General features: G+C 43.8%; 19 protein-coding genes across 45 annotated transcripts; 9 read left to right on the forward strand and 10 right to left on the reverse strand.

Moving 5' to 3' along the window:
* The first annotated feature begins 415 nt into the window (after positions 1-415).
* Positions 416-3132, forward strand: LOC100113863 (protein pelota). 2 transcript variants are annotated; one of them, XM_001602665.5, is made up of 10 exons: positions 416-892; positions 996-1061; positions 1148-1240; positions 1328-1478; positions 1642-1755; positions 1822-1962; positions 2041-2263; positions 2342-2534; positions 2611-2717; positions 2791-3132. In XM_001602665.5, the coding sequence occupies exons 2-10, from the start codon at positions 1021-1023 to the stop codon at positions 2889-2891; spliced, it is 1164 nt and encodes a 387-aa protein (XP_001602715.1). In that variant the 5' UTR covers positions 416-892; positions 996-1020; the 3' UTR covers positions 2892-3132. The 2 variants fall into 2 exon arrangements, with proteins under 2 accessions (XP_001602715.1, XP_016838598.1); XM_016983109.2 differs by having other exon boundaries at positions 628-892; positions 979-1061; positions 2791-3129.
* Positions 3133-9325: 6193 nt separating this feature from the next.
* Positions 9326-13662, forward strand: LOC103316635 (putative ankyrin repeat protein RF_0381). Of its 2 annotated transcripts, XM_031924357.2 has the most exons (4): positions 9326-9815; positions 11622-12070; positions 12140-12586; positions 12857-13662. In XM_031924357.2, the coding sequence occupies exons 2-4, from the start codon at positions 11777-11779 to the stop codon at positions 13601-13603; spliced, it is 1488 nt and encodes a 495-aa protein (XP_031780217.1). In that variant the 5' UTR covers positions 9326-9815; positions 11622-11776; the 3' UTR covers positions 13604-13662. The 2 variants fall into 2 exon arrangements, with proteins under 2 accessions (XP_031780217.1, XP_031780216.1); XM_031924356.2 differs by having other exon boundaries at positions 9327-9815; positions 11622-12586.
* Positions 13663-16533: 2871 nt separating this feature from the next.
* LOC100117279 (solute carrier family 12 member 9) lies at positions 16534-21014 on the forward strand. Its single transcript, XM_016982464.3, has 9 exons — positions 16534-16822; positions 16911-17183; positions 17268-17402; positions 17502-17839; positions 17923-18136; positions 18209-18478; positions 18550-19543; positions 19626-20060; positions 20150-21014. The coding sequence occupies exons 1-9, from the start codon at positions 16786-16788 to the stop codon at positions 20346-20348; spliced, it is 2895 nt and encodes a 964-aa protein (XP_016837953.1). The 5' UTR covers positions 16534-16785; the 3' UTR covers positions 20349-21014.
* Positions 20442-23616, forward strand: LOC100117320 (AH receptor-interacting protein). Of its 3 annotated transcripts, none has more exons than XM_031924632.2 (6): positions 20442-22043; positions 22118-22280; positions 22351-22519; positions 22600-22786; positions 22875-23017; positions 23092-23612. In XM_031924632.2, exons 2-6 carry the CDS (start codon positions 22167-22169, stop codon positions 23295-23297), a joined length of 819 nt encoding a protein of 272 aa, XP_031780492.1. In that variant the 5' UTR covers positions 20442-22043; positions 22118-22166; the 3' UTR covers positions 23298-23612. The 3 variants fall into 3 exon arrangements, with proteins under 3 accessions (XP_031780492.1, XP_001601597.1, XP_031780491.1); XM_001601547.6 differs by having other exon boundaries at positions 21623-22019; positions 22101-22280; positions 23092-23616; XM_031924631.2 differs by having other exon boundaries at positions 21808-22043; positions 22101-22280.
* Positions 21570-25230, reverse strand: LOC100117356 (tektin-1). 2 transcript variants are annotated; one of them, XM_008211167.2, is made up of 7 exons: positions 25142-25230; positions 24947-25059; positions 24588-24878; positions 24239-24511; positions 23945-24167; positions 23666-23884; positions 21989-23480 (listed from the first exon to the last, which is right to left on the reverse strand). In XM_008211167.2, exons 2-7 carry the CDS (start codon positions 25048-25050, stop codon positions 23343-23345), a joined length of 1248 nt encoding a protein of 415 aa, XP_008209389.1. In that variant the 5' UTR covers positions 25051-25059; positions 25142-25230; the 3' UTR covers positions 21989-23342. The 2 variants fall into 2 exon arrangements, with proteins under 2 accessions (XP_001601619.1, XP_008209389.1); XM_001601569.5 differs by having other exon boundaries at positions 21570-23480; positions 24947-25162.
* A 289-nt stretch (positions 25231-25519) lies between these two features.
* Positions 25520-27821, forward strand: LOC100117388 (pachytene checkpoint protein 2 homolog). The gene is made up of 6 exons (XM_001601593.6): positions 25520-25775; positions 26009-26165; positions 26253-26447; positions 26528-26755; positions 26831-27178; positions 27260-27821. Exons 1-6 carry the CDS (start codon positions 25684-25686, stop codon positions 27557-27559), a joined length of 1320 nt encoding a protein of 439 aa, XP_001601643.2. The 5' UTR covers positions 25520-25683; the 3' UTR covers positions 27560-27821.
* A 282-nt stretch (positions 27822-28103) lies between these two features.
* On the forward strand, positions 28104-34576 carry LOC100117420 (E3 ubiquitin-protein ligase Bre1). 6 transcript variants are annotated; one of them, XM_008211125.4, is made up of 15 exons: positions 28104-28419; positions 28533-28715; positions 29097-29283; positions 29375-29560; positions 29640-29998; positions 30073-30198; positions 30290-30463; positions 30848-31105; positions 31189-31320; positions 31421-31680; positions 31766-31919; positions 32002-32115; positions 32424-32826; positions 32914-33008; positions 33089-34576. In XM_008211125.4, exons 2-15 carry the CDS (start codon positions 28563-28565, stop codon positions 33368-33370), a joined length of 2883 nt encoding a protein of 960 aa, XP_008209347.1. In that variant the 5' UTR covers positions 28104-28419; positions 28533-28562; the 3' UTR covers positions 33371-34576. The 6 variants fall into 6 exon arrangements, with proteins under 6 accessions (XP_008209347.1, XP_008209353.1, XP_008209332.1 ...); XM_008211131.4 differs by having other exon boundaries at positions 28104-28282; XM_008211110.4 differs by having other exon boundaries at positions 29375-29563; positions 33089-34555.
* Positions 34250-38181, reverse strand: LOC100117464 (pre-rRNA-processing protein TSR1 homolog). Its single transcript, XM_001601644.5, has 12 exons — positions 37792-38181; positions 37236-37503; positions 36912-37158; positions 36636-36839; positions 36338-36565; positions 36091-36259; positions 35789-36004; positions 35438-35661; positions 35093-35356; positions 34907-35017; positions 34620-34827; positions 34250-34539 (listed from the first exon to the last, which is right to left on the reverse strand). Exons 1-12 carry the CDS (start codon positions 37895-37897, stop codon positions 34382-34384), a joined length of 2403 nt encoding a protein of 800 aa, XP_001601694.3. The 5' UTR covers positions 37898-38181; the 3' UTR covers positions 34250-34381.
* Positions 38182-38523: 342 nt separating this feature from the next.
* Positions 38524-41714, reverse strand: LOC100117507. 2 transcript variants are annotated; one of them, XM_008211203.3, is made up of 3 exons: positions 41593-41714; positions 41274-41528; positions 38524-41171 (listed from the first exon to the last, which is right to left on the reverse strand). In XM_008211203.3, exon 3 carries the CDS (start codon positions 41132-41134, stop codon positions 38600-38602), a length of 2535 nt encoding a protein of 844 aa, XP_008209425.1. In that variant the 5' UTR covers positions 41135-41171; positions 41274-41528; positions 41593-41714; the 3' UTR covers positions 38524-38599. The 2 variants fall into 2 exon arrangements, with proteins under 2 accessions (XP_008209425.1, XP_031780487.1); XM_031924627.2 differs by lacking the exon at positions 41593-41714 and having other exon boundaries at positions 41274-41581.
* Positions 41715-41908: 194 nt separating this feature from the next.
* On the reverse strand, positions 41909-44354 carry LOC100117546 (protein D2). The gene is made up of 5 exons (XM_001601699.6): positions 43916-44354; positions 43663-43772; positions 43451-43571; positions 42317-42527; positions 41909-42180 (listed from the first exon to the last, which is right to left on the reverse strand). Exons 1-5 carry the CDS (start codon positions 43932-43934, stop codon positions 42042-42044), a joined length of 600 nt encoding a protein of 199 aa, XP_001601749.1. The 5' UTR covers positions 43935-44354; the 3' UTR covers positions 41909-42041.
* A 1016-nt stretch (positions 44355-45370) lies between these two features.
* LOC100117585 (protein D2) lies at positions 45371-48611 on the reverse strand. Of its 7 annotated transcripts, XM_016982902.3 has the most exons (7): positions 48289-48536; positions 47653-47904; positions 46441-47400; positions 46252-46361; positions 45959-46094; positions 45475-45850; positions 45371-45444 (listed from the first exon to the last, which is right to left on the reverse strand). In XM_016982902.3, exons 3-6 carry the CDS (start codon positions 46457-46459, stop codon positions 45495-45497), a joined length of 621 nt encoding a protein of 206 aa, XP_016838391.1. In that variant the 5' UTR covers positions 46460-47400; positions 47653-47904; positions 48289-48536; the 3' UTR covers positions 45371-45444; positions 45475-45494. The 7 variants fall into 7 exon arrangements, with proteins under 7 accessions (XP_016838391.1, XP_031780493.1, XP_001603243.1 ...); XM_031924633.2 differs by having other exon boundaries at positions 45371-45850; positions 48449-48525; XM_001603193.5 differs by lacking the exons at positions 45371-45444; positions 45475-45850; positions 45959-46094; positions 46252-46361 and having other exon boundaries at positions 46833-47400; positions 48356-48611.
* A 168-nt stretch (positions 48612-48779) lies between these two features.
* Positions 48780-137227, reverse strand: LOC100117630 (M-phase inducer phosphatase). 5 transcript variants are annotated; one of them, XM_001601760.6, is made up of 7 exons: positions 136817-137227; positions 136178-136287; positions 135674-135837; positions 133454-133909; positions 111002-111050; positions 51644-51857; positions 48780-51322 (listed from the first exon to the last, which is right to left on the reverse strand). In XM_001601760.6, exons 4-7 carry the CDS (start codon positions 133644-133646, stop codon positions 49799-49801), a joined length of 1980 nt encoding a protein of 659 aa, XP_001601810.2. In that variant the 5' UTR covers positions 133647-133909; positions 135674-135837; positions 136178-136287; positions 136817-137227; the 3' UTR covers positions 48780-49798. The 5 variants fall into 5 exon arrangements, with proteins under 5 accessions (XP_001601810.2, XP_016838398.1, XP_031780489.1 ...); XM_016982909.3 differs by having other exon boundaries at positions 135499-135837; XM_031924629.2 differs by having other exon boundaries at positions 135458-135837.
* Positions 137228-138108: 881 nt separating this feature from the next.
* On the reverse strand, positions 138109-155311 carry LOC100117712 (regulator of G-protein signaling loco). Of its 4 annotated transcripts, none has more exons than XM_001601826.6 (18): positions 154230-155311; positions 152082-152507; positions 151313-151661; positions 150638-151213; positions 150408-150508; positions 149498-149939; positions 148863-149075; positions 142527-142634; positions 141948-142172; positions 141614-141837; positions 141346-141541; positions 140527-140739; positions 139732-140005; positions 139512-139657; positions 139358-139441; positions 139140-139281; positions 138973-139064; positions 138109-138888 (listed from the first exon to the last, which is right to left on the reverse strand). In XM_001601826.6, exons 2-18 carry the CDS (start codon positions 152456-152458, stop codon positions 138514-138516), a joined length of 4137 nt encoding a protein of 1378 aa, XP_001601876.1. In that variant the 5' UTR covers positions 152459-152507; positions 154230-155311; the 3' UTR covers positions 138109-138513. The 4 variants fall into 4 exon arrangements, with proteins under 4 accessions (XP_001601876.1, XP_008209535.1, XP_032452507.1 ...); XM_008211313.4 differs by having other exon boundaries at positions 139134-139281; XM_032596616.1 differs by lacking the exon at positions 140527-140739.
* A 96-nt stretch (positions 155312-155407) lies between these two features.
* On the forward strand, positions 155408-159075 carry LOC100117750 (sphingomyelin synthase-related 1). Its single transcript, XM_001601855.6, has 7 exons — positions 155408-155649; positions 156112-156292; positions 156372-156721; positions 156826-157154; positions 157242-157385; positions 157494-157645; positions 157755-159075. Coding segments are annotated over exons 2-7 (1377 nt in total). The 5' UTR covers positions 155408-155649; positions 156112-156291; the 3' UTR covers positions 158156-159075.
* A 477-nt stretch (positions 159076-159552) lies between these two features.
* Positions 159553-162555, forward strand: LOC100117786 (SET domain-containing protein SmydA-8). Its single transcript, XM_001601884.5, has 5 exons — positions 159553-159929; positions 160377-160820; positions 160900-161277; positions 161344-161679; positions 161747-162555. The coding sequence occupies exons 2-5, from the start codon at positions 160399-160401 to the stop codon at positions 162051-162053; spliced, it is 1443 nt and encodes a 480-aa protein (XP_001601934.2). The 5' UTR covers positions 159553-159929; positions 160377-160398; the 3' UTR covers positions 162054-162555.
* On the reverse strand, positions 162553-164794 carry LOC103316850 (cardioacceleratory peptide receptor). The gene is made up of 4 exons (XM_032596617.1): positions 164096-164794; positions 163851-164021; positions 163500-163699; positions 162553-163073 (listed from the first exon to the last, which is right to left on the reverse strand). The coding sequence occupies exons 1-4, from the start codon at positions 164494-164496 to the stop codon at positions 162670-162672; spliced, it is 1176 nt and encodes a 391-aa protein (XP_032452508.1). The 5' UTR covers positions 164497-164794; the 3' UTR covers positions 162553-162669.
* Positions 164795-165116: 322 nt separating this feature from the next.
* On the reverse strand, positions 165117-180059 carry LOC100678273 (protein NDNF-like). Of its 2 annotated transcripts, none has more exons than XM_016983192.3 (7): positions 179617-180059; positions 169237-169358; positions 167829-168171; positions 167435-167717; positions 167122-167355; positions 166898-167053; positions 165117-166813 (listed from the first exon to the last, which is right to left on the reverse strand). In XM_016983192.3, the coding sequence occupies exons 1-7, from the start codon at positions 179838-179840 to the stop codon at positions 166610-166612; spliced, it is 1566 nt and encodes a 521-aa protein (XP_016838681.1). In that variant the 5' UTR covers positions 179841-180059; the 3' UTR covers positions 165117-166609. The 2 variants fall into 2 exon arrangements, with proteins under 2 accessions (XP_016838681.1, XP_016838680.1); XM_016983191.3 differs by having other exon boundaries at positions 167435-167738; positions 179617-180058.
* A 33564-nt stretch (positions 180060-213623) lies between these two features.
* LOC100118014 (protein jim lovell) lies at positions 213624-225597 on the reverse strand. Of its 2 annotated transcripts, none has more exons than XM_031924207.1 (3): positions 224593-225597; positions 219076-219503; positions 213624-218997 (listed from the first exon to the last, which is right to left on the reverse strand). In XM_031924207.1, exons 2-3 carry the CDS (start codon positions 219270-219272, stop codon positions 216927-216929), a joined length of 2268 nt encoding a protein of 755 aa, XP_031780067.1. In that variant the 5' UTR covers positions 219273-219503; positions 224593-225597; the 3' UTR covers positions 213624-216926. The 2 variants fall into 2 exon arrangements, with proteins under 2 accessions (XP_031780067.1, XP_031780066.1); XM_031924206.2 differs by lacking the exon at positions 224593-225597 and adding an exon at positions 221984-222469.
* A 10205-nt stretch (positions 225598-235802) lies between these two features.
* CPR29 (cuticular protein RR-2 family member 29) lies at positions 235803-236607 on the forward strand. Its single transcript, NM_001172789.1, has 2 exons — positions 235803-235837; positions 236015-236607. Exons 1-2 carry the CDS (start codon positions 235826-235828, stop codon positions 236405-236407), a joined length of 405 nt encoding a protein of 134 aa, NP_001166260.1. The 5' UTR covers positions 235803-235825; the 3' UTR covers positions 236408-236607.
* The last annotated feature ends 47561 nt before the right edge of the window (positions 236608-284168 follow it).

Genomic DNA, 284168 nt, shown 5'->3' on the forward strand with positions numbered 1-284168 from the left:
CTTGGGACGTTCAAAAGGAGGGTCTGCTGCAGCGGACGGCTGCTATATAAGTGCAGCAGGAAAGAGGATTTTGAGTTTTGCAAATTGCGTTGCAATTCATTTCTCAGTACTGTTGTTTATTTTAATGCTTAAATATAAACGCAAAGAAACGAAGTATTGTTCCAAATATTGCTTTCATCAGTTGAAAATCTAGCTCACTTGAGTGCAGCTTTTTTCTCTTTATATAGCAGCTCAAAGTGCCCATCAGACTAACAATTTTCCTGCAGTGAATGATAATAGTAATATATGTATAATTTTAGACTATAATGCGGGTATCATATAGGATTCAGGTTATAAATATAAGTAACTGGTACTACACCGGCACGTAATTATAAAAGTTGACCACAGATCATGATCATTTCTCCGTTCAATCGAGATCGACTACTTCCAGTTTTTGTATAATTTGTAAATTGTGTTCTGCTTCTGTTAAAACAGCGCCAATATGCACGTGTAAATTAAATAAAGCGGCGATAATTGGAACTAAGCTAATGGTGAAATCGGTGGGGGGGGGGAGAGGTAGTAGTAGGGTAGATTCCGGTAGATACTATACATCTACCTACAAGTACCTACTATATCCAGAATCTATATGGGTATACATGAAGGTATAATTATATATAGACTCTCTTGCAAAAGTCGAAGCTCTATGGTTTTCCAAAACAAAATGCTTAATAACCTTAAAAAGTTTGATGTCAGGTTGTACCTATGAGTCCGGCAATAATGTACTTTAACACGTAAGAATCACGTCGAATGCATCATCCCATCTTGTTAATAAAAAATGGTTTTTAATGAGTCGAATAACGAAGGAGACTTTTCTGTCTACGACACACGTGTTTTAATTCTATAAACTTCGAGTGTAAGTGGTTTAGTACGCAATGTTTAAATCAGTCAAATTAACTTAGTACTTAGTAATCGTTAAAAAAGTAAATATGGTTTAAAAAGTTCGACTTTGTTTTTAGGTTACTTTATGATAACGACTTTAAGATGAAATTAGTTGCCAAAAATGTTGACAAAGATGGTGAAGGGTGAGTTAACCTAGAAAATATAACCAACAATTTGTCTAATTCTATGGAAATTGTTTTTTTTTAATTATTTTTTTTATCATATTTAGGAGCGTTTCCCTTGTCCCTGAAAATACTGAGGATATGTGGCATGTTTACAATCTGATCAGCGAGGGAGATTGTGTTAGCTGCTCCACAATAAGGTATATTTTATTGAAACAAAATCATTTGTACTTATTTGAAAGGCTAATTGTCATGATATAAAAAAATAATATTGTTACACGTTTTAGAAAAGTACAAACTGAAAGTTCTACTGGTAGTTCAAGCAGCTATAGAGTACGAACAACATTAACAATAAGCGTAGAAAGTATAGACTTTGATACTCAAGCTTGCGTTTTACGGCTTAAAGGCAGAAACATAGAAGAAAATAAATACGTAAAGGTAAATATGCTTGTGTATACATTTTCATTTAATATTTGATAAAGCTTATAAAAGTAAATAGATAAATACTTGATCCTATGAAAACAATTAAAGATCTTTGTACTTTTACCTATACTTTTAAAAATATTTTTTTTAAGTAAATCGATAATCCATATTTTTTCAGACTGGTGCATATCATACATTAGATGTTGAACAAAATCGTAAATTCACTTTAAAAAAACCAATATGGGATTCAATAGCTCTAGAACGTGTTGATATGGCATGTGATCCAACACAAGTAAGATATTCTACTGTAATATTTTTTATTCTAAACTTACATTGTTTTGATAAGTAATATTTTTAGCATGCTGATATCGCTGCAGTTGTAATGCAAGAAGGTATAGCACACATATGTTTGATTACATCAAATATGACAATAGTGCGTGCAAAAATAGATCAAGTTATTCCTCGTAAGAGAAAAGGCAATGTTTCCCAGCATGAAAAGGTATTTATTATATATATATATTTCTAAACTATTATTCATCTTTCTGTAATTAATATTTATATCTTATGATTTATATAGGGACTAAACAAATTTTATGAGAGTATAATGCAAGGAATTATTAGACATGTAAATTTCGATGTTGTGAAATGTGTTATACTTGCAAGCCCAGGATTCGTGAGGGATCAATTCATGAGCTACATGATACAACAAGCAATTAAGTCTGAAAATAAACTGATTCTGGAAAATAAAAGTAAGTTTATGCTTGTCCATGCAAGTTCTGGATTTAAACATTCATTGAGAGGTAAGAATACTTTTTGTCTCCAGTCAAGTTATCACAAATGTTTATTGTATAACAGCATGTTTATAATAATTTTTACAGAAGTCTTAACTGATCCAGCAGTAATTTCGCGAATCTCTGATACAAAAGCTGCTGGTGAAGTAAAAGCGTTAGAAACCTTTTATACAATGCTACAAATAGAACCATCAAAGGCTTTTTATGGTAAAAAACATGTAACAGCAGCATGCGAAGCACAAGCTGTTGAAACTCTGTTGATTTCAGATAAATTATTTAGGTAAGATTATAATCAAGAATAAATTTAAATTAATTTCAACTAAATAGATAACATTATACTCACACTGTTTTTTTAGATGTCAAGATGTTGCATTAAGGAAAGAATATGTGGCTCTTGTTGAAGCAGTTAGAGAGAGTGGTGGTGATGTTAAAATATTTTCAAGCATGCATATATCTGGCGAGCGTACGTATTCATCCATATTGTATTTAAAAATTACTTTTAATTGTTTCTATAATCGAAATATTAATTTTTACAGAACTAGATCAACTCACAGGTATTGCAGCTATATTGCGTTTTCCTATGCCAGAGTTAGAAGATGATGAAAATGACAGTGAAGACTCAGATGAAAATGATTGAAGTCTTTAAATTGTATATTGATTTGTAATTTCAATGTTTGTGCTGTGCGCAATGAAAAGCTACCATTAATCAATACAACAATTGCAGTTCATAAGATTACTTTCCAGGGTTGGAAAATAATACTAATACAAGATTTGCTATTTTATTTTATTGTAAAAAATAAAAATTTGCTATATTTATAAGAGTTTAATACTGACAGTATATGTGATTAGAGAATTTACTTGATAAATCGTTAAAAGAATCACAACTGAATACTACCATGCTAAAACCTGTGATACAAATTTATATTACAAAATGACTTTCATGTAAAAATGCTGCTTATACAGTACATACAGAAACTTTTTTAAATGTTTTAAGTATAGATTTGAAATTTTTTTGCCCGCTGCTCACTTTTTTTGCTGCCGACTTTTTTTGCCCACTGGTTAATAAACTGGTACTTTACGCCCGCTTAATAGGTACGAAAAACGCAAAAATAGTCTACTCGTTACAAAAAAATAATAATAAAGGAAAATGGCAACGGGCAACTTAAATTATCTCTATAAATGAAAATTTACTTAAAAGGCATGAGAATACTTCTATAACCTCAAGAAAATTGAACCCTGGAAGCGCGCGCTGGACTTAAGTAGCTAAGTAGTTTGCTAGTTTTATTAGAAAGGAAAAACGAGTATAGAGTAAATAAAGCGTGAGCGTGAAGAGGAAGAGTAAGTAGTTGTACCATATACAGACTGCATGAAACAATTCGCCTTGTAAATTAAGCGTGACGTCGCAGCTCCCATATAAACTAATGCTTTTGCAATATTTTCTACCAATTTTGCCGTTTTATGAAGTTTCGCGTGTATTTTGTGGCGCTTTTTGTGGTTTATAACAAGATGAATAAGCTTGCTGTGATGAAGAAATGAGGACTCCAGGTGACTTTCAGGACTATAAGGCTCACGAGGAAACATAATTATTCGCAAAAACTGCAGAAGAAATAGATAAGAATCAAAATCCGAGACATTAACGACCTACTCCCCTGATCTTACTCAAAATATCCATAATATAAATCGAGGCAATTAATTTTGAATGTTTATCGAATTAACTCAGTTTCGAAATTCAAATTTTGATGTTCAGACCTACACGCACACGCACACTCTGTAAGGTTAGATCAGGAGCGAAAACGCGCCATTTTATTGGATTTTGATTATTTTCTATTTTCTGTAGTTTTTGTAAATAATTTCATCTTCCTTTAATTATAAATAATCTAATAATTTAATTATAAATAACTATTACAAAATGTATTTTTTCATAATGAATCGACTAAAATATGGTTAGAACAGGGAAGCTTTATCGGGACAAGCGCTATAAAAGATTATTTAAATACTTGCTTATAAGTGAGCTCTGCTGGTTGGCGTAATCGCGAGCTGGATGGATCCCATTGTGCACGTTCCCGGAGATCCACCGGGCCTGGAAAGTTGTATTTTTTAGGAGGATTCGAATGAGAATGGTCAGAGCCTCCATCGGGACGATCACTATAATATGGAGGATTTTCTGTATATCCCGGTTGAAAAAAATCATGTTTTTATCAATATGTTAAAAACATGTACTTTAATCATGTGTTTTTGTGGTTTCAATTTAACATCTGATAAAAACATGTAATATAAAAGCACATACTAATAAATCTTCTGATCGTTAATCAAAAATAAAACTTAAAAGCGACACATTTATTATATTTGGTGACCATAAATGGTAGTACCATGCGCGGATGATAACACCAAAAATAGGTCATATGTCTATGTTATCTGCCACTTAACTTTTAAAAGTTTAAACAAAACAAGTCAAGTTGCATATAACATAGACATATGACCTATTTTTGGTGTTATCATCCGCGCATGGTACTACCATTTATGGTCACCAAATATAATAAATGTGTCGCTTTTAAGTTTTATTTTTGATTAACGATCAGAAGAGTTATTAGTATGTGCTTTTATTACATGTTTTTATCAGATGTTAAATTGAAACCACAAAAACATATGATAAAAGTAGATATTTTTAACATATTGATAAAAACATATGATTCTTTTCAACCGGGATTAAAATTTTGCACGTTTGCTAGCTTTGATGGGGATGAAAGTTATGAAGGATTTTTCAAACGTCTAAATTTCGCCGGTCTGCGTAATCGAGCATTGAGGCCTCTTTATTATACACGGTTTTGCCGGTTCGCGAGATTGGGCTGTATGGACCCATTTGTGGATGTCCCGGGTATCCTGTTAGGCCTAAAAAGTTGTATTTTTTCCATGCGATCAAGTGAGAGTGGTTAGAGAAGGAAGTCCGATTATACGAAGAACATGAACAAAAATGAATCGTACGATTTTGTTGTATATTACGGGTCGCTGCTTTAGATTTTTGTAAGATGCCGTATGTTCACGTACGTTCGCGTACGTTTTGGTTAAGATTCAAACATTTTGTACAGCATTATACAGAAACGTAAGCGAACGTATGCGAACGTAGGTAAACGTATGACAATGAAGTAAACTAAAAAATATATAATGATCGTTGCAGGCTAGCCCCTAGGTGGCATACGGTTTTTACTTCTCGCAAACGCTAAGTTTTTATACTGGTTAGTATGTAAGACCGATGAAGTTACTACTAATTAAGTTAGTTTTTTAGCGTCGAAAAATGAAGGTTAAGTCGTACAGCTGAAAATGTTTGAATCCCAACAAAATCGTATGAATTTTTCTATTCAGGCTGCTGATGAAAATATTCAGAAGAAGGAAGAAAAAGTGCAATATCAATCAGCTTGACAGAAAGTCGCAATTAATTGTGACATCATATTATAGAATCGAAAAATCATCGTAAAAGATTACTGAAAAAGATGATATTGTTAAATTATTAAAAAATCTGATAACTTCAATACATCAATGCCAACATTAATAACAAATAAATAAATTATAATTTATAAGCTCTGCTTGGTTTCTAACAGATTTAATTCAACAAATTATACAGATAAGGAAAACCCAGATCAGAAAAGTCATACTTATAGACTAGAAGATTTTGACAGAATATGTTCTTCCATTTTCTACCACGTGTCTCTTTGAGAATTGATAATCAACCCTGAAATATGAAAGATAGAGGGGTTATTGGCCGCTGCAAGCTTGCCTGTCATTAGGAAAATGGCTTCTCTTTTTGTAAAGAATTTTAGTGGTTTTGTGCGATATTACATTGCCTGTCTTTCCCTGGTAGAAAAAGTCCGATTTAAACTGGGTAAAAACCTAAGAACTAGGTAGTTAAAAGGTATAAAACTGTTCACATTTTACATGGCTGAAAATTGCCGATAACTACCCATTTTTTATGAGATAGAAATATGCTTTATATAGGTATTGATAATTTAACAAATTTGAGTGGGATGCAATAAATAATTGTCAGTATTTAGGCGTTAAGTAAATAATGCTAATAATTTCAGCAAATAACGCAGTCTGTGCACATCGTACAAGAACGTTCGCATGGCTCAAGTGGCTAAGGCGCGTGTCATATGAATTTCGCCTCCTGGAAGTCGTGAGTGCGAGTTTCCGATCAGACTTAATTTTTCGGAAACAATTTTTCGCATAGAAAATCGTTATTCAATACCTTTCTTTAACGGAAATTCCCAATAAGCGTGTTAATACCTAGCTTTTCATATCTGACCTCAAATTGCAATATCTCACGTGTAACTGGATTCCAGTTTTTTCCTAACTATTATGGGAAGTTACTATTAAGCATACTCAATCTAAGAAAAAGCGTTACATTTTGTAACAAAAACTGGCAAGTAAAACTACCAATTTCTTAGATTGAGACCCTGAGAACTTGCTAGTTACTAGGATTCTGTTTCTACCAGGGTTGTAACGTAAGGTATTACAAACAAATTCAAGCTATAATAATTGATGGCATGCAATTCGCAGCAGCCAAATGGAATCAAAGAATTACGTAAAAAATGATAAATAAGTAGGACATTTTCGTGTTTTCAAAATGCATGCCGATATAAAAACATTAAGCTTCAATCACAAAAACACTCAGCGAAAATTGGCGTGCAGCGCCCCTCGTATGACCAAGACTTCAAACTGCATACCATTCGAACGGGACTCAAATTTTATAATTGATTGGCGTTAGGAAATTTGGTTTCACAGCAGGATTTTGCAAAATAGTGGCATGCATGACAAAAATTGCAAGAAATGCATTTAACATTTCCGTAACTTTATTTTGCATGCCGTTTAAAATAGTACATTACACAACTAGGGGTCAAAGTTGGCTTTTTTAATCAAGGATGATGATTGAACCATCATCCGAGTCTAAAAAAGCCAATTCACCCCTTGTTGTGTATCGTGCTTTTTATAATCAGTGCATCGATAATGCTCTTTTTAGCCTGCCTGAAAAAGCAGAATCGTCCAGTATCTCATAGTAGAATTTTGTTGTAAATCTGAATTGTGTTCGATGTCACACGGACCGATGGTATATACATACATATATGAGATGTGTCACACGCATACACGCACGAAAATGCAAATATCTGAAGTGAAAGTGTTTTTTTCCTAGGGGCGAAAGTGAGTACTTTCGACCCTAAGGAAAAAACACTTTCGCCTCGGATATATGTATATATGTATGTGTGGATGTGTTTATACTTATATAAACACACAAAAACACTAAAAAGGCCTTTTACTCAGGCTTGAAAAAATCTACTTTCGCTCCATTTTTTCGTAGGCGAAAAGCGCTTTTTCGATGCACGTCTTATGAAAACATTATTTTAAGTTAATAACAAAAATGGCATGCATATGGCACCAGCCTGTTGCTGTACTATAAATAAATATTTTAAAGGTATATTAGGTATTATTTATTACGTATCAGTCCTGTTAAATGAATTTTGCTAAAAGTGCATAAATTGTGAATTGTGTCTTTTTTCTTTAAGGTCTAGTTTCAGGTACTAGCCTTCTTCTGTTAATGAAAAAAAGGTGAAAACATTAAAAAATTTTAAAAAATAAATAAATAATAGACCCATATCACCAAATCTGTCCAAAGCGCAAGCAACAAATGCCGTGATAAAACATTCAACGCAATCATTTTTACATTACACAAAATCAAAAGCTGCTATTGTTAAAACCGATGGATATAATAAGGTGAAAAGGTTGTGGAGATATGTATAATTTTTTATTTTTCTTCATCATTTAAACTATATTGATTTATCTTTTATTTCTTCGGAGTTTTTTAAAGATTATAAAGATTTAGTTTTCTTAGAAGTTTTTGGCCCCTTTCTAATTCATAAAGCTAATCATCGAACATGCTAGAAAGAAAGGTATGGAAGTAACTTTTGAATCATTAAAGTATATAAAGCAACCTAGCAGCAGCAGAAAAAATGAGTCTTTGGTTTCAGCTGATGTGTAGTAACAGAATCAGTACAGTTGTTTCCCGAGTTTTTGCGTAATTTCGACGTCTTTACCTTATGCGTTTTGAGTTTCGTACGTCGCGTCTAGTGTGAGAGTCGCGAGTTATCCGAGGTTTTGATGGTGGTATCCTATTCGGTATACATGGCACTAAAAATACTGCCTAAATATGTGTTGCAATGTTGAACACACGCACACAAACACACACACACACACATCATGGTGTTTGTGGTTCGCACGAGATTCAAAACATGAAACGTAAAATCATTAAAACCTAAAAACACGAGAAATAAAGAACCGTCAGAATGTAAGATTTCACTTTTTGGCGGAATGCTTGCTCGGAATTAATTTTCCTTTTAGGAGTTGCATATTGAGGACCTAATAACAGGCGGACAACCGCTTTTATGTGATTTTTCGCCAAAAATTAAAATCCATGCTAAATAGAAAACAAAAATTTGGTGAAAGCGCGTAGCGGCAGATGCCATGTTGGTCGGTTAAAGAAGATCAACAATCTTGCACAACCTAGCAATAAAAAAAAAAGGACAATGACGTAGATCTTTGTATCATCCATTCATACATAGCATTGCACTAAAATAATGTTACTTTTCTTTTCATGATTTTTACTTGGCATGATTATGGTAAAAATTGCTTTTATATCATTTAAATGAATACAACAATGTTACAGTAGTAGCGATCACATATGTATATATATATGTGTGTGTGTGTATGTGTGTGTGTGTGCACGATGTCAAGTCGCTTGCCGCGGACAATTGATTTCCTCTTAGAAACTAACATGGTGTTAATAAATAATAAAAGCAGTTGTGCGTCCTTCATTAGATCTTCAATACGCTATTCAGCCAGCCAATTCACCAAAAAGTGAAATCTAAGTTAGTTAGGGAGGATCAGTAAAACAGGAGTGTCATACCCTTAAAAAAAATAAAAATAATCATCTTATATGGAATAAATATACTTGGGAACATCGTATTCGATATTTTCGATACTTAATCGCAATCAGTCGTTTATAGGGGGAATAGCGAGATCATAAAGTAGTAGGTATGTAGATGGTATACCTATAACTTAGAAAACTTCTTTAAGTGATCGCTAGATGTGCCACTTTTGCTCGAATGCGGATAGTTTACGTGCATATACATGGAAAAACTTTTGGCACTCTGGGTAGTCCGAAACTCTTGGAGTCTAAGAGACTCCACTTTTGGAGCTCTGGGGCCCCCATTCTGGCATGCAGGCCGAGACGGGCCAAAATGCAGGCTTCCCCCACCACCGTTTTCTTCGCGTGGTGGGGGAATGGCTTACATTCGGGAATTGGGCGCCCCATGCACTCTGTAGAATCTCGGATGTACAGAGAGCTTCCAAAATAATATAGCGTAGAGTCAAAACCGCGTCGTGAGGACAACACATAAATTATATGTATAATTTTTAGAGCTTCCAGGGTACCAAAAGTTTTTTCGTGTATGAAAGATTAAGAATCATGAGTCAATGCAGTTCCGCCATGTCGAGGCAGCCGAGGTCATAGAATAAAGTAAGTACAATTTTGACAGAAAATAAAAGTGCATTAGGTGGATGGTGGATCTTGGATATTGAGGAAACTTCACACACACACACACACACACACACATACACACACACGTACACGCATACGCGTACGCACACACACCTTGTTTTCTTTTCCCTGATGACTGATGAGAGAGAAAACAATTCGCCATTTTGTAAACACATATACGACTAGGTGTCGAATAGGGAACAGACATGATCTTTAAAACCTTTTATAAAATAAAACAAAGGTTTAGTCTTACACAAAAGTACAAGAATTACGATTTTTACTGCAACATTTGTTAAGTAATATTGTTTTGAAAATTCTGTCTGCTATCCCTGGTAAAAATACCTTATTAAATCCGATTCAAAAGGTAATAGGTTGTAATTGGATTTCTTAATCGTAAATTATTCAATTAAAACCAATTTAATCGATTAAAATCTATGTAATCTGATTATAACTTTTAGTCGGTTTTAATCGGATTCAATCAGTTGTATTTTTCGACAAATATAACATTTTATTTAAAAACACAACTGTTTAAATCCGATTAAGACCGACTAAAACTTATAATCAGATTAAATAGATTTTAATCGATTAAATAGGTTTTAATTGGATAATTTCCGATTAAGAAATCCAATTAAACCCTATTAGCTTTCGAATCGGATTTAATATAAGTTATTTTTACCAGGGATGTTTAAACGATTGAGAGCTCGCCTGATCAATATGGCGGCACAAAGGCTGAAAATATATATTGGTGTATACACGTAAAGCATAACATAACGCTATTGTTTCCTCCAAAATTATTGTAGAGATGTGAGAAAATGAGCTTCAAAATCAAAATAGATTCATCAGAATATTGTGAACATGTACCCAAATGCCCGCACGTTAGATTAGGTCTTTATCATTCGAGCTGCCATATTGGAGAATACATTATAATAAATACGTGTATCTCTATAATGGGAAGTGTCATGGCCGACGGGCGGGATATTTAAAGTTTCATTTAACGGCGGCTGTACATAGTCATAGAATTACATATAATAATATATAGTAAAATATAATTATGTACAAGCGACATTTCAATCTCGAACTTTATCATTTACACTAATTATATATGGTTCTATATAATCCTATATAATTATATATAATCATGTATAATTATACGTGACCATGCATAATTATTTAAAATTATATATGATTCTAGATGAGCATACATGATTATATATAAATCATTTTTATTCGAGAAATCAGTAACAAATGATACATAACATATTCTTATGCTATTTTCTACTGTGTACAAGTGTTTATATGTATATAGCAAAACCATGCCCTTTCCCTATTGAAAGATAGTATAAGAGACTATTGCATTGTGAAAAACTAATACAAATATCGAGTGACTCTATTACGGTATTATTGACTCGTAAAGACTAGTAGAGTCACTCGACATTTATACTAAAAAAATTAAATTTTCGAGATTATTTTTCTTTTTGTGCTGTGTTGGGGTAAATGAGAGTTAATGATAGGAAAAAAAGGGACTCACCTGCGAAAAGTTTGCAAAAAAATTTTGCAGCATAAAATAATCTCAGCATAGAGTTTAAATTCTCTGCAGATTTCTCTACAGAAATCGAACTTTTTTCATAAGGTCATTCATTTTTTACCTTAAAAATTCACTGGATGAACAAGATTCAGGTTGTTTTAATAGTACTTACGAAACTGATATTAATGAAACTCGTCAGTAAGCCATTTATAATGGGTTTAATTTAATTTATTTATTTTTTTTTTTTTCATTTTTCTCAGGACATCAGAAAAAGACCAAGCGACGACGAGACTCTCTTGTTATACAGCTGTATTTCCTCGTATTGCGTTTCCAAACTACGAAGATACTTGAAGTTAAACTAAGAAGCCGTTCTCTATACCAGCAGAACCTACGATGTAGACTGCATCGAGCTGTAATGGCAGATTCGGACGAAAGAACCAAACGCTCGCGCCATTATGGCCGATTGCTGCATCAAACGCTCAGCAAGATCTTCTATAGCGGCTCTCTCATTCGCAGTCAGATCAAGGAACGTATTCGTGCCACCGATCATAATTCCATTACTAAGCTGGTCGTGGAGCTGGAACCTGACCTCAGAACGACTTTGTTGGATAAATTTTTTGAAAATAACACTCTACTGTGGCTCGCGGTTACTCGCCATTACTACGACTCAGCCGAGCTGCTCGTGCGCTTCGGTGCCGACGTCAACGAGGTTTGCATACGTCGTGACTCTGGAATGATCGACCGTGAATACAGGATCCTTCATCTTTTGTTGAGTCAGCATCGCCACTATCCCGAGAACGAGCAACTCATTCGTCTGATAATCGACTATGGCGCCGACTTAAACGTTAAGACCTTTGGAGATGCGAGCGCCCTGCTCGTTGCGGTGGATGAGGGTTGGATCAACTTGGCCGAATTGTTTCTCGAGAAAGGAGCTGATGTGAATATCACTAATGATGAGGGCGTGACGCCACTGCACGCTGCGCTCGTGGTAAAAAATGCTGACAAAATGGTACCGCTGTTGATAAAATACGGAGCCGACATTTTTGCTAAAAATACAGGCGGCGCGAACGTTTTGCACTATCTAACAGAAGCAATTATTGATACGAAACAAATCTGTGACCTGGCCAAAACCTTTATCGAGAAGGGTGTCTCTCTCGACGACATTGAACATAAAGGCCAGCACCAGCCAATACACCAGGCAGCTGCTAGAGGAACATGTGAATTAGTAAGTACTAATAGTAGTACATTTCGATACAAGTGATGCGAATAAGCGTTATTGTAGTACAAGTGTGAGGCACAGGAGTAGCTTAGGTGTATACTTATCGCCTCACTATAAGAGGATATATATATATAAAATACGTAAAATCATCTTTTATATAAGTTACGCTGCACTGACTTGATTTAAAATTCAATTCAAACTCTATTTTTACGAAAAATTCAAATGTGCTATACACACGTTATAATTTCATATTTCGATGTGTTATTTATTTTCCAGGTAAACCTCTATTTGGACTACGGTGCAAACGTGAATGCGCAAGCGATAAATGGCAAATTTCCGTTATTAATTGCATGTAATCGTGAGAATCCGGCAATGCTGGAAACTTTGCTCCAACGCGGCGCTAACGTTAATATGAAAAACGAGGATGGTTACACCGCATTGCACCTCTGCTGCCAGATTTCAAATGAGCAGATGATGAGCATACTTTTGTCAGCCGGCGCAGATGTGCTCCTCGAAGAGAGCAGCGGCAAAACGCCTTTCGCTTCCCTTTATCCTCAAAACATCGAAAATCCAAGTATCAGGCTCATGCTTAAAGCGCTAGCTTTGAAAAAGGCTTGCCTGACACAGTCATCGATCAAATTGAAGGACGAACGTATCATAAAGGAGAATCTAATACTGTGGAATTATTATCAAGACTGCATCGCATATATCTCCAGGATGAAATTGACAAGATTCACACAGTCCTGCTCATTTTTGGAATTCCTTAGAAAAAGTCACTATCAAATTGCCACGCTCATGCGGGACTCTAACTTCGAGGCCAACTTCGGGCTGTACGATCTGAACGGATTTTCCATGTATGCTGAAGACGTACTCCGAGGTTTCAAGCGCGCGCAAAACCTCTATCATAAAATGATAGAACAAGAGGACCTAATCAATGAAGCTTTCGATCATATTTTTCCTCACATGGTTGTGAGACAAATAGCTGCTTACTTATTGAATGACTGTACACACTTAAATGTATAACAAATATATATTTTTAACGTTTAGAAATATTATTAAAAACTACATTTACATATATCTTTTATATACAGTTTTTATTTTACCCTCATGTTTCTATTAGGTACATTGAAAATAATTCGTGCAGGTGCATCTTTGATTCAAATATAGTATGTCTAGTTTCTTTTCAGAAATGAGTAGTAATAACTTAAAAAATCCGTACTTATTTTACAATGTAAATATATCAAATGAAAAATAAATGGGTGGCTTTTTCGAACTCGAAAGTTGGCCTCGCAGCATATCGTGTCTTATTTTGTTATTTATGATTTGATTGATTGAATTTACATAAACATTTAATCTGAAGAGTGCAGTAATCTGCAGGATCACACTGATGTTTTTACAGGAGTAATACTTGGTACATTATGAAACGTGCGACCCAAGAGACACTTTATTACACGACGCGTAGTTGGCACCCGAGCAAAGCAGCAATAAAATACCAGCTTAGAGTACAAGTATCGTACACTATATTTTCCGCGTCGATGATGCATCCTTTTGTAGGGCTGATGAAAAATGGTGATTTACTTTTATATTTTAATCGCGGGATGGTTTTTAGAAAAAATAGTGTTTTCGAAAAATTAATAGTACATAGTTTAACATTCAATTCTTATAATTGTAACTCATTAAGTGCACGTGCAGGGTAGGTGCATGGGTTGAGGCTTTTAAGTTTGGGGTTTATATGAGCATTTTTGTTTTTAGACGTCTCACCCAACCTGCCGTCACCTGTTACTTCAATGAAATAACTCCATACCTAATAGTACATTACGATACGTGTGACTTAAATGGTTCTTTTTTACACGGCGCAGTTAAAAAGCCAACCATTTAAGTCAAGAGTATCGTATAAAATTTTATAGCACGCTAACCTCAAAATGACAACTTTATTGTCGATTTTGAGGTTGTCGTGCTATAAAATATCGTATGAGACTGTTGTGGGAGGTGTTTTTCTACCTTGCTCGATTTTCGAAAAACCTCGAGCAAGGTAGAAAACCATCTCCCACAACAGTGTCATAATATACTATTATAGCACAGACTGCTAAAATCCGCAAGTCTCGCCTATTCGTGACTAAAGTAGTCCTTATTTGCACCGCGAGGTTAGCGCACGAGCGTAGCGAGTTGTTTTGTATGAAGTAATCACCCAAGGAAAAAATTATCTCGCAAGGGCAGTATCTAATCACTCGGGGGAAAATCTACCCGTTAACAGGTGAGATATGAATGTTTCTCAACACTTCAGAAAACGCGCTCAAAATGATCAAGGAGGATGCCCACGAGTATAGACGATTCGTGCCCTCTTCTGGTTATATGAAACCTGTGTGTCATCGTGTAGAGCACAAAAAACATCAATTAAAAAAATAATAATAAACCCACGTACCCCTGATATGGGGAAGCTGAAATCTGAAAAGTAATCAATTTATCATCCCTTTTATCACTTGAAAAATTCAAATTTTACATTAAAACGGATGAAAAGCATGCTTTGCACAATTTTTCTGGACATGTGCATTGAAGGACTCGAATGAAAGGTTATTTCATTAGCATCAATATTACACCCCCTTCAATTTAGGGCCACTCCCCTATTTTAATTTATATTGAATTAATCGATGAAAAATATTTCACCCCCCCCCCCCCACCCCCCCTTACAGTTTTAAATTCCGCAATTAATTGTTTTCGCTCTGTTATAAGGGAAATAAAAATTCTGTTTGGGGTGGCTTTTTTGGAGACCTTTCGATTAGCATAAAACTTAGAATAGAACATAATGGCGCAAAGATTGTCAAATAACCATCAAAAGACTCGGGGCTACTACTCTGATATGAGAGGTGAACCTAATGCCCCATAAGAACCAGTGCAAGCTTAACGGAAGGGTGTGATCCAACCAAGATCTTTACCGGAGAAGTTTTCTTAAGTGTTGATTCTTCAAGGACGGTTTTCGGAGAGCTTTCTTCCCCTTTTTTTCGAAATTCTCTAAGGAAAATGGTTAATTTGATATATCAAGAGAAGTATTTATTTCGAAGAATTTGACATTTATTACAATCTTGGATCTGTACTAACAGTGTTTGTTTCTGCCTGAATATTTCTCAGGGAAACATACGCATTACATATTTACCAAGAGTCTATTCGTGAAATCAGAATTACCTTATTCGACATAGTTATTTTTTGCCCTGTTGAAAATAATAACGTCATTTTATGACGTCGTTAAATGACGTTAAATGACGTCATTATATATATATATATATATATATATATATATATATATATATATATATATATATATATATATATATATATATATATATATAATATAATTATAAGCAGACGTAGCAGCAGTAGTAAAAATAATGACGTCATTATTTTCAACAGGTTGTTCTTCTAAATACTTATACTCTTAAATACTTCAAAATTGATAAAATGGTTGCCTATATAGGTGCTACCATCCGGATGGTAGTACGGAAAATGGGGGCTAATGTCCAAGAAATTAATAATTTTTAATTATTTTATTAAACAAAAAATATTTAAAAAACATTATTTCTTTGGCGTTAACCCCCATTTTCCGTACTACCATCCGGATGGTAGCACCTATATATAGGCAACCATTTTATCAATTTTAAAGTATTTAAGAGTATAAGTATTTAGAAGTACAACCTGTTGAAAATAATGACGTCATAAAAGGTTCCAATTTGTAGCGTCAAATGGCGTCATATAATGACGTTATTATTTTCAACAGGGTGTGATACGATTAATATATTTTTAAATTTGAATCAAGAAATCAAAATTGGAATATTGGTACATGGCACGTGCGGGACCTACTTTACCGTCTTGCAATTGCCATCTCTCCGGCGGAGAAAAAAGAAAGCCGAAGCGGCAGGGCAGGACTGTACACACTATACACAGTACACACTATATACAACATAACCTTATAACAAAACAATCTCGATTCTCTCGACGTAGGGGTTTACCCAATCAGCAGTTTAGCGTTTGACGCAATGAATCACAAATGACATCATTACGAATGAAACAACAATCTTCTTGCTTTTAATCGACGAATAGTATCACACTATGAAATGATTTAGCTAATTATACGTCGTTGTGTGAATATAAATTACGTTAAATAACAAAAATGTTTAAAACTATGTCGTCTAAAAGTTTCTGTTGTGTATTAGATGATGACAGGCTTTGACAGAAGAACAAAGAAGTATTGTGTGTCCATATGATATAAGTTTATCGTTTCACTTTAAATTTTTTGTTACTGCATTAAAAATTATTTACATCTAAATTAAAACAACAGTCTTCAAAATGATCGCATCAGAGATTGGTTCAACGAATAATGCTGAAACTATTCAAATAACTGGAGAAAAAGTGCCTCTTATCAGAAATAGGGGCGTTTTTCATAGACTAGGTAATTTGCTCCGGTTTAGAAAACCATCAAATGAAGATCGAGATGGATACGTTGAATTCAGTACTTTGGCTACTGACAGCAGTCGAACACTTGGAACATTTGCTGGTGTATTTAGTCCTGTAACTCTATCTATGTTTAGTGCCTTAATATTTATACGAATGGGTAAAATTTCTTATGTGTGATGCATTAGTTATAAATTAAATGAACTATCATGTTTATTAATTATTATCGTATATTTGTTTGCAGGATATATTGTTGGAAATGCAGGACTTTTAGTTACTTTAACACAGTTTATAATCGCTTATGGAATTTTAGTCTTTACTGTATCATCTGTCTGTGCTATTTCAACCAATGGAGCAGTTGAAGGAGGTGGTGCTTATTGTATCCTTGAATCAGTTCAAGCTTTCAATTATTCATAACTCTCTCATTACTTGATCCTTGTATTATACAACATTTTTTTCTTTAACTATGTGTAATTAGTTATGATAAGTAGAACATTAGGTCCAGAATTTGGTGGATCTATTGGGACTTTATTTTTTATGGCAAATGTAGTATCAAGTGCTCTTTGCATCTCTGGATGCGCAGAAGGTCTGATTGAAAATTTTGGGCCATCTGGTTATTTAGTGGGAGAACATGCACTGATCCCTGATGGAAGATGGTGGCGATTTTTATATTGTTCTGTTCTCAACACAGCAAACCTTCTTGTTTGTTTAATTGGAGCAGCTATGTTTGCCAAAACTAGTGTTGCTATTTTAGCTATTGTTTGTATTTGTCTTGGAAGTGTTTTCATAAGTTTTTTAGTAAAAGGAGAAATGGAGGTAGAGTATTCTTTTCAATCAATCTATTATTTTATTAATTGCACCAATGGCTTTAAAAATTTAATACAATGTATGAATAATAGGTAGCAATCCCAGATGCAAATTCTATTGTACAAAATTCAACTTACCATGTTAACGGAAGTTATACTGGTCTTTCTACAGCTACTTTGATTAGTAATTTATATTCAAATTATAGTATTGATTATACAAGCCATGGAATTGTTAGTGATTTTGCTAGTGTCTTTGGAGTATTGTTCAGTGGTGTTACCGGTATAATGGCGGGAGCAAATATGAGTGGTAAATTCATAGCAGATATTATTTGCTTCGTTTGAATTTCAATATATTACTAAATACTACTTTCATTTTTAGGAGAATTGAAAAATCCAGGACAAAACATTCCACGAGGAACTCTTTCAGCAGTCTTATTTACATTCATCTGTTATATTTTTCTATCCATTCTCACAGCTGCAACAACAAGTCGATTCCTTCTTCAAAACAATTTTATTTACATGATGCCCATTAATATTTGGCCACCTTTTGTCGCAGTTGGAATTTTAACAGCTACATTTAGTGCTGGTTTGAGTAATTTAATTGGATCTAGTAGAGTATTGGAAGCTCTTGCTAAAGATAATGTGTTTGGTAATTAATTAAGAAAAATATACAATAGCTCTAGAATAGTCACCATCAATTATATTATTTCTTGGTTTCAGGGTCTTTATTAAATTTTATTATAAAAGCTACATGGAGAGGAAATCCAATTGGAGCTGTTTTAACATCTTGGACTTTGGTTCAAATAATTTTACTTATTGGTTCACTGAATACAATTGCTCAAATAAATTCAGTTCTTTTTTTACTTAGTTATCTAGCTACTAATTTAGCATGCCTTGGATTGGAATTAGCTAGTGCGCCAAACTTTAGACCAACATTCAATTACTTCACATGGCACACAGCAACAATAGGTCTTGTTGGAACACTTGTCATGATGTTTGTTATAAACAGCATTTATGCATCAAGCAGTATTATATTATGCCTCATATTAGTGATCGTACTTCATTTATTTTCTCCAAGCAAAAATGCAGCATGGGGAAGTATATCACAGGCTTTGATTTTCCATCAAGTTCGAAAATATTTACTGATGTTAGATTCTCGAAAAGATCACGTTAAATTCTGGCGACCACAAATACTTTTAATGGTTGCCTCGCCAAGGTCAGCTTGTCCATTGATAGATTTTATTAATGATTTGAAGAAAGGAGGTCTATATGTTATTGGTCATGTAAAAGTCGGCGAATTTTCCGGTAAAGTTGATCCAACTATCGAGGAATATCCTCATTGGCTCAGTCTTGTAGATCATATGAAAGTGAAAGCTTTCATTGAACTGACAGTTACTAGAACAGTAAGAGAAGGCCTTCACCATTTGATCAGACTATCTGGAATGGGAGCCATGAAACCTAACACAATTGTTCTTGGTTTTTATGATGATGAAGCACCTAAAGACTTTTTCCAAAACTCTCAGTATGCAACAACAATGTTTGAAAATGTTACAACATATGCAAATGGAAAAGTTTTTCCACTCAGACAATCTAACACTGATAAAACCGTTGATGAACTACAATATGTTGAAATGTGCCAGGACGTTCTGAATATGAAAAAAAATTTATGTCTCTGTCGCAATTTCCATATTTTAGACAAGTCTCAATTGACCAAGTATGTCTCATTACTATTATTTTATAATTATTATTCTGTATCAATTTTATGCTTACTAAATTCAAATATTAATATTTTATAGGAACTCAAATTTCAAATATATTGACGTGTGGCCTGTAAACTTTTTCCAACCTTCAGATCAAGATCCTTTTGATACGACTTCTTTATTTATGTTACAATTAGCATGCATTATCAATATGGTACCCAACTGGAAAAACTTGCATCTTCGCGTTTTTCATTGCGAAGTAACAAAGAGCAGTAGTTCCAGCCTAAATATTTCAGAATCACGCAGTTCAATTAATGAATGTCCAAGAATTACAAATGAGCATAAATTAAGGAATTTATTGAATATGCTACGTATATCCGCATCTATAACGAAAATACCAGATTGGAGCGAACAAATTGGAGAGCTTAATGGTCGATCATTACTGGAGAGTAAAGCTGAAAGTTCATTTGAATCAGGTGTTGATACTGTAGAAAATACATTGAGCAATGTATCAAGAGCTTATATTTTAAAGTAAGAATTTATTAATTATTTCATTTTGTACAAATCAAATAACCAATTGAATTGCATCATGCTACTTATTCTTATTATTATTGTTGCAGCGTTAATAAGTTAATTAGACAGTACTGCACACAAACAGCCGCCGTATTTATATATTTACCAGCGCCACCTTTGTTCAACACATGGGACAAGGATAATTTACGGAGGCAATATCTTCAACTTTTAACCGAACTAACGGCAGACTTGCCCCCAACTTTGTTAGTTCACGGCGTTAGCGCTGTTACGTCAACAACTCTTTAACATTTAAAGAAACAGAAAAATTAATAAAAATTTTTGTTGCTATTAATAGACGGATAATAAGAGTTCATAGAATAATAGAAGATTTTTATTGATATATTTTTTAAAATGCTTATAATTTTCGCTAAAGTTCATAAAAAGAATTATATTTCATTCACTTATTTTTTTTCAAAAGTGATTTTAAATAATTCAATGATTTGATCTAGATTATCGGTGGTATTAAAAAAAAAAAAAAAGAAAAAAACAGAATCAGAGAAACTAAGTATTCTTACTTGCAGTGAAAGAATTTTATTATATGTTCTTCTTAGAAAATCTGTCAAAGACTGCCACATTAGTGAAGAGAATTTGATAAATTTTATATGGTAAAATATTTACAAAAAAGGAAAAACTTGCTGCCCTCTAATTGACTAAAAGAAAACTTTGAGAAATAAAAGTTCATGGTACTTCCGTTAACTGCTCAAAATAAAATGTTTAATGTTCATTATATTCAAGAAATTATACCGTTGTTAAAAAAAGGGCGAGCTGTTTTTTCTCTTTATCATAAGTATTATTTTCTGAGGATATTGTTGATTTTGTGATTATTAAGATGTATAATATTATAACCAGTGATTAAATACTTCTTCAGTTGGTTTAAGTAAATGAATTGGAAAATGGTGCAACTTATTTGAATATGCTTCTTTTCTAGTATACAAAAGAGAATTAAATGTTTAGTAATGTCTATATATCTACTCACTTACAAAAACAATTAAATGGAAAAGCTAAAGTGAATTCAAACAATTTAGGATTTAATAATGTATGCATATACATATACTTATATAAGATAAATTTATCATATATTTATAAAAAATGGACTAGTTTTACATTTATAAATTTGCAATCTTATACAGAATGATCATTGTAACTGTAATTAAAGTAGGTAATAAATCAAATACTAAATTTTGTAAAAAAAAACAATAGATAATTTAAAAAATGTTGTAAAGTTGCCACTACAAATTAGTCCTGTTTTTCATAATTTTTTAAATGTAAAAAGATAACGATTTTTAATAAACTTTTTAATGCAATAACATATTGTATAAATTATTTTCATTTAATATGAAAATATCTAAAAGTTTACGGCCCTTTAGCTTAATTTATTTAATCAGAAAAGAATTCAAAATGTCCGCGTTTCTAAAACTACACACATGCGCACTGCAATATAATATAGGATAGATAATATTCTATAGGTACTTATATTTATTTTATTTTTATGTACTTGTGTATTTAAAATATGTGACATCAAAGGTTCATAACAATAAAATCAAAAACATCAAAGTGGAGAAAGCATACCCGTATATCGGTTGATACTGCATTCGTACATACATACAATATACTGTACTTGTGTAGGTATATTAGTGAGTGGTCAGTGAACAGCCATACCTATATGGAACTTCAAATCAGCTGATCGCTATAAACTTCATAACACGATACATGTATGTATGTATATGTATACATTGCTAAAAGATGGGCTGATGCAGGACAGTGCACAATGACAATGTTTTGAATATTAAAATAAAGTGAAAATATGTTGATACTTTTGCTAGAATAGTTCATGCAATTTTACTCATTATGGAGAAAATTATTAAAAAAGTATTACACACAGGAAATAAAGTTGTTACATATGTACCTGGAACAAAAGTATGTCAACAGTACTATTTATTGGTAAGTAACATGTTTATTCTAGTTTAGTTTTATTAATGTAAACAATTTCGTTTTTAGGTAGTTTTTCATTTTAGAACTACAAAATGTGATTCTTCAAAGACTGTTATTGATGATAGCAGAAGTATGGGTAAACCAATGGAATTGGTTTTGGGGAAACAATTTAAACTTGAGGTTTGGGAAGTTATAGTTCAAAAAATGGCCATAAATGAAGTTGCTGTCTTTACAGTTGACAAAAGCGTAAGAATAATCAATTTTTTGTCAAAATATAATTTGAATTAAACATTGATGCTCAATAATAATGTTTCAGCTTGTCAACCCATATCCATTTGTATCCAAAACCCTGCGTGAAGCTGGTAAACCGTCAGGTGAAAAACGTAACCATCACTGCTGTGGGGTAATATTGCAAAATGAAGGAATTGGATATGATGATTTAAATGATCTCATTAAAAATCCTCAAAACTTAGAATTCACTATTGGTATAGTTTCTATGATCACGTTTTTGTTAGATTGTGCTTGTCGACATCATTAAATTAAAAAAACGTGTTGATGCTTACAGAGTTATTACAGGCTGTGCTTCCACATGAATATGAAAAAGAATCTTGGCAAATGACTGAAGATGAAAAACTTGAAAATATTCCAGTTTTAAGAGAGAAAGGAAACACTCAATTTAGGGAAAAAGATTATGAGGCTGCAGCAAATACTTATGCACAAGCGATTGGAATAGTTGAACAACTCATGCTTGCGTATGTGAAGTTTTTGATAACATTAGAATTAATCTAAATACGTTGTATATTACAAGATGCTAAATAATAATAATATTTTAATTGACAGGGAAAAACCAAATGACTCAGAATGGTTAAATTTGAATTCCATGAAACTTCCTTTGCTTCTGAACTATGCACAATGTAAATTGTTAAACAAAGAATATTATGCTGTTATTGAACATTGTACTACTGTGCTTAAAAGTGATCCTGGTATGAGAATATAATCTTCTCATTTACAATAATAATTTACTATATCTTGGATAATTTAATAATCACTTTTCTAGATAATGTAAAAGCTCTGTATAGAAGAGGAAAAGCACACATTGGTGCATGGAATGAAAATGAGGCAATTGCTGATTTAACTAGAGCAGCTGAGCTAGACAAGTCCCTGCAATCTGCTGTCAACAAAGAATTACAGTCTTTTGATTTAGCTGTCAAAGAGAGAAATAAAGTTCAATCTAAAAAACTTGCAAACATGTTTGCAAATTAAATTTTTACATAAAATTAAAAATTCAATGTTTCTTCTATCATTTTTTTAAAACACATGGTAATCTATACTTTGGCGCATAGTCATGCACTCAACTTCGTCAATTTTTAACGTATTTGTTTTTATATTAATATCTTCTTCAAGTTGAATTTGCATTTTTAGTAAAAAGCGCAATGATGCTTGAGCCTAAAAAACAAAGATATATTCATTGGACTACATGGTATGTGTATATATGTACGTATAAAATGTATCTCTAGAAAGATTTTAAAATATTAATTTTTATGTTGTAATATATTAAATATTAAAAATAATCCAACAGAAAGAATATGTTTATTTTATGCAAAATGCAGAGATAAGTTTTAATAACTTACTTCGAATAATGTTTGTTGCAGCCTAGTTACAACTTCTCGAAGAACAAATATTTCTTTACTAAGACTTTTTTCAACATGATCACAAGTGAGTTCCAAACCTGGTCTTTGACAACGATTACCCAATCTAGTGTGCGCTAATGCTATAAATCCTTCTTTTTCTGCGATTATTTTTTCCAGTCTTGTAATGTTTCTAGTCATTTCATTTGCTTGACGCATAATCTAAAATATTTCTATTATTTATAGATCAGAATATACTACATGTTTGTAAGTAAATTTTACCTCAGAATGCTGAAGCTCCAATTTTTCTTTCGCCTCTTTAGTTTCTTTGATTCGTTGTGTAAAAGCTTCATTGGTTAAATTTTTTTGATTCATTAGATCATTTATAATCTGCTTCAGAACAATATCAGTATGAGAACGTATTTTTTTGGCAGTTTGTATTTCCTTAGTTGATTCATCAATATTTTTTTTAGTTTTCATTTCCCATTCTTCTAAGGTTATACTCCTGAATAAGTATGCATCATAAAACTATTGCTATTATAAAAAAATAAATATAATTTTTTATTAAATACATACGAAGCATCTAAAGTTGACTTTCCATGATGAATACTAAGATTTAAGTTAGTTTCTTTTAAAGTAGAATTATGTCTATCAATACGCAAACTATTTTCCTTATCTTCTAAATCATGATCAATGTGATATAATGTAGATTTCAGACGTCGGATTTGTTCTATTGTTTGTTCTAAAGTTTTTGTCATTAACTGATCAGCGCATTTTATTCCTTTACATTCTTGGCGCAATTGTTTCTCAACATTGTCGTTTACCAAGTCTATTCCTAATCTACGCTCTCTGAAAATGTTTACCATTAAAAGATATAACTATAAACTGCATCAAGTAGTAGATTTAATAACTTGCAATCATATACCTTGCTGACAAACACTTTTCACAAATATCCAAAGCATTTTGTCTCAATGAGGATAAAGAGTCTAACAAACGATTTTTGTAGCTGATAAGTGCATCTATTTCTAAAGGTAGTTCATTTCTATTGCGAATTAATTCTTGTTTGCAAAATTCGATTTCATTAATTCTTTCATTGAGACAATGATTAGTTTGATCTCTGTTAGAAATAACTTTTTCAGTTGTAAACTTACATACTTGATTAGATTTAGCTATTATTTGACGGGCAAGTTCTTGATGTATCTGAGAGCAATGATTTCTGTGAAAAAAATATTATATCTATAATTATTGAATATTAATTTTTTAATTAAAAAGTATAAATATTACCTCAAATGATTGTTATAATACCAATCCTTTATTGTAAATTTTGGATTTTGCCGCGAAGTATTATGTTGTTCAATTGGTTGATTAATTTTTAATGAATTTACCATTTTCGATTACTAAGAAAGTATTAAATAATTAAATAGAATTTAAGTGATATATGAAGAAAGATTTCCACCCTATATAGATAAATATACATACAAACATGCTGCTAATAGATACGCGTTTCTACGGAAACCGTCGTATATAGCTATTATATGCATTAATAAAACAGGCAACTGCTACCATAATAAATACTTATATATGTATGTTCGTTTGAGTCGAAAGGAAAAGGAAATGCATCGCATGTATAAGTATATACTGCATAAAGTTTTCAAGATACAAGAAAATATATGAAAAGAATATATCACAATTTATGACCACTGCTGCTACTTAAATACTTCAAAATTTGACGCTCGTAGATAGTTTTAAATATATGATTTCAATCACGTGGTCGAATAAAACAAATATGGCATCTCCAATGATAACGCGCGAAACTTGAGTCTTCCTGCTTTCCCAGAACTCATATCTATACAGGATTTGACCGGTGCACTGTGCACACACATAGGTCATGGACATGGCACTCGCGCGCATTTACTTATTTTGGTTACAACACTGACATGAGCACCTCAAACATCAGTTAACCGCGGCGGTGTAGGTTTCGTGTTTATCAGTTATACATTTTCTTTTCTTCCCGGCCATTGATGCTTCCATTTTTACGAAAGAAACTACACTCTAAAATCAGCAAAATGAATCAAGAGACATTACATGTGGAAATCTGTCAACAAATAAACAGGTAGGTACAATATTGCATCCTTATTATTACTCATGTATCATTGATGTATTGGTTGTAATATCAGCTACGAAAGTATGTCCTTTGTTCTTAGACTTATAAGATCAAATATCACGTGGTATACACACACATACTAATAGTTTTGCCAATAGTTTACTTTTGTTTCTATAGAGTTACTGTAATTAATTTTTGCATTCTTAATGTTGGTTTGTCAAAAATATTTTTGTTTATTACAGCATTGTATCAAATGATACAATTCAGGAGTTAGCAGTAGCTGAACTAAACATCAGAGATGCAATTGATTTACACAGATCCTTGCTATCAAAACATTTTTATTATCAGAGCTCAAAAGATCACATTCTGTCAATTTTTTGTTCCTTTGGAGATGAAAATGTAACTTATTTATTTTGAGTATTTATTAATTGTTACAGTTGTTTTAGCTTACATATATTCTTACTCATCACTATAATTCCATTATAGAAAACAAAATTAAAAAGAACTCAGCAATTTCAAACTCATTTCTATATTTATCGATTAAACCAAGAAGAAGCAGCAACCGAAACTATGGATAAAGATGGAGAAGAAATTTCCGCTTGTTCACACTGGGTATTACCTTCAATCGAATTCGCTGATCTGTGGGAAAATCTGTTTTACAATCCAAAAGTCAAAGAAAACGTAAATACAATTTTAGTTAAAATTATTTATTTGAATTAACATCTATATTAATTTTATGTTGTATACTTATAATTTTGCAGTTACTTAATTTTGTTGAAACTGCTATGATTTATGCTGAACGAAAAGTCAATCCACATGTGATTAGTTGGAACAAAGTAGTTCTTCTACATGGACCACCTGGAACAGGAAAAACAAGTTTGTGTAAAGCATTGGCACAAAAATTAACAATACGTCTTGGAAATAGATTCACTCGTGGAGAATTTGTTGAAATAAACAGTCACAGTTTGTTTTCAAAATGGTTTTCAGAGGTATGTTCAGTGTTTGGTGGGTTCATTTTTGAAAAAGAATAAAAGTATTTAATTATAATGTTACTTAACTTTCAGAGTGGTAAATTAGTTATGAGTCTCTTCAATTCAATTAAAACTCTTTTAGAAGATCAAAATGCTCTTGTATGTATATTAATTGATGAAATTGAATCATTAGCACATGCTCGCAAGGCTTGCTCAAATGGTACGGAACCAAGTGATTCCATAAGAGTAGTGAACGCACTTTTAACACAACTTGACAGTATTAAACGTTATCCAAACGTTTTAATCCTAACAACTAGTAATTTAACTGAGGCAATTGATTTAGCATTTGTTGATCGTGCTGACATAAAACAGTATATTGGTCCACCTAACGAACAAGCTATCTATAAAATTTATAGCGATTGTATTAAGGAACTAATGAGGGTAGATATGATTATTACTAACTTATGTTGTTTACATTGTTAACTAAGTAAAAGTCACAGATATGTTTCTTTATTATTTTAGACTAAGTTTATTGAGAAAGAGATGATTCCAGATTATCATTATTTAAAAATGCATGGCTTTGAAGAAAATCAACAAACAAAGTACGGTATAAGGGTGCTGCAGCTATGTAAACAAAGCGAAGGAATGAGTGGAAGAACTTTGAGAAAAATACCTTTCTTGGCTCATGCACTTTCTATGTCAATGAATCAAAGCAAACTAAAAAACTTCCTTGCTGCTATGATGCATGCTATTGAAAAGCAAAAAACGGACTGTTTGGAAGTACAGAACAATACAGGAGATAAAGATCTCTCAGAAACTTAATGAACAAATACATATAAAGTTTATGACTTGTTTTATATCTAAGTGTGATATAAATATTTTTTCACTGTAAACATAGAATAACAGTTTTTTTTAAGAATTTCTTGATATTGTATATATGCGTATTGCTTAAACGTGTAGACAATTAGTATTTTATGTTAAAACGCAGATTGTACAATATCGTTGCATCCTAAGAGTACAACTCTAGTTAAAGATTTTATACCTCTGTATGAATATTTTGTATTAAACATAAAAATTTATCCAACAGATTTTATTCCATTCACAAACCTTGAATTTTAGTGTCTCCTAAAATATACGACAGTAGCGCTTTTCGCGGAAAATTTAAAAAAAAATACATCTAATTTCTACTCCCTTTCCCCGTCTAGATGAAGGTATATACTTCATGTATATTGGCAATATGAGTACATATATATATATATATATATATATATATATATATATATATATACGTGAGAGAGAGAGAGAGAGAGAGATAGAGATATAGAGTAGTGCACAAGCGCGCGCACGGCGCAAGCTATAGAGGAGAGGCGACGATGCGCCGCCGCCGCGTACGCAAACTGTCCCCCCACACCACACACTATACTTACTGAAGCAGCTTGTCTGTAGCAGGCCTACAATGGCGTCTTCCGTTCCAGAGAGGGAATTCCACGGCCTCTGCTAGCTTCAAAAATGCGAGGATCACTGTGCTGCTCTGTACTCGACTTGGTAGGTTGATCCACGGACCTGCTCCTCGACTTCATTCGATGCTCTTCTCGCGAACATGATGTAATTTGGCGCAGGCTGCGTCTATGCTAAGCAAGGTCACGGGCGCACTGCGTCAAATACTCCTTTTTTTCGACAAGGTATACTTATAATAGTGGCCCGCTCTCTTTCTCGACTTTTCCTCTCCCGCCCACGATCGATACAAAACGCTGGCCGACGTTTCTCAATACTGGGCTCTCTTTCTCTTTGGCAGGACCTGGATTAGAAAAAAAAAAACCCAAAGATGTCTAAGAGGACGGCTGACAGCGGAGGAGACTCGGCCTCCCAGCCTCCCATCAAAAAGGTTCAGTTCGAGCCAACACTCATTGGACCCATATCCACTCTCGAGGAGATGGATATGAAAGTCTTGCAGTTCCAGAACAAGAAATTGGCTCAGGTATAATAGAACTTTTCTACTTTGATATCTTACATACAAGCATGGGCATTAATCAGAGTTCAGAGTCTTGAGTTGAGAGTTTCATGTGTTGACTTGATTTTTTTCATGAAGCATATCAGAGCCTTTCTACTGCTGATATTTGTTTTTAAAATCCAATACTTAATTGCGATAAAATGTGCTTTCAAATTTTATGTTGCTAATCTTTTTCGTAAAGAAACAGCATCACCACCTGATTATTGGAGCCTTAGCCAGGGGTGAAATTTCAATGATAATTACTTAATATTCTAACATAGCATTAACAACATTGTTAAGGTTATCTTTTTTTTTACAATTACCAAAGCATACAATATTAATGAAATTCTTTATCTTCTTTTATAAAAGAGGCTGGAACAGAGGCACAGAGTAGAAATAGAATTAAGACAAAGAATAGAACAGTTAGAGAAACGACAGACTCAAGATGACGCAGTACTAAACGTGGTTAATCGATATTGGAATCAACTCAATGAAGATATTCGCGTATTACTTCAAAGATTTGATGCAGAAACAGCAGATGAATCAGAAAATAAGAGTATGACTTATTTTCAATCTTTTGGGCAAAAATAATCTGAAAAGTTGAAAATTTTTTCTTTTAATTTAATAAAAAATTATGTCTTCTGCAGATGAAAGTGAAGCAACTACCTCTTTTCTTATGCAATTGTCTTCCTGGGACAAAGAGGAATTGGATGATAAGCTTGCCAACCGTGTTCAAGTATCTAAACGTGCTGTATCAAAGGTTGTACAGGCATTTGATAGGCTTTCTCAAAGAAATGAAAAAATAACACTTGCTCTTAAAGGAGAATTTGATGGTGGTAATAAATTGTCACTTTTCTGTTACTTGCTTGCATACTTAGAAAATTTTCAATTTTTTCTAAATAATATTTACAGAAGAAGCACCAAATATTGATGAAGTTGTGAGGAAAGCTAATTGTGATCTTCAAATGGAAAATAGAAACTTGCAAGCAATAAATATTCAACTACATGAAAAATACCATACGATTTCACTGAAAATGTCGGAGTTGCAAGACACTATCACTGGTAAAGATACTCTTGCGGCTGAACTACGAAATCAAGTAGATGATTTACAGTATGAGCTTAATAAAGTTCGAGCTAGAAATGATAAATTAGAACATCATCTTGGTGAAGCCATTGAAAAACTAAAAGCTTTTCAACAGATTCATGGTACAGATGATAAAGGCTCCAACAAACCAAGTACTTTGGTTGCAACTGGTGTATCACAAACAAAGGTACACATCACTGTCATTAAAATCTAATTATAATATAAAATTCAATAAATACTAATTTGTTTTCTAAAATATAGCTTGAAGATTTACAAAGAGAAATTGAAGAGACTCGTGAACTAGCTAATAACAGATTACAAGAATTGGACAAATTGCATCAACAACATCGTGATGCATTAAAAGAAGTAGAAAAGTTAAAAATGGATGTGAGTAAAGTTTGATTATTTATGTTACTCTATACATTCTTTACATACGTGTACGTATTTCTTTTTCAATTAAATCCATTTATTGTTACAGATTCGTCAATTGCCAGAATCAGTTATTGTGGAAACAACAGAGTATAAATGTTTACAATCTCAATTCTCAGTTTTGTATAACGAATCTATGCAATTAAAAACTCAACTAGACGAAGCTCGGCAACAACTTCAATCTAGTAAAAATGCTCATTTACGTCACATAGAAATGATGGAGGTAAATAGTATATTTCGATACAAGTGCGCAAAAGTTGATTCTAGATGAGTGGGAGGTTGGCTCGGGTGACAATCTCACGAGAGTAGAATCAACTTTACGCACGTGTATCGAACGTCATTTTTTGATACAGGGCCGGAAAATGTGCTTGAACGCAACGCGGAGCGTGCATAAAAGTGCATTTTACGCACACTGTATTGAAAAAGCCTTTTATAGCACAGTGTGGCTAAAATCCGCTGTTAAGTCACGCCTATCTCGCTACGCTCGGGTGCTAACTGCGCCGTGTAAAAAAGAACCATTTAAGTCACACGTATCGTAATGTACTAATTAATGAAATTTGATTATTTCCAATGATTGTTTATTTTAATTTGATTACTTTAAACTCAGAGTGAAGAATTAATGGCTCAGAAGAAATTAAGAGGAGAGTGCATACAACTAGAAGATGTGTTAGCTCAGCTACGAAAAGAATATGAAATGTTACGCATTGAATTTGAACAAAACCTGGCAGCAAATGAACAAACTGGACCTATCAATAGGGAAATGAGACACCTCATAACATCATTACAGAATCACAATCAACAATTAAAAGGCGAGGTTCATCGTTATAAGCGTAAATACAAAGAAGTTTCTGTGGAAGTTCCAAGGGTAAGCTTAATACAAAAAACTGAAAAATAAAAATTTTATTTCTTTCATCCTATATAATTATTATCTTTGTTACTTGTGTATAGTTAAAGAAAGAAGTTGAAGAGTTGACGACAAAACTTGGCCAACAAATAACACAAGAAAATAAAGAAGGTAACAATTCAGATGGCAGTGGCAAAGAAGAAGATGCTTCTAATTCTCTACCGGGATCGGGACAGGTTTGTAAAATAATTTTATCATGAAAATATACTGAAACCTTCTATAGCTTTACATTTCTTTCAACATTTTATTTATTTATATTATTGAAATTGTTATCAGATAAAAGAAGAAGGTGGTATGACAATTAAAAGGGAAGGACTCGATGAAGAGGCAGAAACTGAATTAGGAGAGGGAGACAAAGGAACTCCCGATTCGCATGCTCTGGCATCTCCCACGCTTAAGAAAGAAAAAGATATTAAGAGAGAAAAAGACATAAAAAAAGAAACGGTTAAAACAGAACATCGTGATCAAACGCATCGCGCGAAAGATGCTAAAGTTGCAGAATCGGAATTAGTAAGAGACCTAAAAGCACAACTAAAGTACGTTTCACAAAACAATTCTTTAAATTTTGTTTTATTGTATACAGTTCTTGTTTTACTGATTACTTTTTCTTTACCAAAACAGGAAGGCTGTGAACGAAATGAAAGAAATGAAACTACTTTTGGACATGTACAAAGGACTTGGAAAAGAACAACGTGATAAAGCCCAACTGATGGCTGCCGAACGAAAAACAAGAGCTGAATTGGAAGAACTGCGGCAACAAATTAAAAAAATACAGGTACTTAGTTTTCGAAACAAAATCATGTTTTTATAAGTTTTTAAAATGATTTATCAATGATTCTGTTTTGTATTATTTACAGGAAAGTAAGCGAGAGGAGAGGAAAAAACTAGCAGACGAAGACGCCCAGAACAAAATCAAGAAACTCGAGGAGCAGGCATATTCGCTTCAAAGACAGGTCGCTACCCAAAAACAGGTAGTTTTTGTATTCTATCACTGACCGCCTCGCGCTTTTGGTGCATGCATTGCCTCTAATCTGCAATCTAACAAATTCTTATGAGTTTCAATAGAATAACTTTTGATTAAATAAAAATAAACTTATTAAATGTGTGGATGTAACAACACATTGGTATTGTAAATATTGTTTAAGTATTAATATACTAATGCTCGTCTTAAGAACGTTGATATTTTAAAAATTATGTTTTGATGCAGTAATAGATAATGGGTGTACGCAGTCGATATTTGTTTTTACTCATGCTTGAACGGTAATGTAACGTTAAATAGAACTGTGCATGGTTGCAGGAGGAAGAAGCTCTATTAAACGAGATGGAGGTGACGGGGCAGGCTTTTGAAGATATGCAAGAACAAAATTCTAGGTTGATTCAACAACTTCGCGAGAAGGATGATGCTAATTTTAAATTAATGACTGAAAGAATTAAAAGCAACCAACTGCATAAACTCGCAAGAGAAGAAAAGGATGTTCTTAAGGAACAAGTTTCAACTTTAACAACCCAAGTTGAGGCTGCGAACGTGGTGGTTAGGAAACTAGAAGAAAAAGAACGTTTACTTCAAAATTCGTTGGCTACTGTGGAAAAAGAACTAGCATTACGACAACAAGCAATGGAGATGCATAAGCGAAAAGCTATTGAAAGTGCACAATCTGCTGCAGATCTCAAATTACATCTCGGTAAGTTTTCATTTATAATAATACTGTAACTATGTCTGTTCCATTTGCGATAGTATACAGTATTACAAATTTTATTGTAAATTTTAGAAAAATATCACTCACAAATGAAAGAAGCCCAGCAAGTTGTGGCTGAGAAAACAAGTTCTTTAGAGGCAGAAGCATACAAAACAAAAAGACTTCAAGTTAGTATTTTTCTTTTTCTTTGATTATTTTGATACTGTAAAAATTGATTATAATGAACTAATTTAATATATTTTTTTAGGAGGAAATAGCTCAACTAAGACGCAAGGTGGAGAGAATGAAGAAGATAGAATTGGCTGAGACTGTTGATGAAGTCATGGCTGAAGAGCTCAGAGAATATAAAGAAACGTTAACGTGTCCATCTTGTAAAGTTAAGCGGAAAGATGCTGTGCTTACCAAGTGCTTCCACGTTTTCTGTTGGGACTGTTTGCGTACTCGATATGAAACTCGACAGAGAAAGTGCCCAAAATGCAACTGCGCATTCGGAGCCAACGATTATCATCGGCTTTATTTATCTACCTGAAGGAAGAAGCGTTAATTTATTTGAACCTTTTGCCTGCGAAAGCAGTAGTGTCGCATTTAGCAAAAGATGCTTCAAAACGCATTTCATTTTTATACTTTTGTTACGAAGATGTACACTTTTTTCTTGATGGTGAGTTGTGACGTTGTACATAAGCTATAAGCATTAATGACTTATACGTCAAGAGCGTGCGCCGTGTGTATAAAAACGATGTATGGTAATTTGTATTACAAATTAAAGTTTGTAGTAACGAACTTTGATCAAGACTAAGTATCACAATTAAGTAAATGTCATACATATTATATACACTTTTTGCTAATTTAATAGCTGATTGGAGAAAAGTGAATCGTCAAGCATGCATAAGAATATAATAATTCTTAACTGTATAAAGTGTAGTTAGGTTTTTCAATTTACTTTTTGCTATTTTTTATGAAGTACAAACGCTTGCATATTGTCGCGGAATGGCGTTTATTACTATTTTAACTTGTCTGGTGAAAAAAAAACTTTCTATTGTCGTTAATTTTTAAGTAAATTATTTCTTTTGCTAAAATAAAATATTATTTAAAAACTACAGTAGTAAAAAAGTAATGCCAATTATCATAATTTTTCCAAACCATGTAAATAGGTGTATACCATAAATGAATTCATTAATGGCTTTCAACTTAAACTGTACAACAGTTTTTTAACTACACGAAAAAATGTGTATATCAATTCGAGTCAAAAATAAGGTGTGAAATGATATTGCTGTGATCAAGCATAATATACTTACCTGCAAAAAATTGATAAATTCAACATTTCATCTGAATTTTTCTTTATGCATAGTTGTTTGTAAATTGTTAGTTTTATAATTTTTCAGTGAAAGGTCATAAATGAAAAGTGTCATATCGGCATAGAGATATTTATGAATTAACTCAAATAAAAATCTTAATTTGTTAAGCGATTCATGTACCAGTATATAATACATTTTTCAACATAAAAAATTCATATGTATAATACATACTTTTACAATTAATTTTACTCCATTTTCATATCACTTGATTCTTTCAAAGACATTGTAATTAGCAATGGTTCATATGTCCATTTTGGAAAGACTCTTTTGTATAAGTTCATCAAAATTGTATCTTGAGATTTTAATTGACCGTCAAAGATACACTTCATATGTCCATGCGTTCCTATATATAAAAAAAATATATGTATAAATTAATTAAATATTGGATTCGTTTTCTTCTAATTTGTAGACTAAAATATTTACCCAGTGGCTCTTTAATATGTCCTTTGCGTCCATATTTTGTACGTAGTTTTACAGGTTTGAACCAAAGTATGTCTTCTCGATTAAAGAACATAAATCTTATTACAGCTGATCGCTTGTGTACTTTGAATGGATGACCACTTAAAACAACTCGTTTTATCACAAGTCTATCTGGATTAACTGATAATAAATTACCAGTTGCAACTAATTCCTATAAGGAACAAGAGATAAAAATTATAAAACGTGCGTATCAAATATCTGTATCAGAAAAGGAAATGCAACAAACTTACCAAGCTTCCATCTTTTTTCTCTAAATAACATAAAACTGGACAAGGTGGAAATGTGATTGGTGCAAAAACTGTGCCAACCATTGTAGAATTAGGTTGAAAATACCTTTGATACTGTGAAGATGAAAAATATGATTTTAAATTTTATACATGCATAACTAAATGTAACTGCATGTTTTATTTTCATACCTTATGTTTGTTTCCATTTGTGTGGTCGCTAAATATTGGACTAGCTGTAAACCTTCTAAAACCGCATTGAAAAATTAGACGTTCTTTCGACTTAATTGGCATGTCACTATTTCCTGTACGTTTCAATAAGAAATTCAAAACCGACATTTTATGTTCATTTTCTAAAATCCCAAATACTATTAATGGCTGATTGTGCGAGGTTCGATATGCATCAAACAACTCTTTGCTAACCCCTTTAATATATATAGTAACGTACGATCCGGGCTAAAATAATTTAAAGCTACTATTAATATTCACAAATTATTCAAATAGATTATAATATTTGTAAAATGTTGTACGACATACCTGTACGTCAGTTAAATCTTCTCGCTGTCTAAAGATACGCCTACGTGTACGATCGAAATTTTCGAATTGAAATATTTTACCATAGTCGAATGGTAAATTTTCTTTTTTGTCCCACACTGTAGTTCGGAATGACTCCAAACCTCGATATTTTTGGAACCTATCTCTAGCGTTTATATCTTGTGGTGTATCAACTTCGTCAGGAAATTGTGAGTCCAGTTTAGCCTCTGTAAATTAGACAATTGAAACATTGCAATTATTATAAAAATTTTATAAGTAATAAAATTAATAAGTTCTTAGAATGATGTTTGCAATAATAATTATCGAACACTGCCGTCGATTTTCATAGTTTACCTTTGAACTTTACCATTGCTTGCCTTTCCTCATATAGATCCATTTTTTCGTCATATTTTTGTTCATCAGGAGCTTCTGAAATTGTTATTGTTTCATATTCTTCTTTGTCATCAATACCTAATTCACTTTCTTCATCAGATTTAGCTTCCATTCCATCCATTGCCATGTCTTCATCACCCTCTTCAACATCTTCATCATCTTCCTCGTCAATACCTTCTACATAGAGTACCATTTGTTAATTCTTAATTTAAAATATATTATATAATACAAAACTTATCGTAAATTAAACATTAATGACAAACCTCCATCTTCATCGGGAATCCATGCTGCTTGATACTCTGATGTACCTTTTGGCACACGCTTAATGATCTTCTGTTTTTGCCTCATTTCTGCCGTAGCTATTTCTTCATCAGTTGGCCAAGTTTGTTCTGCATCCATTGGATCTGGGATATTTTCAGATTCCAAAGATTCCTACCAGTGTATTGAAACCATTAAAAATTATGATAGAAATTAAAATTGTTGTTTAAATTAATTTTTAAATTTTTTTACCTGTTCTTCTGGATTTGCAACTGCAAGAACTTTTGTTTCTCCATCCATTTGAACATCTGTGCCAGGAAGTACTTTTTCAGGTCCCAGAGGAAAAGGATCTTTTGTTTCTTCAATGCGAGACATTTGATAATCTCCAAAGCCTGGTATATGTACCAAACCATTTACTGATAAAGGCAAACCTTGCAAATATCCGGAGACTTCTAATGTTCCAAAATTATTCGCCAATGTCTTAAAATAAATGTTTGTTTTTTTGAATGTGAACTGCATGGATAAATAAGAATTGCAAAAAAGTTCTTACGTCATTTTCATCAAGGTTAAACTTAACATTTTCCGCCATTAGATATGATCTTTTATTCCTGTAAATTACATTTCTTTGCTTCTGAGATCCAGCTCTTCGCAGTATATTTAGTCCATCTGCAGGTTTATCAATGGTCATTACCTTTTCTTCTGGGATCCATTTAAATAATTTCTTTTGTACATGTTGTTTATACTCTTGACGTTTCTAGGAATATATATCGCAATTTATATTAATATGTTACATTAAAAATTCAGTAAATGTATGGTAGCATCATACCTTAGGAGGTAAACATTCTACATTTGCAGCAGCAATAATTGGTGTTGCCAAACCTTGAGAAATAACTGATTGAATGATTTCTTCTCCCCATAAATCGAGTACATCATTTCTTTGACTTTTGTCTGATTCATTCACAGCAGACGTCACAAATAAAACTGTGTTGACAACTTTTGTTAAATCTAATGTTCCAAAAATATTACCAGTAGGAGGCACAATAATAGAAAAACGTTGTTTGAACCTTGGTATACTGTTCAATTAAAAACAATCAGATAAGAAAAAATGTATTTTTACGCTATATAGGACTAATGTACTATGATAAATTACCTAATGTGAGTAGCACAAGAGCTGTTGGAAATTATGGCTTCTTCATCAGCACTTGTTAACAAATTTACAATGCTATCTATATTTACATCCTCTTGTAGAGCAATTACAGCAATAGAAATTGGTGGACTTTGTGCACCACCAAGACTCCTTTTCTTCTTCAACACTTCTTCTCGTTTATTCGAACGAATTTGTTGTAGTTGGTGCCGACGTGCTTCTTTGCCAAGTTCTTTCTTTACATGTTTGGAAAGAGCTTTAACTGATATTCGACCTGAATTTATAATGTTTTCTTGATTAAAATATATTGTACCATAATAAACCATATTTATTATAATCAAACTCGAATTATTGTAATCAATCTTCTTATTTAACAAATGTAACCTCTGCAAAAATCTGGTTCAAAATAATAAAGTAATTACTTATCAATTATGAATCACATATTTTGCAGAATAGTTTTAGGGGAATACAGTTTAAGATTATACACATAAATATAAATAGCCTTGAAGATTCTTGATTTAAAAACTAAAAATTAGTACTTATTTTTATAAAAACAGCTCACCTTTAGCATCATTAGAAATGGATCCCTTACTTCGATGTCTACCGGTTTTGTGGACCTTGTTCGGTTTTTTGAAAATACCAGGTCGATGAGCTTCTTGTTTTGTCATCTTTATTTATATTTATTTTCAAGATTTATACTTTTTGACGCAAATTTTATATCACGTTGAAACTCATCGTCAAAACACGTGCGTGTACCCAAAACATGACATAGCCGCCATTTTGAAGCAGAGCCGGATCAACGATATAGCCGATATAGGTATATATACAACGAATATAGACTTATACTTGGTATAGAAGAACGGTCAGGGCAGGGAGACTAGGTAGTCTCCCTGGGTCAGGGGTAAAATTGATGGGACGAAAACTTGGGGGACAGGTATAGTGCGTTATAGGTCTTTCCTATGCAGTCTTGGGGGACACGGACAGCTATAGTGTAGTATATATATAGGCTCTACGTGTATTTCAAAATGGGACCCCGGCGCCAATACTGACCGTCCTTCTATATACCTTTATATATACATTTCATTAGTGGAACGGTAAATTACAGAGTGACCGTCACAAAACTAGCTTTATTTTTGTTTATTTTTCAGTATTTCTTAGAATAAAGTTAGAATAATAGGTTGGCAGGTGTCAAGAACAAGCAAAACGTTAAAGTTTATATTTTTTATTATAAATACATTTACTACCTAATATTTATAATTTATAATTATAATAATTATAATAAAAAATAGTCATCTAAAATTATGAATGATAAGGTGAGTGTTAAAAAAATCTTAATTTTACGAATTGTTATATTATATCATGAAACTATTTTAAAGTTGAACACTACTTTGCTGTACATAAAACGTTTCGCCTGCATCATTTACAATTTGAATATATAATCCTGCATTTTGCTCTTCACCATTTTCTTCACGAATGTCTTCAGAATCTCCAGTGATTTCTTCACTTTCTTCCATGGTTTCTTCTGGATCTTCAACAAGAACTTCCTCAATCTCTTCATTATAAACTTCCATATCTTCCATAATCAAGTCATCATCAATCTTTTCTTGAGTTTCTTCAGGATCTTGGCATTTGTTATTTTTATCATTTCGCTTAGGATCTAACAGTCTAAGATTTTGATTTATGTACATGATTTTTCCAGTAGGATCATCTTTCAAGGAATTCCTTTTAGTAGGTCTATCAGTTGTTGCTAGAGATGTACTAGGTAGATCTAAAATAGCTGCTGCTATTTTTGTTAGAAATGAGTTTTTGAAAAATCCTTTCCACCAGGTCGATGGAGGCATCAACGCCATGGATTTTTTTGCAAAATTCACACTCCATACCCCTTTACAAGAATTATAATTGGCAAAATCAACCAATATATCATCCTCTGGCATTCCAAATTTTGCAGATAATTTGCTGATTATTTCTGTTCCCTGTGCAAATTCACCTGGACTTAGATGTTCACCTTTGAATATTGGATTCAAAATATTGGCTGCAAAGTGAATAGGTTGAAGAACAGCAGAGGCAAGTGTTTTAAATCTTTTTAGAATCTGATTCGATTCTTCCAACGTTATGAGCACAAGTGATGATTCTTGAAATTCTGTGATGAAATGCTGTTCCAGATCTGCAAAGACTTCAGGGACTTCACTGATTTTGGCTTCCTCATCATCTAGATGTGCTATCCATTTTATGATTGGCCTGACAAGTTTAACATAGCTGCTTACTTTAGTCCAAAACTCTTCATCTGCGATTAGCTCTTTTGTTAATTTATTTATGTACTTGTCAGCTTTACTTGAAAAAGCTAGCATCTGTATATTTTCTTTGTTCTCAATTAAACTATCAAAACATACTAAAGAATTCCATCTATTTGTTCCTGGCAATTTAAGAGAAACTATGGACTGATCTTTTTCAGCGTTTGCCTTTTGTGCTTCACTAAACAAAGCAGATAAGATATGAGATTGTTTTATTTCTTTGATGACTGTTGAAGCATTTTTCAATAAGACACTGACAGTAGGTAGATCCGATATATCCTTTAGTAGCCTGTTCAAAGTTTGAGATGAACAATTATAAAATGCAATGTTATGTTCTTCATATTTTTGCTGCAATAATTCCCAAAGATTCTCACAAGTAGATATGCTATCTAAGCAAACACCTAATACCCTATCAGCACCAACTTCATCGATGACCTCACTTATTTTTTCCATGTACAAATTTTCATCCTCTACATTTGTTGACAAAGAAATGGACTTGTAGAGTACGGGATCTGGTGTATTTAACACAAAGTGTATGATACCTTCATTTCGAGCATTTGACCTATAACTGCATTGCAACCCTATTGATATGGCATCCCTGACTTTTTGATCAACGCTCTTTTTGACACTTTCGTACGTCGCTTCAAGTAAAGTAGTTGATAATTGATGCTGAGTTGGCAACTGAAAGGCTGGACTCAAGGTATTAAGCAATGTGCGCCAATGTTCATTATCTACAATACTGACAGGTGCGTTAGAAGCATAAATTGCTTTTGCCAGAAGTTCTTCACAATACTTTTGCCTTTGCTTGGTCATTTTGTCAATATAATTACTTTCAGCAGTAGTCTCATTGTAGAACATGTTGTCTGAAGTCATCTGCATCATCGACGCATTATGGTCGTCATCGCTCACAATATCTTCACTTTCTGAATTTCTCCTTTTCATATTAATTCGCCTGAACTTTGATTTCTCTATTAATGATTCTTTAATAGATCCTGGACAACCTATGCACTTTTGTAAGTGCATACTCATTCTAGTTGAATGCCTGGCATATATCTGTCCACAGTATTTGCATTTGAAAGTTTGGAGCTTTTGATTAGGTTCCTTTGGCTGCAAAATAAAACTGCTTTCCAATAATTTTTTTGGGATTAACTTCCTAGACACTTTGTGTACAATATTTCCTTTGACATTCATTTCAAGCGATTCTTTGACTTCATCTGGACAGTCTTGGCACTTTTGTAAATGGAGACTCATTCTCGATGCGTTGCGAGCATACCTTTGCTCGCAGTGTTTACATTTGAAGATGTCCAGCTTTTGAGTTCCATCTCGAGGCTGCAGAAGAAAGTTTTCTTCTAAAATCTTCTTCAAATTCCTAACTTGTCCTTTTTTGTTGAATCCATGTTTGGATGATTCCAAAATTTTTCCTTTGACTTTTTCTTCTAGCAATTCTCTCACTGCGCCTGGGCAACCGCTGCATTTGAGCAAATGAATGCTCATACGAGTTATGTGGCGTGCATAAGTCTGTCCACAGTATTTACATTTGTAAATCTCAAGTTTTTGATTCGGTTCCTTGGGCTGTAGAGTAAAGCTAGTATCCAATATCTTCTTCAACTTCATTTTTGCAGTTCAGTTAAGTGATCAGTTAACAATCAGTCTAAAATGAAGGGAAAAAATGTTATTGTAGAATCTAACCTAATCATTGTTCCTTCAAGCAAAACAAGTTTAGTTATTCAGTAGACATTGGAAAAATCATTACCTTTTGCAATCGCACGAAGAAGATTTACAAATCAGGCATCTCAGCTTGTCAACATTTGAAACAATTCATAATTTGAGAGCTGCAACAACACGTAAAAGTGACCATAGCTTGGAATGACCGGTGGTTTTACATCAGTTGACGCTTTTTGGTTGACGCCATGCCAAGATGGCGAACGTCACAGCCACAAAGGCTTTTGCTTGTCCCTTGGCTCCTGTGCACTTGCGAGCACGCGACTTCTATTCGTTATTGAAACGCCTGAGGACGAGCATATTCAAAGTTTTAACAAGCTTCGCCTATTAGTGCAATATTTTAAACTTACGAATATTTGAGATTCGATTATGCTGATTGTTCGATTTTTATGTCACCGTCATCAAGGAAATAACGAATATCGCTCATCGTCATGGAAGTCATATAACTGATCACGTGACAGGCGCGCATGTTCTTCCTGCGGATGACGCCTGCGCAGTGTCTTTGTTTTCAATTATTTTCAAAATTTTGCCGCCTTCAACTATATACGGCCTATAAGTAGTATTTTTAAGTTTTTTGCTTGTAGATTGTTCATCTTATGAATGTTCGTTTCTTTTTTCAACTCGGATAAGGTGCGAAGTTATCGAATGAAACTCAAAACGCGTGAATAAGTTTTTTAAAAATATTGTAAATCAACATTAGCGTTCGTCTGTATAAATCGATATCAAAATAATACATGCATAAATTGAGTATAACATGTTATGCTTAAAATTAGTGTGTGAGTCAATAAAAATCCAGCCTTCAAAAAATTCCAAGTTGTTTCATGACTGTAGGAACGTAGTCGTCGTACTTTGCCTTCATGTAGTTGCCGGCAATCGGCCCTTCCAGATTGTATTTCTCGGCGAACTTCTTAGTAGAGAATCGGTTCCTCCTCTTGTCTCTGCGAATTCCAAAGGAGCATGCAGTTATCAGTATTCTTCGCCATTAACAATTAGCACGATCAAGAAGTAATGTATATATATATATATATATATATATATATATATATATATATATATATATATATAAGTATATACCGGTTTCCAATGCGTCTTTCGTCAAAAGTGATAGAGCCCTGGTTCTGCTTGTAGAGGAGGAAGACGAAGCGATGGAGCCCGGTAGTTTTCGAAGGCGCCGGCGCAACGTACTCGGTTAATACTTCTCCCTTGGCCACTTTGTCTTCAGGGATGTTTCCGACCACCCAGTGCTGCCATTCGCGATTGTAACCACGAACCGGGACGTCTGGATCTTTAAAAGAAAGATATATCATGCGATTCGATCGTTTATCGAGTATATACTTTTTGTAAATCATTGGCGCTTGAAAAATTTATATAATTTATTAAAATTCCATGACAATAACAACAAAACTTGGTACGGCGTTCTTCTATCTAATTATATTATGCAGTAGAATGTTAAAATCGATGCTTTCATTGTTAGAACAGAACGATCGTTTGGAGCACAATAGCCATTGCAATGAGATATGTGTGCCGAGTTATTTTACTCTGCAACAATTCTGCTTGTTTAGCATTTAGTGTTTCGAAACGCATAAGTAATAAAGTATCGGAATACAACTGCGCAGGCAGATATACTTAGACTTCGCGCTCGCGGAGGAGGCGCGCAGCACAGCACAAAAGGAGAAACCTGTTCCGCGGTGAAAGTGACTCTCGGGCTTTAAGCGACAATTTAAGGTCGACTATAATGATAAGACCATCGACGGCTTGCGGCTTTAATATTATAACTTCGATGCGCTGTAATTTATTCGTCTTCTTCATTTCGAGCGAATAAACTATGTCGAGTATTTTTCTCTGCAAAAACATGATAACCCGATGCCCAATAATTATTTCGTTTGCATAAATTTCCAGTTTATCACAATGGATGCACTATATTATAGTATGAAGTAGTACACAGCGATTTTTCATAATTCTTTTTCGACTCGACAGAATTTACTTTCTAATGATATCGGCGCGGACGTTTGATTGGTACAGCTACACAGATGAATTTTGTGAACTTTCTATGTATGTTTCACTGTACGCAGCTACTTATACGTTTTACCTGCTGGTATATTGCGCTATCTATCCAATGTATTTGTATACGCTTAAAAACTTTCTCAAAGTGAAAACCAAAATCTCACGTTTCACTTGCTCGGCAAAAATTAGATGTTTAATTATTACCTGTCATAACGAGGGTGTACAGAACTCCGCCTTCATGTTTGTAATGCACCTCGGGTATCTCTTTGGTCTCCGATGGAGTGAACTCGTTTCCCAGCTTCACCTCTTTATCTCCGTACTTGATCTAACGTTAGATTTATAGTTAATTTAATCACTGTCAATTGTTCAATCTAGTTCGCTAAAAAAGCGACTTTTTAAAAAATCGCTTAAATTACCTCGATGGTCTCATTTGGGGCATTGTCGATGAGCTCTGGGTCAATTTTTGCAGCTTTTAACTCCGATGCAACATCGGCTGCTGCGAAACTCCATGCGAAAACAAAGAGCCCTGAAACGATAAAGTTAAGCAATATCTATAATATAGGTATGTTGAAAATAAGCCATTATTTATTAAAGTAGAACAGTCTCTGCATGTGAGAATCCATAACGGTCTATACATGTATAATCGAGAGGCGAAGCAGCAGCTCTTACCTACTGTCAGAAGCTTCATCTTTCTTCGACGTCGCACCGGAGACTGCGTCTGGTTTCTCTCCTCGGCCGAAACTTATACTTACGATAGTTCGTTCGCCTATGACGTCACGCGCCGCCTTTGCATCTCCAAAAAACCCACTGGCGCATCGCAAGGCTGATGAAGTCGGTTTGGCGTGGACAATCGGCGACAAATGTCACTCTCGGAAGACAATGATGATTGTGAATAAAGCAATTGAAAATACACCGTTAAAACCATGACAATGATGGACTATGCAGTGGGAATCGTCCGGTGCTTCGACTCTGCCGACTTATGTAAAGGAGAAATCGACGCGTGACGTACCATCCCCATGTCTCTGTTCCACAAATTCATTACAGTGAATCTGAAATATATTATATATAGTATATAGTGCACACCTACAATATGATATTTTTTACTACTTTGTTATTGATAAAATTGATATGATTATGTGTATTAATGAGGCTATAGTCATACATTTCATATAACAATATAATTATAAATCGTTTTGCTATTTTCAATGGAGAAATATTCAATCAATTTCCTTCTGTTTTATAAAGCAATACTTATGCATTATGTTCTTTCGCGTGGAGCATCAAAGTAGTAAAATTTAAAAAAATGTTTGGAATGCAAATAAAACTATACTGCGTGAAAATTTAAGGCCTCTTTAGATAATCTGTTTTTTTTTATTTTAAATTCCTTATTAAGAATAGTCTGATGAGCACTTAGTCACACTGAAATTCATCGATAACGTTTTAAGGTGGGGTTCTGGTGAATTTTCTAACTTTTTATATCGTAGTCACATTTTTATAAATTTTGTACTCATATTCGGTACAAAAAAGAGGAAGATTTGTAAATTTTGAGCCATATATATATATATATATATATATATATATAGTATATTACTCAAATTATTGCAAATAGATAGTTAAAAATTGGGCTTACTTGCAAACATTGGCCGTAAGAATTTTGGTTTTAGTTAAAAAGGAGTGCGCAAGAGACCTTTGCAAGTAAGCCCAATTTTAAACTATCTATTTGCAATAATTTGAAAAATGTACACCGCAACGGCCGTACAAGATTCGCGTGCTACACCTTTTTCTAAAGGTTTTGAAAGTTGACTCACAAATTACTACAATCTTTTTTTACAGTTTTGTTAATAACGCGACAATAATATTAGTGGTGTATGCATGAATATAATATTATCGCTGCTTTCGTGATGATTACAGGTTTTCATTTTAAAATATCATTGGTTATAACGACTACATTATAAAAATTTCCTTCATTTTATGAATAAAAGTTGAATCGTGAACTTTTTGATACATTTATAGCAATTAATTTTTGTTTAAAAGATTGAAAACATTTTAAAACTTTTAACTCATTTATCAAGAGCAAAAAATACATAAGACACATTTTAAAATAATACGTACAACTACACAACATGAACTTTACAACAGAAACAACTTCTTTATTGTCAAGTACAAAATTTACAATAGCTAAAATTGTACTAAATCTGCTAAAATCTGATCAAACAGCGAGAAACAAGTTCATCAATGTCGAAATTCATTAAGTTTCGCCCAACTGCTTGCGAATGACGTCTGAATATTCGTCGTATTGGGCGCGGTACATATTTCCAGCCAAGGGATCACCCATTTTATACTTGTCAGCAAAATTTTTGATAGAAAAAGCTGGTCTGCCAGTATGCTCGTGATTCGAAATGTGGGCTTCCTCGATGGTCAGTTTCTCGGGTTGCTTATAAGCCAAAAGTACGTAGCGATGGAGATCTGTATCTTTGCCTGGAGCCGAACCCACGTACTCGACGATGACGTCTCCTTTGCTCAGATCACCACCGGGGATGTTACATACCAGCCAGTGAAGCATCTCGCGCAAGTTGGGATCGTCGCGGCTCGGAGCATCCGGATCTTGTTTTCAAGTTTCATCGAGATTATATTTAAATTTAATTATATTTGAATTTCTCGCATCTTATTTTTCTTTCTTCAAAAATTTTTTTATGTTTTATGTATACTTACCAACCATTGCGACAGTATAATAAGCCGAATCCTCAGAAAACCACGACATAGCCGGAGGATCTTTTACTAAAGTTGGGGTCAATTCATCTCCAAATTGCACGTCTTTGTCTTTGTCATTACTATCTTTGAAAGTTACCTAATATTTTATGTATTTAGTAATAATGTATAGCTGTATTCATAACTTTATAATTTCGCGTCAAAGTTTTTCGAAAAGTAGTGTGCACAGTTTGATAGATTTTTAATTTGTACAAAAATATAAAAAATGAGATAATCATATTTCAATAACTATTTACCGTAAGCAACTCATTAGGGGCTTTAGGTAAGACATCCGGGACGATACCAGCGGTAGCAAACTCCGTTGGAATATCTGCCGCGAACGCGTATGCTGTGATAAGAAGCAGACCTATACGAGAGAATAATTTATTTTTTACAAAACTACTATCAACGCTATGCAACAGTAAAAAAATAATGAAAATCCATACTTGCTACTAGGAGTCTCATCTCTCATATGTGGACAGGAGCAGACTATGGCCAGATTCCCACCAATAAAGAAATTTATACTTCGATTGCTACGTTACATCATAACGATTTTCAATGGTCGTATAAAAAATGAAATAGTCAAGGGCAACGCAGTCAATTTTCCCCAACGGAAACACAACTGCCGGTTGTTCAAGTTCTATTAGAATGCAAATTCGTAATAGTACCAATATAGTAATTATTTTAATAACGTCATATACCGAACCACATAACGTTATTACGACTTGCATTTTAGATTTAGATTTTTCTTATTTACTTATTTATTAATTGTTTTTGTGAGGTATTAATATCACTATTAAGAATGCCAGTTTATCGTGGTAAGTAAACGATAGAAATCTTTAAATATTTTCAAAAATTTTATTTGCTTTAAAGATTCAAATATTGAAACTTTCGAGTATTTTTTACAAAAAAAATGGAAAGCTTTGATTGATATAATTCAAATAAAAAAGTTTTTTGTTTACATTTCCAACAGCAACATGATTGAAAATGTAAACAAATAAATAAGACACAGTCTTAATGATCATTTTCGTGTTTTTCTACACTCTGATTGATCTATCCTTCTAGCTGTTTGTACAATTTAGGTACATAATCATCAAAAGCAGCTTGATACATGCTTCCAGCAATTGGATTTCCCAAATTATACTTTTGCGCGAATTTCTTGATGGAGAAATTGTTGCGACCGTCTCCACTGCGATTTGTTAAACGCTTCTCATCAAAAGTTATTTTGCTCGGCTGTTTGTATACCAGGAAGACATACCGGTGAAGACCGGTATCTGGTGGGGGTCCAGATCCAATGTAGTCGGATAAGACATCTCCTTTGGATACATCCTTTCCTGGAATGTTGGTGACAAGCCAGTGGTGCCATTCGCGGAATTTCGGGTCCTTGCGGCTTGGTGCATCAGGATCTGTAAAAGAATTATAAAAGGTACAACTACTTTAAAGCATCATCTTCATTTTGGCTCAACAAACATCATTTTTACAAATTTTTTTTCAGATTTTTTACATAGAAAAATCCTAAATTGTTCACTATTTAAAAATCGTTAATATTTACTATATTTGTTTGCATTAGGAGTTGAAATATCATGATCAATAATAATCATACAACTGATTGTGAATTCAAATTCATTACAACACAAAAAATTAATAATGAAACCAACCAGTCATGCAAAGAGTATAATAGCTTGAGCTATCAGCATCCCACTCAACAGATGGTTGATCTTTGACTTGGGTAGGTGTAAGTTCCTTGCCGATGTCTACGGAAACTCCACTAGGATAGGATACTTTAACGATTGCTGGAGGTACCGTATCAATCACATCCGGTATAACTTCATGAGTCTTTAGAGCATCTGCCATAGTTGCCAAAAAGCGTGCTCCAATATTCAATAATGGTCTTTTTGCAATGAGGGAAGCTGTAATTGTAAATAACGAATTCATGTATTAAATAAATTTTGTTATCAAAAAAAAAAAAAAAAAAATTATTGAATAATGCAAAGGCTATATATGCAGTGCATCATGCATTAAATTATTTCCCTGCACGTAACTGAATGTCTATGGAGCATGCAATTGTAAGAGGTCAATTAAGCTACACGATTTAGCCTATATATTCAACAGAATCGCGAATCGAGTTGTTCATGCAGAAAGTTCTAGAAGCTAACTGGGTATCAACGCATTGCCGGCTTCAGAAGGGAAAAAAAAGAGGTTATCGAGTCTCGAAATCAACAGAAAGTATAAAAGTATATTGAAAATTAGCAAAAAACAACGCAAGAAAGACAAGTTTAATTGTAGAAGGTAACCTCTTTTCCCAAAGCTTTAGAAGCGCTATATGCCGGGTTTAATTTTTCGCAGTCGTTTGTTAATTACTTGCGCCGAGAGAAATCACGAACATGGCCAGAATCGCACTGCACAAATGCCGCTGAAGCGACGGCGATCGTCGTTTGTCCCCGAGATACCTACTTGCTTGTTGAAATTATTTATTTATCACGAGATTGATAGCTTATGATGCACCGAGTGATTGCGCAACTACTGCTCGCGAATAATACACGCACGAATATATCTATATGTTGCCGGTCGGGCCGGTGCAAACACTGAATTATTCAGGACGCCTGATTGGTCCTCGCGATTGTGTACACTTGCCTCGTTGACCAATCAAGGTCTGCTACGTCGTTCCCGCCAAAATTGAACGCGAATCGACCGTTTCTTGCGCCTCTCTTGATGAAAATTGAACGACTCGTTGATGATAAAATACTAGTCGAAGATTGAAATTGAAAAAATGCTGTAAATCGTGTTTTTTTTCTTTTAAGAAGTCAATATTTATTTTATTTAGATTTTTGAAAGTTTTCAAATGATTTGCAAAGCAAAAGTACGACAATTCACATTAAAGTATATGGGTGGTGTAAAGAATAAGAATGTTATATTTTGTATGACAAATTATATTAGTGCTTATAATTTCACATAACGCGCGCTTTGTACAACATATAATAATAATATAATCTACTTTGCACATATCAAGGGAGAGGATAAGTCGGACCTTCTTTTCCCAGGTTTTCGTTTGATCATAATAAATCGATTTTCTTTTAGTTCATAAAATAATAACAATTATTGTATAGATATAGTATTATACAAATGTGTATAGATACACTTCGAAACTCCGTTGAGCGTGTATAAGAAACGAGAAAATCGATGCGACTCTTTAGCTGCACACACACGCACGACAACACACGTAAAATATATTCCATACAGAGTGAAAAAGACCAGTTGATCGGAGGGTATGCAATTTCATTCTCCGGAATTGATGATCAATCGATGATTGTTCGGACACAAAGTACAATTAACATAGAACTCTCTGGCGCGCGTACGACGTACATAATTTGGTATACATAAGCTAATCAGCGAACTGAAAATAATGACTATGTCGCTTTTTGCTCTTAAGTCTCGCCTCGTCCTTTCCACACTTATAATGCGCCTGACACACGCACTCACTCACGCATACGCTATCGATTTTCCTTTCTCTCGCCCTATCTCTCGGAAGTGCGATTTTCTCTTCTTTTTACAATAAAAAAAAAAATAATTAATCATTCCAATCGGGGCTTTGAACCGTAGTACAAAATTCGGGTACTTGAAGCGTTTGAAAAGCCTGCTTCGCGTGCGACTCTCTCTCTCTCTCTCTCTCTGTCTCTCTTTCGAAGTTTCGGTATTTACATTTGCACATGAACCTCGCGATAGCGCGCGAGCACCTCCCCTCGATCTCTCTCTCTCTCTCTCTCTCTCTCTCTAATACAAAGTCTGACGTGTGTACACAGCATCTCAGAAGCCGAGCCGCTTGAGGTTGGCGCGGGCGGTGACGACGTTGGCGCGGTTCGTCTTCTCGCCCTGCCAGCTCTTGCTCTTGCTGCGGAACTGGCGCAGGTCAGCCTCGTGGTCGGGGTGCCGCATGGGCCGGTAGCCCTGGGGCGAGCAAAGCTCGCGTTGGTCCTTGAAGAACTTCTGGTAGCCGCCGTGCAGCAGGTAGATCTCGGGGTAGTGGAGGGCCGGGTAGTGCTCCTCGTTGCGCTGGCGGTCGACGTTGCGCAGGAAGCGCGACAGGTTGGGCCCGCGCTCCCAGGAGAACTCGCAGTGGAAGACGAGGATGCTGCGCTTGCGCTCGGAGTCGGGCTCGATGGCGGGCGTGTGCTTGAGAGGGTCCAGCAGGGCGCTCTCGATCATCTCCTTGGTGTAGAGATTGAGCGCGCCGTCGATGTGGCCGGCCTCGAACTCGTACGGGTAGCGGCAGTCGACGATCTTGAAGTCGCCAACGCTGTCGCTGAAGTCGCCGCGGATGAGTCGAGAGAGGGTCTCGCTGCTGATGGACTTGAGGTCCTCGTGCTGTCCGTCGGCGAGCGGCAGGACGCAGGGCTTGCTGAAGTCGCCGGTGAGGTCGTCCGAGGTCGTGCTGCGGTGGATCGCCGACTTGATGTGCGCGTGGGCCTCGGTCTCGGAGTGGCTGCGCTGCAGCATCTGCGGGGGCGAGGACATGGCCGAGTCCTGCTGCCGCGGGTGCTGCTGCTGCTGCTGCTGCCGCCGCTTGACGAGGCCGCCGGCCACGCTGACGTCCTGGTAGCTGCTGGACTTGCGCGAGCGCTTGACTAGAACGGGCGAGCGCTCGCCCGGCGGCTCGGGCCGCTTGAACTTCCGGCTGACGGCGAAGACGGGGCTGTTCTCCTGGCTGGCGCAGCGTGCCTCCTGGAAGCCGAGCTTGGCCGTGCTGGAGCTGGCGTTGGGCGAGCGGAAGAGGCAGGAGCGCACCTTCGAGGCGGAGGGCGGGCTGCCGCGGAGCTCCTCCTCGTCGTCGAGCCTCTCGGGCTGCATGGAGAGCGAGCGACGCAGCCCGGCGAAGTTGGCCCGGCCGCAGCCGCGGGTCCCGGCCTCGGGCGTCGTCGACTCGAGCTCCATGGGCTTCTCCTCGCTGTCGGTAACGATGTCGCCGCAGATGAGGCTGGACAGGCCGTTGGGCAGCCGGCTGCTCTCGTCCTCGAGGCTCTCCATGTCGATGAGCTCGTTGAAGCCGTCGTCGGTGCTCTCGTAGCCGGAGGATAGGCTGCGGAAGAGCGCGGGCCGGGCGAGCCGCTTGCGCTGGGGCGACGAGCGGATCGGCGACTTCATCGGGCTGCAGCGCGACTCGAGCGAGAGCCGCCGGGGCGCGACGCCGAGGGGCTCGGCGAACTGGAAGCCGGCGCTGGGCTTCTCCTCCGAGTCTCTGCCGCCGCTGCAGCCGCCGTAGCCGCTGTCCTGACTGTTCGGGTCGAACTCCTCCAGCGGGAAGCGGGGCTTCGACGACTTGAAGCCGCTCGACTGTAAGGCAAAGAGACGTTTAGTGACCATGTTTTTTAACTGCTTTCTTATGCTGCTTCGACTGGGAGAGGATCTGAAATTCCCGATCGGTAATCTAATACTCCGGGCTGATTAAAATTCAAAGGTCGAGCGCGCGCGCGCGCGCGCAGATGCTGCTACTTTCATTTCCGGGTTCCGTACAGCGTACAACAACATTTTTCAATCCTCGCGGTCATTATTAAATTTGAAGAGCGAGAGATTCAAATGAATTTCGGAGCAGCCGAAGGCGGAAAAAGTGCGGGAAAGAGGAGAGGCGCCAGTATGTATGTGCGCGAGTCTCACCTTGTGTGGTGTCGAGTTCTGGCCATCTGGGCTGAAGATGGCGCTGCACTCGAGGTTCTGGCTGTTGGCGCTACAAGGCGAGCTGCCGAGTTCTGGACTGGATAGGCGCCCCGACGCCATGCCGATGAGCCTTCTGGAGCGAGCTGATATCAATTTGCTCTTCTTCACCACTGACTCCGGTGTTCCTTTGATTTTGAATGCATTTCTGAACAGTCTGCAAGCACAAGGAGAAAAAAAACACTGGTTAGACACACGTATCAACTCTGCGCGTTTCGTGTATCTTTCTCTCGCATATCGTCGAACGATTATTTCAGGATAAAAAGCATTTCCCACCGAATGTAGCGACAGCAGAGAGCTGCGCGTCGCCAGTCTCGGGGGAAAAAACTGCGCAACAAAGCGGGACACGCTGATGCGCGGGGAGCGCGTGGCGACGCTCCGAAACGCATTTCGGAGCAGCGCGAGAAAGGACACTTGGGAGCGCGAATTTTCGACGGATAAGCGAACCTACCGAAGCTGCGGGCCTGCAACTCGTTGGCGAACACTGTTTAGAGACCAGTTTGTGTCATGAAAACACTGGTCTTTGTCAAAGATCGAGGTGCCGAGGACATGTGCGGAGACTCGCGTATAGAGTGAACCGACACGGCCGACGTGTGCCGCGCGACTGACGGGGGAGAGGGGACGGCGGTGCTCCGAACTACGCACTGCTGGTATAATACGCATCACACATCGACGCGGAGCGAGAGGAAACCGCGAGAGAACGGAAAGAGTCGATTCGTGGCGCCTCGCCTCGACGCCCGGCCAAACTGAACTCGCCCCCCCCCCTTTGGCGCGCGCGAGTTCATTGAGTTTGAATTTCGCTGTCTTGACAACCGACTCCCGTTCGTTATTTTTGAACTGAATTTTTTCCTCTCGAAATCAGGCGACGCTTTTTTGCTTACACTTGTACGAGCGCGGCATGGTACGAGAGGAGTGATTGCGCGAGTGGTTGGATTGTTTGTAACTGAGAACGCTCGTGATAAGGTGAATTTGGAGCTTGAATTTTTTAATCACACGCAAACGCTGCAAGAGGCGGGGGAAGCAAAGAGGCTTTATCTACGAGTGCGTTGGAATTAAACCGTTCGAACTACCATTCAGTCTATGCCTCGATAAAAGAGACAGCGCAAACTCCCGAGGCCCGAACTGCTCTCTCAATACGTCGATTTTGAAACGATCTCACACGGAAGAATTGGGCGACACAAACATCTTGAAATTACCTTGTGCAGTGGCACACGTCGCACGACTCCGGAACTGCTTCCCAAACCATGGTTGCAGGGAATGACGACCTACAGCGAGTGGTCAACACGACGTCAGGTCCATGGACTGGAGAGCGAGGTCGTTGATTATCACGATAGTGCAACACACAAGACTAATCGATCCGAAGCACGTCGTCGTCGTCGTCGTCGTCGTAGGCGAATTTTTCTCACGTGTCACCGGAGAAAAACTCCAACGCGACGCGCGCCCGTGTGTAAATCGGTGAAATTTTGTCAACTGGAAATGCACACTCCAACTCACACACACACACATACACACACGGCCACTGCGTGAAAGAGAGCGAGTCGCGTGCGATGCGCTCAGAGAGACTGCCCGGGATAAGGGGCCGCTCGGGCTTTTATGGGCTGGATCCCCACCAAGGAGAAGCGAGGAGAAGGAGAGCTGTCGAGCCGCCGCCGTGTGACGTTCGGGAGGGGCTCGGCCAATCCTTGGCTGCAACCGGAGCCCGCCGAATCGCGCCCCTCGTGCGCTGCACCTATAGCTATACGTGCCCGGCTGGATAGCTCGTGGGGTGAGGGAGAAATGCGCGCGCGCCAAGTGCTGCCGCAGTTTGGAGGTGGTGCACTCTCTTGCCGAGAAGAGAAGACTCGACTGCTTTGGGTCTCCCGAGTTTCGGACTCCAATTATACTGCTGGGAGCGAGCTTTTTCGTTCGCGAAGAAAGCTCGCTTTGGATGATGCACTTTCAGCTGATTGCGGATAAAGTTACGGCCGAGCGCTTAAAAAGTATTCACACTAACGTACATACTAGACATTAGTTTAAATTCGTTTACTCTAAAGTTCAGTAGCAGATCCTTCCATTCTGCTACCGCCCAACTATTTAGCACGCCTCAAGCCCAAGCGTTCGCAGCGTGCACGACCGTGAAATAGAGCCATTTTCGCACCGACGCAGCCATCAAGAAGACAAAAGTCGCATCAGCAATCAAAAATCTCCCGACCTTCCACTCGAGCCCTTTTTCCCCGTCTCGCCTACGCTCTCATTGTCTCGCGCCACAAGTCATCGGCTGCGATATTTTTCGCGCGTGCGCCCGTGGAAATGAAGACGGCCGAAAGAGAAAAGCCCGCGCTACCCCCTGTGACGCAAGAGAATGACTCTCCTGATGGGTCTCTCAGTGAGTTCTTTTGCTTTTCCTCTAGCTGCGCCGCATTTTTTCACGAGTGCGCCCTTTTTTCACTCCCCGTCTCTCTCTCTCTCTCTCTCTCTTGCCGTCCTCCTCGTTTTTAAGGGCCCGCCAAGAAGCTGGCCGGTTGGCACACAAGAAGAGCGAGAAAGAGAGAGAGAGAGAGAGAGAGAGAGAGCCGCGCAAGACAAGAATGTTTGGGTGCGAGGATTCGCCGTCGTCGGCCGTTAAATCGAAACCAGTTTTTTAAAAGCAATGCGCCGGTATATATTGCAGCGCGCACCGTGTGTGTGCCTGCCCGGTATGGGGCTTTTAATACTTCTTCTTCTTCACGGCGCCGACGGCGGTGGCAGCTTATCTTGTCGCGACGCCGATGTCTTATACATGCACACACGCCGCGAGAGGCTCGCTTAATTCCCCCGGCGTCGGTTTAATTTTGCCAAAGATTGTTGACGGCCCCGACACGCGCCCTGACTGCATTTGTCAGGAGATACGTATCTTTTAATTAGGCCGGCGAAGTCGATCGAATTATCGTGTTTACACGCTGGTACCGTCATTTTTTTGTTTTTTTTTTTAACAGCGTCGATCAGAGACGATTTCGGAGAGTACGGCGGCTTCGTAACGAATGAAAAATACGCGGTTGTACGAAGTAGTCAGCGGAGACGAAAAAGCAGGTACGAGATAAAGAGAAGAGGGGTAGGGTAGCCTCTGAATAATGGCAACCCTTGTCTGAAATTTAAAGGGGTAAAGAGGCGAGGCGACCCCTTTAAACGATCGAAAAGTAATTTTTCATCGCCTTGCTTTCGGAAACGTTGGATTTATAATATAACGCGTGTGGCTGATAAAGAAAGCCTAATGGAAAAATAAATATTGATCCGATTCCCCAGAGCTTAGACGTACGCTGGCGCGTGTTGCTCTTTTCAGAATTTCGTATAGAGTGCATTAAAGAGCCATAAAGAGTTGGAGAGTGCGATGCAGTTACAGAACTTCCGTATAATTACGTTTCTTCTCCTGAAGAATCGCTGCAGCTAGTCCTCATAGCGTTCCCAGCTGCAGAAAAGAAAAGCGGGGCGCAAGGTGCAGTAGGTGCAGTAGGTGCAGTAGGTGCAGTATGCACTGTTCGCGAAAACTCCGAGAATCCAGCTCGACAAGTCTCTCGGACGATCCACACCTCCGCAGCCTTATATACATCATTCCTCTCGAAGAAGGAGAATAACAAGTCAGCTCATCTAGACGCGCGTAAACAAACACGCATACCTGCAGCAGCGGCGGCCGTGTGAGAAAAATCCCGGCCGAGAAATGCGAGGGTGGCCGCGCCGAGAGAAGCTGATCAGGTGCAGCGCGAGCATTGTGTGCGCACCGGTACAGCGTGCATACACTCACGCTCTCGGGGAGAGAAAAAAAGATCGTCGAGAGCTATATACCTGCGGGCCTTCCACGGGGGGCTTTTCGGCGCCCGGTTACATTTTTCTCCTTCTTCGCTCGCGGCCTACACTCTATACGAGAGCCTCGCTCTGTTGCTAAGCAGACTCGCTAAGCGTACACACGAGAGGCGCCGCTCGAACGCGTATATGGGGGTGTGGAGACGCGCAGGAGATTTTGGAATTCCGTTTTGTGCTGTGCGAAAGCGTGTATACAGGCTGTGTGGTGATCGAACGCCGGGATTATGCCGAGATTCATTGTGCGCGAGCGGCTGCTGCGACAACCGATCGATCTGCGCGTGCAGAGCTTTAATTGAGCTGTGCGCGCACACCGCGTATGCACGCGGTCAGCGTGGATTCGGTGTCGCTTTGATGCTTTTCTTCCTTTTTTCTTACACCTGTCATACGTCAGACGCACACAATATACGTAAGGAGCGCTCGCATGTCTGTATATACCTATACATAGATTTCCGAGAATCGACTTTACAATCGCAGAAAGTAATCAAAATCGGTCTGCGTTAGCGACCTAACGGCAAACAGCTCGATATTTGCAGCCGACGCGGGAAACCCAGAGATTATATTATATACCGATTCTATTAATATCATCAGCCGTTTCCACATTCTCCTCCAATAAGCTAAGACCGACGCGCGCTAAAAATCCAATTGATCAGAGCTCGATATCTCGGCTGAAAATCGAACCGCGCAGCGATATTTCCTCCCTCGAGATCGGGTATCTCTTTAATAGCCGGCGGGTCCGAGAAATTGAAAAAGAAAAATTCACGGGGCTTAATTGCCGGGGCGGCGCTGCTGGGAAAGCATCGAGACCTAATCTAGTTTTTGGCGAGAGTTTTTTTCTTTCCCGGGACGACGTTTCGCGCCTCGCGGGGTGTCCGGCACAGGTAGCTTTAGGGCCGTTATTAATGGAGAGCGCGCGGCTGGGCTGAAAGGAATGTTGTCGGACGCCTCGGAGGAGCCAAACTGCGCGCAATTGTCGTGCGGATCATAAGTGCGCGCTACGTCTCTTTCGCGGTTTCTCCGGAGACACAAGTCCGCGGTCGGGGGTGAAAAGGCGCCCGGTGGGCTCTAATGGATCTCTCTCTCTCTCTCTCTCTCACTCTCTCTCTCTCCGGATGCGCGGCTTGTGCGAAAGCTTTGTGGGCTGTGGGATGAGAAAAAAATTTGCCGGCGAGTCGAGATGACAAATGAAGCGACACGCCGGCTTCCGTGAGAATACGAGTATTGCTTTTTAAGGAGGAACTTGTATATTTATAACTTATATACGCTCGAAACTTTCCGCAAGAACCACGTAGACCGTTCTAGGAACTTCTCTCTCCTAGGCACATTTTTAATCGGTATGCGGACTCAGCGGGATTCTACAAGTCCCGAAATTATTGTTCAGCACTGCGCGTTTCAAAAGACGACAGTTTTATTGCTTTCGGCCCCGAGCACGTCCGGCTGCAAATTCACCGCAGCGCTGCAACATGCGAGTTTAATGTTAAATGGAAAAAATCTGTGCAGGTTTCAACTTGTTCGGATTATCGCGGTATGCATAGGTATATAAATTCAGCTCTTACAGCTATATTGCTCTCGACCCCGGGCACGTCTGGCTGCAAAATTATCCCAGCGCTGGAAGGTGCTACTTTCATCTTAAATGGCAAAAATCCGTGCAAGTTTCAACCTGCGCGGATTATCGCTCTAAATATAGGCATACATTTGCATGGGCAAATTGTCGTGCCGCGTAGGAGTTTACAAGCCCGGGAGAATTTATTGCGAGCCTTCTCGTTACGTTTTTCCGGAGCCCTGTCTACCTGATGGTCTACATATTTATACGAGAGCTCGCATATACCTGGCTTATGCGGAAAGGGCCGAAGTGAGTGGCACGGATGACTGCGGGGGTTGTGCGACGGCGCGGCTCCTCCCACCTACGTCGGCCGGCTTCTCCTATACTCTTACACCTATACAGTACATCTGCACTGCAGGAGGCAGATACAAAATCGAAAAAGTGGCTATTGGTAATTATTGTCGTTCGTTATTTAGGCGTGGTCACTGTTATATGCGTTATCAAGCTTATTAGGTGCGCCACGTGCGACGTAAGTGGATTCATTATTTTGCACCGCCTACACGCGTGGCTTAAGCCAATCTTGTTAAAACTTTCTTCGGCGCTTGCTGATTGTCTCGAGAATTTATCGTGCGACTGGTTAATATCAGGCTACGCGTTTTGAAGAATTCAAAAAGAAAAATTAGAGTAAATTCAGCAATGAACGTAATGAACGTTGACATGTGCATGCGCGCATTAGTCGGCGTAACTCAAGTCAATGGCACTTCGAAATAACTCTCTAGCCTCGCTCCTATTGTGCCCAGAATCACAAATTTTCATAAACGGCCTAAAAGCGCCGTACAGCGATTTTTCAAGCTTCGTCAACGCGCAAGATCGCTCACTCCAGTTTGAAAAATCAGATGCGATTCAATCGCGGTCTTTCCCAATAAATCCTCGGCCAACAGTATGACAGAGCCCATACAGCTATATGCTCAGCGCAGCTTTCCGATTCGGTTATGTCTCTCCGCACATATAGCAGTGCCAACGGCTATCGGAAAACCGTCCGAGCTCTCGGGAGGAGACATTATTTTTCCGTGTTCGTACACAGATACACGTGCAGCAGAGGCGCATACGCGGCCTCGGTTCCGGCTTCTCTCTCTCTCTCTCTCTCTCTCTCACTCGCATGCCTAAAGGGGGAAATGACTCCCCAACGCGGAGAGAGAAGGAGATATATAGAAACTTTTCTGAAGTCCTTCCGATCTGCCAAGTTCGCACGGGTCGTGAGAGAGAACAGCAGCCGCGTGAATGCGTATACGTGTGGGACTTGTAGAGATGAGCCCCTTTTCTTTTCGTTCAATGGGCGATTTTTTGTCCCCGCCTGTGTCCTATTTTGGTTATCATTATGATTTCCGTTTGTGGCCCGAGTCCTATGCCTCCCGATTTATATTTTATTATTTTCGCACTTCTTGAAACTATTGAGCAACCTGCAATCGTGTAACGTTGCAGTATAACATTGCCAACGAAATAAAAAGTGTCATTAGCGCTCTCTCGAAAGATTTATCGCCGTGGCTGGTTCATCGGCAGCTCGGAATAATATAAGATGGAAAAAAAAAACCAGCACAGAATACACGTTACAAAAATAAAGGAAAAAAAGCTCGGAAAATGACCGTGTCAAAATAAGGAAAGGTGCAGTCCTCGCTCGTTGCAGCCGATAGACGCAACATCTGACGAGGAAAAAGTTGGCCAGTAAGGAATCGATCGTTCGCTGCCCCCCTCGAAACGCGCGCCCACCTTGACATTCGCCGCTGCAGCAGCGGCTGTATAGCACATAGGCGAAAGAAAAAGCGATAGAGCCTCGGAACTTAACGGAGAGCGATAGAGGAAGGAAGGAAGGAAGGTCGAGGGGATCATGCATTCACCTTTCACACGCGGGCCGCACTGCGTACACACACACACACACACACACACACGCACACACACACACGGAGATGTGCTGTTTTTCCTCTATCTCTGCCGCACTGTATGGGATTTCCCGCGGCGCGCCTCTCGTTTTTCTTTCTGGGGGCGCGTAACCCCCTAAAGAGCGAGTCGAGAGCCCGAGCTCTTTTAGTCTTAAATTTCGAAATTCGTCGCGGCGCATTCGACTGCGGACGAGCAAAGCCTTATTTATCGCTGTGTACCTATGCGACGCCAGGCGATTGACGCGACGCGGACGATTGCATCTCGCGAAGAGGGTTCGTCGGAACAATTTATTATATTTGCGTGCACCTCGGCTGATGCGGCTGTGGATACGTGAGCTAGGGTATAGGGCCCGCTATTTTCGACAAATTTATGTCACAGGTTTCGTTGGTTTAGGGAAAATTGTTTTTTCTTTTCGCTATGGGACTTGTATACGATGGCAGTAATGATCATCGAGTGAAACGCCGTTGGGAAATGGAAAGGTGATTGGCGCTGGAAATTCGCTGCGCTCTTGGCGTTTCAAGAAGCTTGATTTTTCACGGATCGACTATATCGTCGCTCCGTACGAAGACTAGCACGGTTCAAATTTTCAAACGAAAACTAGCAGAAGAGTAGCACAACTCGCCACTTTTATTACTTAAAATGTGAGTATTTCACGTTTTTATTGGATTATTGTCAACAATTTAAAAATGCTCATCAGGGACATTTTCTCAAAAATCGGGAAACGTTTATAGAAAATCGTTGTTGAAAGTTTGAGTTGTGCTAGTCTAGCGTGCGTCAAATTGAGCTGTGCTACTTACGACGGGAAATTTGAACAGTGCTACTCTTCGTAGGGAGAGCTGCTATATCTCGATCGAGGCAAAATAGAAATCAGTTGCGAAACGCGGCTTCTTTCCGAAAAATCGAGAGCAGAGCACACTGTAAATCCCCTACGCACACGCACATCAGAGCCGGGGCAAAAAGCCGCCAACCGAATCCCCTCTAATCCGCGTTAATCGAAGCTACAGGCGGTCGGCAATTTATACGCGAAGACGTGCCCATATCCCAGCAGCGAGAAAAACACTGAAAGAGAAACGGCAGAGGTCGGGGCCCGCGGATGGACGTTCGTAGATTATCGCCTCGTGCGCGCGCTCGGCGCAAAAAAGGACGAAATGAAGAAGGAAGGACATCGCGCGCCTAGGGGCCGCTCATATGCATATTCGCGCGCGTGTGTGCGCGCCTAGAGCAGATTCGCCGGGCAGATTATTAATAGAGAGAGGACAGCGGGATCTTAGGTAGCGGACCGTTATAGCGCCGCGGTGCAGCCTCCGTTTGTATATTATACAGAGGCATCTCCGTACTTAGGTTCGCGCACAGCCCCGTTTATTATTCGCACATTTGCATACAAGGCACACGACCGAACTAGCGTCTTACGAAGCGTGCCGCGCGGTGTCCTCTACTCCTAGAACGCTCGCGCGCATCTTCTTGAGTGAGAGAGAGAGAGAGAGAGAAGACGCGCTCGAAAGGGGTTGCGCGAACGTATATTTCGTCGCTTTGTTCGCGAAATCGGTCGGCGCACGATGTTTTTCGGTTGAGGCTCGCTCGCAACTCCTGTCCGAGCCGGCATTCCCGAAACCGTCGCCTCTAATGATTTAATTGCTCTCCGAAACGCGCACAATGCCCATTGTCGCGCGCGCGCGGAAATCCTAAAGTTTTCGCCCAAAAGTCGCGAGAACAATAGAGCTAGAGCGCGCGAACTATATAGCCGGGCGACAATAGGCAGCTCGCGAGGCAAATAATAGAGCCATTAAAAGTCGCGCGGCACAACGACAGAAGCATATGCATCTCGAGATTGAGAGAGAGAGAAAAAAACCGCGCGAAGAAACGAACCCCTTCGAGTCAAAACGGTCCCAGCACGATGCACCTCTCGCGCTCTACGCTCGCTCGCAGTTTAACGAACTCTCGGCGGCATCTGCGCTATAGCTGTATATACATTAAACACGGAATCGCGCGCCGGCTCTCGAGACACGTTGCCGGGGCATTTAAGGAAAAATGAGTGTCGCCGCCGCAAGGCAGAGGAGTCGAATAATACCGGTGTGTACATCCCCTATAAGACGATCGGTTGGCGCCGGCTGCAGTCGATCCATTAGGTCAATATAACGCGCGAGGAAAATTGCACGACGTCTTCGCTCCCCCTCTACTGCAACGGCAGCGCACGAGTGCAGCTTTCTTCTCGGTTATATTCATAATGCATCGGGGGCCTCCCTCGTATGTACGCGCGCTCGCTGACGAGTCCCCCCTCGCTCTCTTGAAGAAAAAGCTGCGCAGGAGGCCCCAACGTACTTATTGACTTATGTCCTTAAGGCAGTCTTGCACTCGGTCTTGCATCGCCGAGAGGAGGGAGAGACAGAGATCAGCTGTCGCCGGTGACTCTTAATCGCGCAAGGAACCCCTGCGTGCCGCACGATGCTGCTTACGGCGCGCGACACAGTTGAGGGAGGGGGAAGCAGCCACGCGCCAAGGAGTCTGCCATGGGGGCTGATGCTCTTGGAGATGTATGCTTACAATGCCGTGTGTGCGCAGCGCTGCAGCATCTTGCGGGACCTTACGCAGCTTTAAAGGGAGAAGATTGGAGACGCGTGCCGCCGGTCAGAGGGTTTGGTTGTTTGCGATGCCAATGCTTTTAATCATCCGAATCTCGCTGAAAATCTCCTCCACTAAAAGGTCATCCAACCGTCGTACGCAAGACGTCTCCCGCCGATCGCCCAATAACCCATAATTCTTACGCCCCGAGAGAGAGAGAGAGAGAGAGAGAGAGAGAGAGAGAGAGAGAGAAACACACGCTCGTATGTATATGCATAATACCGAAGAGCGAATTTATACGAGGGGCCCGTCTGGAGGGTGTGGGTTGCCGCCGCACACCTACAATGCGCTTGCGGCCAGGCGAACCCCTACAACACGCATACGCGCACGCGAGCGGCTCGAAGAAAGCTGCCGGTATATAAGGACTTCTTCTTCTTCTTCCCCGCGCACGCGTTGCTGTGTAGATACACAATTATACACAATGCAAATTGATAAAAGTCGTTGCGGCGAGTTTCTCTTTTTGTTTTAGAGAAAGAGCCGAGGGTGTAGCGGCCTTTTGTCTCCGCGAGCGAAGGCTAGACGAGTTGAAGCCACGAGTCAGCTTCTTTGTAATGTGCGGTATTATAGCGAAGTTGAAATTGAAGGAGCTGGCGCAAGTGCAAGTGGAAGGAGGCGCGGTTCGCTTTTATTCCTTCGCGAGGGCTTCCATGCCTGCGAGCTTGGCTTCGTACACTTGGTCTCTTTTTTATTAGGCGGTCCGATGAACTTTCATTGTGCGCGAGTCGAGGGTGTGTCTGCGGGCGAGTAGGCCGGTGCGCGGAGCGATTGACTTTTCATGCAGATTTTCTTTCCTTGCGGCTTTATGTACTGTGCGAGTGCATCAGTCAACTGAAATTCTTGGAACAGTTTCGATTTTCCGCGGATTCACCCTGACCTTTACGGTCTACGTTCCCCATGACCCCGACCGACGTTTATCATACATTACGATCGTCCCGTTTAAATACCTTTCTCTATCCTGCTCCCGATGAATCGGGGGAGAAAGTCTCCCCATAAAAGTCCCTGCAATAACTTACAGTTCGATTAACGGAGAATTCGCGCGCGCGCGCGCACGCGCTCCGAAGAAACCAAACCGATCGAAGAGAGCGGGAGAGCGAGAGAGAAGCAAAAAAGGTGCTACGACGACGGCAGCTGCCGTAAGAGAGGTGAACTTGCCTGTGTGTGTACACACACGGGGACGGCGACCCCAAGCGGACCCTCCACCGGCGAAAACGATCGCCGCAAACTGCAGCGGCATAGCTCCTATGTGTATAAGGCATTATGTACATGCGATTCAGAGCGCCAGCTGACGAGTGCGCGTAACGGCGAAGCGGCACCCCTTGCCTTATACTCGGCGATGGAAGAGGAGGAGAGCCCGAGACGACGTCAACCCTTAATTAGCCCGAGTGACCGCAGCCGCCGCCGTCCGTATAAGAGTTCTAGTGAGACGATTTTTGCGGTAGCGCCGTTTTTTACACGGATCTCGACGTGCCTCTTCTCTGTGCGTTAAACAAACAGATACATTTTGAGAAACGCGAAACACGACACGTATACTCAGTGCGATGGCAATGCGAGGATATGTATATGTGTTTCGACAGCGGGTTAAGGCGGCGAGATATATTGGAGTGTCGGGTTCGAGCCGCTCTTCCAACACCTAAGGAGGTCTATCTGCGTCTCCCTCATTTGAATCGAGCAATTTTTAAACGCAAAGCAATATCCTCGAGGTGCAGGCGTTCCTATATCCCCTCGTGATCAATGACGATAGCCCACGAGTTCATTATCGCCGGCGAGCCGCAAGAAAAGCGTCGCCCTGCGATGCACAATGCGCCCGATTTATCGCTGCATTAGCCGAAGAATCAGGCCGAGTCGGAGGGCAAGGAGAGCATGCATCGGCAGCTCCATCATCAAGAGAGAGAGAGAGAGAGAGAGAGAGAGAGCATAGTTCGTTGCGGAAATCTCGGGCGGACCAATCAGTCACGGAAATTCGAGGCCACAATGCGCCGGGGCCCAAGTGACGAATGGGCTAAGAATCGACTTTGATTTCGGCCTGCAGAGGAAAAATCACCACCGGGAGAGAGAAGACACTGCAGTATACCGGCTTGGCCCACATACCCACAAGAACGCATTGCTCGTGTATGCACACATGCACGGGGTGCTATATGCGCGCAGATGGTGCGCCGAACTGCATGCGGCACTTGGTCTCTATATGCACGCGGCGTTTATAGGGGGGAGCTTGGAGAGGGGCCGAGCGCACAATAGCTCAGGAGAGCAGGGCGCGTGCCATCTTTCCATGTATGTGCGCGAGACTTTATAATACATTGCGGGTTGAGCGTTTATGCGTGTGCGCGTGTGTGTGTATCGGCGCGCACGGCGGAAAAGAACCGCGAAGAGGCTTTTGGCCTCGACTTTGCCGGAATGACACGGTTATGCGCGCGGGGTTGATTGATTCAAATTTATTCTAATTGATTCGGCTGTTTTTCATTGCGAGGATTCGGGGGTACACTATACTTGGGCCTTGGCGGGAGATTGTCGCTCTCGGGAGATCAATTTTTTTCTTTTCGATATGTCGCGGTAATCGTTGGGGATGGAAATTCTCGGCGAGTGTATGCATACAGAGGCTGGATGCTTATATTATTAATTTTTGAATCGTAACTCGAGACAGGTCCTAATGTTTTGCAATAATAGCTTTTACAATAAAAGCCGAGAGTGAAGTGTCTATAATCTGTAATGTAATCGCGAGCGAAGCTCTATTATAATCACCCTCGCAACTGATGAATAAGCTCATTGTACGTAACTTTTCAAAATTATTATTATTCTTTCAAGTATAAGTAAATAAAGGCACATTTACAACAACAAGCGCTAAAAGACTCATTACGCCAGTTCATTACTTCCGAGCATGTACGCTTACAATATGATAAAGTATTCGAGAGCGCGCGCGCCGGCTTCATCAGAAGGGACGTGCACAGGTGTGCATGTAACGCCGCGTACCTTATACGCGCACACCTATACACCTATATAGTTTCAACGGTATGCGTGTACTCGTCCGCGTATAGGTATATACGACACATACGCGCTCATTTGCAATTTTATGTATGCTAATTGAGGCATTTATCGGCTCTCTCGATCGGCTCTTTTTAAGGAGGCGTATACACACAGCCAACACGCGCCATACACGAGAGCAGGAGGACAGTTTATCGACATTCGTGCTGTTCGTCTTTTCAACGCTGATCGCGATCGACTGTGCCTACACCGATTAATTTGATCAGTTTACGGCGCGGCGCGTCAATACGAGTAGCGGCTCGTACTTGTAGGGTGGCTTCTATATGCATAAGTCGATGGATTAGAAGATCATATTCTCGGCGTATAACGAATGCGGAGTTGAATTATGTATGCGACGATACTTTCGAAAAACGTTAGAAAAGGCGATGCCCGATCAAGATCGAAGCGTGACCGAAAGTCACTCGATCGCGAAGTAATAACATATACTCGGGGATGTCTCGTAAAGTTCCCAATTCGCTTCAGCCCCTGCGAGCGATCGCGAAATCTCGCTCAAACGACGCGTCGCGAGAGAAGCACCGTCGGCGGCGCCGAGGAGTAGAAAACCGGCGCTTAAAAAAGAAGCCCGCGGCGGCGCATATTAAGAGAACTAGAAACCCGCATAATCCCGTCGCGCGCATATGCCGGAAGGAAAAGCGCGCGCTTCCATCGCTTACACATACGCCCATAGTCTCGGGACGTCGCGAAAAAAAAGAGGCCGCGCGCGCGCGAGAGAGAGAGAGAGAGAGAGACAGTAGGCAACGTAAATAACGAAGCCAGCGCGCGCACCCCTGACGCTGATGATCCCGTATAACCGAAAGCACATATACGGCATTATAGGGTGTACGCAGGAGTCCTCTCGCGTGTTATATAGAATCCGGAGGCTGCTGCATCGCTCGCGCGCCAAAACGGGATCATCATCTGTTCCTTCGGGATTTCACAGTCTCGCTCCCTTTTTTCAAACGTCTCGGGAGCGACGGAGAGAGAGAGAGAGAGAGAGAGAGGCCAAGGTGTGCGCGCGTACACCGGGACACGGGGACGAGTATAGTCGTTCGTATCTCGCCCCGGTGACGACGACTACCCTCTTAACGATACACGGAGAGGGGAATCCTCGCCCCATCGTGTACCGCTGCTCCGGAACGAGATTGCGAGAGTCGTGCCGCCGCGATTTTTCTTATACCTGTGTGCGCGGCCGTCTCTATACTTATATATAGGTGCGTGTACGGCTGCAGTTACGTGTATTAGGTTCGCGTACGCGTGATGCATCGGTCTGCTGACGGGACGGCCGCACGGCTGATAGATGCGACGACGGGGAGGATTATTAATCGCAAGTGTCGGGACTGCGCTTTATTTCGATGCACTCTGATGCTGTGTCAATGGGATCGACTTTTCCGCAATTAAAAAAGCTTCTCAGGCATCTCGAAGCACCGGCCACCCCATGAGTCGATCTGAAAAGAAATTCGTTAAACTTCCTCGAAGTGACTCCTGCATCTCTTAAAAAACCAGCATCGCGACGACGGCGGCGGCGGCGGCGGCGGCCCAGGTAAGCGTTGTATGTTATACGCCGGCTTCCCTGGGATACCGCCGCCTCGTTTGTCTCTCACCCTCTCTCTCTCTCTCTCTCTCTCTCTCTTTTCACGTACACATTTATACACAGAGATCTCCCTCAGTGTCTTTTATTCCTTCCTCACCCTCCGAACTCACCGGCGAAACCAGCATCCGAGGTTGACCCCAAATCTCATACCACCCCATATGCGCGCGCGCGCGCGGATATAAACGGGATCGCGAGCGCCAATTTTTCGGGGGAGACCACGACGACGACGACTAGGAGGACGACTATAACATAAGCGTATTCGAGCGCCGGGACTTTTCAACGATAGAAAAACTAGAACGCGGAAGTAGGAAGAGCGGCAGAACTGGACGCGTCGGGCGCCGAAAACTCGTATGAGTAGTTTTCGCGATCGACGAGACGCCTCGCCGTTACACCGGTCCTTCCTCTTCCTGATCCTTGCTCTGAATACTCGGGCGGTCTGCTTCCGCGTTCTAGTCCTAGACGGGACAGCCGCGTACGTACGTGGGTCTAAAAAGCGAAATTGACGAAGAACCCTCGCGAGATCGAGAAAAAAACGTGTATTCTCGTCTACTGCTCTTCGAGAGTGCATGCGCGCTGCTTTTTTCCGGCGATTTTTCGCGTCCCCCCTCGTACATCGTGATCTTTTTTCCGCTCTTTTTTCGACATCCCACAGCGATCCATCCGTGTCATTACGATTTTTCATTGAAATTCCGTTGCGACACGGGAGAAAGATACGCGCATCTCCTGCGCGATTTCGCTCGTATACGGTCAGCAGCAGCAGCAGCAACAGCAGCAGCAGTTTAGACGTAATCAGTGTCCAGTTTCCGCGTACAGAGGCGCGTCCTTGAATATCGAACGAAAATCGCTCAGCTGTTGTGCAGTGTGTTCTCTAGCTCCCCGTCTCGGATTTTTGGCGGGCTCTCTCTCTCTCTGTCTCGAGGAACACGTGACGGGAGATCCGCAGTTCAGTAAAGTTCCCCTCTTGGCTTTCTCTCCTTCCGAGTCGCATTTTTCTTTGGCCGGCGTCAGAGCGCGTAACCTTGCAGCGATCGCTACTTACATTGTTGCCACTCGGACGAAGGGCGGATGGCTAATCTATTATGCGATCCATGTGTGCCAATGCGTTGCCGCTCGACGCTCTGACTTCTGGGGGTACGTGGTGTGCAGTCTTGCGGGCTACTGTGTCGTGGTATTTAGATCCGAGGGTCGTTCGCGCGATCGTGTGCGAAAATCGCCTCGAGCGAGAAACTCTATTGCGCGAATGGGTAATCCGATATAGCGCGGCAACGAACTCTTGACATACAGTAGTATAACTCCTTTACATTGTGTGAACTGTAAAAAAAATCACCACTTACATCGGTTACGCCTCGTAAAAAGACAATTTTCCAGTCGATGTTCACCTCCACAGGGTGCGGGGATAGCTCGCAAGTGCAAGCCGTAAAAATCTCTGGCGATTTAAAATTCATTGGGCTGTAAAAGGGCATTTTTCATAACTTTTATTGCGAGGCGCGCGGTTTGTTTAAAGGGAAGCACGCGTAAATAGGATCGCGGAAGTTAAAAGTTCCGTATAGTAGAGGGACGCTCGTAAAACTCGCGTGTTAGAATCCCGACTTCGGCGTTGTTACTGCCGTTTAAATCGCCCTTCGGAAGCGCATAGAGCCGCCGGCGTTGCGCAAAGTACATCGCGCTCGCCCTTTTTTTCTAGTCGTAAAAAAAGTATAAAAATTTTAATGCCTCTGTCACTATACGTCTCAATGTCAACAACGTTTTACATTGATTTCCGAGGTAATGCGGAAGAGAGTTTTACGATCAGGCGGGGAAAGCGCTTTTCCCTTCACGCTGTACTTCGATTGAATGGAAATTGAACCATAAAACTAGCCGATATAATGTTTAACCAATTTTTTAAAGCGGAAACTAATAAAACTACGTGCAATTCCTTGAAATGCTTGTTAGATACACCTTACCCGTCGCGAACAATTGTTTACAAGATTAGTGGTGGAGAAAAAAGTTTGGCAAACAGTCGTAAACGGATGGAATGCAAGGTTACTTCCTGTTAACAGGTCTAATTCGGAAGTGCCCTTTATAAACTTTTTCTCACGCCTACTTGTAGCGACGTTCACTTTTTAATTATCCACTATTATTAATTATTAACAAACCCTAAATCAATATTTCGCATAGGTACAAAGACAATTCCAAAAGCATCGCTGCAAAAAAGCAACGAGCTTCGAGTCATCTGTATACGCGTGGGCGTTATATATAGAGCGAGGAAAAACAAGAGGGGTCCCAACGCACACACACATCAGCAGCGGCAGCAGCGGCAGCAGCGAGGAAAGGTATATATCTATTATAGGAAGAGCAATCGCCGGCTGATTCTTTTTATCCATCAGTCTGTCGGGGGCGCCCGAGTTCAGTTCCTCTCTTCCTCGTGTTTTTTATTGGTAATACGTAATTCTCGTGGGTGTCGGGGGCGCGTGCCGCGCGTTAAAACGTCACGTGTGCCACGCGCCCGAAAAGCGCGCAGCTGCCAATGAAAGTCAAACTGTAACGCGTCGAGGATTCACGGGGTCGCCGAGCTATCTATATAGGTATACACCGATGCGCCGCGGAGGCGGTGGCCTCTTCTACGAGCTCCCGGAGAACACGGTTTGTCTCTTAACTTTTGTCGATCGATTATACGGAAAAAGGGAAAAAGCGCCGCGATAGAGAGAGGCTGCAGCGTTTTACTTCTGGAAATTGACAAATGCCTATGTTTTTTCCAATTTCTATTTTTACGCGCTTACAGATCGTGTACATAGAAATACAATTACTCGACTGCAGTGAACGCGATTCTTCCGGCTAAATTAACGCGCACTCGTGGGTGACTATGGGTCCCGTTCTCGTGGCTGGAGTGTAGCAGCGCAAAGGGGCAGAATTAGGCGCGGGTCTAGCCTGCACACGCATAGCGTCCGCGACCGTTATACATTACACATAGACTTTTTTCTCGGCAACGCTATATCGCGCGCGGCTGCTATATATAGAGCTGTCGCCGAGCGACACTACTCGGCCGATGCATAGTATCGCGCAAAGCCTCTTTATCAGGGCAGATTCCGTTCCAGCAGCACAGAGCATCCGTTTGTACAGGCCACGACGCGGAGAGCGAGGCCTCTCAATTCGACCGTTTAAATGCTCGCTCGACAACAGCTGTGCACTTGCGAAACCGCCGCTCTCTGCGCCGCAGTCGGGGACACACCGAGAGCACTTGGCTTTTGACATTGGGACTGCCGAATTAATTTTCATTGCAACGCCGGATGCGTTCGTTTATTTCATCCGTCGCGTAATGCTATTATCGCCTTATCGTAATTTTGCGATCGTTTGAAAACGCCGAAAGGTAGCACAATAAACTTATTCGTCAATCAACCGCTTGTCGTTGTTATTAAGAGCACATTCGAAGCCGCAGTCCATCAGTATACAGGAAGAAAAATTCGTCGCGCTGGTTATCCGGCATACAGAGCCGCTGACCGTTACGGTTTTTCCAAAGAAGAGCGCGTTGGGTGTGCCGAGAGAGAAAGATGACGAGTGTCGTCTTTATGTCGCGCGAGGTACAATTCGATAATTTTCTGAATGAATGGCCGGCGGAGAAAGAGTGGACGCGCGTGAATGGAGCCGAGCCGGTGCACGCGCGCGCTCAGCTTCTCTCTCAGATCTCGGCAAAAGGAAACCGAAAGGAAGCGGCGAGAAAGAGTTGCGAGAAAAGAAGAAGAGAGAGAGCGCGCGAGAGAGAGAGAGAGAGAGAGAGAGAGAGAGAGAAGGTGCTGTCGCAGATGGACGAGCTCCGCGAACAAACAGCCGGTTCTCGAAACTGACCAAAGAATGCGTTCGAAGGATCTGCAGTAGTTTTCCGAAATTTTTGTCGGCGATCGTCAAAATCGCTGATAATTAGACCCACAGCATCGCAGAGTGATTAACGATATCCGAGTTAAAAAGCATTTCAGCGCATCAATCCCTGAGCGAGATTCCGACGTAAACGTAGACGTAAACCGCTTCGGGCAACTCTTTTTTCAGACGCCAAGAGCGAGCGAGCGAGCGATTATCGATTAGTTCATTTATACTTCGGCACCGCCGACAGCTGCCAGCGCGTCGCGTCGTAGCGATGTGTATACGCACACAATCGAAAGCGCGCACATGCCTAAACAATGCTCCGGACTGTACGGGAGAGACTTCGCCCGGAGACGAGGTTCGCGAGGGGCCAAAAACCACCCCGATGCTAATGGCTCGGATGGTGACGATCCTCTACGTGCGCCTGTACGAGAGAGTGTTTTTCTCTCTCTCTCGTTATTTTCGGCCCGGGAAGTCGGAAGGAACGGGGAGACTCGCGGCTTATATATATATAGATAGGCTGCGCGCGTGTCGGGGGCGAGAAATGCCGCGGCGTTGCTCCCCCTCGTTGAAATCTCCCCGTTGTGCGATATAGCGGGTGCTGCAGCGATGCTACTTGTGCGGGGATCCGAAAATAAAGTCTCTTTACTGCGCGTTGCTCGATTACGTTGGAGTGATAATGTTCAGAGATCGGAGAGCTCGAATGTGCGGGTAATGTAGGGTTGATTTGTCGATAAGAATTTTTGACGTTTAAAGTTTCGGTGTATAAGGTGAACGCGAAACGGAAACGTCCTATGCCTATTTGAATGTATAAACGAATATCGGAGATGTATGGCGCTGATGGTTGTGAAATCGATTAGAAATTAACCTATTACGAAGAAGTGATACATCTGTTTGCAAGGCAGGAGGAAGTGTGGCGTAATTTTATGCAGCCTTGTACGCGAACGCGCAGGTTCGTAGCTAGTTTTTCCTCCTGCTAAGTTCGCATTTACTGAACAATATTTAAATGCATACTTGTATTTTTTTGCAAGCATAAAATTGCACAAGTATAATTCAATGTTGCATCTCCTTAGACGTGGCGTACAGATAACATTACTGGGATCAACTTATACAAACAACATCCTTCGTGTATTTTAGCAGTAAGTATTGTAAGGGCTTCCGCTGTATGTTATTCCAGAGTTGCGGTGAAAATAAACACGCCAAGCAAGTCGGCCGTCTCCGGAGGCATAGGTCAACGCATAATACTTCAGACTGAAAACGGCAGAAAAAGGCCAAGTGAAGGGTGCACGGACGAAGGCTGGAAATAAAGAAAAGGAGAGATTTTTCGAGAAGGAGGAAAGCGGAGAGCCGAAAAAGTGCGAGCTCGGAATTAGAGAACACGGGCCTGAGGAAAAGGATAAGGTGGGTCGTTTTCGAGTTTCCGACCGTTGTCGCCCTTCCAATGCCGAGAGTGGGTTAAGAGTGAGGAATTTCGGAAAGGAAAAACCGACCATCCTTCTCGAACTTTATCGCTTGAGGAGCTGCTTTCTATTTTTATAATTTTTTGAATTTCAATCCAACCAATATAGTCACTCTTATTACTTTTAAAATTCCGATATTTATGTTTATTTAAAAAAATGCATCTCGGTCGATTATACCGGCTTGAAAAAAGTTAACAACATTACAAATCACATAAATCACGCGGCAAAGCATCCCCCAGCTGGAGTCCTTCCACTCGGCGCCACGACAATGACTATTCCGCGGCGTCTTACTTTTTCCACTCAAACCCATCGCTGATTGTCTTTGCGTGTCTCTCTCGCCGAAGCCCCGGCGCGAGCGAGAAAGCTCGGAAAAAAAGAAATCTTCGTCGGCCTTTGAAGTCAAGCCCGGGGTGTGTAGTGTAGTTCCCGCGACGAAGTCTTCAGATGCTTATCTCCCGTGGGAGCGTAACTGCGCTGGTCAACCCCGAAGCTGTAGACATGAGTTGGACTTTATAGCCACGGAACATGCATTCATCATCCCCGCATTATGTGCCAGACTCGACGATCTCCCGTGTGCTTCATCGGCGGTTGCGGGAAGTCGAAGTAGGTTTTATCGCGGGCATTAATAACCCATAAGAAAGCGAAGCACACGAGAGAGGAGTGAAGAATTCGTTCTGTAATCATCGTGCCGGTGGATGCCGCCGGGAGTGAGAACGATTTGACTCGTCGAAGCACACAAAGAGCCTGTTATGTGCATCGCCCCGAAGCGAAGAGCGATGAAAAAGGGCCTCAGCATCTAACACGTATGTGCGCGCTGGGCTAAACTGGTTTGCTTCAAAGTACTTCTCTCTCTCTCTCTCTCTCTCTTCGGCTTGACTCTAACCAGATTAGTTTTGATTGCTTTACAACCTTTCTTTGGCTTCCCATGTTTGATCTTCCGAGAAAAAAGCCCAGTGCGGAGGAACGTTACTTCAAGAGGAAAATCGTCGAAGTAAAACATTTTAACTTCGAACAGAGATATTGAGCAATGCATTCTTTTCGCTCAACTCTATAACTAGGCGTATTAATCTCGCCGCACAAAGGAAAAGACGCGAACGGCTCAATCCCGTGAAAATCCGAAAAACACAGCTATTAAGCGGGGCTGCGAGTCGCCGTGCGCGGCATCCAATTAACTCTCCCTCCTTCGGCCAGGATCGTTATGCGCAAAGGCCTCGGTTTCAACCCCTGAGAAAGAGCGACCAATTTGCGTCACAGGAGAAAGCCTCAGCTTCCAGTCATCGGGACGTCGATTCATCATAATTTTTCAGTCACCCCGATGGCTCGCGCAGCCTCTAATTTAATCGCGCCTCGCCGGGAAAATTCTCGAGGAACCTGCGATAGCGCCGGCTTTCGAGGATCTGAGAAAATTACTCCTGGTGTGAGAATATAACGAGCTGTTTCACACTTCCGAGCAGATTTTAGATAAATGTAATTACACTTTATATTTTTTCTCTCCACTTGCATAAGAAACTCGTAAAATCTTGGAGCCTCTCGAAACGTCTGTATCGGCCCGTTTATTACCCATAATAAACCTTTGACACCGCGAAACCTCGCGTTTAAAAGCAGAAATGACCTCACAGCGTGAACCGCCGAGATCGTGACCGGGTAAGCTTTCGCAAGTGTGGTCGCCCTCAGTCTCGCACTGGCGCGGGTAATCTCACGGTTACGTTTGCGAAACATGCGCTCGAGAATGCCATTGGCCGATCACGTACGGGTCACGTTCTGATGCGGTCCAGGCCGACACCCTCACATTATACCTACACCTTCTCAATGTCGAGGATGAATCGGGCCGCTGGTGTGGGTGCTTCGATTTTTAAAAAAGCGCATCCAAAGCCGTTGAATAATGCGCCGACTTACGCGGAAATTCGCCGGTCTTCTTTTTTTACCGCTGCGTATGTGTGTTAGTTTGAAGAGAAAAACGAACTGCCGCGCTGCATAAACGTGTGAAAATTGTCGCAGGAATTCGGAGTCGTCTCCGCTTTGGAGAAATGCGCTGAGCCGGCGCATAGGCGGCTCCCGTTGTTAGGCGCGCGCACCGAAGAATGAAGGCGATAAGAGTGTGCCAAACAAGCTGCAGTTTTATTGTGACAATAATACACCAAATATTTACATCTCGATTGTCTGGATTATTAACAGAGGATTAAATGCCGCTTTACGTACTGCTCTCAACCAAACCCCGAGCAGACGTCCTGAAATCGCTCGAATAGCTACAACGATCAATCCTATAACGATAACAGTATAACGTACAATGGGTCTCTCGAACGTGACCGCGTAACACATTACGCCGGCCGAATGACCAAGACACAGCTGCCGCTCAAAGCCCGAATAAAAACTGCTCGATGTATGATAATTACGTAACGGCATCGTCAGAACTAGAGAAGCTACAGCGCGTATCCTCGGGTTTCACGCTCAAGAGGTCTTTAAACCGCGCATTACGTGGAAGCGTTAAAAATGTGAGCTGCGTTGTCTATATAGCGCGCAAAAACTTGGCAAACGGTCGTCTGGGATCTGGCTACATAATCAGCAGCAGCGGCGGCGGCGGCGGCGGCTCTCGGATACACGCGCAGCAGAAGAGTGTGTGCGAGAGGGAGGCGGCCGTTTCTGCTGATAAATTGAGGCGCGGCAGCGCAAGGAGAAAACGGTAGAGAAAGAGAGAGAAAGAAGAAAGAAAGAGTCGGCGTTCGTTTCCCAGGCCTCTCTCTAACACACATACACACGCGCACGCGGTCGCGGCACCAAGTGGAATTTAAATCTCAACCGTCGTCGGTGGCGTCGGCGGCAGTGGGGGTATACACTCGCGGGGAATGTCGAAGGGGGGGGGGGTAGAATCGCGGTGGGGGAGGACGAGAGAAGAGGAAGAAGATTACATCGTACATCCCGGGGAAGAAGAAGCGCGCGAAGAGCGGCGGCGCGTTTGTTTGTAAACAGAGAGAGAGAGAGAGAGAGGGGGGGGGGAGAGGATGCAGCGCAGTAGTGAGCGCGCGCTGCACTTGCGCGGCCCCCGTGTAATGACTGCAAAAAATGATCGCCGCAATTACGCAGTGATGAGTCTGCGGTGCGATTATGGCTGAGAGAGAGAGAGAGGGAAGTACGTTGGGCTTTTGGAGCTTCGATTTTGCGAGCGGTCTCTCTCGATCATTGATTTAGAAAAAAAGCTCTCTATAGAATCAAATGAACTCATTACGGACCATCCGCAGGCGCAGACTCTTCCGGCGTCGTTCTAATGCGAAATCGCATCGGAGATTCCGCGGCGTGGAGTGTGTGGGCTCCAAAAGGAGGATCGTTAACTTCTGGGAAAAAAAAGCGAGACGGACTCCTCGCTTATCCGGTGCGCGATGCACGGATCATCTCTCACGATCGCGCGCGCGTGTTGAAAAGCTTATTTCGCGATCGCGTGCAGTCGAGTCCGAGGGTCCTCCTTTTTGCTGTTTTACTGCTGCCGGACGATTGCGAGTCCGTTGGGCTCACCTTGAAATACTCTCGCTCTGCGGCTTGCGGAGAGCTGCGACGCCGGAGGGGAGAACACACGCGGAGGGAGTTCGCGGGAGAAGTTGCATCTTAAAAGCTTGAGTGACGTAAGTGCATGCGCACTCTAGTGGAGTTTTCGTTCTACAATTGATGACTTTATCGTCTCCTTCTGCTTTTGCTGGCTGCGTTCCGATGGCTCAATTGCGCGATAAGCTCTGACGCGTTTAATTTCATTCATGAAAGTGCAATCGATGAATGAATTCAGATCAAATAATTTTTAAGTTTTTAATTATCGATGCGTTAAATTAATCGAAGCCTACATAAAAATCAATTTCGCACGCACAGCGCGATATCGAAATCCTCCAATCCCCCAGAGCCACGCTAGACGACACTATTGACCCATATAGTCTAGCCGCGCAGCGATAGAGCAAATAAAGGAGAGAATCGGCTCGTGTCTGGTTTTTGGCGCGCGCGCAAAATATAACCGTTGAGAGTTTAAGAGTCGTGGCAGTAGAGATTCCTGGGTGCGCGCGCGCGCGCGCGGGAGAGAACGAAGGGACGTGATCCGCGCCCCTCCGATATCGCGCGCGCTCTTTCTCCTCATGGCTCTTTCTCCGCAAACGGTCGCGCTCCGTTCAAACATTTTCCTCTCGCGAGCGCGCCTTCGTCGCGTGTTGCTATGCCGAGGAGAGAGACTCCTCTCCTCTTCTCTCCTCTCGGGATGCCTCCTCTCCTCCCTGCGCTCTCCGATGCTTGCACATTATACACCAGCAGCAGCAGCAGCAGCAGCAGCAGCAGCACTGAGGGAGCAGGTAGTGCTCTTGGAGAGGGGCAGAGAGCGCGGGCTTAGGAGGACCGGCGAATTTAGCGCGGGAAGAGACGACGAGGATTCCCCCGCGACGATAATGAGACCGGCCGCCGCGGCGGAACCGACGATGGGATTTTGATTGATTTCGTTGGCGGGGCTCTGATGATGCTGGTTCAGACTTGTTTTTGCCCACTCGGGCAATTGCGCCGAGCCGCGATAATATCTGCCGGGTTGATAATGCGGCTTGAGGGTTAACGAATGTCGAGAAAAATTGTCCAATTTTTGGCAACCGACGCGCGTGCGCGCATCGAGTTCTGCGAACTCTGCATTCTTTTTTTGCGAATGCCTGAATTTTTAATTCGATTTTTAATCTCTCGACTAATAAATTCAACGATCCGAGATCGTCGGGAGTTTAAAAACTTCGAAAACTCTAGAAGCGTGCTGTACACGCAAAGTTACGCGCCCGGCCGATAATCACCGCGCGCACGTCTCCGAGAGAACGTGAAAATTACGCTCACGTGATAAACATTCCAGGCCATAAATCACGCAGCCGGAAAACAAAAAAAGTCTCAGAAATCACCGCGCTCGAAGACAAAATCGAGAGGAGACGCGCGAGGATAGAAAAAAGTCGAAAAAAACCCGAGGAGCGAGGACTCTTTAATATTCAGTAAACGAATCGCGCGCAGAATGAAATTCTCCGAGTCCCACTCCTCGCCGTCTCTCCATTGATTTTTGGAAACACAGAGACACACAGCAACAGCAGCAGCGTGAGAGAGAGAGACGCGTCGACGCGCCGTCAAAAGTTAACGACGGATATGAATGCACTCTTTGTGGCCAACATGTGTCACGAGTGTCTACAAGATGTTGAGCGGAGTTGAGCGTCTAGCGGCGACTCTTGAGATACTTTATCCTGTAGGTACTCGTTTCTCTCTGCCTGAACTCATTGATCGGTGTATTTTCTTTTCTCGGCTTTGGAAATGCTCTGGCGAGCATTAAACTTTTGGCGGGATGCAGACGCGCGCGTTGCCTTGAAACCGGAGCCGTTACGCCTACCACCGACGCTATCGCTTGCGATAGAGCGACTGCGGGAGTGCGTTTTCGCGCGCTTTTGACTCTCGAGAGTCGTTGGTCTCTCTGACGCAACGCTCGGGCGTTGTTTCGGTCAGCGATTTATTATTGGGCTTACTCGTGCGCTTATTGCGGGGTTTCGAATTTTTGCAGACGCGAGCGTTGCTCAATGCTTCGGCGATTGGTACATGTGAATTTGTTGAAAAATTATTGCATTACAATTTTAAGATCCACTGATACTTGAAAATGTACATATTTTATAAATTACTAGCGCTTGAAGGAGGCTCGATTCGGGTACGAAATTCCAAAAATTTATTTTCAACGGTTGCACGTTAAAAAAAAATATCCGTGTGAAGCAAAACGCGTTCAGCAATGGGAGCGCGCTGTATCGAATTGGAACACGCAATAAATTTTCTCGACTCGTCTCTCTCTCTCTTTCTCAGCAGCCCGTAAGTATCCGCAGCTTCCCATTGACGAAGCGAGAGAAAAAAAGAAATAAAACGACACCTTCAAAAAGCCAGCGCGGCGGCAGCAAGTGCGAGTTTTTGACTTTATACTACTTTCGACAGGTCGAAGAACGCTCGGTTTGAAGTCAAACGACAACACGAAGGGGATTATATCAAAGGAAAACTCAAGCGTGAGCGAGCCCCCGGAAAGCCGCTCGCGCTCTTTATCGGCCCGTGGAAAAATAGGAATTTATACAATGTCTGCTTGAAGACTCCTTTTTTACGAGCGAAGCCAAGCGAAGGGCCTTTCCAAGAACACGAAGGCTGAAGTCGAAGTCTCGTACGTGGGACCGGCACCGAAAGAAGCGCACCGCGAGATGCACGCGCACGATACAACGCACGTGCGTGGGTGGGGGGTCTGTTTACATCACACGCGGAGATGCTGCACGTGTGTGGATTGGGGGGGACCAGTGGAGGTCGGGATTTTTCTCTCGGCGCTCTCCTCGGCATTTCTCATCTCATCCCCTTTTCTGCTCCTCCTCCCACTATACACACATAGGTATGTGGATAGAAATCACGGTGACTTCACACGTTTGCTCCAACTTCTCTTCGGTATACCTGCGCGCGAGTGCACAGGTTGAACGTTTGTTTTCTTCTCCAGTTTTCACGTGATCATTGCGTAATGCCTTCTAAAATGTTTGAAGTTCAAATCAGCACTTTTTCTGCTCGCGCATGCACGAAGAGTTTACCTTTTTTCATTGCGCGATGTACTGATTTTTTATTTTGAAATTATGAGTACACCACCTCATAAAATACAAAGTCATCGCGTTTCCCGGTAAAATGAAATTTTTAATTTTCCCTCGACCGCGGCGAACACCTATTAAAACCGCATTTCCCACTGAAAAAAAGTGATAAATTTCTAATTATGACTACCGCAACAAACGCCACGACCCTCAGGAGAAAGCCCATCAGTACTCGCTCACGAACGAAACAAATTCCGTCGAAGTCACGCCTCTTTCTTCAGCAAAACCCCGAGACCTTTCCCTTTAAATTTCCGCTACAGAACCGCTCGACTTCAAAACCGTCCGACTTTCTCCACCACTGCAGACAACAACCACCAGCTCCGACCACATTCGAACAAAAATATTAACACAGTATGCTCGGCAACCCCCACGACGCGAAGCGCATCCTTCCTGGTATTATTTTTCCTCGCCGGCTTCTTGAAGTGCAGCAAGTATATACGCGCTCGCGGTGGAAAGAATGAGAAGACGAAGACGAAGAAGAAAGGCGGAGCCCTTTGTCGGCCGCGGCCACTCCGAAGTTATTATACTCATACATAACCAGTCCGGCGGCGTCGACTGGTCCAGCAGCGTGACCGGAGAGCAACGAAAACGCGCGCGCGCGCCGGTCCCGGGCGTCGTCTTGTTGTTGCTATCCGCGCGCGCGCGCCAACCGAATACTTTAGAGAAGGAGGGAAGGAGAGATGGCAGTGTGCGTTTTGTGCTTTTTACCCTCGCCGCGTATACGATTTATAGGAGATCGCCCGGCCGCAGAGAGAGAGAGAGAGAGAGAGAGTCGTGGTCGTGTAGCCGCGGGACTGCTCTTGATTGATACCGCGCGGCCCACTGCTGTGTTTGGCAACTCTTCCGAGTATTGTTTCAAAATAACAGATTTTTCGAGAATCCCGATGACTTGCGCTCTCCAAATTGAGTTATCTCCTCTTCTTTTCAAAATACGGCTCTCGGAAAATCGTGACTCCGAGCAAGGCATTTTTCCGTTGAAGCTACGCTCGCTCCCAGGCGAGAGCGATTTGAATAAAAAACTACCTGTCAATTCGGCCGCGAAGCTCCAATTAGCCGTTGCACCGCGAGGCCGCGTAAATCACCGAAACGAATGCCTTTCACTGAACGCGCTTCTCGGTACATAAAAAACGTTCTCTTCTTTCAGAATCGTTACACACACGCTGTCATTAAATAGCCTCGGGTCCATAGAGGGAGCGAAGATCTTGACTTCCCCGCATCACGCACACTTCGCTTGCGCGCCGGACTTCAAGATAAATTAATCGCCGCCGCTGCGGGACCGAGTTTTCCCATTGAGTAACGACGATACGCGCTGCCGACCCTTTTTAACTCGAGCGTTAAAGGCGTTTCGGAGGCGACCACCGCGGAGGACCGGCCGCAGCACGAAGATCCATGCGCGAGATACAGATCGTGATGTAGATGCGGGCTTTTCTTTTCTTTTCTTCTCTGGCCGTGTTTTCGTTTATAGTTTTACCGTAGAAGCCTGAGATTTTACTTCAAGCGGAAGTCGAGCGCAGATACCAGCTCCGATATTTACGAAAACGCTGTAGCTACGTCGGTGTTTTCCCTGGTCTTCAAGGGAGAAACGCGTTCGAAATACGTATAAACTACAAACAGAGATAAAAGTGCGGCGGCGCCGGGAGAGAGAGAGAGAGAGAACGTTCCGGTGCATTCCAGACCGAGAGCGTGATAAGGAGCCTCTGATATTGTGTTGCTGGCGCTGCATAATAATGTCCGCCATTAGCTCGTTCGGTTGTCTCTTTTTTCAACGGGTCCAACGTTTTTCTTTTCGATTCAAATTTCTCGTGCACAGACGCCCGTTTTTGAGGAAAAAATAAATCACAAATGGACGCAAACGGAACTAAGCGCACGGCAAACATCGCGCTGTAGACGAGAGGAGAAAAAAATCACGACGAGAGAGGGCTGCAGCGCAAGAAGATCAATATCTCGAAGCGAACGAGTTCGTTATACTCGGGGCGAGTTGCATTCTCTCTCTACCCCAAAAAAGAAAGACGCGAGAGACGCACGGGAGATAAAGAAGCGAGCAGCGTATAGACATACTCGCCGGAGACGCGAGCGGAGCGAAAAAGGGCGCGAGATGAAAAGATGTAGTCGAGTCTGCGCGGCAAAAGGTAAAGTCCGAAGAAGGAAGAGAGGAGAGGAGAGAGAGAGAGAGAGAGAGTCTCTCGGACGGTTAATGTACCGCTACCGCGCCTCGGCAACGCCGAAGCGCATCCTCCGGGGATATAGTCCGGCGCGGGCTATCTTTCTCCCGCTCACGTCTGCTGTAGAGGAGGATGAGGATTGAGGAGCGCCGCCACATTCTAACGTTCTAACGGCCGGAGAAATATTTTGGCGCGCGACGGGGATTGATGATAAAAATAGACGAATCCCGACCGAAGTCGTACACCGACACGCTCTTCTCATCTCCCTCTCTCTGTTTTCCCTGTCTTGTCAATCAGTGGCAACGTACGAAGATGGATTTTTTTACCGATATCGCGTTATACGCACTCGTGCGCATAAATCACTTTTGCATAATACGGAGCGGAAACTCCGAGTCCAAACAAGCGCAGTAAATTAGACCGCATCGCGCGCGTAAATATGCGCGGCTGCGAGTCTCTCTGTTGTGTGTGTCCGCCGCCGCGATCTCGGATCCAAATATTTCAGCGTAGGCCGCATCTCAGATCGGTAAAATCAGCCGGAAAATTAAAGGGATTTTTCACTTAGGAGTGCGATCACGGAAGAGATGAAAAAGCCGAGATACCGGCCGGTCCCTCCAGACCGAGATCCCGCGCATAGAGACGCGTCGCAAAGTTGACGCGCCGGCCCGAAATTCTCACGTGGCTCGCACAAAACCAGTTTTCCTTAATGACCCTAAAGGCCGCGCATATATCGACACTCACTCGCGCGCGCGCGCGCACACGTGTCGAAGCGAGTGTCCGCAATTATGTAATACAGAACCGGCGCGATTTTGCGCGCGAAAATCACGGCTCGATCGAGATAAGCGTAATGTATCTGGGTCGCCGCCGCCGACGAGATTATTCTTCCGAGCTGAGAGAGAGGGAGAGAGAAAGAGAGAGATAGAGAGAGGATTTATTATCGCCGGGAGAGCGTGAAATGAGCAACGGTCGTTTTCGGCCTTGAGCTTGAACGGAAATCGCGAAATTCGCAATGAGCGCCGGCAGCGGAAGTCGGGGAGCACATGTGTGTTTACAAACTCGAGAGCGAAGACTCGCCAGAGTTCGAGTGAGAGAGAGAGAGAGAGACACGAGGTGATAAAGAAATATCTAGCTCTTGCCTATCCCGACGATAAGCCGATCTAGCGCCGACTAACCGACTCTTGAATCGATTGGCTTTTTAAACTCGCTTTTCTGTAATAAGCAAACTGTATTATTACTCAGTTGCACGTATAGATCGGCCTTTCGTCTATCAATTTATCTTGCGGAGAATCGAGGAATGCCGTACGTGGCTTATTATACTTTCAAATGAAAATGGTAATGGCGAAGGAGGATCTCGGGCGAAATAATTGAAACGTCCGCATCTCTAATGTACCGCAATATCTAGCTCGATCTATATTCGTAGCCTATAAGCTGGCATTTAAATTTCACAAATACACAGTCCACGGCTCGTTCAACGACACGGAACTAGCCTCTACAAGCGCGCTTCTCGTTTCACACCGATTGCATTTGCGCACGAGCGTTAAAATCAAAGCACCACTCCCCGCACCGGCACCTATGTGTGCGTGTGTGTGTGTGTGTGTGTGACCGCGGCCAAAAAACGATTTTCCACTCGTTTCCCTCGTTTCCCCACCCTCTCCTTCGCTATGACAATGCTCGCGCCTGACCAGCGAATTCTCGATCGTGTCCATTAAAAAAAAGCAGCAAAGCTAAGTCGACTCTCTCCGAAAGAATACAAGGAGTAACCCTGCGCATACGCACCCCGAGAAGAAAGAGGAAAAAACGCAATCGTCACGTTCGACCTCCTCCTCGACGTTCTTGCGTATATAGCTATATATGCGCGTGTTTCGGCCGATGTACCTGTTTCCAAGCGCTCGCCGAAGAAAGAAAGACGACGAAAAGAAGCCGAAGAAAACGCGCGCGTATAAACGGGGATTATTGCTCCGCGTCGTGAATTCAAGGTCATTAATCCTAGGCTGTCGAGCTTGTGTGTCAGTGATGTAGCCGCCGACGACGACGACGTTGACAGCGACAATGCGGCGAGGCTCCAGAAACGAAAGAACGCGGGTTATTGCTACTATTTCGGGCAGCGCGAAAGGAGACAGATTTATACTCGCAGAAACTGGACTGCACGGCAGCAGCTACAGCGAAAATGCGAGGACCCTCCCACTTTCCCGACAGAGACACTGGGACCCGAGACTACGGGACATTACAATACTCGAGACGGCATTTTCCTATTGTGCTGCTATAATAAACTTTAGGATTCACTAATCCGTGCAAGTTGAAACTTGTTGTACTTTTCGGGTTCATCTATAATTCTATATGTACGGGGCTACGTCGTTATGGCGGCCGTACCGTGTGGGGCTGTATTTACGACACGGCAGTCGGCAGCGCAGTAGCGAAAGCTTAGGAGGAGCAGTCGTCCTTACCTTATTCGGGACAATAATAAGCTATTGCGGGCCAAAGATAATGGGCTCATTGGCGGGGGCTGGGCGTTTTCGGCTCTCCGAAGCAAGATTCCAAGTCTCTTCTTCTCCTCGATAGAGTTTGCTCTTTTTATCTCGATTTTGAAGGAAAATCACGAGCTAGCGGCACGTGCGGCTCCTCATATCCCTCTGTGCATCGTAGCGCCTTGCTGAGCATCAGTTGACGCCGCGGCAGCTCCGTTTTCCGCGCCTAATCCGTCCACGCCTGGCTACTTATCCCCTCACGCTCTCCATATCCCTTCTATAATTGATAAGCCTCGAGGCGTGCGCGCGTCGACGTCTGGCATCACAACATCTCCACAATGTAAAATAGAGTCGCGCGCAGCGTCCAGCATCCCGGAAAATCTCCTCTCTCTATACACACAGAGGCGCCGTCGCTTTAAAGAGCGCAGAGAGCAGTGTCGCGCTCGGGTGAATATAATAAAACTGCGCGAGGAAGCGGCGGAGGAGAAGCAGAAGAAGAAAAAACAAGCTGAAAGAAGAGAAGAGCCCTCGAGAGCTTTTACTTCGTGCGCTTCATTGAGGATCTTGAATGTGTCCGTATGGGGCTGCGCGATACTCGTCTTCTCTCGCACATCCGCCGAGAGAGAGAGAGAGAGAGAGAGAGAGAGAGCGACGATTCACGCCGAGCGGAAGCGGCTCTCGGGTCCATTGTTTTGCGAGTGGGCTAGTATACTACGCGTGTGCCTGCGCTACATTGGAGAACGCACGAGCGAGAGTGGCGCAATTTTCGGAGCCGAGAACATGAGCCTTTTGCGCGGGGATGGACGAGGGTGCGTGTGTGCGCCTCATGGTTATCGCGGGCGGCGAGCGTCAAGTGCCGCTCTTTTCTCTCTCTCTCTCTCTCTCTTGCTGTGTGCGTGTATGCATGTGCGCGCGAGAGAGTCGCAGGCGGGAGTCTTCTCGGAAGCCAGGACCTGCCCTGCGAGGCTGTGTTACAAGCGAGCGAGCGAGAGAGAGAGAGAGAGAGAAGGAAGAATCTCTGTGGTGGTGGCCGCCGCCGTCCTGGTCTTTCTTGCGGCCTCGTCGGGGTGGGAGGAAGATAATGGAAGAAAGGAGGACGCGGGGCAGCGGGAGAGAGGATGTGGAGAAGGTTAAAAAGACCGTTAGTGCAAAATCCGCGGGAGATGCCGAGACTCGATTCTTATCGGGCTCTCAGCTGCGAGGAGATCACGAGATTTCGGCTAATTTTCCTTTATTGCATTAGGCGGGGAATAACGAGTGACGCAGTACTGCCAGCGGAGAGGATAATTGAGCTTTTCTTCCGATGTTAAAACGCGCTAGTTGACAGTCTCGCTGTAGTGTTCAACGTTTTTGAAGTAAAGCAACGTTCGCTTTTTATTAAGGTTAACGATATACTTCAACAAGCGGGCTCCTTATAGTTCTTCCTTATCTCGCTTTTTTCTCGTCGATGTTTGCCCCTATATGCTGTTCTCTCTCAATAAACAGCTGTGCGCACAACAACGAGACTGCGCACTTGAAGCATCCGAATCGCCTAATAAAATTAAAAAAAATCCTCGATCGCTCCTCGATAAATCGAATTACGCGGCCATTCATCATCCGTGAGAGATCGGAAAAAGGAAGTCGACGGAAGCCGCTGGAATAGGCATAGACACAAATACACCTTGCTCGTTGTTCGTCGCGGAAACGTTAATTCTTTGTCGATTTGCATGTGCCATTCATGCCGTCACTCGCGGGCACAATGGACTACAGGGCGCATTTAGTTCTATGGGAAGCGCGCGTCCGGCAGGGCCCTCTCTCTCTCTCTCTCTCTCTCTCTCTCTCGCTATACTCTGTATATGGGACCCGGCGCCTTAGCCGCCGTCGCCGCCGCAGCAGCTCTCAAAGCAGGCCACTTTTGGCGGGACGCGGCCGACGTCGCCATTTTTAAATGCCACGGGGGGAAGCTGTGTAGGAATTTCGGAGGGCCGTGAGACCTTATTCCTGCGTGGCCGTAGGCCCCGATGCTCTGTGTGTGTGTGTATGCTGTACTTCGCTGGAAATCCTCGGTTTCTCAGTGTGAAAGAGAGACTGCGCTGGCAACGACTATATATTGTTCTCTCTCTCTCTCTCTCTCTCTCTCTCTCTCTCTCTCTCTCCGTCTCGTTTGCTCGGGCCGCGAACCGGTCAGCTGATGCGCTCTTTGTTTGCGCGCGCCTGCACTGATATTTGCCCAAGATAATAAACATCGGTATTAGTTCGATACTTTGTTGCGTTAGAATTCAATTTTCAATGAAAATACGAATAACACGGCAGCGAAATAGAGAGGTTCTCGTAAGGAAATTCAAATCAGTTGCGCGCGGTGCAGGTCTCTCACGAAGATTGAGCCGTCCGAGTTCAAAGTGGCGGCGGCTCTCTCATGCATATGCGCCCTCGAGTCACGTTCAGAAATCTTGATAATCCTTTTATTAGTTCTCTCTCCGCTCGCACAATGCGCCAGCCGATCGCCTTTTCATCGCTCACGTCCACTTCCTCTCCGTCGACACCTACTATAAGCCGCACACAATAATTACGCGGCTCTGACCATCGGCTCTCGAAAAAATACACGTCGTTGTACATCCGCGACTTTCTGCTGTTGTTATACACGCAATACAGAGCTCTCGAGTCTCAAAGGGAATTTTCGGGGAATTAACGCAGGAAACACGGAGTCGCGCGAGCAGTGCGATATTGTCCCCGCGACGCTCCCGAGCACACTAGCCCACATACACAAAGAGGAATTTGTCTTCGCTCTTTCTCGTCGGCGCGAGCATCCCCCGAGAGCTGGAGGAGAAAAAAGTATCGAGTTTCCCTTTTTTTCGGAGGAATCGCCTACTGCGCGCCGCGCCAGGGCTGTTCACGCTGTTTTTACGGCCTCCGGAGCCGCCGTCTGGCGACGTTGCAAATTTCGCTTTGTAGTGGTACTTAATTTTTTTTTGTCGGCGGCATTTGAATCCCGTCCAGAGTGTGCGTGCTGTGTGTTGGCGCTTTGAGAACGTGAGAGAGCTGGATTTGACGGGGCTCGAGTGAAAATATTGTTGGGATAATGCCGATCAGGACGAATAATGGATGCTTACGGCGAAATTTCAGGCTGAGGCAGATTCCACGATAAGTTGCGCGCGCAGTGCTTTATATTCAAATTTCGGACTTTTTAAATGCCGCTGAATTCGAGCTCTACCTTTTTACTCTATATAGAGCTGACGTTTCAATTATTGATGACTGAAAATAGAAAAGTATCAAGCACACGAGGAATTCCTCGGCGCACTAGCACCAAGCGACGATCCTGGGAAAGAGGAAGCGGCGGAAACTGCTTGTATCTAATCGAGCGTCGATCGAGAGAAATATTTCTGTCGGGATTAGATAAGCCGCGCGTAACACTCGCGTTTTTTCATTAACGCGCGCGCGCGCGCGAGAGAGAGAGAGCAGCTTCCCGACAATAATAATCGACAGCGCAGCAGTGCTTTCAAAAATCCGAAAACCACACAAAGAAAAGTTAAGAGCGGCTAATGAAGAGTGAAATAAGATGACACGGCGCGGCGGCAGAAAGAAAGGAAAAGCGCCGATCGGCAAGCCCGATTACACCGGTCCTCGGCCTTATCCGCGGTGGCGATCGCGTTCATTCACGGGATACCCCGCGAAGCGACTTCCTCCGCGCTGGTGGAAAGTGAAAAACAAGGCTGAGAGAGCGAGTGGGAGAGCCTTGGAAGAGGCGAGCGACTAACAGGTCCCACAGCTGATTCATGGAAAAGCCGGCTCTCGCTGGCCGTCAGCTCATGAATCAGCTGAGAGAGCGAGAGTGAAAAGCGCCGGCCGAGCCGGCCCCACACAGCCATTTTTAAATCCCTGCTCACGTTGTGTGTGTGTGTGGATAGAACGCAGGCCAAGGCTGCGGCAGATTTAAAAGGACCGACCGAGAGCGCCCCTCTCTCTCTCTCTCTCTCTCTCTCTCTCGCGCCGCGCGTGCATATACCGAGGGCCTTCTCTTCGCTTTATCTGCAGCTCCCCTTCTCGCTCGCATACTCGCGGACTCGCATCGTGTCGCTCTGCGGGTTTCTTTCCCTTCAGGAGCTCTCGGCTTTTCTTCTCGGGTTCCCTCGGCCTATGGGAATGTTTATGGTTAAATCGGTTAATTGATCGTTATTCTTTCCGCTCCGGGCTCTGCTCGCCGACGGCCTTGCTGTCGTTCACGTCTAGCATAACGGGGCTTTGATATTCGAATGCCCTTGTCCATTGAGGGAAGAGTGCGTTTGTTTGCACTACTGCAGGATATCGCGTGAAAACTATCGAATTAATGCCCGAAATTCCTCAAAGTAGTTTTTCACCCTTCCCCGTATATTATCTCTCTCATTTTCCTCGCAGGGGCGCCTTAAAAAACTTGCCTCGTGTCTCTCACTCTCTCGGAGCTCCCACACAGGCCGGACAGCGATAAAGCCCGGCGTGCGATCCTGGGAGCGGAAAGCTCCTCTCTCGGCACAGGTACCTGCACGCATCGCGCAGTCCCACAACCCACAACAAACAAGCGGAACCCTCGCTCTCACTTATACGCTCATTTCGATACACGGCCGCACGATCTATTATTACACGTCCTCCTCGGAATTTCGGGCATTCGACTTTGCGGCCGCGCGCGCAAGACGACATTATCATTATTTCTTCCCTATTCTACCCTAGACTTTTCCTGCCCGCGGGCAAGGGGAGAACTCGACGAGAGAGGCTTTGCCTAGAGGATCTCGGGCGACGCAGCTCCAGATTTATACGGCTCGAATCGAGTGTCGCGCCGGAGTTTGAGAAATGGCTCGGAGGAAAGTCGCCTTTTTTTGCTCTTCTCAGCTCCAGCAGGTTTTTCACGATTCATCACGCCCGTCGAGATTAAAAACACCTGAGCTCTCTGGATCGACATTTGATTGGCCCAGCGGTTATTACCGATCACTCGGCCAAATATTATAAATATAGAAAAAAAGTTTTCACTCTCACACGCCTCCCTCTGACGTGATTCCGAGTACAGCGCGCGAACCAGATGATTAACCGATTTGGCAGAGTAACAAAGCGAGACTTTCACATATCCTCGTCAGCGCGGCCGCCAGCGTCGAATAGGCGTAACCTCGATTAAACATCGCAAATTGGCGCCTCCGCCGGGCAAAGAAGAGAAAGAGGGCTCGAGGTGTGCCAAGGGGGTGGAGAACTCGAGGAACTCCCGGCGACGAGCTTCCTGCGGAGTGCACACTGCAGCAGCAACCACCGCCGCGATTTTTTCCGGACACTCATCGCTCGCTTTGTCTCAGTCGCTCCCTCGTCTTCTCGGACCTTTGTTCGCGCACCACTCCCACTAGCGCGGCAGCCCCCGGGAAAAATACACCGGCAGGCCCTCACGTGTTCCTCAGATGATCTTGCGGACCCCGCGCTAGAGAGAGAGAGAGAGAGAGAGAGAGAGAGAGAGAGAGAGAGAGAGAGAGAGAGAGAGAGAGGGAGATGCCCGCACTCTAGACTCTGTTGCTATGCTGGCGCTTTCCCGCCAATTTCTGGGAAGACCCTTTAAACGACCAGCATCCAAGGTTTCTTCTCGTTCTCTCTCAGCACATACGCGGCTTTTGTTTCGGGAGCTGTGCGACCGGTCGGCAGAATTTCCGCTTTGATCTGTATTATATCAGTGCGTTGTACATTGGCGCTGCGAGAATCGGGAGCAAGTATAATTCGGATGAAAGCCGGAAGTAGCCGCGCGCGTACACTTGCCGCTGCTCCTTTGTCGGTCGGACGTATGAGTTACTTAGGCTTAATGCGCTCTGTCGTAAAGCGAGTGTTTTTTCAGAACACACTCGGGGCTGGTTCGCACAATCGACTAGGAGTCGTAAAAAAATTGACGCAGAAAAGCGCAGAAGTTTGTTTTTTTCTTTGCTATACGCGTCGGAAATGTTTATTTAAGTAATGTGTCCCGCACGTGTAGAAACATCGCCTGTATACTTCGATATTTATTATGAAAAGAACGGGAAGTGCAGTCGTTGCCCTTATTTGCGGCGCCTCTTTCTCGGCGGCTAATCGACGAACGAAATTATGAGAGAAAAAGAAAAGGCCGGGAGAGAGACACGCTGCATACAGCGCCAGAAGGAGATAAGCTTATCGAAGATTCAGATGCGCGCGCCCGCTATATCTGTACATAACCGATGCGGCTCCTCTCAATTTTTCAAGTGTCTATTAAAGCGGGCGCCGAGATCTCCCCTTTCTCTGCTGGCAGATAAGCGCTGCGCGCGAGTGTACAAGTCGGGGAAAGGATGGAAAGAATCTCGCGGCAAACGAGAGCCGGGGCCTCCAGAAAGAAGGAAAATACTCGTTCGGAAGCCGTTTTCCCGCCAAAACCCCCAGCGCACACACGAGCCGCGGAGAACAAACAGACCGGAATTTTCGAGAGTCAGTGGCTGCTGCGGTGGCAGAGACACGTCGGCCTCTTCAAAACTACTTAGGGCTTTTTTCTGTGATTCGACGCAAAATTTAAATGGACTGCTCTGCGCAGCTCTGACTATTATAGGCTTCTGGGACGCTGCACGTGTTCGGAGAAAGTTAAAGGCACTGATCGGTCTGGGCTTTTATGAGCTGGCTGTTGCGGTGGCGGGAATAGTGATGATTTATGAACTTTGCTGATATTTGTTAAAAAAGTAACTTTGTTTTTTAAATGGAACTCGATATTTAAAAATTAATTTTGCAATCAGCTATTATTTAATCGTGCACAAATTAGAATTACTCAAATGTAATAAGCTTTTCTATAGAATATATCAACTGTAGATTATTATGCATAAAATCAACACTGAAATCTATTAAGGAGAATGCTTGCTTTTAAAACAAGCTTCCACTCGCCGAAAGCAAGTGAAAATACTAATGAAGATCCTTGTGTGGAAGCCTTTGCCGCTTTCCCGCCAGCCTACAGAAGGAGGAGAACAAACAGGCCGAAATATTCAAAAGAGGGTTGGGAAGATGCATCTCATGTAAAACTACTTAAGATTTTGTCGGCCTCGCACACATTCATCAATATCTTGCACAGTGATTCTGAAAAATTTATTGCTCTCTAGTAAAATCCCGCGCGCGTTTAGTTAACTTTTGGATTGATTGTTTTTATACTCTTTAACGTACGTAACGTACTTATTCTTAGTTTTTTTCACACTTTTACTTCTAAACTGATTAATCGACGTGCCCATAAGAAAATTGCGCAACAAGCTGATCAGCCGATAAAATTTGCTCCGGATCACTTTCCTTTGTTTGCACTACGAAATCAAGATAAGCTTGATGCAATTTGGAAAAGAATCCAAATCTTTTCACACTATGATTTTCCTTAACTATTAAATCAACCGCGCTAGCTTTACCTTTCTTTATCTCTGACCCGAATCTCGGTATCGATCAGCGTCTAGCCCAGCAACCAGCCCTGATGGTGGTTTCCAATTTTTTCCCCAATATCTCTCCTCGGCCGGCATTCCGAGTGCCTACCGCCCGAATCGTCCCAGGATCCGAGGCGCGCCCCGTTTTTGTCTCATCACTTCTCGAAAATCGGACAGGTCTTTCTCTCCCACTGTTTCTCGATCTCTCTCTCTCTCTCTCTCTCTCTCTCTCTCTCTCTCTCTCTCTCTGTCTCCCTCTTTAACTCAGCGTTGCGCCACCTCTGACAATGCGCGCATTTTCTCCCTCGTTACAACGTCTTACCTCTTGCGGAGAGGGCGGATTGTTAAGCCGCTCTCATGCAGAGACTTAGAGGACTTTGCTTAGAGATTTTTTTTCATTGCGCAATAAAGGATTCCACTGCCCACTTTTTCAGTTTCCTCTTTTTGACAAAACCGCGTCCTGTACTTTCTCCTTTCTGGCGAGGCCTTGTACAAAAGTGACACTCTGAGCAAGGACGTCGAAGGTTTTCTTGTTTATATAAAACTCGAGTGCGCGGATGCGACGATGAATGAACCTCGGAATCTCGGAAAAGCCGCTTGAGAAAATTCCTCCAATGAGATAAATCACAGGTCATTCGAGTCTTTTCAAGAAATTAGACTTCGCCGCGCGTTTCGCAAGCAGTCAATCTCCCGTCCTCGCACAGGTGAAAAGTACAATGGCCATTACGCGTGATTCCCATGTAAGCCACTTCAGCTCTCACGACTGACCAAAAATCAGCCTTAAAAGATCCCCCCGAAATTGGCATGACTACCGAGTGAAGTGGGGCCGAAAGCACGTCCACTCGATTCGTCTTTTCAGAATCCCCGCGATCCTCTCTCACGGCGCATACGTCTTACGGTCTCGTGTATAATACGTGTACACAGGCAGTCGGCCCAATAATTTTTCCCAGTTTGCGCGGACGAAGAAGAAGCCGACGAGGGATAAAAAAGAGTGGCTCGGCTCTCCGAAGTGGAGGAAATCTATCATCGGGTACGAAGCCTTGGACTCCGGTGAGCAGGTCTTATACAAGACACGTCGCGTCCAAGAAGAAGCGGAGAGAGAGAGAGAGAGAGAGAGAGAGAGAGAGAGAGAGAGAGAGAGAGAGAGAGAGAGAGAGCGATACAGAGGAGGATCGAGGGGAGCTGCAGGTTCCTCTCTTTTTCTCGATATATGTTTGCCTCCGGGGGCTCCGGACTGGATGCACAGGTAGACGCGCGGCTAAGCGCTTCCCACACCTCACCCATTCATCCCCCTGGCAACACTTCTTCTTCTTCTGCTGCTGCTGCGCTCCACGTCGTTCCTTACAGTCTCTCCTTTGCCCCACCGAGGCAGGTCTCGCCCCCAAATTGCTATTTCCATTCTCATGCTCTACCTGACTCGGCGACTGTCTGGAGAGCGACGACGGCGTTCGCGAGTCGCGGTTTTTATGGCCGGTTTTATAGCTCTTTTCCTCACAAAAATCTTTCGGCCCGCTTTTCACGCGGAGATATCGCGAGCACTTCTTCTCTATGCTCTTTCCGGTCTATTTCCTTTTTCGTCTTCCTTTTCTTCGCGGCTTTGAAGACCCGAGAGCGCGATGATTGTTAAGCCCGCGAGAACTTCGCATTTTCTCTCTCACTTCGGCTCATTGTTAATACGCGCTGCACCGGTTGAGCCTTGCTACACTTTGCGTCAGTTTAGGCTTTGTAGCTCGTCGAGCTCCAAAGCGACGTTTTACGGTTCTACTTTGGGAAAAAAGATACATTGTACGCAGTTTTATGGGTTTTCGGAAATCCCGGAGGTAGGCCCGCGAGACTCAATGCGGCGAAGGTTAAAGCATACTTCCAGTTTTCAACGTATAGGGTATACACGCCCTGACATTAGCGCTCGGAGTATGGGAAAATTGACACATCTCTAGCTCTCGAAAAAAACGATTTTTCAGACCGTTTTTGCCGATTAAATGAACTGTGTGCATCAGCTGTTGACAAATGCGCGGGATTCCCGAAGGTAGAAGAAAGGTTCCACTTTTGCGAGCGACATCGAGAAAATAAATGCGTTGTTTGACATCGTACTGAACGACACAGCCGTGTTTCTCGAGGTTTGCCGACTGTTCGAGAGATGACATTTCCATAGGACACGGAAAACTCGTCTCCCGTATAATTACCCGAGCTCTACCTACCGCTGGACCAAATATTTCGTCAACCGCGTGTGCTAACTGCGAATCTGGAAGCCTCTTTACGTCTTCCTCTGCAATTACGTAGGGGCAACCCGAAAAGTGAGGGTTTAGTGTGACCAATCAGATTGTCAACCAACGGAAGGCCGGTAATTACGGGCGAACGTTGACGTTGAATGCGGTGAGTTTAGAGCAGCATACTGCAGCGCCTACCGCGTAATTGGGGCTTTCGAATGCTATGGAAGGCGTTTGCAAATTCATGGACTATCGGAGGATTTAATTAATGAGGACGCGCCGGTGTATGCTACCTCTTAATTGTTTTTCCTTGGCTAAGCCCTCTGCCGATATGTCTATTAAGCTATTAGCTAAAGGGTTCATTGCATCGGTAATCGGGAATCGCTTCTGTTTAAATGAAAGCAAAGCTGCTTGAAACAGCGGATAGTGCGGATGCAGTAGGGGCTAATTTGGAATTTAAAAGTCTCAATACGGTAGGCTGACGTTTCTAGTGTATTAAACAGTGGTATTCATTTTCGATTTAACGATTTTCTTTGCGCTTTTGAAATGAAACGACAAAACTCGATGTGGTCACTATTTATTTTTAAAAGAATCGCCTATATAGAAAACAAAAATATTATTGCTACACGTGTTCCAGGTTATAACGGCAGAGAGTGTTTTGCTGTCTTAGTAAAAGATTTTCACAAGATACACACAGTAAATTGTCACAAAGCGCCGTGAATAGACAAGAAATAATGCGCTGTTGAACAAACAAAATAAGCATCAATAAAGTTCTTAAGATTCGCATCTTCGCCGCACGGATTTCTGCACAAAAAATATCTTGAACTCATCTCCGCCCTTGATGTCCTTACAAAGATTAAAGAACAAAGCGGAGAGCTGCTGATAGGAAAAAGGAGTGAGCTCTTCGGACGAACAATAGACGTGCCAATGGAAGCGCGAGAATAGGATAGGAAAGGGCTCTCCGCGGCAAAAGTGCGCCTACAGTCGATCGGCGGGGAAGGGGTTTAAAGGAGAAACTGACGGAGGAGAAGCAGAGAAGGATAGATACAGATTCTTGGCGGGAAAACGCCGACCAATCGCGTCTAAGGCCTTGACTCAGCATCTCTAACGTATGGATTTTAAATGTTTTTTTTTCGGAATTCGACACGCATAATTAGTACTATTGTACCTGGTCAAATAATCGATTCATGAATTTTAACCATTCATGTATCATGCTTAATCAAATTTATGTTATTTCTATATATTGTATATACACCGCCATGATACACATTCGCTAGACTTTCTGATCTCCCAAAAAGCCTTTTTCAAAAGTGAATACCTTGGCAAGAAAAAGACTAATAAACGTAGTGAAATCTCTAAATATTAAAATGTCAAGTAAATGTTTTTTGCTATACGCATTAAGATATCATTTTTTCTGAAAACTAATTTTAACTTTAATTTTATATCTTAATGCGTATAGCAAAAAACATTTACTTGACATTTTAATATTTTGAGATTTCACTACGTTTATTAGTCTTTTGCTTGCCAAGGTTTTCACTTTTGAAAAAGGTTTTTTGGGAGATTCCACATCTTTTACAAAGCATATCCTCATTGCTATTGCACTTCATGAAATCTTGATCTATTCGATAGACAATAAGCTACTAGTGCTTTAGACATTGATCGCATCGCGCATATAATCGTATAGCATTATTATATGCATATAATCGCGTGTGTCGCCGAGTAGCAGACGAATGTCGGTCAAGTAGATGAACCAATTTAACCACTGGTGTATAATACCTAACCTCACCGGAAGTCGCGTGACCAGAGGAGACGAAAAAAATCGGGAGAGGATGGAAACTGAACGAAAAGAAATATACCGAGCAAATTTTGAACTTGCAATATTAAGTTAATAACTTAATATTTTTGGATGAATCTTTTTAATCATGAAAGATTAGGTTAACATGTTCAAGTAGATACCAACATATTGCGCATACGCGCAATAGTAATGATTTAAATGCTCTCGAGATTTTTTAAGGTTAAGAAAATCCAATTTCAAAGTATATCGGGTTGCGCCGTCGACAAATCGTACTTCGTACTTTTTCTTGCCAGCGCGGCGCTGTCGCGCCCCTTGATGAAAGAAATATCTCACGATTCGCTGCAGGAAGTATAAAAACGCGAACATCCTAGAAAATGTTTCTATTGTGGTGAATTTATCTGCTGGTAAATGATTAATAAACTAATATTTCTGCGAATTTTTTCATCTTTCGGATTTCGGCTTTCTATATACATCACATGCGTTAAATCTAAGCTATATAAGAAATTATACGATGGCAATTAATAATTCTAACAGATTAAATTCGGGCTAGCGTTGCGCGGCTACACTGATAAAAATCGTCAAAGTAGAGATTACTATACGCCATAGTAATTTGAAAAATATGGCAGTGATTACAAAATGTATAGTAGATGTAACAATATTTTTGTAATAGTTACTATATTGTTTTAGTAACATTTTTAGCTTTTTTTCGCCAGGTTGATAGTACAATTTTTCTAGTCAGGTTCGCTATAAATTATTTAGTTATATTTTCCGTTTAAGCTTACTGAATTATTAAGTATATTTTAGTATTTCTATATTTCTATAAAACGTTTTACGGAAGCATGGTACAATAAATATAAGTATTTGAATGAAGTAAATGTAACTATTCCGATTAAGTAAAACAATCCTAGACTTCTAAACTATTTTTTTATAAATTTTTACTATGAAATATTGTCGTGTCCCTAAGCTGCTAGGATTTATAGTAAAATTCTAGTAATGGTTACTTCTTTTTCTCGGTATAGACTAAAAAGTTTATAGTCAAAGTTATTCTAGAATTATTTCAAATGAGAAAGATCTAAATTTTTTGTCGTATACATTATGCTTAAAAAGTTTTAAGTACTGGATACTTAAAATGTTTAGTAAGCATTGAAATGTACTATAATATTTTGTACTTGTATACTATAAGTAACTAGAGACTACTAAAAACTTCTTTCGGGGAATGCAAAACTTAAATTCTATCCACAAAAAATAACACGAACATATAAGTTACAGCCATCAATCTAAGGAGCTGGTCAAAAACTGGACACAAGGTGGCTAAACACTATTGATCATCTATACCATAGGGATATGCATTTAAAGAGCCGTGCGGGTTCATCTTCTTAGCAATATAGCTTATTGACTCACAAAGTTTAAAAATTCTCATCAGTCAAAGCACGCAGGGTAACGCTGCAACTATTTGACAACTTTTCGCGAACATAAAAAGTATAACTTTCTCATTCGTGCAGAAAATAACAGTCTCTAAAACAACAATCATCTACTTGTCACTATTTGGCTACATACGCATTCAGGTCATCTCGAGGCAATTAAAGAACCACAGGGGAGGCTGGCCAGGATGAGAAAGAAGAGCCGACCAAAAACATTCCACCCGAGAATAAAGGAAAAACAGCTGAGGCGCGGATCCTACCGCACAGTCCTTTCGCGGAAAGGTCCATCCTCGGGAAGATCTAGGCGGACACATGCACCCACATACACACACAGACCAGAAGCGCCTACTGCTTTCCTTTTAAATCGTTCGTTAAATTTGTTTTTCAAGGGCTCCGTCTCCACAGATCTGCCTTTTCTGTCGGTCGAGAACACATAAAGAAGCCAAAAACCAGGAGAGGATTCGCGCGGAGGCGGTTGGTCAGCGATATTGTACAAACGGTGCCGCGTGCATATATGCGCTCACAGAGAGAAGAACGCCGAGTCAGCAAGGGCTGCACTTGCCCGTGACGGCCTATGATGTCCATTTGTTTCCCTTTAAAGCGTAGGACGAGACAAGGAGCGAGCGAGTTTCGCATTTTCTGCGCGGAGAACAAAGAAAGCTAACGGGGAAATTCGAGATGTATGGCGCACGATGGGTTGGGTCCATGGCATACGTTAATTTGCTAGGGTACGTTACGGGTCCGAGTTGCGTAATTAGGCTCGCAGATTTTTTAATGGGCCTGGCGCTCGACGGGTTCTTTGTGATTCGCCGTCTCCCGTCCCTTCGCGCACCGATCTCCGTGGAGAGTTTCGCTTTCGGAATCAGGCTCGCTTTTGGCCGTTGCCGAAATGTAAATGACGCGCTTGTGGTGCTTCTCTTTTTTCGAGTTTGCTGCTACATATGGCACGCTTTTTGAGTTTAATTTTTTTATTCTTCAGTTCGGAGCTGATGTTTTCGGTTATGATTCTCATTGACAGGTACTCGTAATTTAGAAAATTAGCTGCGCGTAGTTGTATCTTATGTGAGCGAATTTTTATGAAACGACGAAGATAATTTTGTAAAAATGTCAAGTTTAGTTAGAAAACGTAAATCGGTATAGCCACCGAGAAAAATATATAGTAACCATTACCAGAATTTGACTATAAACTCTAGCAGCATAGGTATACGACAATATTTTATAGTAATCATTACTCATGAATTTATAGTAACATTATTGAAAAAATCGGTTTGAAATCGATGATTTTTTACTATATCCGAATAGTCAAATTTACTTTATTCGAATAGTTAGTTTTACTATAACATATTTTTGTAAAACGTTTAACGGACTATAGAAATATCGAGTTCTAAACATCATGAATGAATTTCTACACATTATGAATGTATAAAAATTAATTATACATACACATTAATGGTATTTACAGAATTAATATAAGGATAACTTTAAATACATTGTATGCCCAAAGTATTATGATAAGCTGGCAGTCTGAATATCATATTACATACTTATAAAACAGCTGTTATAAAATTCTTTTCATTGGTGTTACGAGCACAAAATTAATACTTGTGTATTGAAAGCGCATATTTTAGTTGAATTTCTATGATTATTATTTGTATTATGGTATCTTTAGTAAATTCTTGCCTAAACCAAAAAAGTAGAATAGGTATTTGAAGATGGATATTGACTATAAATATTAAGTACCTATTACAATTTTTATAGTAAAAAATACCAAATCATTAATTACGCTGTACTTTGCTCTAATGGAAAATATAACTAGATAATTTATAGTAAACCTGACTATAAAAATTGTAAAATCAATCTGACGAAAAAGGCCAACAATTTTACTAAAAGAATATAGTAACAATTACTAAAATATTGTTACATTTACTATACATTTTGTGATTACTACCATATTTCAAATTACTATGTCGATTTTTCTCAGTCAGCAAGAGCGATCTGTGAACTTTATTTAAACTGTAAGTATTATCAGTCAACGTTTTACTTCGAAATACTACTAATGAAACACGTAACAATGTCAGATCCTACTCTAAAAAATACATGACCATTATTCTATTACTGGACAATAATAACTCTATACACACATTCTGTACACATAAAAATTGTACATTTCTATCTACGAATAGGCATAGATTCGCAGTAGAATACACACCATAAAACTTGGGATTTGGAGCATTCTCTTTCTGTCTCACTATAACCGCAAAAATTAATTATTATAAATCTGATCAGCTGGACCAGCTATATGAATGAACATAGCAGCAGAGAGCTCACCCTGTAGTTAAAGAGCTGCTCCGCGGCTCGCGCAAAAGAGCGTATCCGGCTAATTCCCGGTAATCAAGATCATCTCTCTTTTCCAAATCACACAGCGAAAAAAATCGTCCGAATCCGCAGAAAGCGCGGCTCCTCTGTAAACATTGATTTCCCGGAAAAAGACACAAGGCTCGGGTCGGCAACAGCTGCGCATTCCTCGACGCACTGCGCCTATATAACATACGCCGTGGTGGTACGTACACAACGTTCTCCGCGAGACAAAGCCGAGGAAGCTCTCATCGCGTCTCGAAAACAAGATATAGCGAACAAGAAGAAAACGAAGAAGACGAAGAAGAGGGAAGCCGCTCGCGCTCTCTCTCTCTCTCTCTCTCTCTCTCTCTCTCGGTGGTGGTCGGCCGTGCACTTGATGCGCCTTGGGTGGGGAGGTTTAAATGCCGAGACGCGCGCGTTTAAATGTCCCGCGAGCCGGACCAATGCCGAGCCGACGTTTCTGCCAACGGATAAAAGCTGGCGCGAAAGAAGCGAGAGAGAGAGAAAGGAGTTATTAGCCGGCGAGGGAAGGATCCCGCGCGTCGTGGGGAGAAAGGGTTTTTGCGGGGGAAGGTCCAGCGGCCTCTCCTTCGCGCGCGCAAGAGAGAGACGACGTCGACGCGTAACACACGACGTGCGGTCGCTTTGCTTCATTTTTTAACGGTCGTTTCTCGCCGAGGTGGGGGGCGACAACGCTTTGCCCCCGGCGAGTGGGCGAGTCGCGGCATTTTTTCCCGCCGTTGCTTCTTCGTTTTTTCTCCGCGCGAGCTCTACTCTCTTCGTCCTCGCTGTGGTATACTTTTGCACGGGTTCGCTTTCGTGTTATGCTTAGCTTGCACGCGCTTCGACTTTGTTTCCGATCTTATCGCTTTGGACGAAATTATATTATATTTTTTTTCCGGCGAATGCTGAGAGCTGTATAAAAAGAGGTGTTTTGGAAGTTCGACGAGAGTCGCCTTATAACGTTTTATTTATAGGGCACTCGATATACTCGATGCTGCCTCTGCGTCGGAAGAATTTTAATTGAGGGCGTCATTTCATTGAGAATATTATTTGCGTTTAGAATTAGGGGGGAGCGATAAAATACTTAAGCACTTGGGATTCTTTCTGAATTTCGTCAGCAATAAAGTACCGAATACCTACTTATTTTTTATGCGTAAAGTGATATTGTCTTATCAAACAGGCAAAATGAGATTAGCTGCACGCATAATGAAATGCGAACTGTGCAATCACACATCGTTCGTATTTTGATAATTGCATTATGCTGATGCGGAGGATTTCCTCTCTACAAATATTTGCACAAGATATATAAAAAATTCTCGCGAACGCGAGATTACAGGCCTTCGTTACGTCAGCCTCTCCCTTGTTAAAAGTATCGACTCGCAGGCGCGAAAAATCAAAGCGTACTTTGAATTTTCGAGAAAGTCGGCACTTTGCGCGCTTAGTTAGTTCCACCGTACGTCGTAAATATTTTGACCGCTCGAGACCGCATCACCTGCCGGAAAAATTCATCAAATGCAAATGTAGCAATAATTCAGCGCTCCTCGAGCTTCGAGTGCACACAAAAGCCGCCGACCCGGGCAAACAAAGCGAAAAACTCTCAAAGTCGAGACCGCCTCGCGCAATAAATCGCCGCAGCCTGTATAGCACGTACTCGAGGAAGAAAGCCGCACACGCGCGTAGGAATCGCGCGTGAAAGGTCTCGCTCGCTAATTTTCACACGAGGCGGTGTCACCGGCGCGCCGCTGAAAAGGGCAAAAATTAGTCCGCATTCCCCGGCGCGATAGATATAGCGGCGACAAAGAGAATGAGCCGAGGGGGTGTCGTCTCGTGCGCGCATAATAGCGTGTCGAATGAGAGACAGAGGCCGCCGCGGGCACAACAAGTCGCATTGTCGCATTGTCGGACCAGCAGCGGGGGCGCTTAGGCGGCATCCTCTCTTTTTCTCTCTCCGCAACGACGCGCTCGCGTGCGAAGAAACGAGACTGTGCGTAGGCGGACAGCCGAGCTTTCTCTCATTCATGAAGGGCGCCCTCGAAAGTGAGGAAAGAATGAGAGTGTCAAGAGTGCAGGCTTATAGGAAGATCGAGAGGAGTAGAGAGAGAGAGAGAGAGAGAGAGAGAGAGAGAGAGAGAGAGAGAGAGAGAGCGTGTGTAAAGCTTGCGGAAAAATAGCGACGATGAGGACGGGGAGGAGAAGTGCTCGAGGAGTTGAGGACATGCTCGATTTTACTTTTTTGTTTAGCAGCTTGAAAGAGAGAACCGACGGTTGTTTACGATTCGAGATTCGTTTTTTCAAAATTGAAAAAATACACAATAGAAGTGGATCGGCTCGGTCATTCCCGGCGTTGTTTTGATAAAGGGTTCGAAAAGATCGCAGCCTTCGTTAAGGAATCAAGAGGAGCCGGCCTCCGCGTTTATTTTTCAAGTATTTTTCAAGCCGAGCTGCGTCCACGATGATATTTGCACAATCTCACCCGGAACAAAGCGCCTAAGTAGAAAATAGCCAAAAATCAGGCGGGTGAAAAATGCGCAAATCATCGTGTTTCCCAACACGCCTCATTGTCCCGTGTCCTCTCGAGAGGTTCGCGCAAAAGAGCGGTGAAAAAAGGGAAAAGCTCGTGCATTCATGAATGGAGGAAAAAAGAGAAAGAAGAGCGAGCGGGAATGACGGTTGCGCGAATGCTCGCACTCTCCCTGCGTTATATACACCACGTGCACACACAAGTAGTAGTAGGCGGCGGCGAAGGAAGAAGGGCCCCAACGGCGCTCCCTATATACGTCTATACACACGCGTAACAGGTACACGCCACCTACAGTCCTACCTGCGGAGTATACGGGGCCCGAATCACGGGGCAGAGAATGGGCGCGCGCCCGAACAAAGCCGAGCGGGAAAAAGGAGCGCCGATCAAAGGGAAGAAAGCAAAACACGCGCCCGCGCACTATATAAGAGTGTATAGCTATATATGTGTGGAGCCACTGGAGAAGAACCTCGAGGAGGAAACAACAAACCCTTCCTTCCGCTCTTACTTATTACTATATATAGCTGTGCTCGCGACGTTCATGCACGCGATGCCTATCGCCTGCGCGCTACTGCTCTTGCCCCCGACTTCCTTTTTCGATTCGCCGCGGATTTGTTGGTCTAGCTGACCCTTTTCCTGCGGCCACTGCTCGCGGAATGCGTGTCTTATCTTGATTTGTCTTGCGAGCGCGGGGTTACGAGCTTTGCTGCGCTGATTCGCGGAGGTCGGGGAGCGTACTCGAATGTTTTTTGAGATTTTTCCGTTGGAGGCTCGCGTATATGGATCGTTTAAACAGCTGCGTCTTGAAATCACTCGAAGCAGATAAATCCGCGCTTCGGTAATCCAAGACGTCTTTGTCAACGGCTCGAAGACGAGGAATAAAAAACGAAAAAAACGAAGTGTCCGAACGAGTGGGCGTATCAAACTTCAAGCCTAAAAAGCGGTGCGCTACAAAGCGCGCCAAGGAAAAGCCAACAAAGCGCGAAGAAAACGAAGACAAGGAGAACAGCAAACTCAACGAACTTCCACATAATACTTCAACGATGAAAAGCGAACGTTACGCATCCTCTCCTCTCCACCCGCGCAGCCGAGCAAAGCGCGCGTGCCGCGCATCCGTCGTAAAACGACTCGGCTCTCTCGCGCTGCGCTGCGTGGAATATAATAGGCCGCGTCTCGTGTATACCTTCGGAGAAGAAGAATGGGCATAAAAAAAGGCGAAAAATTCGGCAATCTCTCGATGCAGCGCGCCTAAAGAGCGCCTAGACCGTTAAGAGCCCGAGAAGATCCTTCGAGGCATTATCAACACGCGTGCCCGGGATTCTTTGTGCATTGTACCTTGCACGCGCCGCGTACGTTACGCTACACATCTATCCGCCGGGCCAAGGAGACACAATGAGCTAAAGAGATACGCTTCCGTCGACCTTTTCCCGGAACGCGCCCACGCGCGCGCGCGCGATTCTATAACGGTCTCTCTTATATTCTCGCTGCTATGTACCTATACCCGAGGTACTCCGAGACATCTTTAAATGGCCGCTGATCGCGCGCGACGCGTGGAATGCGATGCGGCACGCGATCCTCCTCAAGGGTCTTATCCTGCGCTACTATAATAGAGCGTATACCCTTGCTGTAACCGAAAGCGCAAACTCTCGGCTTTGAGCGGGCCGCGCGCGCGCACGCGAATTCGGCGAATAAGACGTGCGTATGGGGAAATATAATGCCTCGGGGATGAAAGGTGTGGGAGGACGCGCGGGGCTTAGGCACACTTCGCCGGGAGGTGTGGGAGGATTAAAAAAAATAGCGGAGTGCTCTCGCTCTCGAAGACAGAGAGAGAGAGAGAGAGAGAGAGAGAGAGAGAGAGAGAGAGAGAGAGAGAGAGAGAGAGAGACGGAAAGTTACATTGAGAAAACCGGGTCCGGAGCCTCGAGGAATTTCATGAATGAACGCCGGGACTCGTGAATGAGTGGAGGGAAAACGCTCGCTCTCGGCATAGCAACCGCCTTTCAAGAATATCCTCGTCGTCGTGTGGCGGTGGCGGTGGTGGTGTGTCAGTGTGCCAAAGGGAAAAAGTCTCTCGCGTGTGCGAGTCTCCGTCTCGTCTTCGGCGCTGGTGGGCCCCGGGGGCCGAGTTTTCCCGAGCTGACCGGCACGGTGTGCACTATTTTGAAAGAGAGATTCTGCGAAGGAGAGATCGGGAGAGAAAAAGCAGAAAGGAAGAAAGACCGGTCAGCCTCTGCGCAGAGCGGATGGGAAGATGCTGGATGGAAATTTTTCGTCAAGTGCACCAGATCTTTAACTAATGGTTGGCTTTTCGAAGTACGCAGGACAAGAGTATTTGGCGCTATTTGGCCTATTTAGGATGTATGCATCGTTGGGGCGAGAGTAATAGGAGTGATGGAGGCTATACACTGTGTGCTGTCGCGCTGACTGGGAAGTCTCTCTTTTTTCGCTGCCGGCCGTGCTTTCATTTATATCAATTTGACGTCTTCCTGTGCGCGAAAGTTCCCGATGACCTTTCTTTTTTTGTCGCTGCAGGCCAGAAGTCGGATATTTTGAATACGCGGAGGAACGATTTTTATGGCGTATATAGCCTCGCTCGTCCTTACTGCACTGGTTGGTCTAATTTTATTTGTGCAGGTAAAAGATCGTTCAGTTCATTGGAAGCCATAAATTTGCATCGGTCTAGGCAGTTACAGCATGATAGCGGCCCTGCACAGTGGGCCCTTCAAGGCAGTTATGGGCTTATAGGTGCGGCACATCGCTATACATATACATTCTGCGCACAGATTCTGATGAGGGGAAGCCACCTATCGTCGCTAGCCAGCAGCAGAGTATTCGCTCTGTGCACAATTTACTATCAGCGCCACTTTTGACGGCAAAACTGAGAACTGTTGGTTGGCTACAATATATTGGCTTATATGAAGAGTTATACAAAATAATTTGGTGAGAAATTGGTATTGCTTTAAACCGGCGCAAACTTTTTTGAGAGATAAATATCAGAGCCCTTGATGTATACAAAAATTTATACACATTTTAAACACCTAGGGATTTCATAAGAAATATTTTTTGTCATTTTCCCATACAAGCTACACATTTTTGCAACGGTTTAGTTCCGAGTCGAGTTCAAAACTGTTTTGTTATAATAAAAGTCCTGTATTTTCATCACCACGGGGAAAAAGTGCGCACAACGACGCGAGGGAAATAATCAATTAGATTTTTCCAATTATTGTCAAGTTAGCGGGGTTCCGCAGCGGCGGCATTGATCCCTCGACGAAATAAGGCCCTGTTGTGGGTATACAGTATACACACATCGCATGCATCCGCGCAGAGAGACAGCAGCAAAGTTGTATGGGAAATAGAGAGCCGCTTATAGTCAGTTAGTGGCCGCGCGATGAATTCCGAGCTCTCTCGGGGCGCCTTGTAGTACTTCAGCCAGTCGGAAGAAAGAGCGCGCATATTACACACAGAAGGAAAGAGAAAGAGAGAGAGAGAGAGAGAGAGAGAGAGAGAGAGAGAGAGATGGGAAAGCCCAGTGTGCGGGGGTGAGATTCCCGCCAACTTTTTCCTTCATTTCTCTTACGGCAGCTCTCGGGGGCTTTTTCTTCTTTTTTACCTTTTTATATTATATACGCGCCGGGAGAGAAGTCTTGAGCTGATCGGCGGTCTCGGCAGTTTTCCGGAAAAGACGGTTAAGCCGTCACGTGGGAAACGAGCGCGATCGCGATCCCGCACTCGATGTGTACACACACACACAAGCGGACCTTTTTGTGCATCGATTAGCGGCCGAGTCTTTTTGATGCGCGCATACCGGAATTCAGGAAGTGTCCCCGAGGCGTCTCGACTGTGTTTCCGGAATGTGACAAATGTTTGCTATCCGAGATCTTTCGGATTATTGTATTGTGTGGATCGAGTTTTCAAGAATGCTATATCACGGTCTCATCGGAAGTTTCTGTTGGTCATTGTATATAGATCGCGAGAGTGAGGAAACAAAAAACGCGTTTACGCGTAATAACACATACTTTATATTTATGCAAACAAATTTGTCTGTGCTCAATTACATGTGCAATCTTTGAAAATTTTTAAAGCACTAGAATATTGATAAATATACTTTCCACGTTCTTTCTGTATACCTCTCTGTACCAATCTGTTATCATTTTTCATTCTGTAAAACAAATTGCACAATAATTAAGGTTAACAAAAATAATTGTTTTTAAAACAAATAAGTTACATGAAATTATTACAAACTTGACAATATTCATATTCAATGATTTTTATCGTAAGCGCGTTCTGTATTGAATTTTCAATAAGCTTTCCAAGTACCAACGAAAAAGCATATATTTTTCAAATTTTATTGTCAAGATATGTACAGCGTTATGTACAAATAAGGGATGCGTTAAAAATCCGTTACAGCAAGAAGTCAATTGAATTGAAAGAAGAGAGCAAAAGTCCGTTGAAGAATTCGCACGCTGTATATAGTGTACACGCGCATAAAAGAAAGAAGCGCTCGCGCGGGCGCGCGGGAGCAAAAAGCGCCGAAAAAGGAGATCAACGATCGCATCCCAACGTACACTTAGGAATGTCTGGAGATCTCATTATCCATCGCAACCGCAAAAGGCAGCGGCGTCGGTGTCGCATCCCGAGAAAAGTCCGCGAAGAGTGAGCCGATTAAGTCGATTCTCTGCGTGTGTATGCACAAGGCGGCTTTTCACATACTGCTGCGCGCACGAGCTCGCTCTCTTTTCCTCCTCCCACTATACATACGGGCTAAACGAGAGCCACAATGTCGCGATGCCGCTTTGTGAGCGCGGATACCTCGGCGACGAAAGGACGCGAGGGCACAATGAGGCGGATGTAGGTTTTCCGATCGCGGAGCTCGCGCGCGCGCGCCAACCATCGGAATAGAGATGTGCTCTCTCTCTCTCTCTCTCTCTCTCTCTCTCTCTCTCTCTCTCTGTCAAGGGAAAGGGGTGTGGACTGACTGAGAAAGCGAGTGGGAAGAGAGAGAGAGAGAGAGAGAGCAATCCTTTTCAGCGGGCGCCTTCTGTGTGCCGCTGCTATTATTGCGATCGCACGGCGGCGAAGTGCCTTGTATGTGCGCGCGCGCGAGTAAGTGGTCGGATTGCCTCGGAAGACGCGTTTTTTCCCTGGGATTTCGCTTGTTTTGATTGATTTGCTTTCGTGAATCGTGATGAAGGTTGGTTGAGAACATTTTTTTGAAAGATTGACGTCAGAGAACAATTTTGAAAGCTATAGGCAGGATCTAGTTGTAACAAATAGAAATTCAAAAGCCAAGCACACTTCTAGTCAGCTCGAAGATCCGGTAATCTCAGCAATAACGAACTCTGTGGTTAAGTCCAGATTGACCGTTTTGTATTGCGAATCAATAGTCGATAATCTCCCTTAGAATCACACACACATCCCTCCGCGCACCTTATATGCCCATCAGCGGTTGAAAACACCGGACGTCCATAGTGTCCAGCGCTCGCCGCACAAAGCCAAATCACACTCGGGACAGATGTAAGCTATCCCGAGTCACTCGATTCATCGCCACCTCGTGCACTTCCTCATCACCTCCGACTGAATGCAAAGAAAGAGCCAAGGAGCTGGAAGAACAGTAGCGGCTTTCTTAGCTACACCGCGACGCGTGCGCGATCTTCAAAAGCGCGTGCCGCGCGCGCAGAAAAGAAGGGTTACGGATACGGCTCTAACTCCCCGAGGAAAAGACGTCCGCAGAGGAAGTGGTCAATCGCGCTGAACGAGCATAGGAAGGAAGGAATGTCTGCTGGAAAAGTCGCTCGACCACCTACCGCACGCTCTCTCGTACCTGCGTGCACACAGCCGCCGAGTGCATGCGAACTCGAGTGTGCGACACAATGCGAGGGCCGACCCAGAGCGCATTAGGGAAATTGAGAAAGTTCAAAGACTCGCCTCGCTGGCTCGAAGGCCTGAGTATAATAGCCGGGCTGCGGAGGAATAGGGTTGCGGTCGCTCTCTCAAAGGACCTGCTCATCTCGCTGCTGCTGCGATGATTTTCCGGGGCGCGATGAGGTGAGAAAAGAGTATGCGGAAGCGTGCATAATTAATTCCCGTCAATGCACTGCGGCAAAGGCTTCGCTGCAGCGTGAAACTGCCGGCTATTCTCGAAGGCGCGAGCCCAAACGAGGGACGAGTTACTCCCGGAGGTCTCTTTTTCCATAAATGCGCGCCCGACGACGACGACGTGTGCCCGATTCGTGGAAACTCGTTAGCAGAAGGGGCAATTTGCCGGATACACGCGATCATGATGATGGAGGCCACCGTCGAATCGGAGAAGAAGCGATGCGTGCAGGTGAGAATTAACGTGCGAGACGTTGAGGGAAAAGGGCTTATGGGAAACGCGGAAGAGAGAGAGAGAGAGAGAGAGAGAGAGAGAGAGAAGTTATTGGCCGCGAAATTCCGATCTAGGGTTGCGGGACCGGTAATGGATTGTGGATATAATGCGCGCTCTTTTCTCGCCGTTTTTCTTCTCGGCGTCGCCGCCGCAGCCCTTTTCGACGTCGGCGATATAACGTATTTTTTTTGGAGTAATTTTCTGCTTTAGCTGGAAAATGGGCTTAAAGGTACGAATTAAGAAGGGGGTCGCGAGGGAAGGGCTGCTTTTGAGCTGGCTGTATAAGGAATAGATGAAAGGGATGACTCAATTTTCGAAACTTGGTGATAAAAAACGCCCTGTCGTGAGAAACGAACGGCTTGACTACTTTTTATTTCAGAAGATAAATCCCTACTTTGTTGGTGATAAAATTTCTGGATCAAAGCTCGTTTATATTCATTACGGGACGCGTGATTGCACGCTTCTTCAGAAAAATCCCAACGACAGCGGACCACCCGAGTTATACAGGATAGTTGACCTACATAATTTGTCTCCACTTGTTGCGAGAGACGCCAACAAGTAAATTAACGACTCCAAGTTCAATCAGCCGCGTCAATCGCGCTTCAAATGGCAATCCATCAGTTTACGCAAGCACAAAGCCCTCCGACAAGTAGCACACATCCTCTCACTGATTCAGCCGAAGAATTTCCCCGAATCTTCACTTTCGAAATTGTGCGCAGTGCAGCACACAGCGACAAAAGTCCTCGAGCCGATCTTACAGCGGACCACCGCGCGCTATTTATCACCCGGAGGGAAGAAAGGCGGAGAGTGAAGTGCGAGAGTATGTACCTCTATGCGCTTGCTTTCGAGAGGCCGAAAAAAGGCGAATCCGCAGCTCGTTAGGACGTCCATTGGCCGAGGAAATCGTAACTAACCGGCCTCCTTTTGCGGGCATTTGCGCCGCTCTCTCGCTCTCGCGCGCAATGGGTAGTCTTTCTCTCTCTTGGCCACCGGACACGGCCAGGCAATAAGTGACCGAGACCGATGAGGGCCCAAACGACCTTGCGCATCCCGAGAAAAAAGCAGCCACGGATACCGAGAGAAAGAGAACCTCGGAACGAATCGCGACAAGGATCGCGTAAGGATTCATGGCTGCGGGGAAAAAATTCCTATCTTCTCGAGTGCAGTGTGTAAGAGAAAGGCCGAGAGAAGATGCTACTTTCCCGCCCGTCGGCCCGTGTCCACCCACCCTTGCGGATGGGTCCTGTTTTTTTCTTCTACTTTCTTTCTATTATATTCGCCATTCACCGACACAATGGGCGGCTCTTAAAAGTCGATTTGCACCGAAGCTCGATAACGGTCGCCTATGCACGCGCCGAGTGCGAGGTGGTCCAGCAACGCGCGGCCTGTGTCATTGAAGTTTTGGAATTTTTTTTCGCTCCTCTCTGTCCCTTCACGGAAAGTCTTCAGGTGCAGAGAAAGGAATATTCAGTCTCGCGTTACGTCTATTAACGACATTGCGCGCTCATCATTGCGGCCGACCGAGAGGTGCGCGCACCCATATACCCCACGCGGTTCTTCCGTTTCGGGAATTTTTTTGGGCCGTCGAGAGAGAAACGCGCCACCAGTACTGCGCCTCATTGTCATCGGATGATTTATACAGACGGGGATTTTTTTTCTAGACATGGGCTTGCGCCGTTGTCTCGGACGGGGGTTTAGCGCGAGCTTGGATGAAAAAAAAGTGAGAACTGCGGAACCGAGTTATGGTTGGTCTGCGGTGCCGATCCCGGTACAGGGCTGTAGGTCCTCTCTGTTCGGTTGCTAGGTGTTTCGCCGCCTAATTGGAGAATAAACGCATAAAACCGAGAAGAGGAGCTAAAAACTTAAAGGACTTGTCTCTCCGCATCCTGGAATGATCGTAAAAGTCTTTGAAAAGTTCGTTCCCATTGTGCGTTGCGGAGGAAGTTCCGCTGACAAGTTTAAACTAAAAATTTTGGTTTTGGAGTATACTGGAAATTTCTAAAATTTAAGTTGTTTAAATTTTATGGCTATTATAGGAAATTTCGTAGCTGGAAATTCAGCTAATATTAAAATTTTCTGGCAAAGAAGAAACGTCGAAAGATCATTTACACCTTGACATGTCTGAATAATTCTTTATAGAGTGATGTTCAACGAAAAAATTATTTTCTTAACAAACTTAAACACTCGCTGCAGTCAAAACATCCAAGAAAGCCGGACACCTGTGAATTAATTCCACGAATGCGTTATCTTACACCTCAATTTAGCCTACCTTAAGTAAAACATACATATAAATCACAGTTCATCCTCCCCGAGAGAAAGAAAAGCCATTGCTAAAAAAAGCGAAATCCAAAATACACGACCGAAAAAAATCCCATCGATAAATCTCATTCGGTTGGGCCAAGGGCTTGCCCCCTACAAGTCCGAGGATCTAGAGATGCTGCACCGATCGTCGCACGGCAATCAGCGATATCTCGAGCGCAGAGCTCCCCGCAGTCGACCTAAATGCAGAGACAAAGACGAAGAACAAGGGGACACGCGCGCTCTCCCTTCAGGGGGTGTACTCTCTCGCGTCTCCTCGAACATCTACCTGTTCTCCTCTCTCCGATGGAGGTCCGACAAATCTTCGAGCCTTGCGACACTCACACGTCGCTTTTCTCCAGGAATCTCGGCACTTCCCGATCCGTCCTCTCTCTCTCTCTCTCTCTCTCTCTCTCTCTCTCTCTCTCTCTCTCTCTCTCTCTCTCTCCCTGTCTCGGGGGCTGGATTTGAGATATATTCCGTGAGCCAACGGTCTTTCGCTGATGTGTTTTGTAAACGGCATTGAGACTTATGGGAAAGCACGGAGCTCGGAAGCATTGTCCTTGCGCCTTTCTGTGCGCGAAATAGGCGCTTTGTAGACGAGGATGTGTGGACGAGTCGCCGCCGCCGGCGCCTTTTTTCATCGAGGGTGGAAATTCCGGAGACGACACTTTGCGCGACTCTCTCGGCGGTTGTGCCACCGAATTCCAGCCTTGAGCCGACTTATTATGTGTTTTGCGGCTCGTTCTTCTTTTTTTCCCTGGCAATTCTCTGCGCGACTGTGCGAGACACTTCCGAGAAGGTGGGGTGACAATCGTGACAAGGAATGTAGTAGGCTATTGTTGTGTTGCATGCACGAGGTGATTGTGACGAGTGCCAATCAGAATATGAGTTAAAGAACGATATTGAACGTACACTGGCGAACAGCGATTTTTAAGAATGTGTTAATTTTGTTTTATTATTTCATTCGTCGAATATTGATTAATATAACAAATCATATAAGTCGCTTTCAACTTTAACTTCAAAAGTGATGTGAGAAATGGTACGTTATGTAAAGTTTTTTTTTCCGAAAAAAGTACGAAGATCGTCAATGAGCCGTGTTCACCATAAAGAACCGCATTTCGAACTTCCAATAATTGAGACGTCTCGAACTTTCTTCGGCACCCGCGCGTTCCTACACTTTCATTCATCAAAACGCAATATTTTAGAAGCGACAATAGCGCGCAGGTAGTACACCGAGCAGCGGTCAATGGCAATATTTGGAAGCCGAAGTATTAAATCAATCCGCCGGATTAAATATTACACCATTCTGCCCGGGAAAATTCCTTTTTACCCTCGGAAATCTTTGCACAACAAAGTGCTTCCCTCGCGAGCAGTGCCGAATCTCGCCCCCTCGAGACGAAGCACAGGTCGGCGCTTTCTCCTCGCGCGGAGAGCCCTGTCTGTCGCCGGTCCTTTTTCCTTCCAGCTCATGTGCGTGACGTTTCCGAGAAGCGAACGCCGACGCGAAAGTGAGACGAGGTACGACAAAAAAATCTGTAACAGCGGGAAGTGTACGCGTTGAGACGCGGTTCTTTAATGGCTTTCTTATGTGGCCTGCCTGTACTCTGCACACGCACACACACATACGTGCATAAGCTTGCGTGGGAGGGACGCGATCCTCTTTCCGCGCGTAGCTTTATTTGAAGGGAGCTGAATTTGGGGCTTTGTTAGGGCGCTTTGAAGTATTTCACTTCGATGAAGAGCAACGCAAGGGTCGCTATCGAATTGTGAAGAGCGAGATGAACTCGACGACGTATACGGACGAGAGTGAAATATTTATTTGGGTAAGGCTTTTTCGTATAGTGCTACACGTGGAGAAAGAAACGCAAAGTATGCTATTGAGGTTCACTCACCCACTGAAGCTGTTCTCGTTTTTCCAACGTCGCATGTCTTCGCTCCTCTCTGGAAAATAAAGAAAAGTGACGTGATGAAGACGTGAGGATAAATTTGTTTGAAGTGTGATGTGATACAAACAAAGTTATTGTAGTATCAATATAATATAACATCTTATTATTGAACTGTAACGGTTCTTTTTAGAAACGCATAAAAAAATAATCGATCAATCATCGACATCGGTCATAGCCCAGGAGAATTGGGGGACAATCAGATAATCTCGCAAGAAGGACGCTAAGTGCAATACCGACTGCAAAATGCCATGCGGCGAGTCTATTAAGTAATTAAATCTTGCCTGAACCGCAATCCGAATTCTATTCATCGGCATCTATGAACATATGTGGTTTCAAGTAGCTGCACAACTGTTCGGTTGACGCATATGTTAAAATTGTATGCGCCTGAACGTGTAGTTTATGCGATTTCACTACCAACGTATCTCTGTGATTGCAGCTCGATTTTTAAGATTTTTTATGTATTTTTAATTAAATTTAAAAATGCTTGGCCCGTACATTTTCTAAAACAAAGACGAGCAAAGAAAATAGCACACATGTACAAAATAATGTTCCACGAAGTGAGAGCATCGACCAAATTTTCTACACCAATACTACATCGCGATAGACGCACAATAATCAAGACGCGCGATAAGCGCCGCCCAAAAAGTGCTCGAGCCCAACGTTCAATCATCGGCCCCTCTCAGGCGTTATATCGAAACCCGCAATATAATAAATTCAAGCCATAGCGGACGCAGAGGACACGACGTCGAGGCGACACGCGCTCAATGAGCCGTGCATACTTAATCGCGCGCACAACAAGGCCGACATACCCTCACGCTGCCGCAGAAGAAACGCTCGATTACGGAATTCCATTACAGCCTGCGCACCGATCAGCATCCGCTAATACTCGCATCACGCGCTCGGCCCTCTTCCTCGGCCCCGCTCGCTCGCTCGCGCAGGAATATAATCGCAGACAGCAGCAGGCACGTGCGCGGTCTCGTGCGCGCAAGCCGCACCGCCGTCGCGGAGAAAGAAGAGCCATGAATCACGACGAGTATCGGGCGAGAGCAGCTGTTGTATGTGCGCACTATCTTCGTCTAGCTCTATACGCGCGTTATAACACACATGACGCTGCGCGCATATTATAAGCGCACGGCGGAAAGATCGGGGTGGGCCCAACCCCTGCGAAGAGAGCGCAGGATCCTAGCGTGTAGTCGCTTCTATTCTCTCTCTCTCTCTCTCTCTCTCTCTCTCTCTCTCTCTCTCTCTCTCTCTCTGATATCTCCCGAGGGGTGCGCGCACGTGACGTTACGCCAACTCGTCACTCTCCGCATAGCGGCAGCGGAACCCCTATGCATGCGACGGATTTTCGCCACGGAAATACGTGCGCGTGTGTGCGAGTTATATGCGGGCACGAGCCAGCGATATCGCGCTTCGCTTAGTCTGCAGGACTTTGTGCGGGGGATTTGCGACGCCTGAAGGGGTTCGATCGATCCTGCAGCGGATATTCAACGGATTTCTTATTTTCAGGGAATTTAGATGTTTGGATATAGTTGCTCGATTTTCGCCTTACTTAACGTGGCTCGTGCGAGCGAGCGGCTCTTTTAACATAGGGGCATTGCTGGATTCGGCTCGGGATGGGATTTGGTTCTGGAAAAAATACTTTGTGGGTCGTTGGTATAAGAAATGATTCGTTGGCCATTGTGCAATGCTAAATCTCTGCGATGAAACGATACGGTCTAGTTCATACGTCAATTACGTGGTATTACATAACGTAGAGAAACAACATTCATATTCGTAGTCGAATGAGGTACTTAATTGTTGTTATGACAAGGCACAGACTGTAAGGAGACTGGAACGAAACTGCAGTACGGTCTCGTGCCTTCTTCCTCCACCAAGACATGCAAATGAATTATGTGTTGACAGGCGCGTTATACATCCCGATGATTGATGGTAATGGAAAACCTCACCGGAATGTGAGTGCGCGCAAAACGTTGTCAAACTTGTTACCCAACCGAAGCGCAAGTCATCGAAACAACCATAAACTTTGCAGCGCGTAGTCATTTTTTTCAGTGCAGCTCATTAAAAATCTCACTTCCTATGTACGATGCCGAAAGGAAAAAAAGATTGTGTTTCCCGTGTACGACGCAACTCTATAACGAGCCTCCGCAGCCTCCGAGCAGCGGAAGCCCATGTCGGCGGCGCTTATTTGCCTAATCGAAAGTCAACGCGAGAATTTGCATCGCGTGTTCCAACGGGCATCAGCAGACCCTTCAGAAAATAACAGACGCGTACAGCCCAAGAGTATGGGGCTGTGGCGAAAGAACGCGCAGTTCGAGACGGGAGAGCTTTCGTGCGGTCGCGTTGGTCGTGCACATGCCCCCGACACGTGAGAGAGATGCGACGAGTATAGGCTTGCTCGGGACGTAAATCTCGAGGCTCTCGAGCGAGAGCGAGAAAAAAGGAGAGACGAGCAAGAAGACACTCTTCTCTCTTTCTCTCCTTGTGGGGTGTCTGCTGCTGCTGCTTTGCTGCAGGCCGGGTCAAGCAATCAGCCGTCGCAAGGGCCTCCTAATGATTTGGCGTTCTGCACACGTAGGCACTTGAGGGATCCTTTAGGAACCACTTTACCACGCTTATAATATTGTGTGCTGAATGAGAAATCGAGTTTCGTCGATCGATCGGGCTAATTAGATTCCAACAGGTTCGCCGCTGCGATTTATTGCATAGCTGTGTGTGTGTGTGTGTGTTTAATTTTGTTTGGAAAGGGAAGTTCATTAGACGGAATTGTAGCGCTGATGTATTCAAACGTTGGTCCCATGCTTTGCTATGCAGAAGGATTAGAAGTATCGATGTCTGTGCATAAAGATGCCGCACGGTGAGCGAAACCTGTATTGAATTTGTTCAAGGGCTGACGAACTATACTGATTATGTACCCCCATTAATGTAAATAAACTTTGAGCATTGTTCGAAAATCGATCACACAAATTTATGATAATCGTTTGCTAATTTCACGACCCGCTGTTGCAATTTTTTTTAGCGTTCTCACGGGTATCGATGCAATGTTTAAATCCATGATCGCGCGAATTAGAATCAGCCTACATCGGATCGTTTTTCGAAATGGAATCAAGTGTTTTGCTTTGCGTAGAAAAAAGGCGTGAGAACAGAAGATCCAGAAGACGATCTCCTGCAGATCATGCCGAAAAAAACTGTATGCGGTAAAGCACATTTGAAAATTCATATGAAAAAAAGGGAGAAAACGATCCGAGGGTGCATCGCCCCGAGTTTCTGGCGGCAAAAGGGAGAAGATGTTTACATATTTCCCACAACGAGCTCAGTATACGCACACACACACACATTCCTCCAAACTAGAGAAATTCAGCGTCTCGGAGCGGCACATATGTGATTACTAGCATATGGTGTAAATAAGCAGACTATTTTTGGAGGGTTTGCTTGACAAAACATGTTGTCACTCTGTCGTCGGTTTTTAATTAATAAATGTTGGCATAAACTATTTGAGAACAAAGAATTCTAAAAACAGTTTCGTATAATGCCCGCAGAAGCACTTGCATTAACTTATTCAACGTTCATGCTGATGTCGATTGAAGGTATAAATAATGCGTATAAATAATAAAAACAAAAACTTTTTTTTATCACAAATAAATAGATTCAATCATCAAAGTTTATGAATTGTATATAGATATCTATTACTCTACAAAAGGACTTTGGGCTGCGGCTGTTTTCCGAAGCTCTTTAACAAACGTTTTCCCGCCTTTTGCTCCAGTCGAGCTCGGAGGATCTTTAAGATCGCAGTGATGCTCGACCGGTGAATGGACCGCTGACTGAATGGGTCGAAGAAGAAAAATCTCTTGCGTCGGTTCGTCCAAGATGCCTCTACTCGGGCATCCATCCTCGTTCTTTTCTTATGGTTTACCGACTGAGAAGCTAACGATCCGGATCGGAAAAAAAGAAACAATCGCCGATAAAGTTGTCAACGTCCATTTCCAGCAGGATTTTGCTATTAGTCATCCGTTAAAAAGGTTCTATCGGTAAAATCGAACCGTTAATCAGTTCTATCTGTTAAATATCCGGATTATTTCGCATGACAGAAAGGCAAGTATCAAAGCCATTATATTTTTGTAAACTATTGTTTAACAACTTTTTATTCTAAGTATAGATGCAGCTATTGAAAATAGAATGCGATTAATCTATAACTTGTTTTTACCTTTTATCTGCTTTTAATTTGAAAGGTTGATTCTTTCTTCTTTGTTTAATTTTTAAGCAATTCTTTGAAGTTTCACTCAGTTGTTGGTAAATTAGCGACTATAGATGCGCTTTGCGCGCAGTTATAGTATAAACGGTTAACGCAGCAGGCCAAAACAAGGCAGATATAGTGTTGGTGACACACCGCTATATCTAAACTCGGCGTGCAAATTCATATGAGGGAAATATGAAATTGCGGTAGCGGTCCACATACACATATTTGCGTTACAAAAATTTAATTTAGACTCGCACTGGTGTTTTTAAAATAAAAATATAACGAAATGCACCCCTTGTATTTCATATTTTCTCAATATACACTTTTTTCGAGGTTAGGAATAATAATAATAAAACATTCGCAAACATTGCGCAGTAAGACGAACAGCCAATAAGAGGACGAATAAACCATGCCTTTTAGAGTAGGATGTGCATAATACTTATAAACAATCGACTATAAATTTACAGGTTTTGTGATAAATTCACATTTATATTTTTTTTTTAAATGTTAATTTGTAGTTTATTAAACACCGTACTTTTAAGCTATAAATAGTACCTATATAGGATTCAACATAATTAACTTTCTAGTGATAAATATAAGACATAAAAAAGACAGGAAATAATTTAATGATCTTGCAGGATAGTTTGTCTGAGAAGATTATTTTCACGTAACCGTTGCAAATGCTACAAATTAAAAAGACGTATTATAGGGGCTAATCTAACTATAAAACCTCACACCATACAGATTTAAAAGAAGTTTCCGCTATGATAATCTTCTGCATACAGTGGTAGGCTTTACATTGTGAGGTGGCTAAACCGTTAGGCAGTGACCTGTTATATATTGTAAGGATAGGAAATACTTAGAATATCCTATGCATATACATTGAATAGTGTAGAGTCACGTCAACCAAGCAAATCCGTCAGTCAAGGAAAAATCCGTTAAGACCTTCGTTTAAGGTACCGACTGCATTGCGCCTTATAGCGCGTATTTCAAGTCAGCCTTTGCGGATCGAATGATGTATTTTCCACGGTACGGAGCATATAATATTATTAAAATGCAACGTCCAATGATGTTTTTTGTCCACAACGTTTTGATATAGATGCTCAAAATGCTTCAAGAAAAAGTTTTTGCCAGTGTATGCTATCAGAATTTTAGAAAATTAAAATGTGACATTGTAAATTATAAGCTTTCTTGAAAAGCTCAATTCAATTAATTGTTAACGTTTATGAGTAAACCACCATAGTGAACTTTCTTATATAGAATCTTAGAGTACTTATAGCAGCGTCGAACCCCTGCACAACTGACGTGGGGAAAGGAAAATAATGATATGTGACACGTCCTTATGTATACGCAGGATCTGCCTCTTGACTCGGTCTTAACCCCCGGGTTAGTTTTATAGCTTTTCGTGGATGTCATTGCCCTCGACCTCTTCATCTGGAATTTTTCTGAGAACGATTAGACTCACTGAGATCGTGTGTGTTTGAAAAATCTTCGCAGCTTTAAAATAGTAAAGAGAGAATATGATAACTCATCGGTCAAGCGCAGGCCCGACAAGACGTCGGGATGGTTGGCATACTCCCATAATATGTACATTCTGCGCGCAGATTAAGACGAGGAAAATCGAAAAGTGTCCGTGCGCCATCTATCTTCACTAGCCAGTGTTTAAGGGAGTCCCATAGTCAATTTAAATCTATAGATTTGAATTGTCTTTGGGATCCCCTTAAGTGGCGTGGAAAAGGCTAATCCAAAACTGATTTGTTATACTGCTACTGTTATGACGCTACTATACATACCGTCAGAGTAGTGAGTCTTTTTCCTTCGTGCAAAGAACGTTGTACGTGCTCGTTACGACTCTCGAGTCAAGGCTAATGATTCCAGGAAGTAAAGAGGCGCATAAGCCGAATAAAAAGCAGAGGCAAGGGCAAGGCCATCCAGGAAAGGCTATAAAAGTCAGTTGCAGGGGAGAAGCCAAGCCAGATTCGGCTCGCGCACCAAAACACACACACACACGCGCGCGCGCGCGCGCGCATACCGCCCCCTTATCATCATCGCCTTCGTCCTCGACGACTCGAGCGATGTGCAGCGCTCGCTCTACTTACTCGTTCCTGCGTTAATTTCACGCGCCGCCGGAAGCCGGATACAGTCTAAACTTCCACACACGTATACACAAGCTCGAGGAAAACGGTTGAACTCCAAAAATAGTGAGGGGGAGACACGGCGTAGGTAGACGCAAGGAGCATAGAGAAGAAGCCAATGCCCTCGTGCATCAGCGGCACGCGCCCCGTCGATATTCGTATAAACAGCGGCAGTAGCAGCAGTCAGGGGCTGACGCAGTCTGCTCTGTACGTGCACCTATTAATATCAGCGTGTCTTCACGGGTTAACGAGGCCCCGTATGGCGGAGGAAAATGCGAGCGCGGTATTGCGCTTTCGAGGAAATGAAATTATATTTTACTGCGCTGCGTCTGCTGACGCTATAGAGGACATTGTCCGCGGAGAATTTATGACTTCATACGTACGGCGCCGAAAATTGCCGATGAAATCCGGGCTGGAGAGATGTCTTTGGCCAGCAGAACCGATTTTCTGGATCGCGCTACGCTCATTGTACGCTCGCGCGTATGTGTGGAAAATGCGCGGGGCGTTGTATTTACGAAAACAGCTTTTCAATGTGCTGTATACGTTTGCGGTTAGCGTCTTGAGAGGGGAACTCGTCGTAAATCTCGCCGGAAAAGTCCTTTCGATTATGGAGTAATTTATGTGCTCCTTTCTAGTCACATACGAAATGCACAATAATTTTTTAGCGATGATTCTAAAGTATAACGTTATTATAAGATTCTCTCCAAAAATCAAGCAATTCATAATCCGAAAGGAAGCGTCGCGTTAACCTTTCAGCATCGACGGCAGGACATTAGCAAAGCAACCCCCGCTCTGAAAATACTCCTTAGCGCACACGGGGGAATCACGCGCTATTTGTGGCGCACACTGATGCAGCAAAGATTTTACCCGAAGAAAGAAGACACTGAGATAAATAGGGTGCAAGACCCGGCGAGCGCGCCGTCGAAAAAAAGGGAGAGCTATAAGGATGAGGGCGGCAACGATGAAACGCGAGGATGAGTGAGAGGAGCGCACAAGGCGCGCGCGCACGCGACTTGCCGGGATTCAAAGTGTACAATATGATCCATATATGTATATGTGCGAGCGAGCCCCCCGGAAGCGGCGCATTTGCACGGATAAGGCTTTCTTTCGACTTTTGCGCGTCGTATATTGGGTCGAGAGCTCGTGTCTCGAAGGGTTACGCGCGTGGGGGAGTGGGTTACTGCGTATATTGTATGTGTATACGAGAGAACGTTGGCGAGCTCCCCGAGCGCGCGGCTGAAATTAAAACGTCGCCGGAAAGGAGGCCGACTGCCGCTGTACGTCGGGAGGAAGGGTTATGCGTGTAGCTACTCTATACTTGCTTCTTGCGCGCGATGCTCTTTTTTTCGCTTTCTGTAACGAGATACGCGATGTGGTGTATGTGACTATGGATGTGGATTTTCTCCGATGAATTTTGATTTGCTTCTGTGCGGAGTTGAGAAGTCCGTTATGATGGTGGGCTGTCGAGAATCGTTGCGTTGTATACTTGTTTAAATTTAAAATAACAGTTATACAAATAACAGTGCAGGTTTCGGAAGGTTCATTGCACTCTAGAGAAGCACCATTCAAACGAGTTTGTGTGTACCCAGAGAACTCGTAAAAAATGCAAATCTCCTTAGCACCTCGACGGCCAGTAGTATCGGCGAAAAACCCGCATGTAGCTAATACACAAAAACACACACACACACACATCAAACATGCGCCGAGAGACAATGACCGGCCTCGCGCTAGCTCTCCTTACCGATACCGCGCAGCCGTCTTATAATACAGGCGAGAGCCCGCTTTTTCGTTAACGTTATGCAAGGCTACGCACAGGGGTTGCCCGGTGTCACGGCTCGTGCCTCGACTTCCTCCGGAAGTCTGTCACCGACTCTTATTCTTGGCGCGCTCGCTCGCTCTTTAGCACGCTATCTCTCGCTCCTGCACCTTAATCTATGTATATACTAAAGCCAAGGCCCGACAATTCCCTAGCTACTATTCTTCGTACGTGCATGTAATAAACGCGGAAAAGCAGCTATGAGCAGGGTAGATCATTAGAGGATTAAGCGGAGGAACTTTTCAGACGCGCTAATTCGAGTGTGAGATAGAGGAATGCACGCAGCGGCGGCGCACCGGCTGGTGTAATGAGGTGCATTTTAATTTATTAGTATTATTCATGTCAGAGCGAATGTTCTCTATACGTGCTATATGGGGTGGATATGCGCTATTATAATGTGTTGCGGGCTCGAAGGGAGGGAACGCGGTCTCTTATCGATGTAGGCTCGAGTGTAATTGGGGCTATTATACGCACGGGGATGATGCGAATTAATTCCACGCGGCGATGATAATTTTCCTCAGCTGCGCTGCCAAAGTGTGCGAACTCGGACAGACGGCGTTTATTTTCGCGCTCTTACAACGTTACCCGCGGATACTTTAGCTGCGAGAGATGAATTTTTGATAAAAAAATATACAGGGTAGTCCTGTGTAAATCTTCGTATAACGACGTACACGGATAGGAAAAGGGCCTTCGCGCGCCTAGAGCAAACACGCGAGCAACCCCCTAATTAGCGGACTGAATAATTTGTTCCATCGCACTCGTACAGCTATGTATCTACTATAGCATCGCCATACGGTCATCGACCTCTGTCACCCGAAAAAAAGAAATCGTATACACATAGCCCTGCGCAAACACGCGTAGCGACCGAAAGTAAATTCGAACTCTTTCGATTCGTCTATTGACACGTCCTATCATATCGCGCGGGTATATACGGGACTCGCCGCATATGTCCCTCGCCGCGCGTCGAATCGAGAGCCCGTATAGCTGTGCGCCCGGCGAGCATGGGCTGAATGTGTACACATAGAAACTGTACGCTCGAGCACTTAATGCGTGGGGGTGTCTGCACGCGCCTCCGCGCACGCGATGTATAAGGGAGAGAAAGCGAGAGCGCAGCGTTGTAATGCGTATAACGCGTATACACGCACACATCTGCCGCGCGCGTATCGATTTTAGTGGCCGCCGCCGCTGCTCTCGATTGTAACGACGATCTGCGCTGACTGGCTTAATGACGAATTCGGACGCCGCGGCTGCTCTCTTCCGAGCGTCTACACATAAGGGTAGCGCGGCTTGATTGAAAGGCCCGGGTGTATGCGCGAAATCGCAACGGTTGTTTTCGAGTCTCTCGATTTTGTCTACATCACTGCTCCGAGACAGCCGCGAAAGCGACGATCGATCCGGCCATTGTCGAGTTCGGGCGCACTGTTATGCTAATTCGCGCTTCCTAATTCAAAACACCGATGGTCGGTGCAAAAAATCATCGGGTACCTGCGCGCCCGCGAGCTAGCGGGCATTTAAATTCTTCGCGCGTAACATTGCTCGCACACCAATTACTAACCCTTTCAGGTAGTAGGACTCTCGCGCGAAAGGAAATTTATTCGCGAAAAAAGCTCCATTTTTTCTTCGCTTCTCGGGCATAGGTATAGTATTGTAGTAGCGGCGATTTGTCATTCCGCAACTGCTATTCTCACAGGGAACTCGAATATTTTTTACGCTATTAAAAAGCGCAGGCAAAACGCTTTTTGCACGTGAAGAAAAAGCGCTTAAGAAAAAAACGAAGAAATGTTTAATGCGAGCGGTATATTACTGTTATTGGGTACTTTTATTCGCACGTGCGTTCGCGAACCTTGAACTTTGCCGATAAAAGAACAATGCGACCGGACTCGCGCCCCGAATTATTTTCGCACACCGAAAAAATAACACAGCTATACGCGCTCTCAACTGTTTAATACAAAATCATCCCCAAGTGCGTATAGAACATAATGCACAAAGTATGCGAAAGTAAAGGCTGCTGCCCTTCGAAAGAAATCTCGTCCTACTCCTTATCCTCGTCATCCCTTACACCGGATCTCAAGAAAAAGTCCGGTTGTTGCGCCGCTCCTGCACCCGAGGGATGCGTTCGCCATTATTAGTTTCGGCGCTCGCAAAAAACCGTTTTCGAGAGAGAGAGAGAGAGAGCGCGCGATGCGGAGAAAAGGAGAAACAAGGAAAGCGAAAAAGGGCCTCCGTCTCGCTCTCTCTTGCGAAAAAGGCAGCAGTGTATGTGGCAACCCCCGAGAACCGATCGGCCAACTTCTCGCAACCCCTCGGCCCTTTTTTTCGCGCGTTCGCGCACACAGACGCCCGCCGACCTGCGTGTGTATACCTCTACCCATACGCCGGGTTGCGCGTCTGCGTGTCGGTGTATGGGTATCGCAGGCGCGCGACCACTGAACTCCGAATTTCGTACGACAATGCACCCCGGCACGAGCCAAGTCTGAGGGGTTGGAGCGAGTTGCCTCGACGGGGAGCTCACGCTACGGGTGTCCCGATCGACTTTTCCCGGCGCGGATGCGTTCGCCGATGTTCTTCGCCGATATGGCGGTCGACGAGTATTCGGTCCCGGTGGCATATACCCGGAGATGTCGGTTCGAAATTCGGCGACGAAAGCTCGGGGACCAGTCGGCTTCTAAACGGGCCGCGGAGTAGTATCCTTGATGACCGTTGGCGGCTCGTTTCAGCCAGCAGGTCATCCTCACATGCACTTGGAGCCAAAATCCCGTAGTTCGCAAAATCGCGGCTAACAGCGAGTCCAAGTGGTACCGCTTCTTGTCGGGTCACCCGGTATATGAAGGCGCGCGCTCGCTGTTGGAGCGCGGTACACACGTATATATACAGGGGTGGCGCGTATTGAACTCGAGGCTGCATATTGCCAGGTGGCGGCTGTCGCCCCATGTGTGCTCATATGTCTGCCCCCCTCTCTCTCTCCTGCACTCGCACCGATCTCATACAACATATACATGCACAAGCGCGAGTTCGAGGTGCTTTCTGCGGGCACATACGCTGGCTTTTATGCGCGTGCAGTGTTACAGCGCGCAAATTGCACATTGGCAGACGCGTCATGCTGAGAGTCAAACCGATCCCCGGGAGAAAGAGCTGAGAGTCGCGAATGTGTATAAGTACTCAAGTGGTGCGCCGCGCGGCACACTCGACGAAATCACGACTTCTTGTATTGGCTCGACGACGACTTTTCTGCGCGACTCTCGCGTATTGTTTCGCAAGTTGCTTTTCCTGCGTGTACTCGCTTGCGTGCTCGAGACGAAGGAGCTGTATACTCGTGCACTGCTGAGGAGTAGAGAGGGATGCGAGGACGATCGGCATATGGCGCACTGATTGACCCCCGAATGCGGTTCCGCGCGCTAACTCCTGTGTATTATATTGAGGCCTAATGGAAATATCGTTTCAAAAGAAACAAACGTCGGCCGCGCGCGAGCCTTCGTAGGTTTTTTGCATTTTTTATTTTGGATAATTGAAGGCGCGTGGCGGGCCGTCGAGGCGTTCGCCTTCTGTCGTGCGCCGCCGGCTGATGATTTAAGACGTTTGTCTCGGGGATGAAGGATTGATAAGGACACTTTTTTTTTAATTGTATGGCATTTCGAATGGTCCTTACATATGGTGCGACGCGAAAAAAAGTATATTCAATATGTATTCGGAGTGCGTGTGTTGCTCTTTGCGCTGCGGGTATCCGAGCCATCATCAGAAAAGCCAGAAATTGGTTTTTTAACCGAAAAATGTGTACGTTATAGAAGTAAGTAATTAAAAAAAGCAGCTAGTTTTTGGAAGTAACCGAAACCAGGGCATAAAAGCATAATTGATTAAACAAACCCTCCGAAGAAGCAGAAGAATAAGAACAAGACTGGATTTAAATCCCCCAGCGCAGGTCACAATGCTCGCGCGCGCGGCCGAGTTCACGGTTCGTGCCATTTAAAAGTCGTTGCACAGAAGACACAAGACGCCGTCTCCCTCTCTCTCTCTCTCTCTCTCTCTCTCTCTCCTTTTCTCCGACAAAAGTCCGCGCGGAATCAAAATTTGGCACAATGTTACCCCCGGAGAGAGAGAGAGAGAGAGAGAGAGCCGCTGAAGAAACATGCAAATGTATACACCGTAAGGAGGGAGTCGGCGCGCGCGCGCGAAACATCTCCGATTCCCCCGAGACACGCGGGGTGCAATAAGACGAGCCGGGCGCACAACATAATGCAGGCATTCCCTCCCCGGTTTTCGGGCCGTGTATGGGTACTCTTTGCAGTTTTTACCTACCCCATGTGCCTCGAGTATTCAAGAGGATATTCGTTCCTTGCCCGGTTTTCGCCGCGGAATAAGACAATGATATGGCTTTACATAACTAGAATTAGCATACTATCCACCAAATTCTGCGGAACCGTTGCCTCTGAGGAGTGCGCGCGTTGTGATGGAAAGCAGGCGATCCTATCTGTAAATAGCATCGCTATACTCGACTGTATAATTGAACTATTTTCGGAACGAACGTTCAAAGGGCAAGAAGAAAGCAACGAATTTATCGCTCCGCGAGTGAAAATGAATTTCGATCGAGGATCTCCCTCTCGCTAATTCTCGCTCGCTCAACACATTACACGTATAGGTATTCTCGCCCCGTTATAAGTATAGCTACGCCAGCATACACATATCGCCGGGGCGAGCGCGCCCGAAGAGACCCGAGCCTAACGGGCACGTGCCGCCGTTACAAAATGCACCATATAAGCCCCCCGAGTGTATCGCACTCTCTCTCTCTTGCACCCGCGCACCCTTCGCGCGCATTTGCAGCAGCAGCGCTCGACCCCCCCCCCTCTATAATAGGACCTCGAGTTTTCCCCCTTTTTCATTCGCGCGCCGACGTTCCTTCGGTTGTCCCGCAGTCGGACGAATGCTTATTATGTCCTTATGTACGTGTGCGTTTGGAGACAGCATAGGGCTATGTGTGAAAGCCGACTCACGCGCGCGAGAGTCAATAGACTTAATCGCGGCTCCGGCCTGTTTTCCATACACACGCATTGGTTGCGAATTAGCGAGTGTGCGGTGGAATTAGCAACACGCTCATAAATAATATGGATTATTTTTTATAGAATTTTTATGCCGAGTTGAGCGGACATGAATTTTTACTAATTTATACTAGGACATGGGAACTCTGTAGCGATAAATATTCGTCAAGGGTATACAAATTCCGCGGGAGTATAGTCATCTAGTAAACTCTCTTTGCTCTTATTGATCTTTCCCAATTCAAATCCTCATGCAAACACGAACTGCGCGAATAAAATAAATTTCCTCGCGACATTCGCTTCTATGTAAATCATACACATCGCAGCGCAGGTTAACAAGCGCGTGCACCTGTGACTTGCAAGAAACGCAGCTGACCTACGGCATTTCACGCACGGAATTCCGTTCAGCACTCGACCGTGTAGTAGGCAAAGTGTACACGAGAATTGGAAAAAAGTAACTTCTTGGCGCCCCTTTGCACTGCGCGCTGTGACGGTGCGGTGGAGGTGCAGGATATGGCAAGTTGCGCTTAGGAGTGTCGCGCATGAAAAAATAACGCACAGGTAATGACCGGGAGTGTAACGACCTGCGCTCGATGCATAGTGCAGACGCGTATAGTAGGAAGCACACAGAGAAAAAAGGAAAAAACGCCGGCGCGCGAGAGCCGCACCATGTGTTGTTGCTGTCGCTGCCGCCGACTGGCTGGTTGCGGGTGCAGAGCGTTTTAACAGGTGAAACCTACCCCACCGTGACCCAGTCGAGTTGACCGGCGAGAAATGAATATATGTTTCTTAATTTCCAAGTCACCTTTGTAATTATGGCTAATGGCACACTGCACTCGGCTACTGCGCTCGCCGACCCGACTTCTTTCTTTACTTTTATAAGATGTGTATTCTGAGCAATTGCAAAGAGAATGCTACCTTTTATAATTTTAAAGTAGTGTAATAATATCATAAAGAACGATTTCGCAAATGTGTAAAAAAATAAAATAATTATTTTTCTAGTGGATCTGATTTTTTTAATGAAAATTAAAATACAAATATTATTAAAATCAAAATTATCAAAATATAGATCATGAGATACAGAATGTGTCAAATGTACTAGTTCAAGTATTCTTTTCTGAATGAAAACACCAGTCTTCACAATACAATAAATTTATATTCACCTTTCCTTGAGGGACGAATACACCTTAACTTGTCAAAAAATTAAAAATTCAATTTTTTGTTTATATTTTTCCTAAATTGTTTAAAAATGAATTAAACTATTAAATATATTCAGGTATAATGTAAAAAAGATAAAACAATGTTTATATGTGCCATATTATCAGGTATGACATTTCTTCGAAGGCAAAAATTCAGAATAAGTAAGTCTGCGGTAGCTGAAAAATGGAAATTCTGAATTTTTGCCTCCGAAGAAATGTCATACCTGATAATATGGCGGATATATATATGTGAAGTTCAGGTTGGTACCAGTCCAGAAGATCCGTAAATTTATGTTTGAAATTTTTCCATATATTGGCTCATTTTCACAGCAATCTAAATTTATTTAATATTACGAATACGAAATCAGCAAATTCAATACCACACCTTCCGCATAGCGTATCGCATACGCGTACATTATAAGACTTCGCGATCCTCATTTCTTTGATGCTACACTCTTGTAATTCAATAAGGCCCAAGGAAGACCGATGTGGTGCAAAGTTACACCAGGATTGCCGTTAAAACGTCGTCAGTGTAAAGTACTTATGTAAAGGTCGTTGCACTTTTATTCTTCATCGCAACGCATCTATAATGAAAGTATCACGAAACAAACATATTCTAAATTGCGTTGACCGAAAAAAATTACTTTGCCCACCGGTCGGAAAACGACTACTTTAGTCCCTAATTTTAGGTCAAAAAAACGCGAAAACCGTGCATGTGTTACAAAAAATTGTTTTTCTTCCCAAGGGAGTAGTTTTTTCCCGCTGCTAAGAAAGACTCGATTTTCCATCCATTTTATATGCATGGAAAGTGGCCTTTTTCGGGCAAGTATCATGAAAAATAATTTATAGCCTCGAAGAAAAAACACACATTACAAAATATTTATACGGGCATTGCTCCTTTAGGGCGCGCGCCTCTTCCTACTTTCCCTTCGATTTTCCATTCCGAGATTTATACGCGTCGGCCGCAGAAAGCCCGAAAAAAGAGCCGATCCATCGTGGCCGAAAATCGCTGTCTTATTCATAGCCATATTCGCCTTCGCAAGTAGAAAAAAGCTCCCCGCTCGTGCACCAGGCAGTCGGCGGCCGGTTGTATAGCACCACCCCAATGTGTCGCGGGGCGCGAATAGCCCATAGAGCTAGGAGCAGCCCAGCTATATAATATCCTCTAGAAAGAAATAAAAAACCATTGCGCGCGCCGACCAGCCAAGGGGGGTCGTCTATTTCTCCATGCTCGTCTGGCGCTCTCTCTCTCTCTCTCTCTCTCTCGCCCTCGCGCGCGCGTGGCCCTAAACTACGCGCGCGCGTCGGACCCCTCCAGCATGAGCGCGCGCACCCCTGTGTACGCGACTAGTATATGTACACACACATGCGCGCGATGACGATGCGAGGCGAAAACGGCCGTTGGTCGGACTCTCTTGTTCTATAGATGCTGCACGTGGGAGTCTGCACATGCTCCGCCTGATAGCAGCACGCGACTAACCGACCCCTGTGTATGGAAGGGGAATAGCATCGGAATCGAGAGCGCGCGCGCGCTAATGGAGCTTTTACTTTGCGCCGCGAAAGAGCCGGACAGATGGGACTAATCTTGATGGCTTCAGCTCTCTCTCTCTCTCTCTCTCTCTCTCTCTCTCTCTCTCCGACTATATAATATACACAGTGCAGCGCTGCACTAATAAATATGGTTTGTACGTATGCTCGCACGCAGCGGTAAGCGGGGATGAGTTTGGAAGACAAAGGCGCGCTTCGAGATAAAGAGAAAGAGAGATGCACGGACTTTTTATGGTCACATGTGGGCGATTTACTTGTATGCTCGGTTTAATCTGAATGCGTAATGTAGTGTAACGGAATTCTGGGATAATGATTTCCTAATCGACTCTTCTCCTACGAACTGTGTCACTAACATAAGTCCAGCAGTTCTAACATCGCACACTTACGGCACACTCTGCTCTTGAATAATAAATCTCCGTCGTCTGGGGCACACAGGAGCACCGGTCGCGCCGTCTCTCGCGCAGTCAGTAGATTCCGTCGTGTGCATAGTCGATTAGCAATTCGCCGGGCGCACACGACCGTTATACGTCTGCCAAGGAGAGAAGGTTGGCCAAAGTTCGCGGTGAATGTCGGGCCGCACGCCGAGCGAGAAGGAGAGCTGCCTTACCGGCCCTACAGGATATGCTAATGGCCCAAGACGGCCCGGAGCCGGGAGGCGCGCGATCCCTCCCTGATGCAGACGCGCACGAGAGGAGAGCCCATAAGGAGAGGACGAAGAAGGAGAGCTGCCGCATTATACTGGCCCGTTTCGAAACCCTTTCTTTTCTTGCGACTTTTTCTTTCCCGTTTTTCGATCGTCAGCCGGCGCGCCCGAGTGTCTCTCTGTGCGCCCCCTTTTTTCGCCGGGGTTATACTATATTTGGGTACGTTATGCGCGCTGCAGTCTTGGCCGCCGTCGCTCTTATACCTCGATAAACAGTTGAATTCGCCGAGACTCTGATTTCGAATGGGACCAGCGAAGCACGAATTTCGTTACGCGCGTGGTACGGGCTTATGGGCGACGAGACGACGGCCAGTCCGTGCGAGGGTGATTATACGACCAGGTAGACTCGATTATACTCGAGTAAGTGTTTTAAAGTTTGATTGATTTGTGAATTTGGATTTAGTTTAAGTGCGTTGAAAATATACTTCAGTGCGCTTGTTTATTGATTGATAACAGCAAATAGCCACTGACACCTCCGATCACCCAATTTCCCGGCGATATCTCCCTCACCAACCTACTCCACACACCGTCGTCCGCTGGCAAGAGATTGATCAAACGTGAGATTAATCAGCCCGCGCCCGAATGCAAATACGAGCCTCAAGACACACGCGCAGCGCCTCGGCTAATTCGACATAAATTAAGGAAAAGCGGGCGAGCGCCGCGCAACAGGTGAGTACCACACGCCCCATAAGGGGCAAAGCGGCGGCGCGCGCCTTTCCCTATTTTCAGCTTGCGGCTGCCGTTTTCCGTTAAAAAGCATCGCGCGCGCACACACAGAAGGCGCTCGCGGGCAGGAAATTACGGAGAGGAGAGCTTATGTCCGACCGCGGGAGATAGGAAACTCGCGATTACGGGCACACGACTGCTTTTCACGCTCTCTGCGCACACGCATGTGTGCATGTGTATTACAGTATATAGCTTATACATGGAGTGTATAAGGAGGCGGTGGCGCGTAATCTTATCGGCGGGCCGTTGCTCGTGTTTGACGGCGGGAGTGTATTACTGCACAGAGGCGAGCCTCTTTTTGGCTTTCTGATTTTTCGGGCGCCTGCAAACACGCGGGGCTGTTTGCATTCGCCGGATGCGCGCACGCGCGAGCGGACGATGACACCGCGCTGCATCAGCCCCGTGTGTTTGACTTGTGAGAGTTCTTATCGAGAGTAGACCTTGTTGATCTTGTCTATATGTAATGGGTAATCTAATTTAATTTTGGAGCAACACGATCGGACGGGGAACCGCTGATTTGATTTACGTCATCTAGCGTAAAAAACTAATTGAAAATCGATTCGTTAATAAAGTACGTTATACGTGCTACGCACACTAATGCAGCTTGTCGAGGTCTTTCCTTCCGGACAGATAAAATCTCCCCGTCTTCGCGTTGGTCCGCGCAGGTGCTCTATGCAGCTCTATATCTAGTATGAAATTAGTCAAAATTTAAAGTCCTAGTTCAAGAAGCCGCGCGCGCGCGCGCGCAGTCAACATAGACTCGCCACATGTCGACCTCGTTCTCGTCCGTTGCGCTCAAAGTACGTTGCGCTCTCGAATATAGTACACATTATTATGTGTAGGGCCGCTGGCTGGCACGCCTATATAATGCCTTGGCTCGTGCCACTCGTGAATGCGACATGTGTAAGTGCCGCGTGTGTCCTAATACCTTTAAGGAGGATGATCGACTCTCGATGTGTATCTGTTCATCGTCGCCGCAAGAACAGAACAAGAACAATTTCGAATACGTAATATGCTTACGATACAAAGTATCTTCTGTGCGCAGAACGTTACACAAGTTAAGCTACCGATCCCCAGAGCTCCAAACGGAAATTTTTCAAAACTACAGCAGCCAGCAGCGCGAGAGATAAAGAAAGCCATTCGTCGCGCGAAAGACTGGGCCGAAAAATGTTAAAACCCTCGGTTCAGCGACGACAATGGGCCCGTGACTGAAAGGAATGCAAAAAAAATGGCAACACTCTTTCTGCCGCGTCTTCCATACACCCAGCTGTTTGTGCCTCGAAGAATCGCGATGCGCGGAGAAAGGAGAGCAGAGCGAGAGAGAGAGAGAGAGAGAGAGCACACATAATTCTCATTGAAAATAGAAAGGTGTTTTCAGGCGAGAGAGCGAGAGCGTTGCGCTCATATAAGGAGGCGCGGAGAGGGCGCGGAGCCCGCCAAAAGCGGCCCGCTCGCAGAGCACGTGGTGCGTTCGGCGGGGCCGGTTAACCAGCCGTCGGGTTTTTAAACTTTAAATGCCAAGACGCCGGTCTTTTTAAATTCGACGGGACCGACGACGACGACAATGGGCCGCCCCGCGAGGGATGGAAAAAATGAGGGGAGAATTGCGAAACGCGCGGAGAAGAAGAAGAGCGGAGCGAATGCAAGTAAAGGGATCGCGCGCGACTTCGTGTATACTGTATACCTATATTGGATGCGCGCGAATGAGTGCGCGCGCGTGTGTGTGTGTGTACGGGGGTTCGACGGGGAGAAGAGAGAATCGGAGGAAGAGAGAGAGAGAGAGAGAGGCAGATAAGAGGGTACGTACAAGGGAGAGACTGGTGGTGGGCCCTTCCAAGTCATCGGCTTCTCTCTTTTTTCAGCAAGAACAATTTGTTACTGTTTATGAACTAGTTCGAGAACTGAAGTGACTGCAGCAGATGTAAACATTACAACTGGAAATCTAAGACGATCTTTCATTAGATAAACATACGCGAGATTGTACGAAAACAGAGTAAATAAATTAATCTTAAGTGCGTTGTAATTATAACTCAGTGGTGAACCGTCGTATTGTTTAATTACAATACTTATAGTCTATAGGAAGATATAAATGATACTAAAATCGGTACTATCAATCGCCACAGCGAATCTCAATACCCAGCACTTAACCTCCAGCCGCAATTAGTATTATTTCAAAGTTTATCCGCCGTCCTTACAATACTCCTCATTCAATAACACACGCAGGGGCTGCAGCAGCAGCTTGTCAATCATTCTCTCGAGCGAAATCAATCTCCTCTCGCTCTCTTGCTCCTCCTTGACTAATTGAATTAATCTCTCGCAGAGTGTATACCCCCACAGGCGAGCGCTCGCGACGCACAAAAAAGGGCGTGACTCGTTTTTTTTTGCAAGTGCGAACAGCTGATCCGGCCCATAACGGTCCTCGCGGTCTCGTATGCGCTACACGCGAATAGATGTATAGGTAGACGTCGCAGGGGTAGGTCAGTGCCCCAGGAGGGCCTCTGCTCGGCGGCGCACCCTTTTCTCCGTCCTTCTCGCTCGCGCTCGACTCAGCCGTCTACTCTCCTCGTCGAGCCCCCCAAAGACACTTCGGCCCGGCGTGTATGTATATAGGTATATGCCTGTGTGTGCGTCAGCATTTGGCGAAATAACGGGAGGGGGGAGGGGGGATCGAGAAAAAGCAGGGGCGCCAGGAAGACAGCCAGCCAGCCGCCACCTAACGCGAGGGGGCAGGTGAGCACCTGGTGCAGTGTACTGCCGTCGCGCGCGGTATAGCGGTGTGTATAGCTATATAGATGAACGTATAGGTGCTACTGCTTTATACATACATAGGTATAGATGGTATATACTCGCACCCCGAGAGGTTCTCATTTCGCCTACTGTTGGCTTGTTTTACCTAACGAGTGTGTGTATGTGTGTACCTCAAATGGTGCATAGCGCGACGATCGTATTGTTTTCTGAACAGTAGCTCATCCATATACTGATCGATACATGTGAGGTATGTAATTTTGCAATCCTCGAGCCACATTATTTGTGCTTTGCCATCCGTATACACTCGTTCAACTGGATTATTGAATGCATGCGCAGATGCGAGGAAATGCTCGACTCCGGTACGTGCTATACCGAGCGCGCTAAGGTCACGTTCTCCAGAGCAAGAACCAGAAATACTCTGCGCTCGGAGAGAAACGGAGACAAATTGAACTCTCCCCAGCAACGGAAAATTTCTAATAAATGATGCAGCTTGTAGTTGTGCGTTCTTATTTTCTTATCAATTTGTTACTCAAGCAGGAAATGACATTTGCGTTCTTAATACAAAAATTATAGATCTATTTTTAAATCCGAGTAAAAAGGCGGTTATTTCAAAAATATTAAAAGAAAAATTCGAAATCTCAACTCTCGCAGCAGCAAGTGCGCAAGAGAAATCGCCCGATTACGAGGCGATAATGTGCCGATATAATTAAGCACGCAGGACACCGCGCCGGGTGTCGGGGCGCGTGTCGGCCGTCCGCCGGCGACGACGACTACGACGACGGGAGGAGGAGCGTGCGGGGGCAAAAAACGCGCGCTCAAATTAATGACGCGCACACTCGCAGGAAAAATGAGAGGCACTGCTGGCCCATAGGGGAGGGACACGGAAGGTCGCGCCGGCCGGCCACCAGCTCATATGCATATCGGCGGTGTACCTATATATATATATATATATATATATACCTATATACAAGGGAAAACGAAAAAGGAAGAAGTGGATCGGAAGTTTCGTCAAGGACGGATAGAAATCCCTTCGATAGCGATCTACCCATTTTTCTCTCGCCTTTGCTTATCCAGTGTGTTATTTTTTCCTGCGATCGCAATTGGGGTCTTTTTACACCGCAACAGAGTAAGGCAGTGGCTCACTCGAACATCCGGCCTCGATGCTCTCTTTTGCCGCGCGCGGGCTCTTGATGTGTTTTCTTTTGTCGAGGGCGAAAGGGCTCGGAGGAGATTAGGTGATTTAAAGGACGATTCGGCTCGACGACTGACAATCGCGCGCTATACTCTGGGCTCATTGTGATGATAAGGATGGGTTTTCTTGTATAATCACTTGAATGGGACTCGTGTTTGTGTAGACCTCCTTTGATCGAGTAGGAATGTTATCTTTATAGATTTTATGCTGTCGTCTGTTACTCTTTGAAAAGTTTTATCGATCGTCATTTTTATAGTATTTTTTTGCTCCGAAAAAAATCAATTTGATAATAAACTTTTTTAGTTTCCAGACCAAATTGAACAAACTAATAGTTTTCTCGCTGTAAGGAGGCTCGAATAATTTGTTTGTTTGTTTAGGCGTGCAGAGTCGTTAGCACAAAGCGATCGATAGTAAAACGATGATATCGGCGAAATATTTCGGTTACGCCGATTAATATCGCGCTCGAGTCCCTCTGGAAAAGTGCGCGCGCGGCAGCTTTTTCTATAACGTCATGTTCGCTCGTACGCCGACGTCTAAACTACAGCTACCCTTATGGCCAGTACTAGCTCTCGAGCGCGCGTATGCAGGGGTAGCTAAATGGCTGCACCATCTGCTCGCGCGCGCACTCGCCCGGTGTTTTTACCCGGGAAAAGTAAAAGTCTGCATACGGCGCTGCTGCAATGTGTGGACTGTCCGTCGTTGAGTTTTTTTCCCCGCGCGTTGACGTCTCGTCGGAGTCGCGTTTTCATGAAAAATGAACGCGCGCTGCGGCAACGGCGTTTTTAAATTTCGTTTAGTATGGGTATGGTCGTGTTTGTTGGATCGATTGAGCGAAGTCGAAAAAAAAGAAAGTGTCAGTGGCTCCAGAAGCTCCAGAAGCAACGTATGAACTTTTGTTGTATTGATTTTCGTGATTCGTATGGGGTTTCAAACCGTTACTGCTTCGAGACGTTCATCGTTCATCGATCATCGATCATCGTCAATGCAATGACTTTTAAATAATTCAAAGATGAAAATAGTTCTAGTGCAACAAGAATCCATTAAAAATGTAATGATAAAAGACTCACCGGCTGGGCGAATGGCTCTGACTGGAGTGTCATCGGACGATAAGCTGGAGCGGCCAAGTTCTCGGGCGATGCTGGTGATAGGCGTTAGCGGGCTCGACGGCTCGCTGGAAACGTTCTCGTTATCCATCTCCGGTATCTGGGACAAATTCAGTGGCTGCTGCCCACTGCAGTTCAACTTCATCCGGTGCGACATCGTGCTCAGCGAGTCGCTTTGATCAGGCGCCTTATATTCGGCTTGATTTTTTGCGGTTAAATTGATTCTGCGCGCACTGTTACGTGTCTGTCTATTATTTACACTTTTGATATACTTCAATGTTTGTTTGAAGCCTCACTTGACAGTTCATGCCTTTTTCAACTTAAAGTTACTCTCAACTTAGTTCGTACACTTTTCAACTACGATACGACTGTATACAAATTCTTGCACTTTGTAATCGTCAATTCACTTCCAAATATTATCTGAAATCAGAATAGATACGCACAAGTTATGAGAAATGTCATGGCGTGCTGTTATACGTGAAGTACGCAAGTATAAGATAAAATTCAGCTGATTGACGCTCATTTCAGCGCAATAAAACAGAAGAATTCAACGTTCTTTCCTAATCGAGTATCCTCTTAGCTCCTACTCGAAATAAAGAATTGCCCAATTCTAGGCCCCTAATTTTAGAAAGAAACGCGCTAAACTGTACTAGCAAATACCGTAAAATTTTACAGTCAAATAAAATTCAAATGAGCCTCTCGTGTGCGGCGTAGGTCCTACATTACATACGCGCGGAGGCTGAACGAATGAGCCGAGAGCAATGAAAGCGAGAGCAAATGTCAAACGGTCGGTCTCTCTTTCTCTCTGTCTCTCTGTCTCTCTCGATTCTAGGTGGCGGCGGGTGGGCATTGAGCACGTGTGTGCGAAACCAAGTCGGAGAAGCGATCGCGTTGCCAAGCCAATATTTGAGATAAGCAGCGCCAACCGTTACGCGAGAAACTGGAGAACGAGCGAGAACGGAGCAGCGCCAAAGAGGAAGAGAGAAGAAGGGCGAGCCGTTGAGAGAGCTTACGTGATATCGGTCAAGGATGCGTACAGACTGTTTTGTATTATTTTTGCGTCATGCATTAAACGAATATGCTAATGCTAATTGGGTACCGCTACGAAACTTCAATTTACAATTATAATCGCTCCAATTTATAAAATATTAGTCGCTTTCTTGATGCATTAAATCACGACTAATTTTACATGGTATTTAAACTATCGTTCACGTTAGTCGGTCTGTGAAATACAATTGCTGTTTCAAGCTTCAAGCGCGAATATTTCTTTCGAGCGACAAAAAGAGAGAACACAAAGCAAACGTTAACTGTCGCAGTACATATGAATGAAGCGGGGGTGGGGATAGCGCAACGGATGACAACTCTCTCGCTCTTTCATTTTTCTCACTCCCTCACTCTGCTCCTACCATAAGCGTTCGTTCGTTCGAGAGTCTGACGATTCTGGAACCGCTATCAAAGTCTCACGATGGCACACATGGCATTGAGTTATGTAAGTGTCGTTCACTTACGATCAACGCTCTTATTAAAACGAGTGATTATTCATTTACATTTATCGCTCGAAGAGCTTTTTCCGTCCCGTTAAAGCCAACTTGTTCCGGGGAAAGATAATGACAACTCCGAATAGATTGATAACGCGCCGATACGTGTGTACATAATATTGATACGTATTCACGAAGAAGGGCGGAAATAAACTCTAAACTACATTTAGAAACCCAGTGAGACGCGTGTGTTTACATTTTGTACAAAGGAAATTGTATCAGTAATGAAATTATGCTTAATGTACTAGATCAGAGTGGTAAGTTATCTAATAAACGAACAATTTTAAACACGCAGATAATGGGATTCGAACCCTACGTTGTTTATTTCTCAGAAGTCTCCGATAACCTTTTCTGTTTGAAATCTTTCATTTACTCAGCATAAGTACACATTTCTCCGGTTATTTATTGACACTCTCACGTATGTACATACCTACATAAATTTCAACGTCGTTAAACAAAGTATTTTGCAACCTTGTGTTTACATTACGATGTTCACGCAATATCCGCGAGAAAGAGTACAGCGTTGACGACATCCGGCAAGCGCAGCATATTTGTCTAACGGTCACTTCTTGCTGGATTATATTCGCATAATTAACGAGCGAACGAGCGATCGTATAGTCGTCGAGAAACACTAAACGTTGCCTACCCCCACTTCGATCTATTTGTCTCACTTCTCCGTTGCGATGCAGGTTCGGCAGAAAAAAAGTGCCGAGAAGCCGATGCTGGGTATTGGGTCCTGGGTGGTCCAGAAACTCACGTCTCGCCTTCCATGCGAGCGCGAAGACGAAACAAGAGATTTGTCGATATTTGCTGAAAACGATGTTAAAGTTAATGGACTGTAACGACATTTTGTTCTCTTAAACTGTAGCCTATAATGCGAACTTAAATTTTATTTAACATTAAAATTAATATAGATCAATAAATTAACAATAAAATTCTGTTTAATATTCTTCAACAATGACGCTATATACATTAACTGGAAGTTTTGAGAAATAGATCATTTCACTAACGTATCGAATAGTATGTTTACATAATACTATCCTCAAGAGTATATATATTATATATATATATATATATATATATATATATATATATTTAAATTTATGTTTACAATGCGAATATTATTAATATTTGTAGACTGTAAGATTACCTCTAGAAACTGTGCTACACGTACTGTGTATACTTGTGTAATGTAAGCTGTATGCAACTCCGCCGTCGGGAGTGGTTGAAGAATAGTAGGTATACAGGGGCTGCTTCAGCCTATTAACAAAATTAAACGCCATTTTACCATTGAAAATATCAAAATATTGCCGAAGTTAAAAGCGAACCGAAAGCGACATTGCGAAATTTAAGAAAACTTGTAGTCAATATTTTAAATAATTTATTAACCCTTTAACGACACCCAATGATTAAACACAAAGAATTCATAACCGTCGTGGAGTCATATTTACAAAACACGGAAGGCATCAATGGTCATTTATATCCCTCAACTTCTGATCGCGATCGAAGCCCTTTAAATGCCCTTGTTAACGACGACGTCCAATAATAATTAAAAAAAGGAAGCTGATTAACGTTGGGAAGTCATATTTAAAAAGCACACACATCACTGGTCATTTGAATGCCTCCATACCCGATTGCGATCGAAGCCATCCAGTGCCCTTGGTAACAAGATCTGAGAATTTTTTCGAAATTTTTGAATTTTTTAACAGACACAAACCTTTCGTTCACATCGCTCTTCGAGAACAATCATCAACCTATTGTAATCCACAATAACCTCACCTATACTCACCCGTTTTTCTTAGTAAAAATAGCGGCGATCCGAGAAGAAAATTTTGGCGGGATGTCCTCTTATCTTTCACACTTGCGACTGCGCCGACAATGAAGGTTAGGTCCCGACGTTGATGTTGACCAGGAAATCGCCGATGTCATAAAAATCGCATTATTCCAAAGATTCGCGATCGACAGTCGCGATAAATCGTGTGATACCCGACAAACGCGCGATACCTTTACTTCACATGCGTCCGTCTCGCTCGAAGCCGAACGTCTGAATGTCCAAGTTCCAAGTTCAAGGGATGGTGGGGAGAGATATTTATATACCTCATATACCCGAGTTCATCGAAAAACAATACATGTGTGCAGCGGATTTCGCGCAGACATCAGAGCTGTCTTGAGGCTTCGCTATCAGCTGTATGCTGTACTATCCTCTCCCCACCTCGCCGACTCCCGGCGCCAGAGTGTCCCGCGATGTCCCGCTTCTTTTCGGTCGCCTGCACTCGGGCGCCCGCCTTTTTTTTGGCGCAGCTCTTGCGCGCGAAACCTGACTCAATGCGCGGACTGGCGGACAAAACGCGCTCGCAGATATAATTAATTAATGATCAACGTTTTTTATGATTCTTTTAAAGTAATAATTATGTTTTTTGTGTTAATACATTTTACTATCTAATTGTATGTATTAGGAAAATTGTTGGATTTTCGAAGCGTTCGATGAAAATTCGTTACGTTGGAAGAAAATACCGTAAATATTGAATTTAAACGGTTTTCGATTATTTCATTTTTTATTAATGTTGAATTTATGGCTATTTCGGATTCAAATAAGTCTAGGTATAACTCCAGTATTCACGTTTGATATCTTTTTCTAGAATTTTGTCAATAATGGATTTGATATAGCTCAATAGTCAGTTATTCAAACTCTTGAAGTAGTTTATACTTACCATAGAGTGTTACGATGAGATGGGTTGTCAGTAAGTTTATCTTAAACGTATTTTTATAACGTTAATATTATAAAATCAAGTTTATCAATTAATTACATAGCGTTTTAATTCTTATTCACTCTAAATGAAAGTTGATATTTACAAAATTGTTCGCGACATCAATTTTTAAACATTTCTATAACTAGATACAGGTCAGATAAAGTATTGGTTATAAAAGATATATATATATATAATTTATCAGTTCTAACTCCACCTAGACAGTAGGTTATTATAATTGAATTTAGTTTGCCCTGAATTTTTAGAATAACCGATAAAATAATAAGAACTCTTGAATCATCGCTGTAAAGAGAAAAAGAACAAAAGTCATGAGTGAAACATAGTTTATATAATTTATTTCTCTGTTTATAATATTATAAAAATTAATAATACTCATTTTGTAATCGTGAGTTATCTATTTATTTCCGAGTTTCTTAAATAGAATAAAAAACATAAATACATATAACAATTTCTTTTAGTCTTTTCATGTCATGAAAGTCTCTACAATTCATTTTAGTTTTTTCCTATGTCATAATGTTATAATGAACTACATATTTCAAGGCATTCATATTAGTATAGCTGCGCATTTTCGATTCTGACTGCCTTGCATAATTCACATATAAGCTTTTAATTACATTCTATCATAATACATTCTTGCTATATAATCTCATCATTCGTTGATTTCCGTCCATTAAAGCCATTTATAGTCTTTATAAAACTGTATTTTCCACTAAATTCATCAAATAGTTTTCTTGTCATAATTAGTAACACGTTGAAACGGTCTTGAAGGTAAAACGTTATTTCGCAAAGAATTCGATAAACTCTTTGGTTTTGGTGGAAGAGGTGGTGGTTTAGACAACTTTGTCGGCGAAAGTTGCGATAGATCTTGATTGTTCGCTTTAGTCGACTTTAGTTGCTGATTGCCATTCTCAACAATTGTTTTATCGGCGTCAACTAAAGTTGAATCTAAACTATTTGAACTATCCAAGCACCTTTCGAGATTCGACTTTTCTTCTTCGGCATCATAAAATTTACTAAAATCACTATGTCCAGAGAATATACGTGATTTCCGTCGTTTCTTATCATCGGATGGCTTTTGTCCATTTTCTTTATTCTAAAGATTAAGACATATTTTATATATAACTCTCTATCTTTATGCATTAATTATTATGGTTAATTTAATGTTCTATTGTCTCACTTTTAAGAAATCCGGAAGTTCGAAATTTATTTCTGTACCCCTTTGATCTTCGAGTCTCGATCGCTGAGCGCGTTTAAGCCCTTCGTATAGATCTGTAATAAATATTTATATTAAGTTTCTAGTTTATGCAAATTATTAAAATTCTTAAAAAGAATCAGTACTTTTACCATCTCCATCAAATCTACTAGGTAGCTGAAGTTTTACACCGTTGCGCCATTTAGCTATAAGAGGCGGTTGCGGTCGATTACTTTCGTCATTCCCACAATCAGAATTGCTTTTTTCACTCGTATTGCTGTTCTTAGATTTCGACTGCAAAAGTGTATCAGATTTATAAATTCATTGATTTAGATCTGAAAGTTATGTAACTGTAAAAACATTTACATACCTTTTTCTTAATATGAAGAGTTGAATCTCGCGAGAAGAATTTGCTTGAAAGTATAGAAGAACCTTCAGACTTTTGACCATCAGACTGGAAATGAAAACGGTTTATTATTATTTAAGGTTTTCATGAATTAATCAAATAGTAAACGCGTACATACCTTGCACGAGCCTTCGTCTTCATCGTATTTGCTCTCGCTTTTACCAACCCGAAGTTCTTCAAACACTTTATTAGTTATTTCATCAAGGGTTGGTTGACCTCTTGGTACTTCCGGAGTTTTGAATAATGATGCGTCATCAATGTGTTCTAAAAAGTAACAAATAATTGTAGTATTATTGTAATCTCGTATCTTCAATACAAGGAAATACGATAGAAAATACCTTTGTTATTTGAAGTAAGAGCGAGTCTCGGAGGAGCATTCATAGCAGGAATATCCACTGAGACAGGATGTCCATCAGCCCAAATTGTAACAAGATCAAGCTTAAAGCCGTATTTGTTTAAAAGTGGCTTTAATACTTCTTTCAATGTTCTTCCTTTATGAGCCACAACGCTTATCACACGACGAGATGGTAAATCCACCTTAATAACTTTAGTTGGCAAAACTTCAACTTCTTGGCTGGCTAATACTGAACTTGGATACTTGAGATTAATGATCTGAAATATAATAAAAATTTAATCATCCTATATAAATGTGATTTTTGTAATGAGTAAATAATTGCGACGTGTACACTAAATAATACAGTATAATTTATAGTATTTTAACAAACACCAAAATAATACCAAAACCAAAATTCAAATTTTTCAAAAAAATTAAATTGTTAATGGAAAACCATGCTTCTATGGCTATAAAACCCTACAAATATAATAAGGATACAGTAAATTAAGATTTAAGTATTTAAGTTTTTATGATTTAAATAGCGCTGTTTATTCTTTAAATGAATTATGATAGGTACTTTCGGTCTGATTGTGAATGTTTTGACTTCATGTACAACATGAAGCTATTGTAAATAATAAATTTCGTATAAATTCTACAACTTACAATGACATGCATATCAACAAACGTTTTTTCATTTGATTAAAACGTTACTATTTGATTTCTTAATCGTAAAAAGAAAGTCTATGTAGTGTACCCTTAAGAACTGGACGGTTTTAACTAATTTAAAACAAAAACAAACCTCGTTTGTAGCAAGCATAAGGACGTCGTAGTTTGAGTACCGTAGAGCGCGTTTGTCAAGGAGGCGCGTAACGACATCTCGGACGCTATCCGAATGACTGGTTGGTATGACCGTCGTCGAGCCGTCCGGGAGAATAACTCGACATAGGCCAGCGCATTTAGATACATGAGTCTCTCGCTTCTCGTTCGACTGTCCTTCGCAGGACGAGGCCGACTACAAGTTAAAATTATCGATTTCGAACTACTTCTCCTTTACTCTTATTTTAAGGGTGAAACATGGTAACGTTTAGAAATACAGCGCAGAAAGGAATAAATCGTTTCAACTGAAAAAGAACCATTGCTATCTCAATGATTACCTGTATATTTGCTAGATCATTGACTTATTATTCAATAACTACTTCGATTTCAAGTAAAAAAATTTATTAAAAACGTGAGAAAATGAAGGAATTAAAGCAACTATTAGTATCACTATATAGATTTGAAAGAAGATATAAGATTTTGGTTCACCTAGTTTCACCCTTTAATGCTAAGTGCAGTAATTTGCAGTGATCGGAAATCGCGTGTCGTGTTTGAAGCTCAAAGTCATTAAAAGAATTGATAAGTTTGTTTTTATCTGAAATACTAATTATACGTAAAAAGAACTCACAACTCGCAAGCAAATCAAACAAAAAGAAAAAAAACAAGCCAAATCTAATACAAACATTTTAATTTTACAAAATCTCTATTATTATGTATGCAAAAACTTATCACACAAAAGTATATATTAGTTTGAGCTGCGAAAAGGCTAAAATCTACTCATAACCAGAAGATTATATCTTACGTGTTTAGTGAATGACTGTCGTAATGCAAGATCCCACGACGCAAGAGACGAGCGACTGCTCGAAATGGAAACACTGTCTTCTTCGTTGTTATTCCCTTCATTGTCTCGCTGTATGGTGGAGAAACTCTTGTAAATTTTCTCTCCACGGCTTGGAGTTTTGTTGTACTCCGATTCACCCCGATCTTTTGATTTTGATCTAAAATATTATTGATATGAAATATTCACTCGATCTAGTGATATTATCGATTTTATGAATACTTTTAATTACCTATTTTTTCTGTGCCATGGAAGAATTGATTTTCTGCAGCGATCCTCAGCATCGGAATGACTTTTCTTCAGTTTAACAGGTGAACTCGTTAAAAAAAGATCCCCGTCTTCAGGTGACGTATCGATATCGTCGCACCCATTTTCCAAACATTTTTGATATATGTCTGATCGGAGAAAACGAGGATAGCTATCGAACTTCATCAAATTGAAGACTTGTTTTTGTGCCTGAAATTAACATTCATTGGGTCAAATTTATACACAATGAAAAATAATTAACTATAACGACTAATTTATTTAGCAAGTTTGTACGTAACGCAATCATGATTCTTTAGTACCTGTGCGAAGAGATCGGCGGGAGCGGAATTCAGCAACTCTGGCGTAATTTTACCTGCGGCGTGACTATCGACGTTGACGGGTTCCGGGGCATTATTTGACAAATGCCGTTGATAAATTTGCGCCGCCAGTCGCTTCCGAGCAACTAAGTCTTCCGTGTCGGAATAGCGCTCGCATGCTGCCCAGAAGTAAATGTTCTCGTGACTAATTTCTTTTTTAAGGTATTTCTGTGAAAAATTTGCTATATTAAGAACTTGAAAAACTGGTTTCAGGTGAAAAGAAAAGCAATGTATGCCTTTTTTGGTTGATGATGACAAAAAAAAAAAAGAATTCGAATACGTATTTTTAATTTATTTAGCAGATTTTTAGCGCGAATTAGTTGCACAGCCATTTTATATATGAAAAAATGCGATCGGAATCATGAACAAGCGATTATTAACAGCTGATTCATAAGCCAGTGAGAGCGGTTTGACACTCCATGTGTTTTGATGACGCTTACTCATCCGGTAATTGGCACACATTTTTAATAATAGGTTAAGCGACGTAACAAAAATCCACTCATTGGCTATAAATGTACTCACTGCGAACGTTTGTAGACCCTTCGGATCCTCCAGTAGCTTTTCGAAGCTTATGGCCCAAGTGTGAACTCCGAAGCCTGTGGTTTTATCGCACGACTCTGTGCTCCCATGCTGAAAAAGAATTGTTCCGTCAGTAACTTTGCGCACAATTGAAAAATTTCAAGAGAATACACTAAAAAATTGTTGTGAACTATGATTTTGGAAATTATCATTACTTTAACGAAGTCCGCAAAAAACTTTAAATGACTATAGACGAAGCACATGTTTGTTTAGCGAATGCTAAACGAGGAGTATGCAACAAGTGTGCCTGCGCCGGAGACCGGAGATATTCTAGACGATGACGTTACTCGCAAGATAAGGCAGACTTTCAGCCTGTTGCCCGTCACGAAAAGAAAATACTTTCATTGTTTACTTAAGAAAAAAGACGATAAAGGATGCATTGCTGACGAAGAGTAACCTTTTCGCACATTTCGAAGAAATACCAGATAAATACGTTTTTCGAACAAAGGAAATACAAATTTTTATTACTTGACGCGCCTACACGCAAGTTCAATTATTTATCGAGTAAAAAAAAAACTCGCGCAAGCCACAGAAAGATACAGGCGTATCTGAAACGAGTACCGTATAGACAGAAAAGTAGAGATTGCAGAGCGGACGACAAAGCAGAAAACGCTTTCTAAACACGCGGCGAAGAAGGAAAAAGTCCGAGAAGTATAGTGTATACGGCACTGCCTAACGGGGCACACTCAGCGCGCGCGAAGGATATTCATTCTCATCACGTTCCCAGAACGGTCAGGCATCGGCATAATTAGCGTATCGAAATGTACTTCTTTTCGTGCACGAAAAATGTCTCTTTGTTCGCTTCTCAGAAGCCGTTGTAATAAAATATTATTCGCCATTGTTTTTTTTCAGCCTGAACCCGTTGCGCGATCGAAAAATGCTACAGGATAGTCGATCGTGATTTTAAATTATAACGATTATTAACGAGCGATTTACTGAGGCGTTTTTTTCGCGACAGGCGCGTTCTTATGCAATGCTTCATCCGCGAGAGAAAGTTTCGTTCCGAACGTTTGAGTAGTTGAGATAGGATTTAAAGGAACTTAGTTAGATAAGAGTGGAAGAGCGCCAAGTAAAAATGGAGCAGCCACGAATCACATTAGCGAGGAATGCGTCTACAACTATGCGCTGCACGCGTTCGATGAACCTTTGCGATAGCGTGAGCGATCAACATATATAATTATCAATCAGATAAACGATGCACTTGTGTAGAAGATCAATTCTACTTTCATCGTCGAAGTGAAAAAAAATCAGCGCATCACGCTTTAAAAAAGCATTATTCAAACCATGTGCGTTTGCGATTATAAAGTGTGATAAAACAACGCTATTTGCGCCAACAGCCAAAAAGGAAACCCTAATTTCCGTTCAGGGTCGCTCGTATAAAAAGCCTTACGTAAACGCTCACTAATACTATACTTTCGGTCGAAAATCCTCCGAACCACATGACAGCAGTAAGTAGATACGCGCTTACTCAGTGGCTAATAAACAGTTTCATTGATAACTTAATTACCGGCGACGAGGCGCTGCAGTAGTCCATTGAGAGAGCGAGACGGGCAGTTTTTACACATTAATTGAAAGCCCTCGATAACTCGTCGTCGCGCGAGCACATTCTCGCATAATTAAAGCCCACATATATCATTAGCAATGAATCGCGTCGCGGCGAGTGTGTACGGCATAAACAGGCGCTCGATAAACCGAGAGCTCGGATGCACTGCTCGAACGGACCATTAACCGGATCAATAATGAATAATAAATCACGCATCCTGCCTACATCTATACACGCTCCGTTCTGTATTACGCGCAAACACAGTGGCTTTTTCTCACGGCGTTTCAATAAACACACAAAGCCAGCGCACGCACACGGACGCTCGCGAAGTGTACACGTATGTATAATATAATACAGAGAGAGAGAGAGAGAGAGAGAGAGAGAGAGAGAGAGAGAGAGAGAGAGAGAGAAATATTTTTCAAGGTGCTGCTTCTCTCCACACTCGACTGCACGCGATCTCTCTCTCTCTCTCTCTCTCTCTCTCTCTCTCTCTCTCTCTCTCGCTTACCGTGCAGCGACTCATGCTTCGCCGGCCGCGAGACTCGCGGCTTCTTTCTCCTCTTTCTTCGTTGTACGCCCATTTAATCGTCTTCCTTCCGGGCGAAATTCGAGCTTGATACGGCTCTGGGATTTCGAAAAAGTCGCGCCGTAGAAGCAGACTCGCTCGCTGCTCTCTTTCTCTCTCTACGACTATACGGACTTTTACGACTGGCGATGGCCGGGCTCCGCCCAAACAACACTACTGCACTCGACCTCGATTTCGCTCCTCTTGTTTTCTCGCGCGCGAGTCCCCTCCGCGCTGCAGCCGAGTACCTGGACCGAACACCGTACTTGGTAGCGCATTCGCGCAGCACCCGCGGGAAATTTGAATTTGCCGAAGCGCCGACTCTCTCGTTTCGGAGCAGTGCGATTGCGTGTCAGCTGAGCTATTTGAGAGACTCGCACGCGAGGCGAGGGCGAAGAGAAGCGGGCGACGCGGGCCGTCGTCGCGAGGAGCCGCGCTAATACTGAGAGGCTAACCTCTTTGACGGCTGATCTCTGCCCGATGAAGTCGCCGCTTGTACCCCCACCAGGCCGGCTTTTTCCTCGGTCCCGCTCTCGTTACTTTCCTCCTCCTCGTCGTCCTCCTATACACTCCCCCTCCCGTACGCCGTCTCCTACTGCGCGCGATGTGGACGTTCGCGTGTTGTATGTACGCTTAGCGCTTTGCGCTGCTCTGCGCGCTTGTATTCGTACACGTTATGATGCGTGAGAGGGCGAGGGCTCTATCCGCTTCCGAGGGCACTGCGTCGACCGGGTCCAGTGGGATATATAGTTAGGCTCGCTCATTCATTCGGACGGTCATTCATCGGGCTCCGCAAGCGTTCGTACAATGCTCGCGCAGCTCTTGTTGAAAAGACGCATTGGGTTTTGAAAGCGTAGATGAGTGCGTTCGGTCTTTTTATACTCGCATGTAGGGAGTAGTGCATCATTCACTGGAAAAAAGATTCGTAATAAGATCACTGCATTGCACATAACTGAATTGATTCTGCGAGAACTTTCCGTTCATACCTTGAAAAAGATCTAGAAACGACACCACTGCGCACTCACTTCACGAGTCGAAGCTATGCAACCTCTTGTTGAACTGATTTTAAAACAGAAATATTGGACGCGAATAACGTTCCATGAGGCAACTTTCAGTAGACCAGCGAAAAAACACTGCTCGAAGAAAAAAAACAGCGGTCAAATAAACCGTTAAACTGTTTGTATGCCCTGCGATCAAACGCAGACAGTTTGCTATAAATAGCGAGCGGCAATTGGCCACTGGCAAATCTCGAACAAAATGAAGAAATTAACCATCATCAGAGCAGCAGCAGTAGCAGCAGCGCTGGAAAAGCATTAAGCGCCCATCAGTCTGCAGCGCCGAAAAAAGGATGTTCACTTAAGACGCTCGAATCGAGTAAATCAAGCACAGACGTCGGCGGCGCGGTGAACTCGATACCAAACACGAAATTCGAGCGTCTTATTCAACAGCAGTTGCGAATAATGAGTTGCTCTTGTGTTCTCTCCGCGCGGCTCCTCTCCAGACGAAACCCGATCCGCAAATTTTTCGCGAACAACGACGAATGCGCAGAGCTCGTTCGTTCGCCATCAAGCGCGCACTAATGGATCGGCCGTGGCCGCGCCGGTCTATCCCCCTGTGCGATGCGCAAATCAAATTCTGCGTGTGCACCGCACACACAGGAAGCGATGACGCGACGCCGGTCGAGCAAAAGGAAACAGTACCGTAGCTCACGCGCGGGGCCCTTCGTTATTCGTTCATTCCGATGCGCCGCCGTTGCTGTATAGCTACGTACGTATCTGTATATAGTGTGTGCGGTTAATGCGCGCACGAGAGAGAGAGAGAGAGAGAGAGAGAGAGAGAGAGAGAGAGAGAGACGCGTAAGTGTACATTGTACACGGCTGGCTGAGCGCCCAGAGTTTACAAGAGTTCAACGCCGGCCGATGGATGTAATGACGATTCCGTGCGCTCCGGAACCCCGTGAGCTGTTCACATCGGAGAGGAGATGCGCAGCAGCGGGGAGCGCTCGAGAGAGCAAGATGCATTTCCGAGGAGGGAATTGCGATGTACGAAAGAAGATTATTCGCCTTCGGTTAAAATGTCTGTTTAATTAGGCACAAGGCTGTTTGAATTTATGTCTCACTCGCATGAAAAACGCACGTTCTAGCTGCACATAGACTGTCGATTCAATTTCTTTGCGAAAGAGGCTCGCTGAAAATAAAAGAATTCTTAATCGATTTTGCGCTCGAAACAATGCGGTAAATCGTGGCATAATGCACCGCCTGAGTTTTCAAAGGAAAAATAAATAGAGTCGGTATACCTCGGAGGGCTTCAATTAGCCTATCTAATAGCTGTATAATTTAAGCTTTTAAAGTTGCGTGCACTGGAGGCAATTCACTGCAGCCGGAGACTGTAATGTTACGTTTCCAGCGTAGAGAGTCCGTTTTATGCGCACCGCTTGATTTTTTCATGTGGGTTGACGTTGCGCGCGAGATTTCTCATAATATATCTCGACTTGTTTGCGTTGACGATTTGCTGACTTAAGTGGGTGAACTTTATGGTTACGTACGATCAATTAATTCAGTTCATATTCTTTTTCATCCTTACACAATGAGCAAGCCTATCCGTGCATTATTAATGATTGTATTATGCGGGCGTTATTTATTTACATGGAAATAAATTAGATGAATCAAATTCGTGCTACAGTTTGAATTGAAATCAGCTCCAGCTAATATGAAATGCGTACAATTGAACAACTGTGAGTGTGAGAATATTTGGGAGAGACATGATTACAAAAGTTTAATTTATCTTAATATAAATTGCCTTGTTAGAGTCCCACGGTAAAAAATCACGGCAATACACAGTTCGAGAAGTTCGCATCCAAGTTGCGCAATTGTTGAACATTTGATTCATAACCGTACAAAGGAAACGATAAAAAAATATTTATATTCCTTTCTGTCGACAATTCAAAACCCTGAAGTTATGAAAGAAACTGTAAGTCTGTCGGTGAGAGAATGCATACACTTATGCCTGCGAATTTTCCCGCGAATTTTCTCGGGAGCGGCGCCGCTGGAACAACAGTTATTATAACTCGCGACTCGGCATAAACAATGAAGTTCCGTAATTAACCGAGCCGCAAATCGAGTATCTCTAATTATCGCGCCGTTCCACGGATATCGAGCACTTCGCTGCAGAGCTGCAAGATTCATCGCGCCGTAATGGCAAGGTGCGCGTGGAAACAGTTGAAGAGAAGTGCGAGAAGTACCTTATTCTTCCTTTCCAATCTCGCTATACATCCTGCCAGGCCGCACATCTTCTGTATCGCGCTAATTATAGCTAATAAAACGCGGCATCTGTATCGGATTGGCGGATCTAGGAATTTTATCGCGCGAATGAAAAATGTACACTGTACATACATGTACGAGTGATTTCGAATGCAATTAATGAAGTGACTCTACGAGCTTCATAAACGATGGAGTAGCTTACGGTTTTTGTTATCAGAGTGGACGCGTGTACTTTTTTTCAATCTCGCGCGCGAAATTCAATTTTCACTCGAAAATAAGAGTTTAATCAACTACCTATCGCGTCATAAAATGGATTACTTGATAAAGGTTACTACATTTTAATACAACTCAGAGGATTAAAAACAAAGTATAGGCACACCTGAAAATAATGGTTGCTGTAAAGCGTTATACAGATAAGATTATGAAACAATGGGGATACTAAAACACCTTAAATCTTCGTTTGTTTTAGCGATAAGCTTGTGTAAAAAACATCAAAGACTGTTTTTATGAAAAAAAAAAAAAAGATTTTTAGTATAAATGCTTCAACCTGTGTTGTTGCCGTTTTACGACAATTTAAAAACATCGTGACCTTTCAAAGCAAACCTTATCGTGCCAAAACACTATTGTTCGTGAATTCTTAAGTTTTCAATACTTACGCAAATACATTTAATATCATTAGAAGAATAATCTAGAAAAATACTTTTAACAAAAAATAAGCAACAATAAAAATAAGAACAGCTTAAAAAAATTAAAAATCAATTATCGGTTAAGCATGTGCAACGACAATATTTCTTTACATACTGTCCGCAAAGTACACAAAGAAACCGGAACCGAAGGCTGGCGTGAAGAAAATGTAGAGCCGTATTCAACGTAATAGGAAGAGACAGATGTAGGATGCGTCGTACACTTACCATACAATCGTCGTGCTCACAGCCGGCAACCTTTCGAATCTCCTGTAAGCTTCCCCAAGCCCTCGACACCTTGTCATTGGCCTTGCCCGTATGACTGTGCGGCAAAGACTTGGTCGTGTTGCAATGATCATCTGACGTCTGAGACTTGGAGCCTGGGCTCGTCTTCAGGTTTTCCATGCTGTAGCCTTGTATCTTCATACCGCTTGTGTAGACCTATAAATTGATTTTATTGTTATTATACTATTTGAATTGCATTAAAATGGTATACAAATCGACGCGAGTGGTGTTTATTTTGGAAGTCAAACTTGAGTATTGATATACCTTAGTCAACAAAGCAATAATAAGGTACCGACGAATATTTATGTTACATAAAAACTATTTTTTACAAACCGGTATTGGATTCTTAATTAACTACAATAGAAAAGTAATATTATGAGTTGCAAGATAATGTTCAAATGTCACTGCAAAACGCACGTGCCGGTATACTTATACTTTTTACACACACTCGCGCTAATAGTATACAAAAAGAACCGTTCGAATTCTCCCCACCACGCTCCGTTCTTCCATTCACACTGACGCAAAATATACGTTACTATACCGAAACTTAATAAGATGAAGTATAAATAAATAAATACCTTGGGACTGAGCCTGTCAGGTACCTCCACGTCCATGCGCGCGAAGAAGTTGCCGGTAGACTTGGAAATGTCCCTGGCTGCTCTGGCGGCGGATCTCGCGTGCAGCGTCCCAACGGACAATGTCGAGGTGTAGCGGGGCGAGCGCGCTAAAGCAGCGAGAGCCGCAGGGCTGGCGCGCTGATGGCATTGATGTCGATGGGCGAACCGGCCAGATGGCACGGCGGGACAGCTGACGATGCTCCCCTCTCCGCCGTTGCTGCTGCTGCCACCGGCGCTGCGCCGACTCTCGGCTCGCGAGCGCGATTCCTTTAGCTCCTGGCAATGCGCTAGCAGACGGCCCTCAGGATAGTCTTCCACGCTGCAGTAGTCAGCATCAGTACGCGGCGGGGATGAATCCACCTGCTGCTCCGCATCGCTCGATTTGTCCAGGTAGCCGTATGGCCTGTTGACAAAATTTTTATAGGATTTTTTGAAGTAACTGTTTTACTGCGTGGGGTGGTATTTTCTCTGATATTGCAATATGAATATCGGGTTTACAATAATTGAATGTATAAAATTAAAAAATTTTGGACCCTAGTCGGCGATTCTTCTAGGTAAAGATTTCGGATAAGAATGAGTTATGAATTACAAAAGATCCTACACAGATTCAAAGGAAGTTGTATGCATGACACATTACGTTTTGATGATCAACCGATTGCGACACGCCTAGGATAGAAAACTAGTTTGGTAGCCGTTACGGAGGCCGTCACATCTTAAGTCTTTTATGTCAGGATAAATATATACCTTCTTATGATCTGTATCATGAAAGATGGAGTTATTATTTTGATCGTAAGAAAATTATCCACTTGCACATACAAAAATACGTTTACAGTTCGACATGAATAATAAATCATTACAGAAGTAAACTCACCTTGGAAAATCGCTCCATCTTGGATCGGAGATGGCTCGAACAGTTAATTTTGATCCGGAAGGGTCCTTGACATTTCTTCCCAAGGAAGAAACGACAATACTCTGAAAAATAGATAATAATACTGATTGAAACTGAACAAAACATTTTTGTATTTAAAAAGAAGATGCCCAGTGATTTTAAATATATTTTAACAGCTATTTCGTTATCGCGTGAATAAATTCAAAGCTTACCCTTTCATGCGGATAAGACGGAAATTCGACATTGAGATTCCGATCTGAATGGCACCCACACTCATCCTTGAAGCCAATCCCAGAGTCACTATTGCTTGAATGAGCAGTAGAAGTACTAACGTTACTAGGTTGAGGCGACGACGGAGCTTCTCGATGATTCCTTCTGTTATCGAACAAATTGGCATCGCCCTCTGCCGTATCCGCGATATAAAGCGTCTGTATGGCACCAACCAAGCCATCACAACTTGCAGGAAACTCTTGGCAGGCATTATTGAGTTCGCTTGCCTTAGTGCAGCCAAAACCGAAAGCTGCACAAGTGTTTGCGTGTATTGCGTGATCAGTCAGCTTCGAATAGATTTTAAAGACATGGCAAGAATTGGAAGCGTTATCTTTTTCATGATTATCGTTTACATCTCCTACATTGGCAGTAGCCGATTTGGTGAGGATACCAAAGTGTAACTTATCTTCGTTTGAAAAAGAGTTGCAATAGACGATGCGATATGAGGGATATTCAGCGATCACTCGGCCTTCGGTATTGGCTAGTTTTATGTTTGCTACGTGTATTGTCAGTAAGACCTGTAATTGAAACAGAAAATGTCATGCAATTATTTTGAATAAAATAAAATGTTTTTTTAGCATCCAAGTTACCATTTACAAAAGAATGTTTCTACATACCGTAGTGGGATCGCGTTTTTCAGCCTTAATTCTCTTGATGCATTTTCTAACTAGCGACATCATCGACACACTGTGCAGATGACTGGGAATATCGATGGTTCCCAGATAGCCGAGCACCGCCCTGTGAACGATTTTCTCGGAGTCGCGTTTCCTCGAGGATGGCGGTGGCGGTGGCGGTAGTGGACTTGACATGTTCCATCGGTGAGTATTCGTTGGAACAGATATCCTGGTAGTGCTCGCCTCAAACATGGCACCTGATTGAAGGTCTCTGACGACCTTTGCTACTCTGCACTGTGGATGTACAGTCGCGGACAGTCCCGAACTTCCGGATGCGTTGCTGGATCGAGACCTGAAATGAACGAGATTTGTTTAGAATCATTGAGCCAATAAGTAAAGTTAAGAGAATAATATTATAGCGTATAAAAAGTTTATAATGTCAATGTTACGCATCTGAAGGGACAAGCATTTATAAACGTTACGTCATACTATTTTATTTGCGTATATGTTCGATGTTCGAAAAGAGATAGCATATGATTCGACGGATTCGAAAAATCACGATGAATCATCCTTATCAGGAATTCCCTTCAGTATACTGTGACTAAACGCTGTACTATAAAATGTTTCGAAGATTTTATTGATCATAAAAGGATCTTCTATTCACACAGTCCGTAACGTATGACAGCATAAAAGAAGTCGGTATATTAATCCAAACATACGATAATCAATTCTAAACATTTGATGAAATTCGGACATGGAAAAATATACCAACCTATATCTGGGTCTGGATCGGACCTTCGTAGACGCCTCGTCCTCCTCGCTAGAATCGCTGTAATAGTGCTCGGCTATCTGCAGTCTGAGCAGTCCGTTAGACCGTCCGATCAGCCGGACGACGTCGTCGTGCGGCGCTTTGCCAACCCCGTGTCCGTTGACAGCGACCAGGTAGTCCCCGGAGCGCAGACCCGCGAGTTCCGCCGGACTGCCCGGTACGATGCAGCTCAGGATGCAGGGCTGCTGCCCGGATATCGTGAAACCGAAACCCTTGCCACCTCGGGCTAGCTCGACCGTTCGCGAGCCGTAGTTCACGCGCTTCTTCTTGCGCCGGCTGTGCTGCGGTTGCTGGTGGTGCTTCTGCTGCTGTTGCTGCATCGTGGCAACCTCCCTCTGCGTCCCTCTGCGGTCCCTCTGCGGACACCGGCTGTGGGAATGAAATTTCTTCATTAGTTGGTGGAAATTTATAAGTTTACCTCGATCACAAGAATTTTGATTTTTATTCATCGTGTGTTAACTCTATGCGTATAGTCTGTGGCCGGCAGAAGGCAATAAAGCGATACACGACGCGTCGGTCACCGAGTAAATATGATGACTATACGGAAGTTGATGCGCACTCCTTCCGGCAAAGGGCTAACTCAATAACCTCCCCACTTTATGACGAGGGAAATCGTTTTTAATTAATCTACGGCAATTGTAATAAATTTAGCATATCCTGCACGGGCACCTAGACAAACTAAACTGCTAACTCGAAGAAATTTACATAATCAGTCATTTCAAATAAAATGTGTACAAATTTGATTGCATTTCTGAGTCTGAACGAGCGCTTTTGAGAGATACTAGCATTTAGCAACACAGGATTCTCCGCCGCAGGAGAGACCAAACACAAGTTTCGTTTTTTGGAATTTGAGGAATGACCGGCTAAAAAAGTTTTGCTAACGCTGGCTTTGGATCGCTGTGAATTTCCCCTTATTAACAGGTAGCCTACGGCACTGTCGCGCAATACGATTGGTAAAAAATGTAATTTATAAAAAACATTCTATACTCGCGTGTAATTTCGAATTCCGTGACGTGGTATGAGCGCATAAATTACTTCAATCTATAATTCGAGATCGCATATTTCAAAGATAGCATCTCTAGAACGCACCTTAGAACCATATCCACTAGACTATGCGTGTAATAGAGGAAAAGGAAAAATCGATCGTACACAAGATTAAGAGCACAGGTGTCTCGAAAAAAGATTATTCGGGCGAGCTTCCGGAGAGAGTCTTTTTAGAGCACACGCACGCGCACACGCATAGAGAGAGGCGCTTAATGAGGATGTAACGTCTTAGTGTGTACCTGGCTGTAAGTAGCAGTGCGTGAGCGTGTGTGCGTCGGTGCAGGTGCTTGTACAAACAACTTTCGGGGGCATGCGAACGGAACGGGTCATTACGCATGCCAGTTTTAACTGATACATGCGTCTAATTCACCGAGTTCTTCTCGGATCGCAATTAAGCACGCGCTTCTCCCTTCATTGTGTGTTTTAAAAAACAGGAATTCGAGTTTAAAACGTATCCTCGTTTCCATACACGACGTCGCGTTCGAAAGGATGTATCGGCATCGATGGAAAACCGCAGATATGACATAAGTTTAGCAATGCAAGAATTAAATATCTGTAATTTGACGTATATAAGAGCTAACGGGCTTCGCTAATGTTGCCATGTAATGTAGCTTATATCGAGTGTCGCTCGCGCATCATGGGATTAGCGTCAAACGGCTCGTCACGTGAAATATTTGTGACCGCAGAGCTGCGGCATGTAAAAAGGAGCAACAAATATGTGCCGAGAAAAGAAATCTCTCGGCTATCATACATGTACCTACGAGCTATACTTTCTCCTCTCGGCAATCTCGTTGGAGGTTAGTTTTCAAACGACAGGCAAACATTAAATACTTTCTATTTAAAAAGCGCTAAAAAACGGGCTCGCTCTCCAGCTAATCGACTATGCCCCGTCCGAGCAGCACACCATCCTGTATCATTACACCGTAACCCAGTGCCTATATGCGCGAGAAAAAAAATCGGCACGTAGCACATTTCCCTTTCGAATATCTAAGTCCGCATCACAAAGGACACTGATGCAGGTATACTTGTATAGGTGCAGCGACTTACTCGTCAGTGTGCAGCGTAAAACCTCGTCCCCCTCATTCTTTCTTCGCGACTGGGTCTCGATCCTGACGCCTCTTCACTGCAGCCGGAAACGTCTCCGGGCTCTCCAGGATGCACACGCACGCAGCCCTCGCGCTGCTGCAACACCACCACCCACTCGAGCACTATTACTACGCGCGCGTATGCGTATCGCGGAATCCACGATGGAAGTCTATGAGAACACGGTCTAACGGAGCACCAGCAGCAGAGCAGCAACAGGTTGGTTCGCGTTCACTAAGTATTAGACGGTGGCACGATAGTCAGCAGCAGGAGCCTCGGCGGCGACGATAGGAAAACATTCGGCTGGGTTCGCTGGCCTCGGGAACGCCGCGTCCTGTCGCCCCAGTCTCCTCGATATGGCAGCTCACTGCTGCCGCAGCTCGATTCGCCATCTTCTATAGCCCCGCCGCTCGATTCCGAAAGTCTCGTCTGCGCGTCGTGTGTATAATACCGCCGATCTCGATCCTTTTGACGCTATGGTGTACACACTGTACACAGTACACTCAGCGCGCTGGCGTTTCCATGGCGGCGCACGAGCGCGGATCGACTTTCGAGATCGATGATCCTTGGAGTGGGGGTGGAAAGAGCTGTGTATACGTATTATAGCGCTCGCGACGCGGGAACGACGGTGAAATTTGAAATTTTTCCTTCGGCACGGATTGACATAGGATTAGCATTATATGGGGCCTATATATTTGCATATAAATTTATATTTGTTGATGCAATAATTGTGTTGGAATGTACGCAATCAAATTTTAAAATGTCGAAGCGTTATTTTTATTTGACAGTATATTATGCGAATATTATGCTTCTTTGAATAGATTGAATTGATTTAGAAGATTATTTGGTATGATTTTCTGCGAAGTAAAATCTAATAATTAGAATAACGATGCAATTTAGCTGAGGACCGAGATCCTACTTACAATTTGCTGCGCGAAATATCGAAGTTCTGCGTAGATCACGACTTATTAATAAAAGTCATGTTTTTCTTTCAACTGCCGAACCAACAACATTTCATCTTTATTTATGAAGCATTTTCACTGTAGAGTACCCTTCGAACAATTATTATTCAATGTGTGTTTAAATTTGGCGCCATTTAGACCTAGCGTTTCCCGAGCTGAAAAGGTGAATGGAAAAATGTGGCAACATCGCTTCGGCCGAATTCAGTACAGCGTCAGCTAGTCACAAATATTTTGACGAAGCACTTGTTTATCACGTAGAAAATTTATTCAAACCAAAGAAAAGGCGATAAGTATTGGCGCAAAACAAAGACTCTTCATTTTGTAATGAACAGTAGGACATTGAACGTGATGAAAGCATTGTGTTGTAGAAAGTATTATAAAGGAAATTAACAACGCACGGACAGTGAATGACAAGCTATGAGGTAAACACCAAAAAAAAAATATATATATGTGTGCGTATTTATGTGCATTATCAGTAAGGTTATGAAATCTACAGATAAAAATATGTACTGAGATTATCTCTTTGTTATCATCGATTGAACAATAAGCAATCCTCATTTTTTGTATCATTCAAGAGTAATGAACACGTTTTCATTTTAATCAGACACACATTTTGCTCATCCTTGACTTCCTTGTTTTAATTACTGTAATTAAGAGTATGATAAAAAATATTTTGTTTCTATCGTTAATTAATAGACATATATACTACTTATAAATAAAGAAAATGCCAATGCTTTTGAGTCACTGAAAAGTCTTGAGTATTTATGTACAGTTATGTCCTACTTTTATATTTTATGATAGATAATTTTCAGTTGCTTGCCAGAATGATTAGATTCCAATTAATGCTTTGTTTCTAATATATTTTCTGTTTTCTGACTATATAGACAAGTTCAACAGTGATAGTTCAAGATATAGTTCTTTGTCAAGATGAAAGGAAACAATGGTTGGACACAGTTCAGATAAAGGTGAACTGTTATGAGTCATTGGAGATGAAAAATCCTGTCAGTCTGCTTTCTTTCATCGTTCAAGACAGTTTGTCTCTTGCCTCCTCAAACATTTAAGCAAGTTAGTCTTGAACATTTTAGTAAATATTCTTAAACAATATTAAAATTTAAACTACTCTGATTTATATTGCATTTTTTAGTGATCGATCAACAAATGAGGGAGGAGCAGAAATTAGCGTCAAGAGCAAAAATGAGACCGAAAAATGTTACCGAGTGGAGTGTTAACGATGTAGTCAATTGGTTAAATCAGACTGGCCACGTGAATCCAGACGTTATTAGCAGATTTAAAGATCATGAAATAGATGGAAAAGCATTATTGACTCTGCGAGAAGATGATTTAAAAACAATGTCAGGTTTGAGGATCGGTGTTATAAAAAGATTGATCATTAGTATCAAACAGTTACAAAGAGAAAATGTCCCACTTTTATTAGAACTGGGGCACATAGAATTGTTTCCTTCTCAAAATTTTTTTACTTCAAAAAATACTGATGTGAGTATATTAATTATTACTATATATGTATTACATTTAAAGACATATATAAAATTTAGTTACAGAATTAATAAAATTAAAATTTGGCTAAATTGTATTTTTAGTTTACTCTAAGCCCAGGAACGAATGAGGGTTCTATTGATCAGGAATTTTACTCTGCATCGATATCTGAGGATGGAACTGCCTCCCAATTACCTCCAGAAATTTGGAAGGCGTTTATTAGTTTAGGTTATTTATTTATTGTCACGTGGATAACTGCCTTTGTGATGGTCATAGTTCATGATAGAGTGCCTGACATGAAGAAGTATCCACCATTGCCAGACATATTCTTAGATAATGTACCACACATACCATGGGCATTCGATATGTGCGAGGTAACTGGAACGCTGCTCTTTGCTATATGGCTACTTGTTCTTATATTTCATAAATATAGGTGAATATAATTTATTTATTATGAATACTTTGAAAAATAACTATCTGAAAAGATAATATGATAAATTGTATATATTTTGCCACTTAGGTTTATACTATTAAGAAGATTTTTTGCTTTGTCTGGCACAGTATTTTTATTGAGATGTGTTACAATGCTCATTACTTCTCTGTCAGTACCAGGTGCACATCTGCAATGCCAACCAAGAACTATTCATATCACAGATTCATCCAGGTTAGTTCATTGCTTTGTTTACTTCAAGTTGATTTTTTTTTTTTTGATGAGAGAAAATTCTAAATCAATCACACATTATTATATAATATGTTGTACTTTTTCCAACAGCTTTTACAACGAACTTTACAACAAAATTGAAATGGCATATGTGATATGGAGGGGTGCTGGTATGTCTATTCAAGGTGTTCGTACTTGTGGAGATTATATGTTTAGCGGACATACTGTAGCTCTGACAATGTTAAATTTTTTTATTACTGAGTGTAAGTAAGGTTCTATAAACATTATTAGGGTTATCATTTTTTAAATACGCTTATTAAAATATTACAAGCACTAAAGAACATTTTCATTAATGATTGCTATGCTTTTCAGATACTCCTAGAGGTCTTTATTTTGCCCACACATTTACGTGGATGCTAAATATGTTTGGTATATTCTTTATACTGGCTGCACACGAACATTATTCCATTGATGTTTTCGTTGCGTTCTACATAACGTCTCGACTGTTTTTATATTACCATACATTAGCCAACAATCAAGCACTAATGCAGCGTGATTCAAATAGAACGAGGATTTGGTTCCCATTGTTCAGTTTCTTCGAATCGTCTGTAGATGGAATAGTACCTAATGAGTACGAGACACCGTCGGTAATCGTTTGTAATCTAATTAGCGCTGTTAAGGACGGTGTCAATCATCTTCGATTATCTTTTATCCCTCCAAGATTGGAAGAGAAACAAAACGGCGATGTGAACAGCACAAAGAAAAAATTATAATAAGATTTTTATCGAATTAAACTACGTTAAAAAAAGAGGCTTTCAAGGGAGCGCAGCTTTCTTTAGGAGAATTATAAAAACAGTATGTTTATATTAAACTGATTTAAATTTAGTACTGACTGTAAGATATGCATTGTTATAAATTTTTTACAACTTGTGTTAAATATTTTTGAATAACAATGTTATCTCTTAGTTTAGTGACCAAAAAGTTGTTGGTTTAAAATTGTTTCTTTTTTACTATTTCGAAGATAATTCGAGTCCTGTAATAGTATGATAATATGAATGTGATATGATGAAATGGCTTTGTCATATAAACACAAGAGTCATTGAAATATGATGATATTCTTTAAAATGATGTTTGATAGGCTTTGAAAATTAGTAATGTATTTTTTAATGCCGTCATCTAGTGAACGTGGAGCGGGATTCATTATTATTTATGATGCTGTAAAATAATATCAACAGTTTTTTGTTTCGATATCTATTCTTTAGATGGAAATAAGAAACTTGAAAATATGTATCATTCCAAATGTTTGACACTCAATATATTTTCTAAAAGTTGGTTAAATTTCAAATTGACGTCTAAAATGCATTAATGAAAGTCATGTCAAAGGTGCTGATCAAAGTAGATACGTGTACAGAGAAATATGCAAATATTTCAGAATTTCGTGCTTGTACAATTAGAGTAGGCACAACGTTCCGCATGCTATGTAAATTATCTATGCTAATTTCACTCTTATCACTCACATCATTAAAAGGCGTAAGAACAAACGTGAAAAGTATGTAAAGTCTCTATGAATATGTTCAAAATTGCCTTCCTAAGTGTACAGTACTCGAAAAGAATTATTACTTTTTCACGAATCTATTTGTAAAAATTAACTAAATCATAAATATACCAAGTCGATGATAGGCTTTGTAAGGAATGACTGTAATATATATATATATATATATATATATATATATATATATATATATATATATATTTTTATTTATTACACAATGATACAAGATATCGAGTTTTATACAGTGCCGCACAACGGCTACGTCTTTGCCAAACTGAATAAAATACAATTACTAGCTGTAATATTGAGTTCTGAAACTGATGATGCTCGTTGCACATGTGAACTCAGTTTAAATGTATATATATTTATATTTGATATGCAATTTATTTTCGTTATGTTGAATCGTTATATTGTATTCAAATATTGAGCTGAGCTCAAAGTTTTCCGTTTGATTCATTAGGTATTATCGGTATGAAAAAACTTGTTTTCTTAGTTATACAAAAAATTCTAATAAACAATTAAATTAACAAATTATACTCCAATTTCTTTATTGAAATAACCCACCAACGTTTATTTAATTTTAATGTGTATATTTTTGTTTTGATGTATAAAATATCAAAATAACAAATGTGAATGACTGTCAAGTATCTGATTATTATGAAAAGTTTGATCTGCAGATGCAAGGCAGTTCAACGTTCCTCGATGGGCCCCACATGCTCTTCTAATTCTGGCGCGTTAAAATTAAACACATCCCCACCCGAGTATTCTACAGCTTTTCTTAGAGGCCGTAGAGCAGATACGAACTTCCTTGCACCCGGTACAATTTTTTAGGCAGCAGCAGTTACATTCTATAAATCGTTATTAAAGTTAAAGTTTTTATTTAAATAACAAAGTAGATCTATTTATTTTGTGAATACCACCATGTGTTTTACGTAAAAAGTTGTTAATCTAAATTATTCGAATAACATTTTGTGCAAATAGTATAGTGAATCGAGGTGAGCGAACGTTAATAAACGTATTTAGTATTTATAATTCATAAATGATTGTACTTATGTAAAAGGTTGCGTGTTGTGTAATCTCAATTGTTTTAACAATTCTATAAATGCATTTGGATCTAGCAGAATCAATCTTTTTGTGTAGTACTCAGTTTTTATGTATAAGAAGACACGTATGCTGCCAGCATCTTAACGGAGCGTGTCGACAATACAATCTTGTATCAATAGCGAGTTAGATAAAAATCAATTGCGACTCAGTTGAAAATACAACTTGTCAACTCGCAATTCTTATCGTCAATTATAAAATTGATATTTGCGTTTGAGTTGTAGTTCGCAGCAATTCGAAAGTTTGAAAAAAAAATATTTATGTATTATAAATTTTTATTTGCACGATTACACGAATTCTAAAGCTTTGTAATAAATATGTTTATCTATTAAAATGTACAGCCGACCAACCTCGACCTCAGCGATGAGCGACACCGGCAAGACGGAGGGCAGCTGCGCCGTCTGCAGCAAGGCGGCGACAACGCGCTGCGGGAGCTGCAAGCTCGCCTTCTACTGCGGCAAGGAGCACCAGCGCGAGCACTGGCCGCGCCACAAGACCAGCTGCCGAGCTTACGAGGAGCGCGAGAACCAGGAGCTGGGCCGTCACCTGCTGGCGACGCGCGATCTCAAGCCCGACGACCTCATCATCTCCGAGGCGCCGATCGTCTGGGGCCCCTCGTCTCACGTCGAAGAGCGCGTCTGCGTCGGCTGCGGTGTCAGGGACGCCGTCTGTCGCTGCCCAAACTGCGCCTGGCCTGCCTGCAGACTCGCCTGCGACGGACTCGTCGACGAGAACCGACACGGCTACGAGTGCGGCATCCTCGCCAAGGCCCGACTCATGCCCAGGTAGCCATGTGCTTGTTTTACGGACGGACAAAAATTGGACAAAAATTGGACAAAAATTGAATGCCTCGTTTACCCTCAGGTGCGACTACCTGCTGATACTGCGAGTGCTGATTCTGCGCCGCAAGAACCCGAAGAAGTGGCGCGTCCTGTCGAAGCTCCAGAGTCACGAAGAGAGTCGAGGTCCCGGCACCGAGGCCCACGAGGAGATGGAGGCCGTGAAGCAGTACCTCGGCTCCCTGCTGTCCCTGGACCAGGGATCGGCCGAGGCTCTGCCCAAGGTCTGCGGCCTCATCGACGTGAACGCTCTGGAAACCAACCCGCCCGAAGGCTCGGCAGCCATTTACGAGACCGCCTGCCTCCTCGAGCACCGCTGCGTCGCCAACACGAGGTACAGCTTCGAGCTCGACGAGCAGGGCAGGCCGAGGATCAACGTCTACGCCGTCACGGACATCAAAAAGTACGAGCTCTCGTACAACTTCAAGTATGCAGAGTGGAATTGAAATGAAAAAATCGTTCTCCACAGGGCCGACCACCTGAGCACGACGTACACGCACGTGCTGTGGGCGACGCGGGTCCGGCGGGAGCACTTGCTCGCGACCAAGTACTTCAGCTGCCGGTGCGAGCGCTGCGCCGATCCGACGGAGCTCGGCAGCCACCTCGGCACGCTCAAGTGCCCCTGCGAGAAGGGCTTCGTCACCCCCGACGATCCCCTCAACCCCGAGACCGACTGGTCCTGCAAGGACTGTCCCGGCGTCCTGAGCGCCGGAGAGGTCGCCCAGCTCACCGACAGACTCGGCGAGGAGGTCGACGCAGCCATGAGCGCCGCCGACAAGGACATCATGTCCGACCTGCTGTTCCGGTAAGATTGTTTTACGATGATACGAAATCGTGAAAAATCGAGAAACCGGCTGACGCCTTTGTTCCAGCTTAACCGTACTGCTGCATCCGTGTCATCAGCACTGCCTCACGATCGGCCATTCGCTGATGCAACTGCTGCCCGCCGACGACCCCAAGAAGGCGGAACTCTGCCAGCGAATGATCGACACAATCGCTCTGGTCGATCCTTACGGGGCGCGTCTGTCGCTGTACCGCGCGATCGCGTTGCGCGAGCTGTCGATGTGTCCCGGCCAGGACAGGAACGAGCTTTTGTTCAAGGCGATCCAAGCCCTGCGCTACGAGCCGCCCCACAGCGCGAGCGGCTTGCTGGCTAAAGTCATACTGGCTGAGATCTGAGTCGTTTTTTTTCTCTTGTGGGGTATAGAACGTTATTTGTATTTGCGACCGAGAGAATGCGTTGGTCTGCTTTTTGCTATGATGACTATATAAATGACCGCATTGATATTGATTGCTTTATCTTTTGAATGGCGTACAGGCAGGGGTAAATTATTAGCTGGGTGAATGGCGAAATCGTTGGGAGAGTACAAGGATATCGTAGGCGACACACGCTCGACATTTCTTTGCAATTCCAATGCCAGAGTAGCTTGCTGAACGAGAATGTAAATATTAAATAAATACATTTATGCGGCAGGCTTCTCGCAAAATTAAGTAAATACTTTCAGACGCTGATTAGCTATTATTGGATCGCTATAAAAGACCATCGAGATTATTTGCATCATCTACAGTTAGAGTGTAGATAGCACATTTCGTTATTATTTGGACGAAACAGTAAGCTATATAGTTTATAATTATAAATTTATACATCAAATAATACAATAAATCAAATGATTATTTCTTACGTCAACTTTTATTAATTTTCACATTACTATATACTAATAATGCAAAGTTATTAAATCCTTGTGTAAAAAAATCCAAGTAAACGACGCTATATATATATATATATAGTGGTCTGTCAGAATGAATAAGGTCCTCGAGGAACAATGGCAGGATTTATGTCAACGGCGACTTTCCTCTCGTCATCGTATGGCGTCACGTCGGCTTGTTTCTTGGTAGTGCAAGTTTGCAAAAAGGTAAGCAACGATAGAGCTTCGCACAGAAACGCGTAGAGGAAGGGGTCGAGGGCAGCGTTTACGAATGTCAGAGCGGTGAAGACAACCTGTAGGTGCGGCCACAAGGTCCCGCTCAACTTTGTGTGCAGTTTGTACACGAGAAATATCCACACCGGGAGTCGCCCCACGAGAAAGACAAAGATCAGAACGAGGATGACGTTTACCGTCCTTTTCTTGCGTCTCATGTGGTTGGACGTCATGCATCGTTGCGGGTGAGGCGTTTTCCGTCGCTGAGCGTTGCTCGAAACTGAAATTAAAAATATACCATTATTTCATCATAAAAGTTTCATCATGATGTTGTATGAGTAGTGTGAAGCAAACTCAAAATAAAACATCAGCTGAAGAAAAGGGTCCGTCAAACGTATCGGCCGACACCCTGAGACAAGGACTTTCTGTCTGACAGCGAAACTTGACTGACTCTACTTTCAACTTCCCACGTTGAAATCAGCGTAAACTGACTTCTCTGTGAGGGCATGTATCGACAACAAACCATGCCGAGGAAAAACAAAATCGCGCAAGAGTTTACGACGTCTATTCTCGTCGCAGTGATACCTCGAAAACAGTTAGTTGAAGTTCACAGGGCAGTAAAAGAAATTTTAAACAATCTTCAAGAATAACACGCAGCACAAAAGGGGGACGATAATTTACAGAAACGAATATAGTTCACCCTGACCTGTTGAAAATTCCGTGGATTGCGAATCGTTTCCAGAAGAGAGCTGGGACTTGTTGCTCTGCTCTTGGCGGCGCCAAATGTTTAGCGCCAGAAGCACATGCACTGTTACGAAAATCAGCGCAAGGGGAATGAATATTGTGACGAACAGCGCTGTGTAAACGAGAGCTGCGTGCGCTTGGTTCGTTGAGCATATCCGTCCCCTGAAAAGTACAAAAAGTATAGCTAAACAGGCGCGCTTTGTTTTTAAAGCTGCGCGCTCGCCGCATTTGGCGAGTTTCAATGTTTGTCCAGAATTTCAGCGCTTTATATTGCTCTTTCGGTGTAATAGTTTAAAGCAAGAAGAGTACGTACTCGTAAACCGTCGAGTCCGGTCTAATGACGATAAGCGAGTCGATCTCGTACATTCCCAATATCGGGTACGAGGCTGCCATGGCGATGAGCCAAATGAGCATGTTAAATAATATGGCATACGGCCATTTATGACCGTCGTCCGGAGGATATCTCGGCGTCAGAGCCCTGTATCTATAGAATCAAGATACGTTTATGTCACTAACTGTGTTTGCAGGAAATAAAATGCAAATCGTGATTTACCGTACCGATCTATGGCTATCCCAGCCAGTGTCAACGAGCCGATAAAAATCGCCACGGTTTGAAAAAAGGGTACAGCACTGCACGACCAGTCGGGCAATTTCCACAGCAACGTCGTTCGTTGGCTCACCATCGTCAGTGTGTTGGAGCCCGAAGAAATCAACAGCATCAAATCGGAAATGGCGAACGACAGCAAAGCGCACCGGTAGAATGGCTTCAGCATTGAAAATTTTCCGCTCGGAGCCAAAATTATTCGCACCAGCACCGCGGCGTTGCTGATCAGACCGGTTATTACTATCGGCCAAATCAGAACTTGAAAAATCAGCCTTATGTTTTCCAGAAGAACCTCGAAGTCTTCTTCGAGGACAAACAGTTTGTTAACCGACATGGTATTCCACAAAATAAACATGTTTTTAACGGATTTCACTCTATGCGTTTATTCTATTAGACACTATTGGTAACGTATTCATGATTTATTCGAAAATGTCAATCGTGCAAAATTTGATGACAATCGATAAGTTCTACCGAAAATCGTCGATACCTTGTTCGCGGAAATTCTCACAAGGTGAGACACAAGTGCGACCGACGACTAAACGATAACGAAAACCGACAGCAGCTTTTATGAATTTCTGATCGAGATTTCAGTGCGTCCACTCCAGATATACCCGGTCAGGATAATATGATCGACGTTTATTGTTTAACATCGGCTCAACGGACAGATGGTCGGGAAGCGTGTTTACAATTCGCAAAGTCTGTGAGCTTATTGCAATTTTCCGCGGCGCATATGATGCATACATTACAACTACTTAATTTTTTTGTTCCCTCCACTGAATTAAACTTATTGCAAGCATAAACTAATCATGGATGTTAATTTTTATGAAAATAATAGGTACGCAATTGGGGGATGAGGTTCTTAATAATGAAATGAAAAATAATAATGTTGGAAAGAAATTTGTAGAAAAATTGAAATTTATACAAGAGTATTTTGACATATTACAAATCACCTTAACATTAGCTAATTCAATTGGATAATAATCGGCTGAAAATGCGGATTTATTTATTTCATGAATACAAGTCGAATACATATGAAAGAGGCTGTTTGCGAATGGTACAATTTTTAGTAATTTTCAGCGATTCACATAACAATTCATGCATTGCATAAACACCGACATTTTCCATCGCGAAACGAAACGCGCATTACATGCTTTGTACGTGCTAATAAAAGAAAAACGTATTATTTACGTTGAATTTTCCAGGAATCTCGGTACTCGATCGTACCGCGAATAACATATTAAACGCATTTAATCACGTCACACATACAGTCACACATTTATATTTCACGTGTACATACTTCGTATAGTCGTTGCATCGCATGCTTTATGTACACAATATATCCGGCAAAATATCGAGACTATATTTTTAGCGAAACAAACAATGATATTACGTACGCTTTTTTGAAGCGTCTTTATTCGAGTTAGTCGTATGTTCGATAAATAGTCATAAAATTAACTAAGATTTACGCCCGATACAAAGTAGAAATGTTATAGAAAATTACATCAGTAATTGTGTTTCTACTCGATTATCAAAAGTTAAATAGGGATACTTCCAATTAAATGCATACGGTTAAGTTAAATTAATTAGATTATAAAATACACAAAGACGTATTAATTTTTTTATACAAATAATACTATGAAAAAGGTCGTTGTTACGTTTAGTACAAACGTAAATAGTGACGTATAAAAGTTGCCAATAACTTGAGACTTTCGTATAATTTTTATCAATCTTGCTATACGTGGTAGTTTTATGGATAAAAATAAGGATACCAAGTGTTTGCAGATTCGCTTTTAGAGTGTTTCGTAGAATAAACAAAACTTGCAGGCACAGTCATAAATAGGATATCCACTCGTTACAACTTTTATACTTGTGAGATTACGGTTTGAGTATTTCAGTTAGTAGTGGTAGTAAATGCGATCAAGACGCATTAAACTTTGAACACCGAATATTACTAAGTAGACATAGTCTAGTTTCAAAGCTCGATCGCCGTTCACTACTCCAGGGTTTACACCAGCATTCGCTCGTTCTACATCAGCGCGCTAGGCAACGAATTTTCCTATTCGAGATAAATACAAATATTGTCACCCAAATATTTATTGCTCCTTTCTCTGGCCTCGGCCGTTCCTACACTCGATCATTCATCATTCCGATCGCAAAATTTTCAATATTCATCGCAGTCCATCGGCACAAAACACATTACCCAATCTCCGTCAGCTCGGCTCTCGATCATTCGGCCAACGCGCAAGACTCCACCCCGCGAGCGCGAAGCCAGCATCCATTTCGCAACGCGTTTCCCTTTCGAAGGCATCGACGCGCAAGGCAATTGCTCGCGCGATAAAAGGCAAGTGCCTTGAGGGAGAGAGAGAGAGAGAGAGGGAGAGAGAGAGGGAGATGCCATTTTGAAAGTGTCAATGCAACGGGGCCAGGCGGTGCAGCGGTGCGTACGCGTGCGTGTCCGTGGGCGCAGCTCAGGGAGAGGAAGGGCAGGGCCTCGTGAGCGAGTGGGCCGGGCTTCTCCGGCTCGTGCTCGTGGGCGAACTGCTGCAGGGCCCCGCCGCCCCCGCCGCCCCCGCCGCCGATGTCCTGGAGCTTGCGCACCACGACGACGAGTTCGGCCGGCACTTGCGCCATGTCCGGTACTCCCACGCGTGCTTCCGCGGCGCCGCCGAGTTCTGCAACGTGTTTCGTACCTTTGTTGTGTGCGACTAACTTTTTTTTAAGTAATATCCTCATTGTTTTTCCAGCGGGTTACTTACGTCGCTGAAGCGAACGGCGTCGGCGTCGACCGCGAGGATCTTGATTCTCGACATCTTCACGAGGTCGGCCGGAGACGCGGTTATCTGAATGGTGAACTTCTTGCCCGGTGGTAGTGCTGGCGCGCGAAGCTCGAACTCGCCGTCGATCTGTCGGTCCTGCGCACAGGCATAAACAAAGACAGTAATATGCTTTCGAATCATCATTGAGCGCAAAGTGAACCTACCGTGTAGTACTCCCCGGCGCGGAACTTGGCTCTGGCCGAACAGGCGCCACAGGCCAAAATTTTGAACTGCGTCGTCGCGTTGTCGCGGGGCCGATAGCGGAAAATAGCGATGCCCTCGCGATTCCTGAGGTTGATCGTCGCCGGGTGTCCGGCCTGCAGAGTTATCGGCGGCTTCCTCTGGAACCTGAACGAGTCCATGGCCACCCTGCTCGACACGTTGTTGCGCGTGTTCATCTGCGGACGAGAATCAATCATGTAGAATCTGTAATTGCATAATCAATCAAATGATTCATTGAGAGCTGACTCTACTCACGATGTAGAGCGTGAAGTAGTAGGTGGTGTTGTACTTGACGCCGAAGAGCGTGATCTTGGACCTCCTGACGCAGTGCAGGCCCTCGGGCTCGCTCCTCTGCTGCTGGGCCTGCTGCTGGGCCTGCTGCTGGGCCTGCTGCTGGGCCTGCTGCTGGCTCGTGGTGCCTCGAGTCGGGCAGGGGTGCTTCTTCAGTATGTTCTCGGCGGCGCAGAGGGTCGGCGGGTGCAGGTGCGCTCCCGAAGTCACGGCCAGTAGGTAGCTCGACTGATTGGAGTCAACGCGACTGAAACGTGACGCCAAAGAACTTCCAGCCAAAGAGCGCTGAGTCATCGTCCACTTTGTTTCACTTGATTAATCCGACTCGCCACTCGTTCTCGACGAGAGATTCACCTACCTCTTGTTCCAGGAGACGATAAGTCTGCGGCGGCTCCACTTCTGCTGAAACTCCAGGACCGGCTGGTGTCGCTTGCCCTTGGACGAGGAGGAGGACGGGGCGGCCAGGTTACCGGGCAGCAGGCTCAGGGCGTCGGAGGTGTGGTAGAGCAGGACCGTGTTGGGCGAGCGCGTCCTCAGCTGGTCGAGCATCGGCGAGCTCACCGGCTTCATCTCGACGAGGTAGAGGTCGTCCCGGGCGTCGGCTATGGTGAAGTTTCGCGCCTCCGCGCCCTTGTACTCGAAGAGCCGCGAGCCCGGTACCATCTGCTTCACCTTCCACGAGTGCGTCTGCTGCGTGCCCGCTGGCGAACATCAGAGCGAAGGGGTTGCAAACTATTCGGTGCGATGCGGTTATAAATATACGCGGGCCGTAGAATTATGCAGCGCTTTCATTCAGCTCTCGGCGCACAGAGCCGGGCATTCATTCATTGAAAAATGTCTATTTTAAGGCTGCACGGCTCTGTACGGAGGGACGGGAGGAAACGGTTAAGTTGGAAATCGGTGGAATCTAGTAAAACAAGGATGAAGAGATCGACGACCGCGCTAGCTTCGCGGCAGCGAGTCTCGAAAGAGAGAGGCGAGACAAGGTGGGTGAGAATGTCGAGCCCCTCTCTCTCTCTCTCTCTGCTGGCGATGTCGAATTCTAATTTCGTCACGGGCCTCGGAAACGGAGAGACGCGAAGGGTTGCGCGCGCGCGTCTAGACGTCGCGAAATAGTTTACAGCTGCCGATATACTCGCTACTTTGACGACAAGCTATAAATGAGTCCAAACGCCGCGGAAAGCGGAGAAACGCGCGGGGGACACGCGGAGAAAAAGAGGAGAGAAGAGCAGAAGTGAGAGAGAGAGAGAGAGAGAGAGAGAGAGAGAGAGAGAGAGAGAGAGAGAGATGAGAGGGCCGACAACGCGAGAGAGGACTCTGGCTTATATTCGCTCTCGTGTTTGCGCGCCCGTCGAGCAACTCAACGCCGAGTATAAACAGAAGCAAGAGCCGAGAGAGAAAGAAAGAGTGAGAGAAGTGAGAAGGTATTGAACGATGAGAAATTTCATTTTTTCTTGTACTCCTCTAGTTATCTACGATTGTGTAATTAAAACGATTCTTCAGTCGCATATCATTACACGCACCGATTGTAAAAATAGTCGGACAACACGGCGTCTGGTAATTTGAAGCTCGCCGTTTGAAAAGAAAAGTAAACAACTAGAGTTGAGTAACAATAATAAACTCAGAGCAGTGGACTACGCTCGCTTGTATAGTCGGACGAACGAGGGAAGTAAGAGGGAGAGATGCCGAGGAACGCGCGAGCTTATAGACGCCGACGTCGGCTCTGTTTTGTGTATATTAGATCTCTCTGCATGCACTCGGTATACCTTCCGCGTGCTGATCATTTTGTGGAGGCTCGATGTAGCTGACGCTCCAAGAGATCGGTCCGCTGCATGGGCTGACCAGTAGCGTTGGGGGCGGTCCACTCTTCGGCAGGAGATAATAAAACCTGGAATTAATTCATCTGCATCCAGTATGATATTACTATTCCACCGAGGTCAGGGATGAATAGAATAATAAAGTCCTTCTGTTTCCGTTCTTTTTTTAATAAGAAAATAGGGTGTTTTTCTATATTATAAGTGAATCAGTTACCAAATAAGACAGTTTTTTTTTAAAAGCGACGTCAGGATTGATTAGCATATCGCCAGTGTTAAGATTCAAATGAGATGCTGGGCAATCTCTTGTTAATGAATCAAGAAAAAAATTTAGCAATGTAGAAAAAAAATATTTTCGAATGCGTGTTAATGTTTCCCTGCAGGTAGAAACGACACCCTGGTAACTGGCAATTTTTCAGGTTCTCAATCGTAGTTTTGCTTGCCAGTTTCGTTACAAAATGCAACGCTTTTTTTTAGATTGAATATCCACCCAATTTACACGTGGGGTATTGCATTTAGAGGTCAGAAATTGACACGCGTGAGAGACCTTTGTTAAAGGAACGCATTGAATAACGATTTATATGTTACAAATCTTTTACGAAAAATTGAGCTTGACTGGAAACCAGCACTCACGCCTTTCAGGAGGCGAAATTTGTATGACCACGAGCCTTAGTTATCTGAGCCTCGCGGACGTTTTAATGCATTTGTATTTCATTTGCTGAAATTGATAGCATTATTTGCCTAACGCCTAGTCATAGTCGTAGTCATATTGGGCGGAGGTGAACTGCGGCGGCCCCTGCACGGGGACGTGCCGATCGAGCACTCAGGCGAAGGCCATTGTGCTGTGCCTCCTTTACCATTAGTAGTTACTTTATAAAACTTTGTTTATAGCTTCGGCAACTCGGCAAATTGATGCCAAGCTTTTTAACCTTAGCTCCTCTAACCCCAACATGGGAACCTCCCACACCCTCTGTCTTGTTCCTGCAAAAGCTGGGTATACACACAGCAGGTGGGAGGTGGTCTCCGTTTCATACTCGCACCACCTGCAGTTCCCGGAGTCCCTCAGTCTCAGGTTCCACAGCTGTATCCTACCCTCCAATGGCCCGTCAGCCAGCCAACGGCCAGCCGCAATCTATTCCTGCTTAGGCCCCTAATGGTCCGCAGTCACTCCTCAGGTGGGCTGCTGCCCATCAGAGCCCTAGCCTGCCTTTGCCCATCGGCTGCCTAAATACAGACATTTGTATATTTGTCGTATACCACTAAAGCTTATTGAACTTATAGAATCATCAATACCCATTTATATATAGATAATTAAGGAGCCCAGAATCCGTCAAATTTGTTGTTTGCTGAGCAGAATATATCCTAGATCCTACGCAGAAACTCCCCCCCCCCCCCCACGTGCGACGGCACTCGGTCAGAATCGGGTTGATAATTCTAGCAACGGTAGAGAAAAAGCCAATGCGATCTTAGGGCTAGATTTATCACCGGCTTATAATACAGTTCGATTTAATTAATACTTAATTTATTATATTTGATACAAACCTACTTTATATGATACGGTCATGCTATCTGAATAAACAAATTGATGGATATACTTTATAATAGCATGACAATTATTGTGCAAAAATGATGCCTTGTCGAACAAAACCGTGCACAAAATATACTCATTGAGACATTGATTGTGGCTTGTCAGTGAGATAAAAAGTTTGCCATGCTAATATAAACGATATCCATTAATTTGTTGAATCAGATTATTATTATTATTATTTAGGTATTATTTTTTAATAGTTTATCAGTGTTTATTTTACATTGCATTATCTAAAGCCTTATTTTCTATAATTTGTCGGCATATATTGCTATGTTACTGTTAAGCATTAACGTTGTTAATTTGTCAGTAAAATTTAAGATAGTTCTTAAACTATAGGTTTAGTTTTCGGCGTACGCTTCGGGGAGCTAGAGTTTCGGGTTGTTCGATCGCACGTTTTGAGCCTTTTTTAACAGTACTTGCTTGGCAAAAAAGGTCCAATTCGTCCTGGTCCATATTTTGGTGCTGCTGTTGTTGCTGCTGCTGCTGCTGCTGCTGCTGCGGAGGCGGAGACAGTTTTATCTCGGACATTTGATTGCATATTTGGTGCAGGCGCCTTTTGATTTTGATTTTTCTGCGATTTTTTGTCGGTGACGGTGTTTTGATATTCATATTATTTTGCAAATTTGTTGCCAAACTTGAAACTGGGCTAGTCGAAATCGATGCATCGTTAGTTTTGGAACTCATTTTGGATACGTTTATTATTGATGCTCCAACAAGAACCAAACGTCAACTGATGAAAGCTGCGTCGAACAGCCGTATTTATACCCATCGTAAGATGGGTGTAATTAGGGGTGGTAGGGGAGGGGGTGTCATTTTTGACGGGTGGGGTAAATTTTCACGGGTGGAGTGTCCTTATGGCGGGTGGCAGTATGATGAGCGGGGTGACATTTAGATGGGTGGAGTGCCAATAACAGGGTTCTTTTCTCAAAATGATTAAAATTTTTCAAGGCGCATTAGGTGAAGAACATAATATGTTGTTTATTTTATGCGATTTAACTGCGTGGCCAGAAATTATGGCGTACTTTCTAACACTTATAGTTCTTAGGATTTTTCCTAGTTTTTATAAGTGATTTTCTACCAGGTTTGTTATGAATTTTATTTAATAAAATATATCTTTTTGGTTAAGCAGCTCCTGATAGATTCCACATTTCTACGGGTTAGGTACTGAGTCAGCTTTTATTAATTATGTAGAGCTTACCTTTTGTAATAATACATTTCTATAGACTTTTGACTATAGAGCAGAAAATATCTAAGATTTCTGTTCTTAATTCTAATGTGCAGTTCACGCGTTCAATTTTCTTGAAGTTAGAAGATCAAAATATTAACTATATTTAGACCGGTTTTTGTTTCTCAACCAATCAAATCGCTTTATTGACTTCTTTAAAACATCCAGTCATCACTTTATTAAGTTAAAAAAAATGGCATTCTAAAATTATGTATACTTACGAAATTTTAATTAAAAAATGAACAATTCATGATGTAGATTTTGTAATTTTAGTGCATCAATAAGTGATATGATGTAAAAACATTATCTTGATGTCGTTTCAACTTTACACTATTTTTTGAGCTAAAAAATCTTAAAAAACAATTCTGTTGATATTATAGTTTAAGTATTATCAAATGCACAGGTTTTTTTCCATACTTCAACGTCTTTGTAGAGTTTAATATATTTGCTGAGTAATACTTGATAGATTATACGCAGCTAGAATTCCAAAGACCTAAAACTCGGTTCAAGGACCTCTGGGACTTGATATTCCACCGGTATTCGATAACGTATTCTGCAAAATTTCGGCTGCATATATACATATTGTTTATTCCTTTAGTTGGTGCATGAAACAAGTAGTAAATATTTATGCAAATTTTATGCGCGTAACATGATTTTTTAATAAAAATAAAAACACTCATTTTATGATCCAAATATTTATGCCGGTAAAAAGATTGAAGATTAAATTTACTGCAACATTGTACGACTTGGAGAATCCAGTGGTAACAGCTTTCTTATGGGCATACATTTCGAGATTACTTTTTACTTGGATGTTTGGAATTTCTCAAGTTTGCGGCGGATCCCGCATCGTTTCTCCAGCGTAAAGCAAGAATTAGCTTTTTTGTGCATCTTCGATAGTTTGTATTCAGTATGTGCTTTCTTCGATTGTGGACGGATGTGCTCATTAAGGACATTTTTTATTATGGGATTCTTGCCTTTTTATGACAATGTCAAGAATCCTGATAATGAGCATCTTGTTTAGAGTACATAACGAAATAAATTACCATTCCTTACATGCACGCGCAGCAAAGAAACTTATTTGTAAACAGCATATCTTTGTCAATATATCAAATCAGGGACTTTATAAATCCACGCGCTAAAATCTGCATAATATTAGCTATAGTATGATTAGACTGATATGATAAGTCGATGATTGATAACCGATTTAAATCATAAAGATTTTTGGTCATTCAAATTTTTAATTCCCGCGATATTTTGAAACGCCTTGGCACGGTCGAAAAGCAGAAGAAAATTTAATGAAAAAATATTGGGTCTATACTGGAAGTGAATTTTGATTTAAGCATATATATGTTGAATCTACGTACGTGTAAATGTGCTTAGTCTGCGATACGAAAAAACAGTGTTAGATTAGCCCTTCCCCTACCACTTGAAATGTATAGATGGTGCATCAACACTTTCTTATTTCTCTCATCATAATCCGTGAGCACCAGAATGTATACATAATATAATGGTGTGCCACTTTAACTAAAACTGCCTTTTGTTGGGCCTAGTTGGGCTAGAAAGAGTTATAACGAATCAAGCCCGACAACGTAAAATTTAATTATTTACATAAACGAGTTTGCGATATACTGTATCCATGAAAATTCACGCGAAAGTCTTGGTCACATAATAAAAATACCGCGTGTATAGGAGTATCGCTAATCGTTTTCATATTACATCGAAAGAACGCAACGGTATCAATCAATCGCCGACGATGTAAGCGTTTTCGTATTCAATCAATATTTATTACCGTCTTTTTTCTCTCTATCCCGCGAGCATCGGCTCGGCGCAGCAGGCCTCATAAAAGAATCGCTCAATGCCATACGTCGCTCGGAGCATATTCTATACACAAACATAAAATCAAACTGCGTACCGCGAGCCCGGCTAGCACCGGCGGCTGTAACAAATTTGCACCAGCACTCGTTGCCCAAGCGGATTCCATGATTTACGTGAAATTCATATCGAGCGAAGTGTACATTTAAAATTTTCCCATATAACCGTCGCGACACGACAGCTATAAGAATTGACGAGCTGTGCTCATCCCATCTGGCGATGTTAACGTCGATGTGTACCGGTGAAAGTGCCCCGCGCGAAATAAAGGAGAAACTCTCTTCGCTCGCCGGCCGCCGCCGCCGCTGCCGATTCTTCGCGATTTCTCTCTCCTCTTTCTCTCCGCCGATCTCCCAGGGATGTTGCGCTGCTCCCGCTTCTTCTGTGCCTTTATTCGGATGCCCGCCCATAAATTAAACCCGCTTTGAATTAGCCGGATTCACTGTTACTTTGAATAATTGAAACTTTAACGGATGCCTCTACATGTGTTCCATTGTGTATAATGCGCGCGCTTTAAATCGGCCAACCGATCTCTCTGGAGATCGATTTGTCTCAACAAATTTTTCGATGCTCGTTCGCTTTCCTCGCTATTTCGCCGGCTAAATAAAGGAGCCCGGTTTTTCAAGCAGCGCGCAATACGCATTGTGTGGTGTGCGTAAAAATCGAGGAAAAAGAAACGCGTAAGAAGCCGAACGAAAGTATCAGTTGTGCGCTAATGGGTAGGTTGGGATTCCAGAGTACAAACAACAGGCCGTATAGGTTGCCGCCGCGTTCGCGCGTACGTCCTTCGGTTTTAAGTATGCATGCGATTTTTTCCTTCAAATATATACCGATCGCTTAAAAACAGTTCGTTTCAATAATTTTCTCCAGGCAGGAAAAAAATATCATCATCACGAGAAGCCTTCGCGAATTATTAAAATAATTTTCCGTGCAACGTCAAGAGTGCGTGTTGTTTACGGGAAGGTTATAATAATACCGATGAACTCGATTGAAGTTCGAGGGCGTATTGGCGGATTCTTTGCGGTCAAGCGGAATAATTCGATTTTCCGAGAAGCCTCGAAATACGCGATAATTTGCGTACTACTTGGCTGTGTAACGTAAACAAATCGCACAAACATTGCCTTTGGTGTATGTGCACTGCAGCACACATAACTCTGATTTAGCGTCGTGTGCGCCTTATAAATAAACCGACGTGCACACCTACATGCCGAGACGAGCGAGGCGCGCTACATATAAGCTAGCGTGCGAAAGGTCCGCGAACATCGGCTCTCTTTTCCACGATCCACGTATCTTTTTGCCACTGCAGCGTCGCCGCCGCCGACTTCCCCATAAATGTCACTAAAAGCCGCTACTGCCGTTGGACGCGCGACATTTACTCCACTTATATACCAATACGCCGTGCGTGTCTCTGCCGTGGGTACTTGTGTTCTCGCGAGACGAGGCTATTTTGCTCTCGCCGCCGCGTTGCTTCTTCTTCACCGCATAGAGACAGCTAGTATTTCCATGTGACATTTCGTACGAAGCTTATACTGCGATATTTTTTCTGAGGCTGAACGTCGCGATTTGCGCTTATTTGATGCGGTCGGCATAATCGATACCTGCACGCGGACAATAAGTTTCAGTGCGCGCATAGTATGCGTAAGTATGCGTCTTATGTTATATGGGATCGAGATTATGGTTGTATAGTAGCACTCGACGTGCAGGACAATCGAGAATTGAGAAGTTTTTTGAACAGTGAAAGCTGCTATATAATACGGGATTTCGAAAATGATACTCGTATATGCTTTTTGAAATGGAATAAAAGTAGAGACGCGAGTCGCGTCTAGGACAGGCGATACTGCAAGCTTATTTTTATTAGATTCGGAATTGATTATACCTGTATTGGAAAAAAGTAATCATTTTGAGAGTTGCGGCATTAGAAAGGTGCTATTGTATCGCTGTATAAAATGTAGTATAAAAAGCTCCGAGGACTGGGTTGTATATAATACGTGTAAATTGCCATGCACGTTTATAGAGCACAGGTTATGAGAATATGGCACGATTCAAACATAAAACGTCCCGATTTCGAACACAAAGTACCAACCAACGACCGAGTATAACTCCAAACAAATTTGGAGCTCGATCCCCGAAATCAAAACCCTTCGACACTTGGTACTTATATACAAGTACTTAATAAACTCCAGCCGTACGGAACTGCAGCAATAAAACCCCATATACCACTAGTGCAGTGGCGCGATCTAATAGTCCCGTGCGCGCGTATTATTGAAAAGCTTTTCCAGAAAGCTGCACGCACGTGTGCGCGCTCTTCTCGTGCTAATTTAAAATTTATAGCTCCTTCGACGCGCGGCTGAATTCTTGGCCCGAAGCTGCAGCGGCGGCGTCTTTTGGAGGGGAATGAGAGAGAGAGAGAGAGAGAGAGGCGTTTTCGCGGGAACGAAGATACGAGCATCACGGGGGCGCGCACGTGCTCGCCGCCGGTTTATATGGGGACCATTGTAAAATTAGCGACGGGACACAATGCCGGCGTCGCGGCGTCTGGGGTCGCGGCCCGCGACCCCCGAGCTAAATCCGGCTGCGCGACGAGGCTTGCGAGCGCGACACTATAATACTCTCGCGCAAGCTTCCTCGCTTATATACATATACCTATACACTCTCTGTAGACTAGCGTGCGCCGAATGAATCAGTCGACGAGTGCATTGATGGAAAAGGAGCTCGTGTGCATGCTCTTTTTTTGATTGGGACAACTTACATTGTAGTAAATTTGCAAGTAAATCATAACAATATATAATGCTTGAACTAATGATTTTTATACAGCCAGGATTCAAAGCTTTACTTTTGCAAAAATGAAACAGAATAATTAGTGCACCGCCTTGTTGTTAGAATTTATAATCCGAAAGAAGATAATGATTATTAGAAGATATTATTCTTGTCATTCATTTGTCAAGTTCTCTCCAAGTAATAATCAGTTTGAGGATTCGATATGTACAAATTTTATCGTATACAATAATTGCATTTTAAACAAATTTTTCGAGTAGTAATAAATGCACGGTTTAATACCCAATATACTAATCTCGAACAAAATTTGTTAGTGTGACACTGAGAAAAAACTTAATTTGTATGCGCTTTCCAGCGTTCAACGACTCAATAAAAAACGAAAGCTATAAATCAATTAATAAATCATCCAATAAACTTCCAAAACAAGAAGAATAGCGCAAAGTAAAAATATTTCGTTTTCTCGCTAAAAATACCTAAACATCGCGCGGTGCACTACATTTTCCTCCCGACTTCCCCGAACGAACGAAAGCAGGAAAGTAGGTGCACGAGCGAAATTATTTATGCCAGAAGAGAAAAAAGTCCTCACGAGCCAAGATTTAACGAAGCGCCTCGGCCCTGCGCACAAACCGCAGCCTTAAAAGAGCCGATATCTCGTGTCGGGAATCTAGTGCCTTTAGCAGCGCGCGCGCGCGCATTAACTTGACTTGCTGCACAAGCTCGCTCATACACGTAGGCATATATATATATATATATATATATCTATATACCCGCGCATATAGCCGAAGGGCTGCTCTCGATTGCTCGGCTTTATGGCGCGTAGCGTCGCGACGCAGCGCGTCGTTTGGCGCACGCGAGCCGCGTTAGTCTTGCCTCCTCCACTTATACCCGCTTAACTCGCGGCAGCTATTCCTCCGCGACGGGGGAGTGCAGTGCGGAGCTCGCCGACGAGCAACGACGCCGATGATGGACAGGTGACACATCGTTCCTGTCCTCTGCCCTCCTCTGCCGCGCGAAGCGCGGGGAAAAGTTAATGCGCCGCCGACGAAATATCTGTCGGCTTGTCGCTTCTCCTTTGCCGCGCGCGCACACGCGCCTCGCCGGAAAAATACAACAGCCGAGCTGCGAACTGACGAGGCTTGTTTACTCGGGCGTATAGCTTTCGACGACGATTTTTGAGTCCCGATTTTTCTTTTTTCTGCACACCACTCGCGCGTAAACCTGCGGGAATCAGCAGGACTAATTTGAGAGACTTTCTTTATCAGTGCCATTAGGTCGTAGCAAAAGGTGTGGATTACAAAGCGTCGCGCCGTAGAGAACGGGGCGTGTTGTTGCAAATAACGTTTAGCCTTTTTACGACATGTTGCGCGCGCCGACGACGAGCAATAGCAGGCTGTCAAGTTTGGAATAACTAACGCTTCGTTTGCCCGAGTCTCCGAAGAATTTCATTAAGATTTTCACAACGGGATAAAGCGTAAGCGATGCAACTTTGGCGTTTGCCTACGCATACATAATTTTCCGTTAATGAAACATCGACACTATAACGTTCATTAACGAGACAATCAGCGCGCGCTCGCGGCCCGATTCAATAATCCGCGCCATCGGCGCGTAAAAATAGCCCCCGGCGTTCCAAAATTACGCCCCGCGAACAAACCGAGCAACGCGATGAACAGCCGACGAAGACGACGGGCACACGTGTATCACGGAAGATTAACTCGGCTCGGCTGCAACAAAAGCACTCGGAGGAGGGAAACGTCTGAAAAGTCGCATACTTGCCACGCGCGAGCGAGCTCGTCACAGCGAATCACTATCGGCTCGCACGTACGCGCGACCGTCGCGCGCTCGTCGTTTTCAACAAAGTTTCATTGTGAAAGCGCGAGAGGCGGGCCGAGCCTCGCAATTAGAGACTCGCCGCAGCTGCGCGTTCTTCGCGTACACGCGCTGCAGAGTCGTGTCGCTGCTTCGCGAAGCTTTTGTTTGAAGTCGCACGACTTTTTGGCCGCGCGCACTTCAAAGCTCCGGCAAAGAGGAAAAAGCGCCTCCGCGAGGATTATTTTCGCGCTAATTCCGCCAGGGCGTCGCTCGACGGTTTATTAAACATGCGCACGCTCGGCTTCGGAGTCGTGGCTCCACGTGCATCGCTCTCTCGTCTGTCGTTTAAGGCACGCGAGTCAAGGCACGTGGTGTATTCCGCGCTGGCATGATGCCCGCCGCCGGCTCTGCATACTATTCTTTATATTTCGGTGCGCATCAACGGCCGCGTAGGCTCGCTTTTCTAGCGTAAAAGGAAGAGGACTACAAGAGAGCGAGCGAGCGAGCGAGCGAGAGAGAGAGAGAGAGAGAGAGAGAGAGAGAGAGAGAGAGAGAGAGAGAGAGAGAGAGAGGGAGGGAGACGGAGTCATTGTCAGCGAGACGAACTCTCGTCTCCGTTACGTAAGGCGATAATTCGACGCTTTGCACGTTATACCGTGCTGCTGCGCGCCGGTTTGGTTGGGAACGGTTTCGCGTTTTTCACGCCGACTCTCTGTTTATTCTCGGTCAATTATATACTCGCGGCCTTTGTGCATATAAAATGTGCTATAAAAACGCCGCGTGTGCGCGCAAAAGTCGGACAAAGTCAAAAAAATATTTCCCTACTTAGCGCCCGATGTTGACACAGAAAGAGAGCCTCCCACGGGCTTTAACGTCCATTAACAAAACGGGTACTGTTTACTGTAAAAATATCGAGGCGCTCGGTTACGTGTTTTTGGGTGCGTCGCGGCGTTGATTTTCGCGATAGACGCGACGATTCACTCCTGTTATTTCGAGAGCGCGACTTTTATCGGCGAAAGCGGTATCTCATAGACTTGTACGTATGTATCAAAGAAAAAACGCTCACTGAAACACATTGTTGGGATCGAGGGTGGCCCTGATCTGGTAGTCAGGCTGGAGCACCCTGGTGACGTTGAACAACTCCGCGGGCGAGGGTTTCTCCTCGCCGAAGATCCAGGAGCCGGTGTTGCCGCTGGCCATTCTCCGCTGGAGTGGGCTCTCCTCCGAGCTGGCCCGTCCGCACCTCGTGCCGGCGACGAGCAGCAGCAGGGCGACGAGCACCCCCGACATCGCGTCTTGCGTTTCCTCGCGTCGAGTCACACGTGCGTGCCCGATACTTCCGCGCGATCCTTATGTAAAGCGACGTGCGTGAGAGCGCGAGCGAATAAGAGGGCGAGGGAGAGAGAGAGAGAGAGAGAGAGAGAGAGAGAGAGCGAGAGAGAGAGAGGATTGATTGACGAACGGTCCGTCGCTCGTAGAGGAAGGAGTTCGACTGGGGCCCGGCGCTCTTACAAGTCGCTAAGACCATGCCAACAAACCCCCGGTTTGTTCTCTCCCCTCTCCGAGCTCTGCGCTGCCTTCTGCGCCTCTCTAACTCCTTCGTCGCCGTCGTCGTCTTCTTCTTTTGCTGCTGCTGCTGCTGCTGCTGCTGCTGCCGTCGTTGCTTCTATATACATGACACGAGTGCGGCGCTCCTATATCCAGCCGAGAGAGGGAGGGAGAGTGAGAGAGAGAGAGAGAGAGAGAGAGAGAGAGAGAGAGAGAGAGAGACCGCATACATCAGCTACCCCGTCTATCGGCCGTCCCTTTCTGCATAAGCGCTCTCGCGCCTTTTTCAGCTTATATATTATATAAGTACGTCTGTTGCGTTGCATATACTGTACGAGAACAGCGTCGATATGGCGAAAAATTGTTCGATGACGGGCCGCGATATTGATGGATGGCTATAACGCTCTTTATGTTTTTCGACAAGGGCGAATTATCCTTGTAGTGGGAGATTCGTATCGCGATGGTCTTTCAACGACCGGAGATTGATGCATCGTGCGTGCGCACAGTTTGCTGCTTTCCGGATGCAGAGACGGAAGTGTGATTCTTGCGGATTGAGGGATGCGTTTGTCGGAAAAATTGACAGGTGAGATTGGTTGGCTCTTCGCTGGACAGTTAACAACAATTCAATTTACAACACTGTACATGTAGGGTGAGAGAAGTAAAAAAAGGGGAGCGATTGGGCCGCGTTATATGTGCAAATCCAGAAAAAACCGGACACTTCAGGGGGTCTGAGTGGACAAATTTGAAATTTGGGAGCACACCTACCCGACTACTTTTTTTTCGTTCTTTACGTCATATAGAACCCGAAAAACCTTGGGTTCCCAAGATTAAAAAATACCTATTTTTTGTCGGGCAGTTTAAATTCTTTTATGGGAATTAAACACGAGGAAATTTATCGAAAACAAGTCACGATTCAACTTTACCCACTCAGTGTACGAAGGTGCAATCCAAAAATGTGTATTGCTAGGATCGAAGTATCACAAGAGAGCTTCAATTTAAGCGCTGGTGAGTTAAAAATGGTTGCCTGGGCAAAAAGTTGTCTAGGCTTGAAAATAGTAAATAGTCACGAAGAGTAAGATGTTTTACGATAATCAGCGATCTTTCTCTTATTCTTAAAATTCTTATAACTTTTTATCCGAGCGGACAATTTTAATCATCAAGGGCTCAAATTAAAGCTCTTTTCTTCTATTTTCTTTTTAAAAAATTGGATTAACATTTTAATTTTACGATTAGCTATGTATATGCCTATCAATTATGGCTATTTTTTGGCCGTTTTCATCGTCATATATATAGCTGATCGTAAAATGAAAATGTTCTCTCTAAATCTGAAAGAGTGAAAAATCACTCATTTCGAATCAAAATTGAGTCACTCAATTTTTTACTCTTTCAGATTTAAAGAGTTATTCTAAATTTTCAAACCGAAAACGGAAGACAAGAGCCATAATTTCAGCCCCTGATAGTTGAAATTGACCGCTCGGATCAAAAGTTATAAGGATTATAAAAATAAGAAAAATCGACAATTTTCGTAAAAAATCGAAAAATTGGTGATTTTTTGACATTTTCAAGCCTAGACAACTTTTGACCTAGGCAGCCATTTTTAACCCACCAGCCCTCAAATTAATTCTTTTTTTTTAATACTTTGATTCTATTAAAACACATTTTTGGATTGCGCCTCCAGACAAAAAGTGGCAATTTTCTGATTTTCGGTTATTTTCCCCGTGTTAAATTCCGATAAGAGAATTTAAACTGTCCGGCAAAAAGTAGGTATTTTTTAATTTTGGGAACCCAAGGTTTATCGGGTTCTATATGACCTAAAGATTGAAAAAAAGTGGTCGGGTAGGTGTGATCCCAAATTTTAAATTTGTTCACTCAGAGCCCCTGAAGTGTCCGGTTTTTTCTGGATTTGCACATATAGGCAAAATTCGAACCTTTAATTTTTGCTTCCTCTACTAAAGGAAGCTTTGTAATAGTAGAATTTTAGTTTCGCTAAAACTTTATAGAAACGTATTTGGAAGTGTTTGGAGTTCGGATCATACGTTTTTAGAAAATGTCCGTGCGGATGGATGTGTGTGTGTATGTATGTATACCGTTATGATTCTGGAAGTACGACATGCATTTATGTTTTCTGATAAAAAAAAAAAATGGTTTTCGATGTCGTACGATTACAGGAGTAAATAGTATATTGTGTGCCAAGGGCGTAAAGTGGGCCTTTTTAGGCTGAGTGTGGAGTTTGCAGCACGAGTCAAGGCGAGTTAGCCCGAGCCGAAGGCGAGGGCGTTGACGAGCCGCAGACGAGTTCTGCAACCACACGAGAATTGAGTAGCGGGCGCAAAAGTACTTTTTCTCCATACCTGCACCGAAAGTACCACATTCCCTCCCGAGCGCCTGGAGAGGTATGGGCATTTTCGCTGCTGGTGTAAAAAAAAATAGTATCGCACCACGGGAGAAAAATTGAACTCGCCTTTGGCTCGGGTGAAAATTCACGCGAGATATGGACTGTTCAAGTTTTTTCCTCCCTAGGCACGTAATATACTATTGTAACACAACACGATTTTGCGTTTTTCTGATCTCTTAAGCGGGACTAAAGTAACTTTTTTCAGACCGGCGCCGGCGGTCAAACAAAAATTTTAGCGGGCGTTTTACATGTTTGTTTGCCCTGTAATAAAACTTCCAATGTAAAACGCCCGCTACGATTTTTCAAAGAAAATGGTCAATAGTGTGTGTATGATTATGTACATGTATGTGTGTGTGTGTGTGTGTGTGTGTGTGTGGGTAAACGCGGAAATCAGTACATGCGTGCGTTACAAAAAATATGGTGAGCAACAAGAGCTAAGTGGGCTTTTTGGCCTCGTGTGGATGCAGTACTCGTTTCCGGCTCGTAAATGCCCTTGCCTTTGGCTCGCGCTAACTCGCCTTGACTCATACTGCTAACTCCACACTCGGCCTAAAAAAGCCCACTTTACGCCCTCGGTACGCAATATAGTATTAATTAAGTTGAAATTTTGAGAAAGGATAGATCTTTTGCTTACCTTGGCTAAGCTCTTTTTGCAGCTTATAAAACCGATTAGTTTAAAAGGTATTAAAATTTAAATTGTTTGTCTCTCACCCTGTATATCCTGTATAACTATAAAGTTCAGAATTCTTTGAGAAAATTCACGATTTTATGACGTTATGAGGACTCTATGTTATTAAAAATATTGAGGTTTAAAATTTTTCATGAAAATTATTATTTATAATATTGTGACGGGTGATCACATTTTTGGATTGCGCCTCTAGACAAACAATAGAAATTTTCTGGTTTTCGTTAATTTTCCCCATGTTAAATTTCCGCATAAGAGAATTTTAACAAAAAAGTTTAGCAAGCGTTCCGCGATGCACACAAGCATTTTCTCACTTCAGATGGCCCAAAGAACTAAAAAAAAGTTGGTCGGTACGATTTGCACATATGTGAATATCTATACATAATTTGCACACAAAGGATTATCCATCAAGTATGTAAACGATTTAACGAACCTTTCAACATACACGGATTAGTTTACTCAGGCCACGAGTAACGACAGCCCAATCCACGACATGTCCTACATACAAGATCCTCGCCTCTATAAAGTAATCTCCTTTCCTAAAATAGAAGAAAAAATTATACAGCTTAGTCAATTATTCGCACACAAAGAAAGCCGCACACATAATAGTTTTCGAGCTCTGCACAAAATTACCCTTAAATACACGAGCGCATTTATATCGGAACGTATGTATGGAGAGCCAGGACTCGTGTCAAATTATACGCAAATTTCTCTCGCGGAAGCCCCGGTCCGCCGTCACGCGTTCCACCTAAATTCCGAGCCGTCCGCGCGCGTGCGCTCGGAGATAATCGCGCAGGATCACGCGAAGCGCGCGCGATAAATCCGAGCGCCCTCGTCAACGATGCACTATCCCTATATCTATACACGAGTATACGTGTGTTTCTGGGAATAGTGTGGGCCGCGCAGGAGAGCCAAAACGATGCTAATGGGGATAAGAATAAGAGGCGGCCGGTCCCTTAAGACACATGGGAAATGCGCTGCCATAGCTTCGGCAGCTATGGGAACGGATTAGGATTCTTTATGAATCTGTTTTGCATTTCTCACAGCCTAATACTCTCTTCGAGGGTTTCAAATTCTCGTTTTGCCTACAAGGAAAAAAATGGTCGGTAACACTGACAAGTCGCTTGACAAGATACGCACCAACTGTACTTCTGGTTGATCTAACCAAGTACTTGGTACCTTCTTTGTTGGTAACATTTATCAAGTGCTTAGTTGCTGCGTACTTTGCCAAGCGCTTTGTTACTGTGACAACCCTTTTCTTTCGTGTAAAATCATGATCTTGTGAATAATGAAATCCATCGACAACCGAGTGAGGTGCGTTTCCCATAGCTACTGAAATTCGGCGAGCAAGAAGGATAGTAAGTATACACCGTATCGGTTTTTTTATCCGCCGCCGTCGGAAATTCGGCGGCTTGGCGCACTTATTTCGGAGAACGAATCCTCCGCACAAGCGGCGTATACGCTATATAGAGCCGTGCTATTTCCGTCGGCGCGCGCCTTCTCTCTCTTTCTCTCTCTCTCTCTCTCTCTCTCTCTCTCTCTACTCTCTCTCTCTCTTTCTCTTTCTCTATCTACTCTCTCTCTCTCTCTCTCTCTCGCTCTCTCTCTTTCTCACTCTCGCGTATCGCATCAGTTTCTCTGTCGAACGAACGCGCACCTTGGAGCGTGACTATAATACCTACTGGCGTGACACGTGGACCAGAATGCAACTGCGGCCCAGCGCGTCGTCGTAACACGATTAGTTCGTCCGAGATAATTACACGTGTCCACTGTGCACTAACGTCTTGTACTCGTGTGTTCTATCATGTAAATACGAGGGAAACGACTTCGTTACATGTGTCCGGCTGGCCGGATTTCTCCGTGGTGTGCAACACTTCACTGAGAGAAAGATACCATTGCCGTAAACATGTACACACGTTAGGAGCAATGATTGCTGATATATTCGTGTACATCTTACAAATATTCTATACGAAAACAGAAACAAAAACAGTTTGTATATATACTATAGATTTCTATAGTACACATACAAAATATTGCGGGAAATATCTGTATGTTAATAGTTAACATATGAATTTCATGGCTATCGCGCGTAGTGTTGCGTGCAGATGGCGTTTCTCTTGTACCGCCTAACCTCAAAATCCGTCATCCTCTTTCATACAAAAAATATTCTTGAGGGTTTATTTATCATGAATAATCAACCCTGGTAGAAAATCATGCAAAGTTCCTTTGGAATAATATAATGTCAAAATTTAAAATTTTGTCTTTCATCGGCCTTTTGGGTCTAAATACCAGATCTGACAGTTCTAGAGATAAAATAATGAGTGTGATTCCAACTGATTCAGCAACCTCTGGCATTTCCAAAAAGGTATATATCAACTAGTTTATCACTATCAGTTCAAAAGCTACTGGAAAAATTCAGTAGTGTGTTAAGCATCATATCGTAATCATTATCTCTAGAACTATCAGATCTGGTATTTAGACACAAAAGGCCGATGAAAGACGAAATTTTGAATTTTGACATTATATCACTGTAAAGTTACTCAGCATTGATAAAATTGATACAAGTGTGTTTTCTAATAATTTTTATCCGATTACTTCATAAAGTCTATGAAAAATCGCAAAGGGCAGCCATATGTTAACTATTAACCTACAGCTATTTGACATATAACATAGCTACGTTAACTATTAACATACGTATCAAATCGAACATGCCTATGTTAACAGTTAACATATGTGTTTGCTGCAATGTTTCTTTTCTCTCAGTGTTAGCGTACTTATTGCTGCGGGAAAATTTGTAGCTCGCACCGTGACCGCTCGACAACAAGGCCTTTGGTTAAGTAGTTAGGTTGCGTTGCGGTCAGACACGTACCGCCGACCGCGTCTCTTCCGATTTTTCTCGACGCCGCGTTTTCCGCGTCTCGCCATGCTCGGAGTTTTCTACTCGATCATTTTTCGCGGCTAACTCGCGAGGATTTTATGCTGAGCGTTTAAAATGGATGGAAAAGAAACGACGCAATTGGTTTGGCGATTAAAGTTGTTAATATTGCTTAAGTAGTTTTTCCATTCCTCCCTACTGGTAGAAACTCCAACGATGTTCAGTTGGAAATAAGCTTATTGTTGCACAATTTTTGCATGGAAGCTTACGATTGACATGAAGGCTAATAGCGCCACAGTTTTTAAAGAGGATGTAAGTTGACATTAAACTAATTTTGCAATTAAGTATTTGAGTATTAAATATTGACTAGTTTAACGTTAACTGAATATAATTATGATATTATTTGTATAAAAAATAGTAAAATTAAAATCTAAATCATGAAGGTGTTAATATTGCATTGATTGAGCATTTGTGTAAGTGTAAGCAACATAACCTAACATCCGTGCTTAGAATTGCCACTGAGTATCACTGAATCAAAATCTGTCATTATACTAATGTACTGGTGCTAGATGTCAAATTTGCATATATATTGTAACAGGGTCGATTTCTGGGGAAAACTCGGCACTATTCGACAGATCACAATCCCTCGGTGCGGCGGAGAACCCTCTCAACGTCTGTGATTTACCAGCGTTGCAACGCTGCTCGCTGTGAGAGCTGCTTCGCGAACGTCGTGTTCGCACGTGTGCTATCTCTCCGAACTCTCCTGTGCGTAGCCGGCTTCTCAGATTTGCGTTGTAACCGCTTGTTGCAACGCCCGCGGATGCGGCGGTATTCGCGATGAGAACGTAGGGAACGGGAGAGAACAACTCGGGAAAATAAAGCTAGTCCCGATTGAAATAAAATAATAATAGTACATTACACAACTAGGGACGAAAGTTGGCTTTTTCAAACAAGGATGATGATTGAACACGATTGGGCACTGCAGGCGCCCAAGACGGACACGAGTGCTCAACTATCATCCGAGTCTGAAAAAGTCAATTCACCCCTTGTTGTGAACCGTGCTTTTTATAACCAGTGCATCAATGGCGCTCCTTTTAGCCTGCCTGAAAAAGCAGAGTCGTCCAGTATCTCATATTAGAATTTCGTTGTAAATCTGAATTGTGTTCGATGTCACACGAACCGATGGTATGTACATACATATGTAAGATATGTCACACGCACACACACACACACACACGCAAAATGCAAATATCTGAGGCGAAAGTGTTTTTCCCTAGGAGCGAAAGTGAGTACGTTCAGATATATGTATGTGTGGGTTTGTTTATACATATATGTATACACATAAAAACACTAAAAAGGCCTTTAGCTTCAGGCTTGAAAAACTCTACTTTCGCTCCACTTTTTCGTAGTCGAAAAACGCGTTTTCGATGCACGTGTTATAAAAGCTATTTCAGACTCGGGTGAGGGTAAGGTATCAGCACTCATCTCCGTCGCAGGCGCCTTCGGCGCCCTTGACACCAACTCGTGCTGAATACCTCACCTTCGCTAAAACAGCTTATTTTCTCCGCTTGTTGCACAATGTACTTAACACACATACCACACATAAGCGGACAAGAAGAAAACATTTTCAATCATCGTGTAACACCAAAATGCATTTTTTCAGTATTTGATCGATTTCTCGGCATCAAATCAATATAATAACTTATAATTTGTATAATTCTCTCTCTCTCTCTCTCTCTCTCTCTCTCCCTCCCTCTTTCTTGTTTAATAATCATGGCTTTTTTATAAAAGCTCACGATTTAGTTTTAAAGTTACAACAATTTCATAAAATTGCACTTGATGGTGTATAATAAAAAAACGATGAACGATAATATAAATTCTCCGCGGTGAAAGGATGAATAATTTTATTTTCTTTCAATAACATAACAAGCAATTTACTTCTATTACTTTTTTTTCAATAACTTTAGCAGAAAAAACAACTCTCAAAACTAAAAAAATCGCTATAAAAAACGCGTTAACAAAATGTTAAAACAAACTCTTGTTCCCACTATGTTACAGTAAAAACAAAGAAAATGAGACTTGATGGCTTCAAATCCACTTAGCAGAAGCTGAGATACAGGCGTACACATACTCACACGGAGAAAATAAATTTTGGGGCTACTGAAAACTTCAGTAGAATCCTCTTGACGACTTGGGTAAAGAAAATTCTGCGCAGTAGACGCTTATCGAATGCGCAGACGAGCTCTTTTCGCTCGTAAATTTTGTGCTGTACAAGTCTGTACTAGCATGTTTTTCAAATTCGCAGAAGAGTCCAAATTTATTTTACTCAAGTAGATTCTACTGAAATCGCTTCAGTATGTTATATACTAACCTTTATATACTAACGTATTGGTAATAGCCGAAAACGCTAGGTGGGCCCATAGTGTATGGATGCATCCTCCACATGTATGTAATCAGAGAACAAAATCGTTTCTTTTTCAAGCATGACAAATTCGTAAGAACAATTTTGTCTACAGAGTGTGCGGAGGTCACTAAGTATTTCAAAACGGTTTTGCCTATAACTGAGTGTGATGGATAGCATGATGTTTTGGAATTTTGTAAAGCGTTAAATTGCGTATTATCTTCTGTGAATAGCTCAATAATTCACATTGCTGTGTTAACATTTCGGAGAAATGCAGCTGCAAGAGGCCGAAGCCAGCTACTGGCAATAACGATTTGTGTTCGATTTTCATCGTACAATATTTGTTTTTCGAGAAATTTACGTGGTTCTTGGATAGTCCGTTTCCATTCGAACGGCGATTCTGCGTAGATTTTGAAATTTGAACAATACGTGCAGTGACCTACTTATACACACGACAAAAAATCGCAACGAGGGGAACTGCGTATGTTTTATGCCATTTTGTACGAAACCTTCGCTCAACGGATTTATCTTTCAGTGGAAGTCCTGGCGCGTTTCAGAAAAATATTATTATAATACTTAATAGTTATTGTCGAACTTTTCTCAGCACTTCTATTCGAGCTCCAAGTACGAAACGGCGACGGGATTGTTCTGAATTGCAAAACTTGATAAAATCACACGGCGAAGAGCAAACTGGTATACACTGGCTCGCGCAAACGCACATTTGCGCGACAAAAAAGTCTCTTTCTCCGCCAAACGCCCAATAAGCGCAAGTAGTTCACGAATGTCTTTTTGCTCGCGGTTTCCCGTTCGATCTGCAGCAACTGCCGCTACGCGCACACACACACTTGCGCGCTGAGAACGATCAAGCTCCCCACGACGGTAGGAAAGATCTCCTCTTCTCCATAATATACCTACTCTCCTCTGGAGTTCGCGGGGCGCGATGACAGCGGTGGCTCCAGCACCAGCCTGATAAATCATGGCCTGCGGTGTGGGAACAAGCTACATGTGCTCGGATATTCTTTTTCTCTTCTCTCTCTCTCTCTCTCTCTCTCTCTCTCTCTCTCTCTCTCTCTCTCTCCTGTCCCTCTCTCTCTCTCCTGTCCCTCCCTCTCTCTCTCTCTCTCTCACTCTCTCTTTCTCTCGGCCGCATCGTTTGTGCGTGTGCGTGCTGTATATAGCCCGCACGCGCGGGGAGCAGCTACTGCTCCTTTGCACTCGCTGACCTTGCCCATGAGCGCTCGCGCGTACTTTGACATGCCTTTTTTCCGAGCTCGCGGCTATAATACGGTCCTTCGCTTCGCGCGCAGCTCTCTTTTGAGCCCCCGTCTTTTTTCGGGAACAGGTTCGTTTTCGGCTGGAGGCTGTAAACGCCGCTCGCAACTATCATCATTGGTATGTTGATAATTTATTTTTCATTATACTGTACGCGGCGGCTCGCCCCCCCCCTCTCCACTCCGAGAGTCTTAAATAATAGTTTAACGTTTTTATGGGCCCGCTGCTGACAATCTATTTAATATGTTAATAAATTTCGGAGCCGCTGCGCCTGCTGGCCTCCTTTTTGCTGCACACTATATATTCCTTCTCTACGACGCATATATACGTTAGCAGCGAGTTACGCGAGTCAATATACAAACAGAAGCGGTGCGGTTCTTTCGTCGAAGGAGAATCGACGGTTCATCGCGAGGAGATGCGGATGAGGAATATCGAACGCTTATTATCGATGTAATTGATGGCTAGATGCGATTATCGCCGTCTCTTTAAATAGAGAAACGAACAACAATTATAAGTTCCGAGTAAACTCAGTCATGGCCGCAAGCGACATCATTCATTTTCGCTTACGGATATTTCAGGCTTCTCTCCCCCCTCGCTCTCTCTCTCTCTCTCTCTCTCTCTCTCTCTCTCTCTCTCTCTCTCTCTCTCGGCAACACGTGTTTTTGATAAACGTCACGCAAATTTATTGCTCTTGTACAATTTTCCAAAAGACGATGCAATACGTATGTAGAACACGCGTTCTCTGCCAAATGACAGTGGTGATTTAGATGCATTTTTTTTCTAAATTGCCAGAGATGTAATCTCGAATGCCTACGTTTTTATCGTCTTGGACTAAAATAGATAGACAGATGGATTAGCATTTATTTTGGAGAATTCAAAAATACATGGGTATCACATATCATTATGTTTGTCATTTCACATCAGATTTGCTAGATTTTATTATGCACAGATTATATCTTATTCGCTATTCTACCGCGTAAATGTTCACATTACAGATTACAATCGTTTCATCAATACAATACAAGTTTATATTTGAACGATACAATAGCTTAAGGTGTATCACAGAAGTATTGCAGCCTTAAAGTTACTATGCAACGGACTAACTCTCGATTCGCGCGGGAGAGAATTCCAGAGGCGTGCATGATCCTGAGCCTTGAAAGAAGAGAGGAGCCCAGCACAGGTACGCGACCTAAAAACCACAAAAGTTCCCACGGATCCCTACCCGTGTAGAAATCTCTCCCTACTGGTACCTACAAGGTCCGCGCTTTTATTTTTTTAGGTTATGGAACATAAGATTTACTAATCAGAACTTTGACTAAGTTTATATAAACCTCGAGAAACGCAGGATTTCCCTGTCTGATTCTGATCTGAAATCCTATTTTTCTTCAAAGTCGGTAAACAAAATTTCTACAATCACATACACTGACTTAAAATTTTGTTTTTAAGAGGCTACTTATAAATTGAATCATACCTTGGGGTATCTCTTTAAGAGTTAGATTATAATTTATAAATTGTGAAATATTGAAAGGATTTTTTGTGTATTTGGAGTAACTAATGAGCTTAATATTGCTGAGTGTTGATGATCTACGTTATTGTTATTTGGACGTTGTGGAAATTTTAAAAGAAAAACGTTGGTAAACAATTTTATGAGTTTAATTTTCATACTCACGGCTCGACGACTATAATACATTTCTCATTTTTTTTAAACTGTCTGTTACTGGATTTTAAAGTTTCAAAAATAATACACGACAAGAACTGTAGACTGTAAGGAGTTCAGATTTTTTCACATGTTTGATGTCGGGACAAACTCATTTTTCTATTTTCGGCAAATCTATTTGTTAGTTATAAATATTTGATTTGCTTAACTATTAATAAACGTAATTGTTATTGTAATTAAATATTCTAAAAACACTAAATTGAAGCTTGTAATTTATAAAAAAGATATAATGTAAAGTCTTCTTTTTTGTAAAAGATCGAACACTTCAGATTTTCGTGAGAATTAAACATATTGAAAAGAAACATTTTTTTAAAATCATTCTTGGGCGCATTTTTCGAGACATCGCCCACGCGATTCATAATCAGATGATCGTAATACATAAGCAATCAGTTTTATTGAGTAACTAAATCTTAATCAGCCCCGGAGACTTCTTTGTAGCGCTTAGACTGCGGCACCGTATTATTTTTGTATAACACAAGTTTAAATTTACGGTTATATTAGGCTATTTAATTACAATAAAAATCGTGTTAATCTATTGTTGAACAAGACAAATATCTATAAATAACAATTGTCAATTAATATAAGTATATTCGAATGTAAGATTAATGTCAATTAATGAATCCGCTGTGTAAAACAGGTTCGGGGTCAAATGGTCTAGTGTCATGACTGGTAATAGAAGTTCGATCCCCGCCGCATCCGAAAATTTTTAACAAGTTAATAATATATTTCAATCTCTAAGTGAATTTAATAAACAACTCTAAATCCTCCTCTCTTAAAAATATGATGGCCTTTGTTGTGAAGCATTTAATACGTGATTCTGATTGGTTGCTGGTTGGTCGCCTAGGCAACGAGATCAGAACCGCTTTAAATTCATAACCCTCAAATCAGTCATAACTCATAACCCTGGTAGAAATATTTGAGGTGTTTAAAATGAAATGTGGAAACCTTGATAACAGATAAAATATATGTAATATAACTAGCAAGAAATTTTAGTAAAAATTAATCATTACCAAGAGTGTGTAGTATTACAACATGTGTATTAAAAAGTGGCACCCTAACCCTATTTAAAGTAGTAATAAAGTGTGAGAAAGTGATAAATGTTTTGGTTTTTTTGTCAAGGTATTAATTAGAAGTTTTACTTTTAATAGTTGTGAGAGATTTTGAGACCGATACCTGTTTTTCCATTTTTGCATTTATTCTCATTCAAAAACTAACAGGTCTAAAGAGCTTATATTTTGCATATAGATTTTTTTGTGATTGTGAAAAGATATTTAAAGTTGAATCGACTTTAACTGAAAAACTTCTGATTTTGACTCCAACACTGATGTGAATGCAAACTCATGCTATACGACTAAATAATTATCATGAGTGTTGTAGTTGAACACAAAAGTATTTCAGTTAACGTTGATTCAACTTTAAATATCTTTCCACAATCACAAAAGAAATCTATATGCAAAATATGAGCATTCTAGACCTGTTAGTTTTCGAATGATAAAAAATGCAAAAATGGAAAAACAGGTATCGGTCTCAAAACCTCTCACAACTGTTAAAAGTCAAAATTCTAATTAATGCCTTGACAAAAAAGCTAAAATACTTATCACTTTTTTCATGTAAAAATACACTGGAAACCAGAAATACAATGTGCTAGAGATGGTAGTTTCTGTGTAACTGTCTACAAGCAAAATTTGATACGCTAAATTAAAAAATTCATATCATACATTCATAAACAGTTAAATCATAATCATGTAGTTTGCATGTTTTCAAGGTAGCATAGCAAGTATCTGTGTAAAATTTCAGTTGTATGGCTTTTTTATAATGCAAATAAATGGAATTGTAATGATAGACATACTCACTGACTCTTATACTGAACTTTTCTTCAAATTCACTATTTAAACCAATGACGACGAGATTTAGCATTATTAATATATATTTTTTTAAAATAGTTTTGAGGGATTTAGTATGCTTATAAAATATTAGCAGACGTTAGTGTGCCGCCCAACACTTATGGTGGATTTTCTATCAGTGTTATTAGATAGAGATAGAATTAAAAGCGCGCGAAGCGCGCCTTCATTCCTAGTACTGTAAAAACTCAATGAAATAACGTTAAAGTAACATAGAGAGTTTAAAATCATTTTTTTTTTCAATGCGTTTTGAATGGTCAGAACTGATCAGAATCGGACTTGGAATACTGATCAGAATCCAAAGAAAAAACGGGACATATCTAGTTGGATTCCGATTAGATTCTCTGATCGGATTCCGACCAGACTTAGGGAAAACTGGTAGGATTCCATTTAGAATCCAAGTGATACTTCTACACAGGTAGCTGAGGTCCTAGACTGATTTCTATCAAAGAGGGTAGCAAGGCATAATGTCGGCTGTCCCATGATAACTGCTTTGTAAAGCATCTCGCCGCAAAATACTTCCTTCTTGCCTGCACCGAAATCCAGCCTATCCTCCTCCTGTAGAGGGAGATGCGCACTCGTACCGTAACATAAATTATTTTCTCAGCAGACATCGCGAATAGAGTAGTTGCTACATAAATCGATTGCTCGTAACTTTCTTCTAATTTATTTATAATTCCCTCTATATTTGAAAAAAGCATCTTAATCATTTTATTTTCGATCATCTGTTTGTTTTCACACTCGATCTCTACTATCAACAAGAAGATAGGTGGCGCATAGGCACTTTACTTTTTCCCTCATCTCTATCTGCGAGTCCAGTGCATATATAGCGATTTATCACCTATGTCAAATCTACCTTTTGTTGTACACTTGAGTCACCCATGCTATAACTGTCGAAGTGATGTTTATGGAGAAAATAATTTTTGTTGAATTTAATCACAATTCATCATGAATTGAATCAAAGTGTTGAAACATTATTGCAAAAAATTCCATCAATTTTATCCTGTTTCTGTAAATACAATGTATACTACACCGCTCGAATTAGCCTTCAGTCTTCACAGAGTACAACATCATCGATAATCGGGCAGATCACAGAGAAAAACAAACATCAGCAATCGAAGCCGTCAGTCGTGGCCAGTGCAAATAAATCTAATCGGCCCGCGCTATAATACAAGAGTCAGCGCTCAAAGGCGAGAATCAAATACAGCACACTCGCGCACGCATCCGGCATTATACCCAGAAAAGAGGATCCCCCTGTAATGGGGGCCAGCGTCCGATGCGCTAATTAATTTTATAGCGAACCTCGGAACCAATAATCACTATCTCCTCGGCAAATGACATAATTACAGGCGCTGCAGCTCTTCGCCGGGGAAAATTTAGGGAGAGAATCGGGCGCAAACGGCCGGCGATATTCTCGCGCGCAGTGTGTATCATACGGGCGCGCGATAGCCCTTCTTTTTTTTCCCGCTAACGGTATACAACACACATACCACGAGTCGCTGTTCATACAAATAAACGAGCCGCAGCGCCGCACAGTCGGGCCGTTGTGTTTTGAGGAGAAAAAAGAAATCGCGGCGTATACACGTTGCGCGCGCGCGCGTATACACACAGGGCGACGGATCGTGTTCGCACATTCCTCAACAAAAGCTGCAGCGTACAGCATAGGGTGGAACGGCCGCGATAGGTTAGCGACTTCTTCTCGCCGCTGCTTGGACTCGAGGCCGAGGACCCATATATACGCGCGGGCTAATTCGGGGATCTCGTAAAGGGCTGCCCCGGGGCACGGGGCCTCAGCTCTCTTCTCAATATACATCAGCGCGGCGGCAAGTGCATAAACTTCTATCATCAGAGGGGAGGAGGAGGAGGAGGAGGAGAGGCGTGCGTCGAGAGCGCCGGGCGATTTAGTGCGAAATAATAAAGCGGCCGGATGGATTTCCCATTGAGCAGGGCTGGATAGACCGCTGATGGCATGTAGAATGCGGGGAAGAAGGCCGCCGAGGAATTTCGGCTGCTTTGGCTTGTTATGCTTCTTGGGTCCCGGGAGAGTGAGAGAGAGAGAGAGAGGGGGGGGGGCGCCGGCGAAAAGAAAACGTTTAATTAAGAAAACGTTTAAAAAGAGAGCAGGGCACCCGCTGCTGCTGCCGTGCGGAGCAAAAAGGGCTATACTTTGCCGCGCGGCTCTTTCTCTCGGTTAGCCCGAAATATGTAAATTCGGGCGAGTGGCAATATCTCCGGCCGGCTGTGTATGCGCGCGCTCGCATTATGCGTGTACGCACCTCGTCGCTGCCTTGATTTTAACCCGAAAAATATCACGATGCGAGCCCGCGCTTCTTCTTTTCCAACTTTCGACGAGCCGCAGCGCGCGCGCGGACTATTTGTATTATCGGCTTTTTTTTATTACTGTCTTTAGCGGGACGTTAAACTCGTGTGTGCGCGACTCGGCGCTCGGGGCTGAAACGCTTTTCGAGAGGAGTATGATTCGTGGAATGCGTTTATTGACTCGCTTATTATGAATGGCTCTCAGCGCAGCGCTCGGCGATGAACGAACTGTGTTTAAAGGATCTCGCGCGGAGCGTTTGAAGGCGCGAAACGTTTGAAACGCGGCTTCGGGAAAAAATAATCGTTATTATTACACGAGCTGACTTTTTGCAATGGCTCGGCTCTCGTAGCGCTTATTTAGAAGCACGACACGAACGCGCGCGGGGCTGTATGGGACGAGGGCAATGGATAAACTCGTTTGTTCGGATGCGCGTCCCGCGAGACGACTCTGCGCTGTAAAAAATGCTTTATAAAAATACAACGTGGTAGTAAAATTACAGCCACTTTTTGATCTTGAGTAAGACAATTTCACTACTCTCAACATTGTAAAAATACAAAATCTAGTAAATTAAAATATTTCCCTAGCAATTTTACTACCTGGTAGTAAAATAGCTATCTCCAGCATAGGTCGTATTCGTTTACTAGCATGACGGTAGTAATTTTACAACTGGTCAAAGTTTCGTTGTGAGTGTGGAATTTTGTGAAATTAGATATGATATAGTGAATTTACAACTGGGACGCCATCGTCGCCATTTTGAAAATTTATAACCGTTTTACTTCAACGGGAGAACGGGAGATCGTGCATAACTTATTTGCGTTTGCAGTCGAATAAAAGAGTCATTTCCACGAAAAAGGATTATTGACGCACAGAGTATACCAATTCTTCTACAGTACGGGCATTTCAAGCAATTTGTAGATATGGACGAACTTCAAACAGATAATCAGAAAAACTTAGCTGCAATTTCAGTTATTATTCAGCATTTTAATGAAAAATTTCAGAGCTTATTTTTAACATCACCTGTAAGAAATTTTATTCTTTTAAAGTTAATTTTATTTGATAAATTACAATTTATTAATTAATAATATATATATATATAAATATATTCTATAGGCAAGCACAGATATTGAATCTATAAAACTCAGTGAAGCATATCCTACAATTGTCATGACAGATATCTATATATAATGTATGCATCAATGCATGTGTATGTTAATTATTGGCTTGTATGACTTACAAAATTTATTAAAACATTTTAGAAAAAGCTGGAGAAAATGATAATGATGCAGAGGATAAAGAGAAATATTTTCTTTTCATGGATCATATACGTGTCACTGAAATAGACAGTTTTATAAATGCCGTATTTATACTACTTGCATCGTATTTAGTTTTTAACCGATTATGGCCACCAGCGGTTAGCTGCTTTCTAGAATTCCTTCAAATGCGATACATGAAGGTTATAGACGACAAAACCAGAAGCAAATCTAAAAAAATTACAGAAAAGGTCAATGCGTTTTTTAGAAAATTGGAACATTTTTCATTGGAGCAATGAAGCATCCCTAATTTACAAATGTAGATTTAAAGTTTAAAGTACAAATTATTTAATTAGTGTTTCTAAATTTGTTAAAAAATGATCTCAGTAACTTAATTTGCATGATGCAATTTTGTTGTGCAAAATGTTAATCAGGATATAAAAATTTTTAAAATTTCCTCGTTCAAAAAGTGTTAGGTTAAGTAAAGAGATGTGATCTTAATATTATTAATAACTTATTCACTTTCTTAATGTAATGTTATGTGTTATTACACTTATATATTTAAATATTAATGTAAAGATTATGTTAAGAACAATATTGTTTTTATTACTGCAAGAATAATACAAATAAATGTTCAAATAAATTATCTCTGTATATTATTATTATATTATTCTCCGAATAAATGAATTAGTTACTTGAATTTTTATTTTTATATATAAAAATTTTGAAAATGTGGTAAATTTGCTATTTTAATTGCGATTTCGCCTTTACGATATTAATTTTACTACCGCGCTGGTAACTTCTAAAGAAGAAAATAGAGTCGTCGTAAAATTACTAGACTGTTTGCGATTTTACTACTACAGTTGTAAAATTGTTACTAGTCTAGTGATTTAACTGTGCTGAGCATAGGTCTGATTCATTTACTATGCTCATAATAGTAATTTAACAAAAAATTTTTTTACAGTGTGCTCGACGAGCACATAGGTAGCTTATGGCGATGCTTCGCTTCACGTGAGACATTGCCGATGATGCAGTTTTGTAGGGTGAAATTTATGAATATAGGAAAACTACGCGTTTGTTTTTGCTTCTACCGCGACCATCGGCGATTATGTTGTATTCCACTTTTGGGAAAAGTGCGCAAATAGGGTATGTGGCAATGGTTTATTTCCATTTGAAATTATAATTCAACGTTTTATTTATCTAAATGAATCTCTACTGTAAAACAAAAAAAGTTTCAGTGAAAGCTCGGATAGCGTGATTCCGGCCCGCTGATCTAAGCAAGGCATATATACAGCAGAAGGAATGCTTAGGCACGCAGTCGAAGAGTCAGCTGCGGAACTTCCGTGCACAGCTCTCAGCGCTCGGGCTCCGAATTCTGCAGCACGTCTTCTTTCATCCCGACGCGCTGACGAATCACACCGTTAATCTTAAACAACTCATCTTCTCTAGCGGAAATATCATGTGCAAGTTCACTTTTCCACAGAATGGAACTGCTATGGAACTGCACAATTACGAAAAGCTGAAAAGTCAATCCGACCTGTTCTGATGCACGAGACGAGTATACTTGTAGGACTTGATAGCGAAATATGTGTCGCAGGCGTAGGCGGGATAAAAGACTCGGCCAAGTGCAGGCGAAAGTGCAGAAAAGGGAGAAGAGCGCGGCGCTCGAGTGTCGCCTGCGAAAGCCCCACGAGTCTCTTCGGGCGCGCGGGCATGGAAGACCTATAGCAGCTCGCGGAGTGCATTTTGATATTGACCTCTAACTCTCTCTCTCTCTCTCTCTCTCTCTCTCTCTCTCTCTCTCTCTCTCTCTCTCTCTCTCTCTCTCTCTTTGCCGTTTCTTTCGTCCAGGCGGCGGCCGCGGCCGACACCTTCCAAGTGTTATACTGCACTCGACTCGTATTTGCCGCGCGGCGGCCGTGTATAACACACAGATGCACACAGCCGCGGTCTAAATCTCGCTCGCTCGAACGCACGTCGGATCTTCTTTGGCTACTCGGGTGTCGAACTCTTTCTCTCCTTCTCTTGGCAGCTTCATCTCGGCTTCTTTCTTTTGCTCTCTCGCTCGGCACTCGTTTCTCCCGCTCGAGCAACCCGAGATCTCTCTCTCTCTCTCTCTCTCTCTCTCTCTCTCTCTCTCTCTCTCTCTCAGGCTGCTGCTGATGCCTATGGAACGCACTGCGCTCGCGCTCGCGCGCCTCAAGTGAGCCGTCGGAATCCCATAATTTTCGAACGGGTTATTTTAATATATTTGGAAGGACTGCTACTTGGAGTTCTGCTGCTGCTCTGTAGTTCGCACTTTTGAAATTTAAGGCGAGCTCGACGTGAATTTTGTGCGATGGAATTTCTGAAACTATCCGAGTCTGTGTAGAGTTAAACAAACGTTGCGCGGAAATCTCGAAATGTATACTTCAGTATAGCAGCTCGCTTTCGGTACGATCCGACGCGCACGCCCGGCAATTGACAGCGCGCGAATACCGCTCGCGCTTCTCGGCTTTGTTTTGGGTCTGCGAAAAGGGCTTTTCTTTCAAGACACGCGTCTGTTTCGCGCTCTTCTCCCTTTCTAGCTCTGAACTGCTGCTCTGTGATTAATAGAACGCGCTGAGCGATGATGAAGCGTTGAATTAATCACGCACTCCAGCCTGGCTCTCAGCTCCCTAGGAGCTTTGACCTCTAATCGCGCGATTTATTTGCGCTTGAAATTTCGGCTTCTTTGTTCTGGCTCGGATCGCGCTTCGGCGCAGTATTCTGTAAACCGATGCTCGCGAAAACTCGTCGCGGCGTCCCACTGCGCGATGGCGACAGTTCCAGCGACGATGTCATTATTCCCACGTCGCAACTTATGGCTCGGGACATGAAGAGAGACAGAGAGAGAAAGAAAGAGCACCGGAGCTCCCTCCTCACCCGCGCATATCAGTAGCCTCTTTAAAGACTCGCTCTTCTCTCTCTCTCTCTCTCTCTCTCTCTCTCTCTCTCCACCTCCACTCGTCCTCTCTCTCTCTCTCTCTCTCTCTCTCGATGCAAGCGCCGTCGGTCGTTCTCTCTTTCCCTCTCCTGCTCGTGAGCTCTTTCTTTCGAAGGGACGTTCCTTTCAACCAACGTATTACTTATTTATTAGGTCCTTACGGGTGGTCCCGCGACATGACGGAATCGATTACGCGGATTCGCGGAACTCGAGCGACTCTTCTCTCTGTCTCTCTCTCTTCCTCCCTTTTTCTCCCGTATACGCTGTAGCTGCTGCTTCTTTCTCTATATACACACGCTGACGCGCTCGCGCGCCTCCGCTGCTTTACTCCGTTTCGGGGGCCCCCGCAGAAGCAGCTACACAGCCCGATCCTCGGCTCCTCGCGTTTTTTAAAACTCTTTCGCCTCCTACTGATGCTGGCCCTTTTTCTCCGTCATCTATACTCCCGGCCTATACGCACGAGTAAAATTCATGCGCGTAGAATAAAAGAAGCCGAGAATATTATACGGTGCATACTATACTGCGGGATACTTGGTCGAACATGCTTTTCGAACTCGACGATTCAATCGTCTGAAACCTGAGCTTTTTCCGTAGGACAAAAACTTTCGAAACTAGGCCGGAGCCTCCGATCATCCAAGGTTGTATCATTGACAAACCTTGACCACTCTTTCGTTTCAATTCAAAGTGCTGCAGCTCGCATATCCAGCAGCGTATAAGGTCTAAATTAAGACATGTAGCACGAGAGAAGGATATATTCGACGAAAGCGGGGAATCCTTTTTTTCCTCACATGCGAGAAATGCAAAAAAGCTGAAAAACTTTCAGGTCGTAACTCAGCTCGCTGGCAAAAACGATTTAAATCTCATGCGGGGACGAGCCTTCAAACAATACACAAATACCTCTTGGGTATCCTTAAAAGCGACAAAACTTTTTGTCCCAATGTCAGCGCGATTCTAACTCGAGAGCAAAAAAGGGATAATAAAATCCGAACGTCGACGAAGACGACGACGAGGAGGAGGACGAAAGAATAAATCGAATCAATTCGTTTTCTTGCTCTCACTTTTGTACTAAAAGAGTTAGTACGAAAAGAGGTACTTAAGGAGCCGTGTCTCGATTTCATCACAAATTGCCTTGTAATATAGTAGCAATTTTTATTCGTATTTATTTATAAGTGCATGGATTCTGAATATGAACGTGATGCAACACGCTAATTCATATGGTAAGAATATGCAATAAACTTATCATCGAATGTTGCTATACAGACTGTTTGAAATTAAAACGGTGGGCTTTTAGCTATAAATAATTATGCATATAATGGTAGTGCTGCTCAAGAAGTCAATAAGGCCAAATCCTTCACTTTCATTTAATGTAACATTTAATGTAACGACGTAAAATATTCTCTGGCGTGAATAAGTAAAACAAATAAATAAGACGTTTATAATAAAAATCTCGGTTGAACCGTACAGCTATTGAGGAATCATCCATACAGAGTATATAACCACATAATATATAAACGACGGATGGCCGAGAAGCTCACGCATAATACATCGCGTATATCGAAACTATCCCCCCGTATCCCTAACGCATCCCCCTCGTGATTAAGCAGGCTCATTATATAATCAGAATGGCAATAATTGGTCGGAACGCGACTACACATCAATCTACGAGACAGGAGCCCGCGGCGCTGGACCGACTCCTTGGGATATCCGCTGCTTATATACTTGCCTCTGGGCAGCGCCACTTTTATTCGGGCGCCAAGCGGACGGCGGCGGATTATAGACGAAAATCGGCGTTGCATCTATAAAAGAAGAAGAACGCCGCACTCCATAGGATCGATCGATCGATCGATCGAGCGCAGGTAAGCTGATGCGGCCTCCCTCGGAACCTTATCTCTCGGAATTGCGGTTGATGATTCCCCGCGATGCGCTTGTTATTATACACCTCTCTGTTGGATTTTTCTCTCTTCTCTCATCCCTATTTCCCTAGTATGTAAACGATTGATTAATTTTAATCGGCGAGAGTGATTATTAATAGTCTGAATTAGGTCGGCGCGTGAGAGTATAGCTGTTGAAAACTGCCTTGGCGAGAGAGCCGTTTATTTTGCCGCCATTATTCCGTGGCGCGGAATCGTGAGTAAACTTCAGCTTCGATCCTGCGAGATTCGATGTATGCTAATGCTTTATGTACACACTCGGGAGAGAGAGAGATAGGGGGGGGGGGAGAATGCGGGACTCCTTGCGCCGCGCGAAGACTTTATGATCTTGTTACGGCGGCCCGATTAATTATGAGATGCAAATTGCACGATGCTCGGCATACCAGCTACCAGGTGCTTCTGGATTCCGCGGCACTGTTTCAATCCATTTTTTTCCTTAACGAGCTCTCTCCCCGCGAAAGATTCACCTTATACGCATACTGTACAAAGTGTAAGCCTATAAAATATAATTCGGGAGAGTCGTATGAAAATGCCCCATATTTTAAAAATTATCGAGCGCAGATTCTCGGAAGCTCGAAGTTATTCCTTACTTCGGCATTTCTCGACGGGGCATACTATAATTTTCGTGATAACTGTATTACAGCTCGTTTACTTCGACGCGCCGTGCCTTGCAATTTCACGCGCTATTATGTACGCGCGAGTGTGACTCGAATTAAAGGATTAGCGACGCGTTATTGCGCGCTTCGGAAATTTCGCAGCCACGGGCGCAACAATTGCAGATGAGTCAACGGAAATACCTAGGGAAGTATGCGCGCATAATGCCCTCGCACGTCAATATGACGATAGAAGTTTACAGCTTCGAAAATAAGCAAACAAGTTATCCCGGCCAAACAAATAAAAAGCTGACTTTTGTGCAGCATAGACCTGTGCCAAAGGCTATATAATGTATTATGCGGGAAATCATGTCGAACATTGACATCGAAGATGCTTAATTCTGTAATTTTGATTATTCGCGAAGTGAAAAAATCCAAATAACTAGACAGCATTAACTTCGAATGACATCTTTGAAGATCAGCCCAGTAAAGCTCGTCGATACGTATCACTCGGCATCTTGGCAGACCGCAGCTTCATCGAGATCCGTTCCAATTTGCCGACGAGGGAGAGCATCAGCCGAAGAAAATAACACGTCCTCCCTCATAATACACAGCTTGCAGCGAAGCGCGCCTCGCAATCAAGCGCGAGGGCTCGTAGAGCGGAATGAGCTTCAATAAAATCGAATCGCGTCCATATCGGTATAATTGAATTTCAGCGTTAAATATCCGCAAGAGGAGATGAGGGTAGGGAGCTGAGAGAATAAGAGCTGAGCCAGCCAAGTTCGCGAGGAGGTATTACGGCCTCGCGGCATGCGATCCGGCAGTGAACGATGCGAGCGCGCGCGTGTGGGTATAAGTAAAAACGAGCTTTGTCTCTCTTCGGCTGCTCGGGCGAAGAATAAAATTGACGATTATTACGCGAAACGAGGTGGCCCCGAGTTAAAGTAGCCGAACCCATACACGTCTACACACACACACACACACACACACACACACATATATATATATATATAAAGACAAAGAAATCGACGCGAGGGAAAAAGGAGGACAGCGTGCGAGGAGGAGGATATGGGCTGCGAGTACTCGCGCAAAAGGAGACAGAGGAGGGAGTGAGAAAAAAGAGCGGTGCGGTGCACAGGAGAGGAAGAAAAAAGGGTGGAATGGCTCGCACGCGCGCGAGCTCGTGCTCCGCATCACCATGATTCGCGGATATATCTGCGGTTCCGCGCGTTCCGCTCGCAAGTCATTGGTGTATAGTTTTAAAAGGGGATTTTTATTTTATTGCGCCTGGATGATGATAGGGAAGGAGATATTTATCACGAGGGCCAATCATGCTTTGACTTGCTCGCGTGGATTCGAGCGCTCTGATGTGCAGTCTTTCCCCTCCCCCTGTGTATGCTTGAATCGCGCGCACGTGCGTTATCGCTTTCGATTCTTTTTCGGCGTGTTTTAAAATAAGTTCCACCGAGAGCAGATAATATTTGATTATACAGATTATTTGCTGTCTCCTAGTGATACTTCTCCTTCTCCGCTTTTCTACTGGTGAGAAAACTGCGTCTGCGTGCACGGTGCAGTGCAAAATTTGACTGTGCCTTTCGGCAAAATTTCGTTGTTAACATAAATATACGTTGTTTCTACGCGATTCCTGCGTTTAAAATTCTCACAATAAAGCTTTTTCTGCACGTGTCTTGCCCTACAAAATCATTGTAAGCATTTTTAGCCTGGACTTAAGCCGTTTTGCTGGAACACACACACGAACACAACTTTTCATTTTATGGACTTGTATGATTATGACTTACGCTGGTTCGGACCATAGGAGCATACTCACGGAAATTTTGACATTTCTACGTGAAAAGGGGATATTTAATAAAGGTAAAATCTGATGTAAACGTTATTTTGAAAAAAATGTGACTTAAGTCGTTTTGCCTTGAAGCCACAGCAATAATCGTTTATATAGAATTCTTTAATAGAATCATTCGAATTGAAATGTTAAATGCGAATATCGAAACGTTGCATATATTTATTTAATTATTTATTTATTTTTTTATTTATTTATTGACAAGTCTAGCAGTTATAGTAGAATGGCCATAAGAGGCTTTATATAATAAAAGACAGTTTCGCTATAGGTGATCATCTGCTATACATATATTCGTCATGTTAAGTGAGAGCTGCACAGCTCTAGCGGATTTGTAGGTGAACTCTCCACGACCTCCCTTTTGAGTTTCGGCCGATTGAATAGTAAAAAAGTAGCATTTTATTATTTATACGCTTTTCTGTAACAAAAAATGTGAACAATATGAACAACATAAGTCTCACGCTCCAAATTGCACAAGAAAATAATCGGCTATTGGAGTAGCTCTACATAAAATTCCGAAAAATCCTGATCCTCTCTTAAAAAAGTGATGGGCTTTGTTATGAAGCATTTAATTGATGATTGATCGCCTGGTACAAGAATTAAGGAACGAGAATTTTATTACACTAGTGACATTTTGCGCGCTTCGCGCGAGCAACTGCTTTTATTTTTATACTTTTTGGACATGTCTTAAGTTTTAAGGTTATAATTTCTCAATTCAGAAATATTGTTTTAATTAATATCAAATTAAAATTTATTAATTAATGTATTAATTGTTTTATTATTTATACAATATTTATTTATATCATAAATAACTTTGTAAAAATTAAAAGCAGCCAATCAAATCTCGTTTCAGTTGGCTTATAACCTGAAAACGCTTTAAACTACACGGAGAGAAATGTATAACTAAAAATTACTATATTTTCTCCTAATCGGGAGACAAACTCAAACTATCCCGTCGAAAAGATCAACGTTGAATCAATGCTGATTTCAATATTGATTCCATGCTGAATCCACGATGGATCAACGTAGATTTCGACAACGTTAGCTTTACCCCGTCAAACAATTAACGTTGAAATAATGCTAATTTCATATTGATTTCAGTCTGAAATCAACGCTGAATCCACGTTGCGTTTTCGGACAAATTCAATGTTGATTCAACGTGAATTCAGCATCGAATACGTATTGAATCAACGCTGATTTCATACTGAAATGAATGAAATGAATATTGAAACGAGCATTGATTCAACGTTGATCGTTTCGACGGGGTATGCAGAAAATATAGTATGTTTGCGTGAATATTTACTTTGCACAAAGATGATTGAAAAAATCTCTTCTCAAGAGAAAGAATAATCACTGAAGCACACCAACCAACTCAATCGGTCGTTCGGTCTGTGGGTCTAGCAGCACAGTGTGTGTATTCCGAAACACCGGCGCTCGGGTTTCGGAAACGCTCACTCAAGTTTAGCCCCCTCGTTTGCTGCAAATTTTCAAACATTCGCCACCACGAAAAGGGATATTTTACGAATTAGAATATTTTTAATCTTGATGACAACTTGAAGAATACTTTGGGATTACTCTTGCTTTAGTAATATGCTACTTCTCTATTATTATTTAGAACTTATATTCTTGAAGAATACTTTTTGAACACTTTCATTATATCCGTGCAATTATTTTTATTTGCGAGTCGCGTACTATTACACACACACACACACACACACACACACACACACACAAAAATCTTCATAAAGAATTCTTTGTGAATACTTTTATTTAAACTATAAAATACTTTCATTTACTTTAATATCAATGATTATTTCGTAAATTCGTTCATGAAGAATTCTCTGTAAATACTTTTATCACAACTATCAAATACTTTAGTTTACTTTAATATCGATCATTATTTCGTAAATTTGTTCATAAAGAATTGTTTGTGAATACTTTATGAATTCTATAAATCTTTTTTCTTGCATACATTCAATATGCAATGTATGAATACTTTTTTTCGAAAAGTTATTAGCATACTAATATTATTTCGAAAGTCATAAACCCATCGATTCTCAGCACAACAGTTTTTAATAATATTCTTCAAATAGAATTTCGAAGAGCTTCTTAACTCGGGAAGTGTAACGTACAAAAAGCAAGCGGAAGTCAGATTTCAATCTAAAATCATCAAATGAAAGAGGAGAGTTCTTAGAAAAATTAACGAATACATTTCGAATATGCATCCTGAATTTCTTGTTGACCAATGCTCTGGTGCTAAGTGATAAATTAATTTTTTTTCATTGTTTTCAATTAAAATTGAGTATTCTCCTCTGCTGATTTACAAACTTGAATTTTCACTTTTGGATCTATTCTTGCAAGTGATACGAACAATATTATAGTCGCGGATTCATTCTCGTATTGGGCATAGAAGCTAATTAGAAATGTATATTAAATCGTGTAAATTGTAATTGCCATTGCCTCAATAAAAATTTATCTCTAAAGCAGGTAGGGATAAACGCGAGACCGATATAATATTCAAAATATCGGTTTTATATTCATATAAAAACATACCATTTAACACAGCGATACAGAAATTACTCCTTCGTGCGTTCAGCGCCGAGCGAACAATCAGTTCGCTGATCACCGAAACACGCTCACGCACGTATAGGCAGGCTGCCGTGTGTTATTTACAGCGACAACGGCAGATAATTAGCGATCCCTCTGGGCCCCTCCCTCGAATAAGGATCGGCATCGACGCAAGACGCGCGCGGCGTAGCAGGGCCCCCGCATGATGCACGTGCGCCGCAGCATCGACAAGCATTATTCTTATTTCGAGTGGGCTTTCTTCATCCCGAGGGTTTCTCCGCTTCACCTTCTATCCCCAGCTCGCACGGCCGTCGCTGCTGTTGCTGTGCGTCGTTTCTCTTTATGCACCTTTTGCTTCTTTCTCTCGCGCTCGCTCAGGCGCCTACTCGCATTCGCGAGTTTCCTCTTTTTTTTCTTTTATCAGTCAGTCCCCGTTTGGCAGAAGGGAGGGGGGTTTGCGTATCTTTCTCTCTCGCTCTCCCCCTCGCTCACTTCTCCTGGCTTCGACGTCATACATGACGCACGCGATTTAGTTTTCTCTGTCATGGAGGCTGGCTTTCGTAAAAATAGAACGTCCGCACCCGGGTGCCCGTCGATTAGCTCTTCGAGCTTCGTTTAATATGTAGCTGCATTGATAATACACCTACTGCCCTTCAATTTGATTACACTGAACTGATAGTCACTCATAGGAATCACACTCATAATCGTATCTCTATTAGATCTATAGACTATTAGATCTGGTATTTAGGCCCAAAAGGCCGATGAAAGACAAAATTTTGAATTTTGACATTATGTCACTGTAAAGTTACTCAGCATTAATAAAATTCATACAAGTGTGTTTTCTAATAATTTTCATCTGATTACTTCCTTCATAAAGTTTCTTTTCTCTCAGTGCATGTACACAGGTCTGACCAGATCCGACTCTCTTCTACTTCGAAAAACTTCGACTTCGCGTTCCCAAATCATATTTTAATCGCGGTACGGCATTGCGCAACGCGGAAAATTGTGAAATTTCGCGACAATTACGAGCGAACTACTGCGTATTTTTGAGCCGACTTACAAAAAGAAAAGAAAAAAAAAATTGCATACCCTCATCACCGCGGTGCGTATTATTATTTAACGCATTAATCTCGCCAGAACAAAGGCCGGAGCGAACGCGAGTGCGAGCTGTACAGAGCCGATATGAACCTCTGCATCGGTTACGTATAGTTAAAGTATACACCGCGGATACGTATGGCTATAGAGTGTCTTGGATGTCAGAGCGGAGCTGCGGAGGGATCATCGCAGAAGGCCAAAGATCGGCGGCGCGCGCGAAGACTCACAAGTGCGAATTCGCGCGAGAGACCGCAAGAGCTCTTTTGTCGCGCGTTGACCACCGTCGTGTCGGGCTCGAATTCGTGCGCGCACGAAGTAACACGTGTTTCGACACCTCGGAAAACCGCAATAGTTCACGCGTCGCTTCACGTAATGAGCCAAGCCGCAAAACGAAAAGTTCGAGTCCGTCGTCGGAGCTTCCCTCCCTCACCTTTGATTAGCGTAAAGCGATACAAATTACACCTCCTCTAGGGCTCCTCCTTTTCTTCTTCTTCGCTTACTCGGCTGTAACTCTAGATTCGCGGACGGAGAGCCTCGGCTTTGCATTGTTGCGGAGGAATCGCGAGAAATCGATACTTACCTCTCCCAGCTCTAGCTCTTGTACAGTTTGATGAATATCGTGGGCGTCATTTTCTGCGTGTGTCATATCGAAAGACGACGAGAGGTCAGTAGAGTGGGATGGGAATTGATCGAACAGTGATTGACTAGAGAAATATACAATTGTATGTACAGTTTATTGGGGTTAATATTAGTAATTCTCATTACAAGGGCGGGCGGGTGATTAATCGATTTGGCTGAGTCGATAATTAATGAATACGCGCGCGTGTGTCATATATATCCCTCTGAATTTTTCAGCGCGCGCACACTGAATATGCACAATAATAATTTTTCTTCTCCTCCTTAATACACAATCGAAAGTCAATTTTTTTTTTCACGCATACGTGTCCCCGAAAATTTGCCATTTTATCTCTCCTCGCGCGCTATCGCTTACACATCACGTTTTATACTGAATTAATAATTTTTGACTCGTTCAAACATTCTCTTTCATCTCGCAAGACTCAATTTTCGCATTTTTGTTCGCAACGCTCATTTCTTTTTTCTCGTGACATCTGTGTTTCTCTGTTTGTGTGTATGTAGATTGCGGGGGTGGGGGGATTGTTTCAAGGTAGCTAGCCTCGTCCTAGCCTCGTACGCATAAAACGTCTCGCACACATGCATCCTCTGTGTGCGATTGAACAAATAATCGAACCTATAACAGTATATAGTACCATCATCATCGCATTCACTCGCTCATTTCCATTCTCGTACTCTTTTTCTTTTATAAATGTAAAATTAGCACGCAATTATTTATCATCTGTAATTGTATTATGGTCAATCAATGAATCCATATTTTACCTCTGCAGCTTTATCATATCTGTTAAATGTGAAAAGTCTGTGTGTGCGTGAGTGAACTAGTGGCGCCCGGCGACGCGGCGACGCGCGTTTACTTGCCGGGCTTAGGAAGTCTCTGTAGTAACCAGCAGTAAAACGTATCACATGTATCTATAGCATCCATCGTATTTAATCATCGGCGGCGCGAGCGTTCGCGAGTCGGCTTTCTCGTGTGTAGATGTGCGAGTGTGAACGTGTGTAATGGTATTCCAAAGACGCAAGGTTTTGCTCGAGAACCAAGGGCGAAATTGTTAAATAAAAGCTCGTCAGTCTTCAAAACAAGCGGAAAATCATAAGGAGAATTGAACGGATCCCAGAGATGTGTAATTTCGTGTTTAGAAAAGTAACAGCTATGTATGCGCAGGAGGCGCGAGGTGAGCCGGATCCGCGAACGCTCGCGGTTCAGTTGTAAGACGTTGTAATATATCGTATAGAGTAAGAGCCACGGAGGCAGGCCCGTTGGCTTCTGTGGTAATAATTGTTATTGTATATCAAACATTATATAAACTGTAATACAATGTAAACCTGTAAAAAATATACTGGGTGACGGCGCGGCTCTGTATAATATAAGTAGTATTATCATTCGTTTATGGTACATGTAATCAGTATAAATATATCGTATAATATTATTCTGCAGCAGCAGCAGCGGGCTAGACTGCGCGTCGTATGTGTATCGGCTCGTAATTCTCATTCTCTCGGTCTCTAGCACACGGGCTTAATAATCGACGCTGTCTTTTTACGGATTGAAAATTGCACTTGTATGTCGATGCAATTTACAAACGATAAAAAAACAAGGCGACCAGTGAATAATATTTCGTATCTGTTTATCTCTGCTATTGTATGCGCTTGAGGCGAGGCTAGGGCGACTTAGGAACTACGTGACTGCACAACCGATGCATAAGTAACTATTTCTTCGTCTTTACACGTGAAATTTCGGTGTCTCTCTTTTGTTATCCTCCCATCTCTCGTTTCGCCGTATTTTTTCACATATAAGCCTGGCTGGGCGATTTTCGCGCCACGAAGGTACAAAGCGCTCTACAGAGCTATCGATGATCGACGGCTGGTGCCGCCTCGACGATCGATAATTCGTACGGAGGCTCGTCGGTAAGGAAGATCTCACTGGTCAATTTTACCGACGGCCCAGTTTACCGAAGCCGGTTGCGCCATCTGTGGCGCGGAACGGCAAGCTGTCGACGCGCTTGGCGGGCCTTTCGAAGGATCCGTCCGTGGCGCGAAAATCGCTTGGTTTTTTTAGTTTCTATTACTTGTATTTTCATCTATTATCTCTCGCAGCTCTCCCCACTCGCTCATTCGATTCTTCTCGTAGAGTCAATTACAATTGCGTCTCGCACTCACACACTCTCTCTCTCTCTCTCTCTCTCTCTCTCTCTCTCTCTCTCTCTCTCTCTCGTCTCGATCAAAGGTTGTATCCGAAGAACGTCATACGAAATTCACATGTAGATAAATATATGTGTATATATATCTGTCTATATAATACGCAATAAATAACCGATTGCGCGTCCCGATTCTATTTACAACGTGTGTACGGAAAAATTAAAAACAATACTATCGCGTTACAGGCATCTCTTTCCTCTTCTCCTGTCTTCTCCCTCTCTCTCTCTCTCTCTATCTTTCTCTCTTGTTCTCTCACTCGCTCTCCATCTCGTATATTCAACAATTAAGATAATACTTCGTCGGATAATCATTCTATCTCATCCTCGTGTCGTTAGGAACTTAGGATGGCGGTTCTCCTGCAGCCAGCAAGGAGCCCCGAAAAAGTGCGAATCCGATCACAGCTAGTCGTCTCTTTCTCTATATCTCACTTTACCGAATCCCGACCAACGAAATAACCGGTTGAACTATTTCGAGCTTGTACTTATCGGGTGCGATTCTCGAGGAATCTCGAAACGGCCTGTTTGTACGTAAAAAACATTGTCAGCAGTGTATAAATTTATGTAGTAAAATATTTCGTTGGTCAAAGTTCAGCAAATCTCGTCGACGACACGCTAGCCATGGCTCGGACTTGCATTGCCATATTTCATTATAAACTATTGCAAGTGTTTGTCTGTCAAGACGGTATAACACGCAAACTGTGATATTGTAATCGGTATTAAATCTGTATCGGTAATAAAGATAGAACGTAATGATAATAGTAATATAATAATCTTAGTCGTGATAATAATGACAATAATAATAATAATTCGAGCTATAATATCATAACGCTATGAAAACATAATATCATGCGGAGTAGACAGCGTCAAAGTGTCGTTCAATAGCGTGTGCGCGTGCAATCGTCGTCGCAATAATTTAAATGCTCGAACAATTCGGTCATCGGCGACGTGATATGTCTGTGCGACGATCGCAACCCGCTGACGAGCACTTCCACGCTGTGCACATCGATTGTTCTGTCGTATCTTTGTAAAAAGAGTCGTTCGGCGCTCAGCACTGCGAACGAGGCGAATCGCGCGATTTTGTCCCCCGTTTTGTTAATCTCTAAAAATTTGGTTTTCGGCGACTCGCGCTTTATCGCGAAGTCGTTATTTCTATATAATTGGACGATACAGCGCATCTATTCGCCTCGCGCAGTTTCATGTATGCGCCTATATTTGTACGTAATAATAATATGCATCTGTGTTCATTCGATAAATTCGACAACGAAGACAACGAGCATGACGATAACGACTATCGGTTTTTTTTTGTTCACTTCGTATATCTGTTATTTTGTTAATATCTTTAAGATTTATCGGTGTAAAGGTATCGACTCTACGATTGGACTCTCGAATACAACCTTTTAAAATCTGCCACAAGATTAATTCATGTACATATATTTAATACCCCTTTTGAATTTTCGAATTTATCCCACTTTTCTAATCGGATTTCGAATCTATATAATAATATAATGTTCCTCTCAATAATTCTTTGTAATTCAGCTTGTTCGCGCACTGTTTCTCTCTCAGCTCCGCGCATTTGTGCGATTATCGTTCCTCGTCGGATCCTCTTTTTTAAAAAGTTTCAACAACGAATTACCTTTACTTACTCCATATCATTCTTTTATTTTATTTTATTTATTTCTTTCTCTTTTTCTCACGTTTTATTATTTTACTTGTTTTATTCTTATTTAATTTTTGTTCTGCTCGGCCCTTTTTTCATCGAAATTGAACTAACATTTCTACATATATGTATTTATATATATAATATTTATACTTCATAATAATCATCGTCGTTTAATAATAAAGTAACCAATCGCGCGCGCATGTGTTTTATTTATTTATTTTTTGTTAATTCATATCTTCACCCCCTCGCGAGAGAGAGACGCGTCCGTTTTAAAAATCGCACGCACGCCGACATTGAGACACATTTTATTTTTCGAATTATACTTCGCGCGCATTTATTCCCTCTTTATGTATAATTACCACTCGTGCTACGGTTCACTCGTTTTCTCGTCAAGCACACACACACGCATCAGTGGGACGGCGGCTCGTTGACTTTCTCGAGTTTGTTGCTTTTGAAAATATAATTGACGAATTTCGATAGGTAAGAACAATGCATTTTTCTATTCGAATTCGATTCGACGTGCGACGTCACGTAATATATCATGGTGCAAGAAAGTCGCGGAGCAGACATCCCCTCACTCGCTCTGTTCCTCTTTTTCCCATTCTCCCGTTATAACTGCAAAATAATACTGAAATCCGCACATGGTGCCTTCTATCACATTATGTGTCTATGGTTACCCCCGTATATCGATCACACGAGCGCAGTCGACGCGTATGTATGTGTGTGTGTGTCTGTGTGGTAAAATAATATATATATATATATATATATATATATATATATATATATTATTTTAACACGCAAACGATCGCGAGCACGCATGCATCTCACTCTTTCACTCTGCATTTGGCTCGCACATCACGCTCGCGCACGGTTGAAACGTAATTGTCCCTCAGCTCCGCGCCCCATTCCCTCTAATCTTGTCCGTTATTCTCTTTTTTCTACCTTTCTTTTTTGTTCGACAGAGTGGATTAAAAAACTGTTAAAACCCATTAGAGCAACGGGGGCCGAGAGTCGCACGCCCGCACTATGTGTGACGACGGGAAATCGATCAGCTGATCGCCCGATGCAGTGCAGCGTCACGCGGGTTTTAAACGAAAGATATGGAGGGTTGAATTTGCATGATTTTTTTTTCTCCGATTTTGTGTGATAATTTATGTGGATCAGTAAGAAAGTATGTGTTTGTGTGCATGTATTTATCAAAATAAAAAAAAAATATGTAAAGTTTGTCTGTTTTTATTTTGGTGAAAAATATACAATTCTATTGAGGTGTTCAACACGCCATTTTCGAAATAAACTTTGGAAGAGGTAAAAATGTACATGTATATATTCATCTATGTGTGCGCATATCCTTCAACAACCAACACAAATGATCTGCACTGCATCGAGATCACTTATTCAATAGCCTATACAACAATTATTCTCGCAAAAAAAGTTAAAAATTTCGAAACGAATCGGATATCACCGGCTTTATACGTCACAACGCAGATCATAATATGTACACGGACGCATTAAACACTAAATACTCGTACGACGATTTCGATAAACTCATACATAGCCTTGGGCTCTGTTCAACGAAAGAAAACAAAAGTAAAATTTTCGCTGCGTTAATTCTAATTCGCACGCGCTAACTCTTTTTCTCGGGTTTAATGAAATTCCGAATTGGGCCGAGCGCATTTTTTCGCGCGCTCTATCTCTCTGCCCTCGACGTCCTTGCATATATATATATATATATACACAGACGCGTGTCGAAACACGATCAAAGGCGATACGTTTTAACAGGGGGTCTATAAAGCGGCGGTGTGGGGTGGCCGAAACGTTTAATTAAAAAAGCGAAATCGAAGTGCGGAGGCGTGCGACACGCGCCGTCGTTAGCGTATTTCATAGACTCTTTCGAAACACCCTGTATATAGAATAATATTCATTTATATTTTCATATATATTTATCCGTATTAATAATCAATAATAATCAATAATATGTCAGTTTGTATTGTACAGGCTGCATTTTTCTCTCGAGGGGGCTGAAAAAGCCTGTGTGCGGTCTACTTAATCCCTTATTGTACCGATATCTTTCTTCCTCTCGAATCGCGCTCACGGCTCTCTTTCTTTCTCGAGTGTCAATCGTTCGAAACCCGCGTATATATATATATATATCTTATATATTTGCACAAACGCGCATGCGCCTCCTAATTTGTTTATTTTTTAATATTCCTCCCTCACCATCGCTCCGCGCGAACACTCGTTTTATCCTATAAATATTATCATATACATCGTCGCTTATCAACAGAAGAACACAGATTCGAAAAAAGAAGGGAAAACGAAATTCGTATTACTTCTTACACACACCCGTCTCTCGCGGCACGTATATAACGCGGAAAGATCTACTGCGCTTCCCGCACACCTTGTCGTCTCCCGCACGCTCGTGATTTTCTACTTTTTTGTATTTATTATTATTTTTATTTATATCCAAAAACGTAATTATAATCGTACGCGCTTTATACTTTTCGCATTTCTCTCTCTCTCGCTCTCTCTCTCTCTCTCTCTCTCTCTCTCTCTCTCTCTCTCCCTCTTTCATTTAATGAATTATTATTCTTTACCTTTATCGTTTAATATGTAGCTTTTTCTTTTTTTTTATTTATCGTAGATTTGTCAGTGGCTATCCCTGATGTGTTAGTTACCCTGCGCTTCCGTCTGGTTGTCGAAATATTGTTGTCGAAGATTCTGGTCTATAATGCGATTTACAAGCAGATCTCCCAAGCGGCCTGGGCCTCGTGCCATCGTGCATACACCAGTGCATGCGTGCACACGAAGCGTGCGAGCTTGCGGCCGCGCGGGAGTTTGCGAAAATACCTCGCGACTCTACAGCCCGTGTCCGAACGAGCGAAATCGTCGGCCTGCTCCCCCGGCTATTTTATAATAATTTTCGCTTTTTATTGTTTCTTATTTTCGTCTTTTTTTTAACATTAGAAAATTCATTGTAGCCTCAGTTCTTGGATTAGTCGCCGCGCGCGGATCCGAGCGCGTCGCGCTCGAAATAAGCACGTGTCCCGTGTGATTTGTCGATATGGAGAAGAACGGAAAACAAAAGGATAAATCGCCGTAATATATTTATAATATATCTCGTATTTACACAGCGCGCCCCCCGTCGTCGGTTATTTTCTCATCTCTAGATGCGGCCCCCGTTTATTGCACCAGTCCCTCTCAGTCGAAAACAAAAGAAGAAAAAACGATCGGCAGTTCGGTTGCGTGAATTTTTTGAGCTTTTTATTATTTTCAATTTTTCAAAACTCGATCGACGACGATTTTCATTTGATTTTTTTCCCAAACTCATCGAGTCAGTAACACATATATTACACTTATTGCACGTATTAAATTATAACATCAACGAAGCGTCGTCCGCTAAGATAAAACATAAAAAAATCACTCGAAAACGTGTAGACACGCTAGTCGATTCAGAATAAAAACCTGGCCCGCGACCACGGTCGTATAATTATAACATCTACGTAATATCGCCTGTACAATTTGAACTAATCGCAATTTACAATAATTTCGCACAGACAGAAGTAAAAACAATAATATAAAAAAAAAAGATGAAAAGGAAAAACAATTGGGCTTTGCAAAGAAAAGCTCTCCGCGGAGAAAAACGCCGGCTGAGCAAAAATTTCCGCAACGCTAATGGGCTCGCGAATAAATTAAGACGCGAGTGCAAGACTCGCGCAACGGGTGAAAAAAAGGTCGATCGATCGCGCAACAACGTCGTCGGCCGGTGAAAATTGACTTTCGCGCTCGGGCCATGCAAATAAGAGAACGACATTTTACAATTCATGCTCGGTAGCTGCAAAAACAGAGGAAACTTCGTCGGGACCTTTCGCGAGCTTGCTCGTCACTCGGCCAAGAGTTTGCTCTCGTATTTTTGGTACATCGCATATCCAATCTCGTGTTTCGTACCGCAGGAACTGTCGTCGCGCGTATAGTATAGTGTCGGGGCTCCTCGTCGCGCGACTCCCGTCCTGGCCGCGAAGGTAAAGAGTCTTTAAAAAAATATTACCACGGGAATAAAAGTCGTACGTGTGTATAACAATTGCGTATGCTTATGGGCCAGGGCGGGAGTCGCGCGTCGGCCGCATTTGATAGTATAAAGTGTGTCTTTTGGCCGCTGTACAACAAACAATGGTTTCGGCTACGTCGTGTAGGACAGAACCGGCGCGCTCGCTGCAATATAAAACTATTATAAAATCTAAAGTAAAACAATCGCACGCATAGAGTCGCTCTCTGTACAACGCGCATACGCGAAACGATGATCGGTGTAAAACTAAGGGTTAAGAACTAAGGCTAGGCATAAATAATAGAGGTGTAGAGCGAAGGAATCAGTAAGAGCCGGAGTAGTAGTAGTAGAGCAGGGTCTCAGCTGCGGCGGGCGAAAGAAGAGCGGGAAGGTCGTCGCGCTTGTTACCCTGGCGGTGCGTGATCAGTCTTGTGTGAGGATCGCTGCTGGTCGGCGGCTGCCGGCGCGTCGGCGTGGCTCAGTCGGCTCCGTTCTGCTGGAGCAGCGCCGGGGCCGACTGGGCGGGCGGCGGCATCAGGCCCTCGCCGAGGCTCACCGGCGCCGGCGAGGGGCTCCGACTCCTGAGCTGCTGCTCCTCGGGCCTCTGCTCGCGCTGTCCGTTGCTCGCGCTGTTGTTGCCCGGCTGGGGCTTCGTCGGCGGCTCGAAGGCTTTCTGCTCGCTCGGCGGCAGCAGGTGCACCATGTTCACCGGCACGGGGAAGCTGCCGAAGTCCGGGAAGAAGCCCTGGGCCAGGCCGCCGCTGAGCAGCGGGTGGTGCGCGAAGTTCGCCTCGGCCTCGTGCAGCCCCGGGGGCAGCGGGGGCAGCCGCGGGTGCGAGCCCGGCGGCGGCGGCGGGGGCGGCGGCGGCGGGGGCGCCGCTCCGCCGTCCAGCTGCTTTACCGCGTTGTTGTTCAGCGAGTTCAGCACCTCGCCGGCGGTGCAGTCCCTGCGCAGCTGCTCGAGCTTCAGGCTCTTGCCGTACTTGCCGCGCACGTACATGAGTAAGCTGTTGTAGGGGATGCCGTAGACGCGGCTCGCCTGCGAGGTCGTCATCTTCTTGTTCCAGACCATGGTGAGGGCCTCGGTGAGGTCGGCGTTCGTCCAGGAGCGGGGCGGGCCGCCGCGCGGCGCGCTGTGCTGGCCCTTGGGCCGGCAGACGGGCAGCCCGCGCGAGTGGTCGCTCCAGCGGCGCGGGATGCCGTCCGAGCGGTGCTTCTTCGGCTTCTTGCCCGGGTGGTGCGGGTGGTGGTGGCCCAGGCTCGCGCCGACGAACAGCCCGTGGAAGCTCTCGGGCTTGAAGCTGTCGTGCAGGTCGAGCGGCGGCCCGTGCGGGAACAGCGGCGTCATGCCGTCGAGGCCGGGGAAGGCTCCGCGGGCCGCGAGCGGCGACTCGCCCTGCTGGAAGGGGAAGCCGGGCGGCGGCGGGCCCTGGGCTCCCCCGCTGCCGGGCTTGCCGCCGTGGGGGCTGCCGTCGCGCGGGTGCCTCGGGTGCTGGCCCGGCTGCTGCTGCTGCTGCTGCTGCTGGTGGTGGTGGTTGGGAAGCCACTGGGCCGCGAACTGGCCGAGGCTGGTGAGGTACTCGCTGCCGTGGTGCTGCGGCGGCGTCAGCGAGAGCGCCGACATGGCCGTGAGCCCGGCCGCGGGTAGGTCCGAGAAGGAGGTGTCCGGGTGCAGGCCCGCGCCGCCGCCGGGCGTCGCGGCGAGCGGCGAGCCCCGCGGACTGCTCGCCGCCTCGCTCTCCGACTTTACCGCGTGGCCGTCGGTCGAGGGCGCCGGCGAGAGCGAGCGCTTCAGCTCGCGCTTCATCGACAGGTTCTCCGCCACCTCCTCCTCCTCCTCCTCCTCCTCCTCCTCCTCCGGCATCGTCGGCTCCTGCTCGAGCTCGTGGTTCGAGGGCGAGCGCGGCGGCTGCTCCGACTGGGGCTGCTCGCGCTGCTGGTTGTGGCCGCTGCTGTTGGTGCTGCTGCTGCTGAGGTTGAGGCCTTGGCTGGGCGGACTGAGGCTGGGCGGCGGGTGCGGCCGGCTGAGATCCTGGGGCAGCTCGCCGGAGCGCCTCCTGGGCCGGGCCTGCTTCCGCCTGGGCATGAGCGGCGAGCCGCAGCCGTCGCGGAGCTCGCGCAGGTTGTTGAAGTTCAGGTGGCCCATGTGGGGCAGTCTGCTGTGTTCGCGGTGCTCCCTGTGCAGGAGGTTCGAGTGCGGGTTGCCGCCGGCGCTCGACGAGGGTGTCGCGCACTCGGACATCTCCTCCTCGTCCTCCCGAGGACTGAGCGTCTGTCGGGCGGGCTCGGGCGTCGCGGGCTCCTGCATGAGCACGTCCGTCGTGGGCGTGATCGGCGGGGTGGCCAGCCGCGGCTCCGAGGAGGCCAGGCCCCGGATCTGCAGGCTCTCCGCGGCGTGTATCAGCCCGGGCAGGTCCTCGCGGCCCACGCGCACCTCGCCGCGGTACATGAAGTCGATCAGCGCCATGATCTCCCGGCCCGGGAAGTCCTTCAGCACGATCACGGGGTGCTTGCAGGGGTGCTCGGCGAATATCCGCTCGAAGAAGGGGCTGAAATCGGAGAGTCGGTTGTCGATTAGCACGAGGTAAGATGATCGATCAGACTGCAGAATTACAATGGTTAATTACCTGCAGACGCTGAGCACGACCTTGTGCGCTCGGAGGCTCTGGTCGGCGCAGACGAGTGTCACGTCAACGAGCACCTCGGCGTGGAGCAGCGCCTCGAAGGCCTGCAGTATGTGCGTCTGGTGGTTATTCCATCTGAGCGAGTAGTGTGACTGTACGGCCATCCCGTCGGGGCTCTCCTCCGCGGCGCTGCACGACATCCTTCGGCGCGCGCCTCCGCTGCCCTTACTTTCCCTCGGACTGTCCCTCCGAGTGCTGCTGCTGGCGCTGCGGCTGATGACGCTCGTCGCCTCCGCCTAGACTCCTAGCGATAGCCTGTGACTCCTTCCGCCCTTGCACTTCCATGCAACTGACCGGATCCCAGAGGCCGGCTCGCTTCCCGATTCTTGGCTGCTGCTTCTTGGCTCGTCTCGATGATCAACGCCGACTCTCTGCGATTCGAAAGGTTCCTTTTAGTTTGTGCATTTTATTTCGTTTTTAGTACACGCATTGGAATCGCGCCGCGGCAAGTGTCAATTTTCGCGAGAGCCGTCAGTCGTCCCGAGTGCTGCGAGGTGAAAGCGAGAGCCCGTCCCGCTGACAGGTTGCGGGCCAAAATACATCGCTGCCTCTCTCGTCGCGCGCGCGGAAAACTTGAGCAATCGCTCTCTCTCTCTCTCTCTCTCTCTCTCTCTCTCTCTCTCTCTCTCTCTCACTCACTCTCTCGCGGCTATGAGACTCGACGATTTTCGTCGGCTGCGAAATCGCTCGGATTTTTCACGCGTGTGTTTTCCGGGATCGGATTTATAGCGGCTCTTTTGCTTCGATCCGATGCGCGGTTTATTACGACGCTTGGATAATCGCTCGAGCGTCCGCGTAGACAGAGAAGAGAAGAACAATTTTTTCCGCGGCTGCAGCGACAGGAATTTCGCTCACACGAGCTGCTGCAGACTATGTATATCCAGAGCATGCATACGTATGTCGCAAATGCAATTTAGTCGCCGCGCGGCGCGCAATTTGTGTAAGCGTCCAATTTATTATACAACCCGTTTCCACAACTTAAGCGGCGCGCGGCCGGCGTTCCTCGAAATATGTATCCACGGCATCGGCCGTGCGCCGCTCGAATTTGCATTCGGCGATCGGCGAATTTCGCAAGCACCGCAAATGAGACAATCAGGACTCATTAGACGTTTATACATCCACGCTTTCGCAATACGAGTGTGCATTGCACTGTTTCTAAGATTAAAAACTCGCTCACCGAAGCTATAGCCGTTGCTAATTATGATAATCGAAAAGGGGCGAAAAAAGAGGTAAGCCCTCTGAAAGCGGCTCTTTAACGCTGGAAAAATAGCCCCCGGGCGCAGCGGGAGGGCGTTCAAGGAGCCGACCAAACTCGCCCGGCGCGAACTTTGTTGTCAAACTGACACGTGTGAGGCCTGTACACGTTGCGTTAATGCGCAAGAGAGGACAAACACTCGCACGTTTTTGTTCCGACGCTCACACGAGCTCGAAGTTTCAATTTCCAGCTCTCTTTCGACGATGCATACACACACAGGAGCTGAATTTTCGCCCGAGCCTTTGGAGGGATCAGAGCATTTGCAAATTCGCGCGAGCGAGCGTTCCTTTTCGATGGATTTAATGAAGCCCCGCGCGCCCTCGTTAACGGCTTCGCCCGGATAATAGATAAACATGAACGGGACGAAAGTTTTCCGAGCGCGCGCGCGAAAAAAAAACCGGCTCCCCCCACTTTGTTCGGATTTTTCGATGTGTCGCTCTGGAATAATGTACGCCGCATTGTATAATATAACGTTTTTAATTAATGGCCTTCTTTGAATCGAATAATTGTCGCGCGCCTCGGGTCCTTTGATTAAATTTTTCGCTTTGAAAAAACCTACGCGGAAACTCAATAATATAACGAAGGAAATTTGCCGCGGGAGGAGAGCGCAAAAACAGGCTGCAACATTACTCCGACTTTCTTCTTCGCTTATACGTACATACGCGCGCTGCAGCGAGAGATAAGCCGATAATACGTATGAAACGCGAGTAGTCCTTGCCTCTGCCGCGACACACAACATCTCCGTCATAATAAAAGTCTCCGCGGCAGGCCCTACGGACACAGTATCTACACATCGGCGAAAATCACTCGCGGCAAACGAGAGACAATATGCGCGGGAAATCCGAGTCCGCTTATGTTGGTCTTTTTCCGATTTGTCCTCCGCACACGCGAAACGCGACACCGAAAGCGCGCGGGGGCTGCTTCTCTCGCTCTCTGCGTACACGTGCGGATCGCTGCGCGCCAAAACGAAAAGCGACGATATAGCGACCCCCTCGCTTTCGCTATATATATATATATATATATACGAGACCTGACTTCCCCTCGCGGATGATCAGCTGATCTTTTCGAGAGAGAGCCTCGGGCCTGATTTTCCACTTGGTCATCGTTGCTCCGATTTTTTTTCAATTTAGAGAGAGCGAGAGAGAGAGAGAGAGAGAGAGAGAGAGAGCGCGCGATGACGACACGAGATGCGTTATACCGGGAAGCGGTTGCACTGATTTACTTTACGCGCTTTTCGGAAAACTGAGCCGCGCATCCGAGGTTTCTCGAAACTTTTTAACGCGCGCGACGATGATGTAGAGGACGCGAAACTTTCTAAGGATAATCTCTTCTCGCGAATCGTGCGTGCGACTTTTACGGAGGCTGGAATTACGAGACGTCGCGGTGATTTATCCGCTTCCGGAGACGCGGCAGCGGAGGACGATTTGAAAATCGTACAGTGTTAACGAATTTCCATAGCCGTTCTCGATGTGTACACACTATATACGGATCGTTTCGGGTGAAAACAAAAACAGAGCACGTACGACTCGACGTCAACATGCTACGCGTGTCGTCATAAATTTAAGATTTTGAATATGAATAATCCCAACAACTCACTGTCATCGGCTGCAGCGTCGACTGACACTCGGCGAACGCATCGTCGTCTCTCGCGGCACCTGAGACGAAGCGAACTGCGTGCGAGCGGGTTCGGCGGAGAATGCGATATTTCAACGAAGCACTGATTCCTTCCTCAATAATGAACTCTCCAACTCACAACTGAGAACGACGCGTGCGTTTCATCACTCGCTCACTTCACACGTTACTATACTGCGATCCGCACAACTCCGAAGCACATGTCGCTGTCTGCGCGATCGCGTGGGTGTGTGTGGTGTGAAAAGTAAAAAACTGTCGGCCGAAGACGGAAAACGAAAAAGGTCCGGTTGAATTTTGAGAAAAAAGGGGGAGGCAGCGCGGGTGGCTCGCCGGCTGCGCTGCGCTCCGTGTACCGTGTGTGCTGAGAGACTAACCGTGCGCGCGTGGAGGGTAGCGTGCGTTGCGGCCTTAGTCGGCGACGGCCGGTGAGTGAATGCGCCGGTGACGTTAGGCGCCCCTCCTCGAGCCCCCCTCTCTCTCTCTCTCATCCCTCCCCTGCAGCGCTCCTCTCTCTCTCTCTCTCTCTCTCTCTCTCTCTCTGCCGCGCTCCTTGGGCACTTCCCCTCCCTCTCTCTACCCCCCCCTCCCCGCGGCTCACGGGACGCCGGCGCCGCGACGCCTCTCTCCCCCTTCTTCGCCGCAGCCGCCGACGTCTTTTTCGCCGTACGCCCACTGTACCTCCTTCCGCGGACCGCGAACTACCCTTATGTACGGAGTTGCTGGCCGTGTGCGTGCGTGTGCATGTGATGCAGCGGGGGGTGGTGGGAGGAGAGCCGTCCGAGCGTCAGACTCGCGCGTATACACCTCGCGGTTTTCGCCTCTCCTACATCCGCGCCGTGTATAAGGATATACTTGCTCGCGGGTCGCGTGGCGTTCGCCATGCATGCATGCGCTTGCATGTAAGCAAATTTTACGGGCGCTTCGTCGGCGAAATTTTCCGCGTGATTTATTTTTGCTCCTACTTCTTTTTTCTTCTTATACTTATTTTGAACGCTTTTTTCGCCCAGCTAGTTTCGAGGTGCTTTATGTATAGGGCCTATTGTTTACGAGCTTCGTCGGGGGATGGATTAGCGTTGGGAGCGTGCTTGCGGTCGATGCCGGTTATGCCGTTAGATTTGTTTATCTCTGATGCGTGGTACCACAATTGGACTGAACTTTACGGTTGTATGTTTGGAAGACAAATAACAGGCAGTTCGATCTGTCATGTACTTGATTTATTGTAATGTGAAGCACATTAATAATTGTACAAAACTAAATTGTATCTAAGGATTCAATAGGTTTGTCAAAATCAAAATAAGCCATGCTGCATTTAAAGAATAATATTTCAATAATAGATCCGTGCGAGTGGTATTTGGTACGAAATGAAATGTATTTCAAAGTTTTAATCCCAACATTCTATTTCTGAAAACACTATAACTATCTGCACTTCCTGCCAATTCGAAGTTAAATTCATTCTATTTTCAATGCCAATCAACGAAGCCTATTAATCATGCCCCGAAAACTCGAAAAATCCCAGACACTTCACCGTACAAAGCATAATTACGACCCTTATCGGCAATTCGAGCTCTGGTCGCAGCTACTCCGGCTCTCCCGTAAACGTATGCGAAACAAGAACACACAGAACACACGGTTATGCGCGCGTGTCCTGAGAGAAGTGCGTGCGACGGCTCTCGTCGATCTCGCACACACGTACATACGCGCGTATAGTCATAGGAAAAGGGTTGAGATCGCATGCATCACGAGGCTCTCGCAGGCTTGGGGTGGCCGTCGTCGTCGTCGCCGCCGCCGCCGGTATATGGAGCAGAGTAGTCGAGGGGGACGATGGCTTTTAAATACCCACGCACGAGGCCGCCGTGCGGGCGCGATATTGTGCTCCGCCACGTCTTTGCCGCGAGGGTCCTGCGTGAAATAGCCCCAAGGATCTTCGAGCCGACGAAGGTCTAAGAATATAATCTAAATATATAATCCACGTGAAGCCGCGACGACGCGTGAGTCAGGCGCGCGCGCCGGCGAAAATTGGATTATAGCGTCGTTACATGAGCGCGGAGCAAGCTCTCGTTATTTCTGGACTTTCCGGGTTATATTTGCGGAGGCTGCCGCTGGGAGGAGGCTCGAGTTCATTCACGTTATTTTCATTGATCGCCCGGTGTGGTAAATATACCGCTATTGAGGAACGATTGTCGATATCGCAGGTGCAGCAAAAGTTCAGCGCTTGGGAACGGATGCTGGGCGCGGATAAATGCGGAAAATTCGCGTTACACGCTCGCAATTAGCTTGATTCTGAGAACAATGCGTGATTCATTGTACGTTTACGAATGCTGGCTTTTTACTCTTGGCGTGAATTTTGAAACGTTTGAGGACGTTCGAAATTAAAGATTACTCCTGTTGAGACGTATTTACTGAGCTTATCCTAGTGTATTATTTTATTGCAATTTCTCGAGATATCGGCACTCGCGCGCAGGTACCAGCTGTATTTTCTGGCTGGTCCATTTTCGAAACGAAATAATCGAGTCTTCGAAGTTTACCTTTACGTTCGCAGTCCGGCGAAAAGGTTCATTCCGTCGATATCTTACCTGTTTCAAATGAAAGCGTCGCCTCGAACGACGATCCCTGCTGAGCAGCAGCGCGTTCTCCAAAATCCGTCGATCCTGCGTCGCTCCTCGCAAAAGCCTCGCGCCTATGCGTCGCGCAGCGAGGATCACAAAAATACATAAACGCGCACCTTCACTCGTCTTGCAAAACGTCACTTATGCTCCTCGAAAACGCATCGAAATCCCTGGCGCTCGTCGGCGCCGAACACTCGCGTCTCTGGCTCGTATAAACCCTGCGTGCACGCAGGTCGGATGCGAACGTGCAGTAGTCCTCGGGCTCGCACCTGTTGACGGCACTCGATCACACGACACTGGCGAACCGATTCGCACACCGCTGTAGTCGTAGGATCGGCACCTGCGTCTCGCGCACTCAGCTGTGTCGTTCTCCTAATCTCGGATGAGGAACTTGCCCTACCGCGCTCTCTCACTCTCTCTCTCTCTCTCTCTCCTTTGGCTCCGACCGGCTCTGTCACATGGTGTCGCTCAACTGCGGAAGCCCCTCGTGCGGTCAGTCGCTCTCCACATCACAAGAGACTAGTAGGCTAATGCCACTGCTGCCCCCTCGAGCGAGCGAGAGGGAGATGGTGTTGGTGAAGTTGGCCGGTTAGCGTTACGGTCGAGCCGTGACTGCCTACGCGCACACTTGACAGAGTCGCCGGCCGAGAGCGAGAGCGAGAGAGAGAGAGAGAGAGAGAGAGAGAGAGAGAGAGAGAGAGAGAGAATCGAGCAAAGAGGGCGAGCTCCAGAGTCCCACCTCCTTGGCCACCTCCATAACCTTGGGTACCAGCCCACCGGACCCTCTCTCTTTTCTTCTCCCGATCTTTCCCCCTCCACTTCTCTCAAGCGGTCTCGCGCTCTCTGCTCCGCCGCTTCCTCTGCTCCGGGCGACTCCGCAGCTCCTTTCTCTTGCCTCAAGAAGAATCCTGTACGAGCGAGAAAAAGAGAGAGACGCTCGTCGTCGGCGTCCGGCGCGCGTGCGACGTCTTTACGATTGTCAGCGACCCTGGTCAACAAAACTTTATTGCCCTCTACCCCCCTAGCCCCGGGTCACAGCGCGCACGGACGATTTAACTGCTATAACGCTTTATCGCCTCGGCCGCATCAGGAACTGTGCGGCCCGGAGCCGAGATTATTGCACCTTGTATGGCGCGTGCGTTGTATATTTGGGGAATACTCCGCGAGCCGATTATTTTACGAGAGGTCGATCGTCTGGAGGATTAGGCGTTTACGATCTCGTCTTTTTCGTTTGTTTATTCATCCTCTCGAGAGCTGCGTGCGCATTGCTGCGATGGTGTATTATACGAGGTGGCGCGGGACAATTGATTCGGCCGACGGCTCGCGTGCCGAGCCGAGAGGAGCGCGCGCCACCCGGATAGAGAGATACGCGGATTATTTCGGGCTTGATTTGACGTTTAATTAGCCGTGTATTTAGCGGATTTCACGAGACGAGCTTGTATCGATTATACAGCGGGCTGATGCGTTAAGTGGACTGCTTGATTGAAACGTTCCTTTGCTTCCGTTCTTCTGTTCCTTATTATAATAAAAGCTCGCTGAATTCAGTTAGTTTGAAAACAGCGCGTATTTCCAAACAGTCCACAAAGCGAAGGCACTTGTCGGCCGGCGCTGTTTTCGAGTCCGACAATACGGAAACGTCCAAACACGCAGCGAGCGAGCAAATCTTTTTCGGCCGACGTCGCGTCAAAGGCTATATTAGCTCTCAGGTAGCCGCGGCGATTACGCGCGCACGCTGGATTCAGAGAAAAAGCTTTGTATAATAGCGGATTATCGCGTAGCTCCGGGGGCAGAGCCGATCGCCCGGCCGATGCACTTTTCAATGCATCCACTTGTTTTCTTTGCCGCTTATGCGAAAGGAAAGATGCGCGCTAGCTCGCATGCACTATGCGCACAGATCTGCGCGCGGCTGCTACGACGAAGGTGCATAATCCGAGACGATAAACCGAGCAAGTGTCCCTTAAACCGTGTACTGCACCTCGGACCCCCATCGTATAACCGTAAAAGCTCTGGTTGTAATTAACCGACCGAGAGAGGGGGATATTCCACATAGCCAGCGATGAGCTGCGCCTCGTCGTATAGCAAAAAATCACACGCTTATATATCCTCTTTCGAGAAGCTCCGCGGCACCTGTTCGATCTTCCCGAGCATCGGCGAGAGGAGAGAAAAAAGTTCTCGGCACAGGCAGTGGTATAAAGTAATATTCATCTAGCAGCTCGCGCGCCTCGAAGTTTCGCATTTACGACGTCCCTCTCTCTCTCTCTCTCTCTCTCTCTCTCTCTCTCTCTCTCTCTCTACTCTACGGAACTTTTCAATGGCCAGGCCTCGAAGTTAAACAGTCCGAAGGAGCGCGAGGCACGTATTTCGTCCTCCGCACGCATACGCAGGCACATTGTAATACTCGCGCGCAAGCAAGCCGGAGGGGGAGAGAGAGAGCATCACCTGAAAATTTATGACGGCCCATAATACAATGCTGCTGAGCTGCTGCCGAGAGGACGATCGTCATATACTCGAGAGAGGGAGAGAGACGAGTGTATATGCCGTACGCGAAGTGTCCTAATCCTCGGGGACCGTCGTTGTTATTTGCCCTGGGCCCATTACACGAGCAAATGAGTATAGCGGAAGATGAGCGCGCTCAGTGCGGGCTAGACGGATGAGGCGAACTATGGTCCAAATCCTACCCTTCTCCCTCCCTCTCCCTCTTTCTTTCTCTTTCTCCCTCACTCTTATATGGCAGGGTCCATTTGCGACCTTCGAGGGAGGCCTCATATACACACCTGAACACCTGGCACCTGTGTCGCCGCTCCACCCCCGATTGTAAAACCCGGCGTGGTCCGCACTCGCACACGGCCATACGTCGAATATATGGGAGGTATACACCTATATGGGGAATTCTACGGGAAAAGTGCCATTTTCTGGTTGGAGGAACCGAAATAAACAAATGTTGGGGCACACTCCCGAAACTTTTTTTTTCTTATTGTACATGTTTGGAACCATGCAAAACCACGTTCCAAAATCGAAAAAGTGCCATGTGACACTATTTTCTAGGCCCTTCAAATTCGTCGAAAAATAGCCATTGCTCAAGGACATGCACCTAATGCATTAGGGCACACACAGAAAATGTATTACGGTAGAATAGAAGTTGCAGGGGTGTGGCATTTTCCCCGTAGAATTCCCCATAAACCGATTAGCCGTATATGCGCATAGCCATACCCGCATTATAAGTCTTATACTCGAATACGACGCACTTGTTTTCCAGTGAAACCAGGCCCGCTGATGTTTCGCTAGGCTGTGCGAAACGAGCTGGCTCTGCTTTTATTGCGACGCCGAGCTTGGACAATGGGCGATTCTTACCTGAGCTTTTTCGAGAAAACAATGCATACTTCAGTGCGTGTGTGACACATCGTTGGGGCACGTGTTTACGCGCGCGGGAACCGGAGGAAAATTTTCACGCGACGCGGTGTGCGCTAATGGTGTGTACGCGAGGATTCGTAACGCAGCCGGAAGAGGGTGATTAAGCGACTTCGAGCTCAATTGAGCGCCGATTGTTCGGCTGCGAGTATGGCACACGTGAGAAGCCGACAAACAAGCATATATTAGCCGTGCATACGCAGCGCTCTGTCGACGGTGTCGTCTTTGCTAGGAATGCGAAATTGCCCCTGTCTCTCGGTATGGCAGCTTATCTTGTGGGTGGAATCGTGCGTCATTATCCAACTCGCATGCAAGTAGGCTTATTTTTTGTTTGTGTGCAGATCTTCTACTGAGAATCGACGCAGATTCCCAATGGTTTACCGCTGCAGTATACGCACTTTTAATTTACTGTCGGCTCGCATAAGAAGACGATTTACAGCGTTTTCGGTGATCGCATAACACGTATACTCATACGACCACGTGAGTCACGCGAATCGTCCAAGCTTGTCTTGTGAGAATTGAAAGTATGAAAAGAGAGCTTCCGAGTACGTCGCTCGCAACGTCTTCATTTCGATTCGTGTAACGAACGGAGTTTCTGTCCGGCAAAACAAGAGGTTTATGCAGCCGAAGGAATTAAAACTTCCGACCGAGAGCTGCAGCAGCCTCGGCTGAAATTTTACATCCCTCGCATCAATTATAATTGTATAACGGAATTTATATACATTTCACGACTCGTTCGAGAGCCTCGTCCTCTCGTTTTAATTCAACTTTTCATCTCGACAGGAATATAAATATATGTTGTTATTGAGCTATCGAGTAAAAGCAAACTCATCGAGAATAACAAGATGAACTTTGTTGTATCAATCGTAAATATTTGGAACTTCCCACGCTAATTACGCGATGACACAAGGTTTCGATGTACTCGTGCAACATTTTAAAATAAATTATCGTACATGAAATAGTATATTGTGTACCAAGGGCGTAAAGTGGGCTTTTTTAGACCAAGTGTGGAGTTTGCGAGTCAAGGCGAGTTAGCCCGAGCCGAAGGCGAGGGCGTTTACTAGCCGCAGACGAGTACTGCAACCACACGAGGCCAAAAAGCCCACTTAGCCCTTGGTGAACACCATATTTTTTGTAATGCATGTACTGATTTTCGCGTTTCAAACTGCACTTGTTGAATTTCACACGAGTTTAGAAGACTTGCCAATGAACCGGGCGCCTGGAGAGGAATGTGCATATTTTCGGTGCTGGTGTGAAGAAAAATAGTATACGCACCACGGGAGGAAAATTGAATAGCCCATATCTCGTGTAAATTGTCACCCGAGCCTTCGGCCAACTTTTTTCCTTCCTAGGCACGTAATATACTATTGCGCCCGCTGGTCAGAAAACGACTACTTTAGTCCCTAATTTTAGGTCAAAAAAAACGCAAAAATCGTGCACACTAAGAAAAATTTGATAGTAGAAATTACTATTTGGGATAGTCATTTTTACTGCTTTTCATAATAAATTGGTAACAGACATTTAAGATATTAGATTTTACTATCCAAAGATAGTAATTTTTGATGAAATCGAATTTTTAAAATTTAATTTCAATTTCGCTTAGTTCTATATTTTACACCTCTTGTGTACTTCGCGCTGTTATTACTTTATTTTATTTATTATTTTTATTGATTATTATTGTGATGTTTGGGAGAAAGAAAGAGATTCAATTTTTTTTTTGCGGCGACGGGAATTGAACCTGGAGCTCCGGCATGAGAGTCGAGTGCGCTGACCATTTACCTAAACAGATCAGTTACGTACAAAATTTCAGATCTAGCTGATGTATTAATTGACGATTAATAAATAATAAAGTTAAATCAATAGACACAGAAACTCATTATAATAAAATAAACGTAAAATGTCAACTAAAATACTGATAACCGCAGAAAAAAAATTAAATTCAAACCTTACCGACTGAAAATTTTGTAATTTTTCCCACATTTTATAGTACATTTTACTATCTTAGGTAGTCAAAATTAATATCTCTTATAGTGAATTTTACTATAAAAGATAGTAAAAACTACTAGCTTCCGAGTCTGTTACCAAATTATTATCCGAGATAGTAATTTTTACTGTCAAATTTTTCTCAGTGCATGTGTTACAAAAATATAGTTTTGTTCAACAAAAACTAAAAATACAATATATAAAAAATTTGAAAACTAGCAGTACGAAATCAATTCTGTCGCACGAAAAAAATAACTTAAAATACCTCGAAACAAAAACATCAGATATAGCTAAAAGCATATCATACAATAGTTGTATTGAAGATAGTTGCGACAACTTCTTTCCACTATATATGTATACTTCTATAGTAACTAAAGCTGGTATTTAAAATAATGCAGTTCACATTAAAAAATACGCGAGCACCCGAGCAACAAGCCTCGAGTTTCTCAAAAGTTTCTTCCACCAACAAAGGCGTATAAAACCCTAGAAAATAAAATTTTTCGCAACGCGAACTTGTTAGTCCATCGCGTCAGCGAGAGAGCGAAGGGTTCCGTGATCCCGTAAACCACAACTTCTTGAATTTCAGCGTTAGTGCAGCGCAGCTTTAGCGATTCGCTATCTCCCTCGCGGATTCGAAAAAACCACGAGCGCCCGCAACCCTCGGCCGAACTCGTCGAAAAAAGAAACCCATAACACTGCACCGAGTGAGCGAGAGAGAGAGAGAGAGAGGGACGAAGAAGAGGAAAAAAAGAAAAAGCAGCGGCAGAGGAGGAAACGAAGTTAGCGCGATTCGGGCGATGTTATCGTGCTGGTATCGCGCAAACACCACCAGGTGCAGCTTGGTACCGAGCAACCCCCTGCGGTGGTGACGTGCCCAGTGACTCTCATCCCGACCCAGAGCCAGCGGCGGCGGCGGCAGCGGAGCGCTTCCTTCGCTCCGTCCCTCTCTTTCGCGCGCGCGAATGTATTTTTTAATTATTGATTTTAATGATGAGGCGACTCTGCCGGCAACGCCATCTTGGATGCTGGGCGGAGTGTAAGAAGCGGCCCCCCTATAAGCTTTTCTCTCTCGCGGCGTCTCTGCGCGCGCCTTTTCTCTCTTTTCCTCGCGCGCCGAGCTCTCTCTTTCTCTCTCGCTCCCGGCCCCCACCATCGGCTTCGCCTCCTTCTTCTTCTTCTTTTCGCTCTCCACCTCCAGAGCAGCGTGTCCTGCAGAGTTCTCTCTCTCGTTCTCTCTCGCGACTCCGCGATGCTTTCCCGCGCGCGCATCAGCGATGACCCCCCTCTCCCTCGAGCGCGAGGTCCCTTCTCCTACAGCAGCATCAGCCTCTACCCGCAGCAGCACCGCGAGATAGACAGATGATAATTAAGAAAGCGGCGGGACGCGTGAGACAACGTTGCGACGACGACGAGGACGACGACGCTTGGCGTCGGCCGCTCGATTCTTACTCCGTGACTCGCATATCAGGACTTTGCTCTCTTTCTCCTCGCTCGCTCGCCCCTTTTATTATTACGCCCTCGCGAGAGCTGCTGCCGCTGCTGCTGCTGCCTTCTCCTTTCGACTTTAATTATTGTCGTGCCTTTATGTATTGCCTCGGCGCCGGCAGAGAGAAAGAGAGAGAAAGAGAGAGAAAGAGAGAAAAAGAGAGAGAAAGAGAGAGAGAGAGAGAGAGAGAGAGAGAGAGAGAGAAAGAGGGAGAGAGAGGTCTCTCCTACCCTCGGAGCCGCCGCCCTTCTTTCTCTTGCTCTCCTGCAAGACGCCATGTGAAAAAGCGTCTTTCTGATTAAATGACGAGGGCGCTCGTACGGACCAGTGCACGTACTCGAACTCCTTGTTTTACACCGGGAAATTGCGTTAATTTCGATGCGCCTTTTTACGCGAGCGCGCGCGCAAGAGAGAGAGAGAGAGAGGCTCTGCTTACACGTTTCCTCGTTGTTGCTAGAGAGAGTTCAGCCCTTGCTGCACACTGCTATAATTAGATATCTTTAAACAAACCTGGCCAGCTTTTAATTAAAATTAAGCTCTCTCTCTCTCTCTCTCTCTATCTCCCTCTCTCTTGCTCGCTTTCTGCATTCGGCTTAATTTTAGGGAAGGGCTGTCCTGCTCGCGCGCGTGCGAGCTTTGAGGGCTTTTCAGGCAAATCTCAGTTTTGTCTTCTTTCGCGAGCGATTTCCTCGAGTGTCGAGCAGTTAAGGTGTGTATGCGCGCACACTCGAGAACTCGAGTGGCTCGTATTGTTTATCCGCCGGGGTAATACGGGGAAGATCGACTCACCGAAAATAATTGAGACAGGCGATACCAAATTGAGTTTGCTGCGTATACGTTACTCTAATCACGATCACGTGTAGCCGAAATGCTATACGTATTACAACGACGCATTGTGCGCGTGGATCGAGTCTGGACTACTCGCGCACCGACCATTAAAGTACGAATCAATCAAATGTTAAGAATCACACGTGTAAGTTGAATGCCACGTGATTCAACAATTATCGATGATACACGAGTGAGTCAGCTTTTTTCAAAATATCGATCTCTAGTGCGCGCGCGGAGAACACCCACGGCGTATACCTGCTTAATTAATTCACAATGGGGTTTCGTTTTGTACGGATGCTTCGAGATCTTGACTACTCAATAAATAACGTAACTGCACGGCAGTGTTTATCGATAGGATTCATTCAACTTTCATAACTTCCAAGTTTTGTGCTCGGACTCGGGTTATTCTCGATATTCCACTCTCGGAGAACTGTGGATCTTAAAATAGATCTCTTTTATAATTGCATTGTTTCTACAATATAAAACGATATTTATGATTAAATTTGACGGGTATTGATTATTTTGTTTTAGGTGTATTAATAAGCCACCTGTACAAACAGTATTTTTTTTGTACGGAATTGCGAGCGTTTTAAAGTATCAAAAACTATGATTGTGTTAGGAAATTTTCTTAAAAATTTAATTGGTGCATTGCGCTGGAAGATTAATGAAGCACATAAAAGTTCAATTGGATTTATGAATTATTCTCAAAAAAGCTTTGAATTTTTTGCTCCAAAACTGAAAATGATTCGATGATTCAATATTTTTATTTTAGTATCAAAAGTATCAAAAAATGTATGAAACATATTTGAATTGATAATTTGAAAAATCGTAGATTAATCTATTTTGATAAAGTAAGCAGCGTTTTTATTACAAATAAATATTGATGCGAAACTTTTTGAAAAATTGAAGATTACTATTTCTCTAATTGTGCCTGAAATTGCAGTTCGATATCGATACGTCTCATGGTTAAGTAGCCAGCGTTATAAAAAAACCGCTACCAATTCATTGGCACGCAGCTTCCTCCAACTAAATTTATAGGTCCAATTAATAAAATATTGTTTTAATATACAGTATATCTGCCTGCTAATGTATGAGGCGGTTTTTGATGCATACTTTAATGCATAAGTTTTGGATAAGGCATTGTCCAAAAGTTTGCAGACTCCTCTGTTTTTTTATTATAGAATACGAACACTGCCGCCAATTTTTTTTTTCACAGAAATTCAGGCATGTTTACATGTGTTCCTAATCAACTTAACCATTATAAAACAACAGGCTATTCATTAGATAGGTTGCGCGCGCAATTTTCGAGAAAATTGCGCGAAAACGATTTTTACATTTTAGCTCTTTACTTGAAAACCGCTCGACGAAATCGTTTGAAATTTTAGCAGCAGATAGCTTTTCTATGGTGAATTGACAAATGAAATTTTGAAGCATTTGACCACATTGTTTTAGAGATATAAGGAATTAAAAAATTTTCAAAATTAAAACCTTGATATCTTACGAACCATAGGTGTTTGAAAGCTGTGCAATGAACTTAGCTAAAGCACATAAAATATCTACTTTTTCCGAAAATCTCAAGTGCAATAAGGCCTTTTTACGTCCGTAATCGAGGCACAAAAAAACTGATTTTTTTTAGTTTTCGATTTATTACTAAAAAAATAAGTGGTCAAATCACTTGAAATTTTAATGGGATATAGTTTGACACGTGACCCATCGTTTTCGCGAGGTTATGATGTTTAGTTTCAGAGATATGAATTTAAAAAAAATCACCTTTTTCATTTTATCTGCCGAACAAAGCAGTCGATCCCGAGCACCAAACGAGTAAAAGTAGGTAATTTTATTCTCTTTCAAATGCTTTATAGCTGAATTGTTTGTAACAATGGGATGATTAAAAAAAAAAACGCAAAATAATTTTTTTGAAAAATCAAAAAATGTCCATAAAAAAAATAGTTGAGAAAATAAAAAATAACTGTTTTTCCCGAATTCAGAATCCAAAAATATATATGCATGTCAAATTTTATTGATATTGACGGAGTAGTTCCAGAAATATTACGGTATACACACACACACACACTTCCACACGAAAGGGGATGAATGAGGGGGGCTGAGTGAATTTTTCTTTCTTTAAAATTGCGATAAAAATATTCTCTCTCTCTCTCTTTTTCTCTCTCTCTCTCTTTCTCTCTCTCTCTTTTTCTCTCTCTCTCTCTTTCTCTCTCTCTCTTTTTCTCTCTCTCTCTCTTTCTCTCTCTCTCTGTCTCTCTCTCTTTTTCTTTCTCTCTCTCTTTCTCTCTCTCTCTCTCTCTCTCTCTCTCTCTAATACAAAAAGAACGAATTCCCAAGCAGCTATTTTCTAACTGTACCGAGCAACTATATTTATTTATAACGTTTTTTTACATATCCCACTTTGTTCATCACACTGAGAAAAATAGACATAGTAGAGATTACTATACACCATAGTAATTTGAAATATGGTAGTAATCACAAAATTTATAGTAATTGTAACAATATTTTAGTAATTGTTACTATATTATTTTAGTAAAATTTTTGGCCTTTTTCGTCAGATCGATGGTACAATTTTTATAGTCAGGTTTACTATAAATTGTCTAGTTATATTTTCTATTGGAGCATAGTATAGCGTACTAAATGATTTAGTATTTTTTACTATAAATATTGTAATAGGTACATTAATATACTTAATATGTTATAGTAAAATTAACTATTTGAATAAAATAAATTTGACTATTCGGATATAGTAAAAAAAATCATCGATTTCAAACCGATTTTTTCATAAATGTTTACTATAAATTTATGAGTAGTAATTACTATAAAATATTGTTGTATACCTATGCTGCTAGAGTTTATAGTTAAATTCTGGTCACTATATATTTTTCTCGGTGTATAAAAAGCAACTTAATTTTAATTTTTTGAATTTTTTCGTTTCTTATACGTGTTTTTTTTTAAATTACAACCTGTTACTACGATATTAACTTTGTAAATTAAATTTTAGTAATCATACAATTAGCTGAATAAAAATAATAGATCAAAATTAGCAAATTCCTGTAACAACAATTTGCTGCAATCAAATCAGTCTTTGGCATACATATTGACCATTGAAATCGGTTTACTAAATACTAATATATAACATTTTTATGCGATTCTATATTATATAAAAATTTATTTGCATTTTATAATAATAACGAAAAATAAAAATTGAGTAATACGAATTCCGAGGGATTAAATAACTCTCGTCGAAGGTCGAGTTACGTGTATCGTCACGTTCATTATGTGAACGCAGGCTTCCTTCCTTTTCTTTTTTCCGCTCTCGAGCCGTTTTTCGGCAATACATTCAGCTGCACCTTTCGAGTGCAAGTGGACCCACTTGCGAAATAATTTCGGGCACATGCATTACGAACTCAGGGAACAGCAGTATATAAAGTCCAAAATTTACTCCAAACAGCATCAGTCGCACTCCAGATCGACATACAGGCAGACATGGCTTTCAAGGTAAGTTTCGCATCGAGTTAATCGAGTACCTATCTATCAGTTCTTCGCGACGTTGGGAAAATTGTCAAAAAATTCAGCAGAATTACCAATTTTGATTTTTGAAAGAGTCGCAATTTTAAATAGCTAATGGATTTGATTAGCTATTTGATCGATCATAACCTTATTTTTTCCTCGTAGTTCATCATCCTTTCGGCCCTCATTGCCGCTATGGCCAACGCCGCTAGTCTGCCGGAATCGTACCATGGCCACGGCGTACAGTTGTCTGAGCACCACGTCGAGGAAGATCACTACGACCACCACCCTAAGTACAAGTTCGCCTACGAAGTGCACGACTCGCACACTGGAGACATCAAAAGTCAGCACGAAGAACGCGACGGGGACACCGTTCACGGCAGCTACTCACTCATCGACGCTGACGGACACAAACGCATTGTCCACTACACCGCTGGCAAACACATTGGGTTCCATGCCACTGTCCACAGGGAACCGATCCACCATCACATCCCTGTCAAGACTATCTCGCATCACGAACCTCTGGCTATCAACACGCACTACTCGTACCACCATTAAAATTTAACTTCATCTATACAGTATAATTTGAAGTGGTTTCAATGCCTGCGTGAATGTGTTAGTTATTTTTGTAAATATTGGAGATGTTTGTGTTTAGTTCAAATTTTTAGACATCTAAGTTTTATAAATTGCATTGAGACTTTTGTTGTACAGTCAAACGTTTGTAACGACAGTAATAAATCGATCCATTTATACAATCATTTTCACATTTATTCTAAAGTTTTTTCCCAAACGTATAAAAAGATTTGTATTTTTTCTGATTTTTCACTTTTAAAGGTTAATGGAAAGTTGGATACGCGTGCAAAAATTAATAATTAATTCAAAAGGCTCGGGTGCAGGTTTTCTCTTTTGGCAGGAAAAAAATTATTTTATTTCAATAGTACTTATACTTTTCGAGGTTTAAAATTCATTCATACGCCATCACGCGCGAAAATGAATAATAAAGTTTTTATAGATTAAGGTGAAATGCCCAGAACTTGGACAAAATGAAAATTTTGCCCTATACTTGGACACTCATATATTTGGTATTGTGATAAAATAAAAAACATAACCTCAAAACCTAAAACGGATCAACATTGTCAACACCATTACGAATAACATATTTATGATTTTGATTACTTTTTAACAAAAATAAATTCAAAAGGATGGTTTAAAAGTTTACTCTGGAGTCCCATAAGGGCAAATTTTTTCAGGATTGTCCAATTTTACCAAACACACTATTTCCATAAAGCAGTAGTTGTACACATTTAATTACAATGTCGAACTACTGAGCTAAAATTGCGTCCAAGTACTAGTCCAATCGCGTCAAATGGTGTCCAGCTATGTGGCATTTTGATGCCATACTTGAAAATTTAATTTTATTGTAAAAATTGATTGCTTGAGGTTTGATTTCTTTTTAATTGAAAGATAATTGTGTTAGCTAAATGTTGGTGTTAAAATTGTTTGATACACTGCAATTTGTCCATACAAAATCAATAACTTTCTACTTTTGTCTCAATATTTGTTCAAGTACTAGGCATTTTACCTTACGCCGTACACTGGAGTCGTAAAGGGCTCCAAGCGAGTTAAGAGATTCTAAACATCTGTGTTCTAAAGTGTCTGGCTAGATATATTTGAGAATCATCCTAATAATTTAATTTATTACAACCGTTGTTGGTTTAGTTGTTGTTCTTATTAAATTAAAATATCATTTTGAATTCAAAATCGACCAGTAAATGCACCTCTTTTAACTGACCAATCAGATGACCTATAGAACTCCTTCAAGATGAAGCGATCGAAATATTTAGGTTTAGGAAAAAGTTGATATTTCTGCGACAATATAACGAAATACACCCCTTCTTATCATATTTTCTCAGTTTTCACTTTTTGAAGTTAAGAATACAAATATACGCAAAAGTTACGTGATAAAAAAAGCCAATCAGTTGGACGAATAGAATGGTTGCCGTATTTTCTTTGGAGTATGATAGCATGCTACACTTATTGATGTGTATGATGTATACTTGCAGTTGACCTTGCACCTTCCTTCCTCAATTGAGAAATATACAAACGACTTATCAAAACATGTATTCACAATGATTACCTAATTCATTTGCGTAGGATTCTAAATTGAACAATATAAAAGTCGGTTGAGTGAAAAGTTCCTAAAATCATGCAGAATAATCAGAATTAGGCTGGCAGAGAGGGTATACGCAGACAATGAGCCGGGACTATACTCTCTCGGCGCGGCTAATGTAGCACCAAGGAGACGGCGAGGACTCCCCTTTTTTTAATCTTAAAACAATACCCCTGAAGTTTCGATTTTCGTAATCCACTGACAGCCCTAAGCCTACAAATAACAGAGAGAAACATCCCTCCTCTCTCGGGCTTCTTTTTCTCGCCTGTACTCTCGCGAGCTCCATCCCCTTTCATCCCGGTTCATCCCCTTAATTATAAAGATTGCACCTTACAGATTACGTGCGAGAAAAGACAGCCTCGCGCAATAAAGTCAGAAGCACGCGCTCTGCTCTCGGATCTGTAAAAAACGACGGCTCTGCACACAGACACACTGATGCTCTCACACATCAGCGAAAAAAAGGAAGAAGAAGAAGAAGAAACGGAGAGGAGAAAAGCGCCTCCCGCATGCCTGAGCCTTTTCTCGAGTGTATACATAGATATACATTACGGGGCAAACCTCCCGCGTTAATTAGTACGATTGGCTGGTAATATATATATGTATATACGTGAGCGGAGTGAGGAGGCCGCGTGGAAGGAAGAGATAAAGAAGCAGCGGCAGAATGGGGCTGAAAAAAAGACTAGCGTGCGTAGGACGATCACGTGGCTCTCTGACGCTTTCTCTCTTCCTCTCTCTCTCTCTCTCTCTCTCTCTCTCTCTCTCTCTCTCAGCTCGTGTAGTATTATAACTGGCGCGGCGCGCGACTTGAGCAAGCGTCGAGCTGGTAACAATATCCGAGAAAAACACACCGAGTCCTATCAGATCCACCCCTCGTGTTTGGCCGCTCGGCTCAGCCGCTGTTTATAAGCTAACTTCTGTGTATATGCTCCCCAAGTCTCTTCTTTCTTTTTCCAAGCCTCGTGGAGCTTCGCAAGCTCGACGACTGTATTATCCTACTGCACACTCGTATTGCAATGTGTCACGCATGAGGAAGTTAGATGCCGCCGACGATGCCTGCGTGCGCCCGTCCGCTAAGTTGCTACACAATACGGATTATGTTCGCTGGTTTTTATTTTAAAAATGCCGGCTTGGAGAGGCGCCAGGATAATCAGCCTGGATTCCCAGAATCACATTCGCGAGTCGAGTTGACTGTGGAAGTGCAGTGCTGGCTGCATGGCAGTTTTTTCAACTAGACCGATATTTGGATCCAGCGTTTAATTATGGTTCTCTTAATATGGAGATTTATTCCGATATTTATTGACTTGATACACATATTTATGAATAAAGCATTGGAAAAGAATGAGTTACATCGAAATTAGGAAAAATTGAATTGTTAGCAAAATCATTCAATTTAAAAAATCCGTATACGACAATGCGTTTTTCGCTTTAAACGCAATAAATTAATGTGGATACGAAGTTTCCAATTTTGATTAATTACCGCGATTAGATATATTAAGATTGAGTAGTATGTTAATAGTATATTCATATTTGTATCATGTGAATAGTGTTATTGCGAAAATTTAGCCTTTTATTTTCAATAGAAATGAAAATATATACTATATATATTTCACTGCTCGGCAGGTGTATTATACATCCGATTGACTGGTGGTCATTTTTGAATTAGTATATTTGAATAATTTTTAATTTATATATATGATAATGATATATACTTTTAAATTATATAAGTATACATTCACCTATAGATAATATAGTATCGCACTGACCCTTCTATAATTGCTTAAACTTTCAGGCTCCTTATAGTTTCTAATAGCGAACATAGATGTCGCATAGGTACTTGGCTATTTCCCACATATCTATCTGCGCGAATGCTGCATATATATATCGTTATAGCAGTGTACTATTTATGTCTGAACTATCTTGTTAGCTTTGCTTTGGCTGTTCATGCCATAACTGCCTGATGAAAAAGCATTTAATCTCTTGATCTCTTCTACATCTCATTGAACAGTTTTGGCTGCTATTTCGCTATAGCTACCGGGGCCAGCTGTTCTCTAATTGGGTCAGAATTGTTTTCTCAAATCTTCATGTTATGTATAATACTAAATTATTTTATGTGAATTTTTTGTAATATTGTCAATACATGATCTCTTATAATTTCCAATAAGTGGTCTAGTTATACCCTGAAAACCAGGTCTATATCCTTGTCCAAAAAATTACAGTGAAATTCTTGACTCATTCTATCAGCATCTAACAGATCAATGTTAAAATTACCTATTATTACGTGATTTTTAAGATTTCTATTTTTACTTACATATTTATTTAGATAACAAACGAATTTAGACCTATAGATATAGATATATCATGAGATCTATAGACAGCGGATATTTCCATATTACTATTATTACTCAGCTTGATGAGTATATTCCGTCGCTCCCTATGAAGAGTAGAACTGTTGAAATTTCCCGTCATAATTATAAGTAGCACAACTTATTTGACGCATGCTAGACTAATACGACTCGCGCGTTCCTGCGAAGAGTAGCACAACTCACGATTTGCCGCGGAAACTAGCAGAGCTCAAACTTTGAACAACCAATTTCTATAAAAATTTCCCGATTTTTGTGAAACTGTGCTAATGAACATTTTTAAATATTCACAATTTACAACTTTTTACCGAATTTAAAATTTGTTCCCCAAATACAATAGTTTTTTTACAAACTTTGAGGTCTGTCTGTCTTTGTCTAAGGTTTTCATGAACTTAACCAACGCAATAACCCAATAAAAACGTAAAATAGTGACATTTTAAGTATAATATAAAGTCGCGAGTCGTGCTAGTCTTCGCGGGAAATACGTGATTTATGGTACTCTTGGCGGCATTTCTGAACTGTGCTACTCTTTGCGGCAAATCGTGAGTTGTGCTAGTTTTTGTTGGAAAATTTGAACTGTGCTAGCCTTCGTAGGGAGCGACGATTTATTAGTATGATTCTTCCGTACATGCACTAATGTTACTCTCATGTTCAATATTGCCATCTATAAAAACCACGACACCATTATTCTGATTTATCCTACTTTTGTTATAGTAACTACTATATCCTTCCAATTCATATAAATTATAGTTAACTTGCACAAAAGTCTCAGTGCAAATAACAATTGATGGTTTACTATTCAGACTCTCTATTAAAATTTTTAATTTATCAAAAATAGCAGCAAACATACTTCTTATATATGCAAGAGCTCGATTTTTCGACCGGTGGAAAGTGTACTTTTCGTAGAATGACTCACATACATATTCTATATTCTATATACTTCTTTCAATTTCATAAATATCTCGCTCCTAATCCAACGTGCCATAAAAAAATTCAACTTCGCAGTACCTCAATACCTCGCCTGATCGACCAAAAAAGAAAACAAACAAAAAAAAAGTGAAAAATCCGTTCATAGAATTTCGAGTCACTCGCGCAGGCTATACACCGAGTCCACAGAGCAGACAGTTATCTCTCCATACTGCACATTCACACCTCGGCTCGGGCGATCGACTCGAGAAGTATATACAATATAGAAAGAGCCGATACGCGGGCGACCGAGAAGAGCGTGGACCGCGAGATTCAAGATCTTGCCCGAGAGTAAGCAGAGCGCATCGCGCCCGAGATACGGTTTTCCTTCACTGCACAGACGCTATACACAGCGAGAGCTGCTTGAATACAGCCGCGCGCCTATACATACATACATACATACATATACATACATACGTATGCATGTACGGCCACGTGTGGAGCGAGCGGGTATGCTTTAACTTTCATCTTGAGTACCTTCACTTTACATACAAGCCATTCAAGTGCACTTTTCGCCGAGCGATAGCACCTCAAGATAGCCCGCGCTGGCGCGCGCCGCTTAATTTTTACGCGGCGCGCATATGCTGCATCCGACTCTATACATGTATACAGGCCGCGCAGCACATTGTTCGATATGCGCTCGAGAGCATAATGCATTATACGGAGTGCAAAGGAATCGAGAGGTGAATAGTTTAATTATCATCGTGCGCAGACTTTGAGAGATAAAGGTAAACATTATTTAGCGCGGGATTATTACAGCGAGAGAGTAGGTGCGGAAAAAACGCGCGCGATCATCGTCGCCGTCGTGCGCGCTCTCGGTATACATATTCATATATAACTATACATAAGTTGTGTGTTGCGCAAAGAGTTTTTAGAAAGTGGGAGCGCGCCGAGAATTGCTGCACGCGTTTTTTCTTACGAAAAAAAGGAGCGAGTTTCACGAAAGTTCGACGCGAGTTTTATCATTTGTATGCTAATCTTAATGCCGCTTAATTATTTGCGGCTGAATACAAAAAAGAAATTTGCCAGCCGCTTGCGCAATGCATTATATATAGGTATTCCTCGCGCGAGCGGATAAATTTTTTTATCATTGCACACGGCAAAATTGAATGCTCGCAAGAGGGAAAATCGAGCGTGTAACGGATCAGGTTTCTTGTCCATCTCACGTGCATAAATACAATGATCCATATACGAGTGCGCAAAAACGACAACACAGCTGCACGCTTGGCGCGCGAAGCGAGTGGCTTCTTCGAACGAGGAGAAATTTATATAATATAATGAAATATGCTCGCTCGGCCGTTTCCCCCCCCCCCCCTAAAAATTACACTCAATCAACGCCTAATACTTGCAGAGGAAACCGACACTGACATACAATCTCCGTACAATATCTCAGCCGATAATCTTACACGCTCTCTCGCGGGAAAGGTGATAAAACGCGCAGCGGCGGCGGCGAATTTCGAAGCGCGTGTGCAACCGCGCGCGCAAGAAGCCAATTACGCTTGTTTAGCGCAGTGGATTTTCCGTAAAAACAGCGCGCGCTCACACACACACACACACCTGCATTAGCCCGAGAGGAAATATAACGAGCGAACCGCGAGCAGAGACACGGAGCGAAGTATAGAAAGAAGCGACGCCGGCGGCGCGCAAGAAGCGACCGGTATGTGGCCGAGAGTATAACGGAGAGATCGGTATAGGCGCAGCGAGTCTGTGTGCATGTGTGTGTCTGTGTGTGTAGGGGGGAAGAAATAAAAGAAAATCAGATCAGAGTGCGCGGGACCGTAAGTAAAGACGGCGTGTCCGAGCAATTACCGTTCGCGGAGAAACGGAACATGCATCATCTTCGCACATCTTTATATTCGACTTCGTGCCCGCTCGCGCATGCCTGCACATGCACAATGCGCTAGTGCGCCCAACGCGGAACTCGCCACTTTGTATGTACGTGTACGTATAGTACACACTCCTGTATATATACCTATGCGAAGCTTTGCTCTCTTGTATACGCGGCCAAGAGCGAGCTGTGAGAATTAATTCAGCCGCGCGAGGAAATCGGTCGATGTATCGGTCTCTCTCTCTCTCTCTCTCTCTCTCTCTCTCTCTCTCTCTCTCTTTGTTGGGCCCGATTTTTTTTCCTCGCATGATAAGTTCAGCCGAGTGCGTTTAATAAAACATAAGACCGCAATCAGCGCACTCGAAGAAGCATATAACTACTCGCGGGGAACGTACAATATAAAGAGTCGCGTCGAATGAAACTTTTCTCCCGAAAGTCGGAAACCCAGTATACTCTCTTATATTACGCGGTTTGCCCGAGCAAGACTCTGTCGAAATCCAAATAAAAAACAAAAACGAAAACCGAGGAGAGCAGACATCGCGGGGAGAAATCACAAAAGAAAACGAGTGTCCCGCTGGTTGGTGTATACGCGTTGAATGTTTGAAGACAGTGGTATACGCGGATATAATATAAGGATTGAATATTACGCGAGTCGTCAGTCCCTCTCTCCCTCAGTTTTACAGCCGCGCGCTCGCGTCTCAAAGGTCTTAAATAAATTGTATATGTTTCGCGGGCGCGCTCGACGAGCTCTGGCGCCGGCCATGAATTATTAACAAAGCCATTCGGCCGATTTAAATTGAAATTTTCGCTCAAAGGACCTGCGATGCGCGCGGAGAGAGAGAGAGAGAGAGAGAGAGAGAGAGAGAGAGAGAGAGGCGCTGCAACGATGCACATAGCCGCCGCGGCAGCGGGAGAGACTTGTGAATAAAAAGTTAGCGCGCGCGCGAAACACAGTGCGCGTCGGCGCGAACACAACTTTTGCGCCCGCATATTTATTTTAATTTGCCTAAAGAACGTCCGCTTACTCTCTCTCTCTCTCTCTCTCTCTCTCTCTCTCTCTCTCTCTCTCTCTCTCTCGCTGCTCGTCATATTATACCTCAAAGTTTAAGTAAATAAGAAGTTATTTCAAGGAAGAGGAGAAAGGCGCGCGCACACTTGGAAAAAGAGAGAGAGAGAGAGAGAGAGAGAGCCTCTATACTATTGGCTCTCCGACTCTCGAGTGTTAATTATTTTTTTGTGCATCTCCGTTGGCGTAAATAAAGATTCTTTGCTCTCATCCTTCGTCTTATAACTTGAAATTAGCAATGCACGTCGATGAAAAAATACAATCACAGAAATTACTAATGTCAGTGGCAAAACGTGCAAAATTCAAGCCAAACCAAAGCTCACCTGCGCATCCCATGTAATAAAAGATAGAACAGCGACGTGTATCGTATAACTAACGCGGCATATCCTAACACACGCGAGTCGAAAGTTCAACGTTAATTACGACAGCTCTCTTTTCTCCGACTCGCGCGCGCTAGCTCGCATCACACAACTCCTCGCGCGCTCGTGGAGCGAGGCCATTATCGCGCGGAAAATTTTCTGAATACGTCTCTGCGGCATATTAGCGTGTCTCATCTGCGATCGTATTTAATTTGAATTTTCCCAGCGACAGCTGCCAACTCGTGCTGTTCACAATATAACACACACACATACACACACGAGGTGGTTTTCTGCACTTACGCGCCATAGCGCGAGGGCGAGAGAGAAGAAAGTTGGCAAGAGTTGCGCGCGCGAAATACACGCCGCGTTAGTCTCTAGCGCGATAATTATGGATCCCTCGGATATTCCCTCTGATGTACCGCCGGAACCTTTAACGCGCGCCTGCCACGAGCGCTCGTGTGTCTGTGCTTTAGCCGCACGAAAATAACGGCCGGCCGATGCGTCGCGTATAATTTTTCCTTTTGTTTGCTGTATACTTATACGACGAGTATAGGTGGAAAGTCTCGAGGAGTATGAATACGAACCTGTGCGCGAAAAAGTTGTCAGACGCACGTCGCGCTTTTGTCTTTCCTCGCGGTCGTCGCGGTATTTTATACTTTCAGATCGCGGACTCTGCCATTCATATAAGCAGTTGTGTGTTCGAGGATATTTTCTTACCGCCTCACGATTCCTTTGCTGTACGCGTATCGTTAAAATCTCACGCGGCTCTAGATCCGAAAATATTCTCCGGCGCAGCGCGTTTAATAATCAAACGCTCCCGCGAAGCTTTTCCTAAGACACGCGACGACGAGCCGAGGAACAGCAGCGTGGACGATTAAAAGAAGGAGAAGAAGAAAAAAGGAGGAAGACAGCGGGGCGCAAGATCTTTGTCGAAAGAGGAAGGAATCTCCGAAGGGATTCGCCGCGTTCTCTCCAATCGCGTCTTCGTATATATAGCGGAGCCGTTGATGAGTCGCGAAGGAAAAGTCTCCGCGATCCCTCTACGCTGCGGCTCTCAAAGAAACTCTCTGAAGGGGACGAGAGACTCATCGGAGAGCGAGAGAGAAGGGAAAGATTTCGGCGAGAGAATTAATGCGCACGGAAACTCCATACACACTCCGCGACGTCGTGCAAACCACTTCGTTATGCGCGCGTGTGTGCGTACGGAGCCGCGCACGTATACACGCGAATGGATTAGACTAGAGCGAGAGAGCGAGAGAGCAAGAGAGCACAGAGACTTTTATTGATCGCAGCCGGCAAAAACTCAGGAACCCTCATTTCGTGCCTCCGTACCCCCGACCGCTCTCGCTCCCGTGTATAAGTGTATACGTGCCGACGTCATGTATATAGCTATATGGATAACGCTGTATACAGACTACAGCCGCGGAAAAGTGGGCTGCTATGCTACTCTCCCTCGTCGTCTTCACGTCGATGCTCTCCGCGCGTTTTAGCCATCGCAGTGTAAACCTATGCGCGCGCGCGTTTTCCTTTTCTTAGCTGGCGCGCTTCCCCCGCGCGCGCTCGCTTTGTTCGCCGCCGCCGCGCTGATAATCTTTTACACTTGAGCCCCTCCGCTGTGTAACTCTTTCTTACAGCTCCTTCTTCTTCTTCTTTCGCAGCGAGGGAAGCCTGTTTGGGGATCTCCCCCGCACTTGACTTTGTCATCGTCATTTACCTGATTAGTTCTCTTCGTCATTTCGAACTTCTCTCTCGTGTTTCTTACTTTACCCTCTCGCGCCGCGCTTTGCTTTAACGACGTCGTATAATTGCGCATCATTCGATTATAAAAATACAAGTTTCGGAGAAAAATCGAGAGCAGAGAGAAGAAAAGCCGTCCTTGGCGCTGCCTGAAATATTATATACGCCGTCGTCGCGGCCCCGGTCATGTTCCGCGCATCCATCGTCGTGCACTCCTCAGCACTTTTTTCCTCCGTCTCCTTCAGGACAAGAAAAGGCGAATAACAAGCAGCAGCTATTTCGGAGAGGACCACTCGAAGCGATAGCGTCACTCCTTTTCGCACATTATATACATCTATATATACCACGCGCGCGGCGTCTAATTCTCGCGCGAGCTTTTTTCTCTATGGCTCTCGTCTCGCGATCGACGAGCGACGTGTCAATCGCGCGCTTCTCTCTCCTTTTTTTTTTAATCCACTGCTGCTCCTTTTTTCTCGGGGCTATTATTAGGCTCGGCTGAGTGCTGCTTAAAGGATGCATTGTATCGGTCTCTTGGGAGGAATGAGGGTCGAAGCGACAGCATTTTTAAAAAGTATTATGTTGGTTGATAAAAAGCAAAAGCCTGCGGACGTGGAAAAAAGTCAGTGGGTTATAGTATACGAGGCCGCGGACGACTCTTTTGCGGACTTCCGACCGCCGGCGTGTGGCTCGCGCCAGATTTTTCCCTCCTTTTCGGTTGGTCTGCTACCCGCCGACGACCTCAACGACGTTCTTCCTTCCTTCCCTTTTTTCTCTCTCTCCTCTGTGTGTGTATACCCTCTTTCATTATTAGCCACGACGTGGAGCGCGGTGAGAGTTTAATCGACTTTTATAGCTTCTCGCATCGCACGCGAGCTGTATTGTGTTACTCGCGCGAGGTTTCTTCAGCGCGTGTATTCGTTTGTTGGATGATGTATTGAAATCTTTGTATAATTCATTCAATATATCCCAAGTTTAATTTGCAGAGCTTTACTTTTTCTCTTTTTCTTTTTTTCACGCTTGACGTCTGAGCAGCAGTATATTTTTGCATATTATAATTCTGCCTCGGCTCTTTATAGAAATCTTGATAAATTAGTCATCCGATCTTGGAATCATTGATTTATGCAGCGTGTATCTTTTATCTATCTTCGTGAATGCGTCTTCTAAGAAAAGCTGATTTTTTCCGCCTCTTTTCAAAATACACTCTCCAGAGCTTGACAGCTGTCAAATCTGGAAATAAGTCGATGGAAATACAACGCACAGGTAATAATTGATAAGCGGAGAGAAACTAGTGTCGTATATTTATAGTATCACGCGGTTCCGATAAAAAGCGCACTTTGCACCTAATATGCAGAATCGGAAGGAGCAGATGTCAGCCGGGCTTGTTTATTTAAAAGCGTGGCCCAGAATTTCTTAATTATACGCAGCGTGAGGGCCAGCAGCAGGAGGAAAAAAAGTAATAAGGCGAAAACACGTAATTATTAAAAAAGAGCGAGGGAGCATAGGGTAGGGAGAAAAAGGGGAGGACCAAAGAAGCGAGAAAAGCGCTTACTTCCCTTTAATTATAAAACGTCGCGGAGGTAAAATTTCGCGGAGCCAAGGATCAGATACGAAATGAGGGTGGCTAGAGAGAGAGAGAGAGAGAGAGAGAGAGAGAGAGAGAGAGAGAGAGAGAGAGAGAGAGAGAGAGAGAAAAGTCGGCCGGGTACGAGTGAGCGCGAGTCAGAAAACTCTACGGGCGCTGCGGAGAAATGCGCGCGCGAGTGTGCACAGCGCCGCGGGAAAGAGAGAGAGAGAGAGAGAGAGAGAGAGAGAGAGAGAGAGAGAGAGAGAGAGAGAAAGAGAGAAGGACCGTCGACGAGTGTACGTGTGCAAGAGAAAGAACGAAGATGCGCCAGTGAGTGAGCGAGTAGGAGAGAGAAAGCCTGTATAACAAACAATGGAAAGGTAGTCCTCGCGAACAATGGCTTGTGTGGAACAAACACGTCTTACTCCTTTCCAACCCCTCGCGGCGCTATCTCTCCTTATGTTATATATACATGTATATACCACGCACAGCCACCTACGCTCTCTTTCTATCATTCGCAGAAGCAGCAGCCCTTACGGGGCCTATTCTTACGGCGTCGCGCTGCGAGAGCTGAGGACGTTAAATTCTTCCGCCTGTCGATACTTCGCGCACGCGGAACTGACTCTGTACACAGACACTCGTCGCGAGCAGCGCACGTGAACTTACACGATGACATAACGATTACGTCCTTCTTCGTTCGCGGCTGCCTTTGTGACGCTCACGACGCCTCGTACATATATATATATATATATATATATATATATATATATATATATATATATATATATATATATATATATATATATATATATATATATATATATATATACCGTGTATAATGGGCACACACTTGCGCGAGCTTTGTTCGAGTTTCAATTGTACATATTAAGAAGGGCTGCGTCTATTCTTTCTTTATACGCCGTGTGTGCATTAGATATATCTGTGGGGGACCGACTGTCGGGGGCGAAAGTCGTTAATTGCGAATCGAGTTGGCAGTGTGCGCTTTACTACTTTGCTCTTGCAGCGTTACGATTCTAAATGTTAGTTATTTTCGCCTAATTAACGGCGCATTTCGAGCGGCTCGAAAAACAATCATAGTCTCCCGGCGAACGCGAGCTGAAAACTTTCGTTCCGCGAACTCGCAGCCCTGAACGCCGAACCATGTAAGCGTCGGAGCTGTTTATTGTTTTTTATGCACACGAGCTCTCGTCAAACTGAATATTACCGCAAATTAATTTTCCAATTTGCCCGCGAGTCTCGAGAGCATCGGCTAAACAAAGCTCATTCGCATGATATGCATGAAAAGTCGCGGCTCTTGTTAATGTAGTCGAAAATTATCTAGAAGGCCGAACATACGAGGGGGTGGAAGAAAAATATCGGCCACTCGAATTTTCGCGCTCCGAAGCGCCTGTGCGGAGTTTCTCCTCGAAATAACGTCCATGTACAACACCGGGCACTCGTGGGTTCGACGCGCGCGCGCGACCGAGGGAATTCTCGGAATATCACGCTGAAGTCCTCGTGTTCGCCGGTATTACGTAATTACGCGGTGTAATTACGTGTCGCGTGCGATGTATTTTTGTTTCGCGCCTCCACTTCCAGCGTAGTTGCCGCGTAGGCGTGAAGCTCCGTTTGAAATCCCGCGCGCTTTCGAAAGCTCTCGGCTGTGAGAGGTTCGCTTTTCGATAATCGATTCTATTTCGAGTGCGTGGAGCGATTGGAATTTCCGCGAACATTAGCGTCATCGAATACGAATCTAATAACGAGAGAGAATACAAGCTGCATCGCGTCTGGGCGAGCGTTTAATAGAAGTAAACGAGGATCAGAAAGCAATTTAGGAAATGAAAATTTAACATCTGTCGCGCGGTGTTAAAACACGAAAAAACTGAAAACCGCATTATCTTAATACCAGCCTTGAAAGGCTTTTCCCTTCACAAAGGCGCTCGGCTCGTCCGTCTCCTCAAAGTAAAAATCACAATATAGCGCGCGTAGGCGCCGTGGTGGTCTTTGCTGGTCGCGGTCGTCGCCGAGGAGGAGGAGGAGAAAAAAGCAACAAGGGCCGTAACGATCACACGGGAACGCCGCGCGCATTTATATTATATGCGCGCGCCCAAGCTCTCTCTCTCTCTCTCTCTCTCTCTCTCTCTCTTTTGAGGGAATCTTAGGGAAACTATAAAAATAATTAAAGTCTTGCCTCATATAATCACAGTAATGGTCCAGACGCTCGCTCGGAGGAGAGAAGCTCTTCGCTCAACCGTCACCGTGGAAGCGGCGAGCCTTATGCACAGCCTATACCTATACTCGCGGCGTTTCTCGGCTCGGTGCTGAGGCTCGCTCGAGTGTACCGAAAGGAGCTCGGGAAATATTCTAATAAGCAAAATTTTCGCTTTTGTATTTAAGAAAAGGGAAAGAAGTGGTGCGCAGCCAGCCGAGAGCCGGGCGAAAGGGAGAGAGAGAGAGAGAGAGAGAGAGGGGTATGTATATGAGTTGCTGGCCAGGCACACCGAGTGAAAGAGAGAGACGTTGCCGATGGTAGTAGTAGTGGTGTACGCGCGCGGAGATGCTGGCTGAAAAGGAGTAGGAGCTGCGCCGGAGGTTGGTCGTATTGTCTCAGTGGGGTGGTTGCTGTCGGCTTTCCTTACCTCTTTCTTTCTCCCTCTCGCTCGCCCCCGCGATAGAAAGAAGCCGAAGCTTCAGCGAGACGAGGAGGAAGGAAGGAAGGAAGAGAGAGAGAGAGAGGGGGGGAAAGAAGTGCACGGGGTAAGACGCCGCGCGCCGCTCTGCATGAAGGGTTGGAAATGTAGATAGAATTTCTTCATTTCGCTCGTCGCTCGGCCGGCAGTTTCCCTCATCTGCCCCCACCCTCGCAGTCATCCTTCTTTCTCGCTTGCTCGCTCGCGGCAGCTCCTTCTTCTTCTTCTTCTTCTTCTTCGTTACCTCGAGGCTGCCGCCGCCGCCCAACCCTCCGCATCCTGCGCGAGAGCGAGAGAGAACGAGCCCCTTTAACTCCCGGCGCGCACAGCTCTTATCCAGCGCGCAGCGCGACGTTCTTTCTCGCTCGCTCGTTCCCCACTCATTTCAGCCCCCCGCCCCATTCTTTCTCTTAAGACTCCGCGGCGGAGGAATCGTTAAAATCTGGCCGTCCCGAGAGCTCACCCCCGCTCGCGCGCGTCTTTTCCATACCTCCTTCTTCTTCTTCCCCTTCTTTCGCCGGCGCTGCTGAGGATGTGTGCGAGTACGTGCGATATGCCGCGGCATGTACGCAGCCGAGCTAAGCTTATATGGCTCCGACTATATTTAACCTTCTCTATACTTCTCTCGGCGGAGAGACTGAGGAGCCGCGGGGGGAGGACTCGCGATGTGATTAAGTGTGTGAGCTTTATGGAGCCTGTCGATGCGTCTGCTGAATATTTAAGGATCGATCGCTGCGCCGCCGGCTTCTTATGTTTAGCCGTGAGTGATTTTTTTCTTCGTTCTCCCTCTCGCGAGCCGGCAGCGGTGATTATGTGCCTCGCGCTACTGCGACATAGTTTCCATTAAGAAGTTGCGGAGGAGAGCGGAAATAATGAAGTTCCCCGTCGAATTAGTCCAATTGAATGCTGCAGATATAATGTAACGCCCGCGCGCGAGTCTTATCGGGCTCGGAATTTAAAACGATGATTAATCGTTTCATTAATCTCCGGATTACCCGTCGGCGCGAATCTCGAAACAATTCACGGATGAACAACGGCATCTCTGTCAATGATTCACGGAAGGAGACCTGCATCTCGCCGCGGCTTTTCAAAGCCCGAAATGCCGGCATACGTATGCATGCGCGCGGCCTTTGAAAAAGGCACGAAATTTTTCAGGAGCATAGAGCGCGGCTCGAGAGGTGCCACTCGGTACACACGCGTTGCAATCAAAAGGAAGGCCGCGTGCGTGCGCGCAAGAAGTGCAGTGTCCCGGGCCACTCGAGCCCTACATTTAACCCCTTGGCTCTTCCCTCGTCGCTTCTCTCTTCGAACGGGGGGAGAGTCGCGAAGGTGCCGAGAGGATAAGGAAGAGGGCCCGAGATTAGCTCCAGGAAGCGGGTCAAAATTCGCCAACTCCACGTGGGTGTATCTCACATAGTTTCCGATTAGACTCTAGATTAAACAAAAAAAAAAAAAAACTCATCGTTACTGCCACGCGTGGAACTTGCATGATTTCTAGCTTGAGCACATTAGCCGCATCCGCTCGCGCGCACTAATAACGCAGCGTCACGTCGCGTCGCATGAGCCTCGATCACTCGGCGCGCTCCCCCGGACTCGGCGAAGACAGCCGCTTGTAGAAAAAAAAAGTAAATCAGTACGCGGACGATAAAATACGCGTCACGCTTGAATTTAAATATTCGTCCGCGGCAAATTACTCACGTACGCGCACACTCGCGCGTAGGCTCGTAAAAAAGTTGATTCATCGAATTCGTAATCTCTCCCTCGCGCGCACCCTTTTGGTAAGAGAAAGCGAGAGAGAGAGAGAGAGAGAGAGAGAGAGAGAGAGAGAGAGAGAGAGAGAGGGAGAGAAAAAGAGACGAGAGCTGCGAGCATGTGCCCCATCAGTATGTGCGGAGATCGCAGATAGGGCAGCGCGCGCGCGCAAGAGAGAGAGAGAGAGAGAGAGAGAGAGAGAGAGAGAGAGAGAGAGGAGAAAAGACAAAGCTCAAAGAGCGGGAAGAAAAAAGCTCTGCAGCATCCCTCTCGCTCGGTCTAATTCTCTCCGCCGGTTGATCATGAAAAATGACGGGCTTTAATTAGATTCGTCTCCTTTATTTTCCCAGAGTGTGTATATATATATAGCAGTGCGGAGCTCCGGCCGGGCGCCTACACGCACGCCGAGAGAGAGAGAAGTAAGACGGTTGCGAGCTGCTCGTGGCGAGGGGGGGAGGGGAGCGAAAAAGCGGGTAGCGCGGGAGCAGTTATAGCGCGCGTCACGTGGTACACGGAGCTGCGCGCGGTGGGGATAAGGGTGTAGAGCTCGCCCTCTGGCGCGCTGCGTGAAAAATATGTAAAGTATTGATTGCATTTTATAATTACTTGCCGGAGCCCGGCGTCTTAGCTACCCTCCAATCCCCACGTCCCAGCTCACCCCCTTCCTCCCACGCGCGCGCACACACACACAGAGCGGCTCCCCAGCGCGCGCGCGCGGCGAGGGATGCTCGCGCTCGCGTCTTTTATCTTCCTTCGTCTTGCTCTCATTCCGCGAGCACACAGTCAGCTCCTCTCTTTTTCTCCGAAGCGAGTACTACTACTACTACTACTACTACTACTGCCGCTGCCGCCTCTACTCTTTCCTTTCGGCACGACGAGCGGCAGCTCCCACTCGCGGTCTCTCTTTTCGCCGGCGTCTTCGCGCGCAGCCTCCCCGACACCACCCCACTACCCCTAAATGAAGAAGAAGTATACGCTCTTAGTTTGCGCGCGGGCGCGCGGGCGAACGCTTTGTTTGTGTACGACCGTCTTTCTGCTCTCTCTCTCCCGCTCTCTGTACGTGTGCTCGTATAGGTATATGCACGCGGATGGAAGGGTGCGCGGAGTCTTCTTCTCTCTCGCTCTCGCTCCCGCTCTTTCTCTGTACGGCTCGTGCATGCGGATCGGAAAGTCTCTGTACGCGGCCGCGCGCGCGCGCGTGTGCGAGAGCGCGAGGGGCGAGAGAAGGACGGAGAGACATTAAGACCGAGGGTGACTGTACTTCAAATATGCAGATCGACTGCTCTGGTCCTTTCTGCCGCCGCTTCTCCTCTCTCGCTCGCTCTCTCTCTCTCTCTCTCTCTCTCTCTCTCTCTCTTTCTCCTTTATCTCGCGCCGCTCACACTTTTACATTCTCGCAAATCGTTAAGCAAGGAACAAAAGCAGCCCGACGCTTTTCTAGGCTTCGATCGCACGATTTCAGCATTTTCTTTATATCCATTAGCGCCTTGGATTATTATTTCTTCATTTTCTATCTCGACGAACTCTTCCTTCTTGTATACTACAGCCTCCGTGTACTCTTCGTGATTGTTCGGCGATGCGCGCTTTTTCCGCCGGGCTGAATTTGTTTTCGAGAGCGCGCTCGTAGACGCTCGCAAGCCTTTAATCGATGACTCATTTTTAACCCTTGCACTCTTTTCTTACTGATATACTTTAGAGCGCCGAAGTAATTAATCTCGATCGCTGAGTCGAATTCGCGTAACGTTATGTGGAAATAATGATGCTGCACATTGTATGCTACGTGCGTTCGCGTGCTGCATATCGAGATGATAAGATTTTTTTTTTTAAATTTCGAGCATTCCTTTTCTTAATGGCATGCATGAGTAACTTGGATAATAATGCTATACGTGCGGGCTTTTAATCTTCTTTCGCGTATTCAGACCTGAGCGCGCTGGAACAAGATCTATCAAAATCAATTATGTAGTCCTCGAAATTGCATTCATTTTGCGAAACGCTATAACTGCTCATAACCGGCTTGGAATAGGAACACACGCGGGCGAATCGCGTCGGCGGCTGGCAGCGGAAGTCTTTCGAAAGAAGATTGCATTTTTCTTGCCGGAAAATTCATTTTGCCGCGTTACCGGTGAGGCGCCTGACAAATCAAACATTCTGCCTCTGGATTTACCTTCGTGAGTCGCCTTGTAGCAGTCACCGATCGAGCTAGTGAAAGCTTTTTTTTACGACTTATCCTTTTGCAAGAACTATTAAATCTGTTCGTCGATGCCCTTTAGAATCCCTTATAGGTGATTTCAATGTGGCGAAGTATTGTAACTGATAAGGTTTTCCAAGAGCCGTTTTTTATAGATTGTTTTCTTATATTTTTTAAAGAACCACGTGCGATTAAGACGGTCGCGATTCAACAAACAACGCAAGCAAAATTGTTACTGTACGTCCGATTACACAGTACTATTAAGGTCTTAAATCTTGTGCAGTGTTACAGTAGTCGTAATAAACAAAACATTGTTGGACGACCTACTCCCGTATCGTTTATCTCGGATCCCTAGCTAGCGAAGATAGGTGGCGCAAAGGCACCAAAGTTTACCATTTCCATCATCAGAGTCTTCAGGTCTTGCAGTTTACGGGCGTACGACTTGGATCGCTCACATTGTAACTGCTTACTGCCTAAGTATATATACTAGTTAATTTGTGCGACTATTGGTAGTCCCGAAATACCAAGGACAAAAAAGGAGCTCAAAAATTACTCTTATGAAGCCGAGTCTCATTACTTAGGCGTAGAAACAGCTTCCATAGAAATTTTTGCTGATGAAGTTGCGAAATGGCACTTGAGATTTTTCAAATTTGCTAATGTATAACACATTACGTACCACTGTCTCTGAAACAAATATGGAATTAAAACGTTATACACCATAATTCACGCAAAAAGGCGATCACTCGGACAACATACGTATACAGGGCAGTTTGGGAATGGCCAGGTAGTGTCTGGCTCCGACGCTATTTGGAGATCGCTGATTGAGAGAAAATGATGTATCCTACCTGAAAGTTTCAATCGCTCCATTTTGAAGGAGTTTTATTTTTTGTCTGATCGGTTAGTTAAAAAAGGGCTCGCTTGCGGTTCGATTTTAAATTCAAATTTGTATTTTAAATTTTATAAGAATGATAAGAAAAGCAATAATACTTGTAATAAAATGAGATATTAAAATGTTATCTTATTGTATTCAAACAGTTACTGATATTTAAAATTTCACGACTTTAGGCAATGCATGACATAACCTATAAAACTTGTATATGTATATCTAATCTCAAAGAAAATACTTTCTGAATAAAAAAAAATGTCACTTAAATGCCAAATAGGATAGTCTGCACCCTCACTAATAAATCAGTCGTTCATGTATGCACAAATATCTAAAAACTCTACTTAACCTTAAAAAGTAATAAATTGAAATACGCAGAGCGCATCTGAATTTGCTACTGTTAAATTTATATAAATGTATACGCAAGGGGATGATAAGTATTCTACTCTAAAAAAGACAGTGTAATCTTTCTATTCATGTTCTGATTGGCTGTCCGTTTCACTGTGGAATGTCTGCGTGTGTTTAAATTCCTAATCTCAAAAAGTGAAAATTGAGAAAATGTGATATCAATCGATGTTTTTCCTTATACTGCTGCAGGAATCTCAAATTTTGAAACTTACTTATGTACAAAACAATTTTAATTTATAAGTTAACTTAATTTTCGTGGAAAATAATAATAGATATAGCGGTGTGCCATCCATCCTAAAACTGCCTTGTTTGGCCTGCTCCGCCGGTCGTTCGTGCTATAACTGCGCGAGAAGAGCGTCTAAAGTCGTCATCAGTTTGCAATGTCCAACTTTGCGTGTCCAAATTATATGTCCAACTTATAATTTTTTACGGCCAATGCAAAGATTATTTCCTGAAATTTTAGCCCAACCGCGTCGCAAAGCTGCTCAGGGTCAAATTGCATATAATTTCAACGAGACCCGAATGAGTGCTTCAATTAACTCAATCTCAAAAATAAAAAATTGAGTAAATACGATGACAAATAGGCCTGTATTATAGTAATGAGATTACCTTGTCCTTCCAAAATTTATATTAAAATATATTCATGTGCTTTCAACCGCGAAAATTTGAACTCTCAATGTCTCTGACCAGCGAAGGTAGGTGGCGCGTACTATGCTTTCCTATTTTCCTCATCGATATCTGCGTACCCAGTGCATACATAGTGGTACATCAGAACTATCTTTCTTTCAACCTAATTATGCTGCTCATAATGTCGAACCGTTCTTGCTATAACTGCCCGAGACAAACATATTATATCCAGCCGTCAAAGATACAATTTTCCCTCCAAAAAGAGCCAACCTTAAAATCAAGACATTAGACCCGCATCGGCAGCGCAGCAGCGCGGCATAAGCAAAATTATTACTCGCGAAGAAGCCACCGAGCACTGCACGCGGAGGGATAGTCTTTGCAAGTGCTCATCGTCGCTAATCAACCAGACTGATAAAAATTCGTTCACGAGGACTACTCTGCATCTCTCCCCTGCGCGCGGAGACAAAACGAAGGACGCATACAGGCAGTACACGCGCAGCAGAAAAGAGATAGATTATAGAGGCTGGGGCTAAAAAGAAGAAGCATGTATACGCTGGTACACGCGAGGGGCTGAAGAGGGACTGTATCCGAAGAGCCTCAACCGTCTCTCTCTCTCTTTCTCTGCGGTTCGGCCCGCTGAATATTTACAAGGCGCAGCGGATATATACGAGTGTTCTTCGGCGAGCGCGATCTCTTAAAATTCGCGCAGTTGCGCGCGGGAATCGCGAGCAGAGCGAGAGAGAGAGAGAGAGAGAGAGAGAGAGAGAGAGAGAGAGAGAGAGAGAGAGGGAGCGAAGGATTGCGGTAAGCGAGAAAGAGCGACGAATGAGAGACGCGCTCGACTGCTCGGGATGGAAAAGGGGAGATAAAGGGTAAAGGGGTGGAGAGAGAGAGAGAGAGAGAGAGAGCCCTTCTCTGCGCGCGGAGGGACGGAGATGCCAGTAGATTAGGAGGAAAATTTTAAGAAACAGCGAGGGTCGATCTGTTTTTCATTTTCATCGGTCAGATCTCTCTGCGTATGCGTTAATTAGCAGTAATGCGTGCATCATTTAAGTTCACTTGTGCTTTTGCGTAATATGCAGCTCTCTTACAGAGCGATATTCCCCCGCAAGATTAACGATATCCGCATAATACATATAATATCATACCACGCATAATCGGATACACCTTTCTTCCTACTCGTTTCGATACTATGTAGCGAGAGAGAGAGAGAGAGAGAGAGAGAGAGAGAGAGAGAGAGAGAGAGAGAGAGAGAGAGAGAGAGAGAGAGAGAGAGAGAGAGGAAAGGGACGAACTATATACGTCGTCGCAGATAAGAGCTCTGCGCGTCTCTGCGAGAAAGAGCTCCGCAAGTGCAAAGAGAAGAGGGAAAACGAATCTTAGTCCGCTCGGCGGGCGAGAGACATACGAGGCTGCTGAATATCGAGGCGGGGGTGCAAACGAACGAAGGAACGTGCGGAGGGAGGGGCGCACGGAGCTAAGGAGAGCGCCGCGCACTGTTTTTACCAAGCCGCGCTCATTTATACCGACGCACACATACGCCGTCACGATGTGTGTGTGTGTGTGTGTGTGTGTGTGTGTGTGTGTGTGTATGGGGAAAGAATAGTGTACGCGGAGCTCGTGCATACATATAACGAAGACGCCTGCGCGCGCGAGCTTGCGTCGGTGTTTACCTGTAACGGGAGGCCGTCGCACACACGCGTAGCCAGAAGTGCAGATAGAGCTGCGAGAGAGGGATGGAAAACTCGCACACGCGGGCGCGCGGAGCTTTTCTTCGTTTCTTATGTATACGTATATAGCGTCGCGCGTGCGACAGAGAGGGAGGAGGCTGCGCGCCTGCGGAGTCCTCTCCCCTCTCCTACTCGCGAAGCTTTAAAGCTCGCTCCGTCTCTTTTCCTTACATCGGCGCTTCTCGCTCCTTCACTCATCATCGTCTTCGCCGACTATACACTCCTCCGCTTCTTCCCCGTCGTCGTCGTCGTGGCGCTGCTAGAAGTTGCGCGCCCAGCATTTTAATCGATTTCATTTGCGCGCATGTGGCGGAGAGAGACCGGAGCTTGCAAGCAAGCGCTCTTATATATACGCGCTTTTCTTTGTCTCGCTCCGCTTGCGTCATTAGGAGCTGCAGCGCTGGAAGAGAGAGAGAGAGAGAAAGAGAGAGAGAGAGAGAGAGAGAGAGAAAGAGAGAGAGAGAGAAAGATAGATTGCACGTAGTAGTACACGTTTAGGTCCTGTACACCTACGTAATAAGACAGTCTGTATACGTATACACAGGGAGGCCCGAGGGAGTTTTCTACGTGCGCGCGTGCACGCTTGCAAGTTGCGCAATAAACGTGTGCGCGCTCACGCGACCATTGATAAGCTAATTACTTCAATGAGTTTTGCAGCTGCAGAGCGCTCCGATTCAATGACGGGCTTTTTCGACTCCTCGCTCGCGCGCGCACAGCTCTCGCCGCCACCGCCGCCGACTGAGAATTGAATTTGTTCGCGTTTAGTTTCTGCAGTTTGCTAGACGCGCTAATTAGATCTGCGTTGTTGCCCTTTTCGATGCCAGTCGCTTCGTCTCTCCCTCGATCAATTGCTTCGCGCGTAGCGCAATGTACGCAGCTATGAGCGATCGATCCACACAGCGTTAATTATTCGAAGCAAGAGCAAAAATTCGAGTCAGACAGCCTGAGGTAGATTACCGGGTGTATCTCTGCGGAGCCGCGCACACACACACACACACACAGTTGAGCAGCGGCGTGTGTAGGTAGAATACCGTGGCTCAGTAATTTACCCCGGCAACGGCGGCGCGCAAATCTCTCCGTCGCGCTCGCTCACTCATTTCGTTCCTTTCCGCGGCTCTCTTTCACCCCGCCGCTTAAGAGAGGGCGTGGTTCGCTCCTCTCTTTTCGCGATTTGTATGCAGCCAAAGCGAGCGGCGCATACACACACGCACGCGTATGCGGGGGTAGCGTGGGGGAGGGAAGCATTTGTCGTTAACTTCTCTCTCTCTCTCTCTCTCTCTCTCGAGGTTGTGTGTGACTTGCTTTTCTATAGAGGAGTCTCTCGGCGGCGGAAGAAAGGGGAATCTCGCGGAAAAATTAAGTTCTCAAGCGCGAGCGCGCGCGCGCGTTCAAGAGCTTGCGATGAAGATGGCCGTGTAATGAGAGAAAAGAGCGAAATCCGCGAATAGCTCGAGAGCGCGCAGCGTTTCGCTTTTCTTCCTTTTTGCCTTGGACTTTTTCGCCGCGACGTCTTCTTTTTTTCGGCTTGCCTCTCTCGAGTGTCGCGAATTCGGCTAATATACTTCCGGCCGCGCGAGGGTGAAAGCCCGGCATTGCGCGAGGAGTTTTAAGTCGGCGCATTGTTTTCAGGCCAATTTTCGCGACAGGAAGCGCACAGCGAACTTCAATGCGAACTCGAAGGCTTTTAAGGAGCGAGCTAGAAGCAAAGAATCGACTGCGGATAGTCGACAGCCGTGGATTTTCGAAAAGCACTGAAACGGAAAAGAAGAATCGAAAACGAATGAAAAGCGCGACGGTGCAGATGGCTTTCAACGCAGATACCAACCTGTCGGAAAGAGGCGGCGAGCGAGCGGCGGCGCACGTGTCGTAACCACCACCCCCTCGGCGTAAAAAGCTCCCGCACATGTGTGTCCAGTGTGCTGCAAGCACGTGCTTTCGGTAAGCGCTCGGCCATCCAGAGAGTCGTAGGTGTGTCGGTAGCGCTCGAGGATCTCCGGCGCAGGCCGGCGCAGCAATGGGGGGTTGGTCGTCTGGTCCAGTGCCGCGCGCCGCTGCTGGTCAGTCCGCGTCGGCGCGTTGTCCTCTCTCGGCACAGCACTGCACGGGCCGACTCGATGGAGGGGGATCATCGCTCGCCGCCACGTGAGACTCGAGCCGAGCCGACCACGTGGGTAGATTCTTTCGAGCCCTAAGGCCTGCCGAGGGTGAGAGGAAAAGATGCGGAGAGCGTGTGTGAGCCGCCGCTGCACTTGATGCATATAGCGAGGGATCGCGCGACGAGGGTTGCCGCTGGCGTTTCAAGTGGCGCAGATCAAGGTCAGTGGGGATGACTGAGATGCGCTCGCGGATGACGAGCTCAAAGAGGCTTCTCTTTTTTCATTCTCGGCTCCCTCGTTGCCTGCGCGGTTTCCGCGATTTCGAAGCCTCGCGTAATTGTATAACTCCGAGCGCTGAGCGATCGATTGGTTAATTAAGGAAGTGCTTATAATACGAGACAGTCGACTCTAATCGGATCTGAAAACGTGCTCGTGCGCGCTCATAAGAAGGCGTACACGTGATATATTACGCGTTCGAACGAGGAAGTTTATTATATCGTGGCAGGATTTGCGTATTGCACGGGGACGATGATATCATGCACGCCGAATAATATTGTATAAAAATCGAAATGAAAGTATGAAACAAAATTGACGAGCGCTAATTACAACAAAAACACGCACTCGAGGAACAGTCGACTTTCGCAACAAAAGTACGAAATTAATCAGCGACAACCGTGAAAAAAAGGAGCCGGCAGCCGGCCGTGTCCCCCGAAAGAAATAAACAACAAGGAGCGAGAAAAAGCTCGAGCTTTCGTCGCGTGCAGAGGAAAAAAAAGGAGCGAGCGCGAGAGAAAGAAAGAAAGAAAGAGTGAGCGGCGCATAGAGGAGAGAGAATGCTCGGCTTGAAAACGCAGAATATTACTCAGGAAGATGATTTTCTCCTCATATACGCTCGCGCCGCCACCGCCGCCGTCGTCGTCGTCGCGCAAACGAACGTCGCTCATCCGTCAAAAAAATACGAGCGAGAGGAGAAGACAATAAGAAGCGCAGGAAGGGCTGCGGGGGTGTGCTTGCTTGCGGGTGGGACTACGCCACTGCTGATGCGCCGCTATATGTATACGTATACGTCGCGCAAAGAATATCCCTCGGCGTATACGTGTACACACAACTATAGCGCGTGCGTAGGGCAAAAGAGGCGCACATATTATATACATAGCGCGAGAGCGCCGAAAAAAAGAAGGAACCGCGCGCGGCAGCAGAGAAGCGTACATGTCGTCGTCGTCGTCTCTTTTCTTTTTTTCGAGGCGAGTCCTTGCCCATATACGTATAGCGTATATATACGTTATATACCTGATGTACAGCAGCCCCCCGACGAGTGGGAGGGAGGGAGGGAAAGAGAGAGGAGAGGGTGAGTAAGAGCTGCGCCGCATCCACTGGCACATCGATCCGCCTTAATGAGTGGAAAGAATAAGACAGCCGCCGCTCTCGCGCGCCAGCCCTACCCCCCGCGCACACCCCCACCCACCCGTCGAGCCGAGAGTTTCGTAGCTATGTATATGTGTACGTGTACCTCCCCTACGACGACGACGACGACGACGACGACGACGACGACGCCTTTTCTCTTTCTCTCGCGCGCTCTTTACTGATGCGGAGCTTCTCTCTCTCTCTCTCTCTCTTTCTCTCTCTTCCGCTGCCGTGTCTGATGTCGTCGTCGTTGTCGTCGTGCACGCGCACATGCGAAAAGTCGCGCAGGCAAATTTCGCTTCGCCCTCTCTCATAGACACGTGGCCGACGAGCTGTGTACGCGCGGCGTATAGATCAGCGGGAACTGCTTCCTTCGCGTGTGCAGATTTCGGTTGCGTAATGCGGGGATGGGCGAGGAAACGCGAGACGAGATTAATGCCTTTCCAGCCCCGTTTTTTTTTTGCAGAGAGGGGACCGATTTAAATTAAACTCTTCGTACGTTTCTCGATTCGGAAACATAATCACGTTCGCCCGAATTTTCGGAAACGATCCTAGTCCGCATAACTCGAGAGCAGAGTTCCCCTCATCAATTGGATCGGATAAAAATCTCCGCGAGCTCGTAAAGTACAAGCAGAAATGCAAAACTTCTCCCACGCAACTATTCTCGGCAGCAAGCGCGGCGATGAAAAGGTAGCTCCGCTGGCTGCGCGCGTGCTCGAGGATAAGAAAGGAAGAAGGAGAAGACACGGCGGTATTAGCGGAAGACGTACAGTGCGGATAGCCAGAAGACGAAGGAGAAGAAGAAGAAAAGGCGCCTTGAGGGGTGGTAATGCCCGGCCGGCGTTGTTTCGCGAGAGACCGAGGGTGACACGCACGCTTCCACCTCTCTCTCTCTCTCTCTCATTCGCGAAGCTCTCCCTGGAATGTTAATTCCCGGCGCTTTAATTCTTACGAATATTTCCCTCGTGCCTGCGCACGGCGGCGGTAGCGAGCTCGATCGCTGGGGGTAGTACGACTCTTAAGACGAGACGAGGAAGCGGGAGCGAGAGAGAGTAAGAAGAATGCGAATGAGAGGCTGCCAGCGCGCGGGCTAAGTGACGCCCCCGGGAACCGGCGAAGGAAAAAAGGAGACGCAGAGAGCGGGAGAGAGAGAGAGAGAGAGAGAGAGAGAGAGGGAGAGAGAGAAAGAGAGCGAGAGAAAGAAGAACGACTGGCCTGTGTGGGTGATTAAGATTTCGCGGAATCGACGTAATATCGCGCGCTCGCGCGAGGAGCTTACCCGCGAGCTCATATTGCGCGCGTTTAAAGAGCTATACACGCGGGAGAGCTATATTTGTGCGTCGCGTAGTTGGGAGAGGAGTCGATCGGTATTGTTAATCGACGGGATTTTTAGGTTTTTTTAATTACACGAATTCCATTCGCGTTTAACGCCGTCATCCTTACTTGATTATTATCCTTCATTGCGAGAGCTGGATATTTTGAACGTTTTTAATCGTTCACTTATCAATCGAAATTATCTCAAATCGCAGCAAACCGGACAATCCGCGAACTTATAAATCCGTTGTCGTTTCTCTCTTGAGGCTGGAAAAATCAGTATACGGAACGAATGGAGGAAGTGAGTCGCGCGTGCGGGCGAAAAAAGTGAAAAAATCCTGAAGAAGCAATGATTGCTCGTTAAATGAGTTTCAATTATACGCGGCCGAGCGCGGACTCTCGACCGCGGAGTAAGATCGTTAACTTTCTCTATGGACATTTGCCGGTCGATCGATTAGCATAATAATGATCCGCCGCCGCCGCCGCCGCCGCCGGCTCGAGAGGGAGAGAGAAGACGTCGTCGTCCGCGACGGAGAGACTTTTTTTTGCGAAGTGAGAAGCCAAGCCGCGCGCAGACGTTGCCGCGGTATGGACGCACTTCGATTATCTTACGAAAGTGGAAAGTCGATCGATGTGGGTGTACAGAACGCGCGACTTTGGCCGGTCGTGCATGCGATGAAAGCGATTAGCCTTGCGTGATATGTTGTTTTTGGACAGGCTGCGTATTTTGTTCTGATTCGTGTACGATGAATGAATTTGATTAAGGAAACTGTAACGCGAAAGCCGAAAAGTTCGTTTCGTAATCCGCGACGGCACGAGAGTCACCGAGGGTTATGTACGGAGAGATGCCGCAGAAGAATAATCGATCTGCGGAGTCGGTAATGAGCCAATCGTGATTCGCGATTTAAATGGGGAAACGCGCGGAATTGTGGCCTGTTGCTCGCTCGCCACGCCGCATACTCCCACCCGAGCGCGCGCGACGATTTATGAATGTCCTTTTCACTTTTACGGCTTCGTCAATTTCTCTTTATTAAAAATCACGGGCGTCACGCCGGAGCTTTCCGGGCTGTTACTCGCCGCGTAGCGCGGAAGTATATTGTATTCTTCGACCGAGAGCGGGCTTTATACCCGCGTGTATTTCAAATGTCGCGATGACACGTGAAAAGCGAGCGGACGTAAAAGAGATACACGCACTCGTGCAATAACACTTTGCTTCCCACAGTTCCGAGGAAGCGAGCGTGTAATACACGCCGAGCAAAAATCTGGAAAAAAATAATTGCCTATTTTACAGAACTCCGCGTGGTCCATAAAGGAAGCGCCAACACTGAGCAGATCGGAAAGACAAAGGGGGAAAACACGCGCGGCGATCGAGCGTGAGAGAGAGAGAGAGAGAGAGAGAGAGAGAGAGAGAGAGAGAGAGAAAGAGAGAGAGAGAGAGAGAGAGAGAGAGAGAGAGGCGTGAAAGAGGGAATGGCAAAGTGTTAGAACGCCGGTGTACAGGTATACACGTCAGGATGGAAAAAGTCGTCTAACTGTCGACGGTTTTTGTCGCGCGGGAGACGCGCGCGTCACATCCGGCGTCCAGTAGTGCAGCAGTAGAGAGCAGCTTCCACGGTATTGCTATGGGAAGCGTGTTTACTCAAGTAGATCACCGATAATCGGCCGCGAGTTGTGTGTAGGCGAGCGGAAAGTTTCGCCGCGATGTGTCACTATACGTGTATAGCGAGCGCGCGATAGATCGGCCCGTCGCCTGTCAGAAGTGGCACGTCTTTTTCGACTCTGTTGCGGAGAGCAGCGCTGCGGGGGGAAATTTTATACCTTCTCTCTCATACTCACTCTGTACAGTGTATATACAGAGAGCTGGGATGGATCGAGCGCGCGGATTTTAGAGCTGAAGAAGTTGCGATGAGCTTGCCCCACATTGCGCAGTCCGAGGCGATTATCGCTTCTTCTTTTCGTGTTTATTCGACTGCGCGCGCGCAGCTTCTTTTTTGCGGCTTGGCAGATTTACCTTCGGGGAATTGCGTTCGAGCGGAGGTGTGTCCGCCTTATATTTTTGCGGAGCTGGCGCGCTCTCGAGAGGAAGCTTCGATTATTGTACCTCGCAAAACTGCACCGATTCCGGGATATACATTTGTACGATTATTGCAATTGTTTGGAATTTCATTGGCGTTCATATACGAATCATAATTATGCAGACACTGATTATAATGCTGCGATTGAGTTTTTTGACGCTTAATCAACTGGACCGTCGCAATAACTGCAGTACATCTATACTCGTGTAGTTATATCATGAGCGGCCTAAGTGCAGGCCCAACAAGGCAGTTTTGTCACAGGTGCTACACCTCTATTTGTATACATTCTGCGCGCCGATTAGATGAGGAAAATGGAAAAGTGCCGATGGGCCACCTATCGTCGCTACTCGGCACTACCAAAGTTTAAACCGTGTGTGGAAAAGGCCAGTCCAATACTGTCTCGCTTTACGACTTACGTTTATTAAAAGAGATTGAGGGTCACCAATTTTTCGATTAAAATCATACGAACGATTCGGATTAACGAAAGTGGCATAAACCATAAGGAAACTGCACGGGTGTAATAGAGCAGACATTCTAAATCGCTGCCTAAGTGGCGCTATATTCCGCCGCTCGGCTCTCCTCCACCTATTTATGCCAAGTGAGAGAGGGAGAGCAGCGTTAGTTTCTATTACCTTAGCAACAGGATTCACCAAAAAACTCGCTCGTGAACGTCCGCGCGCTCGTTATTCAAATTGTATAGTATTTTCCTTATCGAATCAGACTAATCTCACCGCTCGCGAGTCGATTTAATAATGAACTGCGATTTGTCTGGCCCCCGATGATGTTCATAATATAGCGACAATCTCGGTATACCTTTGACACACTTCTCCGCCTGAAAATAAGTTTTCGTTTGAAAAATATTCAATTAAAAAAGGACAACGTGTCGGGTAAGTGAATCGAAATAATTCAAGCTGATTTCTAAGCCATCAGTCTACGCGCAAAACCTTATACCAGCATATATTAAATTATCGAGGGGTCGGCGAAGCTGGCTAAGCGTTTAGTGCTCACGTGTCGCCTCTTCGCTGTACACATATAGTATATTCGGCTCCTTCTCTGCCTCGTTATCAATTCATCCGGAGAAGTTTCAAAAATAGAATTCCCGGGATATAAGCGTAATCCGGGGAGAAACATGTGTCTGCTCATTCACCGGGACGGATTCATTAATGAAATTCGAGGACGGCACTGCTCGTATCGATCTGCTCGGATAACCAAGCACTTAATCCGGTGCTCCGAACGACATATAACTACATAGTAAAGATCCGACGAGCGCAAAAACTCGCGCCATATAAATGTCCGCGATATAAACGACGACGGGACCAACGCCTCTTATTCCATCGGTGTGAAGACGGGCGGGTAGGTCGGGATGGGAGCAGTATACCAGAGCCCCCTGCATCATACATAGGAGTAGGAAAAAGGCAGATCAGAAGACAGAAGAAAATATCAGACAGCTGGGGAGCTGCACATAGCGTGTTGGAGAGGTTACGCTGCATGAAACCGTATCTCGACGGCTCGGCCAGATATCGGCTATCCGCACGACGGTGGTGAATAGCGTCTCAATCTTCGCGAAACGATCTCCTCGGCTCGGCCATAAACAAACTCTCGGCGCATGTAGCGAAAGAGAGCGAGAGAGATGCGCGCACACTCGCTCGAGTCTGATCTATAAAGTCACCCCGAACGATAAATTCACCTCGGGGGGGGGGGGGGGGGGAGGATAAAATGGATCTCGACTAATTGTGGGAGAGATGCACGACTCACTCACTCAGCGCCGAGGCTCCTTGCATACACGTGTACGTGTGCAGCACACACGGGAGAAGTCTCAGCGGAGGGACGGATAGCCGCGGAAGATATAGAGAGGTTTCGATACGCTGCAGAGAGAGAGAGAGAGAGAGAGAGAGAGAGAGAGAGAGAGAGAGAGAGAGAGAGAGAGAGAGAGAGAGAGAGAGAGAGAGAGAGAGAGAGAGAGAGAGAGAGAGAGAGAGAGAGAGAGAGAGAGAGAGAGAGAGAGAGAGAGAGAGAGAGAGAGAGAGAGAGAGAGAGAGAGAGAGAGAGAGTAGTAGAGGCGGCTGCCGCGCGTATTATAAAACTGAGCTGAGTCGGAGAGTGATGCCCGCACGAACTGCCGGCCCGACTTCCGACGTCGGCCGAGATACTGTGTATATATTACGTTTATCTTAATTTGAGATTCGAGCGGCCCCTGGAAATTAATCGGTTACTCTTCGTGATGCGATTGATGTGTTTCTTAATAAATACCGCGCGCGTTTTATCTGTTGAGCCGCACATGCTGCAGTCTAAACACGGCTCTTTGCTCGAATCGTCTATTTCCACTTTATCCATACAGCTTCGCATCGAATATCAATAATGCGCACAATGCGCCGGCGATTGCCACACGAATCGTCGAGCGAGAGCCGAATTAGCGCAATAAAAATCTCGGGGAATCGAAATTTACGGCAGCAGGGTCCCAGCTCGCGCGCGATATCGGCGTCAAAGCAATCTCATCGAAGGCACGAAATTTCACACAGCTCTCGCTCTCGCGCCGAGTGAAATAAGACAATCCTCTCCGGGTGTTGCATCACAGGCGTGGATCACATCTCTCTTGGAGGCACGTGAGCTGCCCGCGCCTCGCGAATAGCGAACCAAAGCATCGTCGATGCAGCCGCGAGGGAGGAGAGGAGTATATGGGATCTAGCCCTTTGCCGCGGCGCGAGGGGTCCGGGTCGCACGATCTCGCTCGATCTCGACTGCGAGGGAGTATAGTAGGAAGAGAGAAAGAGAGATGCGGCAATGCCCCTGCTACGCTGCTGCCGAGGATTAGCTCTCTTTTGACGCGCGCGCTAGCTGCTTTCACGCTGTTTATCAAAATCGACGGGAGGATCGGCCTGTGTATAGTATATAGAGACCGAGCAGTGAGGAGGATCTGAAGGCTCGCGATGCAGTGCTTGAAATAAGACGTTTATGTTTTACTTTCGCCCTGAAGTTATAGCTTTGAAGTTACGTAAACTAGTTTTATTGCAGATGAATGAGCGATCTTGAAATACGCGGCTAACCAAATCAGAAATCATCCTATAAACGGCTGCTTGGATGTCGAAGTCTTCCTCCTGTATAACGGGTATATTGCGTATTATAGGTAAATTTTATCACAATCTATAATTTCATTGAGGCGTGGAGCGGAAGTCTGTAATTATCGACACGATATTGTATTATAACAGCCAGAGCTCTCTGACATCTTAACGACATTATTACACTATAGCTCTGATGTTTTACAAACTAATCAACACTCGCTTGCATAGAACAACGGAAAATCAGCGTATAAGGGGCCATCAGAGACGAAGTTCGAACGGTGCATCAGAGCCCGCTCCTCTCCTCGTGACGAGAGCATACACACACAGTGATCCGCGTGCGCGCAAAACACACGTTGTTGCAAAGCGTGCATGTTCGCCCACGAGAGTAGAGAGAGAGGCTTGTTTGCGCACTCGGTAATTTTATTGCTGGATTTTTTTCCCGCGGCAGTCTGCTGCATCGAGCATATACGTATATACACGCGTATGTAGAGTTCCAGTTATCGGAACTTTCCAATTACGCGGAATTGATCAATTTTCTCCGGCGGAGCTTGATTGTAGCCGGGCTCTCTCGCGTGGGTAACGTACGATCAGCGGCTTTTCGCGTTTTTACGCCGTTTATCAATTACATGCACACATTATTCAGCACAATGCACGTCGTGGGCGAGATTTCTTTTCTCGAACGGTAATGGAGCCGAGAATATAAGAAGAAGCAAAAGACGATTCCAGTAGCGACGACGTCCCACATTAGGAGAAAGCCACTCCTCCTGTCCCCGATCCCGCAGCGGCCGCTTCTCTCCTACTGCTCCCGATGCCACTTCGTGTTCTAATCACTCGCGCGACGACGAATCAATTTAAGGTCGCAAATAAGAGAACAACTCCGGCGTCTCGCAATTTTCCCCGCCCGTCGTGCCGCATGAGAGAAAGGTGAACGCGCGCGCGGAAAGACGCTGCTCCGCTGATGCTGCTATAGCTGTGTAGGTGCAAAAAAAAATCGTACGCCCGGGAGAAAAAAACGAGTATACAGCCGCGCTGCAACGTCGACAAGTCGCGACGCAGAAGCAGCAGCGGCAAAAGAGAGCGAGCTGCTAAGATGGCGTCGTGTTTACTTCGTTATGCTGTTAATTACTCCGGGAAAGAGAGAGAGAGAGAGAGAGAGAGAGAGAGAGAGAGAGAGAGAGAGAGAGAGAGTCCCGGCGAGTAGCAGTCCTGCAACTCGCGCGCACACTCGCGCAGAGAGAACGTGACGGACGGAGACGAGGATAGACGGATATGACCTGCGCGCATGCGAGGCGCGAAGGGGAGAGAGAGCGAGAGACGGAGCGCGAGAGAAATAGAATTACTGCGGGAGAAAAAAATGAGGAAGTAAGACGGGAGCTACGACGACGACGATGGCGGCGACGAGATGAGAGAGAAAAGATTGCCGCGCGCGCGCGCAAAATGGCTGCCGCGAGAGCGAGAGGTGAACGCGATGACCTGTGCGTAGAGAAAAACTAAAAAGCCTGTTTATAATTTGAGCAACGTTCAACGTGATCGATGCAACATCGCAACTACTTAGCACAATTCGCTGGAACAATTCTGTAAAATTCCGAAAGGACTCACACAAAATCAAAACAGAGCGGAGAGGAATAAAACGCGAGCAGCTGTCCTGTCGGGTGAAAGCGCCGGCAGTCGGCAAAAGAGGCTCAATACAGACGTAATAAAACACGTAGATGAGGCAGAGTGAGAGAGCTGCGGAGGATAACGAGAGAGAGAGAGAGAGAGAGAGAGAGAGAGAGAGAGAGAGAGAGAGAGGCAGAGGAAACTCGAATAAAGTGTCTCGCGTCCGGTCGTCGCGCACTGCAGCTATATAGCGCGCGCGCAAATCCGATATCGAGGCAGCTCGCAATCTGCTTTTCCCGCAACGTACAGCCCTAACGAACTGATATAAAATAAGTAGAAGGCCCCGGATGGACTTGGAAAATATGATAAAAATGAACGTTGAGTGGATGCAGCTTTAAATCCGTTACTCCACCGAGAGAGAGAGAGAGAGAGAGAGAGAGAGAGAGAGAGAGAGAGACGGCGAAATGCAGTTTGCTCGTGCGCTTGCGGCGACCGACGCGGTTGACGAGTTATCGCTGCAGATGATGTATATTAGGAGATTACCAGCGTTTATTCGATTATGCCATTACGTTACGATGCTTAATTTGGCGCGCATATTTTGTACAGAATGTGTAAATGCTGAAAAACAAAATTATGAAAATTTCAGTTTGATAGTCAATCAGTTTCGCTGGCAATTTAATAAAACGCGAGGCGTCCTGCGAGTTAGTTAGCCCTGTAAAATTATGAAAGAGTAATGAGAAGAAGAACGCGAATGGAATTTAATACAGCTGATATTTTATGAAAGTATAAATAAGTATAAATATTCTGGAGAATATCTCGCACAATATAACGCAAAAAATGCACGCGTATCAATGGAGAGGGATTTTAACAATGTATCAGGAAAAGCGATTGGCTTTTCATTCAGAGATTCCTTCGAACATCATCCATACTGTTCCAAGCCGTGACTGCTCGCGTTATTATTATTGAGCGACACCTCTCTCGCATTGAATAATTTCTGTATCCCCGTTGTAATCGGGTTTAGAAGAAAACGCGCGAACTGTGTCGCCTAATCGAGTCAGCCGCTTCTCTACAATAATAACGCATTCTCATAAATTTCACACGACACTCGGATGCACGTCTAATACCTGCGCGTGATGCGCAATAAATCCTCGCAGTTATTTTCCCGTGAATATCTGATCAATATAACATCGACTGCGCTGTGTGTATACATTCTCATAGCCGAGAATCGGAGGACAAAAAAAAAGCCTCGTAAATCTTATCCCTCGATGCTCGGAGCGCGCGGCAATATAACCCAGGATTAAGAACAACATAATTGAATCAGTCTAAGGTCGCTGCTGCTGCTGCTCGACGCTCATGGCCATTGATTTTCCCGTCTGTAGGCTCGAATTACTTTTTCGTTCTCCAAGATGGACGCAGCTTATCCCCCTTGCCTGCAGTGCACATATACATCTATATACACGCTATGTACACGTCGGCGTGGCTGTGTGCACCAGGCACTTCTAGCTTCCATCAGCGGAGTAATTAATTTTTAATGTACTTTGCCTGCTTATTTCTTTCGTATCATGGCGTTTCCTTTTTTCCCGTTACCCCGTCCCCTGCGGGAGAGGGAAGGAGCGCAGGAGCCGTACACTCCCTACTCCGTTCGTCAGCGCAGGAGAGAGAGGTGCGAGTCGACGACGGTTATGAATTTCTAATGAGATTCCGTGGAAGATCTGCGAGAGATTAGCGCAAGGGAGGTGGAAAACTACGCGGGAAAGGGGTTGCCGCTCCGCGCGTAAAAGTGTGTGTACCTTGCGTGCGGCTCGTGTATATACATGCCTATATTATACACACAGAGCGCAGGCATCAGGTAGGCAGCGAAGGTGGGGGGGGGGGGGGCGGGGGATGCTCGCGGGGATGCCAGGAGAAAATTGCTCGTGCGGCGGACCAGAGAGAAAACGCCGAGATTCCGGCCGATAAAGGCAGCCTACTTAAGGTGCGAAGTGTGGCTGTGTGTGGCTGCTTATGCGGAAGCTCGAGCTTGCAAGCTCTCTCTCTCTCGGTCTCAAAGGATGCGGGCCGAGCTTCGCTTATACGCTTTTTTGCGCTCGCTCGCTCGTCGCCGACGTCGTTGTTGTTGTTTTTCTTCGGCCCGAGGGGAGCGCGCGTGTGTGTCGACGCGTAATGAGCTGCTAAGAAAGATAACGCGCGCGCTGTTTGGATTTTACGCTTCTTTTTTCCTCTCTTATAAACTTGCGCGCGAATACGTTACAGCGCCGTTATTACTCGCTAGTATAGGGGGCGACGCGCTGGCTTTTCAGCGACGTTCGCTTTACAAGAGTATAGTTGAAAAGTGCAGCATGCGGACGGCGCGCCATAAACGCTGAGTCGAGAATTTATGCGGAACACCAGCATGTGGACGAGCGAGCGTTCGATCGGGTCGCCGTCGGCAATGATGAACCACGACAGTAAAAGGCAATAAATTTGGCTATCCGAAAAGTGCCTGAAATCCCTCCCATAAACACAGCGACGCGGGACACGACTGCGGCGGACATCCAAGAGCATACACTGAAGTGCGCGTTGGCCTAGTTCAAAAGAAGCACGCGCTAGCTCTCTCTATCTCTCGAACTTTGTGCACATCGCACGCGTCGCGAGAATCAAACAGCCCTCTCTGACCGTTCGCGCAGTTATAGCCACGCAATAACTACTGCAGCAGCAGTATAGCTTCTAGTCGCACAAAGGAAAAGCGCGCGCGCACGCGAGGTCCGAGGTTAAATTCGCCGAGTTTCCGTAAAGTACCCGGAGAGTTTAGAAGCGAGAGAGAGAGGGAGAGAGAGAGAGAGAGAGAGAGAGAGAGAGAGAGAGAGAGAGAGAGAGAGAGAGAGAGCGCCTCGTTAAAGTTCACGACGCCGTTCCGAGCTTATGCACACACGTACACTATACAGCTCTCGCTATATTCGCTTGCTTCGTCTACACGTGTATACACGCCGCAGCGCTCGCGCCCACCTTTTCCAGTCTATGTTTATGCACTTTGCGAGTTGTTTTCATAAATCATCCCCAGGTAGGTGTGCGCCGCACAATATGCTCGCGTATGACCGTTTAGGTGTACGGCGCGCGCTCGCTGTCCTTGTCCTCGTCGTGGTCCTTTTTTTCTCTCTCGGCGGCAGCGACACATGGAGAGTAGCGCACGGTTTTCGGTATAAGGCAGGGACCGCGGCTGTATGCAGTCGTAAGGCAGGTAGAAAATTTGTCCTCCCGCGCGTGTACGCGCAGCTTTCGACCTTTAGTTAGGGTCGCTCTTGCCGCCAGATGCCCTGCACACGCTGCACTTGTATTATACGCAGCGAAGGAGAGAGCATAATCTCGAGCCGCACTATAGCGAGCTGCTTTTGGTTCCCGAACCGTGTGTATACTTATACCTGGCGATGTGACGCCGAAATTCAAGTGCCTGCGAGATGCAAGTGCCCCGGTGCACTTGCAGGGGCAGCTGCTTCGGGTTCTTTTGGATCGAGACTCGACGGTGGTGTGCGCTTTGTGTTTTCTACCTTTTGCAGATTTTTCGGGCTTTGAAGTTGCGGGCCTCGAAATTGCTTTTAATTGTTTATTTACGAGAATGGATTTTGGAGGGGAAAATTTAATTCTCATTCTTGGGTTTTCGTGTTGTGTTTTTAAAACGAATGCAAATTTTGACGGAGTTCGTGTACTCTATTAAAAAAGACGTGCGGTGTACACTCTGTTCGCCCTCTAAATGTCTGCGTATGTTTGAATTCTTAGACTAAAAAAGTGAAAACTTAGAAAATATGATAACAAGGGGTGCATTTCATTTTATTGTCATGGGAATCTCGACCTTTTTAAATAAAAATTTGAAGCCCAATTATATGCCATACTTTTATTTTTAAAAACACTATTATACGAGTCTAAATTAAATTTACTTTATCTTCACATCAATTATTTCAATTATAAAGTTCGTTAAAATATAAATAATTTGTTTTCAAGTATAAATGGTTAAATACAATAAGACTGGAATAATGGAACCTGAGCCTGCCTCCTAATGACTAAATAAATGGACTTTAAAACAATGCATGCTAGCTGACACACAATATTCGCCACTTCATTATAATATTATGGCTTAACCATTTTTTGATTCTTTTATTTTGTTTGTTTAATTCATTTTTAACTATAGTTCTATGTAAAATATATGGCATCAAACTTGTGTATATTCCTTTTTACGAATTTCGAAATTATCATATTTTCATAAATTCCCAAAAGTGAATCGTTCGACAACGTGCTCGAGCGATTCTCCGTACATCCCACTTTCACCTCTAGAACCTCATAGAAAACCAATAAACGCGCCATTCATCCCAAAATCCTCGCAGAGAGGTGTAGAAAAAAAAGGGAATCACTCGACGACTTCACGCCTAATTTATTCCAATACACGCTCCCGAAAAGCGAGAGCTGCGGGGTAGCTTTTCCGGAAGAGGACCGCAATAACTATAGTATACCCCGGGAAAATAACGCGTAGAACGTCTCAGGTGCCGGACACACATAATAATAGCTGATGCAGCGCAGGCGTGTATGTGCGGGAGCAGCAGGCTACCCCCAAGGGTGAGATCCTCGACCCTCCTAATAGTGGCGGCCTCATGCTCTACCTGCGACTCGCGGACTGAATGCACTTTCCTCTCTCTCTCTCTCTCTCTCTCTCTCTCTCTCTGCACAAGCATGTTTCCTGCATTAGGGCAGTAATTTTATAATCCTACGCCGAAGGGACACAAGGTGCACATGAGTTAGTTAGGCCCTCTCTGTCGCACTGTTATACGAGTGCGTATTTCTCGCCGCCGAGAGCTAAACCCATCAGCACCCCGGGGGTTCCTTTCCTCGCTCCTGTGTACACATTTTTTTCCAAAACGACCAGAGCCGCCCACTCTCTCACCTGCGTGTGTAGCGTCGGCCGAAGTGTCCGCTGTTTGCCGTCGTCGAGTGAGATGTCGGTTTTTCTGGTGTGCTTTTGACACGAGTCGACGTTTTCAGGATGATATTCGTTGCCGTTTGTGAAATCAAGTCGAGACTAGAGTAGATAATATTCATGCATATAATTCCCGGTACATCGCATAATTATGAAACAACGACTTAGACCGCTCGACTCTAATAATTGATAGCGCGCATCACGCTTCTTCAATTACACCTTATCAAATTAAAAGCAATGCCATAAGTCGAGAGAGAGAGAGAGAGAGAGAGAGAGAGAGAGAGAGAGAGAGAGAGAGAGAGAGAGAGAGAGCAGAAGCCGCAGTAAATCTCAGAACGTACACTGCGGTACAAAAGGAAAATTGATGAAAAAAGCATTCGCGCTCGAAAGATAATCCAGGCTACTTCTTCTGTGAGCAAAGAGTACACTGCTCTGCAACACAATGGCCACTTAAGGTCAGTGCGATTGTTTCCATTTTCGCGGTGAGAGTTCAGCGTGCAGAGTCGTCGTCGGGGTCTACCTTTCATCGGAAGCCTCGTCGCTGTGTAGCTCTTCATCGTTGCGGCGCTTGAGTCAGCTCTTCCACGGAGGCGCGACAAAAAACCAATTAGAAAATACAAGAACACATCCTCCCGCTCGCGCTCATTACCTATCGACCACGAAGTCTCTTTCTCTCCGTGTCTATATCTTTTTTTCTAATATTTATACTCCTTTGTTCAAAACTCGCTTTCTACTCTTTTATTTTTCCTTCCTTTCCGCAAAACTCGTTCTTCGCGCCGTAGAAAAATAAACAAGCCGCGCTGCTATTGTTGTTTCGATTGCATTATACTATCCAGTGTATTTCATTCAAAGTACGTACATCTCGAAACTTTTCCTCCGCACAGTCATACGTGTACAACGATTTCGCCTGCACTGGCGCAGCAATAAAAGCGCATTTTGTGTCTTACTCTCGCGCGCGCGCACATCCCTCATTTGGCGAGCGGCGCTTTTTTTGCAGCGCCGACTCGCAATTCGACAATAATTCCATTTCGCGTAAACCCAGCTCGCACACGCACTCACACGTACGCATCAGAGCCGCAGCTTATATATACTTTGTCGGCCTTGCCAAGATCGGCCGAGTTGTTCGAGGAACGCGTAAACTCCTTGTTCGCGCGCATTATGTGTTTATCCCTCTTTTCTCTGCGCGCAGCCGATCTCTCTTAGCGGCGTAAGAGTGTACGCATCGCAACTGCAGCTCGCTTTGGAACGAGAGTGAGAGAGAGAGAGAGAGAGAGAGAGAGAGAGAGAGAGAGAGAGAGAGTGAGACGGGATAAGGCCATGCAGGTGCCTCGCGCTGCACCCACGTATAATACACGCGCTGCACCGCTGCAGCCGAGGCTCAAGGTCGCTGCATTTTTCGTTTACTCGAAGAAAGAGAAACGGGCTGTGCGCAGCGACGACGGTTAGCAATTATGAGACATAAAGTGACGAGAGCGCGGGGGGGGGGGGGGGGGGGGGAGAAGAGTTCAGAGAAGATTGGCTAACTGGCCGCGCGCGCGCGCACGCAAATAAACGCGTGTACGTACACACGAACGAAGAGAGCGAAAGGATTCCGGGAAGCTGCAGCACGCAGCTTCGCTGAAGGTCCCTCCGCTGCAGCAGCAGCCCTTTGCTCGTGTAGGTGTGCCCGCAAAATATGGTTTTGTCGTTAAAGGGCCCTGCGCGCGAGCCAGCGCGGAGATTACCGCAGGCTCTCGCCGCAAGGGCGTGTGATGCGGTGATTGAGAAAACGGAAAGAAAAGGAAAGCTGCGCGCAACTCGCAATAAACCGAGAGGGGGAGAGAGGATGCGAGATAAATAAACCGAGTACGGTCGTTCAAACAAACCCTTGCTCTCGCGAAAAGTACTCATTTTTGGTAATACACGCGCTGTGCTATGCTGCTCTATCGGTGAAACTATATACCTTCGGTTTCTCGTTACTGCACTGCAATGATTGCCGCGTACGGGCGAGAGGGATTTTTTTTCGCTGTGTACAGCCTGACAGAGCGATCAATGTGTATATAGTATTTCGAAGTGAAAAGGAGAAATTTTTACGGTGCGCGGGATTTTATTTTCTCTCTGCGAAATGAGAGACTAATAAGCCTCGGAAATTGATTTAAAGAAGTGTGCAGTTTGCTTTTTATCGCTTCATTCTTGCAAGCCTCTCTCAACTTCGCTCGAAAATTGGATTCTAAAAGTGTACACGTCATTGGCAAAAACGAAAATAACGACGTCGACTCCAACTACACTGTATACTCGAATTTCCAGTTTTCTCTTGTCACAGACGCACACGTCTGCAACGCGAGCAGCGAAGACGTGTCAGCGATAAGAGTCCGCCGAGCCGTACTACTATGCATAGCGTCCGAATGCATCGTAGATGTTAGCCCAGTGGTTAGAGCACAGGCCTCTGGCTCTCGGGTCCGCGAGTTCGAGTCCCGTCGTCTACTTTTTCGCTTTCGACTCTGTCTCCTCTCCGTTTGTAACACTCTCATTAAACGCGTAGCGCGCGTGTTAGCAATCCTCTCTGCCGCCGCCGCCACGCGCGAACTTGTTATCGCGACGTTTAATTAGCGTGCATTCGAAAGGGCCCGGCAATTTTCCCCGGAGACACGCGCGCGGAACTCCCGCGAGTGCCGAATCTAAAAAGACAACTTTGCTCTCTCTCCCGTGACATCGGCCGCTGGCGTAGCGAACAATGCCTTTTTCGCTGTATCTGCGCACACGCGAGAGCCACAGTTGTACAAAGGAGTACCTGGGCCGTCCTCCTCGTCGCCTGCGTAAGCCGATTCTGGCTTGTAACGCGTGTGCTCGCTCGACTCCGCGATGAGAGTAGGCTGATAAAGATTTCCTTTTGACGAGCGCGAGACAAAAGTCGGATTCGAGAGGAGAAAATAATGCGAGGAAGAAAGGATTCTTTACTTTTTTTTTGGGCAGACACTGGATTTTTCATGAAGCTCGTTTACGCGCTGAGGAGTCGATTGTATAAGGTGTATTTTGTTCTTGTTACGATATCCAATTCACCTGTAACCTGCGGATTTTCCTGTTTTCTTTTGATGCGAAGGGTGCGGTTTTAATATTTACTGCAGAAGCGCTAGGTTTAATTGAATATTTCGTAGATTTATTATGTAAATGAGATCATCGGTAACATTATATGCGTGACGAGAAATCGACTAATGTTTTCTACATAATTAATCTGTACCCATTTGCAAGTATGTAATGCGATATAGTACTTCGCATTATACATACGTAATGACTAATTGTAATAAGTGATTGTTTCAATCATTTGAATTTCAGGATGAATTCATACATCGGTATGTAATTTTAATAAACTACGCATTCGATGGCTGCTTGGCATTTTCGAAAGTTCATAAAGTTGTTAACATAATGTATGACAAGGCAAATATAACCACGAAGGAACACCTGAATACCAACGCTTTTCTTACACGAGACCCAAAACAAAGGCTTAAAGCCCTTTGCTAAAAAAAATTACCTCCGTCTGCTAAGCCAAGAGATGGAAGCTCGTAAAAGTCGTAAAATGTTAAAAAAAGTAGCGATCGAGTGAATAGAGTCGTGCGTTCGAGAAGAGAAAAAAAATGCAACGACCCGCCTTTGGTGTGTCTTTGACACAAAGCGCCGGACGTCCTTAATCCGTTTTCCTCTGTCACTAGGTGCTTACGGGGGCAGGTAATATATTGTAAAATCCTGTATTGCTTCGTGGAAGAGTTGTACTCGAACAAAATAGGGACGATTTTCCTGAAACGAGCCTTCTACGCTCATGTTTGTCTGCCCTATTCAGCACATATGCATCAGTTGTGAAAGAATTGTTGTCGAGAAATCTTTCGCAGTCATAGTACGAGCGTTTTGGCATTGATGTCATACCACTATATTTATAGATTGTGGGTGCAGATTTTCACAAGGAAACTGAAAAAATGCTTATGCGCCACCCATCTTTACCCGTCAAAGACGCCTGAGGAAAGGGCCTGTCCAAAACTTCTTCGTTTTGGTACATGCATCGCTGTCTGCACGTACGCAAATCGAAATTATGTTCGAGTTGGACTTGCAAAAGTTTTTAGAACAACTTTTAGATTTCAAAAGCGTAAAATTTGTATTTATAACAGGTAGTGAATCTAAAAAACTTGTTTTCAAGATCGTAGAGTGAGTACTGTGCCGTTTTCAGTCTCGTCATCGATATCATCATTTTGAGAGTCAATCAAAAAGTCTAATACTTAATGAATGTATCTATGAGGTGAATGATAAAAAGGGCGAGAACATAATGCAGATGTATCCGAAAACCATGTCATATAATAAATATTGCCCTCGCGTAAGCTGTTCAGTGTTCACGTTCAGCGCATCTTCACCTATAGAGTCTCGCCTAAATTCCCCAAGCGAAGGAAACTCTCCATAATACATGCGCACGACGTCGCGGTCCTTCGATTATCCCAGATAACCGAATTCGTCTTTCTCCCTCGACTGTGTGTATATGTGTGTGTGTGAGTTATTCTTACGCGCACCGGCGATGCTGCTGCCATCTCGGCGCTCAAACGTTCCGATTTAGAAGCAGCTCCATTGAGGAAAGTTTGCGGCTCGTCGCATGAATGAACAAGAGAGGATACAATTTTCGACAGTTTTGAAACTCAATCGAGTCGAGCCATCGAAATGGATTTGGCTGTCTTATTTTTTATTACCTTCGGAGGCGAATCAAATTCGCGATTAACACTTTTCTAATTCGGTATTTTGTTTATAGCGCCGCGCGAGAATAACGTGATTCTCGTCGAGTCGCTGCGGTATTTCGAAACGAGTGAATTTGTTATAGAGTTGAATTCAAAAGCGCGTTTTACCGCGATCCTTATAATAAAGACCTCTCGGAGAAAGCTTGAATGGCTTGAAAAAAAGCTCTGATACTTATAGCCGCTGCTCAACGAAGATTATGCCGCAGCGCAACAGAAGTTTATTCGAAGAATGTCTGAGCGTCTGGATTCGATTAGGCGCTAGCTAGACACATTTTTTAATCAAGCTTTCAAAGGAGAGGAGCTGCAGTCGCGCGTTGCCAAATTTAAAGCGCGGCAAAGATTCTCATATCGAAACAGGCCCCGCACTAATCTCGCGAATCGGATTCGAAGGCAAATCGAATCGGCTAATTAGGGGAAGACGCGACGTTTCCGATCAGAAATAACCATACGCTCTCTGCCCGCATCCGCGCTAATATATTACAGCCTTAGTCGTTCATTCAGACTGGCGGCGGTGTCTTGAATGAGTCGCAAATTTGATTATAGCCTCGCTCGGATCACATTCGGGCGAACGTGAATTATTCGGCCGCGGCGGTTGTCGGGCCTATTTTCGTCCGCCATTGGGTCACGTTATTACGGATATAGAATGCTCGCGCGTTTATATATCCTCTCATTCACCGGTCGGAAGAACTCTTGAATGAGTCTCAAAGAAAGCCCGGGCAACGCGCGCGAGCGGCGTATTCTGGCAATTAATTAATAATCCCGTACACGTCAGCATCAGAACATTTCCGTTGCAGCATTCCCGCGAGAAGAGGCAAAGCCACCGCACAGCGGCAGGAGGGAATTGGACGCGCGAGCGGCGACTTCCACCGCACGCGGGAGGGCGGCAGAGGGATGCAGAGACGCGGATAGGAAAAGGCAGAGAGAGAGAGAGAGAGAAAGAGAGAGAGAGAGAGAGAGAGAGAGAGAGAGAGAGAAAGCAGACGTCCATATTCTAAGATGAATCCTGGCATCCGGTTTCTCGAGATTGGATCGAAATCGCCGAAATTCGCGAGAGAGCTGCAGCAGCTCGCGCGCAGGATTATCAGAAGGCATGTAGCCGGCCGCAGGCCTAACCGCGCGCACTCCGGAACGAAGCTCATCCCTCTCTCGGACCGGCGAAGATCCGAGAAGTGAGAGAGAGAGAGAGAGAGAGAGGGCGAGAGAGAAGGACCGTCGGCTGAAGACGCAGAAGAGGAAAACCGAGGAGATGGACGCGACGGCCAAAGAGGAAGCCTCGAGGAGAGATAGAGGGAGAACTATGCGTGTACAGGGCTCTATATATGCGCGGGCGAGGTGAGAGGCTGCTGCTGTACACACGCGAGAGCGCGCGCGACGGGAGAAGGGTTGCAGCAGTGCCTGGTTGCGGCGGAGGCAGGAGGCTGGAGAAGGCAAGGGTTCTGAGATACTAACCCTTGGCCAAGCCGCACCCCGAGGTCCAGAATAATCTACAATCCATATCAGTCTTAGGTAGCAGTCCTCTCTCTCTCTCTCTCTCTCTCTCTCCCAGCAGCCTCCCCTCGACCACCTTCAGCAGTGTTCGTCTCAGTCTTGTTTTCTCCTCTCTCTATCTCGCCGGGCCAGAGCAGCGCGCAAACCCCCGTGTAATCTCTCTCTGTCTCCGCTGCTCTCTCTCTCTCTCTCTCTCTCTCTCTCTCTCTCTCTCTCTCTCTCTCTCTCACCTCCCCGACGCCGCCGCTGCGTCTTAGCCACAAGCCAAGGCAGACTCGCTAGTCAATACCCCACACGTTCCCGCTGCCTCCTTTATACATGTATATGCGCGCGGCGTCTCTCCTTCTGACTTCCTTACAGCACGCGGCGCACGCCTGGCCAGCAGCAGCAGCAGCAGCTCTCCCTCGGCAACACAGCCACACACGCGCGCGGGCGCTAACGACGAGAGAACGGAACTATAGCCACCGAACGTCTCGGGCAATAAGTTCGCCTGCAGACCTCTCTCTCTCTCTCTCTCTCTCTCTCTCTCTCTCGCTTGGCGGATCGACCGTCTCATCTCTCGTCCTTCCATTTGGTCAGTCTCTGTTCTATGCTGTACGCGTCTTTGCCTAGGAAAGCAGCGGCCACTAGCTCGAGGAAATGATAAGGAGCGAGATCCCCCGTGGACCGGTGCGCGCTATTATTTTGTTGTACCGGCGTGTGTATTGACCGTGCTATGCAGATGGGATTTCATGCGGATTTTATGATGGACCTCAAAGGAACAGCCGCGGCTACTGAGAGAGAGAGAGAGAGAGAGAGAGAGAGAGAGAGAGAGAGAGAGAGAGCCATCCACGATATAATTGGAGCCCCCGGCGGCTATAGCTCCGCGTCATTGTTGTACACGTAACGTGAGAAAAACCGATACGGCTCTGATTGTCTTTCGAGCCTCGGCCGATACGACTCGCGCACTTTTCTCGGCTCAAAAACTTTACGAGCATTTTTCAATTATAACTGCAGCTAGAAAACGCGCGCGCGACACCGATCTATAGTCCATCGGCGTTTACGGCTATCCGCGCGAGCAGTAGTGTGCACCTCATGTTCTTCCGCCTTACGCTTATTCTTTTTGCACATCCTCTCTCTCCTTCTGCTTCTTCGTTTTTTTGCCAACCGAGATAGTAGCGGCGCGTTAATAACGACTGTTAATGACAGGTGCTATACCGGGAGTTCGCGCTGCAACTATTGTCTTCTCTATGTTCGCCGCCGTGTACCTGGCACCGCGACATATTTTCAATAATTATTACTCCCCTGCACTGCACGAGCAAGCAGGCGAACGTCTTCGACATCCTTTCGGCGGCTCGCTTTTCTCATGGAAAAGAGTTGCGGCTACAATTATCGTTAGCTTTTCCTCCTAGGTTTTCGCGTGAGAATATTTACGCACTTTCCGGTAATCGGTTCATCCACAGCCTCTTTCTTACATATCTAAATCGTCGCAATGTCTTTGCCGTATACGGCGAGCGATTAGGACGGTCTTTACGAGTGCCTCGAGGTTTTGCGAGGATTAGTTCCAATTAAGACGCCTTTAGCCAATCTCCTAATCTCGACGTCTTGTTATCGGACGTATACTTGGTGACTTCGAGTTTCGAGCTCTCGCACAAAACGAATGGTCGCGCGGCTGCTGGCTTAGCTGCTTGAACGTCGACAAACTGGCTATTGTAGTCGCCAAGATTGCCAATTAAGCGTAACGATGTATTCAATCTTCGATTCGCTGAAATAAGCGCCGATTCAAATTTTCATCTCGAAAAATCGCGGCAAGGGTTGGAGCATTTTTCCGGTTTCTTAACAGTCCTCGAAGGATACAAGGATCCCTCCCCAGATCCCATTGTCCCGAATGCACTAGAATCAGCGCGCTCGACTCGCCGCAGAGCGAGGGGTCAAAAGTAGCGGGTATAATACACACACACAGGGAAAACGGGGATAAGAAGAATGCAGTGCCATGGTGGTACGGAAGATACGAGGGAGGAGCGGCCCGCAGAGCGCGAGGGAGAGCCGAGCGCAGTTTCGCGGAAGCAACAAGCTGTTTATGGCTTTTGCTCTCCCCCTCGTGCAGTTCCCTGCGCGACTCTCTCTCTCTCTCGCACTATTATATACCTATATATCCGCGCCACGCTGCCTCTGGGCGACGCAACTTGCAGCCGTCGCTGTGTGTGTGTGTGTGTGTGTGTGTGTGTGTGTGTGTGTGTGGTACATGTGAGATCGCACGCGCTGCACCGCCGCAAAAACGATTCCGAGTGCAGCTCGTGCAGTGCGGCGCACTCGAATAATGCCGGATTATGCGCCGGTGAACGGGCTGTAGTTCCCCCCTCGACGCGTTTTGCGGGAGAGTCGTATACGCGTGTATACTATGCGACTGCCTCCGGGGAGCGATGCAGAGAGAACGAAAGGGAGGAGTCGAGTGAGACTAGAAGGGAAAGTGCCTGTTTACATCAGTTTTATCGTCGATTTCCGAATCCCATTCGCGACGAGGCGCGGATTTGGGGACGCACTGCAGTGCCAGCGGGCTCCCCCTTTTTTGCCCTTTTTCACGCTCTCTTTCATCGAAAATTTCTATTGCTTTTCGATGACGATGATCTCTGGGGGTCGCTGCGCCGCTTTGTATACACACGCTCGGATTTTTCCTCGAGTGTGTCGCTGCGGTGGATTTATTGACTCTGCCAGCGAGCACAAGAGTCAATAGGTTTCGAGTTTGATTTGTGCCCGGATCATTCGATTGGCAGCTCCGAGTGAAAGAGACCCCTTTTACCAGCTCTCGCGGATTATTTGTGTGTCTTTATTGGAACCGATTGATTACTTGCAAGCGATTATATACTTAACAGAATTATTTGATTTTTCTCTCATGAAGAACGTCTGCACCACTGTTATTGACATTAAAATTTCAGTATAAGTGAATATTTTTTCAATTTGATGTTCTAAATTGTTTGGTATGTTGATTCTGTATTCGTTTGAAACCTTATATAGTTATGGATTGTAACTTCGGAATTTTGTAACTTTCTTGAAACCTCATAAAACTGACGTTATCGAGAAAAAACTCGGGCAGTTATAGCATGGATGGCTCAAGTAAACCTAACAAAATAATTTAGCATAAGTGACATATTTGTATACGTCCTGCCCGTAGATTAGATGAGGGAAATGAAAAAGTGCGTACGCGCCATCTATCTTCGCCAGCCAGATACTAGAGAGCATGCTGCAGGTAAGTTGAAACGGCGCGGCGGGGGAAGGCCACATAGTCC

This window comes from Nasonia vitripennis, chromosome 2 (assembly GCF_009193385.2).
Source record: "Nasonia vitripennis strain AsymCx chromosome 2, Nvit_psr_1.1, whole genome shotgun sequence".
In the NCBI taxonomy this organism is placed as follows: Eukaryota; Metazoa; Arthropoda; class Insecta; order Hymenoptera; family Pteromalidae; genus Nasonia; species Nasonia vitripennis.

Excerpts from the sequence above, each read along its gene's own strand:
- LOC100117320 (XM_031924631.2), top strand. The coding sequence starts at position 21,951 with ATGGAGAAAATTATTAAAAAAGTATTACACACAGGAAATAAAGTTGTT. Across the intron at positions 22,520-22,599 it reads AAACTTAGAATTCACTATTG|AGTTATTACAGGCTGTGCTT; the intron begins GTATAGTTTCTA and ends TGATGCTTACAG. Across the intron at positions 23,018-23,091 it reads TGTGCTTAAAAGTGATCCTG|ATAATGTAAAAGCTCTGTAT; the intron begins GTATGAGAATAT and ends TCACTTTTCTAG.
- LOC100117546 (XM_001601699.6), bottom strand. Across the intron at positions 43,572-43,662 it reads CCCCAAATGAGACCATCGAG|ATCAAGTACGGAGATAAAGA; the intron begins GTAATTTAAGCG and ends ATCTAACGTTAG. Across the intron at positions 42,528-43,450 it reads GTACACCCTCGTTATGACAG|ATCCAGACGTCCCGGTTCGT; the intron begins GTAATAATTAAA and ends TTTCTTTTAAAG.
- LOC100113863 (XM_001602665.5), top strand. The coding sequence starts at position 1,021 with ATGAAATTAGTTGCCAAAAATGTTGACAAAGATGGTGAAGG. Across the intron at positions 1,062-1,147 it reads GTTGACAAAGATGGTGAAGG|GAGCGTTTCCCTTGTCCCTG; the intron begins GTGAGTTAACCT and ends TATCATATTTAG. Across the intron at positions 2,718-2,790 it reads CATGCATATATCTGGCGAGC|AACTAGATCAACTCACAGGT; the intron begins GTACGTATTCAT and ends TAATTTTTACAG.
- LOC100678273 (XM_016983191.3), bottom strand. The coding sequence starts at position 179,840 with ATGTCGGGGGTGCTCGTCGCCCTGCTGCTGCTCGTCGCCGGCACGAGG. Across the intron at positions 167,356-167,434 it reads ACTACTTCACGCTCTACATC|ATGAACACGCGCAACAACGT; the intron begins GTGAGTAGAGTC and ends TCTCGTCCGCAG. Across the intron at positions 166,814-166,897 it reads ACGCCGTTCGCTTCAGCGAC|AACTCGGCGGCGCCGCGGAA; the intron begins GTAAGTAACCCG and ends AACACGTTGCAG.
- LOC100117507 (XM_008211203.3), bottom strand. The coding sequence starts at position 41,134 with ATGAAGTTGAAGAAGATATTGGATACTAGCTTTACTCTACAGCCCAAG.
- LOC100117356 (XM_001601569.5), bottom strand. The coding sequence starts at position 25,050 with ATGGTAAATTCATTAAAAATTAATCAACCAATTGAACAACATAATACT. Across the intron at positions 24,879-24,946 it reads TATTATAACAATCATTTGAG|AAATCATTGCTCTCAGATAC; the intron begins GTAATATTTATA and ends TTTTTTTCACAG. Across the intron at positions 24,512-24,587 it reads GAAAAGTGTTTGTCAGCAAG|AGAGCGTAGATTAGGAATAG; the intron begins GTATATGATTGC and ends AAACATTTTCAG.
- LOC100117388 (XM_001601593.6), top strand. The coding sequence starts at position 25,684 with ATGCTTCCATTTTTACGAAAGAAACTACACTCTAAAATCAGCAAAATG. Across the intron at positions 25,776-26,008 it reads ATCTGTCAACAAATAAACAG|CATTGTATCAAATGATACAA; the intron begins GTAGGTACAATA and ends TGTTTATTACAG. Across the intron at positions 26,448-26,527 it reads ATCCAAAAGTCAAAGAAAAC|TTACTTAATTTTGTTGAAAC; the intron begins GTAAATACAATT and ends ATAATTTTGCAG.
- LOC100117750 (XM_001601855.6), top strand. Across the intron at positions 156,722-156,825 it reads TTACTTCAAAAAATACTGAT|TTTACTCTAAGCCCAGGAAC; the intron begins GTGAGTATATTA and ends TTGTATTTTTAG. Across the intron at positions 157,155-157,241 it reads CTTATATTTCATAAATATAG|GTTTATACTATTAAGAAGAT; the intron begins GTGAATATAATT and ends TTTGCCACTTAG.
- LOC103316635 (XM_031924356.2), top strand. The coding sequence starts at position 11,777 with ATGGCAGATTCGGACGAAAGAACCAAACGCTCGCGCCATTATGGCCGA. Across the intron at positions 12,587-12,856 it reads CTAGAGGAACATGTGAATTA|GTAAACCTCTATTTGGACTA; the intron begins GTAAGTACTAAT and ends TTTATTTTCCAG.
- LOC100117585 (XM_001603193.5), bottom strand. The coding sequence starts at position 48,380 with ATGTTCGTGATTTCTCTCGGCGCAA. Across the intron at positions 47,905-48,355 it reads CGTGATTTCTCTCGGCGCAA|CTTCCCTCATTGCAAAAAGA; the intron begins GTAATTAACAAA and ends TTACAATTACAG. Across the intron at positions 47,401-47,652 it reads TTATACTCTTTGCATGACTG|ATCCTGATGCACCAAGCCGC; the intron begins GTTGGTTTCATT and ends ATTCTTTTACAG.
- LOC100117786 (XM_001601884.5), top strand. The coding sequence starts at position 160,399 with ATGAGCGACACCGGCAAGACGGAGGGCAGCTGCGCCGTCTGCAGCAAG. Across the intron at positions 160,821-160,899 it reads AAGGCCCGACTCATGCCCAG|GTGCGACTACCTGCTGATAC; the intron begins GTAGCCATGTGC and ends GTTTACCCTCAG. Across the intron at positions 161,278-161,343 it reads GCCGTCACGGACATCAAAAA|GGCCGACCACCTGAGCACGA; the intron begins GTACGAGCTCTC and ends CGTTCTCCACAG.
- LOC103316850 (XM_032596617.1), bottom strand. The coding sequence starts at position 164,496 with ATGTTTATTTTGTGGAATACCATGTCGGTTAACAAACTGTTTGTCCTC. Across the intron at positions 164,022-164,095 it reads GCTGGGATAGCCATAGATCG|ATACAGGGCTCTGACGCCGA; the intron begins GTACGGTAAATC and ends TTGATTCTATAG. Across the intron at positions 163,074-163,499 it reads ATCCACGGAATTTTCAACAG|TTTCGAGCAACGCTCAGCGA; the intron begins GTCAGGGTGAAC and ends TTTTAATTTCAG.
- LOC100117279 (XM_016982464.3), top strand. The coding sequence starts at position 16,786 with ATGATGACAGGCTTTGACAGAAGAACAAAGAAGTATT. Across the intron at positions 17,840-17,922 it reads TAGTAAAAGGAGAAATGGAG|GTAGCAATCCCAGATGCAAA; the intron begins GTAGAGTATTCT and ends TATGAATAATAG. Across the intron at positions 18,479-18,549 it reads TGCTAAAGATAATGTGTTTG|GGTCTTTATTAAATTTTATT; the intron begins GTAATTAATTAA and ends TCTTGGTTTCAG.
- LOC100117420 (XM_008211110.4), top strand. The coding sequence starts at position 28,563 with ATGTCTAAGAGGACGGCTGACAGCGGAGGAGACTCGGCCTCCCAGCCT. Across the intron at positions 29,564-29,639 it reads TAAAGGAGAATTTGATGGTG|AAGAAGCACCAAATATTGAT; the intron begins GTAATAAATTGT and ends TAATATTTACAG. Across the intron at positions 31,321-31,420 it reads CTCTACCGGGATCGGGACAG|ATAAAAGAAGAAGGTGGTAT; the intron begins GTTTGTAAAATA and ends AATTGTTATCAG.
- LOC100117464 (XM_001601644.5), bottom strand. The coding sequence starts at position 37,897 with ATGACAAAACAAGAAGCTCATCGACCTGGTATTTTCAAAAAACCGAAC. Across the intron at positions 36,566-36,635 it reads TTAACCTTGATGAAAATGAC|ACATTGGCGAATAATTTTGG; the intron begins GTAAGAACTTTT and ends ATTTATTTTAAG. Across the intron at positions 35,357-35,437 it reads AAGATTTAACTGACGTACAG|CCCGGATCGTACGTTACTAT; the intron begins GTATGTCGTACA and ends AAATTATTTTAG.
- LOC100118014 (XM_031924207.1), bottom strand. The coding sequence starts at position 219,272 with ATGTCGTGCAGCGCCGCGGAGGAGAGCCCCGACGGGATGGCCGTACAG. Across the intron at positions 218,998-219,075 it reads GTCGTGCTCAGCGTCTGCAG|CCCCTTCTTCGAGCGGATAT; the intron begins GTAATTAACCAT and ends CTCCGATTTCAG.
- LOC100117712 (XM_008211313.4), bottom strand. The coding sequence starts at position 152,458 with ATGCAGCAACAGCAGCAGAAGCACCACCAGCAACCGCAGCACAGCCGG. Across the intron at positions 150,509-150,637 it reads CGTCTTATCCGCATGAAAGG|AGTATTGTCGTTTCTTCCTT; the intron begins GTAAGCTTTGAA and ends TCTATTTTTCAG. Across the intron at positions 149,940-150,407 it reads AGATGGAGCGATTTTCCAAG|GCCATACGGCTACCTGGACA; the intron begins GTGAGTTTACTT and ends TTTTGTCAACAG.
- LOC100117630 (XM_001601760.6), bottom strand. The coding sequence starts at position 133,646 with ATGTCGCACCGGATGAAGTTGAACTGCAGTGGGCAGCAGCCACTGAAT. Across the intron at positions 111,051-133,453 it reads CAGAGCCATTCGCCCAGCCG|AGAGGAGCGAAGACATGCGA; the intron begins GTGAGTCTTTTA and ends TTTATTTTCCAG. Across the intron at positions 51,323-51,643 it reads AGAACTCGACACCACACAAG|TCGAGCGGCTTCAAGTCGTC; the intron begins GTGAGACTCGCG and ends TTTGCCTTACAG.